The sequence below is a fragment of the Diabrotica undecimpunctata genome, chromosome 4, assembly GCF_040954645.1.
Source record: "Diabrotica undecimpunctata isolate CICGRU chromosome 4, icDiaUnde3, whole genome shotgun sequence".
Lineage (NCBI taxonomy): Eukaryota > Metazoa > Arthropoda > Insecta > Coleoptera > Chrysomelidae > Diabrotica > Diabrotica undecimpunctata.
The window spans coordinates 63,023,095-63,296,146 of record NC_092806.1 but is presented as its reverse complement, the minus strand read 5'-3'; the positions used below and the strand labels follow the sequence as shown (position 1 = coordinate 63,296,146).

Here is a 273,052-nt window from a genome sequence, read left to right as displayed (position 1 = left end):
GTAATGTTACTGTATATTCTTGTAATGTAATGTAATAAAATTGTACCTGTGTCAGTGACCTACGCTGTCGAGACATGTAAAGCTAAATAAAAAAAAATAAGCATTTATTGTGATTTTGACAAAATATCTTAAGTATCTTTGGATTAGATATATCCAGCATAAATCTGTACAAGTTGGTGACGATGTATAGAGAGTATAAGATGTAATTTTTATTGTAATAGCACCTACGGAGAAAAATATCGGAAAAATACATAATATGATTGAAAATAGATGATAGGATTATTAGCATCGAAAAATAAAGAGTTCTGTATACTTTATAGGAAGAATTCCGTGCGGCATAGCTACATGCTAAGTAGATGAGCTATTCTTAAATCTAATTCTCAATACAGAATTGACTTTGAGCGACGACGTTTCTGCTTCTTAAAAAATAATTAAGAAGAATGCAAAGATAATTTCCAAGAAAAACAACATAGGTGCACGCTTAGTACATTTTGTACACCACTAATAAAATAATACGTTTTGACGTTATTTGCGGTTATTTCAACAATTAAAAGTTTTTTTACTATATAGACGATGTCGTCTTATAAATTATTTGATCATCGGCAAACAACGGCAAACTGCAAATTTTGGTTGATCGCACTAAGCATTACTGCGAGAGGTATGTATTGGCTCTCAACACAAAAAAAACAAAAATCATGATTGTTAATAAGAACAAGATGGAAAACTCAACAATCTAAGTTAAAGAAACAGCTTCAGAGAAAGTAGCCACATACAATTACTTATGATATGAGCAAAATAAGCGCTTTCAATAAGATGAAAGCATAATTATGCAATGTATAGCTGGAAATATAAATTAGAACTCGAGTATTGAGATGTTAGGTATTATCTGCCCTTTTATATGGAGTTGAAGCCGGATAATACGGACTCAACTGAAAAAACACTTGCCAGCATTGAGATGTGGTGTTATCGAAGAATGTTGAAAATATCATGGACACAAAAGAAAATATGAAAGAAAAATAAGTTACTTTGATACAATACTAAGGATTTTTTTTTTATTTTTACATTACATTTTTACAATCTACTCTATACACAGAGTATTAAGTAAATAGTCTATAAGTAAATTAACGCTAGTTAGGTACCCCTGCCTAGGGATACAGGTGAAGACCACAATGGTAGGCACGGCGGAGAAGAAGATGAAGTAGCATCCCTAGATTTTAGGGATTGTATAAAATCAATAGTAGCGGCTGATCCAGAGTGGGTGGCTACGAACAGCGTCTGACCCAAAGTGGGCGGCTGAATACTAGGTCCTCCAAAAGGGGGTTTTGGCGTCAGGCGTTAGCAACCTGGCACATAGAAAAAACCTCAAGGGCTGAAAAACAAAGGGCAAAATAAAAAAAAACAAAGATTAATCCCCGAGTGGTAACCCACACCTCTGAAGGAGGGAGCCCCATCGGATACTATGGGGGAGGCAGTTTTGCTTTAAGTGAAAGAAGCCCAGCTTCAAAACTCAAACAAACAACAACAACAAAAAGAAAGAAAAGCCAGAGAAAACTCGCTCTCGGCACATGGAACGTACAAGGATGGCGAACAAAGGACAAAGAAGTAATAGCGGAATTCGAAAGAATGAAACTAGATATAATGATAATGACTGAGACGAAAAAGAAAAGAAACGGTACCGAAAAAATGAGAGAAGTCATTCACTGTTGGAGCGGAATAGATAAGAAAGAAAGGGCAAAAGCAGGAATTGCAATTATACTGAAAAAGAAATGGGAACACGCAATCGAAAACTGGGAACCAATAAAAGAAAGAATTGCCAAGCTTAACTTAAAAGTATACGGAAGACAAATTATCTTACTAGCAGTATACGGTCCAACAGAAGACAGCTCAATTGCAGAAAAAGAACAATTCATAGAACAACTGCAAGAAGAAATCGAAAAGAGAAAGAAGAACCATGAAATAATTATCGCCGGTGACCTAAATGGAAGAATAGGAAGAAAAGAAAACGACAGAACAGTTGGTAGATTTGGAGAAGATATAATGAACGATAACGGGGGGGGGAGATTGATTGAGCTATGCGAAATAAACAACTTAAAGATCACAAACGGCTTCTACAAACATAAAGACATACACAAATACACTTGGACACAAGAAACAAGAAAATTGAGGTCTATTATTGATTATGTTATAGTAAACCACAAAAGCTCGATAAAAATAAAAGACGTGAGAGTAAAGCGAGGCGCAGAATGCGGCACAGATCACAAACTAGTAATCGTTTGGATAGAATTCCCCTTCATATGGACTCAACAGAAACCGACCCAGGGAGAGTCTGACCAAGTTACGGCTTCGGCTACACCTATCAATACGTGCTCAACACAAGAAAAGAAATTCAAAATCAATTTATTAGAAGAAGACTCAATAAAAGACCCATATAAGCGAAGATTGGACCAAAAGCTAGAAGAGTTTCGGTATGAATCATTAGAACAAACATACGAACACATAAAAACCTGCATGACAACAGCAGCCCTACATACACTCAGCAAAAATACAGCCCAAAAATACACCCACCAAACTACGAAATTAACCGAAGACACACTAACATGCATAAAAGAGAAAAAAGAACTTCATATAAAATACCTGAACACAAAAAACTATGAGGACTTGGAACTATACAGAAACAAAAATAAAGAAGTAAAAAGAAAAGTAGCAAATGAAAAAAATGAAAGATGGAAAAAAACATGCACAGAGATAGAACAGCACATAGGAGGAACGAGAAATTCAGAGTCATGGCGCATCTTAAAGTCGCTCCAAAGAAAAAAGACAGAGAAAATCAAGATCGGTCAAATCAAAGAAAACGAATGGCAAGAATACTATAAAAAATTGCTAACCGAAGACCGCCCCGAATTCAAACAATCAGAAATAGACGGAATAGAAATCTACACACATGACGAAATTGAATTAAGCCTAGCTGAGGTAAAAAGAACGATACTCTAAAGAACAAAAAAGCAGAAGGTCCCGGCGGAATACCAAATGAATTGATAAAAAACGGATCGGAAAAGTTATTCCGTATGATACATAAAATGTTTGAGAGAGCACTGAATGGAGAAGACTTACCGGGAGAATGGACCCAAGCATATATGACATCAATATACAAGAAAGGAAATAGAAAAAAATGCGAAAACTATCGGGGAATCAGCATTATATCGTCTATAGGCAGACTGTATGGAAAGACCATAAAGGAAAAATTAGAAATATATATACAAGATAAAATCGGAGAAGACCAGGCAGGTTTCACAGCGGGGAAAGCATGCTTAGATCACATTTACACGGTCGAACAACTAATAGAAAAAAGAATGGCCAAAAATAGATCCGTCCATCTGGCTTTTGTTGATCTTAAGAAGGCATATGACTCAATACCTAGAACCAAGCTATGGGAAGCAATGGAAGACATCGAAGTTCCACGAAGATTAATAAACGCGGTAAAAGCACTCTACAAGAATAACGAAATAGCTATCAAAACGGACAATGGAGTATACAGTCCATTTAAGACGACAAAGGGACTACTACAGGGTTGCTCCGCATCCCCCACCCTGTTCAAAATATTCCTGGAAAAAACCCTGAAACCATGGAAAAGAAAGTGCGAAGGAATGGGTATACCAGTAAGGAACGAATATCTATATACGCTAAGTTTTGCCGACGACCAAATAGTGATCGCAAAAGACGAGGATGACCTCAGATTAAGATAAGAAAACTGGAGCAGGAATATACAAAGAATGGGATGGAAATAAACCTAAAGAAAACTGAATACCTAACAACGGAGAATACAGAAATAAAACAGCTGGAAATAGACGAAGGTAAACAAATCAAAGGAACAGACAAGTATAAGTATTTAGGTTTCATAATATCAAACAAAGGAACAACGAAGGAAGATATAAAAAATAGAATAGGACAAACAAGAGACTGCATACGAAAATTGAACCCAGTACTATGGGATAAGAACATCAGCATGAAAACAAAGAAAAAATATATAATACCATGACAAGAAGTATCCTCACTTATTGGTGTGAAAATTGGACAATAAATAAGAAAACCAAAAATAAAATAAGAGCAATAGAGATGGAATTCCTAAGGAGAAGCTGCAGAGTAACAAGAAAAGATAGAATAAATAACATGGAGATTAAGAGGAGAATGGGAATTAACTCCGACATAATAGACTACATCGAACAGAAGAGGTTAACCTGGTACGGACATGTCAGAAGAGCAGACCAAAATCGGTGGATAAATAGAATAACAGAGTGGAGCCCGATAGGAAGAAGAAAGAGAGGCAGACCCCGAAGATCTTTCAGAGATGAGGTGGACGAAGCAATGAGTAGAAGAAACCTACAGGAAGGGGACTGGCTAAACAGGAAAAATTGGAGAAAACGGTTGAGTGAAGGAATACAGTGAAAACTGTGGAAATCCTTGTATATATATATATATATATATATATATATATATATATATATATATATATATATATATATAGGTACCGTCCAGTAACGGTTCTCTAAGTATTATTGCGGTAGATCTTCTAGCCATACTCTTTTCAATCTTCTTGCGGCAAGTGGTTGGGTGAATAAATTATTTATCAGTTCATTGTTGTGATCAGTGGTGTGATTTTTATATCTTATTGAGGGATTCTTTATTATATCCTGAAATAATAGGATGTCCAGATCATTGTGAAGTGTTTGGTTAGATACATACCATGGAGCTTTACTTATCATTTGGAGTATTTTGGATTGGAATGTTTGAAGTCTCTTCGTATTTGAAGGTTTGCTGCAGCCCCAGAGTTCTATTCCATAAGCCCAAACTGGTATGATTATAGCTTTGTATAGAAGCAGTTTATTTTTAAGAGATGACTGAGACCTTTTGTTAAATAGCCAGTTCATAGTTTTTAGTTTAAGATCTAGTTGTTTCCGTTAAGTTTTAATGTGCGTTGTCCATGTAAGTTTTTCATCCAGATACAATCCCAAGTATTTGACAACTGGTTTTATAGGAATGGGATTATTATTATTAAAAACTTGTAAACATGTAGATTTTCTTGTTGTAAAAGTAATTTGTACTGATCTGCTAGCATTAACACTGATCTTCCATCGCTTTAGCCAGTTTTGTAATTGGGCTAAATGATTTTGTACTTTTTGTGATGCTACATTATGGTCGATATCTACTGTCCAGATTCTCGCATCATCGGCAAAAGTATCTAAAAAGGTATCATTGCTGGTTGGAACGTCTGCTGTAAATATCAGACACAGAAATGGGTCCAAATCACTACCCCGAGATACGCCAATTTGTATAATGTGGTAATTTGAGTAGCTGTTTTCAATTTTGACTTGAAAGTAACGGTAAGTAAGTATAGTTGGTCTGTTAGGTGTAATTTCAGTTTATAGGGAAGACCTTAATACCATACTCTATCAAATGCCTGTTGTATATCTAGAAACACTCCAGCGTAAAACTTTTTTCTCGTCGAGAGTTGTTTCGGAATCATAGTAACGAGCAAATTTCCATTGTATTGGAAAGTATTGAAAACGTAGTATGCTATTGTATATTATTGTTAATAACACCACTGCTTTTATCGGTAGCTCCTGAAGTAATTCTCCAGTTATCATATCATAGCCAGGAGCTTTCTTAGGATTTAGCATTTTTATTTGTTGTCGAACCTCTGCCGGAGTAAATGTTTTCAGAGGAAGAGATAGTTGACATGGAGTTTCGAGGTACATTCTTATATCACCATCTTCATCGTTATTAGTATCTGGTGCTACGAATATAGTTGCAAAATGCTCTGCTCTGTTGTTTTTTCTGCGTTTATGCGGGCACAGTTCATATATGTTTTTTTTAAAGGTGAATTTGTTATTGTCGGTCGTTTAAATTTTTTTGTGCTTTCCATATGTGATCTTCATGTGAGAGGTTCGCAACATAAAACTGGAAAGAGTCGTTTTTTTTATGTAACGCTCTATTCAGTTTATGACTTATCCTGTAAAGGTATGTTTTATTTAGTGAATTTCTAGTTTGTTGCCATGTGCGTCTAGCTCTTCTTTTTTCTGTTACAAGTTCTTTTATATGGAGGAGGACGTTATGGTTTTCTTGCACACTTCTTTGGCGCTGTGGTTTTGCTTCCCATCCTGTTGTTTGTAAAACTGTTGTTAAAAAGTCTACTGCTTTTTCTACATCTTGTTTTTCTTTTTTCCTAATATCTAGTCTAATTTTTGTATTTACAGAATTTTGGAAAACATCCCAGTTTGTTTCTTTAGTTGTGAGTTTGGGTGTTGGTGGTGGTGTTCTCCACATTATGTGTGTACTTAAAATTATTATTATTGTGCTGTGATCTAATGTTAAATCGAAGTTTGACTTTATTGCACTATGGGTGTCAGCTATCCCTTTTGTTACAGCAAAATCTACCAAATCTGGGATTTTGGTGGGATCCGTAGGCCAGGTATTCATTAATGCTGTTTTGAGAGGGTTTGTTTCGATTTACTTAAATGATTGCTACTTGGATTTTTTCCGTAACATAAGATTGGACTGCATAGTGTTTAATTTTTGAGTTAATAATAACGGCAGAGCCTGCATATACTCCTCCGTCTGGATGGTTTGCATAATACAAATTATAGCAAAGCATCTTACTCTTAATAAGCGTTCTTTGTGTGGCATGGCTTTCAGATATTAATAGAATGTCTATATTATTCATTGTTAAAAACAGTGATATCTCTAGTATACATATGGTTTGAAATGCCATTAGCATTCCACGACTCAATTCGTAAAGACTTGAAAGCTATTTTGTTATTGTGTTAATGAATGTAGTTAACATGATTAAAATCATGCTATTTTGGTTTAGTTGAGAGAACACATTTTTGAATTCGTTTAGGAAATTTGATAGTTTATCTGCTATTCATTGTTGTTATTTTTGTTATCTGCATTTATGTGTCCAATAGCAGCATCTCTATAACTGATTATGTTGAAATTATGAGCATGAAGTTCGGTAGGTATATTTACATTGGGACTGTTGACAGGATTTTGTGTGATTGTTGTGATTTGTTTTGATTTGTCATTGTATCTGACATTTAGTAGTTCACGATAAACAGAACATCCTCTATAATTACAAGAATGGTCTCCGTTGCACTGAATGCAAGTTGATGGCGTGTTTTTTGGTTTCTTGTAGTCCTTTGTGTTGTGTGATCCGGCACATTCTACGAAATTATATGGTTTTGCACAGTACGTTTTAGTGTGACCATATTCTTGACATTGTGTACATTGTGGTATATTTCTTTTAATTCTCGGTGGTTCTACCCTTATTTTAAAATGTTGTATATACTGTAGTTTAAATATTTTTTGTTGTTCGTTTGAGGCTCAAGGTCCACAAAAAATAATGGTAATGGTTCACGGCTCAATTTGTGTCTGACATTTGTAACCTTACTTTATGACCTTTGTTCTGGATTTCCGCTTTTATTTCATCTATCGGAAGGAAGTGATTTAGATCTCGAATAACTGCTCTGTACGCTTCCTCTTCCTTAGGTTGGTGTGTACGGTGGATGATTTTTTCCTCTCGAACGTGATGTATTAGTTTTTTGTAGGATTTAGGTGTCTTTGGTAAAATTTTTATTGTGTTGTTTGTTAGGTCTTTAGCAAAGTAAGTTTCTACTTCTACTGCTTGAGCTAAATTATCTATCATTTTGCTATAGTCATTCACGCCATATATAAAAATTGTAGGGGGTTTTGAGATTTGTGGATTTTTATTCGTATCATTTACGGAGTTTTTCTATAGAAGTGGCTGAAATCTATTTAAGAGTGTATTGGAGCTTCTTCCTCTTTTGAATCTTGACGTTTAAAGCCTTTTATTTTTGATCTTATTGTTTGCCATGGGTGTTTATTATTTTGAGAGTCTGCCTGTTCCACATCTGACATCGAATTATATTCATTCTGTGTTTCTGGATTGTTTTTTAAGTTTAAGTTAGCTTGAAGGTTTGATGTAGAATGAGAAAAGTTGGTTTGCTGGGCAACTATTGGCTGTACCTAATATTGTTGATAATTATCAAAAGATATCATCTGGTTTACTGTTGGTTGATTTGAGCACTTGATTATGTATTTTACTTACTTGGTAATATGAATGTATTAGATTTTTTAGGCTCGTTCTGTATTACAGTTGAAAACTACACTGTAGCGTACTGAAAATCACTTGATCCTGGTCCGTTCCCTGTTGGAAATATTTTCACTTCACTTAGAACTCACTTTTTTTTCCATTGACTGGATACATGAAAATTTATTTATTTACCAATAATCAATTTAAATTTACCAATACGATTACAATATCTTCAGAGAACCGCCAAAAATTAATATTTTTCCGGAAGAACCCCAAAATTCACATTAAATTTGACAGTTATTTTGACAATTTTAATACTAAGAAATGACAAATATGTGATGATGCGATTGGTTGTACAAGAGAAAGTGGAAGAAGAAAACCGGGGAGATAACGCACGTCCTGGTTAAAAAATTTAAAGCAGTGAAGTGTAAAAATACGGATAGACCTCTTAAGAACTCTTTTTTTTTTATTTAACATCCAATGTTTATTGCAATCTGTCTCATTACAAACAATGAGCAATATGTATAACTTATGTACAATAATATAGTGGGAAGCCGCCCAGTTGCGAGCATCCAGGTAAGACATAATATAAATATAATCTATAATATAACAATTAATTTAAACTTCAACTTAACAAAGTTTAATACAGATAAACATCACTGCAACACATATGAGTATTACAAGACTAAAAAAATCAAGAAAAGATTTAGAAAACACCAGAATAAAAACTTGTTATTTCACCGTACCATGACACTATGTTTCTCCAGATTTACTAGAGGTCCAAAGGGTCTGGTCATTTTAATCTTCTTACGTGTGAAATGTTGAGCAGATCCGTGGCCAGCGGATTTGGATGGCAGGATAGTCTGGTCTTCTATACAGAGTTTACAGCAGATATTGCTTCGCTAACTGTTAGTAACTGTAAATCGTGGTGTAATCTATGGTTCGTAATATACCAAGGGGCATTACAGATCTGAAGCAGTACTTTCGATTGGAATCGTTGAAGTTTTTGTATGTTAGTATTACTTGCTGTACCCCAGATTTGTGCTGCATATTGCCATACCGGTTTTAAAATACATTTATATATCAGAAATTTGTTCTCCAGGCTAAGATTTGATTTTCGACTCATGTACCAATACATTTTTCTGTAGATTAACCTGAGTTGACGGCATTTCTTCTAGATGTGGATGCCCCAATTAAGTTTGCTAACCAAATGGATTCCTAAGTATTTAACGACGTAGTGGTATTAACTGGTAGCAGAGTGTTGTTTATAGAAACTGGTGGCGCGACACCTTTTTTTCAAGTAAATATTATTTGTGTTGATTTTAAACTGTTAAGTTGGACTCGCCACAGTTTAAGCCAGCTCTCTAGTTTAAGCAGGTGATTTTGCAATACCTGGGATGCTTCAGTTGCTGTAGAATTTGAAACCATGATAACTGTGTCATCGGTATATGTAGCTATTGTTGTATTGGTCGTTGTTGAGAGATCTTTGTGAATATTAAGTAGAGGGTGGGTCCTAGTATGCTTATTTGTGGAACTCCGGAACAAATTGGAAACAGGTTAGGGATTTCCCCACCTCTTTTGACTTAAAAGAATCGATCTGTCAGTTAGGATCTTAAAAGTGAACTTATGGGATGAGGAAATATGGATTTAATTTTGGAGATAAGACCTACATGCCAAACTTTGTCGAATGCTTGAGAGACATCTAGAAATACAGCTGTACAGTAATTTTTTTGTTCGAGCAAATTTCTGATAGTCTTTACCACCCTATGAATTTGCTCGATAGTACCATGTTGTTTCCTAAACCCAAACTGATAATTCGGTAAAACATTACTGTCATATAAAATAAACTCCAGTCTTCTCAGAAAAAGCCGTTTAAATACTTTGGATATAATAGGCAACAAGCTAATTGGACGATATAAAGATACTTCCGTGTGATCCTTATTAGGTTTTGGAATAAGAACAATTTGAGCAACTTTCCATTGGAGTGAAAGATAAACTGTTTTTAATATTGAATTAAATATATAAGTAATTAAACTTACGTACTTAAATCAATTATTTCTTTGATTTCAGATTTCTTAACAGATTTAATAGGTGGAGGGAGCTATTAAGAACTGCTGCAGACAAAGTAAAATGGGCCATTATGATCGCCAATGTCCATAAAGGATGAGCAACACGAAGAAGAAGAGACAATATCCTAGAACATGTTTTGTCTCTCTTATTTATGCCCTATGTCCACTTTTGTTGGTATTGTATGCGAAAATAGCTTTAATCTCAATATTAATACTTAGTACTTAATAGGCTCACTGGAATTTTTCCCGAACCTGTTTAGACGCCTTTATTATGAATTAGGATCATTGTAACAATTCTATTCAAATATAAACTATGATCCTTCTTTTTTAGTAGCTATTAAAAAATAGTTTTTACCTCACCCGGTACAAAATGACATTCTCCACGCGTGATTACAACCAAATTACATCCTATTATTTTTATTCATTTACAATCATTAGTCCTTAGGAGACGCAACAAGAGTGACAAGGACGATATAGAACAATGAAGAAGAAAGGAAAAACGTCGACCCGTCTCAGAATCCACAGCACAAGCGCACGACGCCATAGGAAAAGATTCGATCGAATCCTGGCTCCTAGATATATCTCCGTTCGCAGTCAAAAACAAAAATCATCGAATATTGCCGCTTCAATCCGTTGCAACACGAACGATCCTCGATTCTCATTTGTTATTACGTCGTCAACGAGATCTTTCAAACAATAATAACAAAATAAACGCGCCTGTCGTTTGTTTAATTTCCTTGGCACTAGATTTTGCGGTAGATTACGGAAGTTAGGGTTATTTTGTGATCTGTGCGAGGACTAAAAAGGACGAAAATGACGGATGTGTGTGCGGATCAGGTGGTTGGAGACGAGAAAAAACATTTGAACGGAAATCATCATACGGGTAAGCAAAAAATGTAACTAACATGAAAAAATACTTGTTGCGATAATCAAAACAGAATTGACAACAAAATAGTTTATTTTTGTTTATTTTATTTTGTACATGAATTCTTGTTTGCAATAATATTTCTTACTATTTTTTAATAAATCTGTTGTGGTTGTTGTTGTAGAATGGTGAATATCTTCATAATTGAATTAAATAAAGGTCTTGTTTCCTATATTTATTGTTATAATAAGAAATAATAAGAAAATCTCACTCATTCTTTCATAAACATTTTCTAACAAAATATTGCCGAAAAAATCTATTGTGACAGATCCAACCAATATAAATAAATTAAATTTACACCACGTTTACGAAAATTTATTAAAACACAATTTTTTACCATGTCATTTGGTTTCAATAAATCTTAAGTTTAAATGCTTACTATATGGTAAAATTTATATTATTAGTTATTTTGAAATTTTATATTACAACAATCTCATTTATCCAGTGTATTAATAACCAAAAAACTCCTAAAAAATTTAAAATAAACATTTTGGAAAAAAACCACTTGTTCGGATTTAAAATTATTGCATTTGTTTAATGGAGGAATATTTCTTAGCTTTTTCTTTTTATAATTTTTAAATGATTATTATGTATAATTAAAACTTATTTATCCTAATCCGCAAATTAATTTTTACTCTTCCTGGTCCATTCAACAACGTTTTGTTATCGGTAAAGTTTTTATTTTGCATGAAAAAGAATGAATGAAGTATCATAGTAAAATATAATATAAAAATAAAAACAGACACACATACACATTGTTTATATACTATTATGTACATTGTTACCATCTTTATATCTATTTTTCCCAACACCATCTGATCTGACTTTGATTTTTAATTATAAGTTACAAAACTATTTTGTAATATTTTAATAACCAGATTTTTATCTCCATATCTTTTCTGTACTTTTATATTATTTTTCTGGATATTCGTGAATTTAGATATATAAATGGTACATTTAAGATTAAAGATGCGTTCTCACATAGAAATCATTTATCAATATTCGTTAGATTAACTGTGAATCGAATGATTTAAACTACCTACATGCATTATTTGTATCTATCAACTTTTAGACATTCTCTGTTGGACATAGCCTTGCCTTTGCTCTTCTATTTTTTTATCACCATACATCTACATCCGTATCAAACCGATGTGGTATTTTGAGTAATCCATATCTATCTCATCTGTGCTCTCTTTCGCTTATCCGTCCACGAATCTATCTTATTTCATATTTCGTCTATTTTTCTAATAAACTGGCCTACCAACTTTTACTTCAGGTATACTATTTGGTTGGAGCATGGCATAACTTGTGCAATATTTCTGATCCAGACATTTCTCCTTCTATCTGACACTCTATTAACTTATGTTGATCATTCTCCGTTCTATCCCTCTTCATTTTTTCACCGGTACCTCCATATTGGCCATTGTGAATATCCGTGTTTGATATACGTATGTAAGGTTGAAAAGAATACACTGGTTAAACAGTTTTGTTTTTTGATCTTATATATGTTTTCTGTACACATAACGTCATAACATTCGCCTTCCTCTATCAGTACGTAATCAAATCTAAAAATTGGTATCAGATATCTAGGGATTATATTCTAAACAAACTGATCTGTCCAGTACATTACCCTTAATCCTTAGAAACTATATAAAAAACTTGTCCTAATATAGTGTAGAAACGACGTATGAAATAAAATTATTTTTGCATTTGTTTTAAAAAAATATAAAAACGCTAAGACCAGTCGACTTTTATATATAAAAGTGTACTTTTTGATCATAAATTTAAACATAATAAACTTAAATGTACAGGGTGATTCACGCAAGCCCATCATAGTCCATAAGCTTTATTTTTAATGGAAGGCCCTGTATATTTTTATAAGTTTAAAAGCTGCTTACCAATCTGATCTCAACAAACTATATCGTATAGGGTCTATTATGTATATTACAGGGTGAAATTATACAGTGTGGAAACCACTTATGGATTAAAATTGTTTGGGTCCTGATTTTAAAAAATTATAAATAACGCTGGTACACGTCAACTTTTAAATTGAAACGTGCGCTTTTTAAACATAAACTTAAATGTACATAATGATTTACGCAAATCTAGCATAGCTCATCATTCTTATTTTTAGTCCAACACCCTGTATATTTGTATGTTTCTAGAACCTACTTAACAACCTCATCTTAACAAAATATATGATGCAGGGTCTATTAAAAATAATACAAGATGATATTTTGAAATTGTGTATAATTTTCGTTAAGTCATTAAATACATCAAATTTTGAAATTAATAATTTATCACACTTTAAATAATAGTATTTTTTGAACTAAGAAAATTATACATAATTTCAAAATTTTATGTTTTATTATTTATAATAGACCCTGCATAATATGGTTTGTTAAAATCAGGTCGTAAAGGAAGCTTTTAAAAAGCTAAAAATATACAGGATGTTCCATTAAAAATAAAGCTTATGGACTAGGCTATGTTGCGTGAGTTACCCTGTACGTTTAAATTTATCTTACTGTCTTTTATAATTTTTTAAAACAAGAAAAGAAATAATTTTGGAAAAGTTCTTAAGCTGCTTTTTTATGGCATGGTTAAGTTAAATATTACGTTTTTATGGGATTAAGCTACAATTATTGGCTGTGATTGTGATGAAAATCACATTTTTAATTATTAACTAATATTTGATGGTTCGATTTTCACTATAGAAATCGTTCTCAAAAAAGTTTTTTGTACAGCCCATAGTGGCAACAACACATTTTTGAGGGTGGTGTTTTTACCCTAGGAGTAACAAATTTTGACTGTCAGTCAATAATCATGAAAGAAACAGACATGATAAAGAGGAAAATCAAAGAAGCAGCCCTCATCCTACTTAACGAAAAAAAAATGTGTAGCAAACCCATCAGCAGAATGTAGCCGGCTTTGGTTGCCAATACTAAAAGAAGAAGCCAACAACAAGAATATACCAACAATAGCCGAGTAATAGGAGGTCAATCACATCGTCTACAATCTAACACACAATACATATGCAACACACAATACACGAGTAAATGAATCAATTTTTTGCTCAATTACATTACACAACCACAACTATAGTTCGTCCCAAACCCTTCTTTCAGTGCGTCATAGTTGATCGAATTCTCTCTAACACATTAAGCTAGAAGTGACAGAAAAAAACGTGAGTCTGTGATTATTATACATAGAACTTAGAAAATTATTTATCGGTAAGCTAATTCTACTTACGGATGTATAATTGGTTGGAGTTTAGAATAGGTACGCTAAATAGATATCCAATCAATGATGCGCATGTGACAGTACTTTCACAATGTCAACTGAAAAAATGATTATTGTCATTCCAGGTTAGTATTATCTGACATTTTACAATGAAAATTTAATTTTGTATTTATTGTCATAAAAATATTTTAAATATGCCGAGATATAGAAAGAACAAAAACTAAAATTAAAATTATTAAATTATTTTCAATTAGAAAAAGAGAGGTTACAATCCTGCAACTGTCAAATTTAACTAAAATGTCATGCAATAATTCTCGACATTCTTAACATCCTATATGACGTCAAAATTAGTGACGCACTGAAAGAAGGGTTTGGGACAGACTGTATGATAATTTTTTACACAATCGTATAACATGGAGCAAACAAAAACAGTCAGAGTTTGTTATTCCTAGGGTAAAAACACCACCCTCAAAAATGTGTTGTAGCCACTATGGGCTGGTGGCCTACAAGATCAAGCATATAAACTTTGAAATGACCTAACCAATAACAACATCTTTGGTTATACACATTTATACATAATTTATAACTGTAACGCTCATTGAATAAACCTTCGCAAAGTGAAGCCAGTTTCGATGTGACCGCCATGTTTTGGTGCCTGTACGTTGCCCATTACTACCTCTCGTAAAGTTACCAGGTCTACTGATTTTTCAGTAGATATACTGATTTCAACTTAAATTTACTGATTTACTAAAACATTATATCGATCTACTAAAAAATATGTAATGATAAAATTATGTTCAAAAATTATATCAGTTCAATTAAAAATTTTGAAAAAAATCTATTTATTGATATATATCCATTATTCCGACATTACTCTTGGCCCAACACCGAAAGGTACAAATCGGTCTACTGATTAAGTAAAGTAAAAATATCCATTATTCTCCATCTACTGAAGAAATAAAATATGACCTGGTAACCTTTCTGGTGCCGGTTTAGGCTTCAGTCAATTCCATACGATTACGCGTCCCCTTTCTTTTTTGTCTAAGATTTATATAAAAAACCTTTTTGAGAACCATTTTCGAAGTGGAAATCGAAACGTCAAATATTATTAATTAAAAATGTGATTTTTATCACAATTACAACCAATAATTGTGGCTTAATCCCATAAATGTTGGTAACAGCATCCATGAAACAACACACGAAAAGTTTCCTACCAGTTGGCGACAGATTAATGATTATCAAATTTAATGGACAACCATTCGACATCAATATAATACAAATATACGCACCGACAGCAGACAGTCCAGACGAAGATCTTGAGATTTTCTATTCCGATATTGAAAAGATCAAAAAACACATAAAATCAGACGACATCAACATATTTATGGGAGATTGGAATGCCAAAGTAGAAGCAGAAAAAGTCGAATCGATCATCGGCCCATATGTTTTAGGAACCAGGAAGGAACGAGGCACACGCTTTGTCGAATTTTGCTAAGAGAACAACCTGGTGGTTCTTAACACATAGTTTGAATTACCTAAAACACGTCTATATATGTGGAGGTATCCTCAAGATTGCGAACTAAATATTGTGAGGAACCAAATCGACTACATTACAATTAACAAAAAGTTCCGTAATGGTATGCTAAATGTAAAAACGTACCCAAACTGTAACATAAATTCAGACCACAATCCTGTGGTCGCAACTATCCGATTAAAACTTAAAAGAGTAGACAAGGCTAAACCCAGTCAGATTATAGCATGGAGTAGTACTGTCCAGGGACAGCAACAGAAGCATGAAGACATGGTTGACACTCAGTTAGAGTCTAAGACAATAGCTCCCACTAAGGAGAAGACAATAAAAGAAAACATTGAAGACATGTGGGGGAAAATTAAATATATTGTCTTGGAGGCAGAAGACCAAAGTATACAGAAAGAAAACCGTAAACATAGAAAACTATGGATGACAAACGAAATATTACAAATTATGGAGACGGAGGAGACGGATGGTGAAAAACAAAAACCTAACAAGATACAAAGAACTCAACAGGAAAATTGAAAAAAAAAATAAATGTAGCTAAGAAAGAGTGGATGAAAGAAAAATGTAAAGAGGTAGAAGATTTGCGAATGAAGCATAAAGATAGAGAACTACACAGAAAGGTTAAAGAAGTAGCTGGAATATGAAAACCCAAACACTTATTGATTGTAACAAACAAGAAAAACCAAATGGAATTAGACCCTGAAAAACAGAATGAAATATGGGAGCAATATCTTAAAGATTTGTTTGGTGATCAGAGAACAGAAGAGTCCCTACAAATAGATACAGATGAAAAATTAAACATTGTCACCGAAGAAGTTTTGCATGCAATGAAAGACGCAAAGAACAACAAGGCACCCGGCGAAGACCTAATAACAGCCGAACATTTTAAATACCTAAGTGATAATGCTGTCAGGAAATTAACATACCTCTGCAACATTATATATTATTATGAACATAGCATAATACCGCATGACTGGCTAACATCCACATATATAGCTCCTCCTAAAAAACAAAAAGCAAGGAAATGTGAAGACCATCGAACTGTATCTCTAATGAGTCATGCCGCTAAGATTTTTATTCGAATAATTTATACCCGAATTCACAATAAGTTTGAAGAATACCTGAGTCGTTCCCAATATGGTTTTAGAAAGGGTACAGGCACTATAGAAGCAATCATGGAATTGACACTGATGGCAGAAAGGTATCTTGAGGTTTAAAAATGGCTGTATGTGTGCTTTGTCGATTATAGAAAGGCCTTCGATCGCATCAAACACGGAAAATTGATTGAGGTCCTAAAAGAAGTAGGGTTGGACGGACACGACATAGCTATCATAAGTAATACATACTGGAACCACACAGGATGCGTTCGAACAGAGAACGGAAACACCAAGTACATAAACATAGAACGAGAAGTGTGTCAAGGGTGCATTTTATCCCCCCTATTATTTAATGTATATGCCGAACATATAATTAGAGCTTCTCTTGAAGATCGCCCTGAAGCTGCCAGAGCCAATGGAATCATCATTAACAATATAAGATATGCCGATGACACCGCAGTATTAGCAGAACTAGAAGACCAACTAAAAATATTGATGAACATATCATCAGAAGACAGTCACAGGCTGGGCTTGGACATTAACTTTTCCAAAACCAAAATTCTGGTATTCCACAAAAACCCCCATGAACAAGTTACACCTAACATACAAATAAATGGTATCACCCTTCAGAGTTCCCAAAGCTTCATATCCCTGGGCAGAGAACTAAATAGTCAACTAGACTACTCAAAAGAAATTAGAAGACGAATTGAAATAGCACGATCTGGTTTCATGAATATGCGTAAAATGCTCTGTAACCCCAAGCTATGATTCTCAATAAGATTGAGAACACTAAAGTGTTATGTCTCTATTACTATATGGCTGTGAGACCTGGACATTAAAACAGTATGACGTCAACAAATTAAATTCATTTGAAATGTGGATGTACCGCCGAATGTTAAAAATAAGATTGAAGGTAAAAGGGGCATAGGAGGAAAGAAAAAATCTTGGCTACGAAACATCAGAGATTGGACCCACACAAGAGGAAATGAATTAATTCATCAAGCCCAGAACAAAGAGAAATTTGCCATATTAATCGCCAACCTCAACAGAGAAGGCACTTAGGAGGAGGATTCCCATAAAAATGTAATATTTAACTTAAAAATAATTTTATTACACAAGTGGTTTTCACACTATATTTAATTATATTATAATGATAACGATTTTTAACATATTATAAAGAATATGCTTTGCATCATTGCTGACAAATAAATTAGCTTGCTCCGAAGCTGGGAGCAAAAATAAAAAATAGAGATAATGACACGACTAGAAACATCTAAGCGAAAAAAAGAGAAGAGTCAGGTCAATTCTAGTAAAGACAAAAAAGTGCATACGACATAAAAGAACAAAAATAAGAAAAAATTTACATAGGGATAGAAAAGCTAGTTCTGTTTCAACAAGTAACTTTTACTAACAGTTTTGTTAGTTTTTGGGTTCTTCTTAGGATCCACCTTTTTTATTATTGTTGATTTGGTCCGATAGTGCTCCCAATGTAAGTGTAAGGTTCAACAAGAAAGAAGATGCGGCCTGGTGTCTAAAGCAGACCGTCAGTGACAGTTCTTTTTAAATATGCAACTGCCATGCAATTTGGGAACACAGTAAACGCTTTTACCATGCCTATTACTATTCTCCAAAGCAGCAGATTGTTGAAGATATGTGACTAGCTTCTTATGGTTAGGTAGTTGATTAAATATCTTTTTCTCTTTCTTTTGCTTCTTTTTGTATAGACATGGCAATGTTTGTTTATCTATCTGTCTTCAGCAAGTAGTCGTTTTATTGTTTTCGTAGTCTTACCCGTGATCGTCTTTATTAGTCTAATTACTATTTTATAAATTATGAATTTAAGTTTTTTTTTCCGATATTATTATTTCTTCATACTGTTTCATTATGTAACCTGCGCCTTTGTTTGCTCTATTTGTTGAATATTTCACTTCTGTATCGAGCTTTCCGTAGTATAAAAGTTTAAACTCCATCGCTTGTTGTATTATCTGACCTCCCAGCTCTAATTAACATTTTAGTATTTTGCTTAGTATTTGCTGTTATAACCATGCATTTTGTCTTTTTTTGAGAAAATTATCATGGTTAATTTGTTTTGCGGTTTTAATAAATTGGTGCAGTATACGTTGTTAATCATCTTCAGTCATGAGAGATGAGTATTGCGTCGTCTTCATAGCAGATTATTTTAAGTTGTTTTTCTTCCATTTGGTAATATTCTTTGATACTTACTTTATTATTATTTCATTTATAATCGTATTAAACAATAGAGGACTCAGAGAATCCCCCTGTCTTATCTCATTGCCAGCTTTAATTGGGGAGTTAGTCCTTCTTCTACTTTACTTATTATGTTGTGTTGTTCTGGTAGATATTTTCAATCGTTTTAATTATTCCTAAATGTATCACTTTTGCGTACAATAAGTGAATAACGTCCTTTAATTTAACCCTATCAAATAACTTTTTTAAGTCCAAGAAACAAATATACCGATTTTTTTTATGTTAATGATTTCTCTTGCACTTGCCTCATTATAAATATAGCGTTGGTGTATGATCTTCCGCCCTAAAACTTTGTTGTCTTCTAGTGTTATAATTTCATTCAGTTTATTTGTTCTCACTTTGGTTGGTAATTTTAGTGTTGCATTTAATAAACTAATTTCTCTGTAATTTGCCTGGTCCAATTTGTCTTCCTTTTTGAAGAGAGATTAGGATTCTTGATTTCCATTATTGTGGTATTCTGTTTTGTTGTATTATTTTTTGGATTAGTTTTAATTGTTTTTTTTATCAGATCTAGTTCTCCGTACTTTATGAGTACATTCGGTATTCTATCCACTCCTGGTAATTTAGTTTTTTTTATTTCCTTAACAATTCCTTTACTTTTGCTTCTTAATGCTTATTTCTTCGTTTATCGTTACTTCTGATGTTGGTGGTTCCTTATCCTCATCTTTAGTAAATAAGGATCTAAAGTAGTCCGTCAATGTTTCCTTCTCAATGTGTTTCATTTTTGTTAGTTTATTGATCTTTTTGTTTGTCCTCTGATCATTCTCTATATTTTTTGTTTATGTTCCGTAGAAATCGTGTTCCATCTGTTTTGAGTGGCTGTTTTCCTGTTCTCTTTTTATTTGTTTGACTATATAAATATATAAATATATATATATATATATATATACATAAATATATATATATATATATACATAAATATATATATATATACATAAATATATAAATATATATATATATATATATATATATATATATATATATATATAACTAAAGGTCATTACTACCATACATAAAACATCAACAGAAAATAATTTATTAAAAATTGTAAGCTTATTATATAGTTCTGAGTCACTGTTAACTGCAAATGTTTTGGCATAAGTACCTGTTGTTTGTTTCAAAAAACAAAAACTATTTTATTTTTGGATCCAAACTAAAATAGGTTCGTATTAACTAAACATTGAACTCTTAAAACGAACAAAAATTATTATGTAGACAATTTTATATCAGCATCAAAAGGAAAATATCGCCACTTTAATACATAATTCTGTTGTGGGCCCGAGTAGTATTTGTATCTTACATATATAAAAAGATGAAAAATTCTTCTACATATACGTAAAAATACAATTTTTATTAAGGATAACTATTTTTAGCTTTACAATATTTGTTTTCTAAAAAAATTTAGTTTACATTGCCTACAATGTACACCGTCGATATTTACATTATTACAAAACTAAAAAAAAAATATTAACAAGCCGTAAAACGTACCATAAAAATTATTATGGTTTAAGTGAATAAATTTAAAAGATTATATTTTGACTTGGATAAACTTATTGAAATGTTGTTAGGTCTTAGGTTTATGCACTTAATTATTTATAATATATTGATTTTTAAGTAGTCCAAAGCAGAAATTTGTTTTTCGACTAAGAATCTTTGTATTCCGTTTAGTAGGAAAAGTTGTTACAACCAGTAATCGCAGACAAAAAAAAAAGGTATGTTTTAGAGAAATGACATACTTTAACTGACGTCAAAAGGAGCTTGCTAGAAGATAACTAACAAAAATTTTCTTTGCCTTTTCTGTAGTTCTACAGACCTATTCAGGGCCATTCTTCTCTATTTCCTTATTCCTTGTACTTGTATATCTGCTTCCACATGTCTTATTCATCTCAGTCTATCGATTTTAATTATTTGTATGATATTTGGTTTACTGTATAGATGGTATACCAAAAATAAAACGTTTCACTCATAACTTGTTGTCATTCTTATTTTTTTAAGTAACTATTCCGGCCTCTAATTCATATGTTTTAATACACTGCGACAAAACGACATTTTTTGTGCCCCTTTTTATATGACTCAGGAGATCTAAGTCATTAACAAATTCGATGAAGTCCCTGCCTTGGAAGTATCAGTAATTCCTCTTCTGATACGGAGAAAAATTCCAGATGTTTCAATCTTTTTGGACTTATTATAATGTGTTTCATAAATATGTTCTTGCTCTTCACCACAGTACCCGCATGTAACGTCAACCTCCAGTTCCATCTTACTCAGGTGATATCTGCAGTGAATATGTCCTGAAGTAATACCACATGAAAGTCTCAACTTTTTTGTTTACAAGAAGCACTTTTTCCCCCTTCCTTTTTGATAGAGCTAAGGAATTTCTTAAAGTAGCTTAGACATAATTTATACCAGTTTCTGTTGGTTTATTTGATTATCCATTTATTAATGACCTTCATAGTCCCTTTGGCCTATGCCGAATATGGGAATTGATGCTTCAAAAGGTTTTCTTTCATCTAGTTTTTCTTGCTGATCTGCTTGCTCGTTGTCTGCGATTATTTCATGCACTGGCACCCAAACAAGTTTAACCATATTCTTGTCCACCAGTTGGTTAAGGAATTGATGGCCTATTCTACATGATGCATATCTTTTATTTGTATCGGTTTTTGTTTAGCATATTTTTGACAGATATATATGAATTTCCATTTTTGATCCATCGGCATACCATTTTTGGGAGTCTTCCTGAACACATACGGCTCCTTCCACTCGTTCCCGTTGACTTGAAAACGGACATTATATTTATGGTCCAGATTATTTTTGTCCATGTCTGATCACTTTCATCTGCCATGTCCAATAAAGGGCTGGCTTCGAGAATTTTCAGATGAAATTTGAGGTTATCTTCTTTGAAATGGTACTTCTCATGTAGTACGAGTGCCTGTTTCATGGCTACCTCCTTTATTACCACCGGAAGGGGATCCAAACCAAGGAAAATCTCCATGGCGGCTGTGGGTGTTGTTCCCATGGTATGTATGGTGCTCAAACATGCTAGTCTTTGCACTTTTGTTAACTTGGCTTTAGCTGTATTCTGATCTACTTTGATCTCCTCCACCAGACCACAGGTGCATAGAGAATGCAAAGTTCTAATTACCTGCTTATAGGTCCATGTGCATGATTTGGGGTTCAATTACCACATTTTGCCAACCATTTGGCGACATAATCATAGTGTTTTTATGGACTTATTAATGTACAAGGTTGTGTCACCTTGTCTGTCCATTATTAATTGTGAATGACTAATAATTGATTGTTTATTGACAGATCTCCACCTGAACGAACTTTGCTCTCCACATTTTTGGTAGTTAGTTTTATTAAGTTTACAAGTAATTTGGTATTTCATACTCTTGTATTACATTGTAAAGGGCCATGCTGTATGTGTCAATACTGCATTCCTTTGTCCTTTCCAGAAGTTGTGTTAGTGTTGATATGCAGATTTAAAAAGCAAATCTGCAGCTAAAGAATAATTTTCACAGTTACAGGCTTAAAAACCTATAGGACTTGTAATAAATATCAAGTAAACAAAACATAAAGCAGTACCAGCAACTTATTAAAAACAGAAGCAGAACTTAAATAGAAAGGAACAACTAATCAAAACTGTTTTTTTTTAAAGAACAGTACAGAAGAATTTTTGTATCTTAGCACTCTTTTCAATAAAAAGAAGTATATAAACAACGAAATCAAGAGACGAGTCATCTTTGCTAGAATATGCTATTTTACATTAATCTGTAAATAGCGTTTATCCCTTATTCTAGTTATTTCTATTTTCTTAAACCAAAACATATTTTTAATCAGTTTTTCTAAAAGATCCAATTTAAATTTATTTTGATAAATATCACGGCTTTTAACTTAATCCCGGAAATCATTAATGTCTTAATAGAATGTTTAAGGAAATCCAAATATTTAGTTGTTGTTTAGTTAGATGTTCAGAATAAAACGATTTTAAAAATAGGTAGATCTATAAAAATTAACATACAAACACTTTTTTCTAAAACTCGTTAAAATATATATTTTTTCATTTAAATAAACTGTGTTTATTCTGTTTAAATACGTTGCAAATAAAACAATCTACTATTTCATACCTCTATATTATCTTAGTAACTTAAACCAACAATTTAGAAGTTTCCATATACATTTTAATGCCTAGGAACGTTAGGTATTTTGAATTCTGAGAACCAAGCAGTATGGTTATGGTTATTGCAAAATATCAAAACTGATGGTTTGATTGAAAATATCTAGATTGATGGCTATGTTGGATTACGGTCTTACCTCGATATCAGTAATTAAGTGGTGGATATTAAAGTAATTTACACTTCAGCCAGAAATTTTTCAAACATACCAATATTAAATATAAAAAATTTAATCTGCTATTTTGAACTTGAATTTTAGAATGGATCAAGCCGGGCGGTGGATGAGTAGTAAGGTAAAAGATGGGGTCACGTGGCTCGGTTGCATACATAAAAATATTTAAAGACCATCACAGAGAACATCTGATATGTCGCTATATAAAGAGTTGTTGTTTAATTGGGGTAGTAGTTTTGACGCAGATTTTTAGCACCCCGTGCCTTCCTGGTTTGATCCTGAAAGCTACCCAATTCGGGGCTATTTGGGCCTACGGAAAATGAAGGCCATGATTTGAGTTTGTCTTTTATGTTACGAGTTGTGAGGAGAACCTGACCACGCTGCCTTAGTACGGGTTGGTAAGGGGTAAGGGATATATATGTATATAAATATACGTCAGTTTACAATGTTCTCCTACGTCTTCTGATCCCAATTTTCCAGCTCTCGTACCATTGTTTCCATACTTTGGTCCTATTTCCTCGTATTTCAAACGAGATCTTCCCCTTTCTATTTTTTTATTAGTCCACATTAGGATCTGCTTTGGAGTAGATCTTTGGTCATTATCTGAACATGTGCGTACTGCGTACTATCTAAGTTGTTGGGTTTTCGATATTATTTATCATGGTGATTCCCAAGTACTTCTACATATTAATTAGTCTTTATGATTAATATGTATTAAATTGTTTCCCCATTTTACAAGAAAAGGTCTTATTTTCTTCCATCAATACCCATGTACCATGTTTTCTTATGAAAATTTCCAGTTCTCCTTATCTGTATTCCTCCATCAGCTTCCTTGCATAACCTCGTTATCTTACGCCATTTTAATTTGGTCTTCTTCAAATGACAATGTGTATATTGTATCATCATTAATGAATATTACCTTGTTTTAAGACATTTGCGTTTTTTAAAGTTTTTAAGTTTGTTACAAATATATTTTAAATAACTTTGGTGAGCCTTGCTTTATACCTTTACTAACTTGGAATTTGTTCGATATATATATATATATATATATATATATATATATATATATATATATATATATATATATATATGTGTATATATATATATATATATATATATGTGTATATATATATATATATATATATATATATATATATATATATATATATATATATATATCCCATAATTAATTGGACATTAGCTAATGGGTGATAGCTGACATAAAAATAAAGCGTTTGAGCTCAAATTGCTTAGGCAAAATGTTGCTAGTTTTCGTTTTACGGGGTGATTCATTAATATTTTTTTATATTATTTTTAGGAATATATTGAAAACTATTCAACCGATTTAAGTGAAATTTGTTATCTTGCTATTATTTAGTATGCTTAATATGAAAATAATATTAGTTTTACCATTGACACTAGGTGGCGCCACCTACTATAACATTGGTTCATTAATGTGGCCATAATTTTTTTGTCCGCCCGGTATTAATATTCTAGGAAAAAAAAACATGAAATAACATTCAATTCTACACAAAAATGGTATTCTTATTTCAAATTAAAAAAGTCCCAATTAATTATGGGACACCCTGTAGAACTTTCAGTCTTAACCCTTGCTTTGGATTCAATATACAGCTGTTTCCTCATTTTTATTAAACTTCTTGTAAAATGCAGCTTGTTCTTTAGCTTTCATATCTTTGTATTTATAGTCTATTCTGCGTTTTATTAGTTTTCCATATATTCTACTGTGCTTGTCACAGCAATGCCCCTATATTTCTCACATTCGGCAACCGCCGCTCTAGAGGAGGATCGAGGGTTTCTCGATTCCATCCTTACCTCGTGGTAATGGTGTGTACCCAAACCACACTCAATCTTTCGTTCAATCTTTCGTAATAATAATAAATTTTTCAAATGGCACTAGGCCAACAACGTCTAGCGGGGATAGTATTATAAGACGACTAGATCCCGATCGGAAGATGTGCTGCCTTTTTATACACTTCGTGTTTCCAAATTCGCAGCAATCTTCTGCCAGAAGGCCAATGACAACGCAGTTAATAACGCTGTTTGTGATTGGCTGGCCAAAGTGACAATCTGCGTTGTGATTGGTCACTCTGGCGACAGTAGATATAAGTATTTCTTCCATTCTTTTGGAATTTTTGTTACGTAATGTGGTTTTGGAATAGTTCAGCTAGACGTTCATATGATTTTGTTGTGCCGTATTTCATTAGTTCAGCTGGGATGATACCTGGACTGATGTTTATTGTTTTTTAGCGTTTTGCATATTCTTTTCTTTCTTCCTCCGCAGCTATTATTATAGGTAAAGTTGAGATATTTATATTTTGGGTGTCACTGTTATCTCCAAATTCTTATCTATCCTCATAAAGAGATCATTTAAAGTAATTATCGCATTTGCTACTTCAAACTTTCTGTACTCTTACGGCCTCCTAAATATGTGTTAATCAAGTTGCATTTGTTTTGTCAGGTTTTATTTTTCATTTTCTTGTTTTGGCAGGTTAAAAACGAGTTAAAAACACCGGTATTTGCCTAATCATGTCCATCATACACAGCATAATCTACCAAGAGACCGATGACGACGTATTGTTTTGTGAAAACTTGAGAAAAAAATTCGATCATGGGGCGATCAGGATCCAATTTTTTGTTGAAACTTATATGTACATATATTATTTAAAACTCTTCATTAACACAGTAGCTATTACTGATGTATATATATATATATATATATATATATATATATATATATATAAATATATATATATATATATATGTAATTAAACTTAGAGCTAAGATTAATACTATTATCAAAATTAATATTAAACTCACCGGTCTTCCGGGTTGAACCGCGTCGATATCCATTTTGCCGAGCTTTCGACATCCTCTCTGATGTCTTCTTCAGGGCTTCCGAGGTCCCAGTCTCCCGAGACCCCAGACACTACTACACTCACTAGTCACTTCTAGTTCACTCACTAGTTCACTCACTAGTTCTATATAGTAATCTTATTTTAAAGAAAAGAACAACAACTATATAAAAAGTTCTTTAAAAGTTACACAGATTAAAGGGATTATTCCAAGTTCAAATAAGATAAAATTTATTTTTTATTTGTGTTTGGTTTTTTCCTTCTTAATTACTTAGTAACATAAACTCTAATGCTTGTTTAAAATAAGTGCAAAGGAAACATTTTTACATATGTCAAAAATTGCAATGAAGGTTTGCATAAACACTTCCAGTCAAACTAACCTAAAATGAATATAAAAAATAGAAGAGACATGGAAACCATAGTAATAAGTTTTGACTGGAAGAAAAATCAAATCAAATAATATAATGTCAAATGTTAAGTAATTCTGCTAATTTTATAGTACAATCCTCACAAGGGCAAGCCTGTTGAAGATACAACAACTGCATTGTGTAATGTAGTTTTTTGTTTTAATTTTTAGTGTGTTTTGAGACAGAGTTAAATAAACTCGAAAGATTAACAAACCTTATAGTTTTACTTAAAGGTCAGTATTTGACTACAAAACCCAAAATATCCATATATATATATATATATATATATATATATATATATATATATATATATATATATATATATTACAATTTGCCTTAAATTTTAAAATATTATATTTTCCAGTTGGTTTCAAAACAGTAGTTTTAGACTATTAAATAAAAGGGATATATATTCCAAATATAAAAAAAATCATGATAAATGTCTATTCACTCCAGTTGTTTACCTTATATAATTTCACAAAACAGAAATTGATCAAACTTCTTTCCATCTCTGTCTACCATTTATTAAACATTTTACAAACGATGATCTCATATTGGTATTAAACTTTTTTTGTTTTATAATACTTTGCAAGATTCGGAACAATCCTTCATTTTAATTTATCAAAATCGACGGGCACGCAACGGTTGCATGCTATGAAGTCAGTGACTGACTTGTGGAAGTTTTTGCTTGTCCCTTGTAACCTGCGTGATTAGGGCTGTCTATAAGACACAAATATGTTAAAGTATGATAACGTATAGGTCGTTATAGAAAGTTATTATTAGCAATAAAAACTACAGTAAATATAACTGAAATACAGTAATGTTAAGTTTTGAACTTTGCATGGTCTTTCTTCAGGTTACAGTCATAAACTCGTTTTTTTAAGAAACTATACCATGTGACACCTCATTTAAAATCTTTTGCAATATTAATTTTAAAAATGTAGAATGCTGTGTTCAAGTATTTACACATTTTAAGTTAGGTTAGAAAGTGCCAAATACATTATGTACCTGTCGATCTGGTCAATAAACTTGAATCTTATAACTTAACAAATTATTGGTTTAAACAATTTTAACCTTCCCGTAGTCGCGTAGTAACGCCGATCTGAGAGACCGGAATGTATTGAACATTGTTTTTGACAAAAATATAATACCTTTTCAACAGTGAACAACAACTGGGGCTTTTAGGATTAATAATACACACACAGAGTATAAAAAACTTAATAATTTTAATTTTAATCAGATAAACTAAAACTCGTATTACTCCTAATGCTCAACTTAAAAATTTCAATCCCAAAAAAAATGTTAGTGTTACCGAAATTAAAATCTTATTTTTATATTTAAATGTCTATAAGACGATAGTTAAACAATTGAGAACATTAACATTACTGCTGTTGGGCATTTTCATGAAAATTTCGACAAATAACTGTAATGGGTTCCAAACACATATTAATTTCTTGAATATGAAACAAGTGTATTTTGTTTTTCGGTTCTTTTTCCAGACACAACAACTGCATCTTCCAGGTATGTTATTTCTCGAAGGAGCAAGTTAAACAGCGTCTTCAGTGCCACACATATCTCTTAATCGAACCTGAAGATTTCTTGGTATATTGCCATTAGAGTACGTGCCTGTAAATGAGAATGCAATAATGCATTTAAAAGTTATTTCACAATATTGTCTTTTTAAAATATTTTCATTTGGATTGTTAAAACAATATATTACTTGTGAATTAATCCCTGCTAGATTTAAAATAGTATAATAAATACGCATTGGTTATATTCCAGTATTTCTTGAGCAATTGTAATTATCACAAGGTTTGTGTACATCAACTCCGCATTTGATACAATATTCTGAGACAATTACTGGTTTACATTTTTCACCAGTGCTTTCATCTATATTGTCTTGGTCTTGCGTACTAGAAACCCAGAATAATTGTTTATTCTTTCCTGATATACATTGCACCAGGGTGCATTCAGGTCTTAATATTGTAAATGTGTAGGAATTGAGATTCACTATCAGTAACCGGGTTTTAAAGGAGGATGTTGAAGAAGGCGAGGAGCCGGCAAAAGAGCTTTTGTTTGTTATTTAAGTATTTTTTCAGATCAATACTAGTGACAATATCCACTCGATGAAGTAGAACGAGGTAAATCAAAAGTAAAGTTTAATTTAGTGCAAAATGGGTCATTTTCAATCCCAGTGGGCATAGGCAAACCCGCTTACAATTCGCTGTGTTTACCTAATTTTTTTTTGTACCCTGCGATAGCAGATTAAATAACTGTACTAAATATTTTAATCTCTACAGGTGTAAAACGCCTGTTATCATTTTTATTTTTCTTCAACATTTCATGTACTCAGTGTCGTGCAGTGTTAGTGATTTTTAGAAGGGTATATCCCTTAACCTTTTTATAATTGTTGATCATTGTTTCTTTTTTGTATACAATACCAAATTTTGTATGTAGATTCTTCTTCTTAAGGTGCCTTCTCCATTACTGAAGGTTGGCTATAACTATAGCAAATTGCTCTCTATCCAGTCTCTTACATTCTTCAACCAGGAGCATTTTCTTCTTTCTTAAGATCTCCTGACTTTTCTATGAGGTTACTTAAAATCAAAAATATATCAGACACAATGAGATACAATTGACCAACTACGGCCAATTGATGACTGCCATTTAGAAAGGGGACAAAAATAGGTTGTATTTCTGTACAAAGGTTCGAATTTATTTTTATGCAAGTATGGATGAAGTAGTTGTAGAACTTTTAAACTTAAATACAATAATATTAGTAGATGAGATGAAAATGTAAAAATATGACAACAGTATAATACGTACATGTTTTCCAACGTATAGCAGGAGACAATGAGCCATCTCAACACGAGTTATTAATACATGTGAAGATTCTGATGATACTGGGTCATAAAATCAAGAAGATACAAAATTTTTTGAGAAAAAAATTATATGAAAAAGTATAGGTCCCAAAAACATGCAACAGTCGAAAAAATACGGTATTCAACAAGCGAAATACGCCATAAGAAAAACGTTTCAAAGCTATTTTGTAGCAAATTTGTTTAAATTATTTAAACAATAACTAGTTTTAATTGTTTAATTTTTTGTTAACTCAGTATTTTAAAGATTTTAGAGGTGTTAATTTTTTTTAATCTATAATAAATAATAAAAAAAATCGACATAAGTCGGACACAGTCGAAGCGATCTCAAGAAAACCTCTTTTAAAGTCCTCGTAATATAGAATCATTAGGCAATTATCATACTCACTGATTGGTGCTAATTCACCTTTGAAGCAATTGCAATATCTTTTACAGTAGCGAAATGTATCTAAAAATAAAACATACGTAATACGGTGAGGTACTGCTGTCAGTGATAAAAATAATTCAAATTAAAACATTGCCAACAATAATAATTGCAAGTTCAAGTCTTTTACAATAATAAACTGCAACTCGATAGTAACAGAGAAGTTGATTAAACATACGGGGGTAGATTATAAAATATAAATCGGAAATGTTCAAATATTATTTTCATTTAATAAATATAATCTGTTTTTTCTTTTAAAGTTGGTGATCACAATAATAATTATACTCGTTTCGAAATAATATTACACCGATAGAACAATGAAAAAAAGAATGAACAATTAAATGAAACTAGAAAGTCCTATAACGTCTTAAATGAGCCAAGAAAAGAATTCAAACCACGGCTGACGAAATGTAGGGATAAAAATAGACATATAGTTAGTACCAGTAACTTCTGGTACCAAAGTGTAAAATGATGCGTTACCTTAAAGGCCAAAAAATAACACCCAGGTAGAACCTTCTTCAATATTGGAAGTGAGAGACGCAATCACACGTCTCAAAAATAACAAGTCCCCAGGAGTGGACTCTATCCCTGCAGAGCTCATCAACATAGAGATAACAGCATTATGTACCAAATTCACAACATAATAGACAAAGTCTGGTAAGAAGAACAAATATCAGAGAAATAGTACACTGAAATCATATGTCAACTGCACAAAAAGGGAGATTTATTGAAATGTAAACATTATAGGGGTATAACTCTTCTCAACACAATATATAAAATATTCTTTCACAACCTGTACAGCTGTTTAAGTACATATGTGGAAGAACTCCTTGGTGAATTTCAAAGCGGTTTTAGGTCAGGTAGGTCAACAATTGACCAAACCAATGAATATAACATTATTACATGTCATCTCTTTGTCGACTTTAAGTCGGCGACGATAGCGCCCTAAGATGTAAATTATATGAAACCGTGAATGAACTATACATTCCCCATAAATTAATAAGACTTGTGAAAACAACTATGAGTAAAGTGATCTACAGAGTGTAAATACAAGGTGATCTATTACAAGCCTTTGAAAAGGGAGATGTGCTAGCGTGTCTTCTCTTTAATATAGCATTGAAAAAGACTATAAGAGAAACAATCTTTAATAAGTCAACGCAAATTATGACTTACGCTGACGATTTGGATTTGATAGCACGCACCACACAAGACTAAAAGAGATGGTTTCCAACTACTTGACGGCCACACCAAAGATTGGCCTTCAAATAAACGAGGAAAAAAACAAAGTGTTGGCGTCGATATCAAATAAAAGAGATGTAGCTAGAAACGCCGAACAAAACTTTAGCATAAACCACTATAATTTTGAGATAGTAAATAAGTTTACCTATCTGGGTTCTCTCATAACAAGCGATAATGACACTTGTGAAAAAGTAAACCGAAGGGTACTGTTAGCAAACAAATGTTATTTTGGACTAAATAAGCAGCAAAAAAAACAGAAATTTAATCCAAAAACCAAATTAACAATATATAGAACACTCATCGTAAAAGTGCTGATATATGGGTCAGAAAAATTGACCATCGCCAAAACAGACGCAAATCGTTTGCTCCTCTTCGAAAGGAAGATACTACGCAAAATAATGGACACATTATTTGAGAATGGTATTTGGAGAAGGCAATATAATTTTGAATTGTACGAGAAGTATAAAGAAATAGTTAATGGTAGAGATATAATAGATATGTAATCTTTGAACGCCTCGGGCTTGGCTCGTTAGTGAATACTACCAATAAAACAAGTAAAGAAATTAAAAGTACAAATTAAAAAATTAAAATCCCTTACAAATAGGGCATACTATGGACTCCAAAAATAATTACACAAGAAATGTCCAAAGAAAAACTAAAATGTACAAAAGACTGCTTCAAACACTGATGAAAGACTTCTGAGAATATTCGAGCGTAAGATACTCCGCAAAATATTTGGAGCTATAAACGATCAAGGGCAGTAGCGCAAAAGATTTAATTTCGAAATAGACCAACTCTTTAATGAACCAGATGTTGTAACGTTCATTAAAACACAGCGACTTAGATGGGCTGGACACGTAATACGAATGCCTGAAAAACATGAATGCTAAAAAGCTAACGACAGGAACCCCTATAGGAAGAAGAAGCAGAGGCCGACCGCGAATTAGGTGGTTAGCTGGAGTTTAGACAGATTTGGGGATACTAGAGATCAGAAGATGGCAACACGCTGCAGAAACCGAACAGAATGGCGACTAATCTTAGAGCAGGCCAGAATCCACAGATGATTATCGAGCCAAAGATGAGAGATATAATATCTTTCATAAAAATAGGTAGGCTTAGATGGGCTGGGCATGTTTCGAGATCAAATGAAAATTACCCACCCAGATGAACCCTACTAGCGATACCTGTAGAAAATAGGAGTAGGGGTAGATCAAGATTAAGATGGAGGAATGGTGTAAACGAGAAGGCGAGGAAGATCGGCGCAGTAAACTGTCAACAGTTGGCAATGAACAGAAACGACTGGCGAAATAGACTGGGGAAAGTCGAGGCTCAACTAGGGCTGTAGCACCAATAATAATGATGATGATAGAACAATGAGTAACTTAGTTTTAACCTAACCTAACTAAACTTTTCTTAGTCTTACTCAGCAGTGTCTCTTTAGTTCGTATCAAACATCGCCTATTTACACTAATATTAGCGTGTGCACCATCGTGCTATGGTATATAGCACGATGTGATATTTGTAATATAATACTGCACTAACTCGTATGGTTTAATGTTCTTGTCTTGTAATCTACTCTTTTTTATGTTATCAAGTATTAACGGGTCCCAATTTACTTGACGATGGAGTTAATCTTCGTCGTTCTGAGTTTATTTAATAATAGTTTGTCTAAACGATGTTAATCCCTCGATCTTTGTGGATGTTAATATTTTTAATAAACTAAGGAACCACACCGATATTTCTTAGTACTTGTTGTGAAAACTTTAAATTATCTATATGTATGTTATTTACGATGATACAATCTTATGGCTGTGTGCCACATATGAACTTGTTATGAACGGAGCATTTGGAATCACGTCCTAACAATCAATAGATTTTTTATATCTTATTCCAATCTCTTTATTTTTTTACATGTGCTCTCCACCTTATGCTCTTGATGTTCAGATATTTTAAACTATTCTCATGTGGAGCCGGAACCTCTTTTATTCCGCCTGGAATATATTCTCTCCTTTTATTGGTGAAATCAATAGAGTCGAATTGTTTTCTTTTGATGTCCGTATATTAGTGTAATTATTACAGACATTTAAGTGTAATTATTGATTTATTCTAAGGAGTGTCGCAGGTTGTACACTGCTTTTTTATAATTATTTCCAACTAAGATCATTGCCATATCATTAGCGAATGTAACAATAGTATTTAGTACTTAGTTTAGGGGTATCGCTGGTGTATAAAATGTACAGAACTGGTCCAAGGACACTTCCTTGTTGAACATTAGCTCCAATCTATCTCAAATCAGAGTATGCTCAATTCGGAAGCATCTGCCACGTATGATAGTATAACAAACTTAAGACCTGGGTGGGTATAGAGAAGAATAATTCCAATGTAAAGTATGTTCACCTTTCAAACTGGCACTCAGGTGTTTTAACAGACACAACGCACAGTGGGGCAAAAAAGCAAAAAAGCGCTAAAAATTGATTTTTTTTTTCATATAATCAATCAATTGATGCTTCAATGGCGCACCGAGGCGGGGGGGTTTTGGGGGTTAAACCCCCCCCCCCCCGACCCTATTCCGACACTGTTACTTGCACATTTTAAGGACTCAAAATGGAGGTAACATCATAAAAAAAATGTTGGTGACCAACCAAACCCACCCCCCAGAGTCAAATTCTAGGTGCGCTACTGTGATGGTTATTAAGTTTGCATAGGCCTACATTTTGGGCAAAAAGAACTAGAATTCTTGAGCCCTTTGTCCACTACAAAGCTAACGGTTGGCTTTAGAAGCCGTTTTAGAACCATAAGTGCGGGAATTTGACAAGAATTTTAAGAAATGATCTAAAAAATTTTTTATTATTAAAGGCAGGTATATTAATTTCTCTCGTACCCAACGGTCATTATAAAAAGAAAGAAAATGAATAATTTAATATTCAAACCGAAAATTGGTTTAGATCTACCCAGAAAACCTAGAGAATTGAAAGTTTTTCTTTTCCAAGACCCTACAAAAAAATGGCCTCTTATGTACTCTTTGAAATACATATCAGTTAGTCAACAAATGGTCTAAATGAAGATTCTGAAAGGGAATTAACTATGTAAACCTGCGACCTTTGGACACCGAGTCCAAACAAATGGAAAAAACTCACTTACTCCAGTCGTCAGGGACGAAAAATCATAGGAACAATCTGCATTTTGCTGAGAATATCAATTTTGGGACTGCAAAACATATGCAAAGAAGTTTACTACTTCTACCCCCTGGCTTCCCCCCAAAACCCCGATTCTGTACGTTGTAAAAAAATGTCTTAAATAAAAAATGTAGCTTTTTTAAATAAAAAAACACTTTTTCCTCTAGAATTAACCGTTCTCTCAGAAACAGCGCTTGAAGTGATTTTGAATGTCTGTTACGAAATCAATTTTAAATAAAATCTGTATCAACTCGACGGTAAAAATTCTATATCTTTTGATCAGAGTAACCTATCGAGAAAAATCAAAATTCTGAGACCCGTCAACTTTTATATATAAAAGGGCGCTTTATAAACATAAATTTAAATGTACCAGGTGATTCACGTAAGTCAGCATAGTCCATCGTCTTTATTTTTATTGAAATACCCTGTATATTTTTATGTTTTTAGAAGCTACTTAACAACATGTGGCGAATACACGGGATGAAATAGGGACCCCCAATTTTGTGTAGTTTGAATTTATCTTTTTTTTTTTTTGTTTTTTGTTGGTATTTCATTGAAAGTTCCCCCCCCCCCTCCCAAGTTGGAAGGTCCCCTCCCAACCCAAATGTCTATCTAGATCCGCCACTGAGTTCTAAAACTTTCTAACCTTCTTTTTCTATCTGGTTTTAGATATGCCGTTTTTCTTTGTTCCAAATTCCTTTTTTTTCCATTAATTGGGATTGCAATTTTCCTCTGGTTAATTTAAAGAATTTTGATTTTTCGTACATTAACTTTAAGTCCAACTATTTGAGATTGTTTGGCAAGTTTGTTGATTGTTTTCGGCATATGATAATTTTCTACAGTTAATAAAGAAGTGTCGTCGGAAAACTCAAGATACTTCAGCTGATTATAATGTCCAGCAGACCTCATGCATCCTTATTTTATACTCCACTCTCGATGTTTGTCTCTTTTGCTTTTCTTCTTCTTGCTTTATTTTTCAGTCGGAATTGGTATCCTTCATTAACAGGCAATCTATCATGCTTATTTCTTGATATCTAAACCGTCATTATTATTGAAGGCTTTGGTATATTTAATCGCTTTAAAGAATTCGAATATACCTCTCACATTTTTTAGTTTATCTTCGATTTTTGTATTACTCTGTATACTAAGTGCCAAATTGTTTTAATACAAAGTTTTTAATTAGATATATTTAGCTTACTTTATTTTTAGATTAAAGTTATAACAAAATGTTGTTTCCTCACAATATTATCCAAACGTTATCTGCTAAATTATATTATTCTATCATTTCCAAAATTAGAAAAAATTATCTTCGTTTACATGTTTAATAGCGATATAGTGGTGATAACATATTACCTGTATTAAAAAAATTATATTAATTGATATACTATATGACAGGTATAAGTAGCCCCAAAAAATATAATTATTCAGTTATACAATGTATAAAATGCATATAACTACTAAGTCTTAAGAGCGTAGGCATAAAATTTCGGGCCAATGCTTTTTAAATGCATGCATTTTTTTCGAATCCTGAGAAAACTAATAAGTATTTTTGAAAAATTTAAACGCAGAATGAAAGATAACATTATTATCGAGGGCCGAAAGTCCCTGAAAACTTCTATAATGTTTATTTTAGTAAGTTACAGGACTGAAAAAGAAGAGAAAATTAGGTGTGGATTTTAATTTTAAATACCTGATTCAAAAGAAATATTTTGTTTATTCTAAGAGATAGTTATTAGTTTTCTCAGGATTCGATAAAAACGAATGCATTTAAAAAGCATTGTCCCGAAAGTTTGTGCCTACGCTCTTAACATAAAAATATGACAAATAGATACGTGAAGAACTCTAAATATCCGAAAATTAGTTTGGATTCATCCAATGTAGATCACCAACAGAATCAATTTTCAGTATTTGGTAGTTGATGGAATAATATAGACCTAAAGAAACACACGTTCATATGGTATCCTTTGATCTTGAGGAAACATATGAGAGAGTTCCTCTGGAGGTTATGTCGTGGGCGCTCAATAAGAAAGAAGACCTCGATAAGTATGCGAAGATACTCTTCTTCATGTACCTTGTTCTTTCAGAACATTGGTGACCATTATAACTATTTTAATTTTATTCACTGCCACCTTAAATATCATGCTTGTATTAATGTCATACATGCAATTTCTTCAACTATGAGGTCTTTCTTTCTCCTGGACCTTGTTTGTCTGTAACTTTTTTTTTATAATTGTTTGTAACAACTCATATTTGGGGCTTCAAATGTTTCAAATGATTCCACGGCCAATCTCGTCGTCATGGTTTCAAGGCTCCATCATAATAGGTGTCCCTTCGTCCACAATTCCCTGTAACTGCGCTACTATGATCGTTTCACTTCTCGCAGGCAAGACTGTATCTTCTTTAACTGAGGTCTGAGGTCAAAATATGACAGAACCAGAACAGCAAGGCATATTTTAAAAAGTTTATGTTATGGCAGAATAGCCAGCAACAGGTGAAGATTGATTCAACCTTCAGCAGTATATATATATATATATATATATATATATATATATATATATATAAACATTGTCTTTTAAATCATCATAACTCCTGTTCTAAGAGTCGAAAATGGTTCATTTGCAGTCCAAATTAAAGGTGTTAATGACAACTGATAGATTAAATGATCTTCAAAAGAGTGGCGTCTCTTTAACTAAAAGTATAAGTCAAAAACGGCGAAAAAACTGTGAAAACGCCGAAAAACCGAAGGTTCTAATCAGATTTTCGTCTTTTAAATCAACATAACTTTGCATTGCTATAAAAATTATGTAATCTATATTCAAATAAACGATCTATCTATCTATCTATTGATCATCAGGAAATCTAAATGTGACTTTGTCCATCACTTCAAAGGTAGAGTTATTAACAGTTAATTGGAGAAATTCTTATCGGTACAGAGAATTTCAAAACTATTTTTGATATGGACAACTAAAGAAAAAATAAAGGGAGAAGTCAAGAAAAAGCTAAATGGAAAAAATCATAAGGTATTAAGAACTAAACTACTATTAATAAACACCTTTTAAGTAGTACCAAGAATGTATAACAGATTTTAACGATCATTATTAAAAATATCTGCTTTTAAATTTAGCATTTCTTGTAAAAAAAAATAATAAAATTTTATTTAAAACAGAATAAACTTACTTTTTTAACTTTAAAATATTTAGTGGGAATATAAATTAAAACATAAAAAGTTTTATTTTTGTCATCTTACACGTAAAAACGCGACTAACGTTCTTCAAAAGTATATAAAACAGTATTTTTCTTGTTACCACGACTCCAATAATAAACTAAAATCAAGTAAAACCCCACAACGAACTATTTTGGTCATACCTATAAACCCTAAAACAGCTGAAACTACAACATAAAAAGACCTCCGAACAGCATATTGAAAAATAAAGACAAAACCATTTATGGGCTTTTAACAAATGCTATTAAAGTTTTTTTCCATTTACTTAGTGGCAATTAGCATAACACGTTCTTTGAAGTAAAAATATAATAAATTAAATAAGTAACCATGAACAAAATGACTTTTTATTGTTTTGAAATAGTTTTTTTTAATATATTAGTAGCCAGAATACTAAGTTTATCGGTTAATCTGGTAAATAGACAGTGTCGTTTTATCTTCTTCTTCAGGTACCATCTCCGCTACGGAGGTTGGCAATCATCATAGCTATTTTCATTTTTGAGGCAGTAGCTCTAAAAAGTTGTTTTGAGCTGCATCCAAACCATTCTCTCAGGTTCTTGAGCCATGAAATTCGTCTTCTTCCGATGCTTCTTCTGCCATCTATCTTTCCTTGCATTATGAGTCGCAGGATGCCATACTTCTCGCCCCGCATTACATGTCCGAGATACTGTAGCTTTCTTTCTTTAATTGTAAGTTCAACTTCCTTCTCTTTACCTATTCTTCTCAGTACTTCATTATTCGTAACTCTATCTACCCAGGAAACCCTCATAATTCTTCTATAGGTCCACATTTCAAAGGCGTTAAGTCGTCTCATTGTGTCTAGATTTAACGTCCATGATTCCACTCCATAGTATAGTACACTGTATACGTAACATTTTGTTAGGCGTACTTTAAGAGCTAATGTTAAATCTTTGCCACATAGGACCTTTTTCATTTTTATAAAATTAGAACGTGCTTTTTCGATTCTGACTTTGATTTCTGCAGTGTAGTCATCATTTTCTGTTATAAGTGTTCCTAGGTAAGTGTACTTTTTTACTCTTTCGATCTGCTGGCCTTCTACTGTCAAAATTTCTATAGTATTATGGTTGTTTTTACAAATTTTTATAAACTTCGTCTTTTTGGTATTGAGCGAGAGTCCGTACTCCCTACTACACATTACTATTTTACTTATGAGTCTTTCCAGGTCTTGTAAACTATCGGCTATTATTACTGTATCATCTGCATATCTGATGTTGTTAACTAAGACTCCATTTACTCGTATGCCGACTGTTTCATCTTCCAGAGTTTCTCGAATTACCTCTTCAGAATAAGCGTTAAATAATAGAGGTGATAGTATGCAGCCTTGCCTGATTCCTCTCTTTATTTCCATTTCTTCAGATGTCTCTTTTTCAATTCGTACTATTGCTCGCTGATTGTAATAAAGGTTTGTTATTAGCCTTAAATCTCTTTCATCTAGGTTTTTATTTTTTAGAATTTCCATGAGCCGGTCATGTTTTACTTTATCAAATGCTTTATTGTAGTCTATAAAACAGACGTAAAGAGGACGGTTAATATCCAAACATCTCTGCGTCAGCACGTTGAAGGAGAATAGTGCCTCTCTGGTACCCATACCATTGCGGAACCCATATTGTGTGTCACTAATATCCAGCTCCAGTTTAGTGTGAATTCTGGCGTGGATAATTTTCAACAGAATTTTCAAGGTATGTGACATTAAGCTTATGGTTCGATAGTCACTGCACTCTTTGGCATTCACTTTCTTTGGCAAACACACAAATGCTGATGTCGACATTTCTCTAGGGATGATTCTCGTAGTAGAGATAGCGTTGAACAGTTCTACTATTATGTCTAGGTTTTTCTCATTCACCAACTTTAATAGCTCGCTTGGTAATTCATCTGGACCAGCAGATTTATTGGTTTTCATTGAGTTTAATGCCTGACTAACCTCTGATTTGGTTATCTCTGGGCCTACATCTCCCGTTTGGCTATCTACAGATGTACTAGCTTCTCTCTGGTCATGAAATAATTCCTCGATGTACTCTTTCCATCGTCGTAGTTTTTGTTCTGTCTCCAATATAATCTTACCATTTTTGTCGAGCAATATATTCGAGGTTCTTCTACTTCCTACTCCGGCTAGTTCTTTGACTTTTTTATGTAGATTAAAGTTGTCGTTTTATATATTTAGTATATGATGAGATCCTCTACACTGAAAGATTCCTTGCACGCAATAGATAATGCACTTCTTTGCTAGAGTTGTTTTAAAATTGTATCGAATAATATTGTGATTTTCCAGTCTTTTAATATTCTTAATTTTCATCTGGAACGTGTATGTGTCAAAGGCCTCTAAAAGAAACCTTGACATTTTCGCGGACCATTATATAATGTAGCTACCGTATTGCGTTGGTCCCTATTTTCAGCATTTCTACAATGCGGCGTTGTGCAACAACATTTTTTTTATGGAACCCGTCGTACCAGCCGAAATAGATATCATTTTTTGTGCTTAAAATAACTAAGAACCCGAAAGAATTCCAGATCGTAGCCAACGGAAAAACTATGTAAAGAATGAGAGATAATTTAAGGAGAGGGAGAAACCTAAATCCGTTCATGAACGGAGCTGACTATAGTCAGGTGGAAATATCCAGTCCCTGTCAGTCAAGTCAAGGCGTGGTAGTCCCCATGCCACTGATTTCAGTGGAAACAATAGCTTACCAGATTCAAGTCGTCAAGTTCGTTAGCTGTGATACCACACTTTTAATTTCACGTTATTCAACATGATGACTACGCTCCTACTTAGCTATATAATTCTACTATAGGCATAACATAATAATATTAGTGATTATTTTTTTCTTTTTTTTTCATGTCAAACGCTATGCAGCATGTAGGCGTCCATGTAACTTTTCCACTCTTCTGCTTATTGTTTCTCAACTCTAAACCACCGCACCAGTTTCTTGTGTCTCTAAACCAAGAATTTTGCTTGCGACCAAGACGAGAGTAATATTGACTATATGCTTAGAAAACTGGAAGGAAAGTACACCAAGTGTGGCTTTACAATTAATATACAAAAACAGTGTATTTAGTTACACAAGAAAAATCAGAAAGCCTACAAATTAAAATGAGAAATATTATAACTGAAACCTTCAAATACTTGGAAGTCTAAACAACATTAAAAGCAGGGAGTAACGAAGAAATACATTCTAGGATTGGCCAAGCAAGATATATAAGATCTAAGCCAAAAGACTTAAATGGTATAGATATCTGCAGAGAATGCCTGAAATAGAAATGGCCAAAAAAGATAGAAAAAGGGACTCCGCCCACAGAGATTTAAAAACTGAAGAATGCTTCGACAAAGAACGTTGGAAATTTGAATGAGAGAAAAGGCGCCAACTGTAGTAGACACTATATATAAAGTGATTCCATTTTTGTCTTTTATCTATTGCATTTGTTGTCGGCCTTTGTTATTCAGAGTTTATAACATTTTCATGCTCTTGTTTTACTCTATAATATTTTCGATTTTTTCGGAATTGTTGTTCCTGATGTCTTGTCTTATTCTTTTTTTTTATTGTCTTATAATGTTCCTTATATTCTAATGAATTTCGATTCATACAGCTTCTGTGCTTGATGATTAATCTGTTGTGTTTCTTTCTTTAATTCATTATTTTCGGATAGTAGTTTCGGATATTTGGTTTTAGCTTTAAAAAAAATAAATTTTTTGAAAAATCTTGTATCGTGTATGATACATAGCGGAAATTTTTACAAAATAAATTTTAATAGTTTATTAATAGTAAGTATTATATGTTATAATAACTAAATATCTAAGAGTTGAATGAAATTTATGAAAACAATTATTATTTTTGTTCAGGAAAAGATATAGTCCACATTTGTACATGGAAAGAAGAATATACGAAAAAGAAGTATACTTTGGCATCTTGCATCTCTGTCTTGTGTCTTTGTACAATAGCCAGTGTGAAAGACCATCAAGCTTTACGTCTTTTGGAGAAATATACGTTGTTGTTGCTGACCTTTTATTTTTTTCTGCTATTTTATTTTCAAGATCTGATGGCGTTCCTCTCTTCAGCGTTGAGATTACTTTTCAGCGTTGAGATTACTTTTCAGCGTTGCATTAGCAATATGCCACTTTAGCCCAAAATTCATTCAAAAATTTTCAAGCGTCATATTAAAAAGATAATATAATAGCCGTATCCATAAGATCCACCCCTCTCATATGTTGGTTATATTCCCGAACCAACTTAGGGTATTTAATGTTGATTTTTTGCTTTCTTTTTCTATCAAACCTTTTAAAAAGTCCCACGATCCCTTGTTTTTGCTTTATCTTTAGATGGCAGCTTACAGTTTGGAATACGGTTTTGTCTAACAGTGCCCAGGGAATATATACCTTTGTTAGCAAGATAATGGAGTAAAGGCAATGACGTATAATAGTTGTCAAAGTAAACTACATATTTCTGATTTTCCGGGATAATTCTAGATAATTTGGCAATTACATTGGCAGCTGCTCCTAGGTCTGGTTTATTTACCCGACGATTCCTTCTATTGTTTTCTGTACCAGTGTATTTTTCGAAATTGTAGGAATATCCTACATATTCCTACAATACATAGGTATTATTTAATATAGTGACTTCCTTTTGAGGCGCACATCTGCTCATCTGCTGAAAGCTTTTATTCCAATGGTATGCTTTGGAATTTGTTATTCAAATAATCGACAAGGGACCGTAATTTATTAAGACGATCTTGATCCACATCATTTTAATCCAAACTCGTATTGTCGTTGAAATTTCCCGATAAATAAACTTTTATTTGCGGATAGCCTATGGAATTGGACCAATACTTACTAGAATTAGGCATGTGAACTAGGGACACATAGATGCAAATTCCTAGGTATTGATTTTGTCTACGGTAGTCAGTCCATCAGGTTTACTCGAATCCTTTTGTATAACATATGTATTGGACTCTGATACTGAATTTTTTCGATCAACTCATTGTCAAAAAAAAGTATTTTCAAAAAGCATAGGGTGTTGACAAATCCATTATAACATTAGGAAGCTTGGTATGTCATCTAAAAGTCTTCGCCAGTTCATCAATGGATAGGTTTTTTTTTTTCAACAATATATTTTTAATTCGAGTAGTGATTGGCTCAACCATCACATCGACATTGACGGATGTTACCTCCTTAGTAGGTTCTATTTGTTGGTCTGAAAACTCTGTGACAGTAACCCCTTCTTCAAACTCTACTGATAAACTTTGAATATCAATATTCTCATCAGGATCTAAGTTGGTCTCATTTCTAAAACATTCAAAGTCGCTATTGCCCAAGTCATCATCACTGTTCTAAAAAATTGCTGCCAACTTCTTTAATTCACGCTCCAACAAAGTTCTTTTACCATCCATGATAACACTGTAAAAAAACGCAATGTATCAGATCTGACACAACCGTAAAAAGAGGCGAATTTTGAAGAAATTACTCGTAAAAGTATAAATTAGCTCTATCTATATTCATGTTACTTACCTTCTAAACAAAGTTCATACAACCAAAATAAAAGAATTACGAAAAAACGAATAAAAAGTAACCAAAATCTGAAGGAGCTATAACACGTGCTCAATGCGAATGGGAACTTGCCAGACGACTAACAAAATTCACGCGCGAACTAAAACGATTGCGGGATATGCAACCCTATTTCCTAGTACGTAAGGACGTATCAGATTTGATACGAAGCGCAGCGACGGCTTTAAACACACTCAATTTAAGGAAACGATTATGTAAATACGAGTATGTAAAAACGATTATGTATAGGGTTGTTAGATTCAAGGTGTTTCTGATAATTGGTACTATTTTGTATAAGTTCTTTAATAGCTAGGGTTCTTTTTTACCAAATTAGTCTATTTCTATCTAATTTCTAATTTAATTCTATTAACGTGTACGGGCAGTAAATTGATATATTAAAAATCTTCCATAATAGTAATTTAAGGATGCAATTCGGTTACTCTAGAAACTTTAGAATATAGCGAACTGGCCCAAAGAACGAATAGATTGACATAATACAAATCCCATTTTAAAACAAAACGGTTTACTAAAAGACCTATACATTTTTACGTTAACTTGATAATATTACGTTGTTTTAATAACCTTTTTATTTTTAAGTTACCGCTTACAATTTAAATCTAATTACACAACTAACGTTTCATGGATACCTATATCTAGAACTATAAAATAGTATTTCAAGGAACAAAAATGAACATTTAAAAACCTACTTTTTATAATACATCATGACTATTCATCACAGCAAATTCAAGAAGTATGCTAATTTATTTAGCATATAAAGGTAACTTTATTACTTATTTAGAAAATGACATCATATTTGTTTTGACCATAATATAATACATTGTGCAATCCGCATAACCCAAACATTATAAATTTATAAATTGACTGACGTAAACAACAATAATAGAAAACATTTTATAAAAAAGAAAAAAAAAAGAATTTAATTAATTTAAATTTGTAGTAGGTCGATTTAAATGTAAGTTGAATAAATTAAAAATGTTTGACAAAAAAATAATTGTTTCGGACGTAGAAACTGTGACTAATCTGCCTAAGTCGAAGCCATTTTATTTATTCTTCTTTCCTTTTATTCCTTATTCCTTGTTTCTTATGAGACAACACAGTTTTATATTATACTAAACAACGACATTTTTCGCACAAACGCAAATGAAATGAAAGAATGTTTCCATAACATATTTAGCAGTATTTGACAATGTCGATATTGCAATGCATGTATGTACATAACAAGTCCATGTAAAGGCCATGATCGACCGAGCAAGTAACAGCAGTTTTATGACTCGCCAGTATATCATTACAATATCGCGTTTTTACATACAGATGGCTCTCGGCTCGTTATGTTTCTCATATTTTTTACTTAGAAAACCGCGTTTTTAATGCACTGTAAATAGCTCTACATGTCTCTGGAATAATCCATGCCAAAGTTTACCTAAATATGAAACTAGAATACTGAATATTTCTTTGGGTTTTACCTTCGGCCACGTATGTGATTGAATAGAATAGAATAGAATAGAATAGAATTTATTTAATCAATATACAAAATTAGTTTTGTTTTTGACGAGTCAAAGGAATAGTGACAATACATATAAAACATATAAAATTTTTGGCGAATTTAAACATTACAAACATGTATATATTTAATATTAACAATTAAAAAAAACGACAGACACACTTTATGGAATTATAAAAAACATGAAATATAATTATAATAGGCAACTACCCAGACCAAACTAGTACTATTGTGTAAAAGCTGTACTTAGGTACTCCGTTTTTGAATAGAAACAATGTTTCAAAAAGTGTGATTTGATTTTAAGCTTAGTGAAGACTTTTTAGTTCATCTGGCAAAAAGTTATACAAACTAACATCAGTCGAATTTTTTATGCTATTTGTCAACCTAAAACGTTGTGCTCTAATAGCATCTCTAGATCTTGTATCGTGATCATGGACGTTGGAGTTTATGTTTAACTTACCTTTGTTGGCATGAATTTCAATCAGCGTCTCATATATATAGAGTGAAGGTAGTGGCATAATACCTAAATCCAGAAATAAAGGTTTACAGTGTTCCCTATACTCAGCTCGTGCAAGTATCCTCACTACTCTTTTTTGTAATTTAAAAATTTAATCTGCGTAAGAAGAATTACCCCAGTTATTCCGTACTGTAAATGGCTATGAAATAGTGCAAAGTAGCACATTCTAAGGGTATTTTTAGGAATCATATAAACTTAGTTGCGTTTTAAAAATATACTTGTAGCAAGTCTAGAACTTAAGTAATCTATATGAGCACTCCAATCCAAATTATCGTCTAGAAAGATTCCCAATAGTTTAACACTATTTCTTGAGATATACTTCCAATTAGAACTAAAAATCAAGTTCTGATTTTTCTCTTCATTTAGCTTTAGCCCATTATGTGAAAACCAGTTTTTTGCTTTCTGGGTATCACTATCTATTTTAATTTTTAAATTATTCTGATTAATATCAGTATTTATGAGAGTTGTATCATCTGAAACACATTTTATAGGAAAAGTGTAGTGAAATAAATCGTTCAGATAAATAAGAAACAAAATGGGTCCTAATATCGAACCTTGAGGTACACCATATTCGACAGTGTTAAACTCAGAATAGCTGTTATTAAGAAAAACTGTCTGTTTTCTATTTGTTAGTATGATCTAAATAGATTAAGAGTGTTTCCCCTAATACCGTATTTATGCATTTTTTCCAACAGTAATTCATGCGAAACGCAGTCAAAAGCTTTGGCTAAGTCACACAATGTCAAAGACACAAAATGGCCTTCCTCCAAGCCATCAACTATATCTCTCACTTTTCTGTATAGCTAGTGTAGTGCTACACTTTTTTCGAAAGCCATATTGATTACAGTGAAGTATTTTGTGTTTTTCTAGATATTCTACCAAACGAACATTTAGAATATTCTCAAAAATTTTGCCGAAAATGGGAATGATTGAGATGGGACGGTAATTTCCAATTTCATCTAAAGCTCCCCTCAGTAAGACAATTATTATAAAGTTTAATTAATTTGTCAATAATTATATCGATTGTTTCCACAATTATTTTTTTGTTTAAGAAATAAAAATCCGTGCAGTGTGAATTTTTCAATCTATGCAAAACATTCCTGATTTCAGTATCACTAACAGGTAATAAAAATAAAGAGTCGCAAGGAGAGTGTATATCTCTCAAAAAATCTATGGCTACATTTTCATTTGTAGAATTAAAAGAACTTCTAATATGTTAAGCCACTGAAGTAAAGTAATTATTGAAATCGTTTGATGTAATCGCGCTTGGACAGACTTTTTTATTTTGAAATTCAAATCGGTGATAATTTATAACTTTCCAACTATCGCATTATATTCCACAAGGAATCTACGTTCCTGTATTTGGCTGTATACCATATATTAAAAAATTAATTAAAATCCTTTGTAAAATTTTTAAATATATACCTTTTACAAAGGATTTTAATTAATTTTTTTATCACATTATATATTTTCTGAATTGGAAAAAAAATTCTCATAAGCCAGTATTTTCTTTAATGATACTGTTGATTTATAGTGCTCCTTAAATTTTTTATACTCACTATATTCCTTTGTAACATCAGCAATTATCTTGACTGTGGAAAGATTTTCTCGCATTTCTATTAGGTCATCATCAAACCAAGAAATTGGAGCTTTACTATGAGTTCGTGATTTTTTTAATGGAAAATTAATTTCAGTTAACTTAACATATATTTCGGTAATAAATTGAGCTATTGAGCTGATTGTAGCTGTTCATGAGGAGAAATGAGCTTCTCGCATTATAGTTTTTTGTATTATTGGTGCCATTAAAGACAAAAATTAATTTTATGATTTTTTACGTGACATAATTGACATTATTAGATAATTTCTGTGATTAAGTGGTTTTACTTACAATTCTTAAATGAAAATGAGACAAATCTTGCCTTTTTTCCATATAACTTTTAACCCAAATTCTCGGGCGTTTTATTCAAATTTCATTCAAACACGTTCTTTAAAACCGCGGTATTGACTCTTCCGTCGATCACTAACTTTACATAAAGTTGCACTTAATAAAACTTTTAAAACATGAAACTGAAGCTGTCATGTTATCATTTTCGATAACATGAGAACTCATCCCACTACAGTAACGTCTCGTTACCATCTCGGCTAATATAAATCCTCCCTAAACCAAATGAAACTTAAACTTATGAACCTTAGTGGACGGTATCATTTAACTAGTATTTCCTATATAAGTTGTATATTTGGACGTCATTATTGTAATGCAGTCAAGTTAGAATAGGAAGAGATTAATTTCGGAAAGGTTCACTAAAGGAGTAATGCAACCATTTTGTGGCAATAAAGTCAGAATTGTTTATACATTTATATGTTAATAAGTCATGGCGTATTTACGGTTGCCTTCCACCTTTTATGCCTTGTTTCCTGTTTTCATATTCTAATTGCGAGCTCTTTACCGTTTTTGGTGCCTTTTACTCGCATTAATTGAGGCTATGAGAGCAAGAGTGGGCTAACCTCAAATATTGAATAATGGATTTACATGAACCAAGAATATATGCGTTTTTTTGAAATTTTATAAAATTAAAATATGATGCCAAAAGGTAGTCATTGTTTACAAATCATTATCTAATAACAAAAAACTCCGTTTCAGGCCGATTCGGTCAAATGCGGGCCTACCTTTAGAAATAAGAAACCGTTTTCTTAAGATTGGCTATACCCAGTGATAGAAATTGCAAAAAAAAACGTAATTTTACTATTTTTACTCCTGACTAGTGAATTAGCCTCATTAACTTGACAAAAGTTTCTTCCTCGCAATTGAAAAGACCTTGTTAGTTTTAAACCAATGGTTCAAAAACAAAACTGGAGAAAGAACTTACACTATGGAGGTGGTAAAAAAAAGTAAAATTAGGGAAATTATGTATTAAAAATCTAAAATAAAAAATATTTATAAAATTTATATTAATATGTACACTCATTATAATTGTTTACATATTTACTACGTGAAAAAATGAGAAATGTAGTAGTGGTAATTTAAAAATTAAAGAACATAACTTTTCACCATTATTTTTAAACGCAATTATCTCGGAATGAACGATTTTGACAGTTACGACAGTTTTCTATGAGATGGTCGCTATTTTATGACGTTATTAAAAGAAATTTTAATTGTTCTATAAGTTTTGTTAACCATTATACCTAAGTTTAACAGTTATTGAGATACTTAGCTTTAAATTTTTGTATTATTACTTTGATTATTATTGTATAGCGTGCCATGAAAATTTTAGATGACAGTTCTTAATTCTGAAAAATGTATCTCTGTTTATATGTGTATAACTTACGCGAATTCGCCCTGTTATGATGACGGGCGGTACGTGGTGAGTTATCTACGAACTACAGTAAAGCTAAAAAAACGCAACATTTAAAAATCTGTAAAATGTCAAACATATTTTATCGTTTTCGATCCTTTTTATAATTTTACAATCAACTTTTATATTTATTATATTTCATTGTATAATCAACTCATCGCATAGAATGAATTTTTCGCAAGTCGGACAATTTAAACACTGTTGTTGCGTTTTTTAGCTTTAATCTAGTTCGTAGACAACTCACCACGCTCCGCCACTTATCCTTAACAGGGCAAAACAAACTATCAACGAGAATTTCCATGGCACGCTATAGAATAGTAATCAAAATTATAATATAAACATTTAAAGCTAAATATCTTAATAACTGTTATATTTAGGTGTAGGAAGTAGTTAACTAAACTTAGAGAACAATTAATTTTCTTTCCATTGACATCGTAATATAAAGAAAGTTGAGAAATTAGTTGCTGTTTTCAATCACCTTTTTACAATTTTATCTATAACAAAGGCACAATAAAGGCCAGTACGACAAGTTACACTGTTTGTCTGGTAGGGTAACTACACCACCTAGGAAAGAAATCTGAAATACCAATATCTGACATTTCAATTATATGTTGTTCTTGAAACGATACGGTTGATGTATTGCTAACAATTTTGATTATTGACGTATAATATACCATGCAGTCCATATGTATGGAATAAATTCATTTTTGGCATTATTATGTACTATCTGAAAAAAACCTGAAACAGGTCGATTTTTGTTCTTAAATTGACAATTTACAGTATGAAAATATTATCCTCTTCCAGCACCCCCTTTGAATTATAAGCACCCCCTCGAAAATTTTAAATAACAAAGGGGGTCGTGTGGCACCTTGTTAGAAAGGGATTTTAGTCCTCTGTTCTGAAATATAAAGTTTTTTAAGTTTGGTGCAATCATAACTAAGAAAATTGATTTTTGAGATGTAAAATTTTGATAATCTCTCTATCACAAAACTTTAGGTTGAATGAAGATAATAATGTCACATAATATTTAGAATGTATTTTTCAATGTAATTTTCAATTAAATTAAATGTTCAAAATGACCACCATTCACTTCTTGACAATAGCCGAGGCGATTTTGGAATTCTCGCACAACATTTTGTACGACCTCGGGGGGTATTTTGTTAATTTCTTCGCTTATCCTAACTTTTAAATCAACAGTACTCTTTGGTCTATTAAAATATACTTTAGATTTTAAATAACCCCATAAGAAGTAATCAAGAGGAGTCAAATCTGAGATCTAGCCGGCCATTCGCATGGTCTTCCAATCCACCTATTGGGAAAAGCTCGTTTAAATAATTTATAACTAACTATACGTGCAAAATGCGGAAGAGCTCTGTCTTGTTGGTAGTAAATAGATCGATCTATTTCATTTGTATGATTGACATCACGAAAAAAACTTCGTAAGGTAGGCACTAAAAAGTTATCAAAAAATCTAGATAAACCTCACCATCAACTGGGCCCTCAAAAAAATGAGGACCAATAATTTTATTGTTAATGATACCAGCCCAAATGTTAATTTTTTTAGGATATTGCGTGAGTCTCACACACCAAGAGAGGATTTTCTCTGAGTTTTTTAACCGTTCCGTTTAAATGAAACGTCGCTTCATCAGAAAAAACTATTTTATTTATGAACTGCAAATCTGCGTTGGAGAGCGTCTGAATGTAGGATATGAGAAGAGGTTGCAGAATTTCTTCTACGTATCGCTGAGCAGTAATGTGTGATGACTGACGAAGATAAAAGGTAACCCGAACCAGAAGCGATGGTACTCCACACCATAACCACAACAGAGCGGTGAACGTACCGTTCGACAAAAAAACGCTGTATTTTGTCATTTAATACGTCATCATTTGACACTGACCAGACCACCATGCATCTATAGAGAGAATCTAGAATCATCACTACAGATAACCTCATTCCATTCCTGGTAACAAACCAAACGTTCTCTGCATCATTTAAGAGTATTTCGTCGATGTTCAGGGGTAAAAGATAGCACCTTGGGTGACTGAAATTACAACAGACTAGAACTGCAAATTAAACGGTTAATTGTTTGTATTATAATTGGTCTTCCATGTTCTGCAAACTATTTATTTGCAATGGACGTGATAGTGAAACAGCGATCTCTTAGAGACATAAAACTCACGGGACGATCTTGTCGTGCTGTTGTTCTTCGGCGCCGCCCTGTGTCCGCCGATCTTCGTGTTTGATTTTCTTGACGCCATGTCCAAAAACATCTTACAGTATCTAAACTTCTGTGAACCCTATTCGCAATTTCCAGAAAATAAAGTCCGGCTTCTCTTAGGCAAACTAGCCGCCCATTATAAAACTCACTTAGTTGATGACAATTTGTGCTTCTTCATACTCTAGACATTGTAAAGTGCCTTCAAAAAAACCTACAGATACTAAAAGAACTACACACTGCTAAATTTTTATCTGTACTAACCTAAAAGTTGAAATGTTTAGCAGTTAGCAAATAAAAAAAAATTAATAAAAAATGAAAACCTTAACTGAGATAAATGAAATTTTGATAATTTATTGTTTTTGTCAAGATAAGCCTATACCCATACCAACTTTTATTAAAATAAAATAATTTATATTTAGTGTTTGGACTATGGCACTTAGTATATTTTGAGCTCAAATAGGTAAGTATGTCAGAAAATACAGTCATATGTTTGCCTTGACATAAAATTATGAGGATCATTGTGTAAGAGATAATATATAATGTGAGTACTGTACTGTCAACTTTTAACAATTACACTATGCCAAACCGAACCAAAATAATTTCTTATGCGTTTTAAAACGCATTAATATCGCTGAACAGATGATGTAAAATTTATATTAATGCCATTGTATACACTGATTCCACTTTTCGGACTTCTGATATAAAACTTTTAATCAGACACACTTCACACAATATACTAACGTAACACTATATATACTAAAGTTAATTTATATTTTTGGTGGACTGAAAATACTACAGGACAAAACAAATTAAAAAACAACCCATAAAAAACGTTACGCACACTTATAAACTGTCAATTGCTCATCTTCCTTAACTAAAATAGATTTTTTAGGCCAAACCGTAAAAAGATCTCATGAAAGCATCGATTCGCCCTATTAAAAAATAATAGATTTTCTATAAATACACTTCCTGGGGTACCTTTTGAGTTTTGGCCAGGAGACAAGTAAATGACACTTCTTAATATAGTATCAATGACTAGAAGAACCTAAAAATAAATTTACAAATATATAAATTACCTGATATTAATTGGCAGGGGAAATATAGTATTATAATGTTTGATGAGGAAGGGATTTTAGTTATATATTAATGAAGTATTCACAGTCTTTGTTAGAATAGATTAGATACGTTGTTAATGCTAGCAAACTGATTAAAAAGTTTGTTACGCATTAATTTTTGTTTTAGTTATTAGATCTAGAGAAAACGAGAAAATATTAAGCTTTATGCCAAACAATCAATCAGAAAATGATTATTGGATTTTTATTTAGATTGAATGTTAATGTTATACTAACCATTTAGACAGGGCGGATCTGTGAAAAAACTACTACATTTGAATATGAGAGGCGGCATTCTGATTTTAACAAAAAAAGTTGTGTGACAGCTTCAATAATAATAATTGACTTATCGGGAAAATTAATAAAAAAAATTTATATATTTAAAAATTACTAAAATCCGATTTTTTTCTACTTTCCTTACTTATATTTTTAAAACAATTAGGTTTTATTTTGTTTTATTTATGTATCACAAAAAGAGGTTTAAATCTTTGTATGTAGGTATATTTAAAAAACCCTTAAAAGGGCTACATCAAAAAACACAAACGTTTTCGGAATAATAATTCCATCATCAGGTTAAAAAGCAGGTTCACATACCTGAGCCACCAAAATATTAGGGTACAACCCTTTACAAAAAATTGAAGTTAGCAAAAAATGTACATGTTGTTGTTTAAAAGTGAGTGATGTTTAATACTTTATTAGATTTAACTTCAGGCAACACATAACCATGCCTCACGTGAGTTCCAGAGTCCGGAGAGTAAACCTCTTCAAACGGACTGCATCAGCTGGGTAACTACCAGACCTACTACCATACCTACTAGAGTTACCAGCTGATGTCCGTTTGAAGAGGTTGGGATGTCCGGACTCTGGAACTCACGTGAGGCATGGTTGTGTGTTGCCTGAAGTTAAATCTAATAAAGTATTAAACATCACTCACTTTTAAACAACAATATGTACATTTTTTGCTAACTTCAATTTTTTCTAAAGGGTTGTACCCTAATATTTTGGTGGCTCAGGCATGTTAACCTGCTTTTTAACCTGATGATGGAATTATTATTCCGAAAACGTTTGTGTTTTTTGATGTAGCCCTTTTAAGGGTTTTTTAAATATACCTACATACAAAGATTTAAAACTCTTTTTTTTTTAATGTTTTAATTTATTACCCTTGCTGCAAAATAGCAATAAACACAGTAAATAAGGGGAAACAAGTCTTTCCTTTTTCATTGTTTTTTATCCACTTGCACTTAGAGCGTTCATAATCTGTACATACAGTGTGTCCGTAAAGTATGGAATAAATTTGATATTTCCTAAATGAAATGCCTTTAGATCTAAAACACGTCGGTTTTTAAATTTAATGTTCCATATTTTACAATAAAATTTCATTATACAAGGTGATACACATTACAGGGATGACGTCATCGGCTCTTTTTTTAAATGTAACACCCTGTATTTTAGGACATTTTTAGATCTATAAAAATGAGCTGATTCCAAAAAAGTATAATACTGGGGGTCTTACGGATATAATTTAAAAGATATGTGCTTAGAAAATTCATTTTTATTGATTTATAATATTAATAAATTATAAATAAATTATAATAAATAACTTGAAAGTAATCCAGTAATTAAAACATGACTTAATCTTAAATGTTCGAATTGTAGCCCTTATTGTATTTGACAGTAACCCAATTGAGTTACTGTCAAATACAACGGGTAACAGTATTTGTACAAACGTTGTACAAATTCTTGTAGAACCTTGTTTATGTTTTCTTGAAAAATATTGTTTATTGTTACGAATTCTTGTTTTTAAGTATCCAATATTTTCAGGTTTCGTTTTATAAACAACATTCTTTAAATGACCCCACATAAAATAATCCAAAGGATTGAGGTCTGGCGACCTCGCTGGCCATTCAATATGTCCACGTCTTCCAATCCACTTGTTCGGAAAAATTTCGTTTAGGTACCTTCGAACATCTAAAGCATAATGCGGAGGCGCACCATCCTGTTGAAACCATAAACTTTTATCAAAACCTTAAAAAAAAAGATTAATTGTACTGGGGAATAAATTAACTGAAGTAGGTACGAGATACCTACTTAAAAAGTGAAGGTATGCTGGCCCGTTTAAATTACCTTCGAAATAGTAGGGTTCAATGATTTAATTTCTTACAATGCCAGTCCATACATTTACCTTTGGCCGGTATTGTGTATGATGTTCCCGCATCCAGTTGGAGTTTTCTTTTGCCCAGTAACTACAATTCTGACGGTTGACCTCGCCATTTAATTTGAATGTAGTTTCAACAGAAAAAATAATATTTTGAACCAAGAGAGGGTTTCGGCTGTTATCCATCATTATTTCGCAAAATTGTATTCTTTAATCTAGATTCTAGATCATCCGCGTTTAATTCCTATACAACTGTGCATTTTACTTACTTTACTTACTTTTACGTACTTTTTTACGAGATCACTAACCTTACGAACAGAAGTGTGCGCATATTCTTCAAAAGCAAGTAGTAACATATTTACAGAGGGACGACCTGATTTGCGTGCATTTTCAACCGTACCAGTTTCTCGAAATCTCTTTTCAATCTTACTTACTCTTGACTACGTGATGGGTATTTCTGGGCATTTATCATTAAATAAATTACACATTTCCATCTGAGTTCGCGATTTGTCTCCACACCCAATCATCATGAGTATTTCAATTCTTTGCTTTACACTCAAATTCATTTCTACTTAAAATTAATTCTAAGCAGTAATACAAAACATTCACGAATTAATACAATTATTGTACTACTTAATTGTTATTGAACATTACTAAAATAATTACAGTTTTCTTCTATCTTTCAAATTATATCCATTAGAACCGAGTATTATACTTTTTTGAAATCAGCTCATTTTTATCGATCTAAAAATGTCCTAAAATACAGTGTGTTACATTTAAAAAAACTGCCGATCACGTCATCACTGTAATGTGTATCACCTTGTATAATGAAATTTTATTGTAAAATGTAGAACATTAAATTTAAACTTTACGGACACACTGTATAGCAAAACACACATAATAAAACAGCCGAACAAATTTCGTTGAAATCATTTAAATAGATTTCTCGTAATAATTTTGCAATCTAATTTTTTTTTAATTGAATTTTTTTAAAAACATCCACAACAAAAACTAGACCATAAAAAATGGTGCCAGTTTTTTAATTATAAAAAGCACTTTACACATCTAACGTACTTTATGGAATTGAAATCGGATTATTTGGGCTGCATCAGGAATGTTTTAAAATTATAAACACAAGTTTCCGGACTATAAACAAATAGAGTATCTCTGTAACTATTAGCTTAAATTAAATTCAGAAAAAAATTTAAATTGCTAGAAGTGGTTCCTGAGATACAACCGGTCAAAGTTGACCGGAATTTGCGACGAAGTTATAAACAATAGGATAATTATCTTTAAAAGATTACCTTTTCCTTTCGGAGCTCTTTCTCGATAAACATTTTCATATTTTTAAGATATTTATAAAATACATTAAAATAATAAAAACCATCTGTATTGAGCTTGATAAATACTACAAAAATTGGGTATAAACAAAAATTGAATTGCAAAGTTCAAAATCAGGATACGTAAAAAAAATGTATTCTCCCGGCTTGCAAAAAAGGAATTTTCTTTATTTTTTTTTTTATCCGATGTTACACGAATAGAGACACCTGTAAAACGCATTACCAAAGATGCTTTAGTTTTGTTATGAATAAATTAATTTATTTATACTCCAGTCGTCAGAGACGAAAATACCACTGATCCTCTGAAAATCATACAAACAAGCTGAATGTTGTTAAGAATGTTAATCTTTGGGACTTTGGTATGTAAAAAAGTTTTTTACTACTTCTACCCCCGTTCCTTCTTAAAATAAACCTCCTCGTTTTGGGGAAAGCGGAAAAAATCGATTTATCAAGAATGTGTATGTTGTAGAAAAAAATATTTCAAATAAAAAATGTAGCTGAGATAATTTTGAACAAAAATGCTTATTACTTTTTGTTTAAAATGAACCGTTCTCTTAGAACCAACGCTTAAAGCGACTCGCGATTTTGAATGTCAGTTATGCGCGGCAAATCAATTTTAAATAAAATTTGTATCAACTCGACGGTAAAAATTCGATATCTTTTGATCAAAGCGTCCTATCGACAAAAATGAAAATGCGTTTTAAAGGTGAAACAGCAAAATTGTATAAAAGAGCTGCAATATTTTATATAAAAATTGTCAAAATTCTATATGGTCTAGTTTTTGTTGAGCAAAATTTAAAAAAATTTTAATTCAAAAAAAAATTTTATGTTGCAAAACTGTTATACGAAATCCATCTAATTAATTTTAATAAAATTTGGTGAGCTGTTTTATTATGTTTTGAAGATTTTCTAGGCAAATTATGAAGGACCTACGTGGAATCAAAGTGGCTGAAAACATTGAATAAGAAAAGGCTTTTAAATTGCTCTAGAAACGGTATGGAATTAAAGTAAATAGGGTCATAATTAGGATAGACAATGTAGGGGAAGATCTTAAAACCATGAATATCAGGCATTTGGGAAGGAAAGTATTCGATATGGCAAAATGAAAGAACGTTGTTAAGCAGGGCCAAGGCCCAGAAAGGGTTGCAGTGCCATTAGAAGAAGAAGAAGGATCATAATTAACAATCACACTTACGCGGATGACACAACTATTCTACCAGATACTATAGAAGATCTGCAAGCGCCGGTTTCAAGTATTAATTACAGGAAAATAATACGGTTTGAAGATAAACATCAAAAATAATAAATTTATGACCATCAGCAGGCAGCAACACAGGCAAGCACACTTTTTCATAGACGATCAACAAATTGAAAGAGTTGAAAATTTTAAATATCTTGGATCCACTCTATAAAGCAAGTGGGATTGGGATGAGGAAATAACTGATTAACCCTTTAATTGGCAAGAGTTTTAATACTTACTGAAACATTAAAATTTGTTTAAATATATAGCATAAAACAATAATCTTGAAATAATTTCTAGTTTTTTTTGTACTTTATTTCATACTTTTTTTTACAGATTGTATCCTATAGGATACATTATTATGACATAACGTTTAGTTACCCTTAAGGTCAATAGTAACTCATAAAATAGTTTCTTTCAGAGACAATACATAGTCGTGTATTACATTCCTGTCACATTAAGTTAGTATGTCCTTTAGGACACAAACGATACGGACCTTTGGTTATCGTAAAGGGAAAATGATTAATGTTATCTTACCTTGTATTGTCGGTCGGCCTAATAACTACCGGACTTCGTTGTTTTTTAGGAAATGGCCAAGTAGCTGAAAGGCCTACTTTTGCTTTATTTGATTTAAGCAGGCTTTGAATTATTTACACTTACATCTAACATTTGTGCTAGCAAATTTAGATACCATCGATGTACCTACTTTAGGCCAGTTCGATATAAAAACACAAGCATGTCAGCGAGATCTACGCCTACCATATGTTGATTATACTCTAAAATAACGGGGGGACATGGTACGTAAATTTTTTCTTGTGTTCTTTACAATATCTTTGAACATGAGACTTCTTCTAGAAACAGAAAATGATGAAACGAAATGGACACATTTATTATCTGCCTATTTGGTAAAACTAATTTTCATTTCGTTGTCGCTAACACTTTTAAAGCTACCTCGTCCCCTTTTAAGTAATACCTTGTCAAAAACTATAGTACAATTTCTCAGTCTATTATTTTCAACCGTACCTAGGCTGAATATGCCTAATTCACTTCCTAAATATTTCACGATACTGCTCACTTCACAAATAACAAATAATTTAAACCCCCATTTTTTAAGGTTGTTTTTTATATATTTTCGTCTACTTCCCGCTCGTTCCCTACAAGCGAACGCTTGTAGGAAACCATCATTTCATCTATCAAAAATGCTGTTCTTCCGGAATCGTCAAGCATTCTGGCTATATTCCTGCTATGAACGGACTTTAGAGTACCGGTCGGTGCCATTATCGTCTTTATTATTTTCGACATAAATGTTTCTTCTGAGAATCTGACATCGTTTTAGTGGCATCACATCAGCTACTGGATCAAAGCGGAATGATTGAGACCAAAAATCGCAATAATAAGGCATGCTCACTCTCACCATCAACAGCTCAATGCCAAAAAATTAAAATTCATTATCTGCCGGGTATTTTTAACCTTCTTAGGTACAAGTGGTAATGAATTCGGCTTATTTGGTTCTAAAGGAGTCAAAGAATTGTTTAAAACTCTTTCTGATCTGATCATTTTTACTATGAATTGACTCTAAATGCATATCATTATTGTCAAATAGCATTTCAATGTTTGTATTATTTTGGTCATCATTTTTTTTTCCAAAACATCCTCTCTACCTAAAATATCGGAATCGTCAGAGTATATTGGAGGTAACATTGCGATTATATTTATTGTTCGTTTAGTTTAGTTTAGATATAACTAACATCCGTTAGCTGTATCTGAGAACCCGGCAATGTGTCTTTAAAGATACATATTTTTAAATGAGACTTCATACAAAAATTATAGAGTATATGGGACAAACAACTTAATATTATATATCAGTAGACTTACCTTTATCAATATATACTGGTATCAACATAAAATCTCTCAAAGCTTTTCCATAAACACTGTTTACACGTTATCAGTTAGTTCACTAACCTAAAAATTCCAACATGCTAGATTGACGTCCTCAGTAGAAAGTTTGAAATAGACCGTATTGATGACGGCCCGCAACGTGTTACAAAGGAAGAGAGTATTTAAAGAAACATTGCCAAAGACCGGCATAATTTTGAAATAAACATGTTAATACAAAATTTTTATTAATACGTATCTTTAAAGATACATTATCAATTTAAGGGTTCAAAAATAATTTTTAAAATGTACATACGCTTGTGAAGGAGCGTACCTAAAGATACGTACCTAAAAGGGAAAAGAAATGATCATCTCTTACGCCAAAACGGAGAGACCTTATGCCATTAAATTAAGAAAGAGGAGTTAAAAGATGTTAAAATACTTATAAGTAAGCTATTAATTTTCGAACGGCATTCTGCCATGTCATTCTGGCATAGCCATGATATAAGTAAAAGCATACCAGTTGATATAAGTAAAATTCAATGTCTAATGACGATTGTCATGATTGAATAACTTTTAAAAGCTGTTTTTTCCAAAATGACTTATTGTAAACTAAGAATAAAGAAATAGAAATTTTAAATACAATTAAAACCAGAAAATTGGAATACCTCGAACATATTACACGTGGAGAGAAATACAACTTGCTCCAACTGATTATGCAGGAAAAGATCCAAGGAGAGAAAAGCATAGGGAGGCGTAGAATGTCATGGCTGTGCAACCTGAGAGAGTGGTACGGATGTACGTCAAATGAACTTTTCAGAGCAGCCGTTTTAAACGTCCGAATATGATTGCCGACCTCCGCCGCGGAGATGGCACTTGAAGAAGAAGAAGAATAAATATACAATTTTCGTTAATTATACTTTATTAAACATAATCTAACAAATTATGACGTTTTAATACCTGATCGGAGTTTGACTGGTCAAACCTCGATTCCATGAAATTAAGTTTCGACGTTTGACTGACCAAATTAGTCTCTCCTAAGTTTGACGAAAATTGTTTAGCCAAATGCCGAAAACGGAATTTATTTTGGAGGTTGACTAAGATCGTAAGTCACACTTAAGAAATGACTAGTCAAACCTAACAGTGCCGGAGTTTCTATGTTTGACTATAACACATAGAAACAACAAAACAATCCAAACTAAATAAAAATGATGACGTTTTTTTTATTTTTCTAGTGATTTCCATTGTAAATACTTTTAGGACAAGCACTAAACACGAAAACTATATAAAAAACGACATCTTCAATAAATACTAAATTCATTTAAAGTATTTTTAGTACAATGACTAAAAATTAATTCCTGTGTTATGACGAAAGATAATTATAATTTTGTGCGCAATTTCCTTAAGGAAGAATCGAAACTTAACGATTGATAACACCGCCGAAAAAGAAAAATTTTGAAGTACTATTTACAAGGTGTCCACTATATTCGGTAGTTCGGTAGTCAGTGCGTGGTAACATGTGGTGGACTAGTTCAGCACTTTATTTTCCCGGTAGGTAGAAGTTGAAAACATTGGATTGTTCATTAATATTAATTTGTTATTATTATATTCGTAGTTTGTATTTTTTTTTTATTATTTTCAGAGTTATCTAACATTGTAAATATCAGTAATATAATAGATTACGTCAGTTAAAATTCAATACTCTTGTGATGGTGTTTTAGTTTTGTTAACTCAGCAAAGGATCTTTTTCTTGTGCACTAATAAAGTTTTGTACTGATTTTTCACTTCATGTATCTTAAGCAATATGTAAACATCTTATAGATCATTCCTGACAGGGGTGATGAAACTACTAAACAGATTTGATATTTTTGTATTGAAGAAGGTTATTTAGTACTTTTTGACTATGTTCTACAAATTTTATTACAGATCGGTGTTTTATATATAGCACAATTTTGTTTTATTCCAAATATGATGTTATCTAAATGCATTGTGCTTTTTGCATTAAGTGTCATCCTTACTTATCTGCTGTTCGACGTAGTTTTTTTCCATTAATTTTTAAAAGTATCGCTTAAATATTCCCATTTACTAGTCTAGAAGTTGTTTTAAATTATCTGACCCGGACAATAGCTGCCATCACATTTTTTAGTAGATATTTATTACATTTTTTAGTCTGTAATACAATCAACATTGTCAGAATATGAAACCACCATTCTGATTGATTATGACAGAATCCTATTCAAATCAAATAGGATTTTCTCTTTTGGTGTGGTCTAGAGAGCGGAAGGATAATGATCTACAAGTTATACCTATGTATGTAGCATCAGAGTTGGAGGATTTAAGTTTTTTATACAACACTTCGACTCATGTAGTTGATAGAGTCTTTGGTGAGACACTGACTTTAGTTGTTTTGAACTTTCGAAGATATTTAAATGTTTTGAACAGATCGTTTGATGAGATTTCTAATATCTCCAGAAAAGCTCTCATGATGGTAAGGTACAGAAGTGTAAATAAGTGTGGTGGTTAGATCTCTGGGAAACTCAGTTTCTTTTATCCTCGACCTATTAGGTACATGTATTGATGCTTGCATACTTTAGATTCAAACATCTTCACGTCCTTCCACACATACATTTGCTTTACGAGGTTAAATATGATTTTCAGGGTATATTACACTATAGCCCCAGCATATTAATCTTTGCTACTGTTATAAGTAACTATAATTTTTTTTTTAATTTTTTAACATATTCATCTAATACGTTGTTGGCTAGTGTTACATTACGATAATATACTATAAGTTACATTGACTGCTTTGTTCATACATCCGTTCAAAAACTGTCATTTTAATTGGTTGCTATCTAGAACTCATTCAGACATCGTCTGAGGGTCAGCAGCAAACCCAAGTGGGGTAGGTTATCTGAGAAATACTGAAACATCACAACATATTGTTAAATAAAATGTAAGAAATATTAAATTTTATGCTATCTAAAGGGTTTGACTCATGTGCACCCAGTAAGTATTTAACCACATTGCTTTTCCAACCTTAGTCAAAATTTTAAAAAAGATTTTAAATAAACTCTTGTGATTTATGGTATACAGCCAACTACAGGAATTTTATTTTCCTTGTGGAAGTTCTATGATATTAAAATAATTTAATATATTGTTCTGTTTTGGTATTACATTGCCTATAACTAACATTGCACGTAGATTAATCCATTAACATTTTTTTTCCAATAAGTGCCATTCATTTTCCTGGTTTGGTTCATCAGCATCATTGACTTGGTTCGTCACTGGTATATTCTGAATGATCACCTGGGTCGTATCCCGAATCTGAATATATTTCTGGTGTTTCATCAGGCAGTTCTAACATATTAGAAAGGTTTTCATCATTTTGCTAGTTCATAATCCCATTCAATATCTATTGAATCTTATTTACTTTTGAAACCACTGCAATTCATTTAATGTTTGCCAGCCTGGTACAGTCGCGTAGTAGTAAACAAAGTCCCTTTTAATAATTACTTTTTTGAAATGCACATAAATCTAAAAAAAATCGTAACATAACCCAACTTGTCAGATACAATTTAAAGTTATAAACGCTTTACGATGTTTGTATTAATATATGCATTGTAGTAGAAATTTAGAAACCAATGGAAAACAGAGCACAATAGGTTTAAAAAATAGTCCCATATATGAGATATATAAGTCGCTTGGTAGCGAACGTGTTAAACAACCATAGTAAATTATATTGAGAGCCAAGGGCAAACAAAACATAAGTTGTTTTTCTACAAAATAAAAGACGAATGGGGACGAACTCTGGATCTGTAAATGTATGGCTCCGATGCACTAATATAAATATACAGTGAAACTTGGACAATTCGAATCTCAGAGGACCGTTAAAAAAATTTGAATTATTCAAAAATTCGAATTAAAAACATATCTACAAAAAACAATTATACCTACAAAAACATCTGAAAACGATAAAAATCAACAATAGGTGACCATTTTTATGGTTTGCAGATGATTTCGTTCCTATTCTTGTCCGAATTTTGTAAACCAAAAAAAATGGGCTAACAAAATTCGGCGAAGAATACTAATTAAAACATTTGCAAGCTATAAAAAATGGTCAATTATTGTCATTTTGGCAGGTGTTCTCATTGATATTTTCGGCCAAATCGTGGCTGATAAAAATCGCTCAGTGAGAACGGATCATTAAAACAATAAAAAATTTATTGAAAATAAGAACATTTGTTACAATTAACAAAAAATAACAGACTTTAATTATTTCCAAAGAAATCCGAAATTTTTAGCTACTTTTTAGAATTTAGCTTTTCGGCAATGACAGAAGATTCTAAGGTATTTAGTGAACTAAAAATAGCGTGACTTACGTCATTTTTACTTTTAAAGTACCGTCTAAGTTGTGTAATACTGTTCGTTGCTTCGGCTACACTGCAACATCTTCATACACGTTGACAAAATCTTCATACGAGATTGGTTATCAAAAATGATGTCCTCCCGGCCGTCAACTGAAAGCAGCTCTTCTGTTAAACTGTCGTTAGCGTTTTCTGCGTTCTACTCTATTTTTACGAAACCAGCTATTCTGAAACATTGTTTGATCATTTCCAGTGCTACTTTCCTAAAGATTTCTTACACATTTGAAAGGCTTGAAGAATGTCTAACTTTATTTTAAGGGAGTTGCAATCTTCCGTCAATATGTTTTCAACCAAAAAACGTCTGTTAAAATGTTTAAATTTTTTATGTTGCCCTGATCCATAGGCTGGAGAACTGAAGTCATGTTGGCAGAAAAAAAATAATTGTTATATTTTCCATTAGTGGGATAGTGTTGTAGGCTGTACAGTTGTCAATAAACAAAATAACTTTTCTTTTTTCTTTTATGAACTTTTATGAAGTAATTTCATCAGCCATTGCTCGAAAAGATCACTAGCCATTCAAGCTCTTGCGCTGCTCACGTATTCTATAGGTTTTAACTTGATGTTCTTAAAACAACGCATCTTTTATTTTAGTCGACTTGCCAATAATCAGTAGAGGCAGCATTTCTGATCCGTTCATGTTTGCACCAATTAGGAGAGTGAGTCTTTTTTTGCTTAGTTTCCTCCGTGACATTTTTCGTTTTTAAATGCCAGTGTTTTGGCAGGAGTGTATTTAAAAAAAGACACATCTCGTCAACATTTAAGATATCTCTTTCATCTATATCCTGAATCATCTCCAATTCGGTGGCTTCTTGTTTATTAATAGCCCCACTTTCTCCACAAATGGATTTAAATGAAATTTTGTTGCGTTCTTTGATTTCATCTAGCCATTCTGTACTCGCCTTAAAGTTATTTTTCCCCTTTTAAATAGCAAATTGTTTAGCTTTGCTTCTTATAAGGGGACCACTCATATGAATCTTCTTATCTCTCGAACCATTTTAAAACACATTTGAATTTTCTGGCTCCCTTAAGCTTTTTCGTTCTTTGTCGCACTCTCTTTTACTCTTGAGATTTTTTTCGTTATTCTTTAAGTAGGTGTATTCACCTACTTGAAGAAGTATGCCGTGATTACAACGCCAACGCATCCTAACTGAAGGGGCGTGCCGGGGAGATAATTTAGGTGCCAGATACGGGTACAATATACAATGGTCTCAAATGCCTTGAAACAAGTAGCGCGTGAGGACAAGTAAGAATACTACCTGTTTTCGCGGAAATTTCCAGCATAAAATTGGCATTTTAGCTTTTATAAAAGTTCGAATTATCCAAAATATAATTCGAATTTTTGCCATTACTTGTACAGGAAATACTAGGGACCAGAATAAAAATTCAAATTAAAGATTTCGAATTAAGCAGGTTCCACTGTATTACATCAAAACTCAAAACTATCTACAGATTTGTTACATAGATGGAATTTAAACTTGACAGAACTATTACTAAAAATGTTATTAAGATCGACTTGGTAATGAATGATACTCAATAAATAAAAAATACAGTAAAATTTTTCTTTTGTGCCTTAAATTATTATGCAACCGCTTTGGTGTTTTATTTGACAATAATTATCTATTTTGTTTTATTGAAACTATAAATAAAATGTACTTAATGTAACTCATAAGTTTAACCTTGGTAAATAGATTCCATTTGTTGGTATAAACTTGGTTTATACTTCGGTATAGTTTGTATGCACTTTACGAAATAAATAAACGCCATGAAGGGAGTTCGGCCCTGATAGCGATCAAATCTACCACGTTATCAGCTTTCCCGAAATATAGTGATTTTAAATGGTAAAAACAAATCATAATTTAATATTTTATACCTCTACTACAAATTTAAGTGCATTAGTTAGTGCTGACAATATTATCTCAAGTGAGTAGCACTTCTTTTCGTATTATTTTTATAACAAGAACAAAATAACCTGTAAATATTACCTACGTAAAGAGATAACAAAAATTCCAGTTGGGTCTTGACCAGTTTTTTGGACCGGCCACAGGACCGACTCAACTTCTGATCAAAAAAATTAATCAAATGACTTCATACAACAATAATACTACACACAACTCCACTAAACACAGTTACTCAGATGTCGTAAATTATTTTAAACATCCAACAAAACAACAAGCAATAGTCATTTCCAGCATTGAAGGTACAAAAATCCATGATTATGTCGTAGCTGTTGGATCACTAGTGGGTCCAGTTAATGTACTTTTTACCTCCAGAATTGCTGATATGCATATACCTCTCTTCAAAAAACACTGTTGATGCTCTTCTTCATTCTTATAAATATATCGAAATAAATGGATGTCAAGTCGAAGTAAAAAGATTAATTTCTCCAGCCCAGAGACTTCTAATATCTAATGCATGTCGTACAATCCCGAACGAAACTTGGTATTCACACTGTATCCAAAATGACTTTTTTTCGAGTTGGTACGTCTGAAAGTGTGTACAGTCATGTTCTGAGCTTTAGAAGGCAATCATTCATTACACCCCTGGAAAATATGTCTATTCCTGACTCTTTTACCATAAGTCATTGTAATACTTCGTACTGGGTACTTCTTTTCAAAGGCGGATTCAGTTGCTCCAAATGTAAAACCATTGGTCCTCAAGAATCAGAATGCGCTCACAATTCAAACCAAATTAATTCAACTACCCTCTTAGATTCATCCCAAACCACATCATCATTATCTAAACCTCATGAACCTAATGATACCCGTTCAACTCCCCACTCAGATTCAACTCAAACCACATCGTCATTATCTAAACCTAATGAACCTCATCCAAAACATATCTATAAGATAATCAAAACACTTCGTCTTTTTCTTCCAAAATAACACCACCAGCATCAGCTGTAAATAACACTGAAAATACTACGACACCAAAAACACCAATAACCTTAAATAATGCAGTCAAATGTAAACAGCTAAAAAGACATAACATATCATCTCCTGAAATTAACGAAGATAACCGAAAAACCGACTCATCCGTTTTTAATACCCCTAAACAATATAAACCAAAAAAGAAACACAAAACGTCTTCCAAAACCCCTGTCATTCACTTCCTAGAATCCATCAAAGACAAAATCGAAAATAGATCACCTCCTTTTATACTAAATTTCAATGAAATATGTTTTCAATGAAATATGTTAAATTATGGAAAATGTTTTAAACTCTCATAACCCTGAATTAACTCTTTCTAATTCTAAAGATTACTCCAATCAACCAGAGGAACTAATTCAGATCCTTAATTTTGTTCATTGTTACACACAAAATTCTAGGTTAAGAAATAATATCATCACCCGACTAAAGAAAAAAATAAACCCTAACGACGAACGACGAATCATCACTAGTTGAAGTATAATCAAGGGATAACTAATTCTCCCCAAACTATATAGGGAAAATATCAGCACAGAAACAACATACACTATTCTCCCAAATTTGCCATCCCAGTATTGGTTCTACAAAACTAACTAAAAATAGTACTCTCCTTATAGAACGAATAAAATCTTCTAACTTTGATATGGATAAGCTAAATCGATCTCCAAAAGTGAGTGTAAATTTTCCTCCATGGACAATCCAACCACTTACCATTGACTTAACCCTCACAAAATGCCCCAAAGCAACTACAAATCCGATTTTCATTAAACGCTTGTACTCCGAAGTGATATCTCATTATCCTAATTATCTCCAAATTTTTCAGTGATGCCTCTAAAGTTCATGACGGACACGCTGCTGCATACTACTGTAAATACACTACTCACACTATATCCATACCTACATCCTCACAGGCGAGACCACATCATCATCACTGAATCATTAAATGCTCTATTAGGTGTAAAACAAATATACCCTACAAATCCAATATTTCGGGCTATAAAAAATGAGATAAATATAATTCAATCAACTCGAAAACAAGTAGCATTTATCTGGGTACCGTCGAATGTAGGAATAGCTGGAAATGAGAAAGGGGACAACCTAGCAAACACAAGTCGAATAAACTCACAATACTCAACCAAATCAAGAAATTACCCATACTCCGATCTCAAAAACCTAATAAAGACCACTGTATGAAAATATGGCAAGACTACTGGAAAGATTCAGAAACCAAACTATATGAGATTTATCCCCTTGTGAAGACCATCTTGAATAATCCATCCAATAGAAGGGACCAAGTAATAACTAACTGACTAAGAATTGGGCACACTGCACTGACCCATAAATTCTTAAACAACAAAGAATCTTCGCCAACCTGAAGAAACTGTTCTCTCCTATTGACGGTGAAGCATATTCTGATCGACTGCCAGTACCACGAAGAAACAAGAAGAAAATATGGAATCTCAGATGACATCAAAACCACTTTAACCATAAACACTGACCATGTAATAAATTATTTAAAAGATTTACTTTTATATACATCTATTTAATGTAAATAAAATGAACTCTTGTGTATGTCTTGACGGACCCCTAGACGAGAAGCGAGTGTCCTTGTATTTTCCTTCGACGTGTTCTTCTATTAATTATTATTCGTCTATTTCGTTTTAGGGATATCGCTGTGCATTTGTCTGAGAGAAATAATCTGTAATTATGTGTATATACCTTCTTAAGGAATATATTATAACCTTTCGAGACTGGTTGAATGACGAAATTCTATGACAGAAAAAAAAAACTATTGTGTACGTTACTCCACGCGTGATTGATGTGGATTATATGTTTTTTCTAAATAAAAAAAATCGCCATGAAATTTTGTGGTTAACTGTTACAGAATTTGAAATATTCGACAATATCGCTAATTTGCATCAGATCTACATAGGTTTAATTTAACTAATATTCTGCAGGTTAATTAAAACAAGTTTCTAACCAAATTGGTAAATGTTAGGCAAGCATTCGGCAGATATTCGTCTGGTTTAAGAATTATGTCCTTTGATACCTACTTCGTTGTATTTTATGCTTCAGTTTAATACCTCTTATGATTGTTGTACATTAATTTGAACATTATTTAAAGGGTTCTATCTATATAAGGATTTTTACAGCTATCGCCGCCTTTCTTCTTTCAGCCAACGTCCCCAGTCCTTTCTGTTCTGCCATTCTCCATCTCTAAGGTCTCGTCTTTCCATGGCCTCGTCCACTTCATCCCTCCATGATCTTCGGTCTACCTCTTTTCCTCTTTTCTATTGGGCTCCAATACGAAATCTTTGCTATCCACCTTGTATGATCTGTTTTTCTCAAATGTCCATACCAAATTAAACGTTTTTCTTCGATGTAGCTGAGTATGTCTTGTTTTACTGCCATTCTTCGTTTTATCTCGTCATTTCTGATTCGGTCCATTTTTGTCACTCTGCAGCTTCTTCTCATGAACTCCATTCCAGTTGCTGTCATTTTGGACCTGTTTCGTTTATTTATTACCCAATTCTCTGCTCCGTAGGTCATTATACTGCGTACCAAGGTGTTATAAAGTCTCTTCTTTGTATTTCTGGTAATCTGTCTATCCCACAGTATACCGTTCATTTATTTAATACATGTTCTTGTCTGTGCTAATCTGCTGGTTATCTCTGGCTCGGTGGTTCCATTTTTTGAGAGTACGAATCCTAAATATTTGAATTTGTCAGTGCTGTTAATTTCCCTATTATCGTAAAGGGTTCTAATAGATGTTTTTTTATTTACTTTATAATCCAATATTAAGTCTAATAAACCGCGTTTTTTTGTCATCGTGTACACAAAATTCCAATTTTTTGTCAGGTTCTGGCCTACAATACATTTGCAAAAACAGTTCCCCTTCGTCTTTCAATGTTTCCGAGATATTCTAGGTAATCTAATAAGGATACCTACACATTGTAGATATTTGACTTCAAATAAATATATTATGTTACTGATAATATAATATCGTAGTCCATTTAATTGGTCTAATCAAACTAATTATGAAATATAAATAGAGGAGTTCCTCTGCTGCACTATGAATTGTATTAAACGAAATATTTTTATCAACTAATTAGTTAATGAATGGTTTACATTAGTGACTTCTATAAATAAAAATTATGATGCTGTTTTATTAAAAATAATACATATAAGTAGGGTTTGGATAATTATGCATTTAAAATTGGTAAAATATGCATACAGATATTCATTAAAAAATCTGAAAATATGCACTTAAATATGCATATATGTCTATATGTACATATAACAGGACTACTCTATTACTATTAAAAATACACAAATACACATTGTTTTAGAAATATATTAGCAGCATAACAAAAAGCATACATATTTTAAAATCAAAATAATAAAAATTGTCCCAAAAACTAAACTAAAATCTATTAGGTTTCGGTTGCATTTATTCAAGATGTAATGCATTAATAAATGTTCAAATCCAAATTTCCTCCTGTTATTGGAAAGCGTACATTTATATTCACAAAATATTCTTCCAACATCACATGATACAATTGGCGCATATTGTAATATGCAGTGAAACTTCTCCAAAACGAACACCAACGGGGGATATGATTGTCCGTTGTGTTGAGTTATCTGTTGCGTAGAGTTATCGCTTAATCAATTAAAATAAAAAATATGTTTTGATTTGTTTGATCTTTAATTATACATTCTCGTACATATTTGCATAAGGTAAAAAATAAAAGCTAAAAACGGTAGGTATTACTTTAAAAAAAAAACAAACCAAAATCATCAATTTTGGTTAGTTTTTTATTTTGAACATTATTTTTTATAACTTCTGACTTAACATTTAGAATTCAATCAGATATTTTTTGACACCGCCTTAAAAATCACCATCAAAATTAAGAAAATTCTGTAGATGATAGCATTCTTTTCATCAAAAATTTTCTATACAGGGATTTAAAGTTTCCTTAGGAAAAAAACCATAATACGAATAAACCAACAAAAATTGAAAAAAATACCTATAAATCGTGGTGTAAGGCTTTTCCCTTTACTTTTTGATATGTATTCAGAAGAATTATTTAAAGAGGTATTAAAAGACGAATGAAGGCATATTTATTAACGAAGCACTTCTAAATAATCTTAGATACGCAGATGACACAATACTCCTTGCGGACAGCAGAGAAGGACTACAGATCTTGGTTGATCGCATTACCCAATACTGCGAAAGATATGGAATGGCACTGAATACAAATAAAACAAAAATCGTTGTGGTAAGCGAGAACAAGATTGAGGAAGACAGTGTTTATGCTAAAGGAAAACTTTTAGGCAGGGTGCACAGATATCAGTACTTAGGTTGCGAACTAAATAAAAAATGGGATAGAAGTACGGAAATAAAACGGCATATTGAGATAGCTAGAAGTGCTTTTAATAATATGAAAGCAATATTATGCAATGGACAACTCAACATCAAAATTAGAACTAGATTATTGAGATGCTACGTGTTATCTGTCCTGTTGTATAAAGTTGAGGCCTGGACAATTACAGAGGCGACAGAGAAAAAACTCATTAGCTTTGAAATGTGATGTTATTGAAGAATGTAGAAAATATCTTGGACACAACACATAACAAATGCGGAAACGCTACGAAGAATGAAAAAAGATACAGAAATACTCAACACTATAAAGAAAAGAAAAAATGAGCTGCTTTGGTCACATACTAAAAACGAGAAATACGAATTGATGCGGCTGGTCATACAAGAGAAGGTGGAAGGCAAAAGAGGACCGGGGAGAAGACTCACGTCCTAGCTGAAGAATCTGAGCCAATGGAGTGGGAAAACGTCAATAGAACTTTTCAGAACAGCTGCAAATAGAGTCAAATGTGCCATGACGATTGCCAATGTCCTTAGGGATGGGGCACGTTAAGAAGACAAAGTATTCCTTGGTCTTACGATTGAAAATGTGCTGTACAGTATTAGGTGGCAAGAATATTATCGATATGTTAAATGACTGAATATCCCAATGGAATGTTACGTGTTATAGGAATAAGAGTTTTTTTATGACGTTTCATTTTTCTATCAAATTTGTGCAGCCAATCCGTCATGATAGCTCTAGTCATCCAGGCCTTCTTGTTGTAGTACCAGTGGACTTGCAAGTTTAACAGCATTAAAATGTTCATTATTTATTCTATTTTCATTATTTTTATTCTATCTACTCAATGCACTCTTAGTATGGGACGTTATGGCCATATTTATTGGTTCTCGATTGACATATTGGTTCGCGTTTGCTCATTATATCGATATTCTTTAAGTACATAGTTGCTGTTTTTTGCCTCTCCTCCTATATTACTTTTAGTTGAAGCACAACTAAGTTTAAATCCGTTTTTACCATGAACAATGACTCTCTGTTGTTGGAAATCTTCTTCCTAGAGTATCGTCTCCCTACGGAGACCAACAGATCTTCTTCCTTGAATCTTTCCTTGTATTATGAGTCTCAAAATTACATATTTTGGTCCCCTCATCACGTGGCCTAGGTATTTCAGTTTTCTGGTTTGTATAGTGGTGATTAGTTTTGTTTCTTTACCAACCCTCTTCAGTACTTCTTTATTTGTAATTCTATCAGCCCATGATATTTTTAATACTCTGTGGTATAACCACGGAGTTCGAAAGCCTCGATTCTTTATAATATGAATTTTTTAATGTCCAAGTCTCAGCTCCATATAATAATATTGAAAATATATAACAGCGAATGGTACGTAGTCTGATCTCCAAATTTAGATTTTTGCACGTTAGGAGTGGCTTCATTCATATAAATGCTGATCTGGGAATCTCTATTCGCCTGTTTATTTCTGCAGTATGATTTCTATTTGTTCTATCATGTTACCATTGATTGTCAATAGGTAATGTATTTTTTGTGGTCTTTTTGTAATTATCATGTACTTCGTTATTTTTAGCGTTGTAGATCTTCTATACTCGTTGCTATAATCACAGTGTCGTCTGCATATCGTAAGTTGTTAATTAATTATCCGTTAACGCTAACTCCCGCTTTGATATTATTGAGCGTGTTTTGGAAAATTTCTTCAGAATATAAGTTAAACAAAAGTGACGATAAAACACATCCCTCTCCAACTCCTCTACAGATCTTCATTTCTTCTGAGTGTTGCCCATCAATTTGAACTATGGCACTTTGGTTCCAACATAATGTTTGTGCTATATTTATAATTTTACTGTCAATGCGCTTGTTCATAAGTATTGATATTAGTTTTTCATGTCTTACTTTATCGGAAGCTTTTTCGTAGTCAACAAAGCACAAGTGTAGATCAACGTTTACATCCCGACATCGCTGAATCAATATGTTAATGGCAAATAGTCCTTCTCGAGTACCCATTTTATTTCGGAACCAACCCGAACGGCGTCTCGCTAATATCCTCCTCTAGCCTTTCGTATATTCTCTTATGTATTACTTTCAGCAGTACTGTTAAAGTATGACTCATCAGGCTCAGTGTTCGATAATTAGAGCACTCTTTTGCTGCTAAAGGATTTAATTCTTGTATTTTCTGCATATCCCATCTTTCATCTTGGAAAATTTCTCTAACGTACTCCTACTTCATTTATTGTTTTTTGCATATTAACATTCACATTATTTTTTTGTTCGTTTTTTATTTCTTCGTTTTTTAGCATCTTTACATTAATTTTTGGTTGTTGTTTTTTGAGTTCAATTCTTTTTAATTTTATTTTCACGTCAGCAACTAACAGATTGTGGTCTGAGTTAACATCCGTTCCAAGATAAGTTTTAATGGCAATTGTTGGCAATAATTAATCCATATTAAAAGTTTCATTATATAAATCTATAGACTTTTATTAATAATATGAAACTACACTTTAAATAAACATGTAAAACAAAACTGCTTGATCCAATTCACATTTCATAGTTAATTTTGCAAAAAGTTTTCAACTTATGAGAATTTTTCGTACATTTTTATTACTAATCGTTTTTCCTCGTATTATTATTATTATGAAGGCAACGTAAATTTTTTTGTTTGTATTTGATGTTTTTGTATCAAAGTGTTTTGAAAACGATTTTCGCAGTGGAAAGCGGAACGTCAAAATAACCGTATTTTCAACTGAAATTGTGGCTGATTCCCATTAAAAATCGTAAATAATATTAAAATCCCACAACAAAATAACTTTAAAATAATATTTATTTTTTATATGCTAGTACTTCTTTTCATAACATTTACTAACAACAATTATATTAACATTCAATAGAGCCGTAATAGCAATATAAACATAACGCTATATTGCCGCAAGAAAACGTCGGTTAAGGAAAATTGCCGTAAGATATGTGATAAATGCAGCAAATATAATATATACAAAAACAAACAATCCTATCACATTTTTGTCTTAAAATTAATATAGTTGCCTTCTTTATAACCGGACATAAACATTTATTTAAATATTATACTGATAAAAATAGTAATTTAATATTTTAAAAATAGAATATTTCATCATTTTCCACAACCTTAACCTTAACAACTTCCTCACATCCTTATATTTATTTAGTTTTACATAAATATGTGTACCACGCTCCTTAACACAGAAAATATTTTAATTGCGAAGTTACGTAAAGGCGGGTACACATATGCGAGCAGAACTGTTCGCGAACCGTTTGTGAACGCTATATTCGTTAATTTGTACGACGGGACGAACCGCTTGCGAGCTGTTCGTTCGTTGCTCGTCAGGAACCACAGCCTGTCGGTTTTTGGGACGAACACAAAGAATGTTCGCAGAACTATAAATTGTGTCTATAAATTGTTTCTGCTAAGTGTGCGATGAGATCATTCGGTTAAACAAAATTGTTGAACGAGCGCGGCTTATTCAAAAGTAACGAGAGACATTAATAACAGATAATGTAAACAAAATACCGAAATGTTTAGAATAACGAAGTAAATTAATTCTCAGTTTGTTATTAGATACTTAGGGTATTGGATAGTCGAAACATAAACATATTTTCAACGAACTGTTCGCAAACAGCTCACGAGCAGTTCGCGAACAGTTCGGCTCGCATATGTGTACCCACCTTAACGTTATCGTAAAGGCGGGTACACATTTGCGAGCAGAACTGTTCGCGAACCGTTTGTGAACGCTATATTCGTTAATGTGTACGGCAGAAAAAACCGCTTGCGTACTGTTTCATCGTGACTCGTCGCGAACCAAATTGTTGCGGTTTATTTCACGACTTCAAAGGAAGCTCGGCTTTCAGTTTGGACGGCGCTTACTAGACGCAGCGAACATTTTTATTGTCTCTTATCTTATCTAAAGTCTTATCAAATCGACATTGTGTGAATGACGTGTTCCATCCTAGAGAGACGTGAGAAAACAGTAAACTGATTATTGTACATATTTTTATTTTTGTTAAACAAGCAAATGCTGTTTTGATTTAACATTTTCGATTGTGCCTTTCGTGTGTGTGGGGGAGACTGGTGTGGGTTGTTACAAATCTCACAAATTGTTTTTTTGAGTCAGTTGAAGTTTTTGAAATTTTTAATTTATTCTAGCCTATACTAGGGAGTCTATTACACAGTATCTTTGGCTCAAAAGCTGGTTAAGTATTACAGAAATGATTGCTGGTGTTGATTGTTAGAGAAATTAACCCATAGAGTAAATATATTAAATAGAAAGTAGTAAATAATATATTTAATACTACAATGACAGAAAAGAATATGTGTAAGCGTTCGAAATAAAACCAATAACAAATTCTGGTAACATATTTTTAAAGAGAAAACACTAATCAGTCAGATTTACAATTAAAGCAAATGTATAATGGGCTTTTGTTTATACAGTTTAAATGGGTAACGTGCTTACATTCTCGACATTGTACTAACCACCAATCTTCGGAGCTTGATGAATATGGACCACCGCATACCAAGCACAAAACTTCCTCATTGGAAGACTCTTTTTCGGTTGCTTTCAGCGCTGCTTTTCTCTTTTTGATATTTTTCTTTAATTGCAAAAATTTTGTCTTTAGATTATGTTCAACCTGAACTTTACGCTTGAAGGTGTTCCTTTTCTTCGAATTTTCTTCTTCAATCAACATCTTCTCTGGTGTATCAGTCAGAATATAGCTGTCTTTCGTCTCGTTCTTCCTTCTTTTTTGAGTTTGGTTAGATATGCTTTCGGCAGTGGCTTAATATCTTGAGGCGAAATAAATACAGCTGGATTATTAGGCTTGGCTGACGGAATAGTGTGTATTTTAGGTGACAAGGTAGTGGATGGACCCGGTTGACTTTTCAAGTGACTGTTGTCTTGAACTGTAGGTGGTTCAGGTTGATTAATTTCTATGGTTTCTTCATATAGAGGTCTATGAGTTACGGTCTATGAGTTGATGCAGTAAAATCACTATCGTTGGAAAATATCTTGATTGACAGGCCAAATACCAGTGCAGGAGAAACCAGCAAGAATATTGACAGGCATAGTGGTCAAAGGAAATGATGTTCTCATAATTGAAGACCAATCGTATAGTCATTCTTTTTTCAGCATTGTTTTTCATCCACTGATTTATTATCTAAAGGTTTAAGCCTATGTGAAGTGTGCGGCAGAAATGAAAGTGGAGTAATGAAATTAGCTCTCCAAAATTCAATCAGAGAAATTGAAATATGAGACTAGTGGTTGTCTAGCAATACAAGCACTTTATTGGCTTCACTTGATTTTACGTGTTTCGTAATAACAAGAAATTCATTATCTTGCGTCCATCCAGACTTATTTCCAGTTCCTATACACTCAACTGGTCCATCTCTAATAAAGTGGTCTTGAAAACGTAACCGTGTGAAGACGAACATTGGAGGTACGGTATTCCCCACTTGCTTAGTTCTTTTTCTAGCTATAACTTTGGATAGCTTGTAAGGCTCAAAATTATATCTGTCTAAATTAGTTGACAATTTTTTAAAAAAGTTTACATTTTCTTTACTAAAATTCATTGCTCGTGAAGGGCTAGTAGCTTGAGGTGTACAAAGACTTAAATTTGAATTTCGTCGCATGAATGCAATAAGCCAATCTTCACTTGCACGTTCAGTCGTGTCCAATTTTTCTGGGCAGGGCAGTCTGTTACACTTTGCAAATTGAAAAGCTAACTTGCGTAAATCTTTTGTGGTAAGTCTGAAATACAAATATACAGCAGTTTCGCAGTATTTAGCAAGCTGTAACTCCATTTCGTCATTAAATACTCTGTTGTGAGGATTGTATCCAACCAGAGATTGTGAGTTTTCAGCTAACGATTTAACATAGCGATATAAAGAATGGTGACACATACCATAATCTTTAGTCACTTTTCTAATAGATTGGTTAGTATCTATTTCCTTCCTAGCTGCTTCGTCATAAATAACTATTGGTGTTAACCCCAATAATTGGTTAAATGTGCACTGGAACCAGTCTCTTAAATTGCGCAGCCAAGATATACGTCGTCTCCCCACGCTTCGTTTGCCCTGAATCTTTACTTGGATAATTAACTGGAACAATCGGTACTTTTTCCCTCTCATCACATGACCAAAATATTCCATAGAAAATAATTAAACTCTATTAAATAATAGTATAATAGGTGTAAATTGTAACATGTTAGAAACGACACCGCAGTGTGTGTTACAATCGACACCAAGTTAACCTATAAATAAGAAAGATGATTTTTGTATATATTATGCCCTTCATAGAAAAAGTTAGCTACAGTAAACGGAGGTAAAGATGTTAAAAATCAACAATTTGTGGCGCAACTAAAATTTACTTTTATGATGATGATAGAAACAAGTGACTCTAACTTGTGCAGTAGGTTACGGCCAACTCTGAAACTACAGTCGGTAGTGTGAGGCAGATATCCGTCTATGCATATTATTACATCTTGTTACAAATGACACCAGTCTCCCCTACGTCTCCAAAATGTGTACGCATTTTGACGTTGAGTTCGCGGTTTTTAGTTTAATTGGTTTAAATTTTGTACTACTTTTGACGTAATAAATACCCTAATTACAAATTAAATGAATATGACGTGTCCCTAGAGACGTGAGAAAACAGTAAACTGATTATTGTTAAACAAGCAAAAACAGAAACATAATCAGTACCCAAATTATAAATAAAATGAATCATTTGGCACATGTGTGTTCGTTGTTGGTTTGTCGCTTTCCATGGATCGAGATAAGTATGCGATCAGTACGATGTAGAATATTTTTCAACGATCTGTACGCATACGGTTCGCGAACAGTTCTGCTCGCAAATGTGTACCCGCCTTTAAGGTGGGTACACATTTGCGAGCCGAACTGTTGCGATGGAAATAAGTCATAATTAAAGTTTAAAATAAGTTTATTGACGTTTCAATTTCCACTTCGGAAATCATTTTTATAAACAAGTCTTCTAATGAAACTATTTTTGAAAAAACTTGAAAGCGAAGTTAACTTCTATGACATACCCCAACAACAGTAACTGAAATTATAAAGAGTCTAGACGAAAATAAAGTATAAACTACAGCAGTTTTGAGACGTGGACGTTTGACTGTGTGTGACATCATGGACTACTTTATAAAAAGTTAACAAACTCTGTCCCTACCAATTATTACCTAACCTTTAAAGTCTATCTCAATAATTGCTTATCTCAAACTAAGTTTAACTTTGAAACATACACCCAACATCCAACAAAATCAGGTGTACCACATAGTAGTATTCTGGACCCATTTTTATATCGTATATTCACGTCAAAGATTCCGACAATGATTGAAACAACCATTGATATATTTGCAGACGATACTACTACGATGCAACTAGCGACTAAAAAACTACAACGCTATCTCAACAACCTGGAAAACTGGTTTACATAATTGCGGATAAACGTAGTCCAACGAAATCAACACACATTACTTTGAAAACAAGACGTGTTGAATATCTTCGTCTTAGAATAATTTGTAATATTCTACCAACAAAAATGAGATTAAGAATCTACTGATATGGAGTGATATGGATCACAGGTGAATAGCCCGATGAGTGGTGCGAATCAACCTTTATTCCTTAAAAAAGGACTATTAACCGTGTGCTGCAACAACAGAACCATTGCCCCTATTTCTCGTGCAAGCAAAATCTTGCTATATATAATAAATAAACAGCTAAAGAACTTTCTAATTCCTCAGAGAGCGAAAGAACAATGCGGATTCGTACCAGGAAAAGGAACGTGTGAGCAGATATTGACCACCAGACAGAAAATAGAAAAAGCGAGAGAACACAAATAAACCAAGGTTGCTCTGTTTTGTAGATTACACAAAGGCTTTCGATTCAGTAAAATGGGATCCCCTCCGGAGTATAATGGGAAATATGGGAGTACCTTAGCACCTGGTTTACCTAATAAGAAATATGTATAATAACAACTCAGTAAAAGTTTAAGTACATGAAATATATTCAAATGCGTTCAAAACTATTATTATACAGGGCTGCCTGCTATCACCATTATTATACAAATATATTCTAAATATATATTCAGGAAACTACTAGACAAATGGAATGCAGGAATAACTATAGGAGATAGAAAAGTCAGTAACCAGCGATATGCAGATGACACACATATACTAGCAGCGAATGAAGTCGAAATGCTTACCATCACCGAACGGCTAAGCCGGATAAGCAAAGAATTCGGACTTCAAGAATACTGGAAAAATAAAAATAATGATCGTAGATTGAGCAAATAATAATCTACTGCACATACACCAAGTGGCAAATTTGGACATAGTAGGCAGATTTGTATACTTGGGCTGCCTGATAACCAACAGTGGTAATAGCTCCTTAAAAATCAAAGGTATACTATCAATGACGCGAACCGCAACAGCTAAATTAATTAAAATATGGAAAGACTGAACAGTAATAAGGAAGACTAAGCTTAGGTTGGTAAATTTTTCTGTATACTCTACATACGCAGCTGAAACACGGAGTCAATCGAAAAAATCGATTTAAATAAATTTATTTCAAAATAAATGTTATCAAAATAATGTTTTGTGTCGTATTGAATGCTTTATAGGAGAGGGGTAGTGTGCATGGATATCGTAGTGTGCCCCATCCTTTTAGAATTAGTGATTTAAATATTGTACACTAGTTGACCCCCTGAACTTCGTACCGGCTTAGAATTAAATATTGTGTCACGATGTACACATATGTAAAACACACACAAAATAAAACCAAAAAAATACTGAAACATATTAGCATGAAAAAGTTAAATCAGTTTAATGCTTTTTGAAACAAGAAAACTCAAGTTAATTCCGCGAACTTCCAACGGGTGGTCTTCTGATTTATTTATTGTCATTGCAGGAGCCAAACGCACGGGAAATTGTAAACGTTTAAAATCAAATGGTACGTTCGTTAAAATCATCAGTTTACGCGGGATTAAGACATCCGCTCCTTTTTATTTTTCCTTGATGATCGTTGTCGCAATGACATTAACCTTTACACAGTCAGTCTCATTCCATTACACAGTCGAGGTTAATTAATGTTACGCAGCATAATGACAACTGATTATGCTTTTAATTCTAAATTGGTAGGTGGAAGTCCAGGCAGTTCCAATGAATTCAAAAACTCTGTAGGATATTTAATTACGCCATTCTGATTTATAACTGTGTCAACTGATTTGAATGAAAACAACATTCATGTTAGAAAATTCCGAGTAGTATATTCAACCGAATATACGTATAAAATTTCATAAAAATCGGTCAAGCCGTTTCGAAGGAGTGTAGCAAATAACTCTGTGACACTAATAACACTGTCACACTAAGGTTGAAAATTAAGGGTCTAAGTAAAGTTTCATAAAAATCAGTTTAGCCATTTCAGAGAAAGATGGCAACTAACTCTGTGACGCTAATATGGCTATTAAAAAAACGTTAGTAATAGAGGCCTCAAAATTAAGAGCTGTATGTATTTTTCAATGCCACAGCATAGAAACATAAAAATAAAAATTTTTGTTTAAATAATAAAAAAAAGTTTGGGGTAAACCACCTATACCTGCTAGGGGTATGAAAAATAGATAATAACCTATTTTTAGACCTACAGAATATACGTGTAAAATGTCATAATTAAAAATTAAAATTTCACATACCTGTTTAGCCATATCGGAGAAGTATTGCAACTAATTCTGTGGCACTAATATGACTATTAAAAAAGGGGTTAGTAATAGAGGGATGAAAATTTGGGGCTAACTGTATTTTTTAAAGCCAGATTATAAAAACAAAAATAAAAATTTTGTTTCAAAATTAAAAAAAAAAGTTTGGGGTGAACCGCCCTTACCGCCTTTATCATCATAATTCTGGCTTTACAACCCTGAGTGGGTCCTAGCCTCCTCAAGAATGTTTCTCCGTCGTCCCTATCCATCGCCATCCAAGCACGTATTCCCATATTTCTCATGTTTTCATCGATGTACGATTTCATCGTACTCTTATCCCTTAGGGGTATGAAAAATAGATAACAACCTATTCTCAGACCTAAAGAATACACATGTAAAATTTCATAAAAAATTGTCCAGCCATTTCGGAGAACGAAGGTTTCAGATGGTAACAACATGCGGTGTTGTTAACCGCAACCGACACTGCTCCAATTCTCTGGTTGAACGAGAATAGGTTCCCCATCTATTAGCTATATTATGATTTAAAATGAAAGAAAAACTGTTTTTGAACTCTTTAAGTACAATTTTTTGAAACTTATCTTTGACACAAACCTTCTCCTGATAATAGCAAACACAACAAAAAATAATTATATAATTTGGTGCAGACGTTTTGAAGTGATGCCCGTACACATTTCGGCGACTCAATTTCATTATTATAAATTACAAATACATAGATTTAATAATATTTTGATATTAAGTTCACACTATCAGATAAAACTTATCCTATTTATGTTCGTGCGACTGCTAACTACCTTTTGCAGTAATGTAAAGGTGGGTACACATATGCGAGCCGAACTGTTTGCGAACTGCTCGTGAGCTGTTCGCGAAGAGTTCGTTGAAAATATGTTTATGTTCAGGCTATCCAATACCCTAAGTATCTAATAATAAACCAAGAATTAATTTACTTCGTTATTCTAAACATTTCGGTATTTTGTTTACATTATCTGTTATTAATTGCTCTCGTTATTTTTGAATAAGCCGCGCTCGTTCAGCAATTTTGTTTAACCGAATGATCTCATCACACACTTAGCAGAAACAATTTATAGTCTCGAACACCGTCCAAATTTAACTGCGAACATTCTTTGTGTTCGTCCCAAAAACCGACAGGCTGTGGTTCCTGACGATGTAGCAGTCACAACTGCTAACATATAATTAATTAATATAATTTATTATTAAAATCCTAAAACCCCTCAGAATCCCGTTTATGAAACGTTTATGGGCAATAGACGATACGATGCGCAAACTAAAGTGATCAAGAGGTGCTCGGCTAAGGTCAGTTTTGGCCAACAACTCACACAGAGAGGTGTATTTCTCCAAGCCTTAACCGGCATTTTATTTTTTTTGTCCTAAAATCGGGTAGAAAATCTGGGATTGGATTTAATGTTTTCCCCGAACATCAAGGGAGAAATTGGAACAAATGATAAAAAATCTTGATTGAAAAACCGGCTTCCAAATCTGCAGAAATGAATATCTAAAACCCGGCTTCCAAATCTACTGAAATAATTATTTAAAACCCAGGTGAGCAATTAAATCATTTAGTTTTATAGGCCTATCATTTTATTGATATTTTCATTGTCTTTTGAAATATTAAAAGTGTAAAATCCGAGTTTTCTCATATGTATCATGTGGCCTTGAGCCTAGATCGTAAATTTGTCGGACACCTAATTAGTTTTTTTCTGTTTTTTGTATACCTACTCGGTATAAAAACTTTCATGCCTAATTTACTAGATATTCTTTAAATGCGCAGAAGCAATAAATAGTCAGCTGATGAAATAAAATGTTTGTTTATTGTGGTAATTCGATCTAAGAGTATGTGTTGACAGTCATCTTTGGGTGCCTTGATGTTTCTCTAAATTTTATTTTTTGTAGATTTCACCCGATTACGATAACGTTTAAGATTAGAAGTAGTTTAACCAAACACCTACTTCAACCCATTGGTAACCAGGAACCGATTGTCTCCAGAACCACAGCGTTCTTCTTCATTCGTTTTTTCCGGAGCCCCAAGGACCGTCAGAGTCTTAAGGGGACTTAACCAGGACAGCTGTAGTGTTGTGACAGACATTAACAACAAGTTTCTCAGGGTTAAGTTTTTTTTTCTTGTAATTTACAACTTTGTATATGCATATACCAAGGTTAGTACTTATTACAGTTTTTGTAGCAGCTATAAAAAATTAGGTAAATAGTTATTAATTAATTAAATTAGATTCATTGATAGGGAAGGGGTTCATGATTTTTGTATAGCGGGTTTTAAAAGGGAAGGGAAGAAATTTATGTATCAGGGTTTTTAAAAATTATATATATATATATGTTAGATCACTAATCACGTATTTGACTTTTTAAAAAAAGAACTTTATTTGTTACAAATTAAATATTAAATAATAGTACAAAATTAAATTAATTTAAAATGACTACAATAACTCGACTGGTCGAAGTTGCAGCTAAGAGTGTTTTCGGCATCTGAAAATGGCAATTTATATGTTTGGTATGAAGTGCTGAATCGCTGTTCCCATGAATATTGGCCAACGGCTCGTCCAAAGTTCTAATGCGTGCTCAGCGGTTTCTATGGGAATGGGATGATGAAATCTGAAGTCGGCGAACTTAAGCTAGTTGAAGGTTAATATTTTCTCATATAACAGCTCCCCTTATTAGTGAAAAGTCAATGCCATTGCTTTGACTTTTACAGAGTAATTGGTGTTTCTGCTTCGCTTTCCTGTTGGACATTGGGTCTTCTTCTGAAGGAGGTTAAGCTTTGAAGTTTCTGTCTAATGGAATTTCTGCGTGGTAGTGGAGTTGGAGGCTGATCCTGGGACAAGGAGATTGCAATTTTTGGGAATATTTTGGTTCGGTATTTGCAGAGAAAGTATAAGATAACTAGGATAATAATCAGGGATAAGGTTAATATAGTGAATAAGGGTAGATGTTCCTCAATGAATGATTGGCTCATAATATGGTCCAGTTCTTCTGAATATTGGTCCAATTTGTGTTGTGCAATATTTAAGTCATCTACGTTGATTTTACTGAGTTTTAGTGGTTTCAATTTTGATAGGTGACTCTTTGTCTCAAAATGGTCACAGCATCTGTAGGGTACGTTAACTGGGTGACTTTTATACGTGATATTTGTATATTTCTCAATTTGGTCTCTAGCATGAATTCTGGTACTGCCGATGAATGCAATACATTCGGGAATTAATCTCAAGATTGAATTTGTTTTGATTATTTGTGTAGTGACGTCTTTTCTTGCACATTTGATTGTTACTGGTAAGGGATCGGAAATGGTTAGTAACCATAAATTTCGGTCAATTTCTTGTACATTGTAACCTTGTGCCAAGAGCATGGACATCTGGCAAGTTTTTGGTAAGTTGCTGAGAGGTTTCAAAAGCTGGGCTTCACATATAGCATCTGTGTCTATGGGATACGGAAGAATGTCTGTACACATTCTTTGGTTTTGACTGATTTGTTTGCATTTTTCGGTGTCCATGGGTAAGACATATGAAATTGAATCATCATCTCGCGCTATGTATTTATGAACAGTTGAAAGTATATGATGAAAACCAGTTTGATTATCTAATATTGGTATTGAATATAATTGATACAAGGTGAATATTTCGGGATCAACTAACGGAATTTCGAGGACGAAAACAATTTTTGAATCAAGCTGATAAGCTTGCAGTTTTATTATGTCAATATACTGAGCTATATTTGACATGTACGTGGGTAGAGGCAATACGTTATTTTGTAATGACTGTGAGATTTCTTTTAATGCGTCCATTAAGTCTATGGGCGAAATAATAGAACTATGTAGAATTTGCAGGCGAGAGAATGTGATAGAATTTAGTATATCATTTAAATAATTTTCTAAAAATACGTAGCTTTCCATTAAGGACTCACATAAATCTAGTATTTGTAATTGTGCTTGGTAAAAGGAGATGTCATTATTAATGTCCAGAAGTGTAGTCTCGATAGTTTTTAAGTCTTTGTTAAAAGTTTCTTCGTCTATTTGCAATTTTTGAATTGTACTGTTGAAAGTTCTTATAACTGAAGTGGTAACAGATATTTGATTTTTTAGGAGATTTTCAATTTGAGTTTCATCGGAATTTATCTTATTTATACATTTATTAAAGTATTCGCCATCAGAGGCGTCTAGATTTCCAGTAATAGATTTCCAGATTGTTCCAATACCATTTACTAAACCGCGTTTTAGGCGTTTATTATAAGGTACTGTGTCAGAGGTTATTTCTTTATATTTTAAATTAACAGAGTTTGAGATTTGTTTTAGCAGACTAACATGTGTCTGTACTTCGGCTTGAAAGGCAAGTTTTCTCGGTGTATCCACGTTAATAAATTTTTCTAACAGGTTTTCCAAAATTCTGTCATTATTGGATATTGTAGTTTTGATAGGTAATAATTCTTTGTAAACAAGTAAAGTCCATTTGTCATTAGATATTCGTATAGTTCCTTTTTCATGAAAAAATATTCCAATTGTGTTATTAATTGGAGTGAGGAGAATTTGGGATTGGACGATAGGAAGGAGTCCATAGAATCTGTAAAGGAAAATTATTCAAAATAAGGTTTGAGTCTGTCAAAATTTACTTTAGAGGTTTGGTTAGTTTTGGGGTTAAGGATAATTGCGGAATTTGTAAAAACTTCTTGAATTTCGAAAGGTCCATTAAAAAGATTATCCGATTTTGATTTAATTTGGGATTCTTTTACGTAAACTTTGTCACCAATTTTAAAATCAGGTCTTCGTTCTGAAATATTCTCGTCAAATCTTACTTTCGCCTTTTCTTTCTGTCTTTCTGTTTTTGCTCTGGCTACTCTGTAAAAATATTCCATGCGGTTATTCAGGTCTCGAATATATTTACTCATTAGTGTTTTTTGATTGTATAGAGTTTCTGGTGGTCGGCCTGCAGTGTGCCCAAATATAAGTTCATATGGTGTGAAACCGTGGGTCTTATTCTTTGTGTTGTTATAGCATATTATTGCATAAGGAAGTATAGTGAAGGGATGATCGTTTGGGTTCTCGGCTTGATTTGCTCTAATCATTTCTGAGAGTGTGGCATGAAACCTTTCTATAGATCCATTAGATTGTGGATGGTTAACGGTAGAAAATGTTAGTTTAATGTCGTATAATTCGCATAGATCTTTGATTATAGCATTCTCGAATTCTCGACCGCAGTCACAATGAATTCTTAGTGGTGTTCCATAGTGTTGAAAAAAGAGTAGGAGTGTCTTGACTACTGTTACTGCCTTTTTGTCTTCCAAAGGATAGGCTTGCGTGAATTTTGTCAATTCGTCACGAATAGTTAAAGCGTAGTTCCTAGTAGGGTATTCGAATATATCCATATTTATTCTTTCGAATGGTGTTTTTGGAGTTTCTGTTATGACCAGTGGTCCACTTAAGTTTTTCCTGCAAATCTTAACTTTTTGGCAAATTTCACATGCTTTTACAAATTTCTCTACATCTTTTGTTAAATTCTTCCAATTGTATTTCTGCTTTATTCTTCTGACAGTTTCGTTTATTCCTCGATGTAAATTGTTTTTACCACAATGGTAATGATCTAAAATTTGAGGGATTTCGTCTTCGCTGGCTGTTTTAATTATATTTTGACAGATTCTTAATTTTAATTCTTTGTCAGCAAAAATATAAGAAAATATTTCTAGGATAGGTAGTTCGAGATTATTTTCGACGCAATATATTTTTGATTCATCGAATTGATCTTTATTTGCAAAAAGTACAAAAAACAGGTGTGATATTACTCGTTCGGGATCAAACGGTAATGGTATAATAAAATATTTTCGATCTTTTACAGTTTTGCTGTGTACAATATTAATTCTTCGGTTACTATATTCCATGTTTTCTTCGAATATGTCATTCATTATTTTCTCGTGGAGTTCTTCAAGTTTATTTTGCCAAAAAAATGTAACAATATTTTTGTTGGATTTGTCTAATAAGTCCGTATTCGATGTTTCAATTTTAGAATAATCGATTATTGACTTAGTTCTATACAGTTCGATAAACTTGTCAAGTTCTTCGGACATTTTTTCTATATTTTCTTCATCGTCGTCTTCGTTTTCTTGAGTTTCCGTGTCATCTTCATTCGATGCATGTAATGAGATTTTTGATTGAAAGTTTGCACAATCCTTGAAATGGTTAATCTTTATCCTTGAGAGGGCATCTGCATTTCTGTTTATTTTTCCTGCGCGATGTTCTATTTTATAATTGTATTCTTCGAGTTTTAGGCGCCAACGCGCTAATCGGCTTCCGGGATCTTTTATCGAGAAAAGCCATGTAAGGGGTCGATGATCGGTAATCAGGGTGAATTTTCGGCCAAAAAGATATGGTCTAAAATGTTTGACTGCCCATACGATAGCTAATAGTTCTCTCTCTATAGTCGAATATTTTGTTTCGGCACCGCATAATGTTCTGGAGGCATAAGCTATGGGTAAATCTTTTCCAATAGGGCCTTGCGATAGAACAGCTCCAATCGCGAATGCACTAGCGTCAGTTGTTAGTAAAAATGGTTCCTCAAAATTGGGATATATAAGTATTGGATCTGAAGTTAAAATATTTTTGAGTTCGTTAAAGGCTTCTTTGCAATCAGAATTAAAAATAAAAGGTACGTCTTTCTAAAGTAGTTTCGTAAGTGGTTTAGAAATTTTGGCAAAATTTGGAATAAATCTTCTATAGTAACCGGCTAAGCCTAAGAATGACTTTATTTCTTTGGTGTTCTTTGGTTCCGGGAAGTTTTTGATGCAAGATATTTTAGCTGGATTTGTTTTTACACCATTTTCTGTTACAAGGTGGCCCAAATATGCTACTTCTTTTCTTAAAAATTCGCACTTGTCTGGCTGTATTTTTAAATTTGCTTTTCGTAACCTTTTAAAAACTTCTGTTAGTCGTGACATGTGATCATGAATAGTGGGTGAGTAGATAATTATGTCATCCATATACACTAAGCATCTTTCGTTTTGTATTCCTAAGAGGATGTTGTCCATTACTCTCTGGAAAGTAGATGGAGCATTCATTAGTCCGAATGGCATGCGAACAAATTCGTAATGTCCATTTTCGACGGAAAAGGCCGTTTTCTGGATGTCTTGTGGCTCGATTTCAATCTGGTGAAATCCAGACGCTAAATCTAGTGTTGTGAAGTATTGGCATCTTCCTAGTTGGTCCAATAGTTCTGATATTTGTGGTAGAGGATAACGGTCTTGTACTGTGAGTTCGTTGAGTTTTCGATAATCAATAACAACTCGCCATTTTTGTTTTCCTGACGCATCTAATTTCTTCGGTACGACCCAGACTGGACTCGACCAGGGCGAGACACTTTTCTGGATTATTCCTTCTTCTAGCATTTTATTAATTTGCGTCTTTACCTCTTCCTTATGTATTTGAGGATATCTATAGGATTTAGTGAAGATAGGTTTAGCGTTGTTTGTTTCGATTTTGTGCTTGATTTCGTTTGTGAAGGTCAGTTTGTCGCCTTCGACATAAAATATATCTGCGTATTCAGTACATATATCTAGAATTAGTTCTTGTTCTTCGCAATTTAGATGATCAATTCTTAGTTGTTCTTTAATTATTCGTGTTCTATCTACTACGGGTTCTTCAAAATCATTTCCGTTGTAGGATAGGATTGTCTCCGAATTTTCGAAAGGTTCGATTGAAATGTCTGAAAATTCGATTGTCTTCGGCATAGCATTAGCATTTAGTACGGAAGTTAAGAATTCTCCATTTTCATCTACATGGACTAATGCATGAGGTAATCTAACTTTTTCTATTTCTTGAGCTGATAATATGGCATCTGTATTTGATAAGTTGCATTTTAGTCTGCATATTTGTTCGGTCCGGCTGTCAATGGTAATTCTGTTTTTTCCTTTTATTCGTTTTCTCTCTGGTCTTTCAAGATTTTTGTCTTGATCTCGGTTTTTTACGATAGCATATTTTTCATTTATAGGGTTTTGATATTTTAAATTTGATTCCTGTTTAGAATCTGATTTAATATTTATTTTAGGTTCGTTTTGTCTTGTTTCTGTAGGGTGTGTCGGTATTTTGTCTTTAGGAGGTGTGCTTGTCTCGTGTCCTACTTTGTGAAGGGTGACAGTTTTAAAATTTGTATGCAACTGTCGGGATTTGAGATCTATTACGCATTCATAATGATCTAGAAAGTCTAGGCCTATTATGCCATCGAAATCAATGTCTAAATTGAAAATAAAGACTTTGTGAGGATTATTGTCAGTAAAGGGAATCAGGACAGATTCTGTTATTAACAATTTTTGATCGGTTATACCTTGAATAGTAACGTTTTCAGGAAATCTATTATGATAATTGCGTGCTGTGTTTTCTTTGAAAACAGTGATTCCAGCACCTGTGTCGATTAAAAGTTTAAAAGTGTTGGTAGCATCGTTAATGTAATATAAATTTTTGGAACTCATTGTATGAAATGGGGTTACATGAATGTCTGTTCGGGAAAATTGAGATCCGGATGAAAGTTGTCCAAGTTGAGTGCTTGAATTTGTTCTTGGATATTCGTAATATCCGTTGAGGGGTTCGTATGATTGGGAGGATGATTTTGATTCTGAAGTGAAAGAAAATCCTGATAATTTTGTGTGTTATTGGTTTCGTAAATGTTATCAGTTTGTGGATTATTTTCTGTATAATAATCTGTTTCATAGTTTTCATAATTATCGGTATTATAATAATTATCTGTATAGTATTCGTCTGTATAATAGTTAGTCGTCATTTCATCAGGGTATTCGTTTAAAACATGTGCTCTTTGGAAGTTTGGGTTTCTTTGAATAACAGATGGACGATTTTGATTTTGATTTTGAGATGAAAAGGAAGGTCTCTGTTGGTTGAAATTTGGATTATTGGACGAATATTGATTCCTATTAGGGTTCTGATTGTTTTGATAGTTGTTAGGTCCATTATTATATTGGTTTTGGTAACCGTGTGGCCTAGAAAAAGTTTTGTTTGGCTGTACGAAACGTGAAGAGCGGCATTCACTATTTAGATGACCAATGCGGCCACAATTTGTACATTTTGTAAACTGAGGTGAGGGTCTTCTCATTGGTTGAGAGGATTTAGGAATAGTTGATCTAGAATTAGATTTTTGTTCTTCAAAATATGACAATTGAAGTTCGCGTCTAATACGATTGCTTGCTTCAATGAGATCTTTTGGATTACTAGCCCTAATAATTTGTCCTAGACGAGGTTCTAAACCGGTTAAAAGTGTGTTTAGGGCCATGGTATCGATTAAGTCACATTGGGCAGTTTTTTGATCTGGGGATAAATTTGCTACTTGGATCGAGGCGTGCATTTTTGCATTCAGAACTTGTAAACGGTTAAAGAAAGTTAGAGGAGATTCGTTAGATAGTTGTTTTAGTCTTTGTAAGTCTTGTATTAAAGAGGTCAGGTCTCTACTGTCTCCGAAATGTAGATTTAGTAATTGTTTTATTTCTGTATAAGAAATTGGTTTTCTAGAATTAATAAGCTGTGCAGCTTTACCTTTAAGTTTATTTTTTACGTGAATCGTTAATAGAACGCGCTGATCGCCTGTGGCCATTTTAAAAGCACAGTCGCACGCATCTAAAAATGTAGAAAGAGAAATCGGATCGCCTTCAAATTCTGGGATAATAGAAAATATTTCCGAAAGCTTGTATGGTTCGATTTCTTGTTGAGTCTGGGAACGTGTCTCAGGCATTTTTCGAGATATTTTTAAACGAAAATGAAAAATAGAAGTATGGAGAAATATAAAATGTATCAGTATATAAGGGAGAAAAAAAATGTGGTGGTATATAAAGGACAAAAATGTATCAATATAAAAATATCAAATAATATATCAATAAAAATGTATCAAATATACCAAATAAAAATATATCAATGAAAATATACCAAAATATAGCAAGTAAAAAAAATATGTCAATAAAATATCAGTATAAAATAGTATGAAAGAAATATGTCAATATCAATAATTTCAAATATTAGATAATCAACTTGTATTTTTTTTGTATCTTGATTAATTGACTTGCAGTATAGTCAATTTCGTAAATTATTATAACAAAATTATTAACGAGATGATTCAAAATCCACTTACATAAAGAAGAACATCGGGACGCCTTGTTCTCTCTGCTCAGCTACCAGGGGCTTCACTAGGTGTTCCTTCCGTAGGTCACAGGAGTGAGGTTGTTCGGAGATGCTTTCTTCTTTAAGGGTTGTCTTGTTCTCTCTGCTCGGCTACCAGGGGCTTCACTAGGTGTTCCTTCCGTAGGTCACAGGAGTGAGGACTTCCGTAGATTCTTTGTTCCGTTAAGGGATGAGAATCCGCCGCTGCCAGTGAGTATACACGTGTTCTAGCAACGTTAACCGGATCCTACTGACTGCGCCAATTGTTAGATCACTAATCACGTATTTGACTTTTTAAAAAAAGAACTTTATTTGTTACAAATTAAATATTAAATAATAGTACAAAATTAAATTAATTTAAAATGACTACAATAACTGGACTGGTCGAAGTTGCAGCTAAGAGTGTTTTCGGCATCTGAAAATGGCAATTTATATGTTTGGTATGAAGTGCTGAATCGCTGTTCCCATGAATATTGGCCAACGGCTCGTCCAAAGTTCTAATGCGTGCTCAGCGGTTTCTATGGGAATGGGATGATGAAATCTGAAGTCGGCGAACTTAAGCTAGTTGAAGGTTAATATTTTCTCATATAACATATATATACATATATATATATATATATATATATATATATATATATATATATATATATATATATATATATCTTTCCGAGTCTGTTGGCCATACTCATGTCACTTGATCACTTTAGATATCTCCCAGCATCTATGTGTAAGCATAACACTTACACATAGATCTGGTGTTTAGCTGCTTCGACTCATATTAGTCGTATATTTGTTAGGTAAGGTAGTTTCTTTTGTATAACCGTCACGGTCTTTTAGTATTTATATTCCCTACCTTACCTATCTAGGATTTAACTTTCGTAACTAACCTTAGTGTTAAGATTTCGCTTCTCCAATGGACTTAGATTATATATTTACTAATACACCTTTTTGTTTGGCCCAGTAGTGGGGATCTTTCATTTTGTCGTGGCTTTTTGGTCCTCGCATACCGTAGCCCCACTACTGTAATTATATTTTCTATATATATATATATATATATATATATATATATATATATATATATATATATATATATATATATATATATATATATATATATATATATATATATATATATATATATATATATATATTATAAGGTGAGTTTTGTTGTTAATATTATAAATATATTTGTTACAAGTAGTTTTGCTTTTATTTCAGTTCCTGCTTACAGTTATAATATAGCAGAACAAGGTCAATAGTGTCTTTTCGGTTTTAAACATTATTACAGGGTATTAAATCAATAGTACTTTACTCCTTGTTGTTCATAACTTCATTTATTTTTTTTTCGTTAATTTCCTTCAGAAATTAGCTGGCGCTCATTTCAGTATTTTCCTAGGCATCTCCGTATATTCTCTTATCTTACCCCTTTTATAGTTCCAGATTTTCCGGTGCAAAATTATATTGTATTCTTTTGGTTAAAAGATCTCTTTTCCCCTTATCTCAAAGCCAAATTCTAGTGTAGTGAGGCTAGCACGAATTCGTGCTTGAGGTTTTGTGTCTCTGTGTTCTTTTGAGCTAAGCCATTCTTTTTATTATAACTTCTTTGCTAGTTCTTCTCTAATTTATCATCTCCTTCTCCATATACCACCCCCTAAATTTTATGTAGGTTTCAACGAGCAACGAACGAACAGCTCGCCAGCGGTTCGTCCCATCGTACAAATTAACGAATATAGCGTTCACAAACGGTTCGCGAACAGTTCTGCTCGCATATGTGTACCCGCCTTAATTATAATTATTAAGGTCGGTACACATATACGAGCCAAACGGTATGCATACGGTATGCGAACGCTATATTCGTTAATGTGTACGGCAGAAAAAACCGCTTGCGTACTGTTTCATCGTGACTCGTCGCGAACCAAATTGTTGCGGTTTATTCCACGACTTCAAAGGAAGCTCGTCTTTCAGTTTGGACGGCGCTTACTAGACGCAGCGAACATTTTTATTGTCTCATCAAATCGACATTGTGTGAATGACGTGTTCCTTCCTAGAGAGACGTGAGAAAACAGTAAACTGATTATTGTACATATTTTTATTTTTGTTAAACAAGCAAAAACAGAAACATAAATCAGTACCCAAATTATAAATAAAATGAATCATTTCGCACATGTGTGTTTGTTGTTGGTTTGTCGCTTTCCATGGATCGAGATAAGTATGCGATCAGTACGATGTAGAATATTTTTCAAGGATCTGTACGCGTACGATACGTATACCGTTCGGCTCGCATATGTGTACCCACCTTTACGTCTAACTAACGTATTAGTTTGATTAAAATAATATTGGCACTAAATTCTTGACTTAAAATCTGTAACTGCCATATTTGTAGGTATCTAGCGTGACAGAAATATACATATATTTCCGTGTATTGGTTAAAAACTGTTGTATAATGGTTTAGATAGATTATTTAATAATGTGATTAATATACAGAGTGCGGCAAAAGTCTGGAATATTCTCAATTAATATCTGGAATATTAAGTCTATCTTCTTTGGTTTGGCAATCATCACTGCTATTCGTATCTTTGAAGCTGTTGCTCTAAATAATTGGTTAGATGTGCACTGGAACCAGTCTCTTAAATTGCGGAGCCAAGATATACGTCGTCTCCCCACGCTTCGTTTGCCCTGAATCTTTCCTTGGATAATTAACTGGAGCAATCGGTACTTTTTCCCTCTCATCACATGACCAAAATATTCCAACTTTCTTCTCTTGATGGTGATCAACAGCTCCCGTTCTTTGTTCATTTTTCGAAGAACTTCACTATTTGTTACTTTGTCTGTCCAAGGTATTTTCAAAATTTCGAAGGCCTCTAGTTTATCAATATTGCTCATGTTTAAAGTCCAAGTCTCTACTCCGTACAGCAGTATCGAGAAGATGTAGCATCTAACCAATCTAATTTTCAGGTTTAAGTTAATGTCATGACTTCCTAGAATGTCCTTCATATTAACAAAAGCAGCTCGAGCCTTTCCAATTCTAGTTTTTATTTCTTCTGTGATGTCATTGTTGTTATTAACTTTATATTTGTGAACCCGTTCCATTTTGTTATTGTGAATGTACAGGTTTGCATTCAATCTTTGTTTTTTTGAAATAATCATGAATTTCGTCTTCTTGACGTTCATTGTTAACCCTTTCTCTTCACTAGCTGTGACTACCTTGTTTAAAATGGCTTGCAGGTCTTCTACTGTATCCGCCATTAAAACCGTATCATCTGCGTATCTAATATTATTAATTGGTTGGCCGTTAACTTTTATCCCAATCTATTCTTCCTCCAATGCTTTCTTCATAATTTCTTCCGAATAGAGATTAAATAGCAATGGTGACAGCACACATCCTTGTCTAACTTCTTTTTTAATTTGAATTTCCTTTGTTGTGCTATTTTCAATGCGTGCGACTGCTTTCTGATTATAATACAGAGTAGATATTATTCTGATATCGCGAGTGCCTAACTGTTTAGCTTCCAAGATCTCTAAAAGTTGGACATGCTTGACGTTATCAAACGCCTTGTTGTAATCAATAAAACAAGCGAATACATCTTGATTCACATCCAAACACCTCTGTGTCAAGATGTTAAAGGCAAATAATGCTTCACGAGTTCCATATCCCTCCCGGAATCCAAACTGAGTTTCTCCTATATCTTCTTCCAATTTTCTGTAAATTCTATTGTGAATTATTTTGAGGAATATTTTTAAGGTGTGGCTCATCAGACTGATCATGCGATGATCACTGCACTGCTTAGCATGTGCGTTCTTGGGTAGAGGGACAAACGTTGATCTTAGCCATTCTTCAGGAATTATACTGTTTTCATAAATCTTGTTAAATAAGTCTACTAACAAGTGGATTCGATCTTCGTCTATCAACTTTAGTATATCCGCTGGTAGCTCGTCTGGTCCTGGAGCTTTGCTATTCTTTGATGACTTCGCCGCTTGCATTACTACTATCTACTTATTGTCAAATCGAAATATTGGATATGACTGTAAAAAATTCCTATTTCTCTTAAATGATGGAACTTTCAAAGTATTATTGAAATCGTGAAAGAACAGAAGAAATATGTGAAAAAGTTTTTTCTGTCAGTTTTCTTGAAGTCTCCTAAAAACAAAAAAATCAGGCATCACTTACTACAATAGAAATATCGCTGATTCATGATTTGTATTCGAAACAAATTGACGAAAAGTTATATTACATTGACCCTCTCCGCGAGTATTACTTTTTATAGATCGTTATTACATCTCTTAGTTTCTTACGGTACGCCTATGCTTTATATAATATCTTAGTTTGTATAAAATGTTAAAGTTATTAAAACCGCCAATTATTAGTATTTTTACTTTTATTTATCATCTAAAATAGGCTTAATTTACTAAATTAATAAACAGGTGTTCTACTATAAGCACAGCGTTTAAGTCAAATCAACATCTTACTATTAATAGTTAAGGAAGACCTTCTAAATTGAAACTGCAGCCAAATGACATAATATCTTAATACCTACAAATCATATCGTTACCGTTCATCTCCACTAATACGGCTACAATCCTTGACATCCGACTGGATTGGCGATTGATCCTTTATTGATAATTGACGAAATAAAAATAAAGAGATGGGCCATTAACTACAGTGTGCCGCATGCCGTTGCCAATGGCGATTATTTGTCGAGGTGTAGGTGTGCCTAAATTAAGCATTAGAATAATCGTAGGTTTGATATAATGTTTACTTTAAATTTGATAATTGCATTTGGGGGAGCGTCCCAGATTCCCGACGCAGATAACCTTGACAGGGACGGATTAGCAACGATTTATGGATGAGCTTGTAGCGACTTCCGTGTTTATTATTCTTGAAACACGCATAGGCCGAATTTTATACAAACGCGTGAAAATTTTGTTTAAATATAACCTACTGCAGTTACACAGGCAACGTCAAATATTAAGTACTAAAATTATTTCGTTTCGACATTATTCTTGGTTTTTTGAAAATTTATTCAGACAATCTCTATATTGACAAAAAATGTTTCTAATGACTATCATATAGTTATAAAGCTATTTTCTAGTGGAATCTTAATGCAATACTGTTTTTGTTGGGAATAAGCTACAATTTAAGTTTAAAATAAGTTTACTTTTTGACGTTTCGATTTCTGAAGTGAAAATGTAAGTTAAAAAATAAACTTATTTTAAACTAAAATTGTCTCCTCATCATCATCATCATCACGTAGCGCTACAACCCTGGGTGGGTCTTGGCTGACTGTACAACTTTTTTCCAATTTGTTCGGTCTTCCATCAACCTAGGGTCAAATGGAAAGTTCATTTTCCGGAGATCTGCTTGAATGTTATCTCTCCATCGCATTCTGGGACGTCCGAGTGATCTTTTGCTTGTGGGAATCTCTTCCCATACCAGTTTTACAAGTCTATCGTTATGCAGTCTGTGCACGTGGCCTGCCCATCTTAGTCGCTGTGATTTAATTTCTTTATACAATATCGGCGTCATTGTAGAGTGCTTTTAATTCGATATTGGTTCTGATCTTATACTGGTTTGTGGTGACTTCATGGCGAGGTCCAAAAATTTTTCTAAGTATTTTTCGTTCAAAGCGTCTGAGCTTTTCTTCGTTTGCTTTGGTCATGGTCCACATTTCGCATCCGTATGTTATTACAGGTCTGACGACGAATTTATAGATTTTGATCTTTGAACTTCTTGTAAGATTTTTTGATTTTATGAGCTTATCCAGTGCGAATAGACAGCGGTTTGCAGATTGGATTCTGTCTTTTATTTCTTCAGTAACATCGTTGTCAGCTGTGATTACGGCACCCAGATACTTAAAACGTTGTACTCTTTCAAAATTGAAGGTGTAGATCGTCACATTTTGTCCTATTCTGTCTGTTCGTGTTGTTCTATTTATACACATATATTTCGTCTTCTCTTCATTAATCTTCAGCCCTACTTCACTTGTTGCTCCTTCCACCTTGTTGAAGATGTCTTTCGTGGATAGGATGGAGTCTCCAACTAGATCTATGTCATCTGCATATGCGAGTAATAGCTTGGGACCTTGAACCGATAGCAATTCTGTTTTTATTTCGGCCGACCTCATGGCTTTCTCTAATACAAGGTTAAAAAGTAGTGGAGATAACGCATCACCCTGTTTGAGTCCACTGTTGATTTTAAAGCTGCCAGACAGTTTATTATTTACACGTACTTTAGATATTCCACCCTCCATACAGACTTTGGTCATCCGAATGAGTTTCTTTGGTATTGAGAGCTCCGCCATGGCATTCCATACTTGGCTTCCTTCTACGCTACCATATGCCTGTCGAAAGTCTATGAAAAGATTGTGTATGGGTCTGTTATACTCCCAACCCTTTTCTAGAAGTTGTTTCAGAGTAAATAGTTGATCTATTGTTGATCTGGCTGCCCTAAAACTGGCTTGATATTCGCCTAGGACATTTTCAGCATAAGGGATTAGTCTACTAAGAATGATGTTTGAGAGGGTTTTATATGCCGTGTTTAGGAGTGAAATTCCTCTATAATTCGCGCATTTTGTTTTGTCCCCTTTTTTGTGGATGGGCACTATTATGTTTTCCTTCCATCGTGCAAAATTGTCTCCTGATCCTAATAAAAATAGTATTACAATAATAGCTATCAGGCCACTTAATTTATAAATTAGGTAAACCTTGTAAAATGTCTTAAAGGAAGTATTTCAGTGAGTACTTACCTTTCAAAAGTCAAAAATAAGATTTGTTCTTACCTAAAAACTACTTTAACAGCCTAATTAAAACTAAAACCTAGTAGGTAAGTCAGATGGATTGAACCCCTTTGATTCGTTTACTTTCTTCTGGTAAGGTTTTTTTCATTGACATTTTTTTTTATCGTTAGATACATTAATATGTTGGAGCTAATTTGATGACAGTTCTGTCTCCGAAACAATCTTCAACTTGTTTTAATGGAGACAGAACTGTCATCAAATTAGCTCCAACATATTAATACCTATATCTAACGATAAAGAAAATGTTAATGAAAAAAATAATACTGATATGCATAATCGCCGTTATCATGGTACAATTTGCGTTTGCACAGGACCCCGAGCCACCAAAACCAGAACCAGGACCAGCACCAGATGCGCCCACAACAAAAAAATCTGGTGCTGGAATTGTGAGATGTGATTGTCTATTTAATTTTCTCCTTTCGTTAATAATTGCTGGTATCGTCAGACGATAGAATCATTTTGGTTATTAAATAATTAAATTGTTCTTATTCCTGTGATTCAATAATAAAATTACAATAAATGTATTATCTTCCGGTAAGGTTATTAGATCACTTACTAGTTTGTTTGTACATACCATGGTGCATTATTTATTATTTGTACAATTGTACAATTATATTATCACATAAATAATAAAAATGACAATTTAACTAACGTTTTCACTTTTAAATCTGAATTTTTTATCATATCATTGTTAATCAATTTTAATCATATCATATGAGGATACATGGAAATAAAAAAAATTACAAAATTACTGTTATAAAAAAAGCTATTAGTAATGTCAATCTACAAAATATTGGAGAAAACTAAGGCAAAAGAAAAAGGATTGCATTTGATTGCAGAGTTCTTTAATGTTCGCACATAATACGTAAATATAATATTTATAATAATCTTTCTGACATACAGTGATGTGGACTCTTATTTTATTTTTAATCTATGTTAACTTCATTGCAGTCTTGTTCTTCTTATTCTTCTTTTTATGCAGACGTGACTCTGTTGTCATGTCTACATAAAAATTTGTTTTTCAATGTGCCACCAGTAAGTTGCCCTTCCATCGTTCACGTGGTCTTCCTTTCCTTCTTTCGATAGACTGATCGTCTTTCTATTGGGGAACCGTCTCTTGTCGTCTTAAGTACTATATTTGTTGTTATCCGGCTTAAATGATCGTTTCATCCTACTCTTCTATTTCTTACCCAGTCCTTGATGTTCTTCACTTTGCATCTATGTCGTATATATGTATTTCTAGCTCTGTTCCATAGTGTTTTAGCATCAATTTTTCATTAAAGTGTTTTCATCTCTGCTGTTTCTAACATTCTTTTTATCCTCTCTATGTCAGGTCGTGTTTCTGCCGCGTATTTCATTGATCTGATGAATGTTTTGTAAATTCTGCCTTTTATTTCTCTCCCAATATTTTTATTTCTCCATATTGTTTAGTTTAGGCAACCTGCGGCTTTGTTTGTTCTATTCACTTGATCTTCCACTTCGGTTTCGAGCTTTCCGTAGCTAGATAATGTCATATCTAGATCTTTAAACTTTATCATTTGTTCTATAATCTGGCCTTCCAGCCCCAATTTACATCTTAGTAAATTTGCTGGTATAATCATACACTTTATCTTTTTTAGGAAAATTAACATGTCAAATTTTCTGGTGGTTATGTTAAATTGAGAGATTGAGAAAACTAGAAAAGATTCAGAACACTAAAGTGTTATGTGTTGTCTCTATTACTATATGGCTGTGAGACATGGACATTAAAACAGTATGACATCAACAAACTACATTCATTTGAAATGTGGATGTGCCGCCGAATGCTAAAAATAAGCTGGAACAGTAGAATTACGAATGAAGAAGTACTGAGAGCAATGAACACACGCCCTCATCTGGTCAATACTATCAAAATTAGAAAGACGTCATATTTAGGACACATAATGCGCCATATGGAATTTAAGCAGCTCCAAGTAATATTAGAAGGCAAAATTAAAAGTAAAAAGGGGCACAGGACGAAAGGAAAAATCTTGGCTACGAAACATCAGAGATTGGACCCACACAAGCGGAAATGAATTAATTCATCAAGCCCAGAACAGAGAGAAATTTGCCATATTGATCGTCAACCTCAACAGAGAAGGCACTTAGGAGGAGGATATTAAATTGGTGCAGCATACGTTGTAAATCATCTTCACTTTGAGGGAGTAGTATTGCGTCGTCTCCATAGTAGGTTATGTTAACTTGTTTTTGACCCATTTGCTCCCATGTATGTATCCCATTGCCAGCTTCAATAGGGTCAGTTAGTTATTCTTTTACTTTTACTTGTATTGTGATATCTAGCAGGTTGTACCAGATAATTAGGATCAAGATCATCGCACGGGCAGGTGAGTTTGATATTTAGATATAAGAGCCTATATATTACGCATCACCATCTCTTACATCCCAACATGGCTGTGAGTCATAATTAAGTATAATTTAGCGTTACCTTAAACCGAACGTGTTTTTCGTTGTTTTATACAAGCGGATATCAAATTGTGAATATTCATGTTACTGTAGGCCTTTCTAAAACACATTACAAACCATTTTGGCTTTTTTCGTCCCAGTTTCAAGTTTTATACTGCTTTATTTAGCAAGTTTGGAAAAAACAGAGTCTAATCACAACTTATCGTATTTTTAGGAACTAACTACAGCTACTGAGAGCATATCACTTTTATGGGAACATTTACTTTTGCTAATGTTGTAGGGTTTGATTTGTCTTCCCCAAAAACATGGACTAGCTGTTGTGCTTTTTTTTGTATGCAAATCCTGTCATGCTTGTTCGAGTACTTCAACACTTTATCTTTTCGTTTTCAGTATTCATAGAAAATATTTGTCTTTTTTTATTTTTTTTTGTAAGGAAAATTTATTAACATTTATTACTTTTGTCATTGGATACAATCAAATGTTGAAAATGCCCACTTTTTAACTGAAAACATGTTCTGATGCTACAAAATCTTTTATTTGTTGTTAAAAACTTAAAATACAAATAAATGATGCAAAAATGTTTTAAAAACTAACAAATCCGTCATTTATTTAACAATAGATGCCATATGAACTGAGGAAGAGTTATTTACGTGTATGTGAATCATTTCAGTTAATAAAAGAATGTTTCTATCTACGATACTTTGTATCTGCGAATAGATATAAATTATTTATTAATCTTGCGTGGTATTTAGAACTTATTGATTTCTGGTTGAAATAAAATCCATGTCTAATTGAATAAATTATTAAAATTTAATATCAGTGATCGAAATATAATCTAATTTTAGTTCAAAAGTTGAAAAAATATTTTATTGGTTTCTATCGTGTCTTCAACCCTTATAAATATATCTAACAAAAGTCAAGGTCAAATATTAAGAACCTGGAGAAGTATAAAAAAGTTTACTATTAACAGAATAATAAAGTAATTATACAACAAATCATAATTAAATAAACTAATAGAAAAAATCAAAGCAGCAAGAATATTATACAAGGTGTTCTTACACCATTATCTTACGTAGATCATCTGATGTATACCCTGCAATGAGGATATGATCTCGGGAGAAATTTTAAAACAACTCCTCCTCAAAGGATTACTGCTACTAACCATGTTTGGGCAAATTATTCTCATCCGTAAAACAGGAAGAAAAAGCACCATTATAGCCACCAATAAGCTTGCTACCAGCAATACCAAACTATTCGAAAAGTTACTTTTACAAAGAATAAAAGAAACAGTAACTATTTTAGAAGTCATTCCAGATCATCAGTTTGGATTTAGGGACGGATACTCAGCTACACAACTCAGGTCACTGATAAAGCATTCTGGGGGCTGGTCTGCTTGCAGACAACGCATTCCATTTTGTCTGTCGATAGGAAAATCCTATTGTCATTACCATCAAATGGGATTACTAAAGAGGTTTGGAGGTCGAAGTTGTCTTGAGAAGTAAAAATATACACCTGTCGCCTAAAATAAGGAAATATCCGTAACCGAGTATACCTGCTTTTAAAAGTTCGTGATGCCAGTTGAAAACCAAGATTTTTGATAGCATGCTCTACAAGATCGTGTGGAATACAAGAAGAAATATTGGAAATTACTATTCTTTTAGTAGGAGAAATCAGTCTACGTACATTCATAATGGAGTTCCCAACTGTCAGCGTTGGATGCGGTTTTAAAAGGTTGTCAACAAGGTCTGAATTTGTTAGGTATATACAGATTGGATTATTGGATATTCTGAAAGCAAAAGAACATCCACAAGGAAACTAAATTCCTGTAGCTGGCTGTATACCATGTGAAACCACAAAAAATTTATTTAAAAATTCCTTTATAACAGGTATAATATTAAAAACCCTATGTGATGTGATGTAGCCCGATAGGGTTTTTAATATTATACCTTTTATAAAGAAATTTTTAAATAATTTCTTTTTCAAAAGATATATATATTTGGGACCAATAGCGTCACCTACTGCTTTCACATAGTCGAATAGCTTAGAATTTTCAGCAGCATGTATCACTATAGCTTGATTCTTGTTTAGAAAATATGACTTCTGAAAACTCGCCTCTCACCTCCTCACGTCTGCTACATAACGCACAATCATTGTACGCCATGCACCCAGTAGCTATGTGGCAAAAGCCTTCCGGGACGTAAGAGTAGGATTTGTTGGCAGAAGCTGAGTTCTATTTCTAGAACCCCCAACTCTTTCGTCGAAAACAGTAAACATTACAGTGGAGTTTTTTTACGGTATGAGCATCGGCAACCCATACTGCCTCCAAGATCCTTTACCAACCTTAAACCACCGACCAAATTTTGTTTATCCCGGAGAGCGATTATTTAAACATCTGTACTTGCTCAAACAGTCACTCTAGAGGTATTTTGTAATTGGGGCTTTATTTTTGAAGATATATTAAAAAAACACTTTAACATTTTAATACATTTGTTATTAAAACGCAGTTTGAAAAAAGGCCAACTTCTTAGATCCTTAACATTTATAATAACTTTGATATTTTTTATTCACAAGGCTTATAAGTTATAAGGAGGCTCAATGAAAACCTAGTGGAAACAATTTCAAAAAGAAAACAGAAAATTTTATGACCAAGAGGAACCAAGTTATCATTTTTTTTAATCCTTTTTCCATTGTTTACGAATATTAAGAGCTGAAAATTGAACGGATTTTAAATAAAGATCCAAATTTTATGATCCAACTTATCGGTTTGTTTTAAAATGGAACTTTAAATTAAAACGCGTTGGCAAACTTTGCAATATTTTGGTTTCTGTGGTACGTAGAACTTTCAGTTGTTTTAACTGGGGTTGCACTACCAAATAATAGTATTATGCTAAAAATAAATTAATTAAATTTTTCCATAAAAAATTTATTCAATTTTTATATTATTTCGTAAAAAATATTAAAATGTATATTATTTATACATATAAATCTATAATAATAATACTATAAACTAATAAAATACATTTATCTAATTCTTTTATTTAATTTTATAGTCTTTTTATTCAACAAAATAATTCATTTTATTATAATTGCATTTAATGAAGGCAAGTAACTAATAAGTACAAATAATAATTTTTGTAGTTTACCCTTCACCTTGCCGTTGCAGTATTTTACGAGTAGTGTCACTTTATAGGGTTATAACTGTTTACTATAATATATGGTATATAACATCTATAAAATAGATCATAAAATTTATATCTTTGTTTATAATCTAATTACTTGGGAATAAGCCACAATTAAAGGCTACAGTACGTTTATTGACGTTTCAATTTCCACTTCGGAAATCGTTCTCAAGGTATTTTGAGAACGATTTCCGAAGTGGAAATTAAAACGTCAATAAACGTACTTTAACCTTTATTTGTGGCTTATTCATATTTAAATAGTAATTACTTTAACATGCCACAAGAAAATAGCTTCAGAACAATGTTTATAATCTGTTCAATATTCAGCTCTTAATGTTAATAAGTAATAAAAATATGATTTTAAGAAAATATATCTTGTTTTCTATTGATAATAGAGGTTTCCGTTAATTTTTTAAGTGTTTTCACCAGCTTTTCATTAAATCCTTACAAGTATGTTACATAAAAATTCCGAAAGTTATTATAACTGTGTATAAGGTAGAAAGTCAGCCCTTTTTAAAACTATTTTTTAATAACAAATTTAATAAAATGTTGCTGTTTTTTTTAATATATATTAAAAAACGTAAAGAGTTTATTGCGATTCACAGAATACCTGTAGAGTGACTGTTTGCCAAGAACAGTTTAAATAATCACTCGGGGATAAACACATTGAATAACTTTTTACTATTTCGTGGATCTGTTTGAAATTAAGCATACTGTAATAACTCATTAACTGCCACAATTTTAAGTAGTTTTATTACATGTCATTATGCAAAAAACAAAGTTATTAACATCTATAAATTACTGCAAAAATAGGGGTTTTTTACAATTATCTCGATCAATTGTTTGTGTATTATAGTCAAAGAATGTTTTTTTCACTTTTTAGGATTGTTAAAAATACAACAAAGTAAAAGCAGATGTACTTTTTGACGGAGTTTTCATCAGCTACCCCTCATATACATTTTAGAACCTTCAAATATCACTTGGATCTAGGGATCCCACCTTAAATTTTTACCTTTACCATGCGAGCTGCGCGATGCTCCATTACGCATATTATGATTTTAAAATTTTGGCATTTTTGTTCCTCCTAACCTATATCTTTTACCGGTTAAAAAAGAAGATCGATGAAAGTAGTTAGTTATGACAACTTGACAACTTCATAATACATACTCCTCATAGACTTATATATTATACTCCTACATAAAATAAATTATTTTTATTATTATTACCATAAATTTGAGGAAGGATTGTATTAAAATGCAGGTTAGGAGAACTCCAAAAAATATATTAAAATTATTAAATTAAATGGATAATTCTTTCGTGATTTCAAGAAATAATAAATTGACAATTTATTTGACAACTACTAGATTTAAGCTAGATATTTAATTAACCCATTATAATCTTTCATTTATGTAGTCTTATCGAACTTATGATTAAAATGGTGACTAGCAAATCTCATAAATAAAAACTTACAACTAAGGTCCATTTGCTCAACTCGGGCATATTTTGACAGATTCATAGCTGGAAACATACAACACAAAAGTTCCTAGCTCACAGTATTAACAGCTTAAATAAACTTTTATTACAGACTTCTTTCATTGAAAAAAGAAGAATTATTATAAATAAATAAACCCATAAAATTTTGGGTAGTATATATTTAAAAAATGTATTTCAGTTGTTATAATTTAACATAACTATTTATTATATGGTGCAAATAAATAAACATTGATAGTCGGTAATCCGTAAAGTTCCATTTTATTTACTATTTAGTTTGTTTACTATTAATATTGGCTGTGAGTACGTGTGTTTGGTTGTTGTATAGAAATTTCCAGCCACTTCTAGTCTGCCAAAAAGTAACTAACTTCGCAAAAAAATAATTACTAAATTCACTAGACAGTTCGGACTGGGAATAGCGAAACGACTATACTTCTTAATTTAAAAGAAAATTTTATCCTCCATATCATTCATAATATATTATCTTAATTTCCAAAATTCTTTCTTTCCTCTTCCAAAAAGTCTATTTCTTGTTTTCTTTGACAAACATTGAGTACTTTTACTGGTTTTTTGTGTGTTTCTTTACATTTTATTCCCACTACTAAATAGCAAAATCTTTTACAATGAAACTTTTTTAAACTTCTTTTTAAAATAAAAAATTTAAGTTTATATGGGATTAAGCCACAATTTATTGGTTGTAATGAAAATCACATTTTTTAACTAACCAAGGTTTGACGTTTTGAAATCGTTCTCAAAATATTTATAGAAATTTTGAATAACCTAATAAAACGACCGAGGATGGACCAAGGTTATTTTTATTGGTTATAATATGATGAGCATTGATCTTTTTTTTTAAACGGTAAAAGATACAGGTTAGGTTAGGAGAAACAAAAATGTCAAAATCTTAAAATTATCTGCGTAATGGTGCATAGCGCATCTCGCATGGTAAAGGTAAAAATTTAAGGTGGGATCCCTAGATCCTTGTTCAAATATCAGTATAAGATTTTTACATGCTATCGATGTTTTTTCAATGCCAGAAACATATCACCCGGAATAGATAATCTCTCAGCTGAACTATATAAAAAAGGTGGTCATGATACCATAATGACATTACAGCAGCTTATAAAAGAAATATGGACACAGAAATCCCTCCCCAATGATTGGAATATTGGAATACTTTGCACCATACACAAAAAAGGAGATATCTTTGAATGCTCTACCCACAGAGGAATTTCGCTTCTAAATGCAAAGTATAAAATATTTTTCACAGTACTATGTCATCGTATGTCACCATATGCAGAACAGATAGTAGGAAAATACCAGGCTGGTTGCAGAGGTGTTAAATTGACAATACATCAGATTGCAACTCTGAAAAAAATTTTGAAAAAAAAAAAACTGGAATATGGCATTGATACTCATCACATATTTATAGAATACAAAGCAGTCTACGACTATGTGAATAGAAGAGAAATGTTCAAAGCAATGAACGAGCTAGGAATACCAAATCAGTTGGTATATTTAACAAAACTAACTCTTGAAAGGGCAACATCCCGGAAGAATGGCGTAAATCGATATTTTTACCTCTACCAAAAAACAACAATCCCAAATCATGTAATGACTATAGATTGATAAGCCTAATGTGCCACCCTTTAAAGATTCTCTTGAAAATTGTTCAAAACCGAATTTATAAGAAATGTGAGGAGCAGATAGATGAAACTCAGTTTTACTTCAGAGGAGGCATGGGTAGAAGAGAAGCATTATTTGCGTTGACGGTACTCTTGCAGAAATGTCGGGAATATAACAAGAGTGCATATGTATGCTTCATAGACTTTAGGAAGGCCTTTGACCGAGTGCAGCATATGAAGTTAATAGATGAATTAAAAAACATCAATTTAGACAAAAAAGACATTGAGTTTATTAAGGCTATATACTGGAACCAGAAAGCAGTAGTAAAGGTGAACGATATAGAAACAAATAATATACCGATTGCGAGAGGGGTTAGGCAAGGATGCGTCTTGTCTCCGATGCTTTTCAACGTGTACTCACAGGTCATATTCAGAAAAGCCTTATGGGAAAGAAAAGAGGGAATAAGAATTGGTGGAGAAATCATAAACACCATGAGATTTGCAGATGACACGGTAATTATGGCTGAGAGTATAGAAGAACTACAAACTTTACTAGATGCAATAAATAGTGAATGCATTCAAATGGGACTTGACATCAACACAGATAAGACCAAATTTATGATAGTATCAAGGAGTCCAATAAATAATGAACAACTAACTCTTGGTGGACAGCAAATAGAGAGAGTGACAAAATATAAATATCTGGGAGCTTACATCAACACAAAATTAGATCCAGAAAAAGAGATCCGGGTACGAACAGAAATGGCAAGGGCAGCGTTCTTAAAATTCAAACAATTGTTCTGTGACAAAAATCTGAATACTGCGCTGAGACTGAGGTTTGTTGAATGTTACGTCTGGTCGCAACTATTGTACGGGGTAGAAACATGGACACTAAAAGCGCAAATAGTTAAAAAGATTGAAGTGTTTGAACTTTGGATATACCGGAGAATGTTGAGAATTCCATGGACTGCCAGGGTCACCAATGAGAAAGTGCTGAGAAGGATGGGTCGAGACAAAAAATTGTTGAGAACGATAAAAGTACGCAAGACTGCATACCTTGGACACTTACTAAGAAATCATAAATATAGTCTTCTGCAGGTCATCATGCAGGGTAGAGTCGATGGCAAAAAGGGAATAGGTAGAAAGAGGAAGTCATGGCTGCGAAATATTCGAGACTGGACAAACATGACTGTAGACGAATTATTCCACGTTGCAAAAGACAGAGAAGCTTTTAAAAATGTGGTCGCCAACCTCCACAAGAAGAAGAACTCTTGAAAAATTTGAATGTAGAGTACGAATTCAGGGGGAACTGTCTGAACCTTATACTGTTCAATCTGGCTCTGGAAAAAGTAATACGTATGTCACAAATCACAACCACTGGTTCAATATATAATAAATCAGTGCGAATCCTGGCCTATGCTGATGATATCAATATTGTTGAGAGAACGAAACACGCTGTACGAGAGACGTATGTAGCATTAAAAGAATCAGCTAGAAAAATGGGTTTAATAATAAACATCAACAAAACGAAGTATATGAAAATAAGCACGTAACCACAAATACTATGTCCACTTGTTATAGAAATCGACGTCATCGAAGCAGTGAACGAATTTGTATACTTGGGAGCGCTCCGTAACACTGAAAATAATACTACCGCAGAGATAAACTGCAGAATTTACACGGCTAACAGATGCTATTTTGGGATCAACCTCCTCCTTAAACCCACAATTATATCGAGAAATACAAAAATAAAACTATACAAAACAATAATACGCCCAGTACTATCATATGGTTCAGAGACCTGGACTCTAACAAAAAAAAATAATGAAAACATGTTAGGATGTTTCGGAAGAAAAGTACTAAGGTGAATTTATGGAGCAGTGAATGACAATGGAGTATGGAGAAGACGATATAACTTCGAACTTTATAGAATATACCAAGAACCTGATATCGTAAAACATATTAAGATAGGACGTCTGAGGTGGATAGGGCATGTAATGCGATTGGATCAAAATGACCCAGATAGAAAAACGCTCTTTGATAGACCAATTGGTCAGAGAAGAAGAGGAAGATCTAGAATAAGGTTCCTTGATAACAGCGATGAAGACATGAGAAATATGGGAATACGTGCTTGGCGGTGAAAGGCGATGGATAGGGCCGACTGGAAAGAAATTCTTGAGGAGGCTAGGACTCACGTAGGGTTGTAAAGTCAGAATGATGATGATGATGATGAATATTTTTTCACAGATAGAATTGAGTATTATTTCTTCCTTGGCTAATATAACGTTTTAGATGTTTGATACAATTGACTTGCTCAAGATTATTCCAACTATACGGTCAAAGTTACTGATTTTTGAGAGTAATTTGCAAAATTAAAAAAAAGCTTGCTAAAAGCTACAAGACGATGTAAGAAATACCTTAGAAATAAACTACTGATGATTTTTCGGAATTAAGCTACTCCTAAAACTTCGGCTTATAGCTTTTAGCATGCTCGGATTTGGAAATTTACTGAAAACGCCATCGATAAGGTCTTTTAACTGTATGTGATATATATATATATATATATATATATATATATATATATATATATATATATATATATATATATATATATATATATATATATATATATATGTGTGTGTGGAAAAGCCCAAAAAGTGTAAATTTAAATCAAAAATTGAGAAAGTTTTAAAATAAGCCTATTGGATACATAAAAAGTATTTGTAACTGAAATTCTAGAGACATATTTAATAAATTGATTCGTATCCATAATAATATATAAGAAAGAAATTAAAAATAAGTAGAAAAGTGTATTCAAATTTCAAGATGATACTAAAAGAAATATCTTTTATCAGGTTTGTAGTTAATTTATTTAATTGTTTGCCTATTTATAATTGATTGCGATTTGTAGAGAATTTTCTCTCGAATAACTGTTTTGATAGTTATTATAATGATGATGCTTTTCTGGTATCGGTAGCGTCATGTTTTCTGCTTTACATGTCGTGATAGAACCCACATACACATTTTAAGTTAACACTTAACCGTAACAGGTGACACAGAAATATGATTAAAAGTTGATATGGTTTTAATTACTTGTAATTAGCAGTGCCGGGTGTCAATTTAGAACAGATGTATGAACCTTATTTATTTTCCTGGGCAGTCCTGTTTCCATATTCCGTATAATATAGGAATAGGAGGCCCTTCTTAGGCTATGACTACCTGGTAATTCAGTAAATATTTTAGTGATCAAAAAGTCATAAGACCAATCACAATAATGATTTATACATCACACCTTTGCAAGAAAAAAAAGCTTATCGTGGATATTCACACTGAAGTGCTCACATTGCATTCACCAAGTTATTTCTATATTAGGCGACTTAGTAATATTAAAATTTAGTTAAATCAGTGGTAATATATGGAATTACATTTTACAAAGAACAGTGAAGATATAATAGGTAAATGGAAAAGAAAGATTCAAGGCAGGTCTAAGGGCTGTCATAAGCAAGAGTGTGGCGTAAAAGATGTTACAACTAAGTTGCCATGATATATGGAGAACCCACGCTGGTAGCGGAGATAAAAGCAGCTAGGCTAAGAGAGACAGGTGACATAGAAGGAACGCCAGAAGTGAGATAGATTAGGAAACTTTAATGAGGACCATGGTTGCAGAGGTTATCGCAAAACATGTCGTCTTCGCTGAACAAACGGTGTTAAAGAGGATTTGAGGAATTCTAAAAATTGCAAACAGTCGTTGAAGAAGGGTCTGTTTACAGACATACAAATGGTCAAACCTGGACTGACCATGGTCCCTAGCATTGTGGAGTTGTCAAGTACAGAATAGTGTTTATAAATATGAAAAAATTTCAAATCATTGATTGAAGACGACTTTTGTAATTTAGCCTAAAAATCAAGTATGAATCGTCGTTATATCATATATTATATAACTCTCACTGGAGTTAAAGTAACTGTCGGTGTTTCAATGACAAAAGGCATTCATAACAAGGCTACTAATCTCAAACATAATCATAAGAAAAGTGTTCATCATTATATCCGTGGTTGGCGTGAATATGTTGACATGGCTAAAAACAGTTTTTCAGGGCATTGATTTAAATTTTTGACAATTAGGTGTAAAAAAGATTATTACCTTTTTTTAGTTTAGTGTCGTAAATAGCTTGATGAAAGCAACTCTGAGTTGCTTTTATCAAGTCCTCGTAGACACATCGTCTCAAGACCAGCAACTTCATGTGGAGTCATACGTCGCCATGTTACCAAATCCACTGGTAACTTTAAAATCATAATATTTACCACCATATAACCTAAACTAAATTTAAAAAACAATTTTTAACGGGTTTTATCCACATATTTAGTCACTCAATACATATATACCTACCTAGTACACTGATGATGGAATATGGATTCCGAAAACGTTTTATCATATAGCCCGATTGTGTTTTTTTAAATTATATACCTTTTATAAAGAATTTTTATTAAAATTATAAGAAAAGTGTTTTTTTAAAGCGACTGTCAGTGCAATTGGCTCTCCTACATAGGACATATGAAAGTTTCTAAGGACTTTACTAATACCATTTAAAAGTCAACCTGAATATAAATGATATTAACTAAACCGAACGATACTCTCGTAAATTTCGACGTAGTTTCACTTTTTACCGTGGTATCAGTTAGTGAGCCATTATAGTGCAATACGATGGAATCTAAAATCTAATAGTGTTTCTAAAATCCCGTTTAACATGAAAATAGAGAACAATGAAAAGTTTGTACGTCTATTGGTTTTATCGAAAGAACACCCAACGGAAAACTGAAACTCCTAACTGAATGTATAAACCTGAATATTTAAGGGAAGAATTTAAATATCTAAAAAAAGTGTTACGACGGAACAGATATAATTTAAGATAACATCAAATTAGTATCTCTAAGTTTAAATAAAGACAGTCACATCATCAACCAATAACAAGAACCCAAACGCAAAACTTTTTAGGCATTGTATATTATTCACGTTACAGTAATAATATATATATATTATTACTGTCACGTGATATAATATTATAACGTTCCATCTTTAAACCAACGATAACAATAGGAGTTTAATAGGAGAAAGTTTAACATCGCTCCAGTCTACCAAAAGTCTAAAAGATGAAACCAAACCTTTGTTCACTTCAGGAGTTTTTTGTATTTACTCTAGTTTTAATTTATTATATAATGGAGAAACCAAATGTTGATGCATAACTTTTTGTTTGACTGAACACAAGAGAAGAGGTCCCCTAGGTCTCTCCAGGAGAACAATCAATTTTATTAGAAATAAGAGACTAGTAAAACATTAATACTATCAACGGATGCTCAGAGAAACGATCCTCTGATGGTTCGCTTGTGATTCTAGAACACTTCCTAGATGACCAAAGGCTTGTAATAGATAAAAATTTGTCTATTCAAATATTAATTTTAATAATAATACGCACGCAAATAAGCATGCTAAATTTTGTCACAATTAAAATAATGTATGTATATCTAATGATTACCGTACTATTTCGCAAACACGCTAAATTTGTTCTGTTGTGGTCTGCAACCAACATAGTGGTTGGTTATCACTTGTTGGTTAATCAAGATACGTTTTATATTCGACAGCATTTTAAAAATTTTAAGCAGTACAGTTTAGCAAGCCAGTTAATTAAACTATAAGAGTGTAAACTATATTATAAAATCGGTAAGTTACATAGAAGAAAAAATTTAGGATAAACGGAAGAGTTTTATGCTGAAAAAGTTGCTAGTAACCATTTAGACAGGGCAAGAAGACACGGGTTCGTTCGGAAAAATATTTCCATAAGATTTTTTTCTATAATCACTTTAATGAAATACCCCAAAATAAGGTTCAAGAGGTCGCGCAGGCGAAGAGTTGACAATAAATTTTTTGGGCCTGAATAATATTTTTTAGATTTGTTGGATCATTATGAACAAAAAATTGTAAGTTTTCTCTAAAGTTGATCGTTTTCGAGTTATAAATAATGTAAAACTGAAAAGCACAAGTCAAAAATATTATTTTTGAAATCATTAAGTGCCTAAATTCAAGTTCAAGTTCCTTCTTCTATCAGCTCCTGATAAAAATTCTGTGCTTATTTTATTTTAAAACACTGTTTTTTAATTGTTAATGAAGCACGTATAACAGGACGGGCGCTCATTTGTACAATGAGAATGGACTGCCTAAGTCTGACGTCACAATGGGCGGGGTTTTTAAAAACCTATCCAAACAGTTCTAATTTGTGTGTATTTGTCCCTTAAGAAGTTGGAAATATTGGTTTTTTTATTTGTTTCAAGAATAAATAAGAACTTTTGGTTATAAACATTAATTCTGTGTGATTGGTATTTATTGTTTTTGAATTTGTGAGGTAAGAATAGGTATTAAGATATTTAGTATGAATATTCATATTTTAAGGTTATGGTAATATTTCATTAAAACTTTATTTATTTTTTTACTTATTTAAAGTTATTTTGTTTTTGTTTTTATCAGGGTTATTTCAAAATAAATCACTAAATTTATTTACGAAGTTAAAAAATATTTAAATTAATGTTTTATTTTTTTTTGTCAGTAATTTTATCCTGTAAAAGACTAAAGATATTCATTTTCTCGTAGTTTAAATTGTATTGTTTTTTTTTTTAAGTTATTGTTTTAAAATACAATAACCCCAAAATACTTATCGGGAAATGATAGAACACCGTTTGAACTTGAATTTAGGTCGTTGGTAAATTCAAAAATAATATTTTTACTTGTGTTTTTCAGTCTTGAAAATCGTAATTTTGCGCTTTTTTCAAAATTCAGTTGTTTATAACTCGAAAACGATCAAGTTTACAGAAAAATTTCAAGAGACTTATTTTGTTCAGAATTATCCAAGAAATTTATTATTAAAATTTGATTTAGACAAGAAATTATTTAAATGAATACTTGAACAAATTTTTGCCTGGGCGTCCTCTTGAACCTTATTTTGGGCTATCTCATGAAAGTGATTATTCAAAAATATCTTTTTTTTTAATAATCTGATGAAAGAAATATTTTTCCGAACGAACGCGACCTTTTCGCCTTGTCTAATTTAAATAATTCAAAACCTAGATAATTCATAGGTATAAAAATAACTAGAGTGGTATCGCTTAATTAGGGATTAATTAGATTAATTAGAAATCATTTAGTAAAAATTAAACACAATTATAAAAAAAATAAATTGGTTTAAAACCGGTTTAGACATTTGGGTTATTTTTGGTACATATGCAGTAGGAGGTAAAATTCATTACAAGGTCGTTCAAAGTCAAACCTCATTTTATTGTATGTAGTATTTTTTTAATTTTGAAATATTTTCAGAGATGTTCTGAAACACATGGAAAGCCTGTAAAATGAACTAAAATAAGAAACTAATACTTAAATCCAGAATCTCAGTGATAATATTTGTGAAGAAACACTATCTTAGAGAGTGAATTTTCTTGTATTACCTATAATACAGTGAATTTTAAACGCAACAAAATTGTAAAATGTATATAAAAAAATTTACAAAAACAAAATAACGCTTTTATATTTTTATTTTAAGGGTATATTAGTTATAATTTATATAGATTTTTGGTAGAAAAATCTGGGAAGATAAAATGCATCTGGCTTAAAGCGACACTTAAATCTGATACCCTATTAACTCAAGAAAACACTGTAAACCAATGGAAAAGGAATAATTAAATCTGATACCATGCTGTTATACGGACATTCAACATATTCTGATACACTGACAGATGTGCCTTAATTCATCTTTCATGTCAGATGTTTAGCAACTGTTATAAATTGTGTACCTAAGTTTGACACACTAAAATTTTTAATAATTGACTCTTTCGTTGCACAATTAAGAAACAATGTGGGGAAAATATAGAATATTATTCTCTGATATAAGAAAAACCTTAATAAATAATTTTTTTAAGAAAAAAAATTATTTACTCTCAAAAAATTTTTAATCTTGTCCCTGACAAAAGACGAATAAAGTTGGTAAAATATAAAATATAATAAATACTTTTTAAAATATATTTATTTTCTCTAGTCCAGTAGTCAGACCCTCTTGACCCTAAAAATCATACGAACAAGTTGAATTTTGCAGAGAATATTAATTTTGAAGTTAAAACCCCCCTCGCAGGGGGGTAAAAACGCAAAAAAACCAATTTCCAAGAATCTGTACACCGTAGAAAAAAATGTTTTATTTAAAAAAAAAGTAATGAGCATTTTTTCTCTTAGAAACAACGCTTAAAGCGACACTCAATTTTGTTTGTCATTTACGCGCGCGAAATCAATGTTCAATAAAATTTGTAACAGCTCGACGGTAAAATTCTATATCTTTTGATTTAAGTGACCTATCGATAAAAATCAAGATGCATTTTAAAGTTAAAGAGTTCAGCTTTCGTATGCAATTTTTGTATTTTGCAGCAAATAAACTCAGATTTTATACAGGTGTTAAATAAATAACAAGGAACAATAAGGAACAAACTCTACAATATATTGGCTGAATTAGCAATACCACACAAGCTAATTAGAGTCATTAAAGCCACAATGCAAAAAACTCAGGCATGTGTACGAATACAAAACCACCGGACAGACTTTTTCAAAATTTCGCAGGAAGCAGTGAGATGGGCTGGCCCCAACTTTGTTTAACCTGGCACTGGAGTATGCGGTTAGGCAAATGCAAACTGGACGAGGAAACCTACTGACCAACCAAATGGTTTAACTTGTTTCGACAATATTATGAGTAGAACATCAACAGGAGTACAGGAAACATCAAATTCAGCAATTGCTTGTATAAATGCAAGCAAACCAATATAAATTTTTTTTCTACAGCTATTGCTTGGTCTATATAGTCCAACCATGAATTTATCGAGATATAGAGCGTGGAATCTCAATCTCACTAAATCTTTTTAAGACTAAGTAAAATATATTTTTGTTTATTGTTGTCCCATCTACGACAATTGTCTTTGTCTTCTTTTTTTGAAAAGTTAGCACCAAATATTAACGATTTATTGTCATACCATTCAACGGGCAGTACCCATCTTCTCTTACACAGACAGTTATAGTTCCTTGGCCTTGCCGTTTCATGTTTTATCAGTTGAAAATTGGGGTGAGCAAAACAATCTTACCTTCCTGTGTCCACCACAAAAATATAATTAGCTGACAGATATTAAAACAGTAAATAAAAATAAAAAGTAATAGCACATGATTTGGTTCATTTATTCTCTGAGAAAGATGCATACCTAAAGCATCAGCAGAACTACGATGGATAAAATTCAGAATTTATTTCAGTAGATAATCTCCGGTAAATAATAAAATCAGAAATTAAACCACATTTTGTTGCCATAGCATAAAAATCTTTACACTCCACTTTTTAGGTTTAGTTTTATGAACTGTCCAACCTTCCACAGCCTGTCATGATTATTCTCTCTTCGGTTGGTTACATCTACAAAAAGGATTGCTTGTTTTACTTTGAAAAAGCGTTTGTAACTCATGTTCTTTTTGACGCCTGTTGATTGACGATGTTTTGAACTACTTATTGTTACCAGTAAAATTTTTATCCTATCGATAGATGGAAGTATGCGGAAATCTGTGAAATTTGTGATTAAATATTTCAGCAAATGATAAATCATAATTTGCTGAAATATTTTATGAGGAATATAAAAAAATTGGAATCTTGTAAATGAAAATCTTGTAAAAAATTGTGATGGTGATAGAAGATCGACAATGGGAAAATAAGAAGGAGAGTACCAATTTATATTTTGAGTTTGATTTGTCGCCTCCATTTTTTTTTTTTTTTTTTTTGTTATGTGCATCGTTACTTTTGACTGCAACTTATTTTTTTGATCGTCACTTACTATTGCAAGTTAATTATTTTCATTCCTACCCTCTACAAATTTACGTAATTTATTTCACGTACTGATATCAGTACATTATCTTTCCACCTTTTTGGCGGCCTTCCAACGGGTCTTCTGCTATACGGCTTGTTGTTTTTACAGATGTTTGCTAATCTATCTGGTCCCATTCGATTTACATGTTCGTTCCAGTTTTTTTTTTCTTGTTTTTATCCACCTGTTAATATTTTGAATTTTGCATTGTTCGCGTATACTTCTGTTGGTTTGTCTGTCTCTTAATGATATGCCCGCTATTGATCTTAATACTTTCATTTCGATATTGTTGATTTGTTGTTTCGTCTTTCTTTTATCGGTCCTTGTCTCGTCTGCATATGTTAGGATTGATCTTACTGTTGTCTAGTATACTTTCATTTTGCTTTCCGTGGTCAGATATTTGTTTCTCCATATGGTTTCTCGGAGGCAACCACTTACTCTTTCCGCTTTTGATGCTTGCCTTGTGGTTTATGTTCTTATATCCCTGTTACTAGTGATCTCTACTCCTAGGTAAATGAATTTCATTACTTGTTCTACAATTTTGCCGTCTATTTCTAGTTTCCATCTACGCGGCTCTTTACTGATCACTATACATTTAGTTTTTTCTACTGATATTCTCATATTAAGTTTGTTTGCTGTGATATTGAAGGTGTGGAGCTGCCTTTGTAGGTTATCTTCGTTATCAGCAATTAGTACTGCATCATCGGCATAGCATAGTATCGTGATTTTATGCGCTCCCATGTGGTATCCGTGTCGTTTTCTTACTTCGTGAATTATTTGATTCATCACCATATTGAATAACAATGGGCTGAGCGAGTCCACTTGGCGGATTCCTCCTTTTAGTTCTATACATTCTGTTTCTCCTGTTGGAATTATAACTCTGGTCTTGTTGTTCTTGTTAATTTCATTAATTGTCCTTATTACCTCTATCCATTCTTGATAATCTAACCGATCTTCTAAATGCGTCCATTTTGGTCGATTGTGTTATTCTTTTAGGTTTTTCGACAATCTGGAGTATTTACAGTATTAAATATATATTGTATTTTCTACGCTACGTTTTACTTTTGCTTTAGAGTGTTTCGTTTAGGCAGTCAATTACTTTCCGTGCCTATATTACTCTCGTTCTTTTTTTCTTTGTCCTCTGAACCTGTTTTGTCCATGGTTATCCATAGTAATTATACTCTTGACATGATTTTATTTTTTAAAGGTTTTTCAAATATAGGTTATAAATTTTTCTGTCCATGCATAGATATTTGGTCTTTCCAATATTTATAGAATCTTCGTAGGTCTCTTTTATCTTCCGTGCCATATATTCCAAATCTTTATCGCCTGCCAGTATTATCTGATCATCTGCAGACTGTACGCTAAATACTGTTATTATCATTCCTGAACATTTATATTTCCATTTTAGTAATCCTTCTGTAACATAGATTTTAAAGTGTTAACTATATACATCCCCTAACGTATTCCTTTGGTCAGATAGTAATCTCTGGACAGTCTATTTTCTATTTTGATCTTTGAGGTGGAGCTGTTATAAAAGTTTTTGACAGCATAGTTTGATTAATCGACGCGTTTTATAATACCTAACATAGCTTGCTAGTTGGTATATTATCATAGACTTTTCAGAGATCAATCAATAAGATGTGCCTTTCTAAGTGATCTGCTGATCTCTTCTTTATTATCTGTTTTATCAAAATATATTATCGGTGCATACTCTCTCGGCTCTAAATCCGCATTTGTTAAATATTTGTGTTAAAGATGTCATTAGTCTCTGTATGCCATTTTTTAATAACTCTGTACTCCCTCTGATCCTGTCTGTTAAACGATGTTTCTTTCTGAATTTAATTCTGGTCTTGTTTCAGTTAATTAGTATTTGTAGTATTGTAACCACTGTTATTCTGATATGTTTTAAAATTATACTTTTTTAGTAACCATTGATCTAACTCTGTTAACGAATCGCCATGCTTCTTCAAGTTGCAGAGAATCTTCCAAAGGCTGTTGGCCTTAAGTTGTTCTTTCTGGCTTTTTCAACACGAGTTTTTATTTCGTAGCTGTGATCCCAAGTATCCTTAATATTCTGTACACTTTCTTCCGACAATATTTCTATGTATTTCATGAGATATTGTATCCCACATCTTATTTTAAGGTGATTTATTTTATTTCTCGCTTGCTGTTTAGCCCGATTGTGTGTATTTGGTCTTAAATTGAATGCGTATTTAACAACTTCAGGTAGTCCTTTTTCTTTTTTTTTTTCATAGTTTTTCGACTTCATCTGATCACCATAACTTATTGCCTTTTTATCATTGTTTAGTTTCTAATGCTTTCTGCGCTGCTTTGTTGAGCTTTTTCTAAATGTGCCTATATTTTAGAGATGTTGGCGACCAAATTGACCCATCTTATTTTATTCACATCAACTCGAAATAGATTTGTTGACGTTGGACCAGTTCACTTCTTAAGATTGGCCAGCCAGGATGTACGTCTACGTCCAGGGCCTTTCTTACCCTCAATCTTGCCTTGTAGAATCAACTATAGAAGTGGGTATTTATTATTACGCATGATGTGGCCGAAATAAACCAATTTTTTGTTCTATGCGGTGTTAATAATGTCTTTGCTTTTTCTTAGTCTCTGGAGAATAGTTATGTTACTTGTGTGGTGTATATATGAGACCCTCAACATACGTCGGTAGCACCACATTTCAAATGCCTCTAATCGTTTAATGGCATCTTCTGTACGGCTCTAGTTTTCTACTCCATAGAGGACACTAAAGACGTAACATCTAAGAATTCTTATGCGTGTATTGATACTTAAAGATAAGTTGCAGAGAATTTTCTTAAGGCTGTTGGCCTTAAGTTGTTTTTTCTGACCTTTTCAACACGAGTTTTTATTTCATAGCTGTGATCCCAAGTATCATTAATATTGCAGCCCAAATAGCATATTTTTCCACTCTTTCTAACGGTGTATCGCCTATTGTAATTTGGGCGTTTATGTTGGTATTCTTACTAATGATCATTATTTTTGTCTTCTTGCAATTTAGTTTTAGACCGTATTTGTTACATGTTTCTACAACGTTATCCATCATCCTTTGGAGCCCCTGCGCACTATCTGCTAGCTACACTGTATCGTCTGCATATCTAATATTGTTTATAAGTTGGCCATTTACAGCAATCCCATCTTCTGATATGTCCAAGGCCTCTCTAAAGATGTTTTAAGAGTATATGTTAAATAATGCCGGTGACAATATGCAACCCTTTCAAACTCCTTTTTAGACTGAGAAGATCTCGGACAGTTTATTTTCTAATCGCTCTGTTGCTTTTTGGTCGAGATATAAGTTTGAGATCAATCGTATATGCTGGCCATCAAGTCCTGATGTTTTTCGGATATCGATTAGTTTCCCATGTAGAACTTTATCAAATGCCTTCTCGAAATCAATGAAACATGCATACACATCGCAGTTGACATCCCTGGCTCTCTGTATTAGAACTTGAATCCAAATCGAACTTCAGTCAGGTGTTCTTCTAATTTGGTGTATATGCGCGAGTGAATGATAGAAAGGAGTTCTTTAAGTACCTGGCTCATCAAACTAATTAATCTATGTTCTTCACATTTTCTAGCGTTGGCTTTTTTAAGAAGTGGAATAAATATTGATAGTAGCGTCTTTTGGTAAATAGCCGTCTCGTAAATCCTATTGAGTAGCTTCCTAAGAGCTGTGATTTGCTGCGCCTCTAGTAGCTTTAAAATTTCACCATGCACCTCATCAGGTCCTGGTGATTTCCCATCTATAATCCGCTTAATAGCCGTAGTTACTTCTTCGTTTGTTATTTCTGGGCCGTAGGGTTTGTTTATTTCAGTCGGACTTCATGCTGCATCTTCGAATAATTCTTGCATATATTCTTACCATCTTCATAATGTATCTTCAGTGGTAGTCAAAATCTGTCCTTTAATATCTACAACTATGCCTGTATTGCATTGTTTTGTGATGTTCTCTAGCTGTGTAATTTTTTGTGCATATGAAAATCGTCATGTTTGCGTAGTAGTATTTTTTCCTACATTTCCGTACATTTCTCCGTTAGCCATGCTTCTTTTGCTCCTTTTATCTCCTTCAGTGTAGTCTTATGCAACTTTTGTATTCGTTTTCATTTCTACCTTTTAATTTTCTTCGCTCTTCCATCATCTGCAATATTTTATCTGTCATCAATTCTTGATTGTGGAGAAATTGTGGTAATAGATGTCTTCATTTCGTTCCACTGTTCTTCTATGCCTCTAGTAGTGTCTTCAACTATTTTCTCAAAATTCTTATTAATCTCTGTTTTTACCTTTTTTAGGATGTCAGTTTCTTTTAGTAGTCTTATATCTATCTTGGGCCTCATTTTCCTATGAATTATTTTAAGTCGTATATTGATATTTGCAATCAATAGACTATGATCTGAGAAGATATCTGTGTCTGGTTATGTTTTTGTTGTGGTATTATAATTTCTAAACCTGTTGTTTATGTTGATAAAATCAATTTGTTTTCTTATGATTTTCCCTAGGGTGACACTGGGTGCTTTTCATGTATAAAGCATTCGGGTGTAATTTAAAAAGTGTATTCGTAACAACCATATCCGTCTTTTGGCAGAATTAAATCAGACTTTTTCGTCTTTCGTTTCTTATTCCAAGACCATATGACCCTACGACATTCTCGACTGTACCTTGTCCTATTTTGGCATTGCAATCGGCCTTGATAATAGTAAGTTTATGTTTTTTGGTCAGTTTTAGAGAGTCTTCTAGAGTCTGATAGAAATTTTCTATTTCTTCTTAAGTGGATTCTGATGTCGGTGCGTAGACCTGAATGATGTTTATATTAGAGGGACTTGAGTTCATTTTCAATAGCACCACTCTGTCTGATATGGGCGTAAATCCTATTACTGCTTTAACTATTTCCTTTTTTACTATTATCGCTACGTCATTTCTGTTTCTTGTTGTGTCGTCTCCAGAATAATAGATATGGTGTTCATCTATAATTCTTATTCCAGAATTTGGCCATCGAACTTCACTGCATCCTAAAATATCTATGCTTAGGCGATTCATTTCTTGAATACTATTTGCTCTTTTGTCTGTTTGGTACATGATTCGAATGTTCCACGTACCGATCCTTTTAACTTTTGGGGCATTATTGGCTGACCGGGGAATTCTTAGCACCCTCTCCCCACTTAGGGGTGCCCGGGACTGAGAGCCATTTGTCTTGGATTTTTAGCCATTGTGGTATCCTGTCTGTCCATTGTGCTTTGTGTATACTTTCTGTTATTGTTTTCGTTTTTACACGAAAATATTTTCTGGCCAGTTCAAGTACTCATCTATGCGTTTTTGGTACAAGTACTTGGAGCTTTCATTTAGAAGACTTTGCAGTTTGTATTTCGGTAATTTACGAAACTCTCCTATTTCATACTGATTGCTTTTTTTGAGCTAATTATCTGTCTTAACCTATATATTTCGTCTCATAACAAGTAGACAAGTAGAGGTAAGTTTCACAGATTGCTCCTCTTTGTAATCTAACATCCTGTAGTTGTTAGTGTGTTGTCTGTTTCGTAAGTACTTAATCTATTATCGATTTTAGTTTTAATCTTTGTCGTTCTCGTGTGTATTTATGAGTCAGTTTATGTTTGAAGAAACTATTTGTTATTTTCAATTCTTTTTGTGTTCAGAGGTCGATCAGTCTTGGACCGTTATCATTTATAGGTTAAATAAAGGAACTATAAAAGCTAATAACAGTTCTTCTTACATTAATAGAACAAAAATATGTATTTTAATTAAGACACAAAATCAATAAAATTTAAAATAATTAACAACAATTCACACATAACTCAGTTTGCGAAACATGTGACATTCAAAGACCTATTGAGGAAGAGATACAAATATGTAGAGCATGCTTTATGTGTAAACTATATATGTGATTACGTCCTTAAGTAGAAACATGGACAGTCAAGTTTCTACACGTATCTGTCCCCCAGTAGTGCCAAATTCAGTTAAGGAGTTAACGAAATTTTAAAATATTTGACAAAAACATTAAAAAATGTTCATTAAACTACTACAGTAAGCGAATTAATATATAATGTTCATATTAAATAATTTATATAATATGATTCTTGGATAAAAATTTTATTAACTGGCTTGCCAAATATGGTAGCAGAAATATGCAAGTACTATTACCTTTCATCTATAAACAAGGTTTACATTATCCTTCTTCCTCAAAGTTTTTATTTTTCTGAGGTACTTGTGTCCAGGATATGATATCTTTTCTTTCCATCATTATCGAATCTCGACCTCTTTTACCATATTCAAAACCCCATGTCATTTAATAGCCTACGAAATGTGGTTTTTGAAAAAACTGGTGGGTCCTCATCGCCCTTCACTCTGTTCTTTATGCTGTCGACGGTTGGTGGTGTTTTCCAAAAAAATCATGGAAAATTTTCTTTATTCGAGATTTTACTCCCTCATCGTAACTGTTCTCACGTGAATTGGAGTGGAGACTGTTTCTTCCTTTTTTTGTACCGGTTTCAGTTTACCTTGATGAGCCTCTTCGCGGATGTCATAAATTTTGCAAACGGTCACATCGCACATTTTCGAAACTTTTTCCACAGTAATAGTCAAGCTCTCACCATTTTTTTAAGTTCAGATGATAGTTCAATACATTTAATACCACTCGTTTCACTTATACACTAAGAGTCATACCCTGTTTGAAATTCACGATAGATACTGGCAACGGCTCCATGACTTAGGTACTTTCATCCTATTGCGAAAATGAAATAGAACTTAGCTTCCGTAGTTTTTGCCAACAAGTTTTTGGTCTAATGGCCAGTACCCAAATCGATAAAGAGACATGTTTGCTTTGCGTGGACAATGGGAATTAAAACTGATTCGCTTCTCCTAATGACTTTATAATGATATTTATTTCCCAAAGAATGTGTTTACAATGGAAGCTATTGAAAATTGATAAATATAGATAAGCTATCACAATGAGTTTTTGATATATTTCACTTTTATTATATTATTTTTCTTCATGGTGTTGTTTAGTTCGACAATGTAACTCTCTTATTTATACGTCGATGACTGAATCATGCTTTAGTTGAAACAATGATAGTCTTTTATACAACAGTAGGCGATTGTTCTATGTGAGTATATTCCAGTGCTATGATTCTATGATTCTTAAATCCGGTCCTGATGCGCTGCTCGGGGTAAACCGACAACGTGGTTTTACAGTTCACCCGTAAGAAATACATTGCCAACTTGCCTGCACTACATTTTAACTGTGGCTTCTATTATAGTAGTTGATTTATGATACTTCAATCAATTGGCATATATACATAATATGTTTTACCGTGTAACTATTTCTTAATATAAAGACTTATTAGATACTGTGGGCGCAATGTAGATTTCATTAAATTCGTTGAGCAATTTGAGACTGCAGAATAGACAAATAATTATAAATAGAAATATCTATCTATCTATCTATCTTTCTCTCTCTCTATCTAAAAGACACGTTTCTATATATTAATCTCTTAGATAGAGATGATTTTTATGTTACTTTTACTTTATTAGTGAAAATTCTATGTCCGGATCTTTTTTCTAAACTATTAATGCACAGAATTCCCAACCTCTAGTACCGCCCATGGAAAAACGAGGAGTTTTCCAATCAGCCACGATCGATGAAACTCCAGCGCACTAGATGGCGGTGGTTTTCTTTCTAGCGCACTAGATCCCAACCGGCCAGTGTTACACACAACACAGTGAACTACCCTTCCTCGGTGTTTGTCTTCGTCTAGTTTTTTGTGTGAAATTTTGGTATTAAGGTAACATTTCACCTCTGCACCAGAGCTTTTAAGCCTTTGTCGGTATTAGCACTTATATAGAGAGATTACACAATAGCAGGGTCAAAGGACTTTGGAGATTAGTTTACCGGTAGAATTTAATGAAAAAATATTAATTAATTTATACTTTTTAAGGGACAGAATATAGTGTGTGGGTTGGCTTTCAAAGAATAATTTATCATACGTAAATTTAGAATAATTTTAAACAACAAGAACTAAACTATTTTATAAGAACTGCGTGGTATTTGTTGGGAAAAGATATCTATATAATAGCGTTAAGTATGTTACAGTTCATTTCTTGTGATTAGTTTAGTAACCGTTTAATTTATTATTTATGTAAATTGGGTATATGATATTAATTCGTATTTAGTATATAATTATTGTTGGTTAGTGTTACCTCCATTTTTGTAATACTATTTTTAATTTTTTTTTACTCGATTCTTTTATTTAATGTGTGCATTGCAAGTTGTTAAATACAACAATATTGACAACATACATGATAAAAGGAAAGAGTCACATGATTGAAAATGGATCTCTAGTAACTCATACTGTCTGTGCAGTATTATATTATTGGTACTTCAGTTGATATTGTTAAAACTAAAGTAATTATCAGTTTACTAAGTTGAGTTTCCCGTGTAAGGTTTGTCGTCTTTCTTAACAGATTTATTGCCGATATATTTGGATTTTATTTTAGAAATTTTATATAGTTTGAGCTAAACTATTTGATCATAGTGCTGAGTGTAAAGTTTTTTCCATTTAGAAATAATAATAAACTTCCTTTCATCGAAATATAATGCACATCATGTGCATAGTGCAAGATATTTATCAAAGTGTATAACCAAATATGTTACTTATTCTGTTTTTAACATGAGTTCTTTATAATATTTTGTGAATATTATGTGAGCTCACTTACTTTCGTTTATGGTAATTTGTCATTCTTCTTTACCTAGCCCTGAAAATATTCTCCTCACAGTATCCACAATTTCATAATGTTGGCGACAAACTTAGTAATTTCTATCTTGTCGCGCGAAATAGACCCACCATTTACCTATTAAATTACACATGCAGATTTTTAAGCCATGAAATTCTACGCCATTTATTCCCTCAGGTATGATCTATATTTCCTTGTAGAATTAATTACAGCAGACTGAAAATTTCTCAAGATATAACCAAGATATTCCAATTTGATATTTTTATTTTTAGTAGCAATTCTTTTTATTCAGCAATTTTTAGAATTCCATAACTCAAAAGCTCGCAGAAAATATCTGCAAGATCTTATTGACGATAGGATTTACCAGGATATCTTGTCTAGTATTCACCGATAGTCTTCGTTAGTCTTGATAAACCTATCCATAATCTTTTAATTCTTTAGGACTGTCTGCCAAAATAAGTGTATTGACATAAAATTCTATGTTCTTTATGTGTTTTCTATTCACTTTAGTTCCGCTGTCTACTGCTTCAACAATGATCCTTTAAATATTTGTTCTGAATATATTTTAAACAATAAACTGATAGCTTGTATCCTTGTCTTATCCATCTCGTTATCTCGATGTTATCTAATTATTCACCATGGAAACGATGTTGTTTGATTTTAATACAGGTTATTTATAATCCTTATGTCACAAGAATTTAATCCAATTTGCTATAGTATTTCATTTTTTTATCATATTTTCAGTGTCAGATGCTTTCTAGCAGTTAACAAAGTAAACATGTATGTAAATCACCTGTAATACACCTGCACACCCTACAAGTCTTTTCTTGCACCTACTTAATTACGAAATCCGAAATTCGGGAGATTTATATATTCCGAAATACAGACATGTATTTAATAGAACAAATGGAACATGATTTCTTACCAGATGGTTCTGGAACATCCAAAAAGATATAAATACCCGGTGATTTGGATTCAGAAAGTCAGTCAATCAGTCAGAAAGTTTTTAGTAAGAAGGTCCATTAAGTTAGTCAGTCAGTTGTGAGTTATAGTTACTATTAGTCCAGTTTTAGTATGAAAATTAGTTAGAGGCAGTCAATCAGTTACAATTGTTCAATATAGTGAGTTAAATCAAGATAAGAAACAGTATAAAGAAAATATTATTGAAGATTAAAAATTATGTTATGTATAAATGATGATAATGGAAGAAGTATTAATTGAATATTAAAATTAAATAATAATTTGGTGATTGGATATTGGTATATAGAAAAGAAGAATAAATATAAATGCTGTTTCCTGGTTTGCTTGGTACTTTATAAATGCTGTGAAGAAAAATATCTTAAATTGGTGGAAGCTGATAATTGGAAAAGGTAATTTCATAAAAACAAGGATAACCGAAGCTGAGAAGAAGACATTTGAGTGGTGATTATAATCTATATAGTGGAAAACAGTTCATTTAGGCATTCAGTGACAGAAAGGTACAAAAATTTGTTAATATAATTTAGTTAGTGTCATAACAATTTCAATTTTGAACATGGTTTGTTTAAATTTTACATTGTCTATAGAATTTAATTAGTTTCATAAGAATTCTAATTTAAAGATAGTTTATTTTAAATTTACATTGGCTAGGTTAGATATATATGTGTTTTTCATTATAGATATAATAAAGATAATTTAAAAAAGTACTTACAAACTAATTCTTTGAGAACCGCGATAAAAACCCTGTATTATTAAAAAATACTCATTGCTCATCATTCAAACAAACAATACATCATAACAATATATATATATATATATATATATATATATATATATATATATATATATATATATATATATATATATATGTAGCTGTATAAACAATGTCACCTAAACTTTTTAGTTCTGTGCTGGAACATGCTTTTAAGAATTTGGATTGGCTGACAAAGGGAATAAAAATAGATAGAGAAAATCTAAACAACTTTCCTGTCGCCGATAATATAGTCATAATAGCTGAGGACTTCTATGAGAGATGGTACAGGACCTTATAATGGCTACAGAAAATGAAGGTTTAATATAAACATCTCGAAAACAAAAATAATGACAAATTTGTTACCCAACCAGAACATCAGTATTGCTGGGCAAGAAGTAGGACTCGTACGGAAAAATCGGTCTTGGGTGGGCAGCTTATGGAAAAATGAAAGAAACTTTTAAAAGTTGCCCACATGCCTGGAGAGAAAAGTATTTGATCAATGTGTTCTACCAGTGTTGACATACGAAGCAGAAACACGTACTTTAACAAAAGCCTCGGCTACCAAACTAAGAGTCACACAAAGAACAATGGAGCGATCCATATTATGAATAACTATGCGAGACAAAATAAAGAATGAAGAGGTCAGAAGAACAATCAAGGTAACTGATGTTATCGAAAGTATAGTCAGACTAAAATGGAGATGGGCAGGATATCTAGATAGAATGACGGATCGGCAATGGATAAAAAAGTAACTGGAATGTAGACCAAGGAAAGACAAGAGAATACTCGATCGGCCACCCACGATGGGCTGACGATTTAAGAAGACAAAATAAATACTGGATGAGAGTGGCGCAAGATAAACGGAGTTGAAAACACAAGGAAGATGCCTATGTTTAGCAGTAGACTTTTGAGGCTGGATGATGATGAAACCAAATACAACATATTATTATATAGGTTAATATGTCCATTCGACTGCGATCCTTTCATTAGTTTCGTAGGCCTGATGATGGAGGATAAATTGTCAACTTACTCCAAACCTATATGCAGAATCATACAATCAATTAATAAGCTTCAAGCTGAACATCAGAAAAAGGAAAGTTTTTGCCATCTACAGACTACATTATTTATAGATGTGAAAAGCAAGGTGCCACACTTGTAATATTGATGCAACAAAGTTGTTGTATTATTTCTGTAGTGATTGATTCATTGCCAAGTTAATTTTACGTACTTTATCTTGACTGTCCCATGTCGATAAAGATGAATAAGTATTTACTAGTGAAAACTACAAACATAAATGTCCAAAGTCTAAAGTAAAACTGTACCTACTAAAAAACATTTCGAAAAATGTATATGATGCTAATAAAAGCACTTTATGATTTTATCACATAGTAAATATAAAAGTTACCAAATATAAACAAAGCAGCTCCATTAATGGAAATAATATCAATAGAGGACAATTACTGAAAAGGTCGATTACCTTATACAATAAAAGCTATGAACAGATTTTCATAAAATTTATGCGTTCTGGAAATATATTAGATCAATAAACGGCAACACCTTTCTTTGATTATTATCTACACCACTCTATTTAAATATGCATGACCTAAGTCAATTCAAAAATTGGCTCTCCTACCATAAGTTAGAGTGCGATTCTTGAAGTATTTAGGGATTAAGGCAAGTTTGTAAATAATAGATGTCTCGGCTCTCTTCTTTATTGATTAAAAGAATTTGGTGCTGTGTTAGACAAAAGACGTTTAAAGAAGTTTAGGTAGAATAAAAATTACAACTGTAATTGTATGCTGTAGTCCTGATTTCCATTAGTGTGGCATCGGGTCATGATCATCCAGCCTTCTGCGTCTCAAGTTGAACATAGGCCTCTCTTAATTTCTTCCAGTTCTATCGGTCTTGAGCCTTCTGCAGCCAATTCTAGCTATAATTTTGACGTCGTCTATCCATCGTGTAGGTGGTCTACTTCAACTTCTTCTGTCAGCTCGTGGTCTTCATAGTGTAATTTTTTGGGTTCATCGTCCGTTATTCATTCTGGCCAAATGGCCCGCCCAGTTCCACTTTAGATATGCTATGCTCTCTATGACATCTATGACGCCTGTTTTTCTTCTTATTTCTTTGTTTTTAACTCTGTCTCTGCGAGTCAGTCAAAGTAGCGAGCGTTCTATTCGTCTTTGGGCCACTCTGAGTTTGGTTGCTGTAGCCTATGTTAAGGAAAGTGTTTCGACGCCGTAAGTCATGACTGGAACCACACATGGGGTGAACGTCTTTTTTTTAAATAATTTGGCATGTTGCTCTTGAAGATGTCTGGTAGAGCTCCATATGCGGCCCATGCTAAAGTGATTTTTCTTTACAGTTCAGCAGATTGGTTATCCCTAGCAATTTGGATTTCATGACCCAAGTATTTACACTTATGAACTAATTCTATTTCGTTGCAGTCGACTTTTGGATTTTCTCTTGGTACTAGATTCTTTATGTATTGTGCCTTTCCAAAATTTATGTTTAAACCAACTTCATTACAGGAGGCAACTTACTCAGTAAGCATAGTTCCAATATTTTTTAAGTTATTTGTTATCAAAATCCTCTACAAATTGTAGGTAAAAAAGCATTTTGCCGTCAACATTGATTTTTTTTGTCACTCCAATTTTTTGAAAGCATGATTCAGAACTGCCGTAAAGAGCTTGGATGATAACGTGTCTTCTTGCCTGATTCCTCTTTTGATTTTTATACAATTTGTATGTTTGTGTAGTCTTACGGTTATGGTTGCATTACTGTATATATTCGCGATCAGTTTATAGTATCGATAATCTGTGCGACTTTTCTCCAACGCTCTCATTACGCTGTTATTTTCTATCATATCAAATGCTTTGTGGAAGTTTACAAAAGCTAGGACCAATGGTCAGTTGTACGCGTATGGATTTTTCTATAATCCCTTTTATGCAGTGCTGGTCGTTGGTTTCAAAGTTTTTTTTAAACCTACCTGTTCCCTAGGTTGGAAAAAATCCTATCAGGTAGGTAACTAAATAACATTCAAGGTGCCATTTGGGAAGGGAATGCTCCACTGTTTGCGGATGTTTTATCTTTTAACGTCGCTTTCTTTTTTCCTCTGTCTTGGTCTCCATTTTAATATTCTTTGTGGTAGCATATTATTGGAAATGGAGTTACTACTAAAATACTACGGTTATGACGGTTACGAGAGAGAATGAATGATAAGAGAAAATCATTCTCTCTGCTGATGCCATCCATAATGTAGCTTCGCCTATTTTTAAAAATTTTAAACTGTTTGTCCTTGTGTAGTGTAGTGTAATGTACAATTTTATGTTTATGACATTCTGTGATTGTTGGATAGGCCATGACGAAATGCCCCTGAAGATGCCCTAGGAAGCGAAAGTACTTGCGCAAGATTTAATTAATAAACTCTGCTCGATATCTGCCTTTAATTTGATCAAAGTTTATATAAAAAAATGGCTAACAAATAAAACATCTAGCAATAGAGTAACATATCAAAGAAAAAACTGAGAAGTACGCAATTAAATAAAAGAAGCAACAAACAATTTCTGGGAACAAAAATGTGTCCAAGTTGAAAATTTAATTGGTGGTTCTCAGACTACGAAAGCATGGAGAACTATCACTAATCTAGAGAAAAACACCCATAACTCCTTAAGCAACTTATTTCCTATAGAAAAGTGGGAAAATCAGTAGAAAAATTTACTCCAAGAGTCCAGATTGGAATATATGGGAGAGGAATACAGTATAGAGAGACAAACAAATAGTAACGTTAATAATACTAACAACGAGGTCCGTACTGCGTTATTTAAAATGAAAAACGGGCGATCTCCAGGACCTGGCAATATAGCTGTAGAGTTACTTAAAGCAGGAGGTCCACTGCTAATAGAACGAATAACTTTTCTAATGAATCAATGCTGCCAACAAATTAAAGTACCATCTGAATGTAAAACCGCTCACCAAGTATCCATCTTTAAAAAGGGTAATCGAAAAGATCCTAACTGCTACAGAGAAATAAGTGTCTTACCTACTTTCGGGAGATTGTTTGGAAAGATAATAAATGGAAAAAAACAAGATGATGGAGGACATCTAATTACCGAAGACCAAAATGGATTTACGCCTGGTAGATCTTGCACTGATAACTTGTATATACTTCAACAATTAATGGAAAAAAGAATAGCGGTTGGTACTGAAATACATCTAGGTAGAAAAATAGAAAGAAGAGGTTTAAAATGGTTTGGACACCTATTGAGAACGCCTGACGAACGTTGGCCCCAAAAACTTCACAGATGCAAGCCCCCTGGAAGAAGAAAAAGAGGTAGACCTCGACGCTCATGGAATGAAGGAATTAGAAGAGCGATGGAATCGAGATGTTTGGAGGAGGAGCATGCCTTGGACCGGGAAGATTGGCGAAGGAGGACGGGAATACGTCCAAAATGTATTGTATTTACAAGTTGGATCAAATATATATTTATATATATATATATATATATATATATATATATATATATATATATATATTCTTGCATTATTTTAATATAAAATAAAAAAGTTTAAAAATGGTAAATAGCAACTTAAAAAAAAGGAAAATGTATGACCACTTAACCAATACGATGTAAATTAAAAGTTGGTGGTAACGTAATGAAAAAACAGTGAGTATCTAGCGATAGACACATCCAGTTTCAGCGAAAGGTAAAATAAAGTAAGGCGGTGTTACAAAACATAATAAAGTAGTAGGCTGCCTAAACGATATAATATGGAAAAATAAACATCAGAAACCAGTCCTGACATAAGTAAAACAAAACGAATAATGGAACTAACAAAGATGAAAATACTAGGAATAATAACAATAAAACTTTGTGTAATTGAGAATGAAGTAAAACATTAGAAGGCAGCGCAAAGTAGACCTGGGTAACAGATGGCTGCAAAAAAGAAAAATAGAATGGAATAAACATATTTGTGGATTGGCACAAAACATAATAGTAAATGTGTATCTAGGCACATCACCAATAGAGCGAAGAAGTATTGGGCGACCAAAAAAACCATTGTACAATGGTTACAATACAATTACATACAATTTTTTTTAATAACTCTTTGTAGTGTACCGCAGATTGAACAGGCACTTTTCATTAAGAAAAGTGAAAAAGAAATACCTCCTGATGGAATTTAATTATTCCCTTTGGCTATTTCTAATTTTACGTTATCAACTCATAGTACAAGTTATTACTATTATATATTACTTAATGAAAATTATGTTTTTCCCTATATTCTACATTTTGTTATCACTCATCTTTCGTACCTTTGCACAGCATCATTTTTGTTGGTGAGTGATACTTTATTTTTTTGATTCATGATAAAAATTCCATAAAAATTTGATATTAAATATTTCTTTGGTCGTTTTTTAGTGCATAGGCTTAAAAAATCTTTTGTTTTAGCAGTTACACAGAATAAAGCATTATAGGAAAGTAATATTTTTGAGCCGATAATTTTAACACCTATATCAGAGAGCATTGGCTTTTATTATACCATAACAGATCGATAACACATCGATACAAAATTAAATTCTGGAATTTAATTGTAATACAAATAACCAAAATATATTTTTAAAACAATTCAAAGTCCTTTTAGCATTTCACAATAAGTTATATTTTAGGGTCGTATTATGTATATTGCTTTCAGTAGTTATAAATTGTACATTCTTCAGACTGAAGTATGTAGCAAAACAAAAGCACAAGTATTTTATGTACTATTTTATCTATGACGTAATCTAGGCGCTGCTATGTAGAAGCTCGAGTTAAGGTAATCATTTACAACACCTATGACGTTGTGAATTTTCTGAGTAGGCATAAATACTAAATAAATTGCAAAAGTGCATAATTATCTTTTTTCCTGAGTTCGTTATATAAGTTTTCTGTTCATCCTGAAGAGAGACTATAGAAACATCATATATCGACATCGTCTTTAAAATTTTAGTTTTTCTAAGAAGTATTTAAAAAAAAAACTTATAATTCACAAAACCATAAAAAGATAAATATATGAAATTTATTTTACTATAAACTACTTCTTAAATGTAAACATAAATATTAACAGAAAACGAATTATAATGTTCAATATTAATAATTGTTTATTACAAAAATCTGAGCAGGTTTTTTTTATAACTTTAAAGCTTAATAGCATAGAGAAAAATGTGTTAGATATTAATAATGAGCTTTTGGAATATTAAGTTCCTCATTAGTTTCAGTCATGATTCATTTTGTCATTCCTACTTTTCACGGAATTAGTTTGGAGATATTGCGCTATGATGGTATCATCGTGCGTATTTTAGATTAAAATCTGTCTATTTTACCAAAACTAATTTTGATGAAGTCTACAAGTCGTACGATTAAATTGAGTTGAAGATGGCTTTTTATTTAAAAATTGGCACGTTGGATCTCTGACCTATTGTTTAATTTAATTGAAATTTTCGCTTAAAAAGATCAATAAAAATATTGACCAATTAATCATAGACAGTTTCTTTGTGATGTTACTGGTGTAACCTGGATATTCATCTGAAGAAAGTACATCTGTATCGTCAGCTGGATGCTCTACATGTCACGTACAGTATTGGTTCGAGATCGATTTTCTGCGGTACTCCGGCTTCAGTTTGATAGAAATTGTCTTAAAGATCAAATCATACATGCGTTATAATACAGAAATATGGTAGGATAATTCTCTTGATGTATGTATGCTTCTAAATTGTGCATACAGGGTCGGTTGGCCTTGCAGACCTTTCCAGACTGCAACTTAAAAGTGTTTTGTGTAAACCTCATGTCTATGTGTGTGGCTTGAGGATCTTTTGCGCCTGCTTACAAACTTCTTTTTGGGTCTAGACTGTGCTTCATTATCTACTTAAAATTTGTCTTTCATGCTTGCTGGCTTGACCTTGAATGAAGGACTGTGTCACAAAACTGTATATAATCAATTGATATCATTATATCAATTGATACCGGGAATTAAGCCTTCTGAGCTTCTATTCAATCATAATAGCTTCAGCTTCTTGCATAAATTCTGACTATAAGATTTTATTGTGTGGTGGCGTTTTGGTTAATTAGAATGGTTTCTATTCCCCTGAGCAACAGGTTTACTAATAAAATAAATACAGAATCTATTTGTCCTATATGATTTTATTGCTTCTCAATATTTAATTGGATTTTTAGTTTCCTACATCCTGTACTCTTGTTTTATTGTGAATTCATGTATTTTTTTGTCTTTTAAACATTTGCAGAATATATACCTTTTATTTTTCTTTGTACATCTTTCAGTTTTTCTATGAGGACTTTTGAAATAAACCGAGATTTGAAAACGTAGCTCATACGTCGAAGAATGCATTTTGTGCAAGTTTTGATTTTTGTTGTCTAGCAAACGACTGTCTAGCAGCGGCCGTGTCCTAGTCGCTTCCTACGAGCGAACGAACGAAACGAATACTGCTAGCGTGCGCTGGTACCTGCCTGTCGTAAGAGGCGACTAATGGGATGGAATGAGAGGTGTTGTATAAATATACGTAATATAAAACTATCTTATATAATAATTTTATTTGGGTTATTGATTAGTGATTTACAATTTCTTTGGTTTTTTATGTGTTAATTTTGGTGCTACTTTTTACGTTATTTTATTTTGTTAGCCAATAACCATTTTTGCCAATTCCTTCATATTGTTCGGAAACAACATTATATCGTCTGAAAATTACTGGTTTTTTATATAGCTTTTGTTGATATTTATTTATCTCTTTTGCCAGTTTTAAGTTTTTGGCACATCTTTCAGTAGGTAGGTGAATAGGTTCAGTGATAACGGGTCTCCTTGTGTAACCTCCACTTTTATTTTAATCAGTTGTATGTCGGTAAATAGACTAAAGGTCGTGGCATATTATCGTGCACGTTGCGTTTCCAGGACATAGCGTTTAGTTTCCGAAAAATATAATTTAAATGGTTTTAAATATGAACAACGCACACTGTCCGGAACATAGCGTTTCAGACACTTAACGTTTCCGTTCAGTATATTTGAAAACAATATTTTACTGATGCCGACGGCTACGTTACGAGTCGTAACCGGTTGGTAATGATAATGTGAATTGGATGTCCGTCGTTTTCCCCCCGTTGTTTATTTAGGTATTTGTTTGATTTTGATACAGAGTATTTAAAAAAAATAATTTTCGAGGCTATTTTGGCATTTATGCATGTGTTTTTATTGCTTTGTGACAATTAATCACGGAAGTGATAAACAATTAGGACTTTTGTACGGAAGTGATACCTCTTCTTTTTAAAAATACTTTTTGGTTTGATATGTATGGCTTCGTTAAAAGTAGTATTTTGTTTTTTAACTGAAGGTGAAATTAAATTTAAAATATATTTAAACTGAATCCTATTCATTCTAAAATATCCATAATATTTTTCATCGTCATCAATTAATTCTCTGTATAAAGTCCAGTATTCACATTCCTTCTTCCTTTCTCTTAGCATTGGATGTACTTCAAACCTTCTTTTTAACACAGTTTTTCATTCTTCATCGTTAAAAAGAAGAGCAATTGCACATAATTTTTGTCGAGAAAAGCGAGATCATATCTTTACCGAACCAAACTGAAACGTTCTATGTATAAAAATGTGAACGCACAACCCAATTGCTGGAGTGGAAACGCTACGTGCCGGAAACTATACGTGCACGATAATATGCCGCGACCTTAATAGTCACAGCGTATCGAACGATTTATGTTAAAATATAGGGACTTTGGGTAAGAAGTTGACTTAACACGCTAAAAACATTTAATAAGTATTTTGTTTTTCCAAAATATTTTAGAATTTTTTTGGAGTAATAGAACTTTAGGCATACCAATCTCTTATTTATAATATCGGTGTCTACGTTTTTTTAATATTGGAACAGAATTTATTTTAAGGTTAGGTTCGGTTAGGTGTTACCTATAGACATATATTACAAATGAACTGAGAATTGTAATACAGCGTTTTTACCCCAGTGCGACAGAGAAACGACTGCTTTGTGTCAGTTTTCTCTGTCATAGTGGGGGAACGGTAATGTATTGCAGCAACCAGTTTATTTGTATTGTCTATGGTTCCACCGACAAAACGGTCAATAAAAATTTAACTTTTTTTAGTATGATACAATTGACCTAAAAAAAGGCCTAACCTTGACATCCAAAGTAAAAGTTTTCCTCCAACACAAATTGTTTTATATGGTCCATATTTGTTCAGTAAAAAGTTACATCATTTTGAGCATCAGATTTGGGGTGAGGGGGGAAAAAGTCGGTAAATAAGTAGTTTTTTACGTTTTTCGTCAATATTTCTAAAACCATGCAATTTAGCGTTAAAAACGTTTTATACCAAAATGTTCTACATGAAATTTTAAACAAAAAAGGTCCTATTTATAATCCTGCTAAAACAAACAGTTCCAAAGTTACGGAGGGTGTACATGTAGACTATGCTACATAAGATTATGAGAAATTACTAAGCAAATTAGTTTTGAAAATTGTAAAAGTAGACTCGAAATAAAAACAGGGGTTATAGGAGATAAAAACGTGTGAACTGTGAGAAAGCATTTAAAGTAGGAACCCTAGCTTTGAACGACTTTAAAAACAAAACATTCAATGGGATACACTTGAAAAGAAAGTTAGCTGTTAAGTCCCTAGCTTCTATAACTAGGTCGATGACAATTAACATCATCACGGTATGTGTAAACCCAAACACTCTCTTACATCGGATGGTGTGCACAGTAAGGAGTGATGAGAGACTTGAAGAAATATTTCAATATGAACTATGTGCGTATTCTCGATATTCGTTCGATGAATCTGGCTTGATAAGAAAAGAAAGCAAATCTTCAAGCGGGACTATTTTGATTTCAGATACAAAAAAATCATTATATACTCTAATTCAGGAAAAATGTCATACATCATTGATGGAGGTCACCTCCTTCTACGTGTTTTCTGGTGACGCCCAGCTACCTTCAAACAGATTTGCAAGCAATACAGAGACTACGTAATTACTCAATATGGAACAGCGACTGTTGTATTTGATGGATACCAGCAAGGAAATACAAAATATAAAGAATACCTACGCAGAGCACGTTCTAGCATTAAAGTAAAAGTTGAAGACTCAATCCATGTAAATATAAACCAAAGTGAATTTTTAGCTTACGCTAACAACAAAATTGGCCTTATTTCACTTCTTAAAGTACACTTGCAAAGATGTGGTTGCACAGTTCATCAATCATCAGCTGACACCGATTCATTAATAGTTTTAACAGCTATTGATAAAGATAAGAAAGATGTTAAATCTTGTGTTATTGGTGATGACACTGACTTACTGGTTTTGTTGACTGTCTACGCTCCATAAGATAGGAAATTAAAAATAGTGGTACCAAATAAAGGCAATCAGCAGCAAAAAGTCTACACTATTGCTGACATTCAGCGAGGCATTGGGAATATGAAGGATGTACTCCTTATAAGATGCACCTTTACAGAATGTCACACGGTATCAGCTATCTATATGAAGGGGAAAATTACACTGTCAAGAAAAGTGCAAGCGACGCTGTTCCTAGAAAATTTCTAGTCTTTAACGACCAACAAAGCTGACCAAACTGCAGCACGTGGTGCCGGAAAGCATTTCCTTCTTGCGATTTTTGGTGCCAGGAACATGAAAGATCTAAATTGTTTTCTCTATCACTTACTTCGCTAGGTCTTACTTAAAGGCTATTACAAAGCAGCCTATATATTTTTTGCTTCAGTTAGATGCACTATCCTCCACTTCAATAGCGTTCAGCCAGAATTCGTTCGGAACCTACAACCAGGTACAGCAGTGGTTGAATGAGAAGAAGAATCCGCTCGAGTGAGGTTGGAAGAAAATTTTCAAATACATGACACCAATTACAATAGTACATGCTGCAGCTCTCGAGAAATTACTTTCCCTCGGACGAATGGACCCCTAATTGTGAGTGTAGAAAAATTGGTCTTAAATGCTCAAGCATATGCAGCAATTGCTCAAGCCTAGGATATAATAATAGGGACATAACCATCATAGACGAAGATGTAGAAGGGGAGCATGTTATATATGAAGAGGACTGAAAGTGATGAATAAGTTTATTTGAAACTCATTATTATCATTATTAATATGCAAGAAATATTTTGAGTATTTAAAATTATTTTGTTGGAATTTACTGTTGGAAAGATATTCATACGATATTTCAATAGAAAGTTCATAGTAAGTTAATCCATACCACAGGTTTATATGGTCTAGGCCTGTGGGAGCCTCTTTAACCTTAAAAAGTAGCGCCCCTTGAGAAAGTGGAGAGGTTGACGTTCTTTCAAGGGCTTATTATTAACATACCACCAGCCACTGAAATAGCAAATTACATTCACAAAACATAATTCTGTTAAAAAAATTAATTTCCTCAGTAATATTATTATAATTTGCCCAAAAAATATAAAAAATATGCAAAACCTCCACTGTTACACCCACCGTAACTCCGGAACCGTTAATTTTAGAACAATTATGCATATGACCTTTCTTCTTTTGAATGTGACGTAAAAAGTTTTTGCATTGAACCCTCTTCACGTTAAACCACACAGTTTTCGACATATTTGCGAAAAACATTAAAAGACTACTAATTTACCGACTTCTCCCCCCATTCCCCTCCAAACCCGAAGCTCGAAAATGTGTAACTTTTTACTGAACTATATGTTAACCATGTAGAACAATTTGGTGGTTGAAAAATAACTTTTACTTTGGATGTTAGGATTTAAGTCTAATTTTAAGGCTAACACTGAAGCTGGTTTATAGTTGGAAAAATATTTAAAAGTCAAAGACATAAAATACTATATCTTTATATTAATACTCTAAGTACCTCAAAATACTATCACATCATTATCAACAATTTAATAACAATTTAGTAACTGTTTAATTGAGTATTGGATAAAAATTATTATCTCATCTATGTAGCCTAAGCTACTTTCCTAATAGCATATGAAAAAAATCTCGTATTTGAGAATTCAATATTAAATTTTCTTATTTAATATACAACTTATTATATTATTAAGGTTATATCTCATTTAAATTCACGATTTAAACGATTAATTATTCATTCGTCAAATTATCTTTTATTAATGACATGCTTAATCTCAATAAAGAAAATAGCTACACCTTTTCATATGTTCATTATTATCACACTGGAGTTCGTAATGTTCTAGTATGTTTGTAAACTTTTGTTTATAGATAAAGTACCGCTCAAAACAATATGCATTATATCAACCAACCGACACGCATGGCTGCTTGAAATCAACTTATCAACCTCGCAAACTTCTGTTTTACGTGACTTCAGCCGATAATCTAATGTGAAAATTACCCACATCAACGAAAGGAAAAGTTACGGTATAATCTTCACCTCTTAGGATCTTCAATTGTGTTTGAAATATTTTGAAAACGTTTTTGTGTCGAATTCATACTTAAAAAGTAAAATCTATTGAAGATTTGCTAACTTTTCAGGCCCTCTTTCAATATTTTCTTATCATTCTCTCGTATCTTATTATATATTATCTCTCGTTATCTTATTTATAGATTTTTTCAGATTCTCGATTTTTATTCTCATTTCATTTTCCATTTTTTTTTACTTCGACTCATCCTGAATTTTTATCATTTCATAGTATTAATTTTCGTGCCAAGGAAAATGCAAATACAATAGTATATATAGAAACTTAAGTTAAATTTTAAATAAAATTTTACTTAAGTTTCTAAACTTTGATTTTTGAAAGGGCTACTGACATGGAGCCTAAATCGACAAAAAATGTTGCTCTATTTGTTCAATTGTGGTTAAATCTCATTACATGATAACTACAAAAATAAAATTCTAGAAGGAAGTAACTTCAGAAAAATATGGTTTGTTTGTTCCATAATAAGATAAAATAAGACAAAATTTTTCGTTATTATGTTTTTTCCAATCAATTATGTCCAATAACTAAATTCATTTGAATTGACAAACTGTAATAAACTATTTTCTCTCTCCAATAAATATAGATCGTCTTGAAAATGGTCTTTCGAAATGAAACCAAGTAATCCAAAGAAACATTAAGTCGACATCCTATTAGTTAATTGAGAGAGCGAACTATACCATTTCAACCACTTGTCACGGTATCTTGTGATCAAATTTAAAAGGCCATGAATAAAGTAAATATGTAGTGTGGCACGAAAGGAATATCATCAGTTCGTGATAATGTGATGATGCATCGTGCCAAAAAAGGTATTTAAAAATATAAAATTATATTTGTAAATTCCTTATTTGGTTGGTTTAAAAAGTAATATTAAATCTTAACAGAAAGAAGTGACTGATGTTATTATTATGTGTTTTTTCTTCGGGTAATTCAGGTAAAAGCGCATTAAAGGTATTGCTTTTCCAGTACATGGTTTCTCATCGGCGCTTCGACATTTCGATATATTCCTGGAATAAATTTAATTTAATTGTATCAAACCACCCATTTACGGTATCGCTTTATCATTGGTTGAAAATTGGTCTACTCTACGGTCTTCTTTGAGTTTTGACAACATCCTCTAGTCACTCGGGGCCAAATCCGAATAGTATGGAGTGTGCTCGACAATTTCGAAAGCTGAATCATGAATGGCAATCATTTTAGCCAAGGACTTGAGTGATGGTGATCCTAATGGAACAGCACGCATTTTCTTAACTTTTATTGTCTCGTTTACACTAGAATACTGATACCATAACCTTATTAGCTGACACCACAGACCTGAACCTGTGTAATGGAGATAAACCTTTATGACAAAAATTATGGAAAACAAAAGTAAACTTAAAGAAGTGAAAAAAGAAAAAATATATATAAACAATGATCTAACGACAGAGGAATTACAAATACAGAAGTAAATACGAAGAATAGCAAAAGATGAAATACAGAAAGGTAAACGTGTCCAAATTATAGCCAACAAACTGATAATAGATGGTCTAGAAAGGAGATAGAATAGAAACACCAACCAGCTGGAGGACCATCATGGAGGTGGTTCAAAAACCTAGCAAGGGATGAGAGGATGCATTATTCGTTGACGGACGAGGCAAAGAAATAGGAAATGACTGCAGTTAAACTCGGGTACAACAAAAGTGAAATAAAGAAAGATAGACAAGAAAACAAAACTAAAAGACGAAGACAACAGAACAAAAAAAAATAAAGAGTTGAAAATAAGCACATGGAACATAAGAACTATGCTAGCTCCAGGAAAAATGCTAGAAAGCGGAAAAGAACTCAAAAAGTATAAAATAGATATTGCAGCACTGCAAGAATTACGCTGGGAGTGACAGGGACAGATTGATAAATAAGACTGTACAATGTTATATTCAGGAGGAAAGAAGCAAGGGCAAAAAGGGGTAGGATTCATGATACTAAGGCACCTAAGAGAGAAAATTATAAATTTCAAGCCAATATGCGAAAGGATGGCCTATGTTAGAGTCAACAACAAACCATTTAATATATCAGTCTTGAATTTATACGCCCCCACAGAAACAAGCAATGCAGACGAAAAAGAAATCTTTTATAGTAGGGTCGAAGAGGAGATAGAAAAAATACCCAAAGAAGATGTCATATTTGTACTAGGAGACCTCAATGCCCAGATTGGAAAAGAGGACTTTTTACAACAAATTGCAGGAAAGCGTACAATACACGAAAACACGAATGACGTTTACACTAGAATACTGATACCATAACCTTATTAGCTGACACCACAGACCTTAACCTGTGTAATAGAGATAAACCCCTATGCTTCCAGAACTTCACCTAGATTTTTGTCTCTAGGTCATAGTGGTGCCGTTGACAAATGTCCTCCCACACATGCTTTTGGTCAACTGAAAGCATTCGATGAACCCACCTTGTAGTTAGCTTCTTCATAACTAAAATATTAGGTGTATTGTTTTTGCACTATATCAAATAAAAAGTCTGTTTCCTCCACAATTTGATGCAAAAAGGTTCTTCGATCTTTTAGAATGATATGGTAGACTATTCTGACATTTTCTTCAGTAGTGACCGTGATTGAGTGACCTCCTTAATGTTCATTTTTACAGATTTGTCTTCCACATTTAAACTCAAGACATACATCTACTTTTCCGTACGTCGTAAGACACGGGATAGTCCCTCAATGTCAATGATAAATCGGTATGGATTTCTGTTGAGGATAACTACTGTTTAAGCAAATATTTAATCACGCACCTGTTCTCTTTTGCCTGATGATATGTCTAGATTTGGTCATTATATCACACGCCGAGACCAATCACACTTTTTTTCTCCAAAGAGGTAGTAGGATCTAATATCATATACCCAGTAATAACTATACTAAAATGAGTTTACTAGAAAACCTTGAAATCAGTAGGAGATTTAAAAAAAAAATCCTCAAAGCTGTGTTAATACTCAGGTTAATTTAAATTGCAAATTTGATCCTATCTTTAAGAAATTTATTTAGTTTATGTAACATATGTTGAGGGAAGTTAGAGTATTATCCTTTTTTTTTTTTTGATTGTCTAATTATTTAACCATGGTGTATTTAATTTGATCATCCCTGTTGATAATAATTTATAATTGTTATTGAAATCAAAATTAGCAAATGCGACATTTTCTTGTTTTTGTTTTCATTTAATTTCTTTTTTATTGGGTCAAACTTTAACAGTTGACTGATTTTCTGATAATTTGTATATTTCAGTTTCAGTTTAAAATTAACTTCACAATTTAACCTATACATGACAAATTAGTCATTTTCAATTTAATCTGTAATATAGAGATCGCATTTCTCTCGTGTCAGTGAGTCAGCCATTGATATACCAAGCACCTTAAGACTTCACAAGTATAACAGAGGCGTTGTCCTTAGTCCTTCTAATGTTTTTTAATATATTTTGCGTCGACAATTACTCTTCCATGAGGTATTTGTAACCTATAAGACATTAATTGTAATTGGAAAAAACAAATTTCTCTTAAAATATTTTTCCATATAAGAAGCTCTGATGATGGCATGTTACATGATACATGAAGAAAGTACTCAGCTGATCTTAATAAAAAAAATTTACACACTATCAAATTTTTTGAGAACATACACCTGTTATCAGTTTGACCATATTAATAAATGACAGCAACAACGTCAGTCAAGAAATACAAGCACGAATGCTTAGCTTTAATAAGTGCTTTTATGCATACAAAGACTTAATGAAAAGTAAGTTACTAATTCGTGAGTCTAAGCTTGGAACCTACAAAACAGTAATTAGACCAATGGTCACATGGGCCCTTTCAACAACTGATGAAAATCAATTAAAAATATTTAAGCGTAGAATATTAAAACAGATATTTGGACCAACCCATTCTAGCGATGGTTTATGAAGAATGAAAATGAACTGTGAGCTGAATGAATTAATGCAAAGCGCAGATATCGTTAGATTTGTAAAGTCTCAAAGACTTAACTGCCTTGGCCACTTCGAAAGAATGCCAGATAATCGAGCTGTAAAAGTAATCCAGAGATGAAAACCTTAAGAAAATAGGACAAGAGGAAGGCCCCGTAAAAGGTGGATAGACGATGTAGAGGAAGATCTTAAAATCATGAACATCAGGCAGTGACAAAGAAAAGTATCCGACAGGGCAGAAAGGAAGAAAGTTGTTAATCAGGCCAAGACCTACAAAGGGTTGTAGCGCCATTAGAATAAGAAGAAGGATATCTATAATTTTACTTAATTATTTTTACTGACCACTTTATTGTTTAGTATTTCTAAGCTGCATAGAACTGGACATTAGAATAATTTGTTTTCGCAGATAAAGCATAACTTCCTAAATCTTGCTGGATTTTTTTTCTTATATCCACCCGCTTTTGTCAACATATTTATTGGAATAGTTGTTTACAGTTTAAAAACCATTTTAAATAATTTTGTTAAGAGGTTGTATTATGGATTTCCTCATTTATCGTTTATTTTTGGCAATGTAGTAGAAAAGTGGTAAGAGTAAATTGATGCAGTTCCATAATCTAACTTTTTCTAAATATGTAAATAGTGATTTCCTTGCGATTGTTCCTATAACGAAATAATTATTTAAAACTAAAAATATGTTTAGATGTAAAGCTGTGCATAACAAATAAAGTATTAAACAAGTTTCAATATCTTTAAATATCTATGAACTCAAGTCTTAAATAACCATGATCGCTGCATTTTCATATCTACTATTTTGTTACAATATGGCTACATCAATAAAAATGTCTTTATAGGTTACTCGGATGTTAAAAATTTTTAAGTACTATTCTAGTAATTAGTACATAAATAAGAATCAATTACCCTTATCAAAGGACAACCCTTATCAAAGGACAAACCATTCATAACATTTTATATACTTTAATTGTAGCTTAAGCTTTAAACACAGTGTATAATATTTATGCGTCAAAATATATTATTAATGGATGGGAGTAAAAGCATGTATGTTGCCGGCCTCTGCAGGTTTGCTCGTTTATCTTTCCAAATTTTTAACTCAGATTTAACTCACGTGTTGGGGAGTGGTGACTAATTATTTTGTAGAACAGCACCTATATCAACAAAATGATTTCGTGTATAACGCACGTAATTTTTCGGTTGTATATAATTAACACATACATTATTATAAAAGATGTTTGGAAATTATCCACACCTACCAAAATATTAAACTATAGAAATTGTTTCATATATAGACATCAGAATATAAAATACAAAATACAATAGACTGCAATACGATGTACAAAATGCAACTTAATTTAATAAGTATCTTAATAGAACAGAGAGGAAAGAAGAAGAAAACCTGAAATACGAAAGAGATGATGTAAGCGACATAGATGAGAGGGAAGAGGAATTACCAAAGATTCTTGACGTTAAAAAGAAATAAATCACGCGGAATAGATAATAGCTGAACTATAGAAACACATAAAAAAGAAAGAACTAACACCACCTTTTAAAACATACAAAAACTTATTTTTAAAATAAGGAAAATATATCAAGAACAACAAGAGCCCAAAGAAAAAGCACTTGCACAGTGGTGTATACAAACTTAAAGGTGGCGACTGACAAAAACTTACATCGGTCAAATTGGTAGAACTTTTAACAAACGTATAGCAGAACATAAAAGGGCTTTCAATAATAGAAAAATAGATTCTACTTACGTACTTCACCTTCTAGACAATATTCATTGTTTTATTGACGAATTTCTAATTCTTTACTTTCAAATAAAGGTCTCAAACTGTCACTATTAGAATCTATAGAAATTAACAAATTCAAAAATACAGACATAATTCTGAGTTCTCCCTCCGAGCACTCTGCCGAAACAGATGTAGAGATAATAGATTATAATAAAAAATTTATTTAAAAATTTCGTTATAAAAGGTATAATAATAAAACCCTATCGGGCTACATCACAGAACGTTTTCGGAATTAATAGTCCATTATCAGTGCTATATGGATGTATATGTTTGAAGCCACCACATATATGGGTAAAAACCCTTTAAATGTTGTTAAGTAGTGGTAGTGGCTTCAAACATCTGGTACATCTGGTACATCCAGATAGCACTGATAATGGAATATTAATTCCGAAAACGTTCTGTGATGTAGTTCGATAGGGTTTTAATATTATACCTTTTACAAAAAAATGTTTAAATATATTTTTGTGATACCTGGTATACAGCCAGCTACAGAAATTTAGTTTCCTTGTGGAGATTATAATAAATTTTGTGGAATTGTTGAAAACGAAAGTTTTCATTGTTTTATTGTTAAGATAAAAATCTACTTCAGAACAGCCTTAACTTTGTTGAATATTAAGTTTACGATAATAATAAAAAACAAATGAAGCTTATAAAACTTTGTTTTATAAGCTTCATTTTAGACTTAATCAGTTTTTTCGATAAAATCTAAATTTTTGAAGTTATTCGCGAAAAACCGTTTAAAAACAAGCTTTTTTGACGTATAATATGTAAACTTTCAGTCAGGAATAACTCCAAAAATATTGATTTTTCGAAAAAATTATACGGAACATTTTTGTCTAAAAATTCACTATTGTAGCGAGTGCCATAATTTTTTTGATAAACTTTTTCCAACCCCGAGTTGGGGTGATAACCATCCCTAGAGTTAAAGCACATATTGGCATAGAGTAAATTTTAATCTTTGAGCTATTTGCTAGCTACTGTCAAAATTTCAAGCAAATCTATGAATATGAAAAAATTCAGAAAATAAAATCTGATAAAGAAAAAACATTTTATCTTGTTAAAAATACCGTTTTCAATTCTTTACTATACGCAGAGTACCTGTTGTTAGTTGCCGATAGAGAAGATAAACTACAAAAGGAATATACCAACATACCTACAATGTACATATATGAGACCTACAAAATGAAAATATCAGCAAACAAAAAAGCCAATGGTTGTTTCACAAAACCTATTGAGATCAGAAATTCTCTTTTGATAATCACCCAATAGAACAAATAGAAATTTTAATTACGTAGGATGTCAGGCATATAATTACAAAAACGATGCCGCATTAAAAATTAAAACAAATTTTTATGGTTTTAGTAAATAAAGTTTAATACTTTTATACATATACAGAAGCCAATCATATGCAGTTATTAACAGAAGCCTAAGAAAATAAAAATTAAGAAATATACATATTAAATTTTATTGCTTCTCCCATCACCAGCGGGTATTGGAGAGTCACGTGAAGAGTTATCTATATCTGCGCCACCGGAAAAATTGCAATTTCCGTAAAAAATTTCTGTTCCTACATAAAATGATTCTGTTGTGTCGCTATCTATTTTTTGTTTAACTTGTCCTCCTTTGGCTGGCTCATTTTATTTTCCCATACTGTATCTAATAAATTCAACTCTTAATATAGGTATTTCGCATTAACGCTGTGGTTATAATAAATATCAGTTACATAACCATTCATCCAGCATTTAATAGGTCTCGACTAAATCAATAACTGTGCTACCAGGAAGATTTATTTCTTGACGTCTCTCATTTTCCCATTGTAAGTTTTGAAATCTCAACGGTGTCCAAGTGGAGAGCACACTTTGAAAATCTTGATATCATGTGTGTGCGGTTAAGTTTGATTATATTGACGAAACTTGATAAAACCTGTAAAATGAACTACAGTTTCGCCAACAACAACTGTATCAGTAATGGAATAATTTTTTGTATTGATTCTATTAAGATCCAACAAAAATGATATCAGTGGCGAATATACGGGGGGATGGAAAAATTGCCCCCCCAACAAGGTCCAAAAGATTTTTAAAACAAAAATATATTTGATGACATGAAACTTAAACCACAGACAGACAAATTCAACCCAATAAACCCGCTAGTTAGGGACATTAGGGGAACTTAATGTCTTTTATGCAGTTTGGGTTTATCTTTTTTATGTCATTTGGTTGGTGCTTCATTGGAATTTTATTGCCCCCTCTAAGGCAAATGTCTAGATCATTTACTAGATAAAATTGATATTTTTTTGATTTTTATCTTAATAACTAATTTTCATTTTTCATTTAAATCCGATGGAAAAGGTTATGCTGATGGGAAGGATACGTTTTCCAGTAACATTCTATAGTAAAAAAGATTATAAGTCCCAAAAACATAAGTAAACCTAAAATAAACAAAAAGTGTTAAAATAAAATTAAAAATACACGTAAAATATATTATTATTATTTCAGTAAGTTCTCTGTCAGTGTCGTACCATCCAGAAACACTTAAATAAAAGATTTCTCCTTACCGAGATACAGAATGTTTTATTACAAATATTCTAAAACGATTTTAGCCCATTGTTTTAACACCTTCCAATATTATTTATTCAATCTTAACAAACAGTTAAACATGTTAGGATACTTTCACTAGTGTTAAAAGATAGTTTTCCACTGTTATCAGAGGTGGTAGGTAGGTGGTTTTCAAGTTATTTGCGTTTATTAAAGTTAATTCGGAATAAATTAATAAAGTCTTTATTAAGTTGCTAATAAATTTTGTTAATTCTAATCCTAAATTTTCATGAATCTATAGTACTTAGTTATTATATTTTTTCACCTCTTGAAACCGATACCGAAACCAGACCGATAATTGTAATTAAAAAACGTAACATTACTTCCTGTAAGCTTTTGTTAAAGTGAGTTTTTTGTAAAACTGCCACGTCATAATAACTTTTTAAATGCGGAAATGCGGGATTTGGTTTGTATTTATGCACAAGCAAATTATACAGAGAGTGCCGCAGAGTATGATGTGTTAGTAAGAATTGCTCATGAACTTCAGTTAAGTACAACACGTTTATCAGCAATAACTAGAATAAGCCATGCTTCAGTTTTTAGAATATTAAAAAAGAAGACTTAAGACCTTACCATTTTACTCCAGTGCAGAACTTGCTACACACAGATCTTCCTCGACGAATGGAATTTGTACAATTTGTTATGCATAGGACGAATGCAAACCAAAATTTCGTTATCAATATTATTTTTAGAGTCGTGTTCTAGTTCACCTACGAATCGGACGTGCCTATCGACAAAGCGGAACGAAATTAAACTGTTTTCGTTTAAAAATTGTGTTTTTATAAATCTGCAGATTAGGTGTAAAAATAAAATTAGATTGTGAGTTTTAAGAACAATTAAATGGACCAGTTAGTCGGGGGGAAACCCCCAGACGACCCAGTGCCCCCAGATATACGTCAAAAAAATACAAATGATATACAAACAACAACAGCAATGACCATCGATAACGATAACACATCGAAAGAAAGACAGGAGTTTTTGTATGTAAGTACTGATTTAGGCCCGTATCATATTTATGTTGAGAATAATTCGGTCGAATTTAAAGGTAAATTAAATGCTCTTAAAATCGGAGATATTATTCTTTCTAACTTTCCGGAGATAGACAATAAAATTATAAGTATCGATTCTATAGGTCGGAATAGGGTTAGGATCAAGTTAAAGGATTATAAATCAGCAAATTTTCTAATAAATAATAAAAACGAAAATATTTTTGTTAAAAATAACTTTGTATTGTATATCCCAAAATTTATTCTTCATAGACAAGGTGTTATTAGAGATATAGAAAAAGTTTTTTCAGAGGCGTACATAAAAGATAAAATAAGACAATTTGATCAACATTGCACTTTTGAAGTATCTAATGTCAAAAGAATAAAACGTAAAGTAGAAAAAATTACGGATGAAGGTAAAATAGTAGAATATGTACCCACAAAGTCTTGCATTGTTATTTTCAAATCACAAATCTTACCAAAATATATTTCTATTAATAAAGTTATCAAGGAGGTAGAGCCGTATAACCAGAAAGTATTATTATGTTATAACTGCCTCCGTTTTGGTCATCTGGGAGGTCAGTGTCGAAGTAAACCAAGATGCAGCAAATGTCAGGAGTCCCATACCACACAAGATTGTAAAAATTCAGATTACATACCACGGTGCTTTAACTGTCAAGGAAATCATCTTACTACTAATTTGTCTGCTTGTCCAGAATTTAAAAGACAAAAAATTGTAAAGGAAACCATGAGCTCTTGCAATATTAATTTCTTTGATGCAAATAAACAGGTCCCAAAAAATACGTACGCAAACATAGTCGCTCATAATACTTCTGCCATGGAAAGTGGTCAAATATCCTCGACAAATTATTCCCAACGGCCTCAATCTGGACCTACCCCTTCTAGTACAATACAGTATCATTCCTCTCAACCTCAGTACTCACAGTCCCACAATTTACAACCCAAATCCTATAATAACAATTTTACTAATTATATGTTTTCTTCTCCTACAACTTCAAACCCAAACAAAAGGCACAGACCAACCAGCCCTGATCCCATTGAAATTTCAAGAAAAGAAATACTTACACAACCAAAAACCTCTTTTGTCTCGGGGGGAATTTTTAATAGTCAACATTATTTAAAAAACTCAGCCGGAGTAAAATTACAATCAGAGGAATTAAATGCAACAATAAGTTTAGTTTTAGAAGTAGTTCTCAATATTATAAGTAATATAAAACAAACAAACAATTTCGATGTATCAAAATCTGAAATTGTGGAATTAATTAGTAAACATGTAAACCATACCTTGTCTTCAAATTCGCAGACACAAACGCGAACATAAATTTGCTGCAATGGAACTGTCGTTCAGCAGTAGCTAATAAAGTAAATCTAGAATATCTGCTATATCAAAATAATATTTCCATAGCATTGCTTTCAGAAACGTGGTTTAAATCAAAATACTATTATAATTTTAAAGGTTACAATTGCTTTAGATCAGATCGGGCAGACGGTTATGGTGGAACTGCCATTTTATTAAAATCAAACTTAAGATGCGAAGAAATAAATCTTAAAAATAGATATCCTTTCACTCACAAATGTATTTCAGTTAAAATTCTCCGAGGTAAAAATCCCATCAATATTGTGTCAGTTTACATTGAACCAAAGACCAAGATATCTGAAAGTCAATGGTTGGAATTCTTTAAAGACATACCTAAACCGTTTATTATTGGTGGGGATTTTAATTCCCACAGTATCGCATGGGGCTGCGAAATTGAAGACAGCTATGGTAAAAAACTTTTAGAATGTATTGATCATTGTAATTTGATATGCTTGAATGATGGATCGCCCACATTAGCAACTAGTAAGAGTCCATCCGCTATTGACTTAACCTTTTGTACACAAGATATTTCAAAATTTTTTACTTGGAGAGTCCTACAGGACCCTCATGGATCCAATCATCTTCCGATTATCATTAACATGGAAACAGATCATATAACTTCATTTACAGCTCAAAACTATCACAAGATCTGGAATCTTAACAAGGCCGATTGGAAATTATACACATCTGTACTAGAAGCTGTAAATCCTCCTGGAAACTATCAAACTCTAATAGCAAACATTAATAAAGCAGCCAATTTAGCAATACCAAAGTTTTCATCTAACGGAACACATAAGAGACGAATTTCGAACCAATGGTGGTGTGAAAGTTGCAAAACCGCCGCTGATAACCGAAAAATTGCATATGGAAAATATAAACAAGATCCTACAAGAAATAATTTAGTTGAATTTAAGAGACTTGACGCTGTCGCAAAAAAACTTTTCAAACAAAAGAAAAAACAGAATTGGGTAGAATACTGCGAAAGCCTAAATTCAAAAACACAAATCAGTGAAGTGTGGAAGAAAGTAAACACTTTTAAAAACCGCAAACAGTCCAACAAGATTCCAATAGATCCAGAATCCAGCTGGCTAGATGAATTTCATAAGAAAATATCTCCACAGTGGGTACCTTCACAACATTTTCCAGAATACAGCGAAACAGTGTCAAGAGATAGGTTTGGCTTAGAAGAACCATTTAAAATGTGGGAGTTAGAGCGAGTACTTAGTCAACAAAATAGCAGTGCTCCAGGTAAAGACAATATTTCATATTCCATGATATACCATATTCCTCACCACTATAAAATATCATTATTAAATATTTTTAATGACATTTGGAATGATACGTCACAAATTCCAGACAGCTGGAAGGAATATATTCTAATACCTATTAAAAAACCTGGTAAGCCAGAAAATTGCAGTAGATCATATAGACCAATATCCTTAGCCTCTTGCTTCCTAAAGACGTTAGAAAGGTTAATAAAAAATAGAATTGAACATTGGTTAGAGCAAGAACATATTCTCCCAAAATCTCAGTATGGATTTCGAAAATCAAAATCAACCCAAGATGCCATAACTGCCTTAGTCTCATCCATACTAATAAACTTTACTGATAATATGTATACTATGGCTGCTTTTCTTGATGTCTCCTCTGCATTCGATACCGTTAACTTGGACATTATGCATAAAAAGCTATTAGACATCGGCTTCCCCATCACCATAGCTAGTTTTCTGAGGACATTGTACACTAATAGATCAACTTTTTTAAAAATCAACCATTCCATCTCTCCACCACGTCTTACGAATATAGGACTTCCACAGGGTAGCATATTAAGCCCAATACTATTTATTTTATATAATATGGATATAGAAAATTGTATTAATAGCCCAACAAAAATTATTCAATATGCTGATGATGTAGTAGTTTACACAGCCCACAAATCATTGGATATATGTAAAAATAATTTTGATCTCTCAATTAAAGCTGTTCTTAATCACTATGAAAATATTGGTTTAGATATATCAGAATCTAAAACTGAAATTTGTATTTTCTCTAGAAAACATCAAATTCCACAAGGGCATCTGGAAGTAGGTCAAATTCAGTTCCCTATTAAAAATTGTATAAAATATCTCGGTACTTATTTAGACAGAAAACTCCTATGGAAGGATCAAATTCATCATGTCATAAAAAAGTCTGAAGATGCAATGAACATTCTAAGAGCCTTTTGTAGAACTAACTGGGGCGCTGATCCAAATGTAGCACTTTTATTTTACCGTACTATGATTCGTCCCATTTTCGATTACAGTTGTCATTTATATGGAACTGCCGCAAACACACATTTAAATAAATTAGAAATACAAAAAAATAAATGCCTTCGGCTTTGTCTTGGATATTTGAATTCTACACCTGTTAATATAATGGAAGTTGAGGCGATAGAACCACCTCTGAAATTTCGACGGGAGTTTTTAAGTGATAAATTCATTACTAGAGCCATAGGGAAAAATACTAACTATCTACAGGATATTCATATTTTATCAATTTTAGATCTAACTCATAAATATTGGACAAAGAAAAAATGTTCTCTTCTGGTAAATAGTTACCTGAGGATATCTCAATACCGACATACTTTCTATACGTATGAAAATCAAGTTTCACCTATGTATTCCCATATATTAGAAGAGCTTTTTTCAAAACATATTAATACCTTTTTTATGGACAGTAATTTAGATCCAGTCGCTTTTCAATCATTTACACGGCATAAATGGCCAAACTATCAGTTTTACTTTACAGACGGATCTAAAGTACAAAACAAAGTAGGATGTGCATTAATTAATGTTCAAAGCGGATTTAAACAATTATTGAAATTGCCAGCTGAATCATCGATATACACTGCTGAAATGACAGCGATTCTTCTTGCATTAAGGCATATACATAGTAACGAACCCTACAGCTGCATAATATTTACAGACAGTAAGAGTGTCGTCGACAGACTAACAAACGTACATAGGTCCAAACAACTAAATCATATAGAACTAGAAATTATGACTATTTACAATAAAATTACAAATTTAGGGAAAAGCATTATTATATCATGGATAAAGGGACACGCGGGCATTAAGGGCAATGAAATAGCAGATAGCCTAGCCAAATCTGCCCTAGACATAGGCGAAGAAGCTCCCTTGAACTTACTCCCCTTTTCAGACATTGATATAATTAGTAAACAGCATCAAAAAGAAAAATGGCAAACATATTATCGAAACACGAGAACTGGAAATAATTACAAACAAATGCAGCCTGAAATACCCATAAAAAGATGGTTTCATACTCTATCAAATCGCCATTTCATAAGGGTTATAAACAGATTAAGATCTAATCATGCTCTTACCCCCCTTCATATGTACAAGTTGGGTCTCGCGGAGTCACCTAATTGCAAGTGTGGAAAAGAAGGTAACTTATTACATATTTTTCTTGAATGTTCCCACGAATCAGTAAACATAAACAAATTTTATGATAATCTTATTATATTAAAAATTCCACTTCCCGTCTACCTGAACAATTTGATTTTCTCTAGAGATATCAATATATTAAAAATGATTTACGAACATATCAAAAACTGTAAATATAAATTGTAGCTTAAAACTAACTTATATTTAAGTAAATATTGTATTATAGCAAAAAAAAAAAAAAAAAAAAAAAATTAATATAAAAAAAAAAAATTAAAAAAAAAAATCATAAACAAATAAAAAAAAAAAAAAAAAAAAAAAAAAAAAAAGATGTAAACCTCCGAGATGTTGAATCGGGTTATGTCTTAGCGCAGGAAAAAAAAAAAAAAAAAAAAAAAAAAAATTAAAAAAGAAAAAAAAAAAAAAGAATTATTACTAATTACTAATTATTAATTGTTAATTGCTAATTATTACTAATTGCACGTTAGATTGTACGGATGATTATATGTTTATTCCTCTAATTGTAAAAAATTCCTCTGATTGTAAAAATTGTTTGTCTTTAAATTTGTCTGGCTAATTGGCTCGGCCAAGGCCATCAAACTGAATAAAAAAAAAAAAAAAAAAAAAATATTATTTTTACTAATGAAGCCACTTTCCCACGTATAGGCGTTTATAACTGCAGAAATTATCACATTTTGGATAACTAAAATCCGCATGCAGTCAGAGAAGCACACTTTCGACATGAACTGAAAATAAATGTTTGGTGTGGAATTTTTAGTGATAATTTAATAGGTCCCTTTGAATTACGTGCAAATTTCAACGGCAATTCGTATTTGGATTTTTCTTCAAAATACCTTTTTTGATGAACTGGAAGAATTACCATTAAACCAAAGAGGAGATATACGATTTACACAAGATGGCGCCCCACCACATATTTGCTTGATGGTGCGAAATTATTTGAACAATCAGTTTATTTATTTGAACCATCGATCCTCATAGATGGATAGGGTGAGGAAGTGAGTTTCCATGGCCTGCTCGGAGTCCTGATTTTTATTTTTGGGAACATATCGATACACTTGTATATACTCAAGAAATTAACATCCGACAAGAATTATGGCAACAAATAGAGAATGCTGCAAATTTTATTAGAAATCAACTGTACATATTTCTGAAGGTTAGGAGAAATTTTTCTGATAGAATTCAAAATTATTTAATTGATTTATTGTTACAGTAGTCTAAATAAATATTGTTTTCAATAGTTTTGTCTTATGTAAACATCATTTAATTAACAAGCTCGATACGAAAACTTACCAAGAAAAATTGTTTTCATATAGTATAAAAATCATAGTTCTGATTTTTTTATGAACTAAAACATTAATATAAATAAAAATCATTTGAAGTGAAATTTACTGAATCTACTTAATTATATAACTTTATTCGTGGCATAGTGATTACTCGTGTGAAATGGATGTTAGTAATAAAATAAGATCATATATTTTAAACATTACCTTTAAACGCAAATAACTTGAAAACTACTTATTCTATCGCATTGAGACAAAATGATGATATTTACTTAAAAAGTAACGAAGATTTTAAAAAACATACTAAAATGATTATTATGACAGTGGCGTAGTTTGTGAGAAGGAAAAAGAAAGTATTTATCCCTACAGCAGACCTCTGGTAACAGCTGAAAACTATCTTTTAACACTAGTTAAAGTATCCTAATATATGTAAACTGTTTGTTGTTTAAAAAAATATATTGGAAGATGTTAAAACAATGGTCTAAAATCATTTTAGAATATTTGTAATAAAAATAAAACATTCTGATGAACCTCGGTAAGAAGAAATACTTTATTTAAATGTTTTGTGCTAAGGTTTCTCCAGTTACTTCTTCTTCTTCATGTACCATGTCCTTTCAGAACGTTGGTTACCATCATAGCTATATTAATTTTATTCACTGCCACCCTAAATAGCATGCTTGTATCAACACCATACCAATCTCGCAAGTTCTTCAACCATGAGATTCTTCTTCGTCCTGGACTGCGTTTGCCTGCTATTTTTCCTTGTATGATATTTTGTAGCAAACTCTCATTACATGTCCAAAATACTCCAGCTTTCTCTGCTTGATGCTTTTTATGATCTCAACAGTCTTGCTGAGACGTTCTAGTATTGTGGAGTTTCGAATCTTCTCCACCCAGAAAACTTTTAAAATTCTTCTATAGCACCACATTTCGAAATCCTCAAGGCGATTTAGATCGATTTTATACACAGTCCAGGACTCGACACCATAAAGTAAGACCGAGAACACGTAGCACGAAGTAGGCGGATCCTCAATGCCAATTTTAGGTCTCTGTTACATAACACCTTGGACGTCCTTCGAAAAGCCGCTCTAGCCTACTCTATCCTAGATCTAATTTCGCCGTGACTTTCTGCGTTACAATTTAATTGCTGTCCAAGGTAAACGATTTTATCAACTTGCTCAAGTTTGATATTATCTACATATATAGACGGTTTTATATGCTGTTGTTTACTTATTACGAGTATTTTGGTTTTCCGTATGTTCAGATCCAGACCTGCCTCCCTACAACTCTCAACGACACTATCAAGTAGTGTTTGCAGATTTTCTTGACTAGAAGCTAGGAGTACTGTACCGTCGGCATATCGCAAATTATTGATGACTTCACCGTTCTCCAGTTACCTAATGGACAATTCTTAATGAAACACCCTGTATAAACTAAAAAAAATCGTATCAGTTCCGTATCTTGAAAAATTTGCTCCAACCGTTGCACTAATTGTGAACCTTGAAAAGTTAACTGTAGTAGATGAGCTGAAATTATTATTACTAATCTTTAGACAATGCTCAGAGTTTTCTTCTTATCTTTTATAGAAGATATCCATTATTTTTAAAGGAAAATCATGCAGATAGATAAAGAAACGTATCATTGCATAAATAAAAATCATTCAAACCGATAAAGAAAATTCTTCATACTAAAAAGAAGACAATTTTGTTACTTCTATACAGATATTTCTATACAGATCTTTATGGCGGCCGGTACTGGTTTATAATTTACCGAACATTTTTTTGTAATATTTTGATAAAAAAAAAATGATACTTAGAAAGCTAAATTTAAATAAATATGGTAAAATGCCTCAAACATATCTTTTTAAGAAACGACTAGCTTCAGTTTTTTTGTTCCAACTAATTTTCAATTCATTAAAAAGTGCACCTGAACTCCTCGACCTCCCGTTTAATTTCCGGGACGTTGCACTTAAGCTAAAACATTAGATTATCATTACTTACTTAACTCAGCAAATTAGCTTCACTCACCTAGAAGCTAAATAACCAAATAACTATAAAACCAGTGGCGTAGTATAAGATTATATATCTAATAGAGGTTTTAGCCTGTGTGCCAAAAAAAAGGCTCAACAAAAATTGGGAAAAGTGTTTAGTCAGAATATACATCAATAATAAGATTAATACCATTTGGGGTTTTTTTCTGACAATAATGATTCTATATTTACTTAAAAAATTAGTTTACATAAAATTAGTTTAGTTTCTAACAATATAAAAAAATTCACTGGTTATTAGAAAGAAACGAAGAAACCAAAATTTAAAAATGATCCAAAATCTAGCATGGTCATCATTTACTATGCGATATTTTCTCTTAGGGGGGTGAACGGAAAAATTGATTTACCAAGAATCTGTATGCCGTAGAAAAAAAATATTTCAAATAAAAAATGTAGCTGAGATAATTCTGATAAAAAATTTTTATTAGCATTTTGTGTAGAATAAACCGTTTACTCAGAAACAATGCTGGTAGCGACCAGCGATTTTCAATGTCAGTTCCGCGCGAAATTATTTTAAAAAAAATTTGTGTCAACTCAGCGGTAAAAATTCGATATATTTTGATCAAAGTGTCCTATCTATAGTAAGGATATCACTTGCCATAAGGTCCCATTTAAAATTATCGGTCACAGTGGCTCTGTAATGTCATCTATGACTATAACGTCACCAGTTATGACTAGTTGAGAAGCTTACGTCTGTTTATTTTCTCCCTCCAAATTTCACTATTATAAGTATAACCGTTCAAAAGATACGAGGGGGGAGGGTTTTTTTGGCCAACACTATATTATATGATCTGTAAAATTGTAGTCAACCACGAATTTGCGACTTTCTTCATCCGAGTTTGTTTACCATATCAGTTATTTTAGCCTTTTATTAAGTGAGGGTTTTAAAAGGTTCTGTAAGACAGAGTTCATATCGAGAATTTTAGAGTATGTGTTTTTCTTGTCTACATTTTCGTAAACCCTAAAAATACAAAACTTAATTTACCTAGTTCTTTCTAATTTGGTACATGCATACGATGTTATAATAAATAAAATAAAAGTATCTTTACTACGCCACTGATTTAGTTGGTAAATATTCGATTTATTAGATAGCACAATCGATATCACTTTAGTTAATAGACAATATTGCAGTAGATGTTGTAAGCTTACCATAGAAAAACTTTTATTTAAAAGAATTTTTACCATTATTAGATAATGTCACAACAGCCTCTAGTAAATGGTCCTACAGCTGAATTTAACACTTCCAAAGATGAAATTAAGGAAATGGTAAGATTTTTAGGTAGTTTGGTCAAAGAAAGCTAATTAAAGGTAGTGTGTAGAAAGTACATAACCAAGAAAAATATTTTAAAATATATTTACTTGTTGTTTATTTTTAAATAATATTTCACATCGCACATTATAGTACAGTACATGCGTCCAAATAAACAATATTACAATGTAGGTAATAGTAATTTATGTTAAAAGTCCAGAAAGAGGTGTTTTTCAGGAAAAAGCAAGCATATTTGGTCGCCTAACCTACAATATTTTTTTAACACCGACTTTGTTGCAAACTTAATTGTTCCTTTTATTTTATATAATGAAGTGATTAACACATATCAAAACTAGATACTGGATACAACTGGATAAACTGGATAAACACATTATTTTTGAATATTTATGTTCAACAGGAAGCCTTGAACATCTGAAGGAACGATGTGTCTGAAATGTTGGGGATTGATATTTTTTGTAGTGATACTAACAAAATTAGTTGCCTGTATATTATTTTTGGAACATCCTGCATGGATTCTGTTTGCTATATCAACTTTGTCTTTTATTGAACCTTCAAGGTTTTAAATTTATGCAGAGCTTCGACGAAAGCAGTGATTTGTGAGTTCGCCTGGATTTTCTAATTTAATATAACAAGCGATTTTGCTAGAGCTTTTTCCAGAGACTGCGTTCCTAATACTTGTATTTCAAAATCTGAATTCATATTTTTAAAATTGCGAACTTGCGAATCATGTTTGACAAACAATAAATTAACCCATTAGTGCCTGAATTTAACTTTTACCAAGTTTTCGATTGAATGAAATAAAATGATCTGTTAAATAACTTAAATATAATAAATTTTACGGTATAATAAAAAACTTTATTGAATTCAAGTCAAAAAACGGTGTTACATATATGTAACGCTATGCACTACTGTGAACAAATTTGACATAATAGACTTAAAACTAAATTTTTCCATTATATTTTGTGAAAAATATAATTACAGTCCAAACATAAGCCTGCATCACATTTTGCACACATTGTTCTTGTACCCGAAGAACAGTTGTCACCAGCACAGATCATATCTAAGATGATTTGAAATTCTGTTATTGGAGTTAGTAAATTTTGACAAAGCTGATCTTCTGGCTCCTTTTGGTGGGTTTTGAAGTTTTTGGAGATAATACTGGGCTATATTTCGTCGAAAATCTAGCTTTGGTAATTGGTCATCGTGACTTTTTTATATAATATCCAGGCATTATTAATTACTGCATCTAAGAGAAAGCTAAATAAAGACCACCACCATTTTCGGGATCGAATACCAATTCTATAACATGAGATGTTTTGGTCCATTAAATCTGGTCCTCCTTAAGTCTGGTCTGGATATGTTGATGTAATTTTGTTCCTTTTTCCTATATTTCTTTACCTGACCAAGCTGATTGGCACCAAAACTTGTAGATGATACAACTACTACATTGTTGTCTTTCCATTTTACGAAAATGTATCCGTGATACATTTCCGTGATTTTTCACGCAAAAAATTAAACAACGTAACACTTGTAAACAGGTTTTCAACAAAAAAATGATAGGGATACTAGGGATGAGGTATATCTTTAATCATGGATATTAGTGGAGCAGCGGCTTTACCAAATAAATGTTCATACTGCTCATTGGAAGATGGTCCTTTCCCTTGATAAAGGTCAAAATTTCCTAAGTATCCGTCTTTACTATTAAGGGACCACATTTTGAATTAGAATCGGATGGGCTTGCCTCTAATAAACTGTTTACAACCATGTTTTCCGAAGTACTTAATCATTGATCCGTAATAGATTTATAAAAGGTCGCAGTTTGTATAGCTTGTCACGTTTGTCTAATTTTGTGTTGTCAGCACAATGGATAAATTGAAGGATTTGTTTAAATCTATCTCGTCTCATGGCATTATAGACTGCCGTATTTCTTAAATCTGTCCCAAAAATACTTTGTACCTGGTTTTGAGTCGCAACCACTTACAATCAGTATTGCTATAAAGCATTTAATATCATCAGTTGTTATTTTAGGACCTGGCTGATTTTTGAACTAGGCATAATTTCTTGTCTCATTTACCAATAGTTCAACCATCTCTGAATCAATAAATTTTTCGAACATGTTGATATAAGTATTTTCTTTTAAGTGTTTATAACCAAATTTAGGAAATGTTCGCGACTCCGAAATAACGAGGTCTCCATCTACCCAAGTAATATTTTCTCTCAAATCAATTTTTTGAGGCAATCGCATTTGAAATGTTTCTTGGTCCACTTCGTGTACATCTGATGTTCGTATTTCTGCATTCACTAGCCTAACCTCTACATTTGAACGAAGTTTAGACCCAGTCAAGTTATCGATAGTACCACCGTCTTCATCCCCAGAATCCTCGTCAGTCAGTTCGGCTGCCTGTAGAGGTTCTATGAAAATTTCCTTTATGTCATCAACAAATAAATGTCATGTCAAGGGCCCCTTGTAAAGTAAATCCTTGTCTATAAAGAAGTAAAGCTTTAGATTGATTGAAAAAATTAAAAAATAAATACTGCAGAGTTTATTTATAAATAAATCAATAATTAAAATAAATAGGCAATTACGTGCACATAAAAGCCTAGCGTTACATATATGTAACACTCAACTTTTGATCAGTATAAATCACCCAATATTTAAAAGTATGCGATTGTTTCTAAATTACATGAATATATGACTAAATTATTAACCAAATCTTAAAAAATTGTTACAGTAATTATTCTAAATACAATTTTAATGTACTTACTCGAATCGAATAAAGGTTCCATTTTGTAAAAAAGAATGGTATACATTTGACACCTTGTTAGCACCACCTGCGTTAACTAAACTAAAAAAAACTTGTTTGGGGTGAATAGTAATGTTTGCCGCGTGAACCGTGCCGCCATCTGTCCGTTGGTAGTTCTAAAAAAAATTTACAATGGATAAATTAAATCTTGCCCTGCGTTACATATATGTAACTCTAGGCACTAACGGGTTAATGAATTGTCACGTCATAATCAAACGCAACGTTGTTATCATAGTAACAAAATCAAGGTAGACTATATTATCTAACAGCGATTGGAAAGATAAAAAATAGAGATTGGAAAAAGCTTTTGGCTGTCTCTAACGTTCATTTTCCGGTCTTGACCGTAGTGTTGAGCATTTTAATTATCGGCGAATTTTAATTTATAAATATTAAAAACATGAGGTTCATTAAGATATCTGCAATCCAAATTTTTGCGTATTTTCCGCAGCTAAATATAAATTCAGCAGGAATATCGTCAAACTCTGTGGCTTTTTTGATATAAACTCTATCTTTCTTGTATACGTAATGTAAATGGGTGCTACAATATGGAAAATCCTTAATTTCAATTATTAGAAACAATTTGCATAGCAATGTGGGAGATATTCTTCCCAATAGTCCATTCTTCTATTCTAAAAATTCTGAGAAATCCTGGCTCTGTATTGCCAAAAGAGCATCATTACAGTCGTTTGGGACAAGGAATAGATCAGGTCTAGTTTCCGTATTTCATGTAGCTTATTTAGATGTGCCTTTAGTGTCAAAAATGAGTACTAGTTTTAGAAAAATATTTGCTACACTATTGCATTAAATTGTTCTTCTTGCATTTCTAAATAATATGGTAGTAAGTTTGATGAAGTGAACTGATCTCTTTGCTGAAATCTTTCTTGGAGCTTTATAGCCTTTTAGAGCTGGTTGTACTTCCGATTTATGTGACTATACTATGTTAGTATATATATATATATATATATATATATATATATATATATATATATATATATATATATATATATATATATATATATATATATATATATATATATATATATTAATATGGTAAGGAAAAAATAGGAATTTTAAATTAAATACCTTACCTATAATTCAATTTATCTCAGGTTGTACTTTCTTGGGCCCAGTATCTTTATTTTTCTATGTTCTAGTTTTGCAAGTATGAGGAACAAAAGGAATAATAACAAACAAAAATGTCAAATGTAAAATTCATTAATATATTGAATCGAAATAGGATTAATAAAAATATCAATTGTAAAATTCATCAATATCATGTATTACATAAGATACCTGTCATATAAAAATATTTTTCAAATAATTTTTTAACAGAACAAAATCACACCATAAAATGTAATCAACACACAAATCATATTTTCATCTCGGACGTGCTCTCCGGTTCTAGGAATTAATGAGAAAATTCTTTCTATTTAGTCACCGATAAAATATTTTTAATCCACTTTAAACTCCCTATAATAGTACCCACTCTTTCTGGTTCAGCTACTCTCCTACCAAGTTTATCTTTGAACAAAGAATCTATTTCTTATTGACATTGAAATTTCCAATCTGCAGCTGCTTCTAACTCTCAGAATCTGGTGTCCTCTCAAAAAGACACAGACAGCCTAGCCTCAAATAATTTGTATTTAAAGAACTTACAATTTTGATGCTTGGCTGCTACCATAAAACTTGACAAACTTCTTTTCACTACTCACTTTACTCCACCGGCAAACAACTACAATTTTTATTTTTCTTATATACTTTTACGAAGAAACCAAAAACACCTTTTCTTATTTAAATCTCGTACCTAACTCCTCGTGTTTCTTTTTCCAAATCCTTACTCAGTTTTCTCTCCTACCTACTCCTCAAGATCTCCTCCTTGACCACTCCAAGATGGTATATATCTTTCACATCCTTCCTATTTTTCTTCATTCTCCTTTCGTCCTATTATACAAATAAAATATCCACCGGTTTTATATTGACACAAATTCTACGTCATCCTAGCCCATTCGGAATAACCAATATGAAATCTATTGTGTTTGACTACATAGAAAAACAATTTACCCACTTTTAATTTTCAATGTTCATTGCTTCGTAAGACTCCTAGACCTATATTTGTCCTTTTAAATCTATTGAAGATTAACAGTTCTTGAAATCACTTTAATTACAATGACGCACTTTTCACTGGAGTACAAAAATATCCTTATTTATACCTTAATTATAAACAGATGCCCACATATATAATTTTTAAAAGATTTTTTTAAATTTATAAATCAAGGATCATAACAACATATATATATATATATATATATATATATATATATATATATATATATATATATATATATATATATATATATATATAGTAAACTCTTAAATATTGGGGAAATCTGCAAGAAATACTCTAATGTGTATCAATTGTTTCGCCGAACGTTTTCGCCAAAGAGAATTAATTTGGCTTAGAGTTAGAATATTAAAAAACTTTGCTAGTAACATAGTGGTGTTTTTTGTTACTATGTGCAAAAAAAGTTTTTTATAAGAATTGAAATGTATGGTAGCTTCGAACTTGACACGTAAAGGCTTACCCAAGGTTAATCGAAAAACCCAATGCAACTACATTTAAAAGGAGGTAATTCTTTGAAATGTCGGCAATAACTAAATTTTTGATTTTTAGATAGTTAAAAGTGAGGTTCTGTTTAAGCCAGAACGCAAGCGCTGACAGAACCTCACTTTTAACTATCTAAAAATCAAAAATTTAGTTATTGCCGACATTTCAAAGAATTACCTCCTTTTAAATGTAGTTGCATTGGGTTTTTCGATTAACCTTGGGTAAGCCTTTACGTGTCAAGTTCGAAGCTACCATACATTTCAATTCTTATAAAAAACTTTTTTTGCACATAGTAACAAAAAACACCACTATGTTACTAGCAAAGTTTTTTAATATTCTAACTCTACAATTCTAAGTTACGGTAAGATCAATAATGTTTTAATAGATAATATATGGTAGCTAATTATAATTTATTCTCTTTCAGCCCTGAAGAAGCCAAATTAATTCTCTTTGGCGAAAACGTTCGGCGAAACAATTGATACACATTAGAGTATTTCTTGCAGATTTCCCCAATATTTAAGAGTTTACTATATATATATATATATATATATATATATATATATATATATATATATATATATATATATATATATATATATATATATATATATATATATATATATATATATATATATATAATAGGATTCTTCTCTTTTCTTTCCAACACAATAAAAAAAACAGTTTAATTAACAAATTTCGATGTAAAGGCAGAAATATTAAAGAAATAATTTGTTTTACAATTTGGTCTTTATACCCACAAACATTTTTTTTTTCGTCTTCCTAATATTTTACACATTTTTTTTATAAACAACAAAATCGATATACTATAAGCTTACAATCTACAAGGCTTTATAACATCATGATATGAATAAATATCTCGTAGAAGAAAATATTACGATGTTATTACTAATAATCACAAACCTAAATTCGATTGATCGAAAATAAATATTCCTGCGTGTCGTGTCATTGGTGCGTAACCTAAATTTTAATCAATAGTCCTGCCCTATTTTTTTGTTCATGTTCTTATTTGCATTTTATTCAAATTTGTACTACCAGTCTCCCGTACATTCTACGAAATTATACAAAATGACAGGCTTGTTTTAGAGAGGAAATTAAAAAGGGTATCTCCAATATATTTTAGTTTAGGTAGTGTGTCAGTATAATGTTATAGTAAATGTCATAATTTTGGAGCACATGTATGGTCATAAGAAGAATAATTTAGAAATGTGTGTAGAAAACTTTAGCATTGTTGATGTGCATCTGTTGTATTATACAAACTATTTTCAGATTGTAGGATCTCGTAGCACAGGATTCATAAAGGTACATTGTATAATATGGGGTTACAGGCCGTGGTTTGAAATTGTTTCTTCCTAAAGTTTCTTAGCAAATGCGTCATCCATTATCAGAAGCGATGCGAGAACGGTTGTAACCTCTTGTTGTTCCTTAAGCCAGGAATTCCGCCTTCTTCCTGTTGACCTCTTCTTGAAATATTAACGTTTACATTGAATCAGATACAAATATTCATACAAAATTTAAAAACAATAGTCAACTCCCTATTAAAATACTTTATATTATATCTTCTTTTTTGCATGGCATTGCAACAAAAAATTGAGCTATTCTGACGTCTATTAAATTTTACGCATCGCTGCCACTTAACTCTCCCATATTCTCCATGGCAGTTTATTCATCTGTCTCGCATTATACTATTCCAAGTGTGTTCTTGTTAATTATCGTCATCCATCCCCATTAAGATTATATCTAGATCATATCTCATTTTTTTGATCGGCCCAACACCAGTTATAGAATTTTTCTTAAATTTTACTAATGATTGTATGTAACTACTTTTAGGGCAAGGTAGTTCCTATATGGTTCCTATATAAAGGTAGCTTTTTCTTTTATTTATAGGGGATTCTTCGGTTACTTCCGCCCCGGGCCTCCTGAATGGTAGTTACGCCACTCGTCCCAATATTTTATTGCCAACAAAATAAACATTTTTTTTAATTAGTTCTGTTTGAGTATGAAATTAAACCCATAATATAAGTAAATAACTAAATACAAAGTGTTACATTAAAAATCATTATTAGAAAAAATAAACTGTGAACTATCTGAATTACACATGTATTTTAGTTTGTCTTAATTAAAGTTGTTAGGGCTCGTACTATCACATCCCAAGAATATACTGAAATTATTTTTCAGCTTTTATTTGCGTTTATTCTTTTCAGATATTTTACGTCCTCAATCCATCTTTTTCACTTCAAGTGTCTTCGTCTTTTTTACAACTTAAGCAATTACTTTATTTTCTAAAATAATTAAAATCCAACTTCATTAGAGTATGTTGAGTTATTTTCTTAAACACTGTCTTACTGATTTCCCGATTTATAATTAATGTCATGTAATCAAAAGATTTGTTCTCAAATGAAAGGAACACAAGGAAGGAACTGACAACCTGATTCTAAAATGTGTAATAAAATGTACAAGATATAAATGTAAAATAGAAAATGGAAGTAAAACATGAAATAGAATTTGTATAGATTTTATTTTCAACATAACAAAAGATATTCTTTATTGTATAATTGTATTTTGAGAAGGGCTTCTGATTTAAAGGTCAAAATTTTAATAATAAATTGATTTTATAATTTGAGGTTTATGTCCAAAAGTTTTATTCTTTTGGATTAAAATTTGAAATTCAATAAACAAACAGCTTTAAAACAATTAAACGTCTACATATTATTCCCTTAAGAAAAAAGTATCTACAACATTTTTAATACTCTGTAAGGGCTCATAAGTTTTGCAATTGGAACTTTTCGAACCAGGCACTGTCACCAAGACACACTTCCTACCGGAATGTTCCATTTTTTAATGTTTTGGTAAAAAATCGATGTTTTCCTACTGACATGGCTTGTGTGAGGCACTGACTGACGTGATAACTTTTGATCGGTGAGGAAGTCTATGTCAAAAGTTGTTTGAATTATTACATTTGCGGAAAACATGGTAAAGCGGCTTGTTTTTGGGTTTTGCTAATAAGGTAGATAACACGAAACGAAAGTTTTGTTGTTGATGTTTACAAGATACTTATCGTTTAAGATAGAGAATAAGATCAAATATAGAGTGTTAGGTCAAATACACTGATAAGAGATTAGAAAATTTTAAAGTATAATTTTTCTACTAAAGTATACACAGTTCCATAATTTTCAAGATTCAGGTGTTAAAAGTAGGGATCTAAACATCACAAACAGAACATCACATTTAATCAATCGTAAACTTCTATACACGGTTCACAATTTGTTGATAGCTCACTACAAGTTTAACCCTAATTAGAAAACTGAAATACAGAGAGGATAGGTAATACGATATAATAGTAAAAACCAACCTAAAACTGACGGTTTAAGACGTTTTCGACTAACCCACCTTATATCTGAAGGAATACAATACCTTATAATCCTATTACGGGGGTACATGGATGGTTAGAGATGAACGACCAGTGTCGTAGAGTATATGATTGAAACATTTATTTGAACTAAATAAATATATTTTTTAAATTGTACTTATGTAAATTGTATTTTTTAATAAAACTTATTTATTTTATTAAAAAATAAAAAGTTTCTTGCCATTTGTAAAAGATACATTTATTTAATTAAGGAAAAAGGCGCCAAATGTCGCCTGGCAAAATTTCCAATGTGTTTTAAATGTATCCATTATTTTCGAATCTGAAGAGAACTAATAAATATTTTTGAAAAATTTAAACGCAGAATGAAAGATTACATTATTACTCAGGGCAGAAAGTCCCTAAAAACTTCTGCAATGTTTATTTTAATATGTTATGTAACAGGGGTGAAAATAAAAGAGAAAATATAGTATAATTTTTAATTGAAAATATTGCATGCAAAAGAAACTTTTTATTTATTCTAAAAAATATTTCATTCTGCCTTTAAATTTTTTAAAAATGCTTTTTAGTTTTATCAGGATTTGAAAAAAAAAGGATACATTTAAAACACATTGAAGATTTTGACAGGCGACATTTTGCGCCTTTCCTCTTTAATACCTTACGATTACAACTACTATTACTTACCTTATATAATCACGATTAGAAAACTATTCAAATTCAAAATAAATAGAATCAACTTCGGAATCCGAGTCGTCTTGAGGGTTAATAATTAGGTTAATAATCTCTACGGTCGCATCAATTATGTTATCAAGATCCCACATTTTTTGTTCTTCTTCTATTACATGTCTTACTGCATCTTTCCAGTTTTGTTTTGTAATATGTTATAAAGACTCGTATAACAATTCACGTACAGCTTGTATTTTATATGACGTATTTTTTCTAGCCACATAACTTTTCATTTGTGCCCAAATGAGTGCAATTGGATTTATTTCGCAGTGGTAGGGTGGAAGTCTAAAGACTGTGATGTTTCGCCTTTCCGCCATTTTGTCAACTACGTATTTCTTGAACTTAGATTTGTGTTGCCGGGCAATTTTTAAAAGTTCTGCTTTTACCATTCCATCTTCGTAAGGCAGATACTTATTTCGCAGCCAGTCAAGAATATCCTGTTTCTTCCACGCATTCGTTAGATGTCTTTCTACTAGTCGTGAATGATAAGGTGCATTATCTAATACTATAATTGAATTTGGTGGTATGTGTTCAATCATTTCCTCAAAATACTCTTCGAAAACATCAGCTGTCATCTCCTCGTGATAGTCTTTTGTGCTTTTGGAATGAAATTCCAACAAACCATGCTTAACAAATCTTTTTTCACTGCCAATGTGAGAAATTATTAATCTACTGCCTTTACCAGAAGGTCGGGAGATACCAGTAGACCAATCTTCCATAAAGGCTTGTCTGGAGCTTAATATATTTTTATCTGACCAAATTTTTTTTAGAGTATGACCTGAGTTTACCCACGTTTCATCCTGGTAGAAGATGGGCCTTTCTTCAGCCCGGAATTTTCGTATGAATCTTAGATAATTTCTTCTCCAACATCATCTTCTCCTCCCGGTCAATCAAAAGTGATTTTCAGTCTGATTTCTCCCACCGGAAATTTAATTCTTTTAAAACTTGCCACAATTTGGTTCGTCCGATATGAGGCAAATCCGGGTCGTCTCTAACTTCTTGTAAAATTTTGTTTAGGTTTGGTATTTCTTTTTTGAAAAAAAATCCATGAATTTTCCTTCGAATACCATTTTTGGCAAATTCATCAATTTCAATAGGCTTTTTCCCTCTCTTTAAGTTTTCGTTTGTGTTTGGGTTAGCTATACCGTGTTTTTTTCTTTCTGATATAAAGTTGACTCTCCTACGCCAGTCATGTTGGCACAACTTTCGACTATGTTGCGAACAGTGTTTGTGGGATTCTGAGAAACCAGAGCATCGTGAACATTCAGGACAATAGTCTTGTCTCTTGGTCAATAGACAGACTTACTGACTGTACGCAACAGTACCGGTGTAAAACTTGATGATGAAACCATCACAAACAATCCAACAAAACGAGCACGAGCGAAAGGTACGTATATGTTCGTAGGTATATGGAATAAAAAATCACTCACGCACTGCATATAATTCGCAAAAGAAATATTCGAGACGCTAATTACTGCCGTAGACGCGGAAACACCGACGAGCCGTAAATTACATGCGATCAAAAACGTACTAAACAAAAAAATTGTTTTCGTTCGTAATAACTTCACCCTTTCAAGTTAAGTTTCGAATATAATTATATTATTAAAAATCTGGGGAATTCCATCTTAATTATCTTGCAACGAATAGTACCTTCGGATATGAATTCCAGGTTTTATAGTAAAGTGATTAAACGCGAAGATTAGTATTGAAATATCCAAGGAGATAAGGTATTCTTATTTACAAAATTGTTAAAGGTTAAATTCTTATTTTTATTAATATAATATAATAACCAACATTAGTCGTGAAAGTTTTAATTGTTTTTTTGCTAAATATATTAGTATTAAAATATTATCAATATTATATATAACAGTATTAAAACATTATATTATTATTTAATGAATAAACACCTTAGGAACTCCTATGATTTACGACCGTTTTATGAGTTTGAGGCATATTTCGTGCTCTCAGAATCGTGCTCTCTTCTCGTGAACAGAGAATAAGTTACAGTAATCAACAATAATTAGTAAATAGTAAATAGTAAAATACAAATTGCATCTGTTTTTGAAACTTCTAAGATATTAAGGTATAAACCAACGTGACTCTATACGGAGATATCTTTAAAAAACTATAGAGGTGTCAGTTTATTAAATGCAATTTATAAAATATACTTCAAAATGATTAAAAGATTAAAAATATCAAAGATGCAATTATGAAAGAATAACACTGTTTTTAAAGTGGAAGGTCTGCTAATGACTTTGTTTTCATTATATACCAATTATCAAAAAACGAAGAGGAAAAAACGTCAAAATACTGTCAAAGTGTTTACACGCATTTCAAAGTTTCTCTGCAAAATTTAAATATTTAAACGATTATTTCTTCAGTTCCGAACGTATAAGTAGTGAATAATAATAAAATCAAAATCCTATTCGATAAATAAAAATAAGTGAACTTATTGGAGAAAATCTGTAAGTAATTTTAATCTAATTAGATACTTACTTCAGAAGTTCATATTATTTATATTACTTGATGTGATTAAACAACGAAAATGGATGATGTTAATAGTCCAGGGTCATCCCCCAAACGCCCCAAAGGCCCCAAACGTTATTGACATCATATAAAACTTCTTCATATTCTGCAGCGTTAATCAATTCAACTCCAAAATTCCCATCCAAAAAACAAGCTATTTTATACAAGGCTCTGGAAAACGCCAAACTTGAGGAATATCTACTTGCACTGGGAAAAATTATAGAACCAAGATATATTATTTTTTCATCAAGAATTTCAAATCACCGTATTTGTATCTACCTAGCTAGTGAAGAATTGATAGAAACTATCATAAATGCTGACAACGGAAGAATAACTATCAATCAACAAATAATTTATGCTCGACGCTTGATTACACCAAATGAAAGATAACTGATCTCTAATGTTTGTTTCTCACACTTTCATAGAATCTGAACTTAAAAAGTTAGGCCTCAATCTATTAACTCCAATTAATTTTTTACGAATAGGGACAAAAAACCCAGAATATAGACATATAGTGAGCTTTCGAAGACACACATTTATCTCCCCTTTGGAAGCTACATTAATTCCTCCCTCAATTGTCATAAACCACGATCAAACATCTTATCGTATTTTCTTATCTTTAGAAAAACAGATGTGTTACTATTATAAACAATCTGACCATTTTGTAGCAAATTGTCCATCCTATACAAATCCAAATCAAAACTTAACAACAACAGTGCCAACTACTACTATAAATACAGTAGTTAATACTCTTCCACATGACGTCCCGATCACATCATCATCTTCAGCGAAGTCCTATTCCTTACAATCAAAGACTAGGCCTTCTTCATTAACTATACCAAATATCACCCTTAACATCATTCCCACGTTCTCAAACTACATGCACAGATACAAATATAACAACTACCCAGTTATCAACAATACCTAATGTTTCATAACCTCATACATAAATCCCAAACTCTCCCTCAACACTTGCATGCCCTATCAATAGCATATCAATAGATACCACTGATACACTTGAAATAACTAATACACCTAGTAAAGAAGTAAACACAGCTAAGCGCAGCCTTGACGAAATCTTAACCCAACCTTTAGAAGAACCTAAAGAAAATTTTACAAAACCAATGCAAAAACTTAAAAAATTAAAAACTATTAATAATTCTGAGACTATTGCTAACAGTATGGAACCCGTAAAAGATTTTATTACTAATAAACTTATAACACCGATATTAAATTTTGAACAACTAACTGATTTTTTTGAAAATGCTTTAGGATCTCCAGATAAATTGAGTCTATCTAAAACTTATACAGAAGACACATTAGGGTTACTTAATCTGTTAAAAGACACATCTATCTGCACATTATATAAAAAAAAATGAAATTGCGATGTACTAAAATAATTAATTCAGTTACTCGACAACTAAAACCTCAGCTCGATAGCGACTCCTCCATAGAATCTTCTACATAAGCTCACTTGCCATCAATAAGACCCTGACCTTTATTCTAGAAAAAAAACTTGCCAAATCTCTTATAATTTCTGATTCACTTAGTTGTCTGACATCAATTTCTCAGATTTATCCCTCTCATCCAACATTACAGCAAATTAAGTTAATTTTATACCGTATATACCAAAACAATTTGACAGTAGAGTTCCTCTGGGTACCATCATACGTTGGAATAGAAGGTAACGAAAAGGTAGATAGTCTAGCTAGGTCCGCAATAACCAATACAGCCGCATCAGTGGAAAATGTAACGGTGCATTTAGATTTAAAATCTTACTTAAAATCAAATATGCACGATGTTTGGCAAAACCAATGGAATAGAAGCACCACTAAATTGATAGAAATAAAATCTTCGGTCCTTCCATGGAACTTCTGGCATTCAAAGCGACAACATCAAGTCCTAATAACACGTCTCAGATTAGGACACACTTCTACAATACATGAATACTTGTTGAAGAGAGAAGAGGAACCTGTGTGTCTTGTTTGTGAATGTAAAGTGACAGTGAAGCACATTTTGATTGACTGTCCAATATACTCAGTTGAAAGACTATATCAATAATTAAAATATATATATTGTATACATTGTTATGTAATTGATATTTTGTATATGCCTATGTATGTCTCTATCACTTTTTGTATTTTGCTTATGCTAATAACCCTAAGTGGTTGAAGCAAAATAAATAAAAAAAAACGGGTGTGGCAGTCCGGTGGGACTGCCGGTAGAAGTTATACTTCTACACACGCGTTCTTCGTAACAAATTTATATGGGAGTCAATCTGCACAATCATTGCATATGTAATGCTATAGGTAAGAGAGAGCAGAAAGCGAAAAAGAATTAGGTATATAGGTATATGGTGTATCGTTTGCTGTATATAAACATTTGGCCTGTAATAGGAGTATAGTAGTAATTTTGTTATTAATATAAAAATACAATACAATACACTGCAACATAATTCAATATAATAATACAATACAAATTAAAATGCAACATTCATAAGTATTTAAAAATGACAATATACGTAACTTACTTACGCATATGTTTAATTTACCATGATAAAAATAATAATAAAAAAAAAATTGTTTGGTGATACAACTGTCAATTTATCTGACATTGACAAATACAATATTTAATTGTTGTTTGTTGTGTATATAAGTACACATTTGAACTTTCTTGAGATATTTTCAAGTTTAAATTTATAATTTAACATGCCTGACGAGGCTTGTTACTCCCGTGCAAATTTCCGATTCACACCCGTGCAAATTTCCAAAGTCGAACACGCGTATAGAAGTATAACTTCAAAAACCAATAACTCAGATTATGTTGTAAATTTTCCTTTTATTTTAAAATTTAGCATTTTTGCGTATATTACATATATTTAATAAAATTACCGTGGGGTTTTTAAATATTTCAAAAATAAAAAAGGAAATTCATATTGGGATTCGAACTCACATCCACCAGCGTATGAACCAAACACGTAAAATATTTGCCAATTAGACATGACATAAACGTTTTTCAAAATTGACAGTTCTCGGTCATACAGTGATTTATTGAGATTATTATTTTGAAATACAAAAGACTAAAATAATTATGAACATTTAATAAATAATACAAAACCTATCACATAAATAATAATATTAATAAATATTATATTATATGTATATATATATAATATTATATAATATATAGAATATATATAATATTAAATATATATACAAAAGCAACATTTTTATTCTCCAGAGAGGAAGAGAGAGAAAATATATGTTCTGTCTCTCTCTTACTCATTATCTTACATATGTAATGATTTCACTGATTCACTCCCGTACAAATTTCCAACGTGGAGCGCGCGTATAGAAGTATAACTTCAAAAACGAAGACAATTTAATCTAAAAATGCATATTTCTCATACAGTTCCTTACACAGTTCATTACACATTCTTCGTACAGTTTAACCTTCTATCCAAGTACCTAACCAGATATTTGACTTCATCGCCTTGTGGGATTTCTTTACTATTTGGGTAAACAGTCGGACATGTTTCTGTATATGTCGGAAATGGTAAGTGTAGTGATTTGTTGTCATTGATTTTAATTCTTCATTTTATCAACCAGTTTTTTACTATATTTAGGTTGTATTTCAGGAGTTCTGACGCTATTTTGGAATTTTTGTTAAACGCTAGAGTTGCCATACCTCATAAGAATGTGGCTATGGTAATAGTTGTACCTGTTGATAAGTCAGCAGTGAATAGGTCATACAGTATGAGTCCTAGAATGCTTTCTTGGAGTACTTCAGCGAAAATTTGTTGCATGTTTGCGCATTTCTTTCTGTCGCAGATGTTGGGCTTTACAGTAATTTGTGGATAGGCAAGTGCAAGAACAATCATTAGAATACAACAAACCGGCATATCTATGTTTCGTGGACCTTAAGAAGACATTTGCCTGTGTTAAATAAAAGGACGTTATACATTTATTGTACGCAATAGAGATACCTCTTCTTCTTTCTCCCAATATAGGCGTGGGTAGCTTCCATGACTATTTTCCAATATTATTCTCGATCTTGCGCGGCATTATATACTAGGAATTACAAAAATAATAGTGTCTGTCTATAATAAGACAGGGAGATTCCCTGAGTTCTCTATCGTTAAATCTGATTATGTATGAAATAATAAATAAAGTAAGAACTAAAAAAGAATGCCAAATGGAAGAAAAACAACAAGAAAAATAATCTGTTAATAATCTCAAAGTTAGGATGATTTACAACGTATGCCGCATCAATTTAATATAACTACCAGAAAATTTAACATGTTTATTTCCCCAAAAAAAGACAAAACACATGGTTATAACAGCAAATTTACTAAAATGTAAATTGGAGCTAGAAGGTCAGATAATGGAACAAGTGATGAAGTTTAAATATCTAGGCATCACATTATCTAGCTACGGAAACCTCGAAATAGAAGTGGAAGAACAAGTGAATAGAGCAAACAGAGCCGCAGGTTACCTGAATGAAACAGTATGGGGAAATAAAAACATCGGGAAAGAAATGAAAGGCAGAATTTACAAAACAGTCATCAGACCAATAATTACATACGCGGCATAAACACGACATGATACAGAGATGATAAAAAGGATGTTAGAAATAGCAGAGATGAAAATACTAAGAAACATGTATGGTAAAACACTAAGACTAAGGGAAAGAGCTACAAGTACAGATATACGACGTAGATGCAAAGTGGATAGCATCAAGTACATATGAGTAGGTGATCTCAAGTTGCTAGCCGAACTGTACGGTAAGCTCTCTTCATCTCTAAAATGCAGTGAAAAATGCATGAGTTTTCGCGATATTCGCGCGCCACGTTGTAAAGCAAACTCTTTTATTTATAATAGTTGTTGTGTAAATATTCTCTTGTTATTAAATGTGTAGTATTGATTTCTCTTTATTTTTCTCTAAGTAGAACCTGATAAAACTATACACATTCGGAATCATCGCCGTGAAGTCTGCTTACTTATATCGAAGGAATATCTTTAACAGCTCCATGGTCCTAAAATATTTGGTACGGTATCCTCTGGCAAAAAAAATTAATAAGCTTTCCCCCAACAATTGATAGAGATTACAGTAAAATTCTATCATTGTTTTCTTACCTTGATGGATAGATATTGCGTTTTGATTTCGCGTTGTTTATAATTTAAGCTCAGTTTCGCATATTTATATGAATGTGGTTAAAAAACTCTCGAAAAGACTTTGATGTGTCGCGATAAACTCTAAAACTAGAAGACACTAGAAATGAAGTTTATCTGGTGTTTGTGCCTGTTGCTGTAAACTACTGGACAAACTGGGTGAGATTTTTCCGTATTAGAACTTTGCTTATGTACAGTGTAAACCGCTTTACCCAAAGACTCTGTCTTTAAAATTTTATTTGTAGACATAAACTTTGCATAATAAGCTCTTAGTAGTGATATAAGACTTTTACCGCGTTTTAATAAACTATAAACTTTTTCGATATATGCTACACATGTTATTATATCATATAAACATTATTGACTCTATTTTCGCCGTGTGTTATACATGTTATATAATATAAACATTATTTACTCTATTCTCGCCGTGTGAGACAGATATTATTATATAATATAAACATTTCTATATTCTATAAAGAATTCGGTGTTTGCACGGCCTTAGGCAGTTATTTTTGGAGTAGCACTTCCTGTTAACGCCGAAATAGAGGATTTTAAAAAGAGGAAGCCACTGAAGCCAAGATTACCAGCATAGCAAACTGGCTGTATACATATTATTGAAAACATATTATCTGAAATATGAAGAGGTGATAGATTAGATTGAACAAATTGATGAAACCAATTTCGAAATAGAAGATAGGGTGTTCATGGAAAAAACAAAAACAATTATGGAACTTTTCTGTAATCTCCACCAATTGTTGGGGGAAAGCTTATTGAATTTATTTCCTCAGAGGGAACAGTACCAAATATTTTAGGACCATGGAACTGTTAAAGATATTCCTTCGATATAAGTAAGCAGTCTTCGCTAAACAATAGATAAACGGGAAGGGAAATATTGAAAGAAACGAATTTCCTGATTTATAAATTTAAGGAAGAGGTTTAATTTGAGCTCCAGTCAATTATTTAGGACATCATTGAATAAAATGAGAATTGTCATAATGATTTACAACCTCCTACAGAAGAAGAGACATGAAGAAAACGTGATAAATACCTTTCTTAAACTATAAAATTCTCGAAACATTTAGGATACATAAAATAGTAAAAAATCAGATAGCTTCAATCCATATTACAAATTACACCCACTACAAATCCAGTTACAGGAATTGTTTTCGAAAAAAAAAATAAAAAATACTACGAGTTAAATACTAAAAAAATAACTTTAACAGGAAATAATTCTAGTGATAAGTAGTTGTCCTCTTTAAATCAATGCCCTTTCGGTTGAACAAAGCCAATGTTTATGACTTATTAGTTTACAAACGTAAACCTATGAAAGCATAAACGAAGATATGTCACCAATTCGGCTAATAAGAATTTAACCGTCATCTTAATGTTTCCTTCTTCATAAAGATCCAGAGATTAAAATTAAACACATTATTTTACCATTAGCATAAATGGGGTTATTGAATTAACTTACTTATTTTGATTCCATCATTAAGATAGTGTGTCGATGGTTATAGTTAAGTAACAGTATCCTTATTTCAGAAAATATTAGATAATAACGTAGATATTTATACTCATTAATATTACTACCATGTAAACGATTTAATAATTTAAAAATAATGTATAAACCAAGTACAAGTATTAAGTGTAATACTCAGTATTTTTTCTGCTACTTTTTTATGGTCGTTGCTATCTATAACTTGCATAGAACTGGTAGCAAAGATACATAAAAAAATACTTACTGATTCAGGTGAAGGAGAAAATGATTACAATGCACTATAATTATTAGAAAAAAGAATCTTTTGAAAAGGCTGTAAGAAAAAAATATTATTTATATCATTCCATTATATGTAACATTCCCCTTTTTGTACTCCAGTTTTAAATATTTCTTATATACATTTATAATGATATGGCCATTATTTATTGCTCCAAAAGAGGGCTTTTGAGTAGAACTAAGAAAAGGACTAAGAAATTTTTCTTCACTATCATTGAGTCTAAATCATTTGTTGTTCTAAAACGATAATATCTTGAGATCCAAAAAATATCTCACAAAAACGGATGAAATAATGTTTATTGCTTTACCTGCAGCTCTATAATATTAATTTTTTGCATAATTACTTAGGTCAACAATTATTACATAATCAGATACAGGGTATCCCACGACCTATTCAGCGATTTACAAATGCTTCTTTTTCTATTTCTTACCTCAGGCAAGACACTACTTATCTCTAAGACTTGGTCGTGAGAACTTTGTACTAAATTCTGTCCTTTCATTAACACTCTAAACGAAGTTCTGTCCTCTAGAACATCCTGCAACTTTATTTTCATAGGTTTAAAGAGTTCTCCTGGTATCACGACTAGCGTAAAACTATATTATAAAAAACAAATTTTGTATAAAGCGAGGAGTACGGCAAGGAAACATCGTCTGTCCAAAGCTATTCACGACACTTTAAGAACATACTTGTAAGAATACAACTCAGTCATTTGAGATTCTTGGATGAAATCTTTGAAATCAATTATAGCTATGAAGATATAATAGAATACTGACCAATCTGGTGTTAAATTGTAATATTAAACTAACTGTGTCATATAAATACTTAAGACATAAAGTTTGGTTGGACAGAGATAACCAGAGATGTGAGCTCCCACGTCGCATACGATTAACTTGGGTAGCATTTAGTAAATTAAACTATGTATTGAAATCGAACCTACCCATATGCCTTAAAAGGAATAGCTTTGACCAGTGTGTGTAACCTGTAGTCACTTATGGAACGGAAACATTAACTCTCACAAAAAAGGTAGTAAACAAGATTCGCGTGACTCAGAGGGCTATGGAACGCCAGATGTTGCGTGTTTGAGAGACCAAATTCCAAACAAGGAAATACGTCATAGAACAAAAACAACAGACACTATCGAAAGAATCACGTTGCTAAAATGGAATTGGGCAGGACACGTCCTGCCAGATGGACATACAACCTGAAGAGTCTTAGCAGAAACTTAATGCAAGTCGCACAAGACAAAGACATGAAACAAGTTCGTGTCATCTTAAAAATGCAGCAAGCGTGACCCTGGTCCTTCTGGCCTTTCGGTATGTTACGAGTATCCCTACGAGTCCGTCTTAAATAAGGATTAAACACTAGTTACAGGAGTGGTTCCACATGAGCTTGTTTCAGGTACAAAAAAGGCAGGCCATTGACCAGAACGTCTGGCATCCTAAGTGCGTTTCTGGGATCTCGACTCCTCAATCGACAGCTCACCACCTCTCATCGTTTTTCGATAAGTCGCCTTTAAGACAGGAACAAACCTGGGCTCTAGTAGTATTGTATCGCCGTTGCTAGACAGCAAAAGACAAAGCAGAGGGAGATCTATATCCGGCAGTGGACACCTACAGGTTGATGATCATGAAAGACTTGTCCTGACAACATTGGCCAAATCTGTAAAATATGCAGGTTTCACTTCTTGTATCTGGTATACTCGTAATTAACTGAAATCTTCTAAAATTCATATCCTGAGGTATTGGTTTCTGTCTGTTTATATGAATATTTTAAGGGTACTGGTAATTCTTTCTTAATCTGTTAAACAATCTTCCTGAAAATATTTAGTTCTTATGTTCTTCTTATAGTCCTCCGTTTTTTATTTTGTTAATTTAGTTCATTGTGGTCTTACGTTTATGGAACAAACATTTTTCCATACATACAGAGCTCCCATTGCTCCCAATGTAAGTATAAGTACTATAATAAAAGAAGATGTGATCTGCTCCATCAGAAGATTTATGACAGTTCTTTTCAGATGCGCAACTGTCATGCAGGTTTCATCATCATCATCATCATCATCATCATCATCATCATCATCATCCAGCCTTCATTTATGACGTCAACTGCTAGACATAGGCCTTCTTAAACTCCTCCATTCTACACGATTTTGTGTTCTCTGTTGCCAATTTTTGGTGATACGCCTGATATCGTCAGCCCAACGTGTAGGTGGTCTTCCTCTACTACGTTTGTTTGCTCTTTTCCTCCATTTTGTAATTTTGCTCGTCCATCGTGAGTCATGCATTCTTGCTACATGGCCTGTCCAGTTCTATTTCAGTTCCGCTATGCGGTCCACAACATCAGCAATACTCGTCCTTCTTCGCAGATTTTCGTTTCTTATTCGGTTCCGCGACGTCACTCCCAGCATAGACCGTTCCATTTGTCTCTGTGCCACTCTTAATATTTCGAAGCCGTAGTCTTGGTTAGAGTCATAGTTTCCGCCCCATAGGTCATAACCGGTAATACGCATTAGTCAAGTGTGTCTCGCAGTTTTCCAATGGTTGCCTACGGTAAAGTAATCCCTGCTGATTCTTATTTTATGACCCAAATACGTATATTTCTCTACCAGTTCTACCACTACCACCAGGTCTATTGTTACTCCTCTCTGGTCTAAATTGACCATCTTAGAGGCATACTCTAATGCCGTTATGAATAATTTCGGTAACAATGTATCTCCTTGCCTTAGTGACATTTTTGCAAATGTTGTAAATAAGTCACTATACCTATGGTCAATCCTGCTGTTATTCATTTCTTCTATAAAGCTGTCCATTTCGATCGTGTCTTACGCTTTATGAAAATCTATTAAAGGTCTGGTCACGATAATATACGCCATTAGTTTCCATAATGTTATTTTATTGGTCTCTTGGCATTTTGTCTAATATGTTTCATTGGCACAAAATACAGTAATACGGTAATCTCGTAATTCAGGACAAAATATTTATTTATGTACCAAGGGCATTAAGTAGATGTTTAGGTCCGAGGGCGACTATCTTACAAATACGACGGCCTCTGGCCCGAGTGTTTGTAAGTCCCCCGAGTGTATACACATCTATTAATGCCCTCGGTGCATACAAATTTTTATGTTATACTAGTTTAGTATCGTATTAACAATCTAAATATTTTTAAAAATGCATTCATTCATTCAACATCTGCGGCTGTCAAACCTAAAAAGTGAATATGTCAGATGTATCTATCATAGCATCTTCCCAGAATTACCAGTTTTATGTGAATTCTACTAAATAATTTTATGTAGTTATAATAATTTAATTCCATATTTTGTAACTTTAATAATAAATGTTATTAAGGAGTTATCAATTTTTTTTTTGTCTTTATGCCAGTGCGGGCCATAAAGTGCACTTTATGCCCGCAAGGACATAAAGTATTCTATTATGTAGTTGGTAACTAAGCAATAAAAATACAATAATGAACTAGTATGACATAAAAATAGTATATTACTTTATGAGGCGGAGAAGCATGACTTTTCTTGACGCGCCCGATATTACGCGCCGAACGAAGTAAGGCGCGTAATAGAGGGCAAGTCAAGAAAAGTCGCTTCTTTGACGAATAAAGTATACTATTTTTTCTTCAAACCTAGCAATTTTCAACCATAAATAGTACAATTCATACGCTATTTTTACTCGAAATTAACTGTGGCAACTATCAAAGTCGTCTAGATGTTAGAAATTAAAATAATTAAGTCGTCGGTGGGATTTGCGTCTCCCTGGTTACAGTTGTTTGACAGTTGTTTTGCAATTATTAAAGACAGCTTATTGTTGTTGCAACCGCAAGCGCAAATTTAGTGCGAAAATGGAAAACCTAAACGAAATTGAGTCCGCGGCTAATGATGCAGTAGCACGTTTGGGGCCCTCCAAGTCCGGAATAAAGTATCGGTTAGCGTACAAGCACTTCCAAGAGTGGTGCGATGCAAGAGGAGTACGGCAAGTTACCGAAGACGTTTTACTGGAATATTTTAATATAATGGAAAATGAAAATAAATGGAAATCTTCTACAATGTGGTCACGATACTCTATGATAAAATCCGAGTTAGTTATTAGAAAAAATGTGGATATAAGCAAATTTTTAAAGTTACGTGCCTTTCTGAAAAAAACAAGGTAAGGATATACTGCAAAGAAGTCTAAAGTTTTCACTAAAGACGAGTTTGATAAATTTTTGTTTGAAGCGCCAGATAAGTTGTATTTAGGATTAAAGGTAAAAAAATATATATTGCAAACCATGTAGTATACTCTACTAAATTATAAAAATATTTCAGATTGTTTTGTTAATTGGGGTTACCGGCGCCTATCGATGCGACGAAATGGTAAAAATGAAGACTGTGGACATTGAGGATAAAGAAAATGTAATAATTATTAAAATCCCAGACAGTAAAACACGACAAATTAGATCTTTTACGATAATTGGTCAAAACCACATTAAACTGTATAAAAAGTATGCATCACTGCGGCCTGAAAATTTCACAGAAAACCGATTTTTTATCAAGTACCAAAATGTAAAGTGTTACCGAAGCGTCATGGGAATACATTCGATCAGCGCAGTAGCCCAAAAAGTAGCTAGTTATTTAAATTTAAACGATGCAAGCGCATACACGGGTCACTCTTTACGACGAACTTCAGCAACACTTTTAATTGATGGAGGCGGAAATCTAGAATGCCTCAAACGACATGGGGGCTGGAAATCAAGCACGGTTGCCGAAGGATATATAGAGGATTCAATAAGAAATAAGAACGATAATGCTCAAAAAATTTTAAACCCTCATGATTCGCCAACATCGGGAATGATTGCTGAAAGTTGTTCTTAACCATCAGTATCATCAACAATTACCAATGCGTATCAAGAGTCGGGAACATTTTTGCACGGTTTCAATTTTGAAAATGCCTCATTAACTAATTGTACTTTTAATATTACTATAAATAAAAATGATGTTTAATTGTTGTTAATGACATTTGTATTGTTGCTTTGTGACATGTTTCATATTGTTGCCATGACAACATTTTTCCCTCCGCCGTAAAGAAATGGGAAAAAAAACTGCTGCCGGCGGAGACATCAAACTTTGACAGGCTCAAGTTAGATAAGTAATGTCATCATTATTTGACGTTTGAAGAAAAAAATATTTTAACTCCATTCTACCACATATTTTTTATGACTTTCTAATTACCAAGACTAACAATGACTACTTCGTTAATTGTAATCGTTTCTGTATAAATGTAGCTTTATCTATAAGAGAATATTTTATGAAAATAAACGGTATTCATTTTGTTTTCTTCGTAACATGGAAGATAATGGAAGTGGTATTTTTAAAATAAGAGTAAATACAATAGTTTAACTAATGAAGACGGAAAAATTCAAGTAACCACTGATAGACAGCGGACACTAGTTTCCAAATTACCACTCAACAGACATTGGTTATTGAATACGTTTTATGTCAGATTTGTAACAAAAAAGTTTGTTGTAATAAATTTTAACAGTTCTAACAAAACAGATAGAAGTAACAGATTTCTAAATTTTAATCGTTTAAAATTATTTCACCCTTTTGCCGCAAATTATTACGTTTCTTGACATTGTCGTGCTACGTATCCATTTAAACCCTTTGAAATCTCACCCTCTTTTTATGTCGAACCTATAGTCGTTTAAAAATAGATCAAGGGTAGGTCAAAGTCTTTTACACCGTATGAAATGGCAGAAACAACAAATCAGACCCAATCTATAAATGTTCTTCCTTCGTACCATATTTTCTTACGTTCTTGTTTATTACAATCTGATTATTCAATGCGAGGTGTACTACATGCAACATTACAAGTTTATCATCGTATGGCAAGATTTTCAGAATAGGATATAAATTTATTTATTTAGCATATTTCTATATCACAGTTGATTTTTGTGTATAAACAAAGGGGATAATACATTACAAGCAGTAAACAATAATAATTAATTTTTATAAACAAACATTTCTTCTTCTTATAGTGCCGTGCACCTATAGTGCGTTGGCGAATTATCTTAAGGCCAGACGTCTGTCTTTTGCGGCATGCAAAAGATCACCAGTGTTATTTATGCCTGTTCAGTTCTTTATGTTCCATAGCCACGACATTTGTTTGCGACCTACTTCTCTCTTGCCTTCAATCTTTCCCTGGATGATTAGTTGAGAGATTGCGTATTTTTTCCTCTCAGAATATGGCCGAGGTATCCAATTTTTCGTACCGATCAAATTGGGTAGTTCTCTCTCAGTATTTGTCTTTCTTAAGACTTCCTCGTTTCTCACCCTATCTGTCAATGGTATGCGGAACATTCTTCGCAACGTCCACATTTGGAAGGCCTCCAACTTATTAATGGAAGATACTCTTGTAATACTAATGTCCATGTTTCCATGCAGTATAACAATATGGACCATACATAGCATTTAACCATCCTATAGTGGAGATTGAAGGAAAGATTACGGTTACATAGTAACGGTTTAAATTTGATAAAAGCTTGTCTTGCTTGTTCGGTGGAACAAACATTTAGTGGACAAATATATTCAATTTACCCTTTGGTGCAATCTAAGAAATCAGCCGGATTGCCTCTGTAGGATCTGGTTAGGCATTCCACCAATGGGGTGGCCTTAATGGTGACTGATATCATACGAAAAGCCTGGTTTAGTTGAGCGTCAACACGTTTGGTGTGCGGGATGTTGAGCCACTGTTTTAGAGAAGAAGAGCAATGTGTTTACAAATATCCTAGAATAGAGAACGATAGAGGTAAGAAGGTGGAGGAGGACAAAGGATATTATAATATTGTAATATGTAAAATTCACATTGTAATAGCACTTTATAAATACATACTAGCAGGACAAGGAGTAATAAACTTTCGGCATTTCATTAATTTATATTTTTTCACAAAAGATATACGTATTACTATTATAACCAAATTATTAAATTACTATTTTTGTTCATCTCAAAGTTTAAATCTTAAAAATATATATCATAGCGGTACGTAATCCGTTGTAGTATTATCTATTCGAATCTATTGTTAGTATCTGGGTCAAAAAGCATAGGCAGTCGCCTTCTTTTATTCGTAAAAATTGCATCTGATTGCAAAAAGTTTGACATCGTTCGTACCATCCATAACCGATATTTTAAAATAATGTATAGGCTGTATGTACTCGTAATTCTACAAATCGTAATATTTATTTTTAAAGGTTGATACTAAGGTCAGATAAGTTTGTATCAGTTGTAGCTGGAGTTTTCAATTGAAATCATCGATTAGTAATATTCAAATACTTTATTTAATAGACACGCAAAGTACATCTGAAACATGTGGTAAATTTAGTTTCCGAAGAGGTATCAGAATAAAAAATTAATTAGTCCCAGTGGGTTATGGTTATAGTTCCATTATGTGTTGCACATTCAAATTTTGTGTTATGTTATAAACAAATATAAAATGTGTTTGTCTTTTTTTTCATATCCATTGCAAATTATTAATTTACTGACCATATAATATTATTTTTATATCACTTCCTTTTCTGTTATTTTCCTTCTTCTCTTCACTCTCCTCCAACTTCTACCCTACTTTGTCCTTTTCTTTTTCTCTTCCTTTTTCTAATGAAGGAAACTTTTTCCTTGCCACCTATTGGCAACGTTTCTCAACAAGTTCCTGGTTTCTTATGTCCCTTCATATGCATATTTATATAATATCTCTTTCAGAGTTTTTAATAGGTATGCCTTAATTACTATTTAAATGGAAATAAGCCACAATTAAAGGTTAAAATACGTTTATTGACGTTTCAATTTCCACTTCGGAAATCGTTCTCAAAATACAAACATTAGTAAATTAAACAAATTTTGTTTTTTGTTACTTAGTGAAAAATTCTTCTAATAATTTAATTTTATCTGACTCATATATATTGACAATTCAGACATACATTATACATTTTAAAGTAGACGACTTTAAAATGATATTGCCAATATTGTTTAGTTGCGTTCCTGGGACGACTTTACTTATAAGATAGTTCATTCGATTACATGAAATCAACTTTAACTTGAGAATATCCGTCAGAAAAGATCATAACATATAATTCGTCTTTAAAAAGACAAATACATGCCATGATGACAGTAAAATTCTCCTGTTAGTGATTCCATAGTAAATTATGAGGGAAAAACCAGGAAAAAACCTCATAATACTATCCCGACATGGTAAGTATTTGATCGTGCATTTAGTTTACCTTCAATAAACACCAAATTCCGATTTTATATGTTTGTTATTTAAAAAACATAAATGATGTATTCTCTACATGTTACTGACTTACCAATACTGGTATTTTCCTTTTAATAACTTCCTCTTTCAATATGGGTAACCAGATCCTACTACATTTTGCCGAGGAATTCGCAACACAATTGGTCTCATTTAGCATAATTAGAGCCGCTTCTTTGATTTTTCTCTTTTTACCATCCGTTTCTTTTAGGACTATATTTGAATCATTCCATTGAACCCTATGTTCATTATCCCATGCGTGTTTACATATTTGAGATCTATCAAATTCTCTATTTTTAATATAGGGTTATGTTTTGTTCTATTCGATCGATTGTTGAAAATTCCTTATTTATAAACGATAAAGGATAATCATTTTTTAATAAAACAGATGTTAACAAATGTTTTTCCTCCAAAAACAACTTAGAACGAGAACCTACAGCATATGCAAATGCTGTAGGTAAAGGAATAATACGAGGAAAATAACAATACCATACATAAAAGGATTATCGGAAAAGCTTAAAAGGATAGGAAATAAATTCAACATTTCAACAACATTCAAAACAACAAACACGTTGAGATCTATTTTGTCCAAAACCAAACCTAACAATGAACAAGAAAGGACAAAGAATTGCATTTATAAAATACCTTGTGAATGCGATCAGTTTTATTTAGGTGAAACATCAAGACCATTAAATGTTAGAATAAGTGAACATAATCCTATATTAAAAATAGAGAATTTGATAGATCCCAAATATGTAAACACGCATGGGATAATGAACATAGGGTTCAATGGAATGATTCAAATATAGTCCTAAAAGAAACGGATGGTAAAAAGAGAAAAATCAAAGAAGCGGCTCTAATTATGCTAAATGAGACCAATTATGTCGCGAATTCCTCGGCAGAATGTAGTAGGATCTGGTTACCCATATTGAAAGAGGAAGTTATTAAAAGGAAAATACCAGTATTGGTAAGTCAGTAACATGTAGAGAATACATCATTTATGTTTTTTAAATAACAAACATATAAAATCGGAATTTGGTGTTTATTGAAGGTAAACTAAATGCACGATCAAATACTTACCATGTCGGGATAGTATTATGAGGTTTTTTCCTGGTTTTTCCCTCATAATTTACTATGTAATCACTAACAGGAGAATTTTACTGTCATCATGGCATGTATTTGTCTTTTTAAAGACGAATTACATGTTATGATCTTTTCTGACGGATATTCTCAAGTTAAAGTTGATTTCATGTAATCGAATGAACTATCTTATAAGTAAAGTCGTCCCAAGAACGCAACTCAACAATATTGGCAATATAATTTTAAAGTCGTCTATTTTAAAATGTATAATGTATGTCTGAATTGTCAATATAGATGAGTCAGATAAAATTAAATTATTAGAAGAATTTTTCACTAAGTAACAAAAAACAAAATTTGTTTAATTTACTAATGTTTGTATTTTGAGAACGATTTCCGAAGTGGAAATTGAAACGTCAATAAACGTATTTTAACCTTTAATTGTGGCTTATTCCCATTTAAATAGTAATTAATTTAAAATGGCACAAGAAAATAGCTTCAGAACAATATTAGGTATCACCCTAGGACGACAAATTCAGAATCTTCTGGTAATACTCCTGTGGCTTTTCTTCCGTATATTCGAAGTGTCACTGATAGGATTGGCAAAATTCTTTGCAAAGAAGGTATCAGGACTACTTTTCGACCACCCAAGAAAATCTCACAATATCTACCCTCTCCTAAGGACCCATTACCGCCCCTATCTTTCTGTGGTGTCTATTCTATTCCTTGTTCATGTGGGCAAGTGTATATTGGCGAAACTGGTCGTTCCGTCAAAACTCGGATTCAAGAGCATCAAAGATGCATTCGAACAGGTCTTTTCTCCCATTCTGCAGTTGCAGAACACTGCCAAGAAACCGGTCATTCCATATTGTTCGAAAAAACCCATATTATTTCTAAGAGCCCCTTCTTTTATTCCAGGAAAATCCGCGAATCTCTAGAGATCCGAAAAAATCCACATAATATCAATCGAGAGGAAGGATACTACTTGTCTCCCATCTGGAATCTCAGTCTAGAGCCGCCGTCCGGTCCCGCTACCACGATGCAGCCACATGATTGGCCAGCGCGCGCTTCTTGACGTTCGCGCCACGGAGTGTGCCGATACGTCCCGACACGGCAGGCCACCGCGACTATAAATAGAGCGGTAGCGGAGTAATCGTCGGATTCACTCCCCGCCTCTCGACGCGTTAGTGTTCTGAGCTGTTGGACGTGAATCCCTGTCCTGGCATTTGGTTTTCACATCTGGCTGCGTTAAGTAGTTGAGTTACTGTGACCAAATGCCCATCTTGGTAGTTAGTATTCGCCTCTGGTTGCGTTGAGGAACTGAGTTACCGTTGCTAACTACCCATCTTCCTGTCTTTTGTTTTCTTTTTCTTTTTTGTTCTCCTGAAGAAGCTACATACAATTGTAGCGAAACGTCGAGATGAACCCACTTTTGGGTCACTCACAAATGACACGGTCCAAACCCGGAAGACGAATAAACTATAATTCTGACTCTGGCCGTGGAAGCCTACGATTTCATTTGAATATTAGGTATGCCTTAATAATTCAAATCAAATACACACATCAAAATAATCTAGGGGACACCTATATTAAAAGCTTTAAATCAATGTTAGCTGCAATTACAAACATAAATTTATGTTTTTAATCTTTTTTGTTGTTTTATCAATTATTGTGTCAACTTGGACGGTAATGCTGATAAGAATAGATATAAAAAAATTAGCAAAACTTCAATATGAGTTTTTGTCTATAAGATAAAAACTGTCTATGTGAATTTTCATTTAGTTTTGCAATTGCCAATAATGGAGAGACGTCTTTTAAATCACGAAACGCAGTGGTGTGCTATCGGGATGCTTCAAGCTGGCAGAAGTCAAAGAGACGTTGCTGAGGTCCTCCACAAGAACAGAAGTGTCATTAACCGTTTGTGGTTAAGGTGTCAAGAAACTGGTGATATTGCTGAACGTCATAGAGGCCGTACAAGGATAAACAACCAGATTAAAGACCGTTTTATTAGATTGCAGGCTTTGCGAGATCGCATTCTAACTGCTTCATAATTACAAATGAGCCTGCAAGAGGCCCATCAGGTGTTAGTAAGTGGCCAAAACCATTAGAAATAAACTTTATGAAGTAGTGTTAAATGCTCAAAGACCTTTGATAGTGTCTGTGTTATCCAGAGGAACTCGCACTCATCCACTTCAGTTCTCACAAGAACACGGAAATTGGGTTAGACGTGAGTGGGTCCCTACTTTGTTCACAGATGAGTCCCGATTTGGATTTGCACCAGATACAAGACGGGCAAGAATTTGAAGACGATTTGGCAATGCTGAACGATTGGCCACCGTGCAGAAGGTTCAATGACAGCAAAGCGGCAGTATAATGGTATGGAGTGGCATCACTCTTAGTGAAAGATCCAATCTCATTTGTATATATATATATACAAGGATTTCCACAGTTTTCACTGTATTCCTTCACTCAACCGTTTTCTCCAATTTTTCCTGTTTACCCAGTCCCCTTCCTGTAGGTTTCTTCTACTCATTGCTTCGTCCACCTCATCTCTGAAAGATCTTCGGGGTCTGCCTCTCTTTCTTCTTCCTATCGGGCTCCACTCTGTTATTCTATTTATCCACCGATTTTGGTCTGCTCTTCTGACATGTCCGTACCATGTTAATCTCTTCTGTTCGATGTAGTCTATTATGTCGGAGTTCATTCCCATTCTCCTCTTAATCTCCATGTTATTTATTCTGTCTCTTCTTGTTACTCTGCAGCTTCTCCTTAGGAATTCCATCTCTGTTGCTCTTATTTTGTTTTTGGTTTTCTTATTTATTGTCCAATTTTCACACCCATAAGTGAGGATACTTCTTGTCATGGTATTATATATTTTTTTCTTTGTTTTCATGCTGATGTTCTTATCCCATAGTACCGGGTTCAATTTTCGTATGCAGTCTCTTGTTTGTCCTAGTCTATTTTTTATCTCTTCCTCCGTTGTTCCTTTGTTTGATATTATGAAACCTAAATACTTATACTTGTCTGTTCCTTTGATTTGTTTACCTTCGTCTATTTCCAGCTGTTTTATTTCTGTATTCTCCGTTGTTAGGTATTCAGTTTTCTTTAGGTTTATTTCCATCCCATTCTTTGTATATTCCTGCTCCAGTTTTCTCATCATAAAACTGAGGTCATCCTCGTCTTGTGCGATCACTATTTGGTCGTCGGCAAAACTTAGCGTATATACATATTCGTTCCTTACTGGTATACCCATTCCTTCGCACTTTCTTTTCCATGGTTTCAGGGTTTTTTCCAGGAATATTTTGAACAGGGTGGGGGATGTGGAGCAACCCTTTAGTAGTCCCTTTGTCGTCTTAAATGGCCTGCATATTCTATTGCCCGTTTTGATAGCTACTTCGTTATTCTTGTAGAGTGCTTTTACCGCGTTTATTAATCTTCGTGGAACTTCGATGTCTTCCATTGCTTCCCATAGCCATCTCATTTGTCTGGAATGGTTTTTAAATGCAACAGACTACCTCGATATTATTCTCAAACCTATTGTTGTACCCTTTGCATAACAAGCTGGTCCCCAATTTCAATTAATGCACGACAATGCGCGACCATATACTGCCAGGGTCATGCGAGCATTTATCGAAGATAATGAAATTGAGGTTTTACTATGGCCTGCACAATCGCCAGATTTAAACCCAACTGAGCATGTATGCTAGACGCTTTTTACAACAAAATATTGCGTTCGATACAAGAGAGCAACTGTGTGAGGGCCTTTCAATGGAGTGGGACAGAATACGGCATCAAGACATTGAACATCTGATCATGAGTTTGCCTTACAGATGCAGGACAGTAATCAACAACCGTGGAGGTCATAAACTATACTAACTTAACCTAAAGACTGCTTTGTTGGGAGTAAATGGGTAATAAATTAGTTTTTTTTTTTGTACCATTTTTTTACTTATGCAGTTCTATTTTAATTTTCTTAAGACGTATTGCGATAATTTTAAGAAAAAATGTTAATTTTATATTCGGAACACTTGTATATAACTTTTTATTAAAAATATTTAAAATAAATTATTTAAAATCCTTCTGTAATCTCCCATTTTGTTTTTGTTCCGTAGATTATTTTGATCTGTTATACAAATCGAAATTTTTGAAAATGTTTGATTGTAATATTTTAATACGAAATAAATAGTTTTAAACTTACAAATCTAGACACATATAATTATAATCTTATAGAAGTAGAAATTTAAATTTTTCGGTATGAATGAATAATTTTGTTTAATTTAAAGCACTTGAAGCACAAGAAAAGGTTAGGTATTCCTAACATCGTCCAATGGCGTCCAGTAAGCTAGGATTCGCAGTTTCTCCTGACTTCTTGTTTCTTCAAATATATATACATACATGTATATATATATATATATATATATATATATATATATATATATATATATATATATATATATATATATATAATTTTGTAGTAAATTAGCAGGTATTCTATTGTATATTTTTAATTAAGACTCCTTTTTTCTTTACGTCTCTATATTTCGCTAATTGTTTCTTATCTTCATCAGGAGAGAATAATTAAGAATATGTTTAAACATTTCCATGTTCAAATCAGTACTAAACCGAACAAAAGTACAGAACAGAAATATAGAGACGTAAGGAAAAAACGGAGTTTTATTTACAAATATGCAACTGCTAATTCACTACAAAATTATTTGTTTCTGTTTCGGTCGATAATACAAAAGTTTTGCTATAGTTGTCCTTTTTACTCATGGTTACTGTAATTTAAGATATATATAAAGACATTTATATTTAACGTATTTTAATATTAAATATCTTATCCCTGACAGCCAAAAGTACAACAAAACGGAAACGGATCACAACCATTTCAACTGCCTGGGGGAACCCCTATTAACGTACAACGGCCGTTGAATAGGACCGACAGTAAAACTAATTTTCCATATAGACCTCCATTTCCAAACCAACCAGGCGGAACTCCTCCAAGACCTCCACCAGTACGACCTCCGGGCCCACAACAGTTCTTACCTCCCAGATCACCAGTCCCGCCTGGCCAACGACCTCCTGGGACTCCGCAACATCCTCCGGGGCAAGGTCCTCCTCCTGGACAGCCGTTTCCAGCAAACCAACCCAGAGCTAATTTCAGACCGTTTTCTCCGTTTCCGAGACCAGGTGTACCTAACCAAAGACCACCCGGTATCTTTCAACAAAGATCAGTACCGAGCTTTGGTAACGTACGACCATCAATACCTGAAGAGGGAATCGTTAGATCTCAAACTCTGGATACTACAGAGATTGATCATCCTAAAAACGATGAGCCCAAAAGTAATACTTCTCACGATTATGTCAAAACACCCTCCATAGCTGCTATGAATAACAGAAGTTACAGTCTGAGTTCAAACCCTCCAGAAATAGCATTGGATTCAAAAGAAGATTCCAGACGAAAATCAGTTAGCAGTGTTGATAGTTATGGCGAAGGAAGACCTCCATCTCGACCATCGTCGAGACAAGGATTTGGTTCAAATGAAAACTTAGAAACAAAAGAAGAAAACTCCTCGAGGCCAGAATCAAGACCAATGTCAAGAATGAACAAAATTGTAGAAGACGAAGACAGATCCCCAAGTTCGTTAACAGACGTTTCCCAAAAGAGCAATGATCTTACACCAAATGACAACTCCAAATCACCCCAGCCAATAACTAGCAAAACGCCTGACGTTACTGCAAGTAGACCTCCAAGTGGCGCTAATTTGACTAATGGCACTAAAACAATAAACGATAAGCATCTACATCTGAATACGACGTCAACAAGACCCAAATCTTCAACAAAAGGTTATTATTCTAGTTATAAGATTTATCATCAACGTAGACGAGAATATTTTAATCAACTATCTTATTTGTTTCAGAAGGAGATAATGACAGTGGTGTCGACGAGTCAACACAAGGAAATGTAAGTCAAAATTTATTGTTTAGAATGTATTGATTGATGATGAATTGTTATCATTAATAGCTACAACTAAGTTCTTTTCAATATTTTCGGTCTTAAAACCATCTATTTAATCACTTAAAATAAAATTGTGCATTTAAACTGAACCTCGTACATCGACATATGTAATTGGAGCATATTTCAGGGCAGATAATAAATCTGGCTCAACTTCCCCGACAAAGTCAGTGTGACAGTCTGGCAAATGTGCGGTTCTTTGCATTAGGAGAAGAAAATCCACCGGCAAATAGCTACATGTAAGGTACAGTCTCGAAGCTACTAGACTTTATAAAAAGGGTCAGGATAGAGAATGTTATCTAGGACTAGAGGACCACAATAGATCTGAAAAGGTCGCAGTGGAATAAGCCGAAAGGCCCCTTCTCTAAATCTAATCTAATCTTATCCTCGATAAAGTCCCCGTAAAAAATTTAAAACTTTAGCAACATAGATAAAAAAGAAAAACCGTCATTCTTGCCAAAAATATAATAATTTTTTTTTTTTAATTAATTAATTGATCATTACTTCCAGGTGCCGATTTAATTTTTGACTTTAAATTATCTTCTAATTTTCCTGACTTACATAAATTTATCTCTTGTCTTTCTAATAGGATAATTGTGGTAACTATTAATATATAAATAATTGATATATGCAAGTTGCTGTTCCAATTGCGGATTGAATTTTTCATTTCAGTTTTAAAAGTAAAAAAACTTCATCGAACCATGTTCCCCACCTTGAAAACATAATAGCGTGAATTAAACAACTTCCTAAGAAGAGACCGGGCTGTTCTGGACATGTTGTGCAGTGGTATGGTGTATATTTTCGTATGATATTTTTTTTACTACATACCCGACATTTTTTTCTCAGAATTCTGTTATTTTTATTTCGAACTTCGCTTGTAGGTAAATGTTCCAAGTTGCGGTGTGACCCTATTTGTTGCGGCTTGTCTGATAATAATTTTTCTAAAATTTCTAGACGAAACTGATACAGGGATAATTTTTACCGAAATACTTATTGAAAAGACTAAGAATTTTGCAAATATAATTGAAACATATGAATGCCAACATTCTTATACCACCTCGAAGTTTTACGTAGCATTGGATAATAAGCACACATCTGATCATTGTAATCTATTTCTCCCATGTATCTGTTATACATAAGTACAGGCAAAAGTTTTTCTACTTTATTTTCCCTTCTATTTGTTGTAGTTTCCATTCTATTCTCGAATTCGGTTGAAATATACACCACATCCTTTTTATCTCGCCATTTACCTACCAAAACTTTTTCACAGTGCTGTTATTTGATGTTAAGAATGCATTCAATACGTTGCAGTGGAACGAGGTAATAAAGGCAATGGAGGAGAGAGAATGTTCTGGTTACCTGATGAATGTGGTGGCGGAGTATCTGTCCGAGAGAAGGATTATGGTGGAAAAGGGCACGATCGTGAACGTGACGGCAGGGGTACCCCAGGAATCTGTCTTGGGCCCGACGCTATGAAATCTGGCATATGACGGGGTTATGCACTGGAATACGAAGAGGGTACAACCCCCTTCTCATTCTCGGATGACCTAGCTGTACTGGTAGTGGCCCGGGATGAGCCAGATCTCAAATACCGGGTTCGAAACGCAGGCGGCGTCGTAAAGAAATGGATGACGCAGCACGGACTGAAACTTGCGACAGAGAAAACCGAAGCCATCATTCTGAAGGGGACAAGGAACAGGCAAAATATTGAATTAAAATGTGCGGGAGCATGTCTAACACCCAAGAAACAAGTAAAGTATCTAGGAGTGACATTGCACCAGAATGGAAATTGGGGGCAGCACGTGCGGGAGGTGGTCCGGAAGGCTGCGAATAGTGCGGCTGCGTTGGGGAGAGTGATGCCGAACATTGGAGGACCCAAATCCGAAAGGAGGAGGGTCTTACACGGTGTTGTACAGTCGATCGTCGTCTACGCGGCACCAGTCTGGAGCGAGGCGGTAGAGATAAGGGCCTATAGGAGTCTCATGACACAAGTAGACAGAACAAGTCTGTTGCGAGTGGCATCGCCTACAGGACTGTGTCTGCGGCAGCCTTATGGACCATCACTGGATGTGTTCTGTTGCATGTTTTGGCGGTGGAAAGAAAAGAGCTTTATGAGAAAAGAGGTCCAAACCTTACTGTGGCAGTAAGGAAGACAAGAAAGAGAAAGGTCAGTTGAAAGATGGCAAGAAGAATGGAACAACATGGAAGATGTGGCACAGTGGACGAAAATGCTGATCCCGAACATAAGAGATGGGGTGGACTGTGGCCACAGGCGACTGGATTATTTCCTGACGCAGGTGCTCACAGGACACGGGTGTTTTAGGGTCTACCTCTATAGGATCGGAAAGGCTGATACAGATGAATGCCTATACTGTGGATACTCGGACACTGGGACACATACGATGTTAGATTGCAGCAGATGGATAGTGGAAAGGAACAGAATGGAGAGAGAGACAGGTGTGAATTTTGTTACAGTAAGAGAAATGATTGAGAGAATGATTGAAAATAAATTAGTTTGGACTAACATACACAGCTATATCCGTGCAGTGATCAAGAAAAAGGAAGAGGAAGAAAGACTGCTGGACCAACGCTAAAGGTAAGAGTGAATGATGATGAAAGGTGAAGCTAGAAAAGTGGGGGAAAAAGACTATGGGGAAGGAGGAAATGCCCATCTGGGAATGATGCCGAACTAGGAGCGATGAGTGTCTTCTACGCGCTACCTGGAACGAGACAGGGAGCCTCCTTGCTGATGAATAGAGTGTGGATGTGTATGAATGGAGAATGAATGAATAAAGGTAGTGATTCGGAAGTGATGCCGGCCTTACAGCGGCCATTCCGCTTCCGGATCGCTGGATGACAGAGGAGGGTCTGGTTTAGCAGGTAGGCGTTCGGCGTAGACTCGGCGATGAGAGGGCATTTTAAAGTACCTCGGGAACTATCGCCGGGAGTACGAACAACGAATCCTGCACTAAAGTTAGTCAGGCGGCGTCCTGGACTGAGATGTTTTTTGAAGATTCCAGACCCCCCTCTATAAAGACGAAAAAAGAAAAAAAAAAGTCTTCTTTTATGACTTCAGATCCTATCCTTTCAAATTGTTCCTTTACAGAATATCACAGCTCCTTGACGAGGGCAAAACTATTATAGTAATTGTCCATGTAGAAGGAATGTCCATTATCTAAAAAGTTCCTCATCAAGAACATTACAACTTTTCTGTATAATTTTTACAACTTAGAGTATCATTTGCACCGGCATATACAGTAAAATACAACATAGTTCCTTCTGTCTCTGTTAACATAAATATACAGTTTTACACCATACTTATGTTTTTTTTTTAAGAGACTGTCTAAAAGCAAGTTTTTCTTTCCAAAGCACGATTGATTCATCCAAAAACAAATGCTTCCCGGATAATACAATATCTGCATTTTCATGTTAAAATGGTTCATCAAAGGTCTTACCTTATACAGACGAAAAATGTAAACACCTCATTATTAAAAAATATCGGTCTCAACTCATAAACCTAGGAAATAATTTGAAAATAACCCATGCTTTTTCCAGTAGTCGTTCATACGAGTCATTTTAATAGTTCCCATGTGTAAAGTAAATGCTACAAAAAAAAACGGGTGTGGCAGTCCAGTGGGACTGCCGGTGGAAGTTACACTTCTATACACTCATTCTCCGTTACAAATTTATTTGGGAGTCAATCTGCACAATCATTACATATGTAATGCTATAGGTAAGACATAGCAGAAAGAGAAACAGAATTAATAACAACTTACTAACAATTAATAAACAACTTTTGACCTGTAATAGGAGTATAGTAAATGAAGGATTAAATCAATATTTTGATGAAAATGTATATTTTTATTTTCATATATGTATGAAAGGAGTTGAATGCTAAAATTTTTTTACACATACTCTGCAGTAAGATTCATTGTTTATTTTGTTATTAATATAATAATACAATACAAATTAAAATGCAATATTCATAAGTATTTAAAAATGACAATAATATACATAACTTTTCTACTTACGCATATATGTTTAATTTACCATGAAATAATATTAATAAAACACTCCTCCCCGACTGGGAATCGAACCTCGGTCTCCCGCGTGACAGGCGGGGATACTGACTACTATACTACCGAGGACATGACACAAACGTATTTCAAAATTGACAGTTCTGGATCATACAGTGATTTATTGAGATTATTATTTTGAAATACAAAAGACTATTATAATTATGAACATTTAATAAATAATACAAAACATATCACATAAATAATAATATTAATAAATATTTTATTATATATATAATATTATATGTGTATATATATATATATATATATATATATATATATATATATATATATATCTTTATATAATATATATAATATTAAATTATATTTACAAAAGGATCATTTTTATATTCGAGAGAGGAAGAGAGAGAAAATATATCTTCTGTCTCTCTCTTACTCATTATCTTACATATGTAATGATTTCACAGATTCACTCCTATACAAATTTCCAACGTGGAGCGCGCGTATAGAAGTATAACTTCAATAAGTAGATCAGATACTGTCAACGGTTTCCATGCAGAAATTCTGGAACGATGTCCACTAATAACGGACAGCATAATTATTATTAGTCCACAATACTATCATATTTAAAAGTGAATCGTCTACTAACAATGTAAATCAGTCGTACGGTTCTTGACCGGGAGAATCTACTAGTAATTTATTTACTTTGGTTAAAGGCATTTGCGTCATACCGTCACTAGTTTCTATCCATGTATTGTGATCGGTCCTGTGATGTAACTTAGTATTTTCCTCATCAATATTATTCTCAATATTACTTTCAAAAATATTTGTTATTTCCTCTTTACATTGTCTTCCATTTTACTTGTTGATATTTCCCCCTCTGAATAATATTCACTAAAAGCTTAAAAACCAAATTGTTCTCAAAATAATAAGGTTTAAAAATTTATATACTTACATTCATCCAATTCCTGGTCGCTTTCAGCGTCCGAAACATACAAGAATTGCATCATTTCCTCAACCGTTAGTTTTCTTGGATTTCTCACTTGAATAATTTTACTTCTCTTTACCCTTGAGTGACCAGGTTCATATAAGTCTGCCATTACAGCCAAAATAAACCAATTAAGGCACTCACTAACGCCTAAATGAGAAATAAGCAACTTATTTTAGAAAATCCCCTACTATCTATCTATGTGAAACCTCGAGAAACGGACTCCACCTACCAATATAACATATACTTATGTAAGTGCGAAACATATTCACAACACTTCTGATAACTGCGATGTTCTCAAATAAGCATATAAAAATCAGTGTTTCGAGAGCGCACCGGGGCGCCGTTCGCATATTCTCAAAGCGAGCAAAGCGCACCGGTGCGTTTTCCGCATTCAAAGGTTTAATTAATTTAATTTTAGGACCAGTCAAGTAATGGTGACAACAGATCGCCAAGAAAAAGTTCAAAATCTAGAACGTCTACATCCACACCCGTAGCTAGGTCTTTATCAAGAGGATCAAAGTCTCCTAGTCTAAAAAGTCCAGATTCGAACGTTACCACGCCGGGATCAGCAACAGACAAGAAAAGTAAGTTTTCAATTAATTCAATTATTTTCTTATTTTTCGCTTTTCATATTATTGCCCGCTTCTTATTCTTAATCTCTTACGATTTTCATTATTGTGTTTTAACTGTACAGCTACAATTTATCAGCAGTACTTTTATTTTTTACAACAGATATTTTACTAATTATTTTATTTTTACAATACTTAAATATCCAATATTCCTTCCTTTTCTCTTCCTATATGAATCTCCTCAACCACAAACAACCTGTTAAGTTAATAATGTTCCAAGACTGGATATCTTTCTTATTTGCCGTCGTTGAAACTTATTTTTCTGTGGTTTGTGAATAAACATGCTGGTATGTGCACTAAAAGAAATAAAATGTAGATCAATAATTAATCATTTAGTAAGATGTTATTATAACCAAAAATTGTTTGACGGTAATTTTTTTTTGACGGTTGACTTACTTTGCCTCAATTTTGTAGGCATATAGGTAAAATATAGGCTTTCAGCTGACAATTCTGAGGATGATGTTGTACCCTCAGGGTGATATCAAATTCTAATTGTTTTGTGTGTAGACGATGTGTCTCTGACTTTCTATTAATTCGCCAATCTTTTTTGTTGCTGACTTCTTCATTTAGTATTGACAACCAGAGCTACATTCTGCTGAGTTTGCTACACATTTTTTTTCGTTATGTAAGATTGTAACACATCAACAAATGGTCAAAGTTTGAGGTACACAAAATGAATGAGGTCACGTTGCTCAGAATCGGCAGAGATGTGGGCGTGATTCTGTGGATTATTCTTACTGGTAATATTATATTATAATATATACATTATATTATATCGAAATATTGCTGTTGATGGAAGGGATATTGTGCAGACTACATCGTATAAGTACTTAGGACATGAAATTCGGTTGGGCAGAGATAACCAGACATGTGAGCTCCCACGTCGCATAGGATTAGCCTGGGCAGCGTTTGGTAAATTAAACTATGTGTTTAAATTGGATCTACCCATATGCCTCAAAAGGAAAATCTTTGACTAATGTGTGTTATCTGTACTCACCTAAGAAGCGGAAACATTAACACTCACAAAAAAGGTAGTTAATAAGATTCGCGTGATTCAGATGGCTATGGAGCGCCAGATGTTGGGTGTCTCTCTGAGAGACCGAATCCCAAACAAAGAAATACGTCGCGTACAAAAAAAACAACAGACGCCATTGAAAAAATCGCGTCGTTAAAATGGAATTGGGCAGGACACGTCGCCAGATTATCAGACAACTGATGGACGAAACGTATTTTAGAGTGGAGACCAAGGCAAGAAGCAATACGGAGCAGAGGGCGCCCACCAACTAGATGGACTGACGACCTAAAACGTGTTGACAATAACTGAATGCAAGATGCACGAGACAGAGACAGATGGAAAGAGCTGAGGGAGACCTATGTCCAGAATTGGACGCATACAGGTTGATAAAGATAAATAAACAAGAGAGAAATTGAAAAAAAGAAAAATTACTGAGCTGAAAAATTACTGAAAAAAAAATGATAGCTACTAGAGCTAAAGCAAAAATGTGGGATAACAATACAAAGAAAAATCATAAATTATTTGCCAAAAACGACGCCACTTTCTCTTTTTTGTGACGGAAAAAGAAAACAGGGAAAACCAAAATACATTATATAAATAACAGTAAACAATCTATCCCATAGTGTTTTACCATCAATTTTCAGTGTTTTCATCTCTGTATTTCTAACATCCTTTTTTTTCCTTTCTGTGTCAGGTTGTGTTTCTTCTACGTATGTCATTATGGGTCTGATGACTACTTTGTAAATTTTAGCTTTCATTTCTTTCGCGATATTTTTATTTCTCAATATTGCTTCATTCGGGCAACCTGCGGCACTGTTTGCTCAAATCAGTTTGATTCTCCACTTCTGTTTCGAGCTTTCCGTAACTATATAATGTGATGACTAGATTTTTAAACTCCATCACTTGTTCTATTATCTAACCTTCCAGCTCCAATTTACATCTTAGTCAATTTGCTGTTATAACCATGCATTTTATCTTTTTTCGGGAAATTAACATGTTAAATTTTCTGTCGGTTATATTAAATTCAAAATTAAATATGTCGGTTATAAATTGAGAGAATAGTATTGCGTCATCTGTATAGTAGAATATTTTAAGTTGTTTTTCTCCCATTCGGTATCCTTTTTTAGTTCTTACTTTTTTTATTATTTCATCCATAATCAGGTTAAATATTAGAGGACTCAGGGAATATCTCTGTCTTATCTCATTACCAGCTTCAATAGGGTCAGTTAGTTCTTCTTCTACTTTTAATTTTGTTGTGTTGTTTTGGATAGATATTTTCGATCGTTTTCATTATTCCTAGAGTTATCTGTCTTTCGTACAATAAGTAAATAACTTCCTTTAATTTGTGTCGGTCAAATGCCTTCTTAAGGTCCACAAAACATAGATATGCCAGTTTGAAATACTCTAATGATTTCTCTTGCACTTGTCTCATTATAAATATAGCGTCAGTGCATAGCATCTTTCCGATCTAAAACCTTTTTGTTCTTCTGCTAGTGTTTTAACTTCATTCTGTTTAATTGTTATCACTTTGGTTGTTACTTTTAGTGTTGTGTTTAATAAATTAATACCTCTGTAATTTTTCTTTGTAATTGTAATTTGTCTCCCTTTTTGAAAAGAGGTATTGGGATGCTTGATCTCAATTCTTTAGGAATTCTGTTTTGATCTATTATTTGTTGGATTAGTTTTATTAGTGGAATTATCTGCTGAAGCAGTATAAAAAAAGGTAAAAACTTTCTGTGAGTTTATTTGTTTACTAACTTGCTTTCACTGTACACTTGTGGGTCCTTTTAATAAAATAAAAACTGTTTCGTAATATTAACTAAACCATGGTAGGTTTCTCGGCAATAAAAAAACCAAAAATACTTATGTTTCCAATCCCATCTTTGTCGAGTGAACGAAGACAGAAATTTTTACTTAACTTTTAATGGACTGAAGTGAAAATTATTAATACTAGAGGACAAAGTACTGGCGAAAGAAGCTAGATTACTGGCTTGTTCAGAAGCTGAACCGGTAATAATTTCAACTCTCACATGTATGATGTTTGCCAGTCAAACAAAACTCCACGCCCTCATAACAAATTTGATCTAGCAAGCGATTTGTTGACCTCAGAGGAATATGGAGTATTTGGCAATTTGTAAACACTTATTAAACGTTAAACACAATTTGTACAGAGAAAACGATTTAAATAAGACGCGGATTTAGAGCAATTAACTTGTACGAATAAACACTTATAATATCCCTCTCCGTTCAAAGTTCAAGTATTCATAATAAAATAAAGTTACTGCTTTCTGAATAAAATGGAATTTAAAATACTTGAATTAAAACTAAATAAGTTTTTTGGAATCGATTCAAGATAAGAACTATTTCTTTGATTTTCTCATTTTCATGACTGTTTCTGTTATTACATTAAGTAATCTGGCGGTTTCTTCCACATAAAAAGTATTGCATTCACAGGGTATTTTATAGATATAGTTCTTTAGCCTCTCTTGTATGTTGTTTGGTTTGGTTTTGAACAGAATACATCTTCCTGAAATGCATTTTTATCACAGCAGGTATTATGTGTATTTTACAAAGTGTTGTGAGGAAGCCTACTGAAGCAATGAACTTTTCTAAAAGATCTGCAATACATACTCCTATATTCGGCAAAGTTCTTATAATTGAAATTCATGGTTAAATATATAAAGTACTTTAAAACTGCTTTCTTGTGACATGTCTAATTTAAATATTATGTTTATATAGGATTAAGCACAATTTATTTTAATTAAAATTACATTTTTAACTAACTAAAGTTTCACGTTTCAATTTCCACTGCGGAAATCGTTCTTAAAAAAGATTAATTTAAAAAGAAGGCAAAACGCAACAAATAAAGGAATGAAATAATTAGACAGAACTTATACCAGTAATCTATATTAATAGATATTGAAAGAAATCAATTAAATGAAAATGAAATAAAACATTTATTAAGGGAGAGAAAAATGAAAGGAATGGATAAGTAATTAGCTAGAAGTAGTTCAGTCACTTTTTATAGGACATAAGGAGAAGCTAAAAGATCATTGCACGGTATTTTATAAATACAATTTTCTGTTCTTTGTTGTTTATTGTTAGTTGTAATCTTAGCCTGAACCAGTGGTGGATCTAGAATTTGCCTTGGGGGGAACTTCCAATGAAACACCAACCAAAAGACATAAAAAAGATAACCCCAAACTACATAAAAGACATAAATAATAACTTATATGCATTAAGTTCCCTTCATTTTCCTAATTGGCGGATTTATTGAGTTGAATTTGTCTGTATGTGCTTTAAGTTTCATGTCATCTAATATATTTTTATGTTTTTGGACCATATTTGGGGGGGATTCCCCCCGTGTATCCGCCACTGGACTGAACAAATCTGAAGGCATTAACTGTTTTAAATATTGCCACAAAACGTGCAATTTATGTGGTTTATTTCTTTTGATAAATATAACTTCAAGCATTTAAATTCTTCACTAATATTATTCTTCTACTAAGTATACTGATGGCCAAAAAAAAGTACATTGTAAAAAAAAATTTGTATACGGTTATTTATTTGGATCAAAAGTATTTCTTTGTAAGTCTTATCTAAAAATATATATGTGATAAAGTTTTTACCTCGCTGTCTTTTTTTTTTCACTGCAGTTTTTTTCTTTTTTTTTTCGCAAAAACAAAAAGGATAAGAAAGTTTATTTCTGTGTGTTTAATTTTAGTTTATTTGTAATGTTTATTCATTTTGGATTGTTTTTGATTTACTCAAAATTAAAATGCCAAGAGTTCAGTCGTCGACAATTTCGTCATTTAAACGACTTAGAAAAAGGACCCATATGTTGAAGCTAATCCATCAGCGGTGTTAAGAGTTTGGAGAAGGTGGTTCAATTATTAGACTTATCCGCGTCGTGAAGCGTATATCAATTAAGAGATGATTTAGTTGCAGCTACAGGAAGGGTAGTCTTAGGAAGAACAGTTACTCAAAGATTACTTGGAATGGGACTGAGGGCTTACCATCCGCTTTTGGTGTTACCTTTGAAACCAAAGCATAAGGTTCGAGGCTTAGAATGATGCAGCGCTCGCCAAAACTGGAATGGCCAATGGAATTTTGCCTGCCTCGGTGATGAATCTGATTTGTCACCCATCGATCATGTGTGGAATATGATGGGTTATTAATTTTTTGAAAAAAATGTTGCAAATTTGTTTATAATGTTATCAAATAATAAGAATATTATAATGTATACTTACATAAATAAATATTTAAAAAAATATTTGTCCCTATAGGTGTGTGCATTTTTTTGGCCATCGGTATATTTATTCCATTTTTATATTTCCAAACAAAACAAAATATCATTTGCTTTTTTCAGAATTGCCAATGAACAAAGTCCAAGTAGGCCATGCTCCATCGCCAAATTTAAAAGTAATAAAATCTAAAATCGGTTCTTTTGAAAATACCAACTACAAACCAGGTGGCGGCAACGTGAAAATAGAAAACAAAAAATTGGAATTCAAAGTCGCACCTAGGATAGAAGCCAAAAACGACAGATACACGCCGAAGGGAGGCGAAAAGAAAGTAAGTAATACATTTTTGATACAAGGTTACACATGTGATTTAGATATATGATTATGGTCAACACATCATAATATTTGCTGAATTTGATTTGTTATGAATGAATTGCAGTATATAATCGTAATGCTGTTAACTATAGAGGGTTTTTCTGTTTGGGTACCTATATTAAATATTTATAACAAAAAAATTTTTGAAACCACTTGGGGATTCAAAAGCAATTCCATATTTTTAGGTTTTTTGGAATACTCAAATTCCATAGAAATTTTGTTTTTTCTATTTCGTTCTCTATGAAAAATTATTTCAATTTTTATGATTAGTTGTAAATGATTATTTAAATCTATGATTAAGTTCATAGTTTTCTGTTTTGATGATTAAATGTTTATATTTGTATAATTTATTAAATGTTTACATTTGTATAATTGGTTGTAGATTTACTGTATTCAGTTATACTTTTTTGATAGTTCTACCTCTCTGATCAGCATTTCTACAGATTATATTGTTTAACTAACTTTTAATTTAAGTAAATGGAACTAATCGCTTGTTATGGAACTAATCGCTTGTTTGTAATTTTTTTATTGGGTGGATTATGAATTAACTTTTGTTTAATACGGCTTAGTTTAGTGTAATGTTCTACTTGCCATGGAAATATATATCCATAGGTATATCCTGTATTTGTAGGTCATTTTTGACGTAAGTAGATCAAAAGATGTGTTATGTATTGAAATATTTGTATGCGATTGTCTATCGATTTTAACAAAATCATGGTTATTATTTTTATTTTGTATAGTTATATTTTAAAATAATTATTTTGCAGTATGTTTGGTCTTAGAACATTTGATTACACCTAAAAAAAGAATAAAAGTATAAGTAGAAGTAAACTCATAATAACAATATAAGATATTTATATTCTACATAAACACAAACTGTAACAGTGGGTTTCCCTAATTACAGATTTGGTTAACCGGCTTATAGGCGGTGGTCTAGAATTATTTCTGCTTAAGTCAAGTATTTGTTATATGCAGCCTGGAAGGGAGCTCGGGCCGTTGCAGCACTGCCTTTGGTGTCTACTGTAGTCGCAGAAAAATGTTAGGAGGAAATAATTCTAAAATATGACCTAGAAGCACGAAAATAAATGTATATTACAGGATACTAGCAGCAATAAGTTGATTTCTGATTTTGTGATTTTTTTGTATTTTGCATATATAAAGTTTTCATAATATGTTGAGTTGCACAATCTTTATGTCAAAATTTGAGTATACAATCAAAATCATTCAGACAATTTATGGTTTCCTTATGAGTTTTAATTAGTTATTTAAAAATGAGTTGTAGTAAATTACGAAATTATAGCAAAATATACTGTCTTGTTATTGTGGCATTAGGCTTCCACCGCTCTAGCCCAACTAGGGTTGAGCTTGACATTTTCTCCCAAAAAAAAAGACTTATGGTACTTTTTTACTTAGTTGTAAACTTTAACGTGCTTACAACGGACTACCTAAGTCTGACGTCAAGGACTTTTAGTTATGAACATTCATTGTGTCATTTATAGATATTATTTGTTGTTTGTGAACTTGTGAGGTAAGAATATCAAACTATTAAGATATTTACTATGAATGTTTATATTTTAAGGTTACGTTATTGGTTGATTAAAACTTTAATTTTTTTAAATGTATTTCAAGGTATTTCGTTGTTGTTTTTATCAGGGCTATTTCAAAATAAATCAATAAATCATTGAATTTATGTACGAAGTTGAAACATATTTAAATGAATGTTTTATTTTTTTTTTTTTTTCGTTGTGATTTTATGCTGTAAAAGACTAAAAATGTTGGTTTTCTCGTAGTTTAAGTTGTAATATAACATTTTGTGGAAACCTTTCTATCAAATTGCCATAATGTGTGTTTAAACAACTGTTTTTTGAATGTTGTAATAGTTTTTGAGTTTATTTTTTAGATTTGGACATTTTAGTTTTGACAACAAAACTACTATTAAATATTACAACTACGAGAAAAAGAATATATGTATTATTATTTAGTCTTTTAGGGGATAAAATCAATAGCAATTAAAAAATAATAAAACATTAATTTAAATATTTTTAACTTTGTAAATAAATTCAGTGATTTATTGATTAATTTTGAAATAACCGCGATAAAATTAACAACAAAATACCTTGAAATACAGTAAAAAATAATTTTTATAATATACAAGTTTTAATCAAACAATAACATAACCTTAAAATATGAAAATTTGTAGCAAATATCCTAATACTTTGATATTCTTACCTCATAAATTCCAAACAACAAATAATATCAATCGCACATAATGAATGTCCATAACCAAAAGTCCTTATTTATTCTTCAAACAATTAAAAAAGCCAATATTTCCAACTTCTTATGGGACAAATACACACAACTTAGAAACGTTTTGAAAGGTTTTTCAAATCCCCGCTCATTGTGACGTCAGAGCTTAGATAGTCCATTGGATAGGTCGCGGTTGCGACTGACATAACGACAGTCAGCAGAATGTACTCTGTAGATTGAAAATAGAAAACCTTTAAATATGCGGTTCCCAAGGCCTGGTTACAATAATAACATAACAATAACAATAACATTTCTCGCTAATATACTTAACCATTTTTTTACCAATATCACATTTCGGCATTAACCTAGTTTTAATTCGAAACACAATGAAAATAATTGAATCTAAAAAGTTTATTAAAAATTATTAAAGGAACTTAAAGTTTTGTTTCCCTTACTTTACACTATCATCAGAGTCGTAGTTTGGGAATACGGAAAGTATTATCTATTTTCATATAATACGCCACTTGTGAAATTGCCAGTTTACTTTTCTAATGTAGCAAAACTTTCCACGTCACGAATATACTGTTCTTTCATAATAATAAAAATCATGATTTTTTGAGATATTTAAAGTTAGACCTAAAACTATATTAAAATTATTAAAAAAAATAATAATAAATCTTAGATAAAATGCCATGACCACATCACTAACTCATAATGAAAATATGGAACCAGGAAAAGCTGCTGAATAAGTGAAAAAACGCATTTATATCCCTTTCCACAAAAAGAGCAATAAGAGTTTATGCCAGCTCACAGGAGAATGACTCTCTTAGACACTCCATATAATAGGGCAGTCCTATAAGTACTTAGCCTAGAAAAGAAAAAAACAAAATTTTGAAAAGTGGCGATTTATTTCTTAACATAGTCAACTCGATATACTTGACCTAGCGAGCTCCAACTTCTTTAACCCATCTGAAAAATACGTTTTCTCGAGGTCTGCAAAGTAGGCTTCTGTGGCGGCGATGACCACATTCGACTTAAATTTCTGCCGGTGAGTGCCTTTTTCAAGTAACGAAACAAAAAGTCGCACGGGACCAAATCTGGAGAATAAGGTGGATAATTTAACAGTCCCAAGGGTAGCTCACAGATAGCGCAATTCGACCAAGTTAGCCATGACGACGGCGGAGGTATGAGCCGGAGCGTAGTCATAGTGGAAGAGAACCTTTTTCTTCGCCAAATAGGGACGTTTTTTCTGCAATTCGGTGTCGAATCGGCCCAATAAGTTGGCGTAGTAGAGCCCTGTGACCGTTTTGCTCTTCTTCAAGGTAGTAGATGTAGATCACCCCTTGTGAATACCAGGATATGGTGGCCATCACCTTTTCTGTCGATAAGACACTCTTCACATTCTTAGGAGCACGTTCGTCGGGTGCCGTCCACTGTTTCGACTGTTCCTTGATCTCTGGTGTGAACCAGAGGATCCATGTTTCGTCGATGGTTACGAAGTGATGTAGAAACTCCTTCAAATTACGCTTAAATTTATCAGGTCTTTATCATTATAAAAACACATTATATTTTTTACAAAAAAGTATTAAAATTTTAAAAAGTGTACTAAAACAACAATTTTGCCGGTGGTGTAAAATATAGAAATAATAGTCCTTCCTGTGCACTTACTGTACGCTTCTGATGACAGCGAGAAATATACTAATAATATAAAATAATTTCATATATTTTATATTGCGTTTGAAAATTCTGGTACACGAAAACTCTTCACCAATTAGCATAAATGCCCTCGTACAAACTCATGACTGCAATAAAAGTAGGGATTTTAAAATAGACCCAGATAGATTTGGAAACTGCTCACTAGTCTACTTGCACCCCGTTCCAGATAAATGGTTGCAAACCGCTAAGGTTCAACTAATTTATTCAAACTAGAAAAGAATTAGCTCCGGTTTTAAAAAAATTAGTTCGTTTGGTTCATAGAGAAAATTCCACTTGTATAGTTTCTAATAAGAATTGTACAAATTAGACAAATAAGCAATTAAAATGCCATATTAAAAAGAATATAAATTAAAAGTTTGGCAAAATAAACCTTAGATTTAACAAAATGTAACTTTTTTGAGCAAATATTTAATTTATAAGTCTTAATACTCCACAGCTCATGCTATGCATTTTGGATAATACAATTTTTAGCCAGTTTCCATAATTTCAAAAAATCCGTCCTGTATAATATTTGTTTAGTGATTCATTAGTATGGTTTTATTGGATTATCAAAATTTTATTTTACTTTTGCTCAAAATAGGCTACAACAATAATCAGTTTTATTTTAGGTAATCCAAAATAAAATTAACCTTTAAACTAACTTGCATTAGGTAAGTATTTTGCCCTGCTATCACCCGATTCCCATTGTTCTCCCCCACACATTCATCGGGAAAACCACACCCACATGAATTGCAAAAGACTTTCAACCCCTACCTTAACGAGGCTGCCATCTTTCTCACGTTGTCTCTCTCTATCTCTCTTTCTCTCTTTCAGTTTTAGAACTCAGTTGCGAGTTCTCTCTCCTCTCGTTCTTTTGGAAAGAGCAGCTCTCTGATAAATTTGTGGATCCATATCCACCACCACTCATCTCTCATAATTTTTCAACCATTTCTCTCACTAAAGGCACTGGTCGGACTGTGCCCTGCTAAACGTGAAACGCTACGTAGCTACGGAAGCTTTTGTAAGCATTTGCGTCAGGTAATGATCTAGCTGCCTATGCCCACAGTTCACGCAGATTCGCAGGTTCGTGATTTATGGCTTCGTTACCTTGCACTCTTCCAGTCACTGGTCGATTGAAACTAATCTCTCGGTCAACCTTATCTCACTCATCTCTCCCTCTCCAATGTTCCACCCCCTACGACTATGAACTCTGACCCTCTCACCTGCCAACACATGTAAGGAACTCAGCGGTGACCACCCACAGAGCGGCAGCTGACACAGTCTATGCATGGCCACCTAGAACACCTGATTTAATCCCTGTCGACTGTTCCGTAAGTGATCGATTACAAAAAATGGTTTATCGAGAAAATATAAATACACGACAAAAACTAATTGATAAAATTATTTATTATTGTAACATTTTATTAGAAATGATCATGTAACTGTCAGTAGATCAATTAGACATTTTATGATCCGGCAATGACGTTGTATAGAAACAAGTGGATTTCATTTTAAAAATTTGCTATAATACTCAACAATTTTACCTTTGGTTTTTCTTATGTCCTGTTCGTTTTATTTGTCTTAAGTTCTATTATACAATGCTATACAATTCTTGTCTATTCTTAAATTTTCTTAAAAATGTAAACGAATTCTGTTTTATTTTTCTTTTGAGTTAAAATTCTAAGGATGTAATAAAATGACAATACCAATTAATCTCTCTCTCTCTCTCTTTCTCCAATAGCGCTACAGCCCAAATCGAGTTTTGGCCTCCTCCAAACTATGCCTCCAACCTTGTCGGTCGCACGCCGATTTTCTCCAGGTTCTCACGTCTAGCAAATTTTGAGCGTCCATGCCACTTCACTCTCCCACCTTTTCCGTAGCTTTCCTTTTGGTCTTGCGCCCTGCATTTTACTATCTAGGTCCCTTTTTGGCAATCTTCCGGTCTATATTCTCACTACATGACCAGCCCATCGAAGTCTCTAAAGTTTAACGAATTCTGAGGTCGTTGCCTCTTTGAACAGTTGGTAGAGTTCATGATTGTACCTGGATCTGCATACTTCGTTTTCGCTAATAGGTCCAAATATCTTCTTTAGAACTTTTTTCGTTCCAGCTTTCGTTTTGTGTCTTCTGTCATTACCCATGTCTCGCATCCATAACATACTAATGGTAGGATAATAGTTTTGTAGACCCTGATTTTTGATCTCCAGTGTGTGTTTTAGGAACGGAACGCATGGGCGAGTGAAAAGTAGGCTTTATTTTCCTTTCCTATTCCTCTTTAAATTTCTGGTTCTTCTGTTCCTTTCTACAGTTTCAATATTGTCCTCTAATTCAACTGTGCGTCTATTTCCCGTAGCTCTTGCCTATGTTAGTTTTTTGTCTTTTCTGTCTCTTCTGTTCTGCGAGACATGATGCTAATGTCATCGGCATAGTCGGCAATGTGTATTGATTAATTTGTTAGGACATTACCTCTTCCTATATTCAGCTGTCTTATCACATATTTAAGAGTCAGGTTGAATCGTGTCCGTGCCAGCCCGTCTCCTTGTTTTAATCCTTTAACTATTGAAAAGTGACTTCATTTTGTACTCTGACAGTTGCTTTTGACCATTGTTGCTTTTACTAGTCGGATGTATTTTTGGGGGATTTTAAAGCTATGTTATATTTGATATCTTTTATCTCTCAATTCGTTTATTTAGTATATAAGTAAAAACTTTGTGCGCTGTGCACAAGAGGGTTATGCCGCGATACTTTTCGCATTTCAGTTAATCCCCTTTTTATAGATTGGGCATATAATCCCGGTTTTCCAGTCGCTAGGGATATTTTCCTTATTCCAAATCTTGTTTATAAGCATATGCATTTGTCTTACTAGGTGTTCGCTACCTAATTTATATACCTCAGAGGGATCGTTGTCAATACCTTGAGCCTTGTTATCCTTCTGTGCTCGTATTGCTTGTTTTACCTCTTCCCCCATCGGGGGTTCTATATTTTCTGTGTCTCTCTCAATGTGATGCATGTCAATATGCTCTTCATTTTCCTGGGTCCCTAGGAGAGTTTGGAAATATTTTTTCCAGACTGATTTTATTTCTTTTGGATCACTGGTTATTTGCCCTTCTCGATTTCTGCATAGATTTGTTTGGTATTTGTGTCCTTTTAAATTTCGTAGATATCTATACGCTTTCCTTATATCGTTGCTTTAGAGATTTCCTTTCATTTTCTATATATTACCGTTTTTGTATTTTCTTTCTCTGTTTGGCATATTTTATCGGCCCTCCATCTTGCATCTTCGTAGTTTGCATTTCTTTCTCTAGCTCTTCTTTCCATATGTGGATGGTTCCTACCGATTTTTTTAAGCCCTTTTCTCTATTCGGATTGCCGAATATAGGCCTCTCCTAATTCTCGCCATTCATCTCTATTGTTTCTAAGACGTTTCCACATTGGCCCTGCAGTTCTTTTAATATCGTCGCTCCATCGCATTTGCGGTCTTCCTCGTGGTCTTTTAGCTTCATAAGACGTTCGTTATATCCAGCCCATTTCCATTTTAGTTTAGCTGCTAGTTCGACAGCATCTTTTACTTTTGTTCTATTACGAATGTTTTCATTGGTTTTATGGTCTTTGAGTGAGATACCCAGCATCTGTTGTTCCATAGCTCTCTGAGTTGTTTTGATCTTCTCCATATTTATTTTAGTGAATGTCCAAGTTTGAGCTCCATATGTAAGTACTCCATTTTCAGTCCTTTTTTTAGGGATTCTATGTGTAGCTCCTCAATCATCGTATTCAGTGCATTCCACGTGTCGGCAATTAGTACTACATTATCTGCGTATCTAAGATGGTTCAAGTATCGTCCGTTAATAGGGATTCCCTTATTTTCCCAGTTTATTGACTTAAAGATATCTTCTAGGGCAGCTGTAAATAATTTTGGAGATATTGTGTCTCCTTGTCTTACCGATTAGTCACTAAATAAATATTATACAGCACGGTGTTTTAGTATTATTCAAAACCACTTGTACCTTTTAAAATTCTTCAAATTTGCTAAAAGAGTTGTATTATGTAAAGTGTATACTACGAGCTGTGGTAGTATTAATTTAAATAATTAAATATTTGTTCAAGAAAATTTAATTTTTGAAACAAGAGTTAATTTTTTTTAAATCAACATTCCATTGCCAAACATTTAATTCATAGTCAAAATTTTTTTAATGAAAAATTAAGTAATTATGTAAGAAAAAAATAAATATGCCATTTTAATTACTTGTTTATGTAATTTGTATAATTCTTAGTAGACTTATCAAAAACCGTAGGTATATAAACTTTTTGTTTCTATGAACAAAACTAACTATTTTTTTAAAACTGGACCTGATTTTGATTTCTAAATTTCTAGTTTGAATAAATTATTTAATAACGTTGTAGTAGTGTACCGTTTGACCAAAATATGTGACACATCGAACCTACGTTTAAAAGTTATGACGAATAGAAATTTCAGTCAAAATTCACTAATGGTCATTTGTTTTATGGGGCTTCCATACGAGGTAGGAGTATGTACAGTTCATCATGACTCACCCTGTATAACTATTTTGACAAATAAATAAAAGTTACAGTCCAATGAAACCCACTTTAAAACATTAAGTATATAAAGTATCTTTAAAGCTCAAAAACCGACAATTAGTATTTTGTTAATTCTGTAATTCTTATGTAGTTTAGTTCTGCACAGTAAATTGACTTTGGGCTTTTTTATCACCTAGATAGTTTCCCAAAAGTTACAGTGGAATGCGAAATCCAAAATAGGATCCTTAGAAAATACCACCCATAAACCTAAGGGTGGGGATAAGAAGATTGAATCGATGAAATTGGATTTCAAAGAAAAAGCTAAATCCAAAGTGGGATCCAAGGATAACATTAAGCACCAACCCGGAGGTGGGGATATTAAGGTAAATATTAATTTGATGGTACTTAATACTTGTTGTTTATATTGCTAAATTTGTTTTGAAATATATCTATGGGTACAGTGTATTATTTAATATTAAGAAAATCTAAAACAAACAAAAAGACTGATAAACTAACATTTTTTAACATTATGAATTAATGAAATAGAAGTTATTCCATTTAAAATAAAAACCATATATTATTAAGTACCTACTATACTAATGAAACTGTTAACACCATATAAAGGCATGTTTAAAGGTTAATCATGTAATACATTCAAGTAATGTATTCCAACTATTTAGGTGTATGGGTAAATTTGGTGTACTTTTTGAGATTAGTACAAGTTTATTTTCTAAACTTAAAACTTTAGAAAAAATCACAATCTTAAGTAGTTTTTTATTGTTGTTGAATTTTTATCCTACCGGTCTCGAGGCTTGAAATATATGCCCCATTGTCAGACCATAGTCCATAGGACTTTGTTCTAACAAAAACTATAAATCATTTACTAGTTGCTGTTTGACAGATCAAAAATTTTTTACTGCGGTGGAAACTATCAATAAGCAAAACGATAGAGTTTATACACGGTTATCCAGGGAATCCCGCGAACTAATACCAAGGATCGAACGAGGTCATTATTTTGCCTAAGTGATGATTTGGTGGTGAGTGTCTTATGACGGCGTCACTTCTTTACATTTTTGTGAAAAGGACCTTAAAACGGCGGCCAGAAATTATCAACAGGACATTTTAACAAATTTAGTGGAGCCCATAAACTACACTACTAAGTGTGTACTACAAACTACTACAATTAAACCATGTTTCAAAATATATCATGGATATTTCAACAGGACAATGCAACTGCAGATAAGCCCAAAACTACTCAATAATGGCTTGAAAATTATGTTCCCGAATTTATTAGTAGTGATCATTGGCCGCCAGCCAGCCCATACCTTAATTCACTTGACACCAAATTGTAGTCAGTTTAGTCTGTACAAGATGTCACCATAATGTGGTATCATTGAAGCAGACGCTGGTAGAATCTGTGGACAATTTTCCTCACGATGTCATCCGTATAGCGATCGATGAATGGCCTAACAGACTTCGGTACTGTATTCAGGCAAACGGTGGCCGTATTGAATTTTCCCAGTGATGTTTCTGTCTCATCTGCCTTTCTCCCCGTTTTAGAGTTGAAGTCACCACATATCATGGTAAATGTGATTTTGTATCGTTTAGGGCTAAAAAAATCATCGTAGAATTCTTCTATTTCATAGTCTGCATGGCTACTTTTTGAGGCGTACACTTTACAATTTTTAAACTATATCTTTCACCTAATTTTAAGGTTAAGAAGCTACTCTGGTAGAGACTTTTTACTGATATAATGCTATTTTCATATTGTTTGTGTACGAAAAAGCTAACGTCTTCCGTTATTTCAGTTTCACTACCGACCCGATTTAATTTTTTTCGTGCTTTCCACTCGTTGTTTTACCTGGCTAATGCCAATCGCATCCCATTAAATTTTCAATATTTCTGCTTCCGTCTCTATTGTTCTTAGGGAGTGTTTGGCGTGATTTTAAAACCTTATGCGCTTGCCAAGACATGTTTGCCGGTTCAGGTCAAGGATGTAGGTGGAGATAGTTAGTTTGGAAAAGGACAGGAAAGGGTATAAAGACCTGACTTCCTCATAATAGGAAGGAGAAACGGGGGGATAGCGGCTAGCATAAGGCAGGATCACCAAGCCCTGTAGCATCCTCTACCGGAATCGTACACAAGTGCTACATGCTACCTGTAGTTCATTATATTAGTAATAAAGTGTGTAAAAATCTTTCAATTCAGTCGTTAAAATTTTTAGTTAAATACATTGTATCAATATTTATGGCAGGACTAAGTAGAGTAGATAATTAGACTTACTTATTGAAGTTACAATTCGTAATCTATACATATTTGAAAACTATTTTATTTATAATAAATCTTGCTGCTTTTAGCGGTTGTCTTTAAAAAATAATAATAAATATCGTTTTTCCATATTCTCTTTTTTTTTTGTCAGATCCATGATATCTTACTGTAAATTAGATATTTAGATGTTTCGGAATTTGGGCAGATTGGCACGCTGATCTGTGATATTGTAATATAGAGTGATTATCTCTACTCACCTGGGAAAATAATCCATTTAATCCGTTTTATTATTCGATATGTTCATTGAGGGTGGGTTTTGACATTAAATCTTTACGCTTGTCAGATTTTTGATGATTTCATTTAAACTGGAAGACCAGAATTTTCTGTCTGGATTCAACCAATTTTATTAATATAGGCTATAGTGCGTTTAATTTGGTAGTTATAGATTAGGATATCCCAGACATTTGAATGTATTTATGTTTCTGAAACTTTTATCTTTGGGCTCTAATAAATAAAAATTTTAAAGTATTTATCATCTCCAGATACTTTGTTTATGTTATTAATAATTCCTCCAGATAGATTAGCTTTTGTTTTAAATTGTTCAAATTAACCAACTGTAATAATATAAAATAAATTTTACAGTCATTGTGAATTTGAGAGTTTTTCGGGATTTTCTTAATATTAATAATAAAGATCAACTTTTGGGCCATATTCGATAAACACAAACATATTACAATAATAAACATATATATCTTTTTTGTATCTCGTGTTCTAATTTTATTCCTCCCTGAATATAACCAGCCTGATGAAATATTGGAGGATAAAGATATTGGTAATGAGAAAACAAAACAACCAAAGTCTGGTAATAGTGATAACGTCGGTAAAGTGAGTAAGATGGCGGAAAAGAAAAATGTAAATACACGAGTATTTATTTTATTGTAATTGTATTTTAGATCACAAGTCACTCTTCACTTGTATTAAATATCTGTCAGTTGTTAAGATTTATTTCAAATAACTTGCTAAATTGAATTAATGTCTAACATTCAGGAAATTTTACTCTAGATAATTATGGATACGGGTATCAAAGGTTTCTCCGTGTTTCTGTAGAAATTAATATGGATTCATCGATAATTCTTTGCCTTAGATTTGCAAAACTTGTTGGTTTAGATTTATAAATTGTACTTTTCAAGTATCCCTAATAAAATAATCTTTAGGATTCAAATCAGCTGAACGTGTAGGCCATTTAATACTACCAATTTACCAATCAATCGTCCGAGAAATGTCTCATCTAAATAATGCCAAACATTTACACTAAAATGAGCTGAAGCTCCGTCTTCCTGAAACCATATCTCATTAAAATTGATTCCAAACTTGATTTTCGGGGCAGGTACAATTTCATTTCTAAGTAGCATTTCATAATTATTGCTTGCTAAGCTTCCATTTATAGAGAACGGTCCAATTAACTGTGTACTGACTATACCTGACCTTACATTTAGTTTTTGTGGTATGTGAGAATAGTTTTCACGTATCCAGTGAGGATTTACTTCATTACAACACCTTAAGTTTTTGCGATTTACATTCCCACACAATGTAAATATTATTTCGTCGGAAAAACATATCTTGTTAACGAAGTTCTCGTCAGTTAAAAGTTTATTGATCATTATCTATCTAAACTGTAAGCTACTGTCGTAGTCATCTTCATTTAATTCTTGCAACAACTGAATTCTATTCACTTGCAACAACCAAGATTTTCCATTATTTGTTTGACGTTTTGTTACGTCTAGCAATAAGTCGCAATAACTTTACAGCAGGTTTCACTGTGTTTTAATCGGTGCTTAGCTTCTTCTTCTTCTTCAAGTGCCCTGTCCGTTGCGAACGTTGGCTATTAACATGGCAATTCTGATCTTGTTTGCGGCGCTTCTGAATAGTTCGACCGATGTGAGCCCGAACCACTTCCTCAGATTTTGGAGCCACGAGTGTCTTCTGCTGCCTGGCCGTCGCTTACTGTCTATTTTTCCCTGGACAATCAATTGCAGTAGACGGTACTTATCGTGTCTCAATATGTGGCCTAGATATTCAAGCTTTCTTTGTTTAATTGGATTCACGATTTCTTTCTCCTTTCCGATTCTTTGGATTACCTCTATGTTGGTGACATGTTCGGTCCAGGATATACGAAGAATGCGTCGGTAAACCCACATTTCGAATGCTTCTAGTTTTCTCGTGAGCGTCTCCGTCAGCGTCCAGGTCTCCACACCATACAGTAAGATCGGAAAAATGTAGCATTTAACTTGACGTAGTTTTAGGGGAAGAGACAAATCCCTGCTTATGAGGAGCTTTTTCATATTGCTAAATGCTGCTCTAGCTTGTTCTATTCTCGCCTTAATTTCTGTGGCCTGTTCCCATTTTGCATTTACGTTGGTGCCAAGGTACACATAAGATTCTACATGGTCAATTAGTATGTTACTTATCCGCAACTGTCGAGCAGGCTGTTGCTTCCTGCTTATCAGCATCCACTTTGTCTTCTTGAAGTTGAGGCTCAGGCCGTATTCCTCACTAATTGAATAAACTCTTTCCATTACCTGCTGTAATTCGTCTATGGTATTGGCAAGGATCACCGTGTCGGTGCTTAGCTACTAGCTTTTATTCGTTGAGTGTTATTTTCTATCTCCGTTTTAACCATTCTAAAATTCGGTGAAGAAAATGGATTGTATTGATCTTAAAATATCTAAAAATATATTGCTGATCTCTTTCCGTAAAGTGGACTTATAGCTTTTCTTCTAAGATACCTGCTGCCTTCAGCTTCTTTTTACATACTATTATTTTTCATAATATTCCTTTTCTGCGCGTTTTTTACTTCGATTAGACATACCTTACTATACTACCTGCTTCCGTATTTATCTTCAATGTTATATATAAAAAATTTTATACTTAGTATTTTGATAAATATTTACTTTCGTTGTAAAATCACAACTATCACTGTTTTCTATATCACTGTTTTTTGTTCCATTTTGTTTTCTAAACATTTTGTTTTACTGCTTTAGTTTTCTTTTCTGTACTCGTTTGTTCTGTAAGCTCTTTTATTATCTCTATATTACGTCGATGCAACTTTCTCCTATATTTTCATGCTCTGTGGAACTGAACATTATTTAGATTCTCTAAAAATGGCTCTAACTTTATTTCTTCGTATACAAAGAGGCCAAACTTTATTATAAGATATTCAGCCCTATAGTTTTACCTTTAATCCTCGACCATGTATACAGAGTTGTCCAACAGGTATTTGTCCAAAAAATATTCCATCTCTTTTATTTTTTTCTACATTTCTGAATTTGTGTATATAATTTTTACAAATCTTAACCCTCTTTGCGATCAACAATATCTGGTAAATTATGTCATACAATTTGGTCTATAACCTATTATCGACGAAACCTATTTCATGCATTCCTTTTATGTTAAAATGTTACAAAAAATAATTATATTAAAAATAGCAAAAATATAAATTTCTGGATTCTTTCTCAATGGACTATATTTGTCTCATCAAATTTACGTCTGATTTTGCAATAAATATGCTAATATAAAATACTAATATTATTTTCTCGGTATCCTCTACGGATTAGGCACAAAAATGGTATATTCTGGTACCCTATTATATTTTACAAAATAATCTTTAAAAATTATTTTATCCCTCTAAAACTGCTGTAAAAGAGCGGAAATAGCTTTTTGATTTGATCTGATGTACTGACCTGAGAGGAAGCTATTAAATATTCAGAACATATTGAAATTAAAACCCAAGAGAGCCAATTCTGGGGAATAAAGTGGATGTTCCAGAACATAAAATAGTTCAATTTCATGACTGCCGAGACAGTTTTGTGAGCAGATGCGTTGTCGCCATAGAAAATATTTTTTTCTTAAGCACGCTTTGTTTTTATAAATACTTGCGTAAATTACTTTCAAATCACTAAAAACCGACACAATAACCTTTCCCGCAGACAGCATCGTCTTTTGCGAAGTATTTTCGGAGAGAGAAGTTCGCTGTCCTATATCGTCTTTTAAAATGTTTACATTTAGGTACATGTGTACATTATTAATATCACGCAATTTAATACACAGATCTTCAAAAACCATATAATAAACTTTATCTGGCCCCCATTTCGGGTATGATGACTTTTTTGTCTTCCCGTGAATCATCTTGGACTCTTTAACGACTAGGTTTAAACTCGATCGCTCATTTAAAAGGTTTGCGACAAGAGTTTGGCAACTTTATAAAGAGCCTAATTTTTCAATTAGACGTAAATGCCCATAACTTTAATCCCTATCTATAGATAGAACATCAACTAGCTCTGGAAGATGCATTTCTATTTATTTTAATTCTAGCGTTAATATGTTTTTAAGATCTAGCTCTATATCTGTTTCAAAAATATTTTAGAGATATTTTAGAGAACTACTTTAGAGTAGGTTTTTACTTTTATAGTCTAAATAATTTCTTTATTCACTATGATCCTATCTATCTTACTACTATTCATTAAGATTGAATTTATTAGAAATAATTTGTAAATATTTTGCCAATACCTTATACATCCGTGTTGTATTACATCGGTTATGTCAATTGACACTCTTCCGTTTTGAATATCTCTTATGCAACACTTACGAGTAAGTTCATGTATGATGGGTAACACTATTTTCTTCTTAAAAATAGTTTAAAATCATGTGACAATGTTAAGTTATTTTGTTATAATACTAATTCTTCGTTAAAGTTTACCTGTAACCAGATAAGATAGATATAGCGTTGATAAGTTTAGCAAAGTTATTTTAAATACGTTTAAAAAAACAATTGACAGTTTAAGATTTATTTCACTGTATTAAGCACAGCACTAGATACACATAAAACGTACCAATTGGCTGTATACTATCTTTACTTTATGTAAATCATAAACAATTTTATTATAAACTTATTTTAAAATTCCGTTATTATATTAGAAAATAAAAATGTTATAGAAAAATACAGTAAATTTATCATATAGTACATGATAAATTTAACCCATTTTAATAATATTTTAATTACATATTTTTATTATAAATGTTTCTATTTATTGTATGTGTAAAATGGCCAAATTTTTTATTGTAAATATAAGTGGAGTATTCTAATTTATTACTTAAATTTTAAAAAATACTTTCAAAATAATTTCTACAAAGGTTTCTATTATTCACTTTTAATTCCTAGTATGCGACCAAAACAAATGTTTTGACTCACATACGTGTCAACACATTTTTTCTGAACGGATCACTTTCTTCTTCAAATGTCACGAAATGCTATAGAACCACTATTCCAATCAAGCATCGGTCACATAATATAATGGCATTATAATATCAGTGCATGATCCTTATCGATGATTCCTGGCACAACGGTAATGATAACCAAAAGTCAAATCAAAAATTAGAGGTCAAAATGAGGAACGTAGCACTATCCTATCAACCCTACCCAAAATAGCTGGTACTTATACAGGACTCTGTATAGAAATAAACTTATTCAGAATCTCTGTGGTACTACCTGGGGTGCATCTGCGGACACACTACGAACATGTGTGCCAAGTTTGGTCTACTTTGTGGCTAGTACTGTGCACGTGTCTAGCTAAATAGTCACGATGTAAAGACAGTGGATACGCAGCTTAATATAGCAATAAGAATAATTATGCATTCAAGACTACTCCACTATATTGGCTTTTCATTCTCAGCCATATACTTCCGCCTGTACTACGAAGATAAAAGGCCTTGATAAAAGAGTATTCGAAAATAGATAGTAATTTATGACTCCCAATCCATGAAGACATCCCGAGTTTAGCAACCAACCGACTTATATTTAGAAAACCACCAATAGCAACAGCTATTATTTCAATGTTACCTCCAGATGACGCAGTCTGTGGACTCAAGAATCTCCACTTGAAGTACCCAATCGTATTGACCCAGTCCAAAAGCCTAATGGCTTCAATCAGCGACGAAACATATGGAAGAGTCTTAAACGAATTAGAACAGGACATGCACTATGCACACACAACCTACATAAATGAGGAAAACGATGTGCCTCCAGCTGCGACTGTGGTGCTCCAGATCAAACCATCTAACACATGGTGGAGACATGTGAATTGAAGCATACCGAGGGGACCCGAACGACTTATTCACAACTACACCTTCAAGCCTTGAATGGATAGCTCGACTTGATCTGAAGATATAACATTTCAATTGTTTACATTATTTTGTATTTTATCTTATATGTTCGTTGTTATATAAACTTATGATTGTATTTTAAATTATGTACTTACGTTTAAAACGAGCATACCTAATTTACTTCGGCCACATAGCTAGAAGAACGGGGACCATGGAACTATTGGTAGTAGAAGGAAAGGTAGAAGGCCGAAGACCAAGAGGAAGATCTCCAACACGATGGGCAGACCAAATGAAAACTATCTAAAAAAAAAAGTGGTAATACTGTCTTCCAATGCCCGCCATCCAGCTATCCCGTTTAGGTGAGTTGGACTCTGGTATAAACGGCAAGGGGGCGGAATGGCAGATTTGCCAGCAAGTTGAAAGTACTCGAGTTGATCGCATCCGTCTCACAAAATCGGACAATGGGACTTTGTGCTCTGGAGGGCTAGCCCAACATCAGAAACACTTGTAGTTTAAACTGAAATAAAATCCAATCTATAACGGCCACAATAGATTACATTTCATTTCAGTTTGAACTACTACAAAAGTTTCTGATGAGAATGAATAACTCGAAAAACGTGTAGAACAATGATGGAGTTCGAATTGAAAGAAAAAACAATCGTCTATTTTAATTTTAACGTCTTTTCTCTACGTAAAGAGTCAAAAATATGGGGTTTTCGAGGGTGAACTGTAGATGTATTGTCAGAATAAAAGGTTATTCCTAGCATCGTCAAATAGCTTCCAGTAAGCTTTGGATTTTGCGGTTCACCTAATTCGCTATCGTAGAGAGATCTCCTGACTTCTTGTTGCTTCGTATGGCGGTCGCCGCTAGCGTACTCAGGCGTGTTATTAATTGTTACTATAACGGCCAAAACAGATTGCATTTCATTTCAGATTGAACTAGCACAAGTGTTTGTGAATTAAAAGGAAATAACTCATCTACTTTCATAAATATATATATAGCTGTTTCAATGTCATTTAAAAGAGTCCATCATCACAATAATATTTTCAAACATAGCAAATCTTTTGTTTTATTTTTAGATTGAAAATAAAAAGATTGAACTTAAAGTTCAGAGTAAAATTGGATCTCTCGACAACGTCAAATACAAACCAGGAGGAGGAGACAAGAAGATCTTTGACGATAAAGATTATTTGAGACAGACATCAGGTGGAAGCATGGATCATTCCTTGTCGGCTTCCCAGGTGAGTGAAACATTTTGAATAATTACATGTACAGATATTTGACAAGTGTATTAAATAACTACAATAGGTATTTGTTATATCTAGGATTTACCAATATTACTTTATTCCATGTTGTGAGACCGCTCTCGTAGGAAAAATGTTTCTGATTCGGTTTCTTTGCGGATTCTTGTTTAAAAATTTTCCCTTTAAACAAGCCTAAAGGGTGCCGGGCGAAATTTTTGGGCAGAAATTGTTTTTAACATTTTTTTAAACATATTCAAAAAAACATCTTTTTTTGCTCCAGAAACAAAGTTTTTCATTCATCATTTTAAATAAAAAAAGGTCTCTTGTCATTTTTTTCTAAAGTTGAGAGGCTTGTTTTTAATTGTTAATTATGCACGTGGACTCTATGTTTAAACCGCCGCGCCGCTATCTTTGGTGCGTCTCTGTCGTACTGTTCGTTGCAAGATATTTCGGATTTAATCTTCTAGGTATAGTTGTATACAGGGTCGGACATAAACACTGATACATTTTATCAAAATTACGACAATCCCACAAAGTAAAAGAAAAATACATATAAGTAATACTTCTATATTAAAATATATATTTAACATAGTGAAAAAATAATTTTAAACTTAACTATCGTCTACATTTAAATCACTATTATCGCTATCGTTTAAATCTATAACTACTCTATTTTATAATGTTTTGGAACTGTAAGTATTTTTCTTCTAGTTTTTTGATATGCTCGATACATTTTTTTCAATTATCTGCTGTAATATTATTACATTCGGTCTTAATTAAATCTACAACAGTCGAAAATGATTTAGGAGAATTATTATTTTTTCTCACATTACTTTTTAATTGAGACCACAACATCTCTTGGATTCAGTACACAATAATAAGGAGGTAATCTTAATACTTTATGGCCATAATTCCCAGCTAGCCTGTTGATAACATAATTTTTTCACTAATTTTAATAGTTCTATAAATTGTTTTGTTGTGTAAGAATCCATAAAATATATTTCATATTTTGATAAAAATTCTTCAATTTCAGCTTTGTTTGAATTATTGTTTGGAATTTTACTCTTTAGTCTACAATGATACGGAGCATTATTAAAAATAATTAGGCTATTTCTTTTTAATTTAGGTAGTAATTGCTGCTCAAACCACTTTTCAAACAAAGTACTGTCCATATCTTGATGATAATCTAAGCGACAATCACTTACACTCTTAGCGGAGAGTAATAAAGCATCTTCTACCCATCCTAATTCTCTCCCACATTGTAAAATACAAATTCTCTTCCCTCTAGAGGAAGGAACATTGGTGACGCAATTTTTACTACCATTGGTATAACATTTTTAACTATATCGTGGGTGTCGAACCAAGTTTCATCCAAATAATACAAGTTCTTCCCTTCACTCCTAAAAGACCTTAGACTCTCCAAATAATCGAACCTCTACTTTAATAAGCGGCTGAATTCCATAATTGCCTGCTGTTTATTCACTGTTTTAAACATAAAACCTTTAGATTTTAAAAACCTCCAAAAAGTAGTTTTATGTCACTCGGGGATTATTTCTTTGTTTCGTAATTCACTCAAAAGTTTATTTGAATATGACTGTCTTCTCTCTTTGATTTTAAATTTGTTGAATTGGTACTAAACAAACTATACAGATAATAAAGAGTTAAAAAATGGTAGAATTAATGAGATACATAGAATTCTTGCACTTAAAAGTAAACCAAACTACTGGAGCGAGAAGTCGCCCCACCTGGTACTGGTCGTTTTAAAATTTACCTGGTATTAGGAAGATTAACTAAAGAGTATTTTTAACGAGTACTTACCGTTGTAAACGTTAAGCAAGATTAGCTTTGCATCGTGTGTGAGGCGAATATAACCAGAACGTTTCTCAGGTTCAGACTCGTCTTTACTTCCTGAAATAGTGGCAGGAATGTACAGGACATCATCATTAATCGTTTCTATATCACTCATATTTATAGTTATTATACTGACTTCTGTTCTAAATAAACGATAAAAGAAAAATAAAGTTCTTTTCAAACTCAAACTTTTATAAACTTTCTTCTGATAGAAGCCCATTTAGTGATAATTTGATATTAAGAAAACATTATCCTTTTACCTGAATAAAATTCCAAGAAATTTTCTAATATCTTATAAACACTGGCTTTACGTACGTATAAATTTGTAATTCTGAATTCCAAGTACAAATTCAATTAATTGAATAAATTTAAATAGGTACACAAAATTATGCTTAAATTTTTATTTACCAATCGTTAACAACTCAAAAATTAAATACGTACCTGGCTACACCTACTTTGTATCATTTAGTAAAGTACCTTTAAACTTTGGATAGAGCCCAGTCTCTTAATCTGTGGAATTCCATCCGAATTATCTTGCAACGGATAGTACTTATACATTTTATAAGTACTTACGCGAAAACTTCCTAAAAAAATATTGGCATTTATTAAAATTTTATAACAATAGTACACAATAAATTTCAAAATCAACTAGGAATGTTAATTATTTGTAATATTAAATTAGTAATACTTTAATATTAAAATTACAAAATGTTATTAAATAAATGCCAATATTTGTTGAGATTGTTTCACGTAAGTACGTATAATATGTATAAGTGCGACAGAGACGCATCATGTAACGCAGCTTAAATAATAATCGAGTGGACGCGCATAATTCACAATTAAAAAACAACAGTATAAATTAAAATAAGCTCTGATTGCTCTTCAAAATCTTCAAACTGTTTAAATTTCAATTTGGGCGCTTGGCAACTTCAGAAATAATAATTTTAATATGAGTTCAAGCCCTGAAAATGCATATTTTCGTATTTTTCAGATTCTAAATCGCTTATAACTCGAAAACTGACAATTTTAGGGAAAAATGACCTTTTTTATTTAGAAAACTAAACTATTTAGAAAAATAAAAAACTAAAACAATATTTTCTGGAGCAAAAAAGGGATTTTTGGAATTTGATTAAAAAAATTGTTTAAACAATTTTGTCTGGGAAAGTTTTTAGTAGTTATTTACATATTTTACAGTTAATATTTTTATTAAGTACTGTATTATAATATGATCTTGTTTAATGATATAAAAGATTACAGTATATTATTTTTCTTCTATTCAGTAAATTCTCATTGTCAGACTTGTCTTCGAGTTATTTGTTAACTGCCTCGAAGTCAGAGAAAACACTACCAAAAATAAAATTTCTGTGAACCATTTATTTAAATTATCATCTTTCAAAAGTGCAATACAATAGCGTTGATTTATGGGGATGCACTTGCCCCACTAACCTTTTTTTTTTTAATTGCCGTATTGCCAGATTCCAGTAAGAACCTAAAAAGGTATCCATTGAATTCTGACAGGCAACGGTGAAGAAAATCCTCTTTGGACATCTACGTCACGGAACAAGACCTCCTGGCATCGTTCGGCCGAGTAGGATACTAGGCCAGAAGACCCCAGGGTAGAACCGGATTAACCGTGTTTCGGTCAAAACCTTAACTACTGTTCCAGAGATGTGGTCTTGCCACTCAATGAACAACTAAAATAAAAAACTAAAAACTTATAAATAACCATACCTATTACAGTAAATCAGAAAATGTTTTAGACGTTAGGCCATAACTTCTCTTTATTCTTTCTCTCCTCTCAACATTATGTTTGCAATGTTTCTTTCATCCAGCCCGAAACCCATTTGCCTCTCGAATTGCCCATCTCTGGCAGTTAAAAGCAGATTTGCCTATTATATTTGTGAAAGTGCCAAAATTAACATGTCCGGTTCAGAAACTGCGTCAGGAAGTAGTCTAGTTTTCTGAACTTACATATCCACCACAACCTTAGATCGGGAATAAGCTCCTTCATCCACCTTGCCTTTCTGCTATCATTCGCCCATTCTCTCTGCCACTCTACTATCGTTATTTCTCTCCCATTCCCATGTATATTTACATCCATCCTCCTCGCATACACCCTCGCTCGCTCTTTGCCCACTAACCTACTGACCACCTAAGAAGAGTGGTCAGAGGGTCTGTGCCTATCGCATACCAAGGGAACGCAGATCAAAACGAGATATCGGACTCTAAACATCTCCAGTTTATCGGAGACGCGACCGTCCTTTTGTTCCTCGGCTCGTTGACGTCAGTTTTCTACTCACCAAGGGGTTCTGCCACTATTTTACTCCTCTAGCAGCAAATAATACACCATACTGAAACGGTAATGTTTTTCTTTGTACAGATAACATTAATGAGGTACGCCAGGTATTTTCGTGATTTTTCAATTAATTGCTAATTTATTCACAATCAAAATATTGCATTTTTTTCGTTATTATTCTAATCATTTAACCAGCGACCTCAGTAAGTTTTACACCAAACAAATTTCTACCCAAAAATTTTACCAGGCACCCTTCAGATTTATTTAAAGGGGGCATTTTTGAACAAGAATCCGTACAGAATCCTAATCAGAAACATTTTTCCTACAACATAGACTACTCGAAATTCATCGAATTTGAGGAATAGCGTTAGAAATAAATATCCATAAAACTCAATACGTAGTGATGCAGGGAAATAAAATCAACAATTAAAGAGAGGATATTAAACTTATGCATTATATAAGAAAGGAAAGATATTAAACTAGTACAAATGGGGAACAATGAGGAATATATATAAAATGTTGAATATATATGAATATAGATAAGATTAAAAAGACAAATGAATCAAGTGGTTTCGAATAAGTAGTACAATAAACAAAAATACAATAAACGAATAATACAGCTGAGATCTGAGTAATCCGTAACATGTATCAGTTTAAAATGAAAATGAATTTGTTTCGAAACTATCTTACCGATTTATGTATCTTATTATGAAATAAATGTGTGACAAAAAGTATGACTAACAGAAGAAAACATTGAAAAATATATAGATGTTTTGAATAACACTTTTATAATAATTCCCGCATTTAATGAAGAAAAAAAGGGAATACAATCCTTTTAATATAATATTAGATCTTAGATCATAGACTAAGTATTAAAAGATTGTTCAAGTCTAACATAATATTGTTGAAATTCTCTTTTATAGATAGTACTCGAAGTGTACACCAGTTTAATAAAGTGTAAGATAAGTCTATCGTGGAATTAAATTTTATAATAGATCTTACATGACTGCAACCAGCACATCAAAGAGAACGCATAAAATAGGAGAGACATGTAATCGAAAGCTACAATAAAATAAACAATAGCAACAAATATCTAGTAAACTCAACCTATTACATTTTTTATATTTCATCCATTTCCGTGGGATAAACCTTGCGAATAACGTACTTTTGTAAATAAAGCAATTATATAACGTCTTATCATATTCTTCTAACAAACTATTGTTTATAGCCTTATTTAATATTTTTTTTTTGTTAATGTAGTTTTTATTTTTAGGAACCAGAGTATCTATATAGATTCTATTGATTTCATCAAAATATCATTCATTAAGGTATCATCCGAATCATTTCTCTAATAACGGTATGATGGCATGATGAAGTTTTCGAAAACTAACCATAACATTTTGAAATATTTTAACATTTAACAATTTCTAGTGTTACAGTTGAATGCAATAGGGGTGGGTAATTTACCAAGTAATAACCAGGTGATACTGTGATCTTGAAACGAAACCGTGGTTTCTCGAAAAAACTCGATTATCTGAAGTCTTTCAAATTATTTTAAATATAATTATTTAGCCCGTAGTACTCCAGGTAATAGCACGTTAGGGCTCTTTTAAACGACATTTATGTAATTATCAATTCCAGTCAAAAACCCCAAATTATTTATTTAAAATGTCTTTAAAAGGCTTAAGATCGAACTGGGCAAACCTCTGAAACTTTGGCAACAGACAGTTGAGTGAGACACGAAGAGCACCTATCTTATGGTAGCGTTCGAAAACCGAGAGCAGTATGTATAGTCAAATAACGATGTATAAATTAAAACACTAATACTTCCAATGTGTGCTGGCAAATATATTAATTAATATAATTAGCAGATAAGAAAATACTGAAAAAACAGGATTTAAAATTAACGAAGAGAAATTAAAATGCATGGTAATGAAAATCGGTAACGAGACGATGATTTAATAGCAAGTCTACAGATGCAAGAACATACATATAACTTTAATATCAACAGAATGAGCATAATGACACTCTAAAATAAACACATGAAAATATAAAAAGAGAGCTATTCTACAAGCTCTTGGTGAATCAAAAGACGAATGAAGACACAATAAAATATATCAAAGAAAATAAAGAACTTTTAAATAATATACTTAAGCGCTAAAAATGATGAAGACTTATCTTCTTCTGGTGCACTCCAATTACTGAAGGTTTGCGATCACTACATCAAAATGTTTTCTATTCTGCGCCACTCGTAGTAACTGTTGAACGTTCATGCTCGTCCAAGTTCTGATATTGTAAAGCCATGACATGGCTCTTCTGCCTACTCCTCTTCAACCCTCTATATTCCCAATTATTATTCGTAACAGGTTCTACTTGTCATTTCTCATTATGTGGCACAGGTACGAGGTCTTTCTTTATTTAATCGTTGTTATAAGTTCTTACTCTCTATTTATGGTGTTTAATACTTTTCGATTCTAAATTTGTTCCATGTGTCCATGATATTCAGAGCATTCTGCAATAAAGCCACATTTCAAAGGCTTCTAGCCTTTGGTATTTAATTTTAGAGTCCAGCCTTTAACTCTACTAAAGTAGAAGAAGAACTAACTGACCCTATTGAAGCTGGCAATGGGATAAGACAGGGAGATTCCCTGAGTCCTCTATTGTTCAACCTGATTATGGACGAAATAATAAAAAAAGTAAGAACAAAAAAAGGATATCAAATGGGAGAAAAACAACTTAAAATAATCTGCTATACAGACGACGCAATACTACTCTCTAAAAGTGAAGATGATTTACAACGTATGCTGCACCAAGTTAATATGACCGCCAGAAAATTTAACATGTTAATTTCCCCAAAAAAGACAAAATGCGTGGTTACAACAGCAAATTTACTAAGATGTAAATTGGAGCTGGAAGGTCAGATAATAGAACAAGTGATGGAGTTTAAATATCTAGGCATCACATTATCTAGCTACGTAAAGCTCGAAACCGAAGTGGAAGATCAAGTGAATAGAGCAAACAGAGCCGCAGGCCTGAATGAAACAATATGGAAAAATAAAAATATCGGGAAAGAAATGAAACGCAGAATTTACAAACAAGTCATCAGACAAATAATGACATAGGCTGCAGAAACATGACCTGACAGAGAGGACAAAGAGGATGTTAGAAACAGCAGAGATGAAAACACTTAGAAAAATTGATGGTAAGACACTATGGGACAGAGCTAAAAGTACAGATATACGACGTAGATGCAAGGTGGAGAACATCAAGAACTGGGTAAGAAATAAAAGAGTAGAATGACAACAAATAGAGTAGTAAAGACGGCAAGAGATGGTTCCCCAATAGGAACACGATCAGTAGGAAGACCACGAAAACGATGGATCGACAACTTACTGGAGGCACATTGAAAAACAGAGTCATGTCGATATAAAAAGAAGAAGAAGAAGAAAAAGCCTTTAACTCCATAGACGGACTTACCAAACGTAGCATTTAATAACTCTAATTCAGATATATAAGCTTAGTTTTCGGTTATAGATAATTTGCTTCCATTTATTACACATGTTCCTAGCCTGTTCATTCGTGTTTTTATTTCTATATCTGGATCCCACTTATCATGTAGTACTGCTCTAAGTATCTGAATTTGTAAACTAGGTCAATGCGACAATTTTCATCTTTTTTGCTAATCACCATTACTTTAGGTTTTGGAAGATTTATTGTGAGTACCATTGATTCACTTGCATTATTAACTCAAGTAACTTGCATTAACTGTCAAGTATATTTTGTAAGTCTTCCATTTTTTCTGCTATCAGAACTGTATCGTCTGCATACCTCATATTGCCAATATATTTACAGTTTGTTTTTATATCAATTTCGTCGCCGTCTAGTGCTTGTTTAAATATGCATTCAGAGTGCAAGTTAATGAGCAGTGGAGACATGACAGCCTTGTGGGACACCTTTTTGTAAACGGACGCTTTATCCCTTTCGGTCACGCTTTTTTTAGTGTAATGAAATATATTTTGTTAATAATTCCAAACTATTCCCACTTATGGTACTCTTTTGTAAGGTAATGACTTTTGGTAGGAATATTAGCATATTTTTTAATAAAATAGGGCCCGTTTTTGATGTTGTCAATTGACAAAATTGTGACTAACTGTAATATTTACTTAAACGAAGTTAAAATTCTTGTGTCGTCAATTGACGACACAGTGACTGAAAGGGTTAAGTAGTGTGGTTGGAATATTTTGAGGTTGCTTCTTGGTTGCACTAAAGGTTTTTAATTGTGTAGAGATCTTCTTATTAGAATTTAACATTGAAACCCATCACCTATTTGTCGATAGACGATAGACTCAAACAAGGGGATACGCTGGCTTGTATTCTTATTTAACATTGCCTTCGAAAAGGCAGTCAGAGACACACAAATTAGAGACGGCGGTACTGTTTACAATTGATCAATACAAATCTGAGCATACGCTGATGACATACATAAAAAGGCGTAGCAAGCGAGATGAGCAATATTTCCTAGACTTGAAAACTGCTGCTAAACAGGTCGGTATATTCATCAATGAAGACAAAACCAAGTACATGTTGGTTTGTTTGTATTGGTGGTTAGATGGAGTTGAGAGCGACTTATGGATACTAGAGATCAGAAGATGACAACACGCTGCCAGAAATCGAACAGAATGGCCAGTAATCTTAGAGAAGACCAGGATCCACAGAGGATTGTCGAACCAAAGTTGATAATGATGAGAGATCTTTTTCATCTAGCTTCATTTTCTGTAGTTCATACAACAATTTGTCATGTCGGTCTCTATCTAGCTTTATTTTCTGTAGTTCGTACAACAATTTTTCAAATGATTTTTTCATATTAACGTTTTAGTTCATTAAAAATCAGAACTATGATTTTTTTATACTCCAACAATTTTTATTCGTAAGTTTTCGAATAAATGTATATTTCTATTGAGGGAGAGTATTTTTAAAACCAATAAATCTATTTTTGTGGATAAATATTTATTTGTATCTGTCTGTCGTAAAACTTTTATAGCATACCTCGTAGTATGAGTATTTAAGTTAACTACACTAACAATACATTTAACAAAAGCGTTAAATTTTCATGTCTTAACTAATTCATTTAATTTTAACAACCGTTTATCTAACAACTGCTAACAACATTTGAAACAATACTTCTCTATTTCATTTGTTTTTTTTTTATTCTAGAGTAGACCCTACTACAGCTTCTAATTGCATGCTTGGTAGAAATTACAGAAACACGTAGGTACACTATCGATTTAACCGAACCAACTTGTATTCAGCACGTAAAAGTTGTGTCGTATTTCTAAGTTTTAACAGTTAAAGTTTTCACTTTCACTGAAACTGTTTTTCCACCCCTCAAGTATGCTGAAGTCGTATAAAATATTTATGGAAGTGAGTCATTTAGACATTCGTAATGCGTAGTTTCTGAAATGCTACATACGGAGTGTTTCTTAATTATTTATAGATTTGCTAAGAAGTTGGGAATTTAACTCGAAATAAAACATTTGCTACGAACACACACCATTCTACTAAGTTTCTTCTTTCTTCCATGTTTTCACATTAATTTTTGTTTTCTTAAAAAAATTTTTAAAGATGGTAACCAAGCACTCTCTAAAGAACCATTCGCCTCTTAAAATAATTATAGTTAATCATGCATTTACAATGTGTGTATTGTGAATATATTATTATTGTTCAAGAATAATTTAATTATTCGACAATGATACTTCACACATTTTTTCTGCAATCACTTAATAATTAAAACTATTTATTTATAATTTTTTTAGTTTATAAACTTTATTAAAACTATTGCTTAAATTTTTTTTATTATTACCGTCGTCTGTGGTAACTGTGGAACTGTTCATGAGTTTCACAATTTCTGGGTAAGGCTTCACTTGTGAAACTACAACCAACGATTGACGTAAGCAGTGTTCTGTCAATAAATAGAAATCTATTACATTGAAGAAATTAGTTCTACAGTCCAGAAATTGATAACAACACTGGCTTTTATAGATATATATATATATATATATATATATATATATATATATATATATAATATATATATATATATATAATATATATATAATATATATATATATATATATATATATATATATATATATATATATATATATATATATATATATATGTGTTAGGAAAGATTTCCGCGGTTAGTACAATTAAACCTAGAGATAAGATTAATACTATTATAAAAATTAATATTAAACGCACCAGTCTTCCGGGTTGAACCGCGTCGATATCCATTGGGCCCAGCTTTCGACATCCTCTCTGATGTCTTCTTCAGGGCTTCCGAGGTCACAGTCTCCCGAGCCCCCAGATACTACTACACTCACTAGTCACTGCACTACTACAGTACTTACAGTATGTACTGTACCACACTCACTAGTCACTGCACTACTGTAGTAGTGCAGTGACTAGTGAGTGTAGTAGTATCTGGGGGCTCGGGAGACTGAGACGTCGGAAGCCCTGAAGAAGACATCAGAGGGGATGTCGAAAGCTCGGCCCAATGGATATCGACGCGGTTCAACTCGGAAGACTGGTGAGTTTAATATTAATTTTTATAATAGTATTAATCTTAGCTCTAGGTTTAAATATATAGATATATATATATATATATATATATATATATATATATATATATATATATATATATATATATATATATATACATAGTTTGGAAATTACTCATGCAATAAAAATTTTTGTCCTTTGTATAAATTAGTAATCCATATGTCCGAACTTCTCGATCGACGATGTGAAATAATTCAAAGTGGTGAAGTGAATAATTTATTTATAGCTGCAAAATAAAGTAAAATAGTCGTAACTTCAAATTAACTTAATCTTTGTTGAGGTAAATATTCTGTTAGATTACGAACTCCAAGAGTTCAACCCCAATTTATAAGCTAACAAATAAAACTAAAATTATTCATCAAAAAGGCCATTGCGTTGTACCTCGTAACTTATACCTTTGTATCTAGATGCTTACACAAATATAATTCGAGCTAGGAAATTATGGTCACACTATTTCCAATTGATCTAATTTTTACTGGAAGATAAATAAGCTCGTAGTTAATTTATATTATACAGGGTTTACAGAAACTCACCTGACAAACGAAAACCCTGAATTCGTCAGATAACTTTAACCCAATTCAACTAGTCCGAAAATGCTTCCTAAGGGAGCTCAAGCTCTTTGAAGATGGCGCTGTGTAATTAGTTTTTTTTTAATACCTCCAGAACGCGTCTATTTAGAAAAACGAAAACTGGTACGAATGTTTACCCTCCAGAGTTGAATCGATTTCATAAATTGCTAATTTCTAGTACCAATCATAGGCGTCCGTTTTTGGTAGGTCAACGGTTATTTTAACGCATAATTTGTTTGTCTTTACCTTTTAAGCATTTGTGATGCTAGATTATTAAATTTTTAGTCATTCTAGTACTAAAAGGTACTCTTGCTCACATGGTTCATACAGGATAGTTTGAACCATGTTCTTTCAACCATCAATTAATAGAGTACCGGCATCATTTATTTAACTTTGTATCGAGACCTGAAGATGCTTTGCATATTGTAGAAAACGAAACCGGTCGTCTGGATAGTTAAATTAAATTGATTGTGAGTAAGTCTAATTTATTATTTCTTTTATCTTCCGGTTTATTTTGCCGAGTAAGTTTTATGAGGCAAACTGTAATATCCGATGGAGTGAGGGCAGGAAGTAGCACGATTGTGTCAGTATCTTCTGCAGCAAGAATTATTTGTTTACTAATATCGTTTGACGCTTCTATTGCAGTGGCTATTATCGTTATATCTGAATCTGCAGAGTACTGTATCCTAATAATAATATCTATTTCAGTTAATTTACGTCGAAGCATTTTAATAATTAGATTTAATTTTTTTATTCTTTTTCTTCTTCTACTTCTTGGAGATCTTTCGATCTGTTTAATTTTGAAGCTGCGTCTGGTTAATTTCGTGGGAGGTAGATTGCCAACTATCCCTCCATCTTTTAGGTGGTCTTCCTAGAGGTCTTGAACCGGGCGGGTTATTTTCTAGGGCAATTTTTGGGAGTCTATTCTCATCCATTATATCCAAAATATACAGGATCTTTTATTACAAATAAAGATTATGGACTATGCTTGAATTGCGGGAACCATCCTGTAAATTCAAATAATTTATGATTAAAAAGCGCACATTTGAAGTTAAAAATTGACGTGTCCTAGCGCTTTTTATAATTATTTTCTAAAATAATGTGCTCAATCACAAATTCAACCCGTAATGTGAAATCTCACAATAATTTTAACGTACTATATACCTATACAGGGTGTCCAGAAACTCTCCTGACAAACGAAGACTGGAGATTCCTCAGATAATTTTTAAGATAATTTAACCCAATTCACCTAGCTTGAAAATGCTTCCTAAGGGAGCTAGAGCTCTTCGAAGATAGCGCCTTGTTTTTTTTTTTTTAAGGTGCATACAGTAACCTATAGTTAGAAAAACCAAAACTGGTACGATTATTTTTATCACCTAGAGTTAAATCGATTCCATTAATTGCGAATTTCTATACACGGTTCACAATTTGTTGATAGCTCACTACAAGTTTAACCCTAATTAGAAAACTGAAATACAGAGAGGATAAGTAATACGATATAATAGTAAAAACCAACCTAAAACTGACGGTTTAAGACGTTTTTGACTAAACCACCTTATATCTGAAGGAATACAATACCTTATAATCCTATTACGGCCATTACGGGGGTATTTAGAATGGTTAGAAATGAACGACCAGTGTCGTAGAGTATATGATTGAAACATTTATTTGAACTAAATAAATATATTTTTTAAATTGTACTTATGTAAATTGTATTTTTTAATAAAACTTATTTATTTTATTCAAAAATATAAAGTTTCTTGCCATTTGTAAAAGATACATTTATTTAATTAAGGAAAAAGGCGCCAAATGTCGCCTGGCAAAATTTCCAATGTGTTTTAAATGTATCCATTACTTTCGAATCCGGAGAAAACTAATAAATATTTTTGAAAAATTTAAACGCAGAATAAAAGATTACATTATTACTCAGGGCAGAAAGTCCCTGAAAACTTCTACAATATTTATTTTAATATTATGTAGCAGGGGTGAAAATAAAAGAGAAAATATAGTATAATTTTTAATTGAAAATATTGCATGCAAAAGAAACTTTTTATTTATTCTAAAAAATATGTCATTCTGCCTTTAAATTTTTCAAAAATGCTTTTTAGTTTTCTCAGGATTTGAAAAAAAATGGATACATTTAAAACACATTGAAGATTTTGACAGGCGACATTTTGTGCCTTTCCCCTTTAATACCTTACGATTACAACTACTATTACTTACCTTATATAATTAAGATTAGAAAACTATTCAAATTCAAAATAAATAGGATCAACTTCGGAATCCGAGTCGTCTTGAGGGTTAATAATTAGGTTAATAATCTCTACGGTAGCATCAATTATGTTATCAAGATCCTACATTTTTTGTTCTTCTTCTATTACATGTCTTACTGCATCTTTCCAGTTTTGTTTTGTAATATGTTATAAAGACTCGTATAACAATTCACGTAGAGCTTGTATTTTATATGACGTATTTTTTCTAGCCACATAACTTTTCATTTGTGCCCAAATGAGTTCAATTGGATTTATTTCGCAGTGGTAGGGTGGAAGTCTAAAGACTGTGATGTTTCTCCTTTCCGCCATTTTGTGAACTACGTATTTCTTGAACTTAGATTTGTGTTGCCGGGCAATTTTTAAAAGTTCTGCTTTTACCATTCCATCTTCGTAAGGCAGATACTTATTCCGCAGCCAGTCAAGAATATCCTGTTTCTTCCACGCATTCATTAGAAGTCTTTCTACTAGTCGTGAATGATAAGGTGCATTATCTAATACTATAATTAAATTTGGTGGTATGTGTTCAATCATTTGCTCAAAATACTCTTCGAAAACATCAGCTGTCATCTCCTCGTGATAGTCTTTTGTGCTTTTGGAATGAAATTCCAACAAACCATGCTTAACAAATCCTTTTTCACTGCCAATGTGAGAAATTATTAATCTACTGCCTTTACCAGAAGGTGGGGAGATACCAGTAGACCAACCTTCCATAAAGGCTTGCCTGGAGCTTAATATATTTTTATCTGACCAAATTTTTTTTAGAGTATGACCTGAGTTTACCCACGTTTCATCATAGTAGAAGATGGCCCTTTCTTATGGGCCCTAGTATTGAAATATCCAAAGAGATAAGGTATTCTTATTTACAAAATTGTTAAAGGTTAAATTCTTATTTTTATTAATATAATATAATAACCAACATTAGTCGTGAAAGTTTTAATTGTTTTTTTGCTAAATATATTAGTATTAAAATATTATCAATATTATATATAACAGTATTAAAACATTATATTATTATTTAATGAATAAACACCTTAGGAACGCCTATGATTTACGACCGTTTTATGAGTTTGAGGCATATTTCGTGCTCTTAACAATTTGTGAACAGAGAATAGTACCGGTCATAGGCATCGGTTTTGGGTATGTCAACGGTTATTTTACCGTATAACTTTTTAGTCTTGAACTTTTAAGCATTCGTTATAGAATACTATTAAATTTTCAGGTATTCTAGTACTAAAGGTACAAGATTTGAATTTTTTTTGTTTTTTAAGTTATGCAAGTTAAATTGATAGGTACCTTAATTAATTTTATAAATTATCTTTTGTTTCAATAAATGCGGCATACAATTTGTAAAAAAAGTTTGGGAAAAGAAACAAAAAAACAAATTGAAACAAAAATTAAAATTTAAAGAGTTTTAAAAACAAACTATTTATTACGATGGAAGGAAACTAACACAAAAAAACAAGTATCAAAAGTAGATAGTTAAAAAGATGCTCGATTTTTATGACCATTAGTCTCTATGCAGAAATTTGTTCTTTTGCTTAGTCAAAGCCGAATTCTTGCAAAAATTCCAAAGTTATTTCTAAATTCGTTGCAACCATCTTGTATCTTTAGCTACAGTTGTGCACGATTTTGTATCGGAATGGAATAAATAAATGCTTTTATGTATCCCTAAACACAATAATCGCAAGGATTAAAATCCGGCGACCTTGCTGGTCAACTTCCAATCCAGTGGTCTTCGTAGTTATTATCAAGAAAGTTTCGTACATTCCTGCTAACGTGGGCCGGACGGCCGTCATATAAAAACCATGAGTTTTGCTGACTATTAAAAGGCACATCATCTAACGAATTAGGTAATATTGAACTCATTTCAATCAATTATTTATGAATTACAAATTTTCAATCATTTTTCATCACTTCGAAATGCACCTTGGAAAATGCATTTTCTTTGTTAAATAATACAATTTTCATTTCGACATCATCACTTTAGTTCACAAAATTTCCCAACGCTCTTACGAATCGAATGTAACAACAAGTTTCAATGATTGTTTTATTGGTGTGCCAATAGAGAATCCAACGTCAAGTTCACGTCAAATTGCTTGTCAAAATAATGAGTCATAATAATAATAGTCTCCCGTTTTATACCGCTCGCGGCTTTGGGAGTATAGCAGGGTAGTCTGCTATATCTAGGGCCTACGGTATACAAGGAAGGTAACATGGCCAGTGCTACGCTTCATCCGCCTATTATTACCCCTGGTTTTACCCAAGGTACTCATTTTATTCAGGCTGAGTCGACCTGGGGCCTATAGACATTTTTAAAAATGTCTAGTTGTTCTTGCCGGCGGTAGGATTCGAACTCCGGACCACCGGCATGCGAGGCAAGCATCCTATTGCTTGCGCTACGCAGGCCCGTATAATAATGTAATGAGTCAATAATGTAATGAGCCCGTAATGAGTCATACGTTATTAAAATAATGGTTTTTCTCAAAATCATTTGCATGTCAAGAATTCTAAAGTAACAGATACCTGTGATTTAGATAACAGGTATATAAAAATTGATATGTGATAAATATTACGAATTAATGCTTACATGATCTTTGATTATTATTTATATAACAGGGGTTTTGCATAAAACAGTATAATTTTGTTGACTTTTTTAAAAAATATGCAGTAAAATCTATCCAATATTTGCAAATGTTCTTTTCGTTACAGCATGTTATGAATAAGTCAAATTACTTCTCTTATAATTTCTTTGATTTTTCTCGCATGAAATTGAACTATGCGGTACTACTGATCTCAAGAAGTGCTCTAGAGAAATCACCGTGTATAGTTTTAAGTTTTTTGTGTTTAAACGAGTTAAACTGGCAAATCAGAATAATCTTTAATCCCTGTATGAATTTTCAGTATGTCAATTCATTTATTAGACAAAGCAAAAAGCTCTGGTTCGTGCAAAAAATATTCCCATGAGATTTTTTTGCATAATCTCTTTCATGAGATACACCTGAATAAAGTTTAAGAGGTCGCACATGCGAAAAGTGGTCCTAATTTATTTAACATTTTTTTTAAACAAATCGTAAACATAAATTTCTTCGGTCCGAACATTTTTTTTTAGGTTTTTTGGATTATTCTGAACAAAAGAGCTCTGTTATAATTTTTCTCTCAAGTTTAATTTTTTCGAGTTATAAACAATTTAAAACTAAAAAAAAACGAAAAATTACTATTTTCAAGGTTCAAAAATACAAGTAAAAAATATTATTTTTAAAAAAGCATTAGGTGCCTAAATTCAAGTTCAAACTTTCTACCTCTACTTCTTCAAGTTCCCGATGAAAATCCTTGGATTATTTTATTTTAAGACATTGTTTCTTAATTGATATTAAATCGCTCATTTGTGCAATGAGAAATCAAACTAGTAAAAATTTGTAGCATAAATCTTGTCTTATATAAGCGCTTAATTAAAAATTAAAAATTAGTTTTTTACCAAGAATCTGCACGGCATTCAAAAAAATATTTCAAACAACAAATGTAGCTGAGTCATTTTTGAACAAAAATGTTTATTAGCATTTTTTGTGTAGAATGAACCGTTCTCTCAGAAACAACGCTTGAAGCGATCAGCGATTGTAAATGTCAATTACGCGCACAAAATCAATTTTTTTAAATAAAATTTGTATCAACTCGACGGTAAAAATTCGATATTTTTTTATTAGAGTGTCCTATTGACAAATATTAAAATGGGTTTTAAAGATAATCAGTGCAGCTTTTGTATGCTTTTTTTCATTTTGCTGCAAACGAAGTCAGTTTCTATAAAGCTGTTAAATAAACAAGCGTTGCGCGATTTTTGACATTTTTTACAATTGATCATGAGATCAATAAAATTGATTACTTCCATTGACCGGTCGCTGTAGAATTTTCATTATTAGAGCCTAATCTTCAAAACCTATAACATGGAATTTCAATTTTGAGTTTTGGCACAAATATGAGACATTTGAAATATGCCTAAGAAGCGCTGAATTTAAAAACTTTTAATTTACAAATAACCTCACGTCACGGGAAATGCTACCACGAAGATGGCATTAGGTATAATTTGTAGCTGAAGTTGTGTATTCTGCAAAACGTACTTGTGCAATCTAAAAAAGAAGGATAGGATAAATCTAAATGTTTATATTTGGAGTTTTTCGGGCATATTTTAAATGATTTTTATTTGTCGGCAAGACTCAAAATCGAAATTTTATGCTATAGCTTTTGAATATTAGGTTTTAACAAAGGAAATTCGATATTGACCGGTGAATGGAAGTAACAAAATTTATAAATCTTATGAGAATTGTAAAAAATGGTAAAAATCGCGAAATGTTTATTTATTTAACAGCTTAACAGATTTCACGCGCGCCGAATTGAATTGATATTCAAAATCGGCAGTCATTTTAAGCGTTGTTTCTGGGAGAACGGTTTATTCAACTGAGAAAAAGTGCTGTAAATATTTTTGTTCAAAATTATCTCCGCTAAATTACTTTTTTGAATTTTTTTCTACGGTGTACAGATTCTTGGTAAATCAATATTCCCCCTAAAACCACTACTACGAAGAGGATTTTAGGGGTAAGCCCGAGGGTAGGAGTAGTAAAATTTTTTACATCTTTTTTGAGGTCCCAAAATTGGCAATCTCGTCCTAATTCCGCCTGTTCGTATCATTTTTAGAGGCTCATTAGTATTTTTGTCTCTGTCGACTGGAGTAAAAAACAATGTTATAAAAGAAAATAAATCCAAAATTTTCATCAAGAACTGATAGAAGAATGTTTGATCTTAACGCGCTTGGTAAATTCAAAAATAATATTTTTTACTTGTTTTTTTGAGCCTTGAAAATCGTCATTTTTCGTTTTTTTTCAGTTTTAAATTGTTTATAACTCGAAAACAATAAGTGCAAGATTAGAACAGACCTTTTTTGTTCAGAATGATTCAAAAAAGCCTAAAAAAGATTTGTCCGAACCAAAAAATTGATTTTTACAATTTGTTTAAAAAAAATTATTAACATAAATTAAGACCACTTTTTGCATGGGCAACCTCTTGAACCTTACTTTGGAGTATCTCATGAAATGATTATGTAAAAAAATCTCATGAGAATATTTTTCCGAAATAACTCGAGCTTTTACCTTGTCTAAATGCGTATTTCCCAGTTATCAACGACGAAACAGGTTTTTCAGGTTTTATCTAAGAAGAACGATAAAGAGACAGGCCTTATTATACTCCATTCGCTTAGCTCGGGCATATTTTGACAAATTCATTGTCGGAAACCTACAACACAACAATTCCTATTTCTCAGTATTAATAGCTCAAGTATCCCACTATTACAGACCTCTTTCTTTAAAAAAAGACGAATTATTCTAAATAGTGGAAGTGTATACTAAACCCATCAAATTTTGGGTAGTATATATTTAAAAAATATATTTTAGTTGTTATAATTTAACATAACTATTTATTATATGGTGCAGATAAATAAATATTTATTGTCAGTAATTCACAAAGTTCTATTTTATTTACTATTTAGTTTGTTTACTATTAATATTGGCTATGATTACGTGTGCTTGGTTGTATAGTAATTTCCAGCCACTTTTAGTCTATCAAAAAATAACTAACTTCGCAAAAAAATAATTACTAAATTCACTAGACAGTTCGGACTGGGAATAGCGAACCGAGTATAACTGGTTTTGTATTAAGTGATTGTAGAAAAAATAAATTACCCCACCTGTATGAATTTAGCGAGTTTCAAATATGATTATTACAAATGCAGGTGAACACACTATGGTGAAATTTTTAAATTGATTTGAATTGATTTTAGTCTGAATATGATGTAACCGTCTCAAAAATTATAGAAATAGTGTTTACATATTATTTACTTGTTATTAATTTATAATTTTATTTTTAATAGATCGCTATATTTTTTAACTTGCCTTACACACAAGTATACTACCATATTTATCACACATTATGTAGTTATTAGCCTCACCTTAATATTTTTTCTGTTTTGCTAGAATTCCATACCTTCACAGCCGGACAAAGTTTCAGTCGCTGACGAGAATTTGAACCAGGAACACTAAATACGTAGATAGTTGTTGTGTTTATCGTTATGAAGGACTTAATTTTTACCAAGCGTGAACAACGCTTTTCAAATAAATTAAAACAAAATACTTTGTCACTAAAACTAAAGTATCGCATGTCCAGTATACATTAAAACCATTTTTAGTATGCACTTTTTGAAGTAACGTAAAGTTTAGAGAATATATTGTTGTAAAGTTATAATTAACAATAGTTTTCACTAACACTTCAGTTCGTTTACGAACAGACATCTACATAACTAAATAGAACAAGAATTATATACAAATATAATTCTAAATCTTACAAAACAAATGCCGAAGAATATTTCATATTTCAAGGATAAATTATATGTACTCTAATAAGACAATTTTGTATGTCAATACCCCAGCGTTTCAAAATATGACAGCTGTACTGTTAACTTAACAATTAACCCAGTTGGTTATGCAAAAATCATCAATTTCACGGCAAATTTTTTCGCATATATCTGAAGCTTTTAAGTCATAGGTGTGGGTTACTAGATGACGAATAGATGAAAAAGTACTACCTTGTGTTTTTTTAAACAATAATTTGTGGTCACAATTTGATTTTTTGTCTATCTTTTTCCCTTATATTTTAAATATACAATATTTATATCATTTTTTTATATCAAGAATATCTTTATTTTCCCGTTTTTTGAATTAAAATTAATAAATAATTTACGGAGATATTTGCAAAAAAGCAGTTTTTTTGTACTAATTTATAAATTTTATTAATTTTTTTATTAACAAAATAAAATGTTATTAATACATTTAAACATCGAGGAATTACCGGCTTTTAAATTTGTGCGAAATTTCCCCCCGATCGGTCAAATAGTTTAAAAGTTATTTAATTTATTTATCCTTGAGGCTAAATATTTAAACTATTGAACTTGCTCTATTAATGATGCTATACACATTTAGCAAATTTCAAAGAATTCTTTAAGACTTAAACTATCTCAGAAGTTAAATGCATATTGCGTTTTCATGGAAATTTTTTACAAAATAAACGTTTGAAAAAGGGGTATGTTTTTTACTTATAAACAGTTGTAATAACTTCTATATTTTTCAAGCTACAGACTTGTACGTACAACCATTTGATAGCTGGTAAAAAAACTCACATTAAAAAAAAACCTTCTATGACCAATAGGAACTAAGTTATGGACTATTTTTTTTAAATCATATCTCCATTGTTTATAAACATTAAGAAGTAAAATTTTTACAAATTTTGAATAAAAATCTAAGCTTTATATTAAAACTTATAGCTATAAAATTCATCCAATTTTTCGAAACTTACAGCCCTTCGAAACGAAGGTACTTTCTAAAGATCGACATAGGAAATTGGAGGGCTAACTGTTTCAGCTCCGTTTTTTTTTAAGATCGGAACTTCAAATTGAAACACGTAGGAAAAATTTATATTGCCTCGACTTCCATTGCAGCTAGAAGCCTCTTTTTTTTAATCTGGGGTAGCTCATCGAAATATGAATAACTACCTACATAGTTTTCACTGGCCGGGAAATATGGGAAACCTTGCAAAATTAAGTCCATTTGAAATTCACCGTAAAAACTTACTTTTTTTTAACTAAAATAGTTATGACAAGCTGAGAGTTGTCCAATAAGAACTATGAAGAATTTACATTGATTGTTAACCGAAATCTGAAAAAGAATATTTTGTTTTGAGCCTGTCCTAACCTAAAATGAAGAAGAAAGAATTTATAATTCTTTATTCTACAATATCACACAAAATCTTCTTGTAAAAAAAAAGAATTGTTTAAAACTCGATGAACAAAACAATAATTGACAGAGCTGAAAAATTTATTTTGTGGGGATCAATATCACATGATAAAATCATTTATGCATACATACAAAAATATATAGACAGCTATTTAGGAAGCCCCAATTACCTACTTTTCCTAATACATACATGTATTGGAGGAGCAGAAGCTAAAATTTTCAGGAAATTAGAAAAAAAACACCGCTTTAGGAGGAAATTTTTTGAATTAGAGAAACTACCTGTATAAAATATAAAGAATGTAAATTAAATGCGATTAGAAGAAGAAAATTATATACTGCTTACTTAGGTAATTTACGTCAAAATGGCAATAAAAATGCTAAATGTAAAGATATTGTGCATTAGAAAAACAAGAATATAAGAATAAAAGGCCACTACAGGTATTGTATGATATATCCAAAATATTTTCAAAATATATTTGTATACAAACATATTTTATGTTAACCTACATATTCATTTCATATAACCTCAAACTTTTTCGTTTTTTAATTATCCATTAGTTTTTTAATCTACTTAGGTTACTGTAGATGTCTGTCTGATTTAATAAAAACTTCTACTATACTTATTGTAATATCTCTAAGTGTATAGCAGCATAAGTGCATAAGCATAAGCGTAATACAAAAGTTAGTTTTGGTGTTGTGATACCTAGAATATGTGACCAAAAAAAAAATATACAAAACATTTGTATTTTCTATAACACAATTTCAGAAAGTGTTGAAATTTTTTGTTTTGTTTCGAATCAATTGGTGTTGTATAATATATAGAGTATCCGCAAGTGTCTGTCACAAAATATAGTTGCAAATTTTGAAATTCACTTTAGGAAAAAGGTATAAATAAAAACGTCTAATACCTCCTTCAAGAGAGCCGTACATGGCTTCGAATAAAAAATGGATTCATATTTTAGGTTAGGGTAAATTCTACTAAATAAATGCATCACTGACTTAAACTATAACAGTTATAGAAATACTTTAATCAAACCAATATTAAATTCCCCTAATTAAAACAGGTGTTTCTTTCTTAGGAAGCATTTTTGATTTACATCTAAACAAAATAAAGTGAATTCCAGAATTAGTAGTTTTTTGTTTAAGTAACAATTTTAAAAATTGTCATTCACGAAAAGTGGCATGAGATAGTTTCTCGTTAACTATATCAAAAAGGAGATATCAATTTAGTACATTTTAGAGCAGCACCTTGCCGTGTCACCAATTTAACTGCTGTGGATAAACATATAATATATAAAAAGTTTGAAAACAGTTTTAATTATTTTCTTTATTAAAATAATTTCATTAAGAATCTTACAAATTTAAACACGTAAAGGAAATACGTAAATTTTAAAATAAATAATAATCTTTTACAAGCTTTATTAAAATATCCTTATTACATTAAAATATTTCGGCACTTTCTGTATATCGGGCTTTTAAATGTTACCATCAAACTGTATCCATAAAAACTCAGCTCAAACGTTTCTACCAAAATATTCGCCTTCAGTACTGGTTGAAAAATGCAGATACTATATGAAGAAACCTTTAAAAGCTTGGTATTTCAGCAATACCTGCTAGTCGATAGCAGATCATTAATAGCTCTTTTGTAAAATTTAAATAATCATCACGCTTTACTTCATTTTTTGTATAAAATTCCCTGTACTGTACTACAACAAAGGTTTAGAAGTATCTAATAGATTACAAGTAGTACCAAAATATTTAAACACGTAATACCAAAATAAAATTATCGGAAAGAAAAAACAGTCTGAATTATTTGAAGTCCCCACAAATGTTTCAAGAAACTTATAAAATATGTAGGAAAATAATATTTGTATAAAACAAATACTTTTTAAACGAGTGGGATTTATACTATATTACATTTATATTATCCAGATTTGGACCATACGGCTTTCACTCCCTCTAAGGTATTCACTCATCCCATATACCTACGACGGTGTCAAAAGGATTAGGGCTCATGTTAACGAACGTTTTTTTCAACGGGTAACGGTCCGATGCTAAACGGGTACCCGTGTCGACGGTTCATAAATTTCAAGGGATATGCGTCCGTTGACAGTATGGAATCTCCGAAATATCGTCAGTTTTAAAGTAACAAGTGCACGCAATATATGTTATATCATGTTGTCGTCAAAGCAAAAAGTTATACTAGCGTATTATTTGTATAAAAAATGCAGAAGAAACGGGAGAAGCGTAAAAGAAAAATATGGATACATCCTATTTTGTTAGAAAGAGAAAAGTATGGTGCTTTCCATACACTTTACGAAGAATTGAAAAAAGACGAAACAAAATTCTTCAATTACTTCCGAATTGGTCAAGAAACTTTCCGCAAATTGTTAGGAATAGTACATGATAAATTAAAACGCTGATTAAATTAAATTAATACATGAGCTGTTTATTTTTATAGCTTTCCGTGGTTTTACCCCACAACACAGGTCGATTTTCTACCGCACTTATTAAAATTTTCATATCAAAATCCATATTTTAGCGGCAACAAAGGAAGAAATTTATTGAAACAACGGATGCTCGCCCAACGCCGTTAACACACTTCCATAAACTAAAAAGGTTCACTGAGGGTTCACGTTACCGGCCCGTCGAACGTCTTGTCGAGGGGGACTGGATACGTAGACGGTGCAAAGTTAACCAACGGGTTGGTTGCCGTTGCGTGAACAAACATTCATAAGAACCTGAAAGACACTGAGCAACGGCCGACGGGACGGTGTCAAAAACGACCCGTTGACCGTTGTCGTTAACAAGAGCTCTTAAGCTCTGGTGGGGCTTTGCCGTGGGGCTGGCCGGGATCCACAGAGGATTATCGAGCCAAAGATGATAAAGATGATGATGATGATGACATGCCTACTGTTTTAAAATAACTGAACTCTGTTGGGGCTCTTTCCAAATTATCGAGTCCTAGAATACCTAAAATATTATTATTTTCGTTTTGTAGTAAACAACTACAAAGGTACTTTCGGAAAAATTTACGTTTCGAAACAATAGTAGAAAAATATAATTGCAAGGAACATGGCACATGTTTCACGCAGAATATGAACCTAAAGAGAGTATGAATATTGTTAAAAATTTGAATTGATGAAAAGACATGGAAACATGGACACTAGACAGTCAGTTGATTAAAGCATAAGCTCTGAAAAAAATGGAAGAACAAATATTAAAGAAAACATGAATGGAAAAATGGAAGAAGTCAAGAAACCAAAACAAGGACCAACAGGAAATAAGTATAAACAAAAGAATGTAGATCAAAAATCAAAAGCTACCACTATAATCACTGATAAGTAATAGCGATGTTTATTTGACACAAAGATTTCGCTATTCTCAAGAGAATATAAATGGTAGTCTATGGTATATAAACAACGATAAATTACCAGATACAAAAATATTAAATTAGATGTTAAAATCTGAAGTGAAGCAAAAAATTACTACTTATAACATTTGTATCTTTAAAACTATGTAGACATATATAAACTATGATAAAAATTTGACAAAAGGGCATAATTGTAATTAAAATATATTCACCGCTTATTATTAGTTATATGTCACATTTCTAATTTATTTTTAGTTTATAAAAGACTTGAAAGTGTATTCAAACATTGGAGTCATTCCTAAATCGTATTAAACAAATATATATTTTTGTCAAAAACATAATTATTTGCTTACCATATCTTTTATAAAATTCTGTTATTTTTTCTGTTACTTTTATTCTCAAAAATACATTGTTTTGGAGATTTCTAGCACCCCAGGTTACTTTGCTAACTAACCCTGATAAATAAATGAATATTATATTTATAAATATCACCGTCAGTTTCTCCAATTATGGTTAGTAATATGTGGTAGTTAGTAAAATAGTGGTTTTTGGGGATTCCATTTGGGGATTGTTCATAATGAGAGTTGTAATCAAACAGCTGAGGATAGACAAGTTACTTTACACAGAATTTTAAATGAATTAGCTTAAAGTATATTGCTATACTGAGATTAATAATTTACTAGAGGACTAGAAGCAAAAACCAAGCAAATCAATCTTTGGGAGTTTTAGAACCACAAGCGAAATGATAAATTGAATACTTAGTTAGGAAGGGCATGGAAAACTAATAAAGAATGGTCTTATAAAAGACCTTTCGTGGCAGAATCGGTTGCTCCTATAATAAGATGGAAGATTAAAGATGCTGAGGGAAGATTTGGGAAACCATAAGGTAAAGAATTGGAAAAAGGAAGCACACAAGAAAAAAATAGGAAATATAAAGAGGGCAACGACAATGCTGTAACAATGAGGTTAGGAGCGTAATCGGCCAAAATTGAAGCTGAGCCATAGAATAAAAAAATATACTTGGAAACCTACAGAGTAGCAAGACCCCTAAATTTACTCATCAAAACAATAGACTAGAAAGCTATTCCTATAGTATCTGGCTCCAACTTATCTACAAGGAAAGACCTAAGACAGAAGTATTATGGGTCAATTCAAAAATTTTAACAAACCAACGAATAAAAGTGTGGTATATCAAAAAATGTATTGAGATGGGGTCTAAAGGAGGAGATATAAAGAGAAAGCAATGGCATAAAAGAATTATAGAGGTTTGAAAAACAGGAAAAACAAAGAAACCCGAAAGAGAAATTGACACAAAATGTATCGATATAACACAAAAACATCCGAGTGTCGCATGAATAACTATGCAAAAACCTGAAACTCATCTATGCTTTACAAGTACCTAGTGTAATCAAAATATAAAGATAGACGTAAATACTGATTATCTCATCAACTATGTACTGCGGCGATTTATGTGAGAGTCGATAATTGTGTAGTAAATCTCAATAAGCAAAAGTATTAGGAATGTTTGGTCCTTATTCAAAAATGGAAAAAAAACTAATTACAAAATAAATCTGGTGCAAATGTATCTGCAAATTATAAAAATTTAAACAAAATCATTTATATTATATTACCATTAAAGACACTGCTAGTGTAGAATGGCTCCAATGTAATTTTATATCGTAGTTTATTTGTTTTCAATATTGTCATATTTTAATATATTTGTAAGGCATTTTTTCACAAGTGCTATTTATACTTTCCCGTTTTTTTTTTTAGTTTGTATTGATAGTAAAAGTATTAATGTTAAGTTATATTTCATTACAATAAACTTTGCATATTACCTTTTGTAGTCGCTTTATTCACACATATTACATTTTATTAAAATTAACAGCTATGCAGCACTCAAGTCACTGCGCTACTTCAGTAAAAAAGTTGAGTTTTTGTTCAGGTATAAGCGCGTCTTTCAGTTCAGTATGTAGTTCAACACGTAAGTATTTTTTATCTTCGAAAAATTCACCAAATAGATTTCATCGATAATTGCCCGACTAGGCAGTTCATCCAATGCAATCTTTAAAAAAATTATTTTACAGTGTTCTAGTTTCTAATTAGGCACCAAATTATGTTTCGTACGTCTGTCAATAATGTAATTGTTATGAGTAAGACACTTTGTTTTTAATCGCGGCAATATATTTCGCTGTGTTATTCGTTATGCACAATAATCGACCCCATAAGACAAAGTGTGGAGGGTACATTCGTCAACTGTTTGCTTTATTCGAACGCATAAACAAATACCCGAATAGAAAATATGCCTATAAGTCCACTTGTCGGTTTTTTGACATACTTCCAAGGACACGAATAAGGCGAATGCACGTCGAATGTATGTGTCGCCCACAATTCACTACCGGTGGTTGTCTGGCTGTTTATCTTATCCTAACTTTATTATAATTCTCGTTGTTATTCTTGAACCATTAATTCGACCAATTTGTGTGTTTATGTACAACCATCGTACATAATATAGTTTATAGTGGTATACCTACTATAAACTTGAAACAAATGAAAAGGGAATGAGATTTCTGAATTAAGTAAAAATAATCTACTTCCATAATCGAATCCTGGCAAAGATAAATGGTAAACTAACACAGTGTATACCAGTACAAAGCGGAGTCAGACAGGTTGACTCATTAAGCTCACTTCTCTTTAATATAATAATGGACCAAATAATACAAGCAGTACTTAAAAGTCATGGTTACAGAATGGAGAACAAAGAAATCCAAATATTATGTTATGCAGACGACACCGCATTAATCGCCGAGACAGAAGACGAGTTCCAAAGATTAACACACATATTCAATACAACAGCCAAGAAAACAATATGATTATATCAGCAGAAAAAAAAACAAAAGTATGACAACATCTAAATATTCCACTACGGAGTAAAATCGAAATTGATGGGAAAATAATAAAGCAGGAAGCAAGGTTTAGATATCTGGGAATAGATATAACTAGTTACGGAGATGTTGAAGAAGTACGACAACAAAGCTTAAAAGCAAGTAAAGTGGCGGGATCTCTTAATGACACAATCTGGAAGAACAAACACCTAAGACAAAACACAAAAACAAGAATCTATAAAGCAGCAATTATACCTATATTCACATACATGGCGGAGACAAGACACATCTAAAACGAGACGACTACTAGAAAAAACAGAGAAGAAAATACTCCGACGAATATCAGGGGAAAGTATGTTGGATAGGGAGAGAAGCCAAAACATAAGAAGAGCATGCAATAGAAGACATAAATGAATGAGTGACAAAATGGAAACAGGAGTGGAACGAACACATTGGTAGAATGTTAGAGTATAGAGTACGAATAGCACGAGATAAGTCGCCAAATGGACGAAGAAGTATTGGCCGACCAAGAAAAAGATGGGTGCGATAATTTAAACAATTTAGGAGGCTAATATGGCGAAAATTCCACCGAGCGATTGCCGGTATAAGCAATCCCACACTTACTGGCCAACGGCTTCGGGCGGATGAGTTGGTAAGTGGAAGGGCACTCTTTTGTCCTAGTGCTAAGAAATTGGTACCAAAGGCGAATGAATCAAGTAAATGGTCAACGGCATAAGGATGCAGAAGGCAAGGAGAAACCACTACATTAAAGATCCAATTGGATATCTCTAGTACAATTATCATGGCAATGAGTACTAAAGGAAAAAAAGAAACTGATCATGGGAATCGGAGCCCAAGATCCGGCAGGGGAGGAACAGACAAGGACTCCCAGGTCGTTAACCGGCGAAACCCTTGTTAAACTTCGAAACAAGACAAACTAAAATTATCAAAAACAAAAATAGGTACGTGGAACGTCAAAAGCATGTATCAACCTGGTAAAATGCATAACATCCTTCAGGAAATGGGAAGACTGAATATAAATATATTAGGAGTAAGCGAAACATGGTGGCCTAACTCAGGATATCTTTCAACAAAAACCGGTACCTTATATTATTCGGGAAACACTGATAACCAACATAGACGTGGAGTAGCAATTATTGTCGATACAGAGGTCAACAAGTCAATAGAGGGCTTTATCCCAATCTCAGAAAGAGTGATGCTACTACAACTAAGGACATCACACACAAAACTAAATCTGATCCAGGTATATGCGCCAACGACGGATGCAACAGAAGATGAAGTAGAAATATTCTACCAACAAATTGAAGATGCACTGAAAAAGACAAAGAACAGAGAAATCACGGTAGTTATGGGCGATTTCAATGCAAAAGTCGGCAAAGGAAGAGCTGGAACAGTAATGGGAGACCAAGGACTAGGGGAACGTAACGACAGAGGCGATCGTCTAATACAATTCTGCCAAGAACAAAGTCTAATAATCACAAACACGTTCTTTAAATTACCAATGAGACGGTTATATACATGGCGCTCACCAGCAGATAAACCGGAAAAAGTTGTAAGAAACCAAATCGACTATATAATGATTAAAGAGAGATATCGTAACACCATCAAATCAGTTAAAACATATCCAGGAGCAGATGTCGCGTCAGACCATAACCCACTAATCGCTAATGTCACGCTTAAGCTTAAACGTATAAGAAAACCACAAAGAACTCCAAAATTAGATGTTAGAAAACTGAAAGAAGTTGACATAAAAATCAAACTTCAACAGAAAATATACGAAAACATTGATAAATTAGATACTAACCCTTACGAGATAAACGAACAATGGGAAACTCTAAAAAACTGCCTCCTCGCTCCATGCAAAGAGATATTAAAAGAACCGACAAGAAAGAAAGACAATTGGATGACCGACGAGATACTCGGCATGATGGAACAACGAAGACAAGCCAAGAACAAAGACAGTCACAATTACAAAATCATTAACAACAAAATCAGAAGAAAGATAAGAGAGACAAAACAAACTTACTATGAGGAAAAATGTAAAGAGATAGAGGATCTTCAGAACAAATACGATCTATTCAACATACATAAAAAGGTTAAAGAAATGGCAGGACTGCAAAAAAGAAACCACAATACAACTCTTTTAGATAAAAATGGAAATACTATGATAACGACTGACGAAAAACTAAAACGATGGGAAGAGTATATAGAAGAGCTCTTCGACGACGAAAGAGGAAACCCACAAGACTTGTCTTTTGAGGACAGAGAAACAAGTGCAGAAATTACAAAGGAAGAAATAATGTATGCACTAAAGAACACCAGAAATGGAAAAAGCCCGGGGCCAGATCAACTGCCTATTGATATCCTTAAAATAATAGAAAATGAGTACATTGATGTCCTCTTAAAGCTTTTTAATAAAATTTATCAATCGGGTGACATACCCAACGAATGGTTGACCTCAACATTCATTTGTCTCCCAAAAAAGAAAAATGCTAGAGAATGCACCGACCACCGTACCATAAGCCTGATGTCTCACACACTTAAATTGTTTTTAAAGATCATTCATAAACGCGTTTACAAAACACTTGATATGGATATTGAAGAAACTCAATTTGGATTCCGTAATGGCGTAGGTACCCGTGAAGCTCTATTTGCATTCAACGTACTAATCCAGAGATGCTTGGATGTGAACCAAGATATGCACGTCTGTTTCATAGACTACAACAAAGCTTTCGACAAAGTCCGCCACAAAGAGCTAATGGACATCCTCAAAGCAAAACAAATACAACACAATGACCTTCGAATTATAACAAATCTATATTATAAAGAGCAGGCACACGTACGCATTAATGAACACACATCAGAAGAGTTCGAAGTTAAAAGAGAAGTGCGACAGGGGTGTGTATTGTCACCACTACTATTCAATGCATACTCTGAAGAACAGCGGGAATCAAGGTCAATGGAACACCAATTAACAACATTAGATATGCGGACGATACTATCATTATAACAGACAACCTCCGAGACCTCCAAAAGCTAATGAACAAGATAGTTGAGTATGGAGAGGAATATGGATTATCAATAAACACCAAGAAAACCAAATTTATGAGGATATCAAAAACCCAAAATAATGGTGAAAGCCTGACAATTAACGGTAGTGCTTTAGAACAAGTTGAAAACTACCACTATCTTGGCACAATAATTAATCACACAAACGATTACTCCAAAGAAATCAAAGTTCGAATAGAGAAAGCACGTACAAACTTCAATAAAATGAGAAAGGTACTTTGTGCAAGAGAACTGAAATTGGACTTGAGAGTTAGGCTGGCAAGGTGCTATATTTTCTCGACTCTGCTTTATGGGATAGAAGCATGGACACTTAACGCGTCGACTGCTAAAAAGTTGGAAGCATTTGAAATGTGGGTGTATAGAAGAATCTTGAAGATATCATGGACCGAGCATGTAACAAACAACGAAGTCATGAGAAGAATCAACAAAAGCATGGAAGTATTGGAAATCATCAAGACACGAAAGCTGCAATACCTGGGGCATGTTATGCGTAATGAGAGATACAACCTACTTCAATTGATTATACAAGGGAAAATCCAGGGCAAGAGAAGTGTAGGAAGAAGAAGAATCTCATGGTTGCGTAACTTGAGGGAATGGTACGGATGCACATCAATTGAACTATTCAGAGCAGCAGCATCTAAGATCAGAATAGCCATGATGATTGCCAACCTCCGTCGCGGAGATGGCACGTGAAGAAGAAGAAGGAGGCTAATATTGAAGAATAAACAGGCTGTAAAGCCTACATACAAGAAGGAAGAAGAAGAAGTAAAAATAAGTTGCAGCAACCGTCAATACGTCCACGTCCATTTTGGTTCTGCCAAACACGCATGACGCAAATATTTGGCATGTTTGGCCCTCCGGCATAAGTGTGGAGTAGCGTATTTGTTATTCGCTGACGAATAACAAATATTTAGGCGAATACAGCAAAGCTGCATAACAAATAACACATAGCGAAGTGTAGTAAGTGTGGTGCTATAAAACGGACAATAATGGTACATACCATTTGTAATGGCGGCACCATTACAAATGTTACACCGACTTTGCTATGTGTTTTTGTTATGTATTGTTGTATTTGTATTTGTATGTATTTGTTATTCGGTTTCGTTGTATTCGCCAGCGAATATTGTTATTCTTCAGCGAATAATAAATACGCTACTCCAGACTTGAGCCAGCGCGGTGGGCCAAACATGCTAAACAAATTTGCGTCATGCGTGTTTGGCAGAACCAAAATAGACGTTAACGTAGTAACGGTCGTTGCAACTTATTTTTATTTAAATTGATTTAAATCCAGAAATCTCATTCCCTTTTCATTTGTCCACTCCATTTCACAGCATAGCATTTAAAGGAATATTACTTACCTAGTCATGCCAGAAATAGTGATACAAGGTATTTAACTAAAAAAATTAAACTACTGTTTCGATTTAAAAAAAAGTCTTGCGCACTTTATTGCTGATATAATGAACAACAAACTACAAAAAAATTATTCAAAATGCCCACCATTTGCCTAAATACAGCACCGAAGTGTGTTACACATCCTTAAAATAATTGTCCACAGCTTCTACTAGAGAATGTTTCAATGGCTCCAAAATATGGTGACGTCTTGCACGGACGTGCCCTCTAAAGCTGACCATAATTTGAAGTCTAGTGGATTAAGGTCTGGGCTGGCTAGCGGCCAATGGTCACTACTTCAGGTACAGTGTTTTTAAGACACTGATGATTAGTTTTGGCCTTATGCGCAGGTGCAGAGTACTGTTGAAATATTCATGGTGTATTTTGAAACATAGTGTGGTTTAAAGGTTCCACTAAATGTGTTAAAATGTACCGTTGATAATTTCTCGCCGTTGTTTTAACGCCTGTTCAATTTTTTCACATGCGAAAAATCATGTCATTTTTTCGCTGTATTACTAGCTACCATTCTACCACAATTTTACAATTATTTCCCGTTCTCCAACCCTTCCTACTCACATTTTAACCCCACTCCATTAGAAATACAGACAGTTGTAAGATAGCAAAGAAAGTCACACTCTCTTGCCTGTTGTCTCTCGATGATAACAGACACTCTCTCTTGACTGCTGACTGTTGCTAGAGACAGTCGTCCTCTCTTTCGTCTGCTGAGTCCTACTAGGCAGACGTATTATCTCTCTATCAATCGCTACCTATCGCTTGGTACAGACTTACCACGCTTTTTCTCTACTCTAATTATCTCTCTCGCGTATAGTTACGCGAACAATACCGCAAGTACTATTTTAAATCGTGTACAGACGCAAATGTGCTATATCTCGTGTGATCTAAGTGTTAGTACCGCGAAACACGTCTTCAGAAACCGGTAACCGGACAGTTTCCCCGTATGAAGAACAACCGCGACTGAAAGCCTCTAAATACCGCGAGTGTGTGTATGTGCAGCAGAAGAATTGGTAAGACTTTGTATAAACTTTTTATTTGCTATAATCTGTATAACCTTTTACCACATATCCATTTTATTTGAACCAGCCCTATGTAATACAGTCCTCTTTAACTGAAATTATATTCATAATTTCACATATGTACACCCTTTTTGTACATATTGTGGTCTATTCGAGTCGGATATAAATCATAATATCATAATCTCTCTCTCACTCTCTATCTCTCTATCTCACATCTTGATTCTACATAGTTTGGTACACTTTTGAGTCACACGTAAATCCTCATTCTCTCTGTTTTATCTCATGCTCGATTGAACTATTTTGATCCAATTAGGTTCAGATAAATCTTATCTCTGCTGTAAATCTCATTAGATTTGGTCCTTCGAAATTATGTATTTCTATATATGTGTATATGTTCTTTGATATATATGTATATACGTATGTATTGATAAATCGATATATTGATAGATCGTTGTTTAATAATTCTTATCTGTGTAAATTCCAATTTTATGATTCTATTGTTAAAGGACGTTAGGAAGTCAGGTAGAATGACCCATTGATAGATACCTGTGACGTAGTAAAAATCCCAGCCTTTGTCAACCAAATATTCTCATTATAATCCCAACTAATTGTATTGTTCTCTGACACGTTTTGCCAGAGGTACACGTCTAGGTAAATAATTTGGGATTTTGTCCTATTGTTCTGAATAATAAATTTTTACAAGAATTCTCCGCTGTTATTGTCATTAATCCCTAGCATAATAATTGCTTTATTCAAATCGCTCGATGACACAAACTAAATTTTTACAATAATCTCTGTTCTTAGAAAGTATTTGCATATTAATTGCTTTATTAAATCAACAACAATTATCTCTATTAGTGTTATTTTAAATTTAATTCACGATACCAAATGTAATTTTCACACAAAAAAACAAGAAACTGATAATCTCATTACACTCTTATATATACATATTTTTCTCTCTACTCTTTGTACTCTTTCCAAGGGTCGCTAGGTTTTATTCTCTTTATCATTCATTTCTGTCTGGTATACTCTAATTCAAAATGGCAGAAATTGCAGAATATTTTTATGCAATGCACGTTTCACAAAGAAATATCGCCAGAATTGCGAACGTTGTTAGTTCAAATGAAAAAGGCCTCTCTAATTGTAGAATTAGAGAATATATTACTCAGCTTAGGGCAGCTTATAAATCGTATTTGGATGCTTTGGAAAACCTGGCTGACGACGAAACTATTCTCGAAAGTGAGGAAGTAGATATTACTTATGAAAAATATATGGATGCTTTATGTTTCTTAGAAGAAAAACTGGAAGCTAAACAGGCTTTTAAATTTGATACAAAATTTAAGGCGAATACTTCCAGTAAATACATTGTTAAAAGTACTGATTTGAATATAAATGGCCAAAAAGAAGTTAAAAATACATTTTACTCTGACTCCCTCCCCAATCAGTTCAAACAGATGAAAGAAATAACTATAAGTACTTCGTTTAGTTCTGCAATTGTTCAAGCTCAGACGCAAGAGCTTCAAAAGCCGACTGATAAAAACACTTCTAATAACATTAGTACTCAAGATGTAATAGGCCAGCCTCTCTTAAAAAATGTGTTACCAGCACAAACAGTCAGTTTTCAAACTACTCCAGAACAAAATATGATTACTGAAACTATAATATCTGCATCTCCCGTGCTTCTTAACATTTCTCCCCCACAAATATTACAAGAATCCAATACCTTGGTTTCAAGTCAAGATTTACATACACAAAATGTTTTAATCTCTGCTCCTATTCTGAAAACTGTCAATTTGTCTTCATTGGTTATTGAAAACTTAACTCAAGTACCGCCTTCTTGCGGTGTGCAAGCGGAATTGGCAAATATACCTCCCCAAACTCGTATACAAATTCAAGATATCTCTCAACATGAAACTTTAAATGCTCTAAATATACGACAGGTTAATAAACTCTCTATTCAAGCTCAGAATATATTCACTCCCACTTTCTTACATTTCAATAAAATTCCTACACAAAAATCTATTGATTTATTATTAATTGCAACACCTTGTGAAGGTGCTGTACATGTCAATTTTTTGAAAATTATCCCTTCTCGGAATAAATCCATTGTTCCTCCACTAACACACGAAAATCAAATACTCCTCTCACAGCCTCGTATTGACACGGATGTCATCAAATTTCTCTCAATACAAACTGTTCTTACTCATACCACCTCACAATCTAATTCATTAGATTCAATAGAACCTGCCTTTTCTTCTGTTACCGTGGCCCTACCATTCGTAGAGGGCCAAGTAACAACAGCTCCTGCAGTGCCCAACAATATTCTGTCACTGGAGGCCCAGTCTGCATTACCGCCTCCTGATATGATGAACGTTAATGTAACGTGCCCTACTCCGTTGTTTACTGTCCCTCAGGTTCAAACTTTTGCTAACCAAACCACACACTCAGTAGCCTCTCATACTATAAAAAAATTATGCAAATATCGACAATATCGTGACCAGCGCCAATAACTTGGAAAGGTTCCACATACTTTATTCTCAACTACGCTCGCTTCTGAACATTCATGGTTTCCAACTCTATAAAATGTATTTAAATTCTCGTGCCTTTTCAAATGAGCATAATATGATCTTCACTTCAGAAGTCAATCTTGACTTAGTTAGTAGCTTCTCTAAGGTCCTAGGTATTAACAGGTCACCTTATCAAGACGATTTTTCTTTTAAGTTGCCTATTTGTGAAGAGGCGCCTCCTTTAACAAAAAGAAAATTATGTACCTATGTTTCTCGAATGTATAACTCCTTAGGAAAACTCTTATCTTTTAGAGTACACTCTAAATCTTTCTTACAACTTATCTGGTCATTACCCTTAGACTGGGACAGTGAGATACTGGATGACCTATTGATCTTAGATTGGAAATCATTATTGGATACATTCCAATCAATATCTAAAATTACATTTCCCAGATGCCTGACACTTCCACTGCCTAAATCGGATATGCAATTACATTGTTTCACCGATGCCTCTCAGGACATTTATGCTGCTTGTGTCTATCTTAGAGTCGTGTATAGTGACAACACAGTCACGTCTCGCCTCATAGCATCGAAAACTAGAATAGCTCCACTAAAAAATAAACTAACTATTCCTCGGTTAGAATTGTCTGGTATCTTATTAGGTGTCACTCTTACTAGAAAGGTACTTGAGGTTCTTTCAAAAAACGTCACAATATCTGAAGTTCACATATTCTCAGACAGCCTCATCGCTTTAACATGGATTTTAACAACTAAATTTACATGGAATCCATTTGTACTTCATCGTGTCAGTCAAATCAAAGAATTAAGTAAATCCTTTTTATTTCATCATGTAAGTTCCTCTTTAAACGTAGCAGATTTGCCCTCTAGAGCCTCAGATATCACTCAGTCAAATTTAAAAAAATTTTGGACCGAAGGTCCCCCCTTTTTAGTTTCCAGTGTAATAGACTACTCTCAATTCAGGATAAAAGAATGGACGGGATATTTACTGGAACTCAGACACACTCAGGTTACTTTACGCACAACCTCTGACATATCTCAAGTGAATAATACGCTTGAAACCCTTTTTAATAAATGTTCGTCATTTTCAAAAATTCAGAGAACTCTGGCATATGTTTTTCGTTTTCTCTCAAATCAAAGAAAAAGACATACTAATTCACCTTTAGAATTAGGACCACTGCAGGTTTGTGAAATAAGCTCCTCCACCACTGTGATTGTTAAGTACATACAATCACAGGCCTTTCCTAAAGAATTTCATGAGTTAAAACATCGGAAAATAATCTCTGATAAAACTATCAGGGCACTAAACCCCTTCCTCTCTGAGAAAACTGGACTTCTTCATGTAGGTGGTAGATTAGAATTTGCCCCTATCTCTTTCGAACAGAAACATCCCTTGCTACTACCATCTAATCATTCAGTTGTCAAATTAATGATAAAACAAATGCATGTTAAATTGGGACATGCAGGTGCCTTGACCACGTTGTCAAATTTTCGTTCGAAATATTGGCCTATCTCTGGACTAAGACAAACAAAGAAGATAATACACGACTGTGTGAAATGTTTCCGTTTCATGACACCCAAGTCAACACAACTTATGGCAGATCTCCATCCCGATCGTGTTCTCTCGACAAGACCTTTCCAAAAGGTCTCAGTAGATTACGGAGGTTTTTTCATGATCCGATCCTCTCATCTTAGAAAGGCTCCATTATATAAAGCATATATAGCCTTCTTCATATGTATGACCACCAAATGTGTTCATATCGAACTTGTCACCGGCTTAACAGCTGATGCTTTTATTCTCACCCTTAAAAGATTTATTGCAAGGCGGAGTGATCCCGAGATTATATGGTCAGACAATGCTACTAATTTCTATGGTGCCCGCAATCAGCTTCTTGAGTTAAACGAACTCTTTAAAAGTAAGAACTTCTCGCAGAGGATTACTAATTTCTGCTCTGAAAACTCTATTCGTTTTAAATTTGGAGTGCCTCGTAACCCTTCTCAATTTGGGCTGCATGAGGTAGGGATTAAAGGTGCCAAATACCATCTTTATCGTCTTGTAGGAAATCTTCGTTTTACCTTTGAAGTTTTTTATACAATAATTTGTCAAATCGAAGCCATTTTAAACTCAAGACCTATCACTCAGCTCTCAAACGATCCAAATGATCTCTCAGTCTTAACGCCCGGACACTTCCTTGTAGGAAAAAGTCTCACAAGTCCACCAGAACCAGATCTCTCAGAAATACCACAGAACCGTCTTTCCCTCTTTCAGCATATCTCGAAAATTCATCAAACCTTTTGGAAAAGGTGGTCGGTGGAATATTTGCATATGACCCAAAGTAGGAGTAAGTGGAACATCGCTACTGATCCTTTAAAGATAGGTGATGTTGTACTAATTAAAGATGAAGAGACTCCCCCACTCCTCTGGCCTCTGGCAAAGATTATCGAAGTGCTCCCAGGCAAAGACTCTCTTGTTCGAACTGTTAGGATATCCACACCTAATGGCGAATATCTTAGGTCAATAAAGAAAGTAGCTAGGTTACCCTTTAACCAATAGTGGTACTTTCTGCCAAACATGTATATAGTTTCTATAGACTTTAGTTTCTCTAGATTTTAAATAGTTTTTAGTTATCTTAGTTCATTACAACAGTACCCCTAATGTATACTGGTTTACCCTCGTTCTCGAAGTAACTATTTGATACCCTATCCCAGTGGCGTAACTCTTCTCGCCCGCCCCCAGTATGTTCAATTTTTTCACATGCGAAAAATCATGTCATTTTTTCGCTGTATTACTAGCTACCATTCTACCACAATTTTACAATTATTTCCCGTTCTCCAACCCTTCCTACTCACATTTTAACCCCACTCCATTAGAAATACAGACAGTTGTAAGATAGCAAAGAAAGTCACACTCTCTTGCCTGTTGTCTCTCGATGATAACAGACACTCTCTCTTGACTGCTGACTGTTGCTAGAGACAGTCGTCCTCTCTTTCGTCTGCTGAGTCCTACTAGGCAGACGTATTATCTCTCTATCAATCGCTACCTATCGCTTGGTACAGACTTACCACGCTTTTTCTCTACTCTAATTATCTCTCTCGCGTATAGTTACGCGAACAATACCGCAAGTACTATTTTAAATCGTGTACAGACGCAAATGTGCTATATCTCGTGTGATCTAAGTGTTAGTACCGCGAAACACGTCTTCAGAAACCGGTAACCGGACAGTTTCCCCGTATGAAGAACAACCGCGACTGAAAGCCTCTAAATACCGCGAGTGTGTGTATGTGCAGCAGAAGAATTGGTAAGACTTTGTATAAACTTTTTATTTGCTATAATCTGTATAACCTTTTACCACATATCCTAATTTATTTGAACCAGCCCTATGTAATACAGTCCTCTTTAACTGAAATTATATTCATAATTTCACATATGTACACCCTTTTTGTACAACGCCCTTTCCACAAAAATGTAAAGAAATGACGCCGTCATTGGACACTCTCCATCAAACCATCACTGAGGGAGGATAAGAACCTTGTTCAATCCTTGGCACGTGCAACCTCGTGCATAAACTCTGTCATTTTGCTTATCGAAAGTTTCCTCTACTGTAAAAATTGTTTCATCTGTAAAGAGGATTTATTGATAACGCACTTTAGCGTACAATTATTTAATTTTGTTTTAATGCAAAGATAAGGCGTTGTTCTGTTTGTCGTTTAAAAGCTTCAATTCATGTTTCTTAGCGCAATATCCATTTCCCGAATGAAATCTTCATGATATTTTGTTTTCGGGCAGGTTTAATTCTTGACCTAACAGCGTTAATAACCTGTGATGTACGAGCCACGGGGGGGGGGGCAGTCGGATCTTTTACGGTCACTCACTCCTCCCGTATCCAAAAACAGCTTGACAGTATGATACACAAAAACTCGCGTAATATTTAACGATTTTAGTTGCTAATAGTTTCCAAATGCCTCGATATCACTATCAACTTATTAATCAATTGTAAAATGCCAACTTAGTTCACAAATTTTGAAATTTGAGTACATGAAGGGGCTTGTCGACTAAGTCAATGGCTAAGACTACGGCACGTATGGGCCGTATGATAGACATGCGTTAACTTAGATAAGAATAAATCACGTCAAATCATAGTCAGTGTATGTTGAGAACCAAAGTAATTACTTACCAAGGATGTATTACCAACACAAGCGACCATAAGAGCGACAATTTAAAATGGAGGCGCAAGAGTTTGCAATTCAGATATTGTGCCTACATTTGACATCTGTTACACATTAGAGGAACTAGAGAAATTAGTCAACTAACTCCTTTAGTAAACTAGCCCAGGTCTCTCCTAGATAAAACTTGTTTACCTTTTTATGTAGAGTCCTAATCTGCAATAAAAATGTGGCTTTCCATTTAAGATTTTAAAGTTGCCCTCCGCCCCACCCCCAGGGGGTAGAGAATAGAGCTTTCACACCCAGGAGGTGGGAGTGCAGGGTCGTGTTTGATGCCATTCGATAGAGTTTTGAAAAATATTAAACATGTTTTTTTTTGTTTTTCATTTGGAAGTCTATTTCTTGAGATATTAAACCCTTTCCATAATTTTCTATCTATCAACACTATCAGTAAAAAAGATGTTTCTTATAAAAGGTACTTATTTTTTATGAGAAATTCAAATCTGTAATAAAAAATGGGGGTTCTGGTGACATTTAATAGATTTTTGAAAAATATTGAACAAGTGTTATTAAGTTTTTCGATTCGATGTTTAATTCGCGAAATATTCGACTTTTCCACTTCTTTTACCACACTCTGTATATAGAAATTGGTGAATACTTACCGATTCGGTACACCAAAAATATATGGATATGGAATCGAGAGCATGAGACCAAGACCTTTTGATTACAATTCGTAATATTTCATTATTGTTCACATTATAATAAATGTTTTTTATTATTATAACTATGTTTTTTAGTGTATCATTAAATCATTTTTACATATCAAGTTCATTTTTCTTTATTAAGTAGGGGAAGTGGGGGCCCATTGATACACTGAGAACATTGATATAGTGATTCTAACTCAAACATCATAATACAAAAATTATTGTTTACTTGATACCGTATGTGGCGCTACTGATACTATAACGACCAAGAAAGTTTCCACTCACGCCTCCCTCACGCTCACGCCAGTAAGTAATTAGCTCTCAAAGTGATAGCACGTGTTTTGGTATACCTAAAGTAAATTTGAATAGTGTTTTTAAAGACGTCATTTTATAAGTTATATTCAGTTGTTTGCGTCGTAATCATTACCAACTAGTAAGTATGTTTTTATATTACGTAATAGCAGGCTATTTAGATCATTATATAAATATGCTTTGGATATTTTTCTAATTTGATGAAAGTATGCATGTGGGGTCCATTGATACAGTACACGTTAGGATAGTTTGATATGTATCAATGTGCCCCCGTGTCTATTAATTTTCCGGTATTTATATAATATATATATATATATATATATATATATATATATATATATATATATATATATATATCTAAAAAGATGCACAGTTGAGACCTTTTTGTTTAGTATTTTACATTCTTTATTTTTATTTTTGTTTCAGGAAACATGGTGAGAAATTATCAAGGAAAAAACAATAGAGCAAATCTGGATGAAAACGCTATAGCTTCTGCAATTAGAGCGGTAGTTGAAGAAAAGATATCTATTAGAAAAGCTGCTAATACATATAATTTAAAACCTGCTACATTACAGTACAGGCTTGAAAAAATAGACTGCAAATTCCAAAATAGCAGTTTTTTTCGAAATATTGTTCAAAGCAAGTTTTTACCGTAAATCAAGAAAATAAATTAAATGAATATGTATTTACCTGCAGCAAGATGCATTATGGTCTCACCCTCTACCAACTTAGAAGTTTAGCTTACGAGTATGCCAAACAAGTGAAATGCAAATATCCTTCTAAATGGGACGAAACAAAAGTAGCAGGGCAGGACTGGATTTCAGGTTTCCGTAAAAGAAATGTGAAAAAACATAACGTTAAGAAAACCTGAAAACAACAGTCTCGCACGGTCAGTAGGATTCAACAAAACCTCAGTTGCAGAATTCTTTAAAAATTATGAGTGTGTCCTTACTAAATACTCATTCATACCAGATCGCATAATTAATATTGACAGGTATTACCACCGTAATGACGACCCCCAAAATTTTAGCCGAGAGAACACAAAAACAAATCGGACAAATCGTTTCTGCTGAGAGGGGTGAGCTGGTTACTTTCTGTGGTATAGTATCAGCTATTGGGAATACTGTACCCCCTATATTTATTTTTCCACGAGTTCATTATAAACCTCACTTCATAAATGGTGCTCCTGAGGGAAGCTTAGGCCTCGCTACGAAAATGGGTTGGATGAATTGTGAGTGATACCTGGAAGCACTACGACATATCCAAAAACATACTTGCTGCTCAAGAGAAAATCCGATATTGCTGCTTTCTGATAACCACGAATCGCATATATCAATTGAAGCTGTCGATTACTCCAGAGCGAACGGCATAGTTTATTTATCGTTTCCTCCACATACCTCGTACAAGTTACAACCACTTGATGTGGGGGTATTTGGTCCCTTTACAAGCAAGTTACAAGTTGCCTTTAACGATTGGCATACTGGCCACCCAGGTAAAGCCTTAACCATTTATGAGATACCAAGTCTTGCTAAACTAGCATATTTTGAAGCATTCATGGGAAAGAACATTACTAGTAGATTTATGAAACCAGGCATTCACCATTAAACAAACTTGTTTTTTCTGATGAGGATTTTGCTCCTTGCGCCATTTATGCTTCCGATGTAATCTCAACAGACCCAAACGTTTTGGAAAATCCTTCTGCTTCCACAGAGTTCCCAGTTGCTAATTCCGGGCCTAGCACAGCAACGCAATCACTTCCAGAATATAATCCATCGTCATTTGGCGCTGTTCAACGGCTAGAACTTCGACCGTCAACACCTGCTTCTTTAATTATTTAATTAAGTCCTGAGAGTGTAAGACCTTACCCAAAAATAAACAAAATCGCAAAACAACGAAAAGGAAAGGAACGTGGTAAATCACGTATTTACACTGACACTCCAGAGAAGAAACGACTTTTAGAACTACACAATACCAAACAAAGACAGATGCAGATTAAAGAACAAAGACGCCGTGTCAAAGAATTAAGAACTGCTAGGAATATTGTAGCTCTTGCTGATTCTAGTAACATCCCAAAGAAAATTGCTAAAATAAAAAAATTGAAAGTGATAGTTCTACAAGTTGACAAGAATTCGAGGCGATGGATTTATCATCGGATTTTTCAGTTATCAAATGATGATAGCCCTGCTGATTTGCTCCAACCATTCTCAGAAAATATAAATGAGGTTGACTTTTTGGTAATAAAATTTGAAAAAAAGAAATCAGTTGCGCTATGTGGGCAAAATATTGGCCAAACATGATAGCTTGGAGTATCATATATCTTATCTAAGGAAGAAACCGGATCGTGGACTTTTATTTTTCCTGATGTGAAAGATGAAGCTTCAGTCAATTTTTCAGACGTTTGTCTAAAATTACCGATGCCTAATGTTACTGCAGGGACGAATCGAACAGCTTCACTCTGCAGATTTCCCATAATTCTCGCTTCATACAACATTCAGTAAAATACTATGTTACTACTTTATTAACATGTGTTTATCTTTGATGTGCTAATAAATTGCATTGAAATATTATTTTTTTATTCATTTATAACAGTGTATTAATGTACCCCTAGCTGTACAAAATTGCCTCGTGAGTTGAATCATTGTACCCCGTATGTGGGGCACTTTGATGCATTGATTACGTTTAAGAATTTCACAAATATCTTTTTTCTTTTGTTAACATTTCTCTATTTTAGAGATGTTTTTTTAAAAATAGGTTCGTTATTAGTGCATTCTACGAAAAATTACATTTTATACTCATTAAGTTCCAGAAAAATTAGTAGTAGAAAAAAACTGTATCAATGAGCCCCCACTTCCCCTAACCAGTTATTAACAGAACTAGTTATTTACTGAAGTTTTAACATGTATGGCAAATATACCGAGTGATGACGCATGGGTAAAGATTCAGGGTACCAACTGTACTTTGATTATTACATCACTATATCTTGTAGCACCAAATTAAAAGCATACAACATATATTTTCAGAAAAAGAAAGTTCACTACGACGACTACAAACCCGTAAAACTTCCAGTGAGACCACACAGCACTAGAATTCTACACACATTACACGAAGATGAAGTAGATCTGACGGACAGATGTTTTTCTAGAGGCGGATCGCTTAGAAAAAAGAAGTCACAAGAAACTCCAAGACCCATGTGGAAATATTAACGTATTTTTTGGAAAGCAAAGCAAGAATTAGATGATGTGCATGAAACACACAAATATGGGCAGCGAACTATACTGAATCGTTAGAGCACCAACACGATATTGTATTTTGTATCTTTCTAAAATATGAGGCAGATACGCACAGGTCAAAATAGATTTAAGAACAATTTTGTTATGTATACTTAAATAAAAACACTTTAAAAAATATAAACGGAACAGACTAGTTAAATTACGTTATCCGTCAAAATAATATAGATATCGAAGTCTAGGGAGCTGAAGAATTGTTCGTGCAACTTGCATTTATTATATTTGACTAAATTGTTATTAGTTGTCATCTTAACATTACGTTGTGGAAAACATTTTTGTCATTATGTCAAATGTTGTTTAATTTATTTCTAGTAGGTAAGTAACAATTTGTTTGCCGAAATAAAGTCCCAAATTTAAAACGGATCAGATTTCTAAATTTGAGTTAGTATAACTATTGTAATCGTTATGAACTTTATTTATATATCTGCAGGGACAGTATGAACAAAGATCATATAATCCATGAAGTAAACATAATCTTATAGGTATATCGTATTATTTATTTGACGAATAAAGAATGAAAAATCACTAGAAACAGCATAAACATAATATTATGAATTACAACTGGTAATATATTAGTCCAATTATTGTAAATTCGCTAATCAGTAAAGAACCAACCAGATAAATGATAAATCAATGGCGACATCATTGGCCAAGTAACGGAAATACTTTGGGATTACACTGTCCAGCTGTGAATACTTGGAGAGAGTGGTGAGAGATCAAGCACAAAAAAAATAGACTGGCGGGATGCCTTAATAACACTATATTGCGAAACCGATATATCAACACTGAGATGGAATCAATAATTTATACAGCTAATATAAGAACAATAACGACGTATGCATCAGAAACAAGACCCGGCACAGCCAAAATACAAATACTACTAGAAACAGGTCAGATAAAAATACTGAGAAGAATCATAAAAAATTCTCTGAGAGACCAAAGAGGAGTGAAGACATCAGAAGAAAATGTAACATGCAGGGTATAAACGAGTGGCTACTAGACAGAAAAGAAAGAATGGAATAATCACATAGGTACAATGGAAGATGATTACCGTGGATGAAAAACAAAACACTGCACATGATGGAAAGAAGACGCTTGGTAAAAAATAAAAACGTGTCCATATATAAAGAATTTAATAAACAAATAAGAAAACAAATAATATCTTCCAAAGAAAAATGGATGCAAGAAAAATGTAAAGAGGTAGAGAGGTACAAGATTTACAAAAGAAACATACTACTACTACTTGTCGGTTTATAACGTTCTCCGCCGTTTTCCGACTTCCAATCGCCACTTAGACCGGTTGTTCCATAGATCTTCTTCTATGGCCCTCTCTCTCAGTTCTTTATTTATTCCTTCGCTCCAACTTTTTCTCGGTCTACCTCGTTTTCTCTTTCCTTCTGGTTGCCACTTTAGTATTTCTTTTGGCATTCGTTGTTCGTCCATTCTTTGTAAGTGTCCGAACCAGATAAGTTGTTTTGTTGTTAGGTCATCTGTGATTGTTCGTTTGATTCCCATTATTTCTCTAATGCGTTCGTTGGTAATCCTTTCTCTTCTAGATCTTCCTGCGGCTCTTCTCCAAAAATCCATTTCCGTCGCTTTCAGCGTTGACAGTGTTCTTTCTTTCAGTGGCCATACCTCACAGCTGTATAAAGTGATACTTTTTACTATAGTCTCATATATCCTCTTTTTATTTTCTTTGCTGATGGATTGGTCCCATAAAATGGTGTTTAACATTGTGATGGCTTTTCTCCCTGACGTATTTCTCTCTCTTATGGCTTTGTCAAAAGAAACATAAAAACAGAATTACACATGAAGGTCAAAGAAGTAACTGGACTATAGAAAGCTTAAGATTTAACTGTAGTGACGAATGAAAACAACGTAATAGAATTTGACCCTGAATACGAAAAAGAAATATGGAAACAATATCTGAAAGATCTATTTGAAGATCGCAGAACAGAACAGCTACACATCGACACAGATCAGAAATTGACTATACTTATAGAATTAAGCAAGCTATCTTAGAAACAAAGAGCAACAAAGCACCTGGAAAAAGCCTGATATCAGCCAAACATTTTAAATATCATAAAAGTCATTCCCCGTATAGTTTCAGAAAAGGGAGAGGCTCCCGAGAGGTTATCCTATAATACATGATTAACTTCAATGACAGAGCGATGCCTAGACGTTCAAAAAAGTTTATACACATTTTAGGTTGATAACGAAAAAGCTTTGGACAACCTGATTAAAATACGTAGGACTGGACAGATAGAATATAGGCATTTATTAGACCGTAACATATATTGAAACCATACACTATGTATTAGAACAGACAACGGCAATACCATTTACATTTGCATTTTGTCTATCTTGCTATTTAATGTATATGCCGAACACATTATTAGAGTATCCCTTCAGAAGCGTTTAGAAGGTGCCAAAATAAATGGAATCATGATTAATAATATAAGATATGGTGACGATACTGTGATATTAGCTGTGAATCAGAAGAACAACTAACAGCACTAATGAATATACTATAAAAAGGCCATAAAAACAAAGTTATGCGTAAACATCTAAATGCATGAAGAAAATAAACCAATATCCATTAAAACAATAATAATAAAAGATTCCCACATTTGAATATGCTGCAATTATGTAAACTGATTACCTATATCGAATAAAAGTTTCACTAGTTCCAGAGAAAGATTATGAATTCGAGATTAAAAATAAAAAACGGAAAATATGAAATCATAGTTATTATTAAGATTAAACTGTTTGTATTCCAAAATTATTTATACGATATTAAATTAAATCAAAAAAATATTTAATATATTTTGCACAAATATACTTTCTACAAGATATTTATTTGTTTTATTAAATATACCTATCATATTTCCCTATAGATAGAATGTTAGAGCCAATATGAAGCAGCAAAGTGATGCAGTAATGGAGTTTGTTAACCATTACATAGTATTACTCGTCAAGACTAGGAATAACTTTCGAAATTTTGTCCATCTACAAGTATAAAATCTATACAGCTCACCATCACTTCCATTCATACCAGAAGTTGTCATCATTATTTTTGTTATTTAAATAGAACATCTTATATTATATTGTACTTTTAGATTCTGCATAAAATCTTGACAGCGTTGTGTTATTGAAGATTAACTTAAGTTCCTCTAATACTCGTATAAACATCATTCAGGTCTACGCTCCGACATCCGAATCTACTGAAGAAGAAATAGAAAATTTTTATGACTCTAGAAGACTCTCTAAAATTGACACTATTATCATGGGAGATTTTAACGCCAGAATGAGACAAGCTACAGTCGAGAATGTTGTGGGGACATATGGTCTTGGCACAAGAAACAAAAGAGGAGAAGACACTGATCCAATTCTGCCAAGAGACGGATATAGTTGTAACAAATACATTTTTTAAATTATATCCAAGAAAGCTTTATACATGGAAATCGCCTTGCGAAAATCATAGAAAACGAAATTGCTTTTATAAACATAAAGAAAAGGTTTCGAAATTTTATCACCTCAGCAACAACATCTCCAGGCGCAGATGTCTTCTCGGATCATAGTAAATATCAACATACGACTCAAAATAATTCATAAGAAAATGAGCCCCAAAGTAGATATACTACTATAGAAAACTACTGAAAGAAAAAACATATAGAAAAAGTAAAAACAGAGCTTAATAAACATTTTGAGAAAATAGTTGAAAACACTAATATCGGCATAGTAGAGAAATGAAGACATATATTGCCATATGTTCACATGAAACTCTTAAATTAAAAAATAAAAGAAGCAAAAATGGATGACAGATAAAATATTGCAGATGATGGAGCAGCGAAGAAAATTAAAAGGTAAAAATGTCAATGAATACAAAAAGTTGGATAAGAATATAGTATACGATTTCCATATGCACAAAAAGATTAAAAAGTTTTTTTGTCTATAAGTCTCACCCCGAGCATTGATCTTTCCATCGCTCTTTGTGCTTGTACTATTTTATCCATATTGGACTCGGTGAGTGTCCACGTCTGTGAACCATACGTGAGTATAGGGAGGATACACTGATCGTAAATTCTGGTTTTCAAATACTGTTCTATTTTAGTGTTTTTCAAGATCCAACTCAGTTTTCCAAATCCTGCCCACGCTTACCTTATTCTTCTGGTAATTTCGGCAGTTTGATTTTCTTTGTTAATTTTCATTATATGTCCCAGGTAGATGTATTCGCTTACTGTTTCTAAATTTATGTCGTTCAATGTTATTTCTGGAATGTTCGGTGTATTTGTCATTATTTTTGTTTTTTCCAAGTTCATCTTAAGACCTACTTTTTCCGAAGCTTGAAATAGTTTCGTCATCAAGGTCTGTAGTTCTTCGAAACTTGTAGCGAATATTACAATGTCATCAGCGTATCTTAAATGACTCAGTGTTCTTCCATTAACATTTACTTCCTTATCTGCCCAGTTAATGTCTTTGAACACGTCTTCAAGTCCAAGTGTGAACAGCTTTGGTGAGATAACATCTCCCTGGCGAACTCCTTCTGTTGATTGGTATAGCTTTGGTTTTCGCATCAATTTGTATTTTCATTGTAGCTTTCCTGTAAATATTGTGTATGAGCATTCTGTATCGGGAGTCTATCCTGCAGTTGTTCATAGCTCTCTCTATTGCCCTAAGTTCTATGGAGTCGAATGCCTTTTCATAATCAACGAAGCCAATATATAAGTTCAAGTGATATTCACTGGCTTTCTCTATTAGAGTTCTGACTGTAAGAAGATGATCCACTGTACTGTAACCTTTTCCAAATCCTGCCTGCTCTACCGGTTGATAGCTATCGAGCTTCGACGTTAACCTGTTAGTTATTACTCTCATAAACAATTTGTATATTTGGGACAGCAGGGAGATTGGCCTATAGTTCTTGAGATCTCCCCTGTCTCTCTTTTTGAAGAGAAGTAGTGTCAAACTTTCATTCCAATCATCTGGGACTTCTCCTCTGTGAAGACATTCGTTGAAAAGTTTTTTCAATTCTTCGAGAATAATTTCATTCCCCTCCTTCAACATTTCTACAAGTATTCCATCTGGACCCGGAGCCTTATTGTTCTTTAGTTGTGCTATAGCTTGTTTTATTTCGAAGGATTCTATGTTAGGGAGTATTTCTGAGTTGACATTCGTTATCTTTCTCTTAAGGTCTTCCTTTGCAGTGTTATCTGGGTTCTTGTTTGAGGAATATAAATCACGGTAAAATGTCTGAGTAACTTTTAGGATTTCGTTCTTTTCTCTTATTTCTTTTCCATCTTTATCCTTCAGTGAGATTATTATAGGCTTTCCTAAGTTTGATCTAAGCATTTCAGGCCTCGGTTCTTTTCTATTATTTTTTTTACCTTGTTTTAATTATAAATCCTTAAATCTTCCTTTACTCCCTTCTTTATTTGTTTATTCAATTCTTTGAAACCATTGGTGTTTCGCTTTCCTTCGCTTAGAAATGTGCGTCTCTTTTCCATCAACCATTTTGTTCCTTCACTTATTCGGTCTTCTTTATTTTTAGTTTTCTTTGCAACAGTCAGTCCTGCTTTCAAGAGCTTTCGTTGCATTTCTTTATTAATTGTGTTCATAACACATACAAAATAGTACATACAAGAATTATTCGAAGATACAGCAAGAAGAACTACTGAAATTGGCAATCCCTACGGCCCAAAAATAACAAAGAAAGAAGAAACTATGGCCATTAATCTAATTAAAGATGGAACATCACCAGGACCTGATGACGTGCATGGTGAAATTTTAGAGCTATTAAAAGCACACCAAATCACAGCTCTTACGAACCTATCCAACAACATATATGAGACTGGTCACTTACCAAAAGACCAGCTACTATTAATATTCATTCCAGGTCTTAAAAAAGACAACGCTCGGAAATGTGAAGAACATAGATTAATTAGTTTGATGAACCATGTATTTAAAGTACTCGTTACTGTCATTCACTCGCGCATATATACTAAATTGGAAGAACATATAGGTGGATTTCAATTTGGATTCAAAGCAGGACTCGGAACGAGGGAAGCACTTTTCAGTTTGCAAGTTCTAATGCAGAGAGTCAGGGATGTTAACTGGGATGTATATGCATGTTTCATTAATTTCGAGAAGGCATTTGACAAAATACAGCATAGGAAACTATGCGGACAAAAAGCAACAGTGAGATTCGAAAATGAACTATCCGAGATCTTCACAGTCGAGAAAAGAGTTCGACAGGATTGCATAATGTCAGTAGCATTATCTAGCATATAGTCTGAAAAGATCTTCAGAAAAGCCTTGCGTGAATCAGAAGATGGTATTGCAGTAAGTGGCCAATTTATAAACAATATTAGATATGCAGACGATAATCCTGGCTCCTGATTCAAAAATCGTACACTCCTTATGTCAACTCATATAGAAAACCTATAAATGGCCTAGACAACCTATAAATATTGGAGTCAAGGTGTCAAATCTTCGCTTTGCTGATGGCACATTGTCTATAGCCAAAAGTGAGAAAGAGCTTGCATTAATACTAGACAAACTACAAACAGTTAGCGAGGAAGTAGACTAGGAATTAATAAAAACAAGTCAAAAGTAATGATTGTCGACAAAAAAACAATAACAGAACAGAAAGTTTCATTTATTTAGGTAAAAACGTCAATAACAATAACAGGCGTTGTGAATAAGAAATTCTATGGGATATGAGATACCTAGAACTGCTAAGTCCTCATGAAAATATGGAAAAACACGCACATAACAAAAAACACTAAGATCAATCTTGTACCAGCATTGATTTCCCAATGTTTAACTATACCTCTAAAACGTGGACCATCCGAATAGAAGATAATAAAAAAATTGATGCATTTGAGATTATGTGTACGAGGAGAATGCTTTAAATTCCTTGGACAGTCAGGAGAACAAATACATTTCTTTGCGGAGATTAACAATCCACAACGTCTCTCCAGTTCGATATATTCAAAAATATTAACATTCTTTGGACATATAACAAATGCCGATAATATGGAGATACTAGTAGTTCAAGGAAAACCAAAGGAAAGAAGTGGAGGATAATTACCAACACGATAGACTGATACAGTCGAGAAGCTATTAAACACGAACTTCATTAAAGGGATAGATAGAGAGACAGCTTAAAAAGAGCAATACGATCCCTGGAAGACATGCAACATTGAAACGAAGATGTACAGATGAACAGGAAGAATTCCTTTCACCTGTGTACTTTTCGTTAGTTCCAAAATGATCTTTATCTATCTGTTTAGCAGTGTATTTGAGTTATTCTGTTTTCTTACTCCAGCTTTGACTTTTTTATGTAACTTAAAGTTTTCATATTTTTTTGCAAGTTTTCTATTTCCTTGCATTTATCTGAATAGTATGCTTCTGTTGCCTCTATTATTTTTCTTTTTATTATACTTTATAACTGATGGTCTAAGATCATGTTTTTAAATTTTCACTTTTATTCAGTGTCTCCAA

At 32.8% G+C, this 273,052-nt stretch overlaps 1 protein-coding gene across 5 annotated transcripts; it reads left to right on the top strand.

Annotated features, from left to right (window-relative positions):
* Window positions 1-123,537: 123,537 nt before the first annotated feature.
* On the top strand, window positions 123,538-248,001 carry LOC140439589 (uncharacterized). Of its 5 annotated transcripts, none has more exons than XM_072529603.1 (11): window positions 123,538-123,617; window positions 157,469-157,543; window positions 190,741-191,737; window positions 191,812-191,855; window positions 197,353-197,518; window positions 202,948-203,153; window positions 211,873-212,058; window positions 214,745-214,855; window positions 221,183-221,344; window positions 230,709-230,762; window positions 240,975-248,001. In XM_072529603.1, the coding sequence occupies exons 2-10, from the start codon at window positions 157,472-157,474 to the stop codon at window positions 230,730-230,732; spliced, it is 1,968 nt and encodes a 655-aa protein (XP_072385704.1). In that variant the 5' UTR covers window positions 123,538-123,617; window positions 157,469-157,471; the 3' UTR covers window positions 230,733-230,762; window positions 240,975-248,001. The 5 variants fall into 5 exon arrangements, with proteins under 5 accessions (XP_072385704.1, XP_072385703.1, XP_072385701.1 ...); XM_072529602.1 differs by lacking the exon at window positions 230,709-230,762 and adding an exon at window positions 226,768-226,822; XM_072529600.1 differs by lacking the exon at window positions 230,709-230,762 and having other exon boundaries at window positions 123,540-123,617.
* The last annotated feature ends 25,051 nt before the right edge of the window (window positions 248,002-273,052 follow it).

What these genes read in the sequence shown, in the direction of transcription:
- LOC140439589 (XM_072529600.1), top strand. Translation starts at nt 157,472, where the DNA reads ATGTCACAACAGCCTCTAGTAAATGGTCCTACAGCTGAATTTAACACT. An exon ending in ACGAGTCAACACAAGGAAAT is followed by an intron (nt 191,856 to 197,352) that starts GTAAGTCAAAAT and finishes ATTTAATTTTAG; the next exon opens with GACCAGTCAAGTAATGGTGA. An exon ending in CCGGAGGTGGGGATATTAAG is followed by an intron (nt 212,059 to 214,744) that starts GTAAATATTAAT and finishes GAATATAACCAG; the next exon opens with CCTGATGAAATATTGGAGGA.